The sequence below is a fragment of the Musca autumnalis genome, unplaced genomic scaffold, assembly GCF_047663935.1.
Source record: "Musca autumnalis isolate F117 unplaced genomic scaffold, ASM4766393v1 scaffold_2, whole genome shotgun sequence".
Lineage (NCBI taxonomy): Eukaryota > Metazoa > Arthropoda > Insecta > Diptera > Muscidae > Musca > Musca autumnalis.
This window is the reverse complement of record NW_027411755.1, coordinates 76,220,738-76,509,095: the sequence shown is the minus strand read 5'-3', so window position 1 is coordinate 76,509,095 and position 288,358 is coordinate 76,220,738. Positions and strand designations below refer to the sequence as shown.

General features: G+C 35.4%; 13 protein-coding genes across 15 annotated transcripts; 6 read left to right on the top strand and 7 right to left on the bottom strand.

Moving 5' to 3' along the window:
- The first annotated feature begins 109,189 nt into the window (after positions 1-109,189).
- On the top strand, positions 109,190-163,779 carry LOC141394106 (pickpocket protein 11-like). The gene is made up of 5 exons (XM_073968006.1): positions 109,190-109,982; positions 110,042-110,347; positions 128,435-128,895; positions 128,961-129,129; positions 163,219-163,779. Exons 1-5 carry the CDS (start codon positions 109,240-109,242, stop codon positions 163,571-163,573), a joined length of 2,034 nt encoding a protein of 677 aa, XP_073824107.1. The 5' UTR covers positions 109,190-109,239; the 3' UTR covers positions 163,574-163,779.
- On the bottom strand, positions 136,622-143,872 carry LOC141392835 (uncharacterized). Its single transcript, XM_073965810.1, has 5 exons — positions 143,779-143,872; positions 141,838-141,926; positions 141,591-141,668; positions 137,153-137,935; positions 136,622-137,087 (listed from the first exon to the last, which is right to left on the bottom strand). Exons 2-4 carry the CDS (start codon positions 141,920-141,922, stop codon positions 137,736-137,738), a joined length of 363 nt encoding a protein of 120 aa, XP_073821911.1. The 5' UTR covers positions 141,923-141,926; positions 143,779-143,872; the 3' UTR covers positions 136,622-137,087; positions 137,153-137,735.
- A 209-nt stretch (positions 163,780-163,988) lies between the features above and the next one.
- On the top strand, positions 163,989-172,588 carry ppk16 (pickpocket 16). The gene is made up of 6 exons (XM_073969922.1): positions 163,989-164,458; positions 164,527-164,835; positions 171,559-172,022; positions 172,082-172,250; positions 172,319-172,425; positions 172,479-172,588. The coding sequence occupies exons 1-6, from the start codon at positions 163,989-163,991 to the stop codon at positions 172,586-172,588; spliced, it is 1,629 nt and encodes a 542-aa protein (XP_073826023.1).
- Positions 172,589-184,066: 11,478 nt separating this feature from the next.
- On the top strand, positions 184,067-255,213 carry ppk18 (pickpocket 18). The gene is made up of 8 exons (XM_073968007.1): positions 184,067-184,179; positions 184,242-184,448; positions 250,282-250,632; positions 250,696-250,843; positions 250,918-251,111; positions 251,177-251,512; positions 254,708-254,817; positions 254,945-255,213. Exons 1-8 carry the CDS (start codon positions 184,067-184,069, stop codon positions 255,211-255,213), a joined length of 1,728 nt encoding a protein of 575 aa, XP_073824108.1.
- Positions 189,394-190,740, bottom strand: LOC141394111 (zinc carboxypeptidase A 1-like). Its single transcript, XM_073968013.1, has one exon. It carries the CDS (start codon positions 190,729-190,731, stop codon positions 189,451-189,453), a length of 1,281 nt encoding a protein of 426 aa, XP_073824114.1. The 5' UTR covers positions 190,732-190,740; the 3' UTR covers positions 189,394-189,450.
- Positions 200,887-202,185, bottom strand: LOC141394112 (zinc carboxypeptidase A 1-like). Its single transcript, XM_073968014.1, has one exon. The coding sequence runs from the start codon at positions 202,176-202,178 to the stop codon at positions 200,898-200,900; it is 1,281 nt and encodes a 426-aa protein (XP_073824115.1). The 5' UTR covers positions 202,179-202,185; the 3' UTR covers positions 200,887-200,897.
- LOC141394110 (zinc carboxypeptidase A 1-like) lies at positions 215,967-217,356 on the bottom strand. The gene has a single exon (XM_073968012.1). The coding sequence runs from the start codon at positions 217,327-217,329 to the stop codon at positions 216,046-216,048; it is 1,284 nt and encodes a 427-aa protein (XP_073824113.1). The 5' UTR covers positions 217,330-217,356; the 3' UTR covers positions 215,967-216,045.
- On the bottom strand, positions 218,010-219,429 carry LOC141394113 (zinc carboxypeptidase A 1-like). Its single transcript, XM_073968015.1, has one exon. It carries the CDS (start codon positions 219,356-219,358, stop codon positions 218,081-218,083), a length of 1,278 nt encoding a protein of 425 aa, XP_073824116.1. The 5' UTR covers positions 219,359-219,429; the 3' UTR covers positions 218,010-218,080.
- Positions 238,912-240,303, bottom strand: LOC141394114 (zinc carboxypeptidase A 1-like). Its single transcript, XM_073968016.1, has one exon. It carries the CDS (start codon positions 240,298-240,300, stop codon positions 239,032-239,034), a length of 1,269 nt encoding a protein of 422 aa, XP_073824117.1. The 5' UTR covers positions 240,301-240,303; the 3' UTR covers positions 238,912-239,031.
- Positions 255,214-255,223: 10 nt separating the features above from the next.
- Positions 255,224-256,122, bottom strand: Taf11 (TATA-box binding protein associated factor 11). Its single transcript, XM_073968024.1, has 3 exons — positions 255,752-256,122; positions 255,506-255,690; positions 255,224-255,445 (listed from the first exon to the last, which is right to left on the bottom strand). The coding sequence occupies exons 1-3, from the start codon at positions 256,036-256,038 to the stop codon at positions 255,309-255,311; spliced, it is 609 nt and encodes a 202-aa protein (XP_073824125.1). The 5' UTR covers positions 256,039-256,122; the 3' UTR covers positions 255,224-255,308.
- A 3,203-nt stretch (positions 256,123-259,325) lies between these two features.
- Positions 259,326-261,847, top strand: LOC141394108 (transcription factor grauzone-like). 2 transcript variants are annotated; one of them, XM_073968008.1, is made up of 3 exons: positions 259,326-259,655; positions 259,815-261,027; positions 261,087-261,847. In XM_073968008.1, the coding sequence occupies exons 2-3, from the start codon at positions 260,013-260,015 to the stop codon at positions 261,719-261,721; spliced, it is 1,650 nt and encodes a 549-aa protein (XP_073824109.1). In that variant the 5' UTR covers positions 259,326-259,655; positions 259,815-260,012; the 3' UTR covers positions 261,722-261,847. The 2 variants fall into 2 exon arrangements, with proteins under 2 accessions (XP_073824109.1, XP_073824110.1); XM_073968009.1 differs by having other exon boundaries at positions 259,483-259,655; positions 259,875-261,027.
- A 2,528-nt stretch (positions 261,848-264,375) lies between these two features.
- On the top strand, positions 264,376-266,852 carry LOC141392834 (transcription factor grauzone-like). Of its 2 annotated transcripts, XM_073965809.1 has the most exons (3): positions 264,376-264,676; positions 264,758-266,014; positions 266,076-266,852. In XM_073965809.1, the coding sequence occupies exons 2-3, from the start codon at positions 264,964-264,966 to the stop codon at positions 266,738-266,740; spliced, it is 1,716 nt and encodes a 571-aa protein (XP_073821910.1). In that variant the 5' UTR covers positions 264,376-264,676; positions 264,758-264,963; the 3' UTR covers positions 266,741-266,852. The 2 variants fall into 2 exon arrangements, with proteins under 2 accessions (XP_073821910.1, XP_073821909.1); XM_073965808.1 differs by lacking the exon at positions 264,376-264,676 and having other exon boundaries at positions 264,732-266,014.
- A 17,181-nt stretch (positions 266,853-284,033) lies between these two features.
- On the top strand, positions 284,034-287,604 carry und (methionyl aminopeptidase und). The gene is made up of 3 exons (XM_073968011.1): positions 284,034-284,382; positions 284,475-285,347; positions 286,801-287,604. The coding sequence occupies exons 1-3, from the start codon at positions 284,253-284,255 to the stop codon at positions 287,226-287,228; spliced, it is 1,431 nt and encodes a 476-aa protein (XP_073824112.1). The 5' UTR covers positions 284,034-284,252; the 3' UTR covers positions 287,229-287,604.
- Positions 287,605-288,358: the final 754 nt, after the last annotated feature.

The following is a 288,358-nucleotide window of genomic DNA, read 5'->3' as shown; positions in this document are numbered from 1 at the left end:
AATCTATAGACTCCGAATCCTACTTCGCAGTAATATTTGCGTCTACGAAACTCATATTTGGCCTTTGCCAATACATGGCCGAAAATATATCTCAAAAACTAACTTCATGATTTTTGTTCAGGCGGTTTTTTTCTATTTTTATGTCTAATGTGATAGAAGAAGCGTCATTAATTAATTAATTTTTAAAATAAAATGTATTGCTTCAAAAGATATATAGTTTTGACACATAACAATAAGCAAATATACTCGTATTAACAAGGACGCTTGTAATAATTTGCAAATGGTTGGAAGCAAACTCATAAAAATTGGTGGCTTCTGGAAAACAAGTAAAGATAATACCCTAGACAGACGGCAGCGTTAATTTGCATTAATAACTGTATTTAATTTTGGCCTGACAGACGACAGTTTCTGCATTTACGAAACAGCTGATTGCTGTTTTGTTGTTGTTTGCAATGTATTTTTTGTTTTCCTTGTGTCTCAGAGCATGAATATGCTCTCTCCTCCATATGAATATGGGCTCTCTTCTACGGCATTGCCATATTGAAATACCTAAATGCCTTTTAAATGCAGCTCGATTTTGTGCATTAAGAATGTGGATAATGCACGAATTAATTTGAATTAAGGCAGTTAATGCAAATTAACGCTGCCTTCTGTCTAGGGTATATGTCGACTTTGCCGACAAAGATATACACTCAGCCTGTGTGAATTGAGACTTTTATCTATGAAAATTATGAATTCAGGGAGGTTTCAGAATTTTGTGAGGTTCTTTGGACGTACGAACTTGAAACAAAAGAAATACCGATTTTTTAATATTCGAATAATTGAAATAGAATGGGCCAAAAATTTCGTGACGATCCGATCAAAATTACAACTTGTAATTTTAATAAAAAGTTAAAATTTGTGATTTCTTATAACTGAATAAAAGGAGATAACATTTTTGGAAAGAAGTACCTATTTTTTATATTCGAATAATAGAATGGGCCTAATATTTAATAAAAAATTGTATTATGTGTCCGCCTTAGTACTAACATAGTTACATATTGATATCTATTTAGTTTTCGTTATGTGCCAACCATACTGGAAAAAGTGGAAGAAACATTGTTGTTTGCCCTGGAATGTGCAACACTGCAAATTCAAACAACTTCTAATGGGCATTTTCTGAAAGTACACGTTGAGACTACAAACACTCTAGTTGGGTTTCTTGTTGTTAGATCGGGTTTTGGATTTTAGAGCCTCATCTAAATCGGGCTAAAACGACCCTTTTTCCATTGATCGGGGCTTTATCTCAGAAACCAATAAGAATTTTACTTTGCGGTGACTTACGTGTCAAACAGAAGAACAAAGAAAAACTGCATCTAGCACATCAAAATCGATCGAATATATCAAATATTTCTGAAATTATGGTAAGTAGCAGTTAAATTATTGGGAGTTGAACCAGGTAACCTTTCGCAAAAAATTTCCAAACAATGTGCTCAGCAATTCTTCAGAACATTCTGAAAGTCTACATTACTTATTTCAAATTGCTTAGGCTGTATTTCATATCACACTTTCTACAAAACGTATTTCAAACAATGTTCACACAGACTGTTTATATTCATATTTGGGATTTCAATGCATTGTTAAAATATTTTCAAATTTCCTTTGAAAAATGTGCTAGAAACAGCGTGATATAGTCTCTTTACGATAATGGAATGTTCTGAAGGGCAGTTAACGAAAAATATTTGGAGATATGGAAATATGAATTTTTATATATATTATGCACTAGCTGAACCCGGTGCGCTTTGCTACCCCGACTTAGATAAAATATAATGCAATGCTTTTTTAATATTTTAACATATAAATATAGGAGATATGAAGGCGTTCTCTACCCATTCAGGGCTGTTTTGGAGCTACTATGGTATTTTTGTATGTTTCAGGAGGTAACACTCCTCCTAAAGCGATATATGAAATTACTCTTAGGATAACTCCCACTCGTATTCAAAATTTTTACTCAAATAATGATTTGTTATATCATATTAAAACATTATTCTTAAGAAGTCTCTCAAAGATATAATATTTAATGCTGTAGCCTTGGTCAATTCCTTCTCAACTATAAGTACTCGTACTTGTGTATATAATGATGACTTCTAAGTATCTTCAAAATTTCATTCAAATTAGACATATGTAACAAAAACATGAAAATATATATGGGAGGTATATTCCGATCTGAACAGATCTCGATATCATTTTGCACATTTATTTTTACACCAAATCCCGTCTCGCATTCCAAATTGCAATGAAATGTAACATACATAACGTGTTTGGTGCACAAAATGCAAGAAATCGGCCGAAAATATATATGGGAGCTATATTCAAACCTGAACCGATTTTGATATAATTTGGAACATTTGTTTCTAGACTAAATTCCGTCACACATTCCAAATTTCAGCGAAATTGGACACACATAGCGTGTTTGGTGCATAAATTACAGGAAATCGACCGAAAATATATATAGGGGCAATATCCAAATATGAACCGATTTCGATATAATTTGGCACATTCATTTCTATACCAAATTCCGTTACACATTCCAAATTTCAGCGAAATTGGACATCTACAGCGTGTTTGGTCCATCCAATGCGGAAAATCGACCGAAAATATATATGGGAGCTATATCCAAATATGAACCGATTTTGATATAATTTGGCACGTCTATTTCCAGACCAAGTTCCGACACACATTCAAAATTTCATTGAAGTTGGACATAAATAGCATGTTTGGTACATAAAATAAGGAAATCGGCCAAAAATATATGTATGTGGGAGCTATATCCAAATCTGAACCGATTTGGATCTACATCAAATTCTGTCACACATACAAAACTTGGAGATTGTATCTGTAATAGTTCTAAAGATATTTGCATACAAATTCTACATTTTCTGGAGGTACCTCCGGTTTTGATGCTATATCTCCAGATCAACGCGAAATTTCAAAAAATGTTATAGCCTATTTTCATTCCAGGCCATGTAGCAATGTACCCTAAAAATTTCAGTAAGATCTTTTCAGCGGTTATCGAGTCTATAAGGCACAAACAAACAAACAAACAAACAAACGTACAAACAAATTTAAATTTTATATATATACTAGCTGAACCCGGTGCGCTTTGCTGCCCTGACTACGATAAAATATAATGGAATGCCATAATTCGGTGGTTTTCCTACATAACGACATAAGTCGAGTTATGTAAATTTTGAGTTATTGGCACCACGTATTTGTACTTACTGAGAGCTTTCCATATCACTACTCCGTATTTGAAAAAAATGTACCGTTTCTGATATAATTTTTGGCAAAACTACGTAAGTGGACCTTTTTACAAAATAATTGTCATAATAAACTTATTATATCGACATTTGCTGCAGTATATCGCAAACATATTCATAAAAAAGAACACAAGGTGACATAGGTCGTTTTGTATGTAATAATAATTAAAATATTTGTTGATTCTCTTTCAAGAGAAAACCACGTAAAACTGAATGTGCTCTTTTGCATGCTCTTTTATCTTCATTTTCTGTTTTTTATGTCGTTTACTCTCAAACATAAGTCCCGTTACGTAGATTTAATGAAAACAGAGATGCAAGCCTCACAGCAAGAAAGGATGGTCATTCATTTACCTGTTAAAGAATATTAAAGTAAAAATCACATATGTATATGTAACACCGTAATGGATTACAATCCAGAGCAGAAAAATAATGAAGAAATTTCTATTTCGCCTGGAAAAAAAGAACGATTTGATGGATTTACTGCCACTTATCCCCGATGTATTCCATGATTTCTATAAAAGTCTTAAAGTATCACCAAACGCTAAAAGCATCCTATATGTCGATAATTAATAACTTATAATAGCGTTCCATTTCTAAAATATGAAGAATTTGGTGGTTTTATTTTAGTTTTTTCCGTCACTTTGAAATAAAATTTTTTAATTCAAAGATTTAACAAATGTGTTTTATTTGTATTAAGATTGGGTAATAATTTGTAAAAAAATATTCACAGAAAAACAACACAATTGTACATGTGTTATCCATTTTCCTCCGCTCTTTTTCATAGAATACAACATAAGTATAAATATGTCATTTTGTGAAAAAATAAGACGCACACGCAAAGGTATGTTTTTAAAAAAATTTAATAAAAAGTACATTTATAAAAAAAATTAAAATTTTTTTATTCATAACGATTGTTTTTGGCATGCTCTATCCGTATGTAAGAAAAAACCAAAACAAAATCATCGGCATGTAGAAAATATTACAAAAAAAATGTTGTTTTCGCTCTCCTGAAAATTTTGATTTTTAGACTTATGTCGTTATGTAGGAAAACCACAGAATTATATTAACGTTTTTAATATTTTAACGAATAAATATAGGAGATATGAAGGAGTTATATACCTATTCAGGGTTGATATGGAGCTACTATGGTATTTTTTTAAGTTTCAGGAGGTAACACTCCTCCGAAAGCCTTTCCGCCTATAAGTATTCCTAATGATTTAGATATATCATAATAAAACATAAATCTTTAGAAGTCTCTCAAAGATATGATACTTAATAGCCTTGGTCAATTCTTTCCCAACTATAAGTACTTCTGTAAATAATGATGACTTTTCGTGACTGCTAAGTCTTCAAAATTTCATTGAAATTGAACATACGTAACAAAAACATTAAATCGACCGAAAATATATATGGGTAGTTATATTCCTATATGAACCGCTCTCGATATAATTTGTCATATTTATTTTTAGACCAAATCCCGTCTCACATTCACATTTTGTGCATAAAATACAGAAAATCAGCCGAAAACATATATGGGAGCTATATTCTAATCTGAACCGATTTCGGTATAATTTGTCCCATTTATTTCTAGAACGAATTGCATCACGTTTTCCAAATTTCAGTGAAATTGGACATATGTAGTGTGTCCAAATCTGAACCGGTCTCGTTAGAATTTGGCACATTTATATTTGGAACAAATTCCGTCAGACATCCGAAATTTCAGCGACATTGGACACATATAGCGTGTTTGGAGCATCAAATACAGAAAATCGGCCTAAAATATAGATAGGAGCAATATCCAAATCTGAACCGATTTCGATATGATTTGACACATTTATGTCTAGACCAAATCCCGTTACGCATTCCAAATTTCACCGAAATTGGACATCAATAGCGAGTTTGGTTTATAAGGAGCTATAGGAGCTATATCCAAATCTAAACCGATTTCGATATAATTTGGCACATTTATTTCTAGACCAAGTTCTGTAACACATTCCAAATTTCAGCGAAATTGGACATATATATCGTGCTTGGTGCATAAAATACAGGAAATCGGCGAAAATATATATGGGAGCTATATTCAGATCTGAACCGATCTCTATATAAGTTAGCACATTTATTTCTGGAACAAATTCCGTCAAACCCTCCAAATTTCAGCGAAATTGAACATATACTGCGTGTCTGGTGCATAAAATGTAGAAAATCGGCCGAAAATATATATTGGAGCTATATCCAAATCTGAACCGTTTTCGATATAATTCGGCACATTTATGCCTAGACCAAATTCCGTTACACATTCCAAATTTCAGCGAAATTGGACATATATAGCGTGCTTGGTGCATAAAATACAGGAAATCGGCGAAAATATATATGGGAGCTATATTCAAATCTGAACCGATCTCTATATATATTAGCACGTTTATTTCTAGAACAAATTCCGTCAGACCCTCCAAATTTCAGCGTAATTGGACATGTATAGCGTGTTTGGTGCATAAAATAAGGAAGTCGGCCGAAAATATATGTGTATGGGAGCTATATCCAAATCTGAACCGATTTTGATATAATTTGGCACGTTTATTTCCAGATCAAGTTTCGTCATACATTCCAAATTTCATCGAAATTGGACATAAACAGCATGTTTGGTACATAAAATAAGGAAATCGACCGAAAATATATGTATGTGGGAGCTATATCCAAATCTGAACCGATTTGAATATACTTTGGTAAATTTATTTCTACATCAAATTCCGTCACGCATACAAAATTTGGAGATTGTATATGTAACAGTTCTAAAGATATTTGCATACAAAATCTACATTTTTTGGAGGTACCTCCGGTTTTGATGCTATATCTCCAGATCAACGCGAAATTTCAAAAAATGATATAGCCTATTTTCATTCCAGGCCATGTAGCAATATACCCTAAACATTTCAGTAAGATCTGTTCAGCGGTTTGCGAGTCTATAAGGCACAAACAAACAAACAGACAGTCAAACAAATTTCAATTTTATATATATAGATTTTAAGGCAACAAATGCAGTTTTTTGAAGTGATTATTTCTCAAAATATTTTCTTTATGCTCTTGTCTACAAGTTTGCTTCATAGGTTTAAACAAGATTCGAACAAATTACCTTAAAAATGTTGCACAGTGTATTTAGCCTATATTTCGCACTGTGTCAATATTAACAAAAAACTATAAACTGATTTTATGCCATTTTTCAAATATATACCAATCACTATTGTGTATTGCTCTAGATGGATCTATGAATTTGTTTCAACTAAATTTATAGCAGATGGACATTGAATTTTGCGGTCAGTCAGTCATTCAGTCCATGGTGGTCTGTCCGTTTATTGTTATCATTAAATCTGGTTTTTTGAATTATTGTCGATTTCTCTGCCTTCTTCTTGGTCCATGGTGAATGACGTCAATGGCGCACTGTTGACATTTGCCGTAGCTCTCGCTCTCTATACCCAAGCAGTAATGGTCAATTAAATTTAATAAATTTGCATTCTGCTTTGTTTGGTTCCAAATTGAATAAAATGTATTTCGCTGATAATTTACATGTTGTTTTACTTTCCTAATTTTAGTCGTTGTTAACCACGCGAATTTTATACACACAACGGTGTACAATAATAAAACACGTGTCGTTGGAAATTGCATGTAATTATCACAATTACTCTTATGTTACACGCTGAAACTTTCATACGAAACTTTCCCATTATTTTGGCGTTCTTAGGTCGAGTTCCCCATTACAGTAATTTCATAAAATTACTTTTGTATGGAACTCGATCTATGAACGCCAAAATAATGGGAAATTTTCGTATGAAAGTTTTAGCGTGTAACATAAGAGTTAACAATTATGTATGTACATTAGGGTTATGACTTTTTGACATTTTTCCTCAAAAATGATTTCATGTAGCAGGGATGAATGAACTTTTGCCTATTAATCACTATGCTATCGTTTATTCCATTGAAATATAAAAAAAGTTCACGCACAAATCGATTTTAAAAAAATAATTTTTTGAAAAAATATATGAAATGAAAAAAAAAAATTTTTCAAAAAACTATTTTTTGTTGCACGAATGAATAAATATAAGCCTACTAATAACTATAATAATAAGCCTACTAATAATATAATAATATAAAAATTCACTTTGAAAAAATTTTTAAATTTTTTGTTTTTTGTTAAAAAATTATATTTTTGAATAAAAGCGTTTAAGACATTTTTACGATTCTCAGAATTGAAGAAAAATAGTGAGAAATAAATTTTATGTCGTTTTAATTATCTCATGTGGCTCTAATGTTTATTTTCAATTATATATCTGTTTTCAGTGACTTCAAAAAATTGTCCATAATTTTGATAAATTCAAATTTTAAAATCATTTTGTGCGTGAGGTTTTTTCACCGAATCACCTTATAATTAAGATTTTATGTAATCTTATGGCAAAACTCATCACGCTATGATACAGGAATATGAGGTTGTAAAAAAGTCATAACCCTAATGTACATATGTTTATATGCATTTCAAGAGTTTTATGAAATTTCTATCTATGTTTTTTATGTATTTAAACTATTTTTAACGGAAGTGCTTGCATAATGGTACTACTCATTTTAGGAATTTTAATTTTTTTTTTACATTGTTTGGAATATAAAGGGCGTTATTCTGAACGTAAATTCCCGTGAGTTTTCTCACTCTCTTCTTTAAGTTGAAATCGCTGAAAGACAAAACTTAAGGCGAATTTTCGTTGAACAAAACAAACACGTGATTGAAAAATAATATCTCTATCAACCTTATCGGAGACTTGTAACATCTACATACATTTGTATGTATGTCACACTTCAGTCATAATAGCCGGAAATGGAAATGATAAACGGTCTGTAGGTTTCACAAAACCAGATAGTGGATTAATAAAACGACCTACATACGTACCACATTTTAGTTATTAATGGGAATTTCTGTAGATCGTTTCTGCGTAGATTATTTTTCAACTGAAATACATACTACTATTGGTGCAATAGTAAGTTTATACACAAGCAATTGGTCAGGTTAGAGCGTTTCAAGTGAAACCTTTTTCGTCAATTCTCTTTTGAAATTTCCCTAGTGTCCACACACATATGCAACCATGTACAGGAATTGCACTACTTCTACCCCTCGCCTATAAACTCGAAGTAGCCATGCTAAAGCGGCTCTGGTTTGACCATAAACTTAGGGTATATTGGGACGGACAATATACAACTTCCTTGCACAACGGTAACTAGTCATTTTAGGAATTTTAAACACGTTTTCCAAGAAATCTGCTTGAGATGTTTTTACAATGCTTGGAATTAAAGGGCGTTATTCTGAACGTAAATTTCAGTGAGTTTTCTCACTCTCTTTTTTAAGTTGAAACCGCTGAAAGACAAAACTTAAGGGGAAATTTCGTTCAGAATAACACCCAAAACGTTTATATCATGAGGCATTTTTTGTTAAAGTTGAACAAAACAAACACGTGATTGTCAACCTTATCGGAGACTTGTAACATCTACATACATTTGTATGTATGTCACACTTCAGTCATAATAGCCGGAAATGGAAATAGCAAACTAAATGAAAAACGGTCAGTAGGTTTCACAAATCAGATAGTGGATTAATGAAACGACCTACATACGTACCACATTTTAGTTATTAATGGGAATTTCTCTAGATCGTTTCTGCGTAGTTCGTTTTTCAATTGAAATACATACTACTATTGGTGCAATAGTAAGTTTACACCCAAGCAATTGGTCAGGTCAGAGCGTTTCAAGTGAAACCTTTTTCGTCAATTCTCTTTTGAAATTTCCGTAGTGTCCACACACATGCTCGTATGCAACCATGTACAGGAGTTGCACTACTTCATACCCCTCGCCTATAAGCTGGAAGTAGCCATGCTAAAGCGGCTCTGGTTTGACTATAAACTTAGGGTATATTGGCTTAGTTTTCGATTTTGACAATGTGTGTACATTGTACACTTTACAACCTTTAAAATACGTAAAATTGGAAGGTACCTTAACATAGGTATACATACAAGGTGCCGCAAAAGTAATCCTCCTATCAGAAAATGCTATAATTTTTGCGATTGACCCCTAATGTCAGTTCTGTTTTGACATTTGTGTAGTAAACACATGCGAAATACACGTTAATAAACAATGTTACGCTACACTGCTCCAGAACGCGGAATATTGGTGACTATTTATTTGACAAATAATCGGTCGGTGACTTTGGCACAACGTGAATTTTGCCGCAGACGTTTAGCCGCTCGTTTCAATGACACTGGCACAACACGAGATGCTGCCAGGCATGGCAGACCCCGGAGTATCCGTTCTGCAGAGAATATTGCTGCTGTGGCCGAGGATGTCACGGAATCGCCTTCGAAATAGACCAGACGACGTGTCACGCAAATGGGTATCAGTTGACGGTCTTTACAGCGAATTTTGGTACAATATATGAAGATGTTTCCGTACAAAGTCCAGACGGTGCATCAGCTGTTAAACACTGACCGCCAATCGAGTCTAACATACGATCAATCCATCCTTAATCACCACCAAGAGGAAGATGATTTTTCATCAAAAATAATCATAAGTGATGAGGCGCTCCAGACTTCTTTTTGTGGGGATTTTTGAAGTCGCGGGTTTATGTCAACAAGCCTCAGACTCTTTCAGCTCTTAAAGACAATATCCGCCAAGAACGTTAGGACCTATCGCCGGAAGTTTTGGCCAAAGTGATGTAAAATGCCATAAAAAGGGCTCAAATGACAATAAACTGTGCCGGCGGCCATTTATCTGATATCATTTTCTCGACTTGATGTAAAAAAATTAAAAGCCCAAATAAAAATAATCCACAAGAAAAATCAAAGTTTTTCACTTTTTTTTTTAAATTACAGCCAAAAAACTTCGGAAGATTACTTTTGCGCCACCTTGTACAAAAACATTATCCTATATTCCACCCATTTAGAATCCGAAATACCGACCATTTGGAACATTAAATGAAGAATTGCTGATATTTGTGTATGATATAAGCTAAATTCCCCAAAAATTACAAAAATCCTCAAAAATAGGCCGAAAATCAAGTGTACCTCCTATAGGAGGCTATATTAAAACTTGCATCACTACCCGAAATGGAGGAAGGAATGTTGTATTCCCATATCAAAGACTTAATACTAAATTGCAGGCATTTCGGTAGGATAATGCGGTTTAACCCTAAAAAATATACAAAACCACGCAGCAATACCATAATGTGGACCTGGGGAAAAGCTTTTTATCCATGTCGGTATGATATTCAGCTAAAACCTTTAAAATACTGAAAATCGGGCGAAGTCGCTATATTAAAAGCGTGGGCCTGTGTTGGTAAATTTCTGGGGGAAAGATTTGTAGCTCCAAAGAAGACGAAACTCCAAAAGGTTGCCATTTGGGCAAAAACCCTGAAAATACGTAAATTGGGGGCTATCTCAAACCGTGGACCTGTACTGAAAAAGTTTTCCAGTCCAAAGAGGACTAAATGCAGCCATTTCTGTGTGGTAATGAGGCTATATCAAAACATGTACCTGTACTGGCAAAATTTCTGAGGGAAAGATTTGTAGCCCCAAAGAAGACTTAATACACATTTTCAGCTATTTCGATGTGATAAAGAGCTAACACCTTTCAAATACAGAAAATCGGGAGATACCCTTCAATCGAGCTATATCAAACCGTTGACCTGTACTGACAAATTTCTGGGACAAATTTCCTTCATAGCCTCAAGGGAACTTAGTATCAAATTTCATCCATTTCGGAGTGACAATGAGGCTAAAACTAAAAAAAAAAAACCGAAAATCGGGAGGTGCCGTTATATGTATGCTATATCAAAACAATTAACCGATATAGCCCATTTTCAATACCAAACATCCTTGGAGTAATAGAAACTTCTATAGAAAAATATAAAACTCTATCTGAACAAGTAACATGTAAAAACGTTACATGTTCGACCGGCCCACAGTGCGAAATATGGGAACTTTAGTGGAACTTTACTCAAAAATTAAAGTACATAAAACTAATGAGATTCTTGTTGAATTCTATTGCTAACTATCCCATGACTAATGCCTCCTATTCAGTTTTGCGATTTACCCCGCGAAACAACTAGAAATGCACTTAAAAGTTGCACTTTCGTTATACAATATTTATTTTCTTAAAAAATTGCTTCTAGCTTTGCTTAAGTAATATAGTGATACAAACAAATTGTTCGTTAGTTGACTATAGTTTTTGTTGCTGTTATAATTCTCGAAAATTTTTTGATTATTTGGCGTTTATAGATTTGTAATATCTAATTTAGCTTTGTTGCTATTCGTTCCCCAAAAATGTGATTTTTTAATAGTCTACTACCGCCACCGGTGCAATAGTATGCACATACGCCTTGCACACATAAGGTCGTGGGTTCGATTCCCCGGCCAGGCAACATCAAAACACTTTTCAACGGTGGCAAAATACGCCTCAGTAATGTTGGCGACATTTCCTGAGTATTTCAGCCATGTAAAACTTCTCTACAAAAGTGGTGTCTTAGACACGCCGTTCGGACTCGGCGATAAACTGTAGGTCCCATATCATTGAGCTAATATGAATCGGGGTGCACTCATTGATATGAGAGAAGTCTCCCTTGTCCCTATGGGATGTTGTGGAACAATTATTATTATTATACTAAATTATTTTATAAGTTTTGGAGTTTTTTTTAATGAATTGTGATGAATTGCAGAATAAATCGCACATTTTCTAAGATGTAGGACATTTTTCTATAGACAAACCAAAAATTAGCTGCAGGTTCGCGGAGGTTTGCGACTTTTTCAGAAAGTCATTGGAATATTCATATATCTATATTTTTGAAAATTTGATAGAAGAACCGGCATTAGACGTCAATGTTGGTTTCTTTTATCCCATAATGGGTTCACCAATACTAAGAAATGTTGCTTTTAATAGTTTTATGACTATTCTTGCGAATTCCGTTCACATTTTATAGAAAAAATGGTCAAATTTGAGCAGTTTTCTCAGGACATCGTTAAGTACCTAAAACAAAGCATAGTTGCACCAGTAGTTGCAGAACCGTGTAATAAGATAAACATATCCTCAGTCGAAACATTCAATTTATAAAATTTATGTTATATCAATGACACTATACTAAAAATAAAAAATCTCAAAAAATTTTTTTCATTTACTAACGTATGTGGATGGTTGGGGGACGGGCCAAAGGGAGGGGCTCTGAATTGTTTTTTAGAATATTTTCTATTCAATGAAGACAAATTTTAAAGTAAACCAAACTCTGTTGGCAATAATTACCTAACACCATTTAAATATCCCAAAATGGGTGCCCCCACATATTGTGGCTATAGCAAAACGAGAAAATACGTTGCTAGTATTTCGCAAAACGGTTTTATACCTAAGGAGAACATAAAATACCAAATGGTAAATGTGCTTGGAATCTTTAAAATATGTTATATTGGCCGGTACCGCTCAATGGGGGCTATACCTATACGCGAACAGATATTGACAACATTTTGTACATATGTTCTCCATCCACTGAAACCCCAATATACCAATTTGCAGCAAAATCGGTTGAAAAATGAACCTTACACGTAAAAACGGTCACTATAGATATATAGACTATAGAAAATCGAAGGTCTATGTGGCCCATATTTATCCACATACGACCCTCAACTATAAGAAACATTTTTGGAAAGTTTTAGTAACCTACGTTCTTCACATTAAAAGTTATGAGTAAACAAAAAGTAGTAAAATGCTCTTAATACCTAAAATCGGAAGGTACCGTTATATGGAGCTATGTCAAAACATGAACCTATAGTGGCAAATTTTAGTGGAGAGGTGTTGTGACCGCTAGGAACCTCAAATAGTAAATTACCGCTAGTTCGGTTAAAAATTTTAGCTAAAATCCCCAAAAACAATGAAAAGGAACTATTGAAACTATATACGGCTCTTGCATTTATATAGTTCCTTTCTTTCTTCTCGTTCCTTCATTCGTCTTTGCTGTTTTTTTGCTGCAATTTATTTATTTTTATGTCATTCACCCACCAACTATGAAAACTTTTCGGTCTCGGAACTATTTGGAACAAAGGAAACAAAAAGAACGACGAAAGAGTAAGGTTCGTTGAACTATATCGGTCTCGGGAAGATTTGGAACTATGGAACTATATTAGGGAACTGGTTCCTTTTGGGAAAAGGAACTAAAAGAATCGATCCGTTCCGGGAACTAGATTGCCCAACTTTACAAAACATGGACCTATGTTGAAAACTTTTGGTGGAGAAGATTTGTGAACACTGGCAACCTGAAATGTCAAAAAAGGTAGTTCGGCCAAAAAGTATTTAAATTCTGAAAATAGCTTTGGTAGAGTAGTTTTGTGACAACTAAAAGCCTCAAACGTCAACGGGAGGTACCGTTATATAGGGACTATACCGAGAAATGGACCTATGTTCACAATTTTTGGTAGAACCTACAATGTCAAATTGCAGGTACTTTCAAAAAATGTACCTAATATCGAAAGTCGGGAGGCACCGCTATATGGGGGGCTATACCAAAACAGACACGTTTTGTGACCTTTTGAAACCTTAAAACGTCTCAAATAGGGAGGTACCTTTATGTAGGGGCTGTACTAAAACATGGACCTATGTATGTTGAAAATTGTTGGTGGATGACCTCTGGGAAACTCAAACGTCAAATTACAGGTAGTTCGGCGGTACCGTTATATGGGGCTATACTAAAATATGTCGACATTTTTTTGTAGATACGTTTTGTGACCTTTTGGAACCTTAAACGTCAAATTACAGGCAGTTCGGTCAAACAATTTTGCTAAAACCCTCAAAATACCGAAAATCGGGAAGTACCGTTATATGGGGGCTATACCAAAACGTGGCCCGAACTTGACCTGCCTATGGAAAAAAGACCCTCGGGTGCAAAAATATAGCGTTCTAGCTCAATTATTTCGGACGCTGGAGGGACAGAAGTTTATCAAGATCAAGAACTTATATACTTTATATGGTCGCAAATGATTATTTCAATGCGTTACAAACCGAAAAACAAACTTAGTATACCCTGAATACTATGGTGGAGGGTATAAAAAGTATCAGTTGGCTTTGCCGACAGAGATATTCTCTCAACCTGTGTGAATTGAAACTTTCATCTATTGACAATATCGAATTGAATACTAGGTGTGTACGATAACTTTCCCAGCAATAATTACTCAGCAAGTTCCAGCAACCTCTCTCAATGAATTTTACTTTCTCAAGCAAGAAAAATTGCAGAAAGTTATCGAACAACATTTTGTAAGAACTTGCAGGAAAGTCAGCTGTTTCTGAAAATGGATGAAAATTGTTTTTTTTATATTTTAAACCAAATAAAACAAAAACACAAATTTTAAAATTATAGTTTACTTATTTAAAGCAATAATCCTATCCACGCTTTAGAATCTAAAAAAATGTGCAATTGTGAAATTTTCTTGGTCAAAAATGTTAACATTTCAAGTTGTTTACATTGAACAGCTGAATAAAAGTCAGCTGATCAGAATTGCAAATTTTTGCGGGACAAATTTTCCCAGCAAAAATTTGCAAGTTGTCAGTCACATAACTGTCAAAAAATCTCTCTCAACTCGCTCTCTTTTGCTGGATAATTTTGTTATCGAACAGCATTCAGCAAAAACTTGTACGAATTTGTACAAATTTTTGGGTTATCGTACAGACCTACTGTCTGCGCAACCGAAATCCTTTTGCATAATAATAATTCAGATTTGGTGGCCTTTTTTGGACTTATGAACTTTCCGACAACAATATACATATTTGGATTAAAGCTAAAAAGTTTTGTGGAGGAGATACCAAAACAGAATGCATCGGCATAGTCGATTTTGGAAGTGGATTTTATTTTGGGTGTTATTTCTTCCCGAAAGATATCTAGCCCATTTCATTTTGTCACCATATAACTTTGAGTTTTTAGATGACTATATTAGGAAGCAAGGACTTGCCCACGAAAAATATATAATATCGCTGCAAACAGGACCACAAGGAGTACCATCGGTATACATTGCCAAAGGATTTTCGAACAGACCATAAAGTACAATTAAACACAAATTTTGAACTTTTGTGCGGAGATAACCTAAGGAGTGGACCGATATATTAAAATGTTCGATCTTTATATAAGGATGGATGTACACCATTTTAGCGAAAAGTTTTAAAGTATTCACATTTCAGCCCTCAACGCCTCGATATATCGCTCACTTTCTTGGAGGCCGCTACTATTTCTTCCTGGACTAATTTCACCATATTATGGCGTCTTCCATTTCACATTCCATATTCATCATAACCCCTACCACTGCTTTGCTCTCCATTCGCTCGATGTCTAATTCGGCTGGAAGCTCAATCCAAATGGAACAAAAACACAAATTTTAAAATTAAACTTCACGATATTATGGCGTCTTCCATTTCACATTCCATATTCATCATAACCCCTACCACTGCTTTGCTCTCCATTCGCTCGATGTCTAATTCGGCTGGAAGCTCATCCGCTTGTTTCTTCAAGCAACAGACTTCAATTTTGGCCTCTACAGCTTTATCATGTAGTTCTAATAGCATTCCGTAGCTTCAAGTCTTGATTTTGCATCTCTTCAGTTTTTTTCATGTCAATTTGAAGGTAAATATGCATTGCTCCTAATTTCGCCAATGCTCTTTCATATTTTTACAACGCTTCGTAACGGAATTGTGTTTCACACACCTCTTTTTGGTAAATCGTGTCATTTGAGTTGAGTCCACACGAAGAAAAATATATGTTAGAAATATGTTTGGATCCAAACAAATATATGTTTGGGACTTGTTGCTAACAAATATATGTTTGAATCCAAACATATTATGTTTGGGTCCAAACAAATATATGTTTGCAGCATTTTGTAAAATATCTCAATTTTATTAGTTTGGGTACCAACATATTTTTTATATTAGAGAGGAGATAGGATTTTTGTCAAAGAGCGTAACAACAGGGGCCTAATTACGACATTTGAAAAAATCGAACTATGAAAACCTATGTGTTCTTCAAAGAACATTAAGAAGGTAGATGGTAAAAGAGGAAACACTAAAAACCAAATGCATTAATGAAAAAATTTAAATATTTGTTGAAATCATTGAATAATACTTTGGGTAATAATTTTGGAATGAAGTTGTGCTAGAAAACTATACGAAATGATTTATTTTTGTAAAACTTTTTGACATTGTTGTAAGAAATTGCTAATGGATCTACCTTGGTAAATATACGGTTGATGGCGCGATTAGGTTTTCATAGTTTGATTTTTCATACTCGAGCAAGTACTCGATCGAATCGAATGTCGTAATTAGGACGCAGGACTCTCACTTACAGTGCTGGACATATCAATGGAAACTTTTTTAAGAAAACTTTATATAATAATTTTTGACTAAATTAATTTATTCCTTATCTAGATATACCTGCATATGTTTGCATAAAATTAAATATGCAGGTATACACAACATTGATGCTCAAATTATTTTGTTCATTTGTCTCTCCGAGACTGTCTTTCCCTTGCTAAACCACGGCAGATGAAAAAAAAGAGAATGTGTGTTGTTGTTGTAGTCACGTTAACGTATATGGATGATCTTGGCTGATCCACAAGCAGTCATTTTGTTCTGTTAAGCTGGGTACACACTGTCAGTTTTGAATGACAGCTTTGTTGTTGCTTGCTAGTGTGGCCGTTCATTTTTGTCATTCATCATACAACCACAAAATATTTTGTGGTTGCTGGAAGGTTTGACAGTTATCGATAATTGCGAAATATCGACATTAAAAACTGACAATGTGTACCCAGCTTTAGCAGTTAACCAACCTAGCAAGCGAAGAGGAAATGAACAAGTAAGAAAGTATCAGTCAGCTGAGCCGACAGAGATATACCCTCAGAGGAAGTATGGACTTTCTGAGGAAGTATGGACTTGCTCCTGAAAAAAATTATATCGTCGTAATGGGGGTAGTGAATACAAGTGGCTGCAACAAAAATCAAAGCGATTCGAGAGCAGGCCTTAAACTGCACTTAAGCAAAATTTTGTGTGGGAGGTACCCGAAGGAGTGGACCAATAGGGTCCATATTGGAACCTCATTTATGTCTGGTAGAAATGTCACGATGTGCAAAGTATGGACTAATTCGGTTACTCCCTTCAAGAGTTATAGTGCGGACAATTTTTCCGAACATTTTTCAACTTTTGTGGGGGAGGTACCTGAAGGAGTGGACCGATATGGCCTATCTTCGAACTTAAATTAAAATTTGAACCGAATCGATTGATCCGTTCGAGAGTTATCGTGCGCACCAGCCAGACAGACGGACGGACATTGCTAGATCGACTCAAAATTGTCTGAAACGGATATCGTACAAACATACTTGGGGTCTAAAACCATTATTTCGATGAGGCACATTTTTGGTCGTATCAAAGTGTAAATACCCTCTTTAGAGTAAAGGCTGAGGTTATAAAAAAATGGTATTGAATTATTTTGTTCTTTTTGCGAAAAAGACAGAACATTTTTTCTTCAGTTTCCCCAAGGCAGTCGTTGAGTAAAGTAAATTTTATAATTGTAACAAAAAGGTGAAGGGAAATATTTTATTGGATAAGGAAGAAATCGGATTTAATATTGGTAATAACATTAATACAATTTTCATATACATGCATATATTAGAAATATGGATGTACCTATTTAATACATTAATCATTTGATTCCAGATGCCAATTTCCCGTTGATGATTTCAATTTTGAGGCGAATGTGTTTTATTTCACAACCAATGAAAAGCGTTCAACGATGTTTCTATTTTACAGTGGTTTTTATAATTAATAGTTGTTATTTATTTTTCTTTCTAAATGTGTGCCACTGTTTCTTGATTTGGAATTTTGTTTGTATCTACGCGTCTGTTGTTGCGTTTGTGTTTGGTATTTCTATGCATTTCAATAAAAGAAAAACCACCACAATTTATAAATGTGTGTATGGGTATGTTTTTGTGGATTTTGAATTTTTAGTTATATTTCATTTAAATTTTCAATTTTTCAATTCAATTCATTTATTTATCCAGATATCGAGTTATACAATTTCATATACAATTATTTTAATGAGATTTATCACTTAAGATATTACAACAAATATTACTTAAATCATATTTAGACTTTATGTATTTTTATATATTAATTACTAGTTTTATAGGCAAAAAAGGGAAAACCTTAAATTAAAGCGGGAAGAGTTTCAAACATTATTTGAAAATCTATGTGAATATAGCAGATTATTTTTCAATAGTCTGATATATATCACATATTTTTCGGTTTGGTAATTTCATGTTATGGTATGTGTAATTAAAATAAGTCTAAACATTCTCTCATTATATCATAATCAGAGTTTCTGATATTATTAAAAAAATTTACTATTTGTCTGTCTATGAATTCGGCGAAAGTTTCATAACCAGTCTCTCTGTGTAATTGAGAAGTGGAATATCTCCAGGGTTTACAGTTTATTATTTTTAAGCATTTGTTTTGGATGATTTGCATTTTTTTCATGTGACATTTAGCAGTCCTGTACCATATAGGTGAAGCGTACGACATAATCGGCCTTATCACACATTTGTATAATAGATTTTTATTTTTGGGGTTGAGTTTAGATCGCCTGTTCAGCAGAGGCCATAGTGCCCGGAAAGTCTTCGTTGCTTTCGAACAAGCAGTTTCGATGTGCTGACGAAAGAGGAGCTTATGGTCTAGAATTACACCAAGATATTTTACTTCCTTTTTAATATCTATATTGTCCCCATTGAATGAAAGTTGACGCGTAGGTATTCGTTTTGGGGATTTATTGAACGGAAATATAATGGCCTGAGTTTTTCCCTGATTTATTCTTATCTTCCATTTTGCGAAGTATTTGCTGCATACTGCTAAACTTTCCTCCATTCTTTTCAGTAGCGCGCTAGTTAATTTGCTTCTGCAGATTAGTGCTGTGTCGTCTGCATAATAGGCAACATCAAAATTTTTGGTTGGTCTAAAGTCCGAAATGTATATATTATAAAGAATGGGAGACAAGATTGATCCTTGAGGAAGACCGGCTGGGATTTGTTTCGTGGATGATATTGAGTTGTTTATAGATACAGCAAATGATCTATTTTCCAGAAACTCTGCAATTAGCTTGCATAAATATTTAGGAATATTCATTTGGAGAAACTTGTGTATTATTCCGTTATGCCACACTGTATCGAATGCTTTTTCGATGTCCAACAGGATAACTCCAGTAGATTTTCTGTGCAGTTTATTGTTCTTAATTTTATTTTGTATTCTTTTTATTTGGTGGACTGTGCTGTGACCTTTTTTAAAGCCGAATTGTTCCTTTGCCACTAGATTGTTGTTGGAAACAAATTCGTTTAATCTTAGATGAATGCACTTTTCAAAAAGTTTTTCAATATTGCTTAGAAGACTTATAGGTCTATAGCTGGTAGGATCATGTTTGGGCTTATTGGGTTTAAGAACTGCTATTATTTTGGCTTTTTTAAAAACAGAAGGAAAATAGTTTAGTCGAAAACAGCTATTGAATATTAAAACTATCAGTTTTATTGCGTTTTCCGGGAGGTTCTTGAGGAGAATATTTGGAATTTCGTCGAAACCCGGAGATTTCGAGCAGTTGAGATTTGATAGAATGTTAATCATTTCGCTTTCAGTTATGTACTCTATATTTTCTGCGTATGGAGGTTCTGTTAGAAACTTTTCTACATTTCTATTAATTTTGTTTTTAGAAGGATGGGTAAGGTTCATTGTAAGATAATGAGACTGTAAGAATGTAGTTTCCAAACATTCAGATTTTTCAGCATCTGAAATAAGTTTGTCTGAGCCAATTTCAAAATGGGGGATTTGATTTTTACGTTTTCCTCTAAGTTTTCTACTCAGATTCCAGAAGCGTTTGTCTCCTGGTTTCATTTGCGATAAAAGTGCTGACCATTTTCGATTTCTTTCGATATTTATCCTTTTGTTTATGATTTTATTTAAAAAATTAGTGCATTGTTCATAAAATGACGCCAATCGAGAGTCAGTCACACGTTGTTGTTTCCTTTTGAATTTATTCCTTTCACTTATATACTTTAGTATGTCATCTGGTAAACTAGTATCTTTGGAATAACATCCTTTTGGTGTAGCCCATCTCTTGCAGATAATATTAAGTTTGTAAAACTAGCTATTTCATTATCAATTGCGGTTTTTGTGTTGTATGAGTTGTTTAGCCTTATGCTATGGCTAATTTTGTCTTTGTACAACCTCCAGTTACAGAGTTGATAAACACTTTTGTTTAAATCATTTGTTCTATAGTTTGCACACCCTATTGTGCATAAGACAGGACGGTGATCCGAAGGGATTTCATATCCCAGAGTTCTTAAATGTATTGGTAGCGATGAGTTACTCAGAACTAAATCCACAGTGGATGCTTCTCTGTGCCTCTGGTGCGGGTACAAGGTAGGACTATCAGGAGAGTAAACGAAAAAGTTTTGGGATTGGGTAAGATTGTTTAGTGTGATACCGGCGGTGTTAGTCATTTGACAGTTCCAACTGGGATGTTTAGCATTTAAATCTCCTAGGAGGATAAATTCGTTGTTGCTTTGCGTCAGAGCTATAATATCATTTTTAAAATTTCTAGTATATCTAGGTGAGTACGCAGTAGTTATTATTACTCTTCTTTGATTTAAAAAGAGTTCTATCGATAGATTTTCAATATTTGAAGTTTTGGTAAGTGGCATCACAGAGTGTGTAAGAGATCTATGAATCAAGAGAGCCACTCCGCCCCCTCTTGATAGAGTGCGGTCATTTCTATGTAATATGTAATTATTAAAGTACGGATTGTGGTTACTATTAAAAAATGTTTCATTGAGTGATGCTACGTGAATGTTATATTTCTCCAGCAGTGCTTCCAACTGCTTAAGTAGAGAATAATTTGAAACTCCGTTGGAATTCCAGTGAAGAGCTCTAAGTTCAGTGATATTATTTAATGTCATAAGCATGTTTGACCATAGACATCACAACAAACACCTGTTGTACCTTAGTTGTACATTTGCTCAATTCATCGAGAGCTGATGTAAATATATTAAATAATTCATCAATGGAGAAGAGATCGTTTTGTTTGTCATTTCTCACTTGAGATGAGTAAGAACGGGGATTTACTACTTGGTGATTGTGTACCGTAGAATTGTTGTTGTTTGAAGGTATATGTATCGCTTCTTGGGTTCGGACATTAGTGTTCTTACGAACGATGTGTGTTCTCCCGTTTTGTTTTGTTGTCGCTTTCTCGCGTACCTCTAGGTAATGGGCTCGAAGAGGACAACTGACATCGTTGGCAGAGTGATCAGTTCTCTCCCTACCAAATTTCTTGCAGTTAAAGCATGTGAAGACTGCAGGTTTTTTGTCAGTGCTGTTGAATGGACAGTCACTCGTGTGATGTTGATTTGCACAGATCATGCAAGCGGGACGTCTGTTGCAATGCTCTCCTCCATGCCCGTACATGAGACAATTCCAGCATTGCGTGGGTTTGTTATTGCTTTTTGGCCGTCGTTTTCTCCAAGTGATATACACATCATTTATGGTTTCCACTTTTTGTAAATACAAGGGATTGAAATTTCTACGTGCAAACTGTACCTTATAGACTGCATCGTTATCACTGCTATACCTTGTGTTTACTTCTGTAACAGAAGTAGGTGACAGGTTATAACTCAAGAGATCATTTGTGATGTCTTTAGTATCCATTTTTGGTAGGCCGTGAAGAAATACGGTAAAAAGGCGGGTTTCTTTTCAATTATAAGAATGAAACTCTATCTTATTTTCAAGAAGAGCATTCTTGCAAAATTCAAATTTTTCCATAGTTTTTGGGAAAATCTTAGTTCCCATTGACGTACGTTTGTAAGTGCAGTCTCTGCCTAGTAAGTGTTGTACCTCTCTCAAGGATATGCTACTGTCCACAACAATTGGAGGTGGTTTTGGAGGTCTTTCCTCTTCAATGATGTTGGACTCTTGTGCTACATCCATTTCGTGTTGGTCGGATAACACGTTAAACCTGTTATTTCTAGATGTTGATGGTCGATCAGAATCAATGCTTAGACCGTATACCAGCGATGGTTTTTGGTGCTTGAAAACATTAGCCCTGCTCTTTGGGCGAGCTCCGCTCCTCTGTGGCCCGCGGGCCATTTAGGATTTTTTGTTTATGTATATTTTATGAGTGTCGGATTTGTCTCCCGAAACGAAAACGAAAAAGTTTATAAACACTTTTATGTTGATGAGTGCAGTTTCGAAAACAAGATGAAATCACTATTAATTGTTGTGATAGTTTGCGACCGTTCGTAACGAAAGACAGAGTGAAACTCATATTTCATTTAAACAAATATTTGTTTGCACCCAAACATATATTTGTTTGCAGGACCCAAATTAACAAAATATGTTTGGGACATATGTTAGAGAGGCCTGTTTTCCTCCGTGCACATTAAGTTCGTCTCGTGATACTACACCCAATGATGATATGACATTATCATATACCCGTGTTTTCAACGTCTGCGGAGACGGTTAGTCCTAAGAGTCTGAAGCCAGACAAGAATGACACATTTATTACCTTTACCGAGAGGATTCAGGAAGCACAATTATATAACGTCAGTAATAAACAACACCTTCGTTCAGGAAATTCATTTAGTCCCACCATTCGCTCATTTACAAGTCGAGGTCTCAATCAGAACAGACCGTGATACAATTAATAGACTTGGGCCTTTCAAAATGTTTCTAGAATTAAGAAATTCCAGTCCCGCAGAGTGAAGTTGAGAACTCTCCATGGAGAGGTAATGTCTACGTAACAGTTAAATTTTAACTTTACTGAAATTCACACTAGTTTCGGGAGAATTGAGATAAGCTACCTACTCGACTCAACCAATAATAATATTTTTAAGCCAACAAATATTTATGCTTCGACAATTAAGATTTGGACGGTTCGGCCTTCTTAATGCCTGGTACAATAATTTTGATCTGCCGAAATAGTGATGAGTGTGGAGAATATGAAAACTGAATGAATGACAAAATCTCTACATCCTCTATTTTCCCACAGAACATGATAACTTACGCCATGTTCACATTATAGCTTTTGGCGGATTTATTATATGCAATGTATTTGACATTTAAATCCAGTGAATTTATTTATTAAATCCAGTTATATGTAAAGGTACCATTACGATTTTAAAATTTAATGATCACACCACTTTTTTTTATTTAACTATTGAGTTTTTTTCTCGAGTGTAAAATTAGTATAGTTGTGATTTATTAACTCTTAGTATAACCAGTCAACCAACCGCATCGCCGCAGTCATATGGTCTGATTATTATATTGTATTTTACCAACAACTACTCACAGTTGTAGATATTTTATTGTTTTTGCTTTGTAGTGATTAAATTTAAACATTAAGTCTTAGTTTATTGACATGACTACGACAACAAATGATTCGTGTTCTAAAAAAACAAAGACTTCTTCAAGTAAGAGGTGCCCTATGACGCACTTGGACAAATAAACGATCATCTATAATAAGTTTTTTTGTGTTTAGCTATTGCTGTTGAAAGAAAAGACTACAAATGAAATAGAGAAGAAACGAAAGAAATATTTATGAAACTAAACTAGAATGATTTTGAAAATATGAACACTATTTTTAGGAAAAGAAAACAAAGGCAATCCAACCAGATTCGTATACTATGTCCAATTGTGATTAAATCTGTTACAATCATCGGCGGAAGTAGGGATTCAATTTGAGGAATGCCATCATTGATTTAAGGTATAGCTCTCATTTAGCGTGATTATCTAAATGATAGTGAAAATATAGTTGAACTTCTTCAAGCTTAAACTTGTTTGGACAAAATTTTACGAAGGCCAAATTTTGGACCGGATTGGCTGACCTGTTGAAGAGTTATCGTGCGCTCTAGCCACTACACATGGTGCCATAGGTATTTTTTACCGGTTTCGGGCTATTTTCTCACGAAAGTTATGGGATTCCACTCATATACTCATATACATGTGATAAACCAAATCGTCGGTGTCATGCTTAATTCGAGATTCGAGAAAAACTCATGTTAATGTTTGAGACTATACAGGCTAAAAGATGTGCAAAAATCCAATACTTTAAGAGCTCAGTTCTACTTAACTAAACACAAAGAATATATCAGGAGTTTATTGTAGTCAGATATCTACAACAGATGTTCACTACTTTTACGGCTAAGTTTTGGTGGTTTAAGTCTGAAAACCCTCTCAAAAAAACTATAACTGAATTTCTCATAATTTTGAAAATAATTATTGAACAAAACAAAAAACATTATATTTTTGAAAATTATGAGAAATTCAGTTATAGTTTTTTTGAGGGGGTTTTCAGACTTAAACCACAAAAACTTAGCCATTTGTTATCCGATTTAAACAAATAATAACTTGTTCTAAAAATATTATTCACCCCTTTAAAAGGAAGAAGGATCAATAGAAATTCGTTGTGAAAAAAAGAAGATATGTCCGTTTAAATTTGAAAATGTAAGAAACCCAGATTTTCACTAATTTTACCGTTATAAAAAAAATAAAACGAAGAGACCCAACGAACTAAAGGCATTGTCGTTGTCCATGGATCCCAACACGATATAATTTTGCATCAGAACACTTGAATATTTTTCTGGTCAACTTTTGTAGCACAGTGTCATTTATCGAAATTTTTCTAAAAGTTTGCACCTTCTCAAGGCCAAAACTGCCTCAAGGAGCGTTCCAATGCTTTCGCGATGTATTAGAGAGTTCTTAATTACTCTCTTAGCTACAATTTGTATTTGTGTTGGATCGAAAATCTCAATGGTTTGGCTGTTATATGCCAAAATATCCTAAAAACGTCAATAAAAAACTTAAAGTCAAAATCGGGAGGCTCGATTTTCACGGTAGATATATGGTCCAGTGGACTTTTTTGCTCAGTTCAATCCCAGGAATCAGAAACGCGAAGGGCTCATTAAGGTTTTCAAATCGCCCCGGCCTAGTAATCAGTTTTAGGGCCATGTAGCAAATTTCTCATTTTGTTTAATTTGCTGGATGGGCTTATTGACCTGTTTATCGATACAGAGTCGGCGAAAAAGGGAACTGATGAAGTTGTTTGGTGACAACTGAAACTATAGTATTCCCTACCCTTTGCCCGCAACTAATCAATTTCATATCCACTTTAAAATATTTTGTTGTTATTCAAACAATTGAATTACAACAAAATATGGACTCAAGCTGAAATAAACACAAAGATGTAAAATTCTGCAGTCCAACAATAAAAAACGCCAACAACAATAATAGGCATCAGCGCGGCCTTGTTGACCAATGCGTAATGCAAAAACAACTTTCTTGTTGTTTTTACCCCCGCTTATTGAAGCAACACTCCTATGTTCGTATTCTTTGCGAAGCAAAGACGACATAAAAACAGTGGTGGATATGAAATTCTTTAGTTCGACTCAAATTGTAGGGTAAACAGCTTTAGGGTCATACAGCAAATTTCTCATTTTATTTAATTTGCTAGATGGCTTTATTGACCTGTTTATCGATACAGAGTCGGCGAAAAAGGGAACTGATGAAGTTGTTTGGTGACAACTGAAACTATAGTATTCCCTACCCTTTGCCCGCAACTAATCAATTTCATATCCACTTTAAAATATTTTGTTGTTATTCAAACAATTGAATTACAACAAAATATGGACTCAAGCTGAAATAAACACAAAGATGTATTTCTTAATATTTTCAAATTTTTCATGTTATCTTTTTTTCATATTTTATTTTCTCATATTTACTTTGTATTGTAGATCTTGGAGTTTTAAGATCAGTTGAAATCTGTCCATATGTCGTTCCAGATTTGAATTTATCGACGATTAAAATTCAAATTTCCTCCCAAATAGGCTTGCCACGTGTCATTTTTAGAAACGATGAAAATTAAAATAAAATAAAGTGAAAATTTTATCTTTTTTGACTACTTTACATTCCTATTCTATCATAGTAACGATTAATTTATATTTGTTGATTAAATTTTCCTTTTTCGTTTAGCTTGAGCGCAATTTATAAACTGAACGAATAAATAGTGGTCAACTAATTTGCAGCAATAATTAAAGCCTTTTCGTATACTTAATATTTTTAGCATTTTAACACTGAGTTTAATATTATTTCTATTTCAGTTTAGAGGAAATAAAATGACCTTTCAGAAAAGTATAAATATGTCGGTGTTATTATAATTATTTAACCTTTATTCTGGCGTTTGATGTTAAAGAGCGAAAAAATACCTGGTGTACGAATTAATAGTGGTTAGGGCTCGTACATAAAATTATAACCAAACAAGAACCAAAGTATCTTTTTGATAGATTTAAATTTGAACAGTCTGGCGGAGGGCGGAAGTTAATTCCCCTCAGACGACGGAACGACAATTCTATATCTTAACCCCACGTCTTTGGAATACATTAACGAACGATATAAAACTCATCAGCAACGCTTCTATTTTCAGTTTTTTTTTTAACCGAATAAACTGTCGCTTTCAAAACGCTTCGTAATAAGCATTGTTGTTTGGGTTTGAATGGCAACAATGGGTGTTGATATTTTTGTTTTTATAAAAGCAAATAAGATCAAGACATTGTTAACAATGTTTCTAAAAACTATTATCAAAGAAAATTTCAAAAAGTGTTATTTTATGTGTTAATTTTTTACTCTATCAGGGCTATGTCATTAAAGAGTGATATGGAGCAAGCCTGGCTGATACATGACATATAGAAGGTCCTGTATCAGCCAAAGGGGACACCAAATTTACGTCAGGAACATTACTCTTTCTGTCGAAATCAATGATAAACCTACTGAAAACGATAGGGAACCAATTATTCCACCGTTCTGATTAATAAAATAGCACAAAACGCCAACAATACGGTAATTATTAATCGATTATTGTGGTGCATCATTTTCAATGCTTAATTTAAAAATGCCCATTTTTATACTCTCCACTACACGCAGAGAAAAAAATATGATTGATCCAACAATATTCGAAGAGCAAAATATGTATTGTAAAGATATTGTTAAATTCCAAATGTAGTATTGTTATTCCAACAATTGAGTTTTGTTAAATCCAAAAATAGTTTTTGTCAACTGGACAATAGTTCTCTCTTTTCTTCGAAAATTTTTTCTCTTCTCTCGCTATTCGATGCCGTGTTGAAAAAAAAAACAATTATGGTGAGTTTTGTTTGTATGACATGATGCCTTTATCTTTGTTTTTGTGTGTATGTATACCAACAGTGCGACCTCTTGTTTTTATTTGTTTCTGTTTTGTTTCATTCTTCTATCTTCATTGTGCTTTGAGGTTTGGTGTTATACCGGAGTTTGTTATGGTGTTTAATTATTCCTTATGTTGTGGTGGGTGCTTGTGGCTTTTTGTTTGTCTTTGTTGTCAGCCAATGCAGCAAACCATGTATTTTGTTCATCAATGATTGCAATATTATACGCGACACTTATATCCAAGTTATGCGAAAAGTGTATATGAGAAGTATATACACTCAAATCAAAAAATTCTGGGCTGGTTTTCTGGGTTGACAATACTTTTTGTAAACAAAATTAGATTATGATAGTTCCTACAATCGGTATTGTTAACGATTTTTACAATATTGCCGAAATTCGAAAGTTGTTTTTGTTTTCTATGTTTGGAACAAAAGATGGTATTTTTGGATTTGGATTACAATGTTTGAACAAAACAAATACATTTTTGGAACCAAAACAGATATTTTTGTTCCAACAAAAGCGAAAAATATTTTTTCTCTTCGTGTATAGGATGGGGGTATATTAAGTTTGTCATTCCGTTTATAACTACTCGAAGTAATCATTGTAGACCCCACAAACTATATATATTCTTGATCAGCGTGCAATTCTACATTGATATAGCCATGTCCGTCCGTCTGTCCGTCTGTGGAAATCACTCTAGCGTCCGAACGAATTGACGTAGGTGGATGAAATTTTGGGAAAATCTATTATTTGTACGTAGGACTTTTGGTATTGAAAGCGGGCTATGTACGTCCACGCTTTCGTATAGCCCCCATACAAAATGACGCGTGACGCGTCGTCGTTTTAAGTAATTTTTAAGATATTTGTCCCATTTTACCACCGAATTGGTTGTAATTTGGTATTTTGTGTCTCCAGAGGCCAAAAAACATTCCTACCAAAGTTGGTTTATATAGGTCCACGTTTTGGTATAGCGCCCCAAATAAAGTATGCGTCATTTTAATACATTTTGAATATTTTAGTCCCATTTGACAACAGAATCGATTGTAACTTTGTATTTTGTGTTTCCAGAGGCTAAGAAACATTTCTACCATAAAATGTTTATATAGGTTCACGTTTTGATATAGCCCCCATAGGACGATATCTCCCGATTTCGGTATTTTCAAGGTTTTGGCCTCATTAACACACCGAAATGGCTGAAATTTGGTATCTAGTCTTCGTTGGGGGTATAAAACTTTCCCCCAGAAATGTTTAGGTATAGGTCCACGCCATCATTTAGACCCCAAAAGAACGGTACCTTCCGATTTTCGGTATTTTGAAGGTTGTGGCCACATTAATCCACCGAAATGGCTGAAATTTGTGGTGGTGGGTATAACAAGTTCGGCCCGACCGAACTTAACGCTTTTCCTACTTGTTGTTTTTTGAATTGTTTTATATAATAATCTCAAATCGTTTTCAAGTTGTCAACGTTTATATTTTTTATTTCAGGTTGCATCATTTTCAGTGACAGTCACTGTATATAGAGTCACTTTCTGAGTCGATTTTTGCGTGTCCGTCCGTTCGTTCGCAACGCACAATGTCGCGAGTTCATATTAACTGTGGCCAAAAATAGAAGGAGTTGTCGTAGGTGCATCAACTTTGATACACGCACCTATTATTGACTTGCAATCTTCAGAACAAAAAATTGGGTTGGTCGGTCCACGTTTTGATATAGCCCCCTTAGAACCGTACCTCCCGATTTTCGGTATTTTGAATTTTTTAGACACAATGATCAACCGAAAGTATTCAAATTTTGTGGTTAGCCTTCGGCAGAGGTATCAAACATTCCAACAGAGAATTGTGGGCTTAGGTCCACGTTTTGATATAGCCCCCATACAACGGTACCTCCCGATTATCGGTATTTTGAAGATTTCAGCCTCATTATTACACCGAAATTGCTGAAATTTGGTATTTAGTCTTCGTAGTGGGCATTATACCTTCACCGTGAAATTTGTCTGGATAGGTCCACGCCTTCATATAGCCCCCATAGGACGGTACCTCGCGATTTTCGGTATTTTGGAGGTTTTAGCCTGATTATCACACCGAAATGGCTGAAAATTTGTATTAAGTCTCCGTTGGGGGACTTATAACCTTCCACCAGAAATATGTCGGTATAGGTCCTCGTCTTCCTATAGCCCCCATAGAACCGTTCCTCCTCATTTTCGGTATTTTGAGTGTTTTGGCCTCAATATCCACCCGATATGACTGAAATTTGGTGTTTAGTCTTCATATTGTTTGTGAGCATATTGAATATATCAAACTCTTGTCTTTATATATGAGAAATTTCCTTTAAAATTTTTTTTGACCGATTAGTTGTCGAAAAACGGTAATTTTTTTGTAAAAATTCGAATTTAAAAATAGCCAAAAGTATAGCCAAGTTTATTACATCCCAGGAGAACTTAGGAACAATTTTTGCAGCGACCGTTACTTTTAAATTTTAAATATTAACGCATAATATAATTTTTTAATTTTAGAAAAAAAAAAACACAAAAATACGTATTAACTAAAATTGTTGGATTTAAATCCTTATATAGCAAAAACTACTTCACGTGTAAGTACCAAAATTCAGATTCTTCTTAATTAATATGTTTTCTATCACTCCCCATCAATAAATTTGTTCACGAAGTATTTAGTTTTTACCATTTTTGGCCACGGTCGTGACACTGTGCAACGTACACGTCGCATTTATTTTCCGATTCAGCTGAAAATTGGGGAATATCATTTTTTAAGTCATAGGAAGGACGCTATTGCTTTTAGTGAAAATCCCATATATATTTTCGGCCGATTTCGTGTATTTGCGGCACGAAACGCGCTATATACGTCCGATTTTGATGAAATTTGATTTCACGTATTTGCTGCAGCAAGGACGCTATATATGTCGGATTTCTATCAAATTTGGAATGTGTGACTGAGTTTGGTCTAGAAATAAGTGTACCATATTATATCGAAATCAGTTCTGATTTACATATATATGTATCTCCCATTTACATATATTTTACATATTCAAAGGGGTGTAGGGTATCATCTAATCGGTCCCGGCCGACTTTGATACTTTCCTTACTGGTTTTTATACTGTCACAGTTAACGATTTTATTTGTTGCTGTTGTTTTTCTTCTATATTGGTTTAAAATTATATAAATAAAATTATACTAGTCCATTATTTAACAATCAAATTGTAATCTTTAAAAATTAAATTGTAACCTTATTTTAAGTTGGATATTGTTCTTATACTTATAAATCTGCACATTAATATAAGAAATTTATTTTGTTGTGTAATTCGAATTGTTCCATTTGTAATTCGAATGGTTTCATTTGTAATTTCAAATAAAATAATTCGAATTACAAATGGGATTATTCGAATAACAAATGAAAAAATTCGAATTACAAATGGAATAATTCGAATTTCAAATGGAATAATTCGAATTAAAAATGGAATAATTCGAATTTCAAATAGAATAATTCGAATTACAAATAGAATAATTCGAATTTCAAATGGAATAATTCGAATTACAAATGGAATAATTCGAATTTCAAATGGAATAATTCGAATTACAAATGGAATAATTCGAACTACAAATAAAATGTTACGAATTACAAATATGTAGAAGAATCGAATTACAAATGAAATGTTACGAATTACAACTGGAATGTTTCGAATTACATGTGAAAAAGGTGTAGTACATCGCAAAAACATTGAAACGCTGCTTCAGGCCGTTTTGACCTTGTGAAAATGCAAATTTTTCGTGAAAAATTGATAGATTACCATTTTCAGTTGTTCATAGCGCAAAATCATACAATTCGTCTATTGAATATGACAAGGTATTAGTGGGTCTGGAAATGGCGGATCTTCATCATCTACACATTCAAGGTATTGTTGTAAATATTCACATGGAATTTTCCTGGAAAATGGCAGTTCAAATAACAATGCCTTGTCCTCTAAATCGATCATTTGAACGTAATTAAAGTTGTTGTTTGGTTTTACATATTCGCGAAGCTCAGTTAAATCGAATATATTGTCGCGAATATAGAATATTTTTTTGAGGGTCAATATACGCATTTTTTTACAATCATCGTATAACATGATCAACAAAACATTTTCATTGTGTGCGAAATAGGAATTTCTGTATTACGGAGTTTTCGATGTTACGTAAGTTGTTTTGTAAATATTGTTACGTACCAACAATTTTATTAAACATTTTAAAACCTTATCAATTGATTTCAACACTTAGGAGTCTCCCTTTTGTTGTGCTTTTAAAATTTTCCACCAATTTATATCTTAATGTATTTATTCTTTTATCGGAGCTTTTGAATTTCAAAAACCAACCACCCACACCTGTGAATTCTTTGAAGAACAATTTCTTCCACATTTTGTTTGTTTGGCGTCTTTGCTTAAAAGCTAAATAATCCACTGGATGAATTTTTCTAGCGGAGCACTACCGTATGCAGCCGAATTGATGAGTTGGACGTCAAAATACTTGGGAACACACACTTCCATGATTTACCTTGCCAAAATTTGTAAATTTTCTGATCGGTGCAATCTTTTGTTATCCATCTCGTATGTCCTCCCTGTACAGATTTGATGTTTGCAAGACTAATTAAGGAACTACCATTTGAAACGGCTTGGGCAATTTGGTATAGATATTTAACGTCCGTGGAAATATGATTTTCTGTATTTGCACTCATTGGAATAAGTTCAACAATTTCGATAAGCTGAAAAATATTTAGATTATTTCAATAACAAATTATAAAACTATATCGTATAAAGATAGAAATACATAAAGTTATGATATTTACTCGTAATGTATTACAAATATCTATCATTTGATCAAACGATCCAATGTTTTTTGTCAGTCCAATAGTGGTAAATTTTTCGTCAGCGTTGTACAGATTTACAATGTCCATTGTACATACTTTAAAGGGTCTCCGACGAACACATATTTCGATTTGTTACAGACGAAAAAAAGGGTGCCACCGTGGTGCAATGGTATGTACACCCGCCTTGCACGCTAAAGGTCGTGGGTTCGATTCCCAGGCCCCCTCAGAGATGTTGGCGACATTTCCTGAGTATTTCTTCCATATAAAACTTCTCTACAAGTGGTGTCTTAGACATGCCGTTCGGACTCGGCGATAAACAGTAGCTCCCATATCATTGAGCTAATATGAATCGGGAAGCACTCATTGATATGAGAGACGTCTCCTTTGTCCCATCTGGGATGTTTGTGGAACAATTATTATTATTATATATATTACAAGCGAAAAACAGAAAATTACATAGGTCACATTACCATTGAAATCCAATTGGTGACAAAATTATGTTATATTCATTGCAATGTTTTTATACCCTCCACCATAGTATGGAGGGTATATTAAGTTTGTCATTCTGTTTGTAACACATCGAACTAATCATTTGCGACCCTATAAAGTATATATATTCCTGATCAGGATAAAATTCTAAGACGGTCTAGCCATGTCCGTCTGTCCGTCTGTTGTAAACACTCTAGCGCCCGCAATAATTGAGATAGAGTGCTGAAATTTTGCACCCGAGGGTCTTTTTTCCATAGGCAGGTCAAGTTCGAAGATGGGCTATATCGGTCCACTTTTTGGTATAGCCCCCATATAACGGTACCTCCGGATTTGAGGTATTTTGACGTTCTTCGCCACATTTGCAGACCGAATTAGCTATAATTTGGCACTTAGGATTCCTAGTGATCAACAAACTTATATCCCAAAGGATATGGGCATAGGTCCATGTTTTGGTATAGTCCCCATATAACGGTACCTCCCGATTTTCGTTATTTAGAGAATTTTAGCCACAATTTTCAACCGATCTATCTGCATCTTGACATTTGAGGTTCTCATTGGTCATGAAACATCTCCACGAAACATCGTCAACATAGGTCCCTGTTTTGGTATAGCCCCCATATAACGGCACCTACCGATTTTCGGTATTTTGAGAATTTTAGCTACAATTTTTAACCGAACTAGCTGTAATTTGCCATTTGAGGTTCTCAGTGGTCATGAAATATCTCCACCAAACATCGTCAACATAGGTCCATGTTTTGGTATAGCCCCCATATAACAGTACCTCCCGATTTTCGGTATTTTGAGAATTTTAGCCACAATTTGTAACCGAACTATCTGCAATTTGACATTTGAGGTTCTCAGTGGTCATGAAATATCTCCACCAAACATTGTCAACATAGGTCCATGTTTTGGTATAGCCCCCATATAACGGTACCTCCCGAATTTCGGTATTTCGAGCATTTTAGTTACAATTTTTAACCGAACTAGCTGTAATTTGCCATTTGAGGTTCTCAGTGGTCATGAAATATCCCCACCAAACATCGTCAACAAAGGTCCATGCTTTGGTATAGCCCCCATATAACGGTACCTCCCAATTTTCGGTATTTTGAGAATTTTAGCTACAGTTTTTAACCGAAATAGCTGTAATTTGACATTTGAAGTTCTCAGTGGTCATAGAACATCTCCAACGAAACATCGTCAACATAGGTCCATGTTTTGGTATAGCCCCCATATAACCGTATCTCCCGATTTTCGGTATTTTGAGAATTTTAGCTGCAATTTTTTTACCGAACTAGCTGTAATGATCGGTATTTTGAGAATTTTAGCTACAATTTTGTCGTCAATATAGGTCCATGTTTTGGTATATCCCCCCATATAACTGTACCTCCGGATTTTCGGTGGTCACGAAATTTCTTCACTAAAATTCGTCAACATGGGTCCATTTTTGACGGTCTACATTGTTTTGATGAAACTACCCTCAATTTGACTCTTGAAGTTCCCTGCAGCTATAAAACTTTTCCGCCAAAAAATTTAAAGATAGGTTGACACTTTGATGTAGCCCCGTAGGTGGTACCTTTCACCTAGCTGAACACAATTTTTTTAGATTAGATTAGATAACACTGTGCAACAAAATGGAGGTGAAAGTCTGGGGCACGGAAAATTCCTCTTGGGGAAGAAAAGCCGTGGTGAGTATATTATGAACCCCGAAGGACAGATCCGCCGTGAGTCGAACTTCCGCGTTATGGCGTGATGACATTTTTGTTATGGACCCTGTGGGCCATCAGGAATTAGCGTTATATCTTTGTTCACTGTTGCTTAAGTACTCTACAAAAACAACAAACAAAGATATAATGCTAATTCATGATGGCTTACAGGGTCTCTTGCAAAAACTTCATCACGCCATAACGCGGAAGTTCGACTTACGGTGCATATGTCCTTTGGGGGTTTTTAATATACACACACCAAGGGCTTTCATCTCCAAAAGGAATTATTCTGCCCCAACATTTGTGTTCACAGTGTAATTTAAGCAATAGTGGGAGGCAGTAGGAGTCTAACTATTGTCGAAAAGTTGTTCCAGCTAAAATTGTAAAAGGACCCTAATTATTCCATTTTAATTAAGACTATCTTATGGTGGAGGGTATAAAAAGTTTGTCCCGGCCGAACTTAACGACTTTTTACTTGTTTTTTTTATTTTATAGAGTAACGGTAGATTTTTTTAATCTAATGAAATTAAAATTCAACAAATTAGCACGCTATCAGTTATTTTCGTCATAGATCAGAAAATAAATTTTGGTAAATATTTTTAGCCGATTAATAGGAAATCAGGCGACTTTTTTGCTATTTTTAGTTTTTGACATTTAATGAAATGGATTGATTTTTTATTGCTGCAATAAAACCACGAACATTAAGAATTTGCTCCATAAATCCAGACAGAATTAATTGAATGCTCTGATGCATCTAAACAAAGGCTATCTTCACATGTTACTTTGGTATTTTGCAGGTTGATGAATTTCAAAGAAAGGCTATTGAACATTGAACTCGATTCTTTGTCTCACTTTACGTGTTTGGTAAGTAACTTCTTTGAAAGTCAATGCATTGCAAAATAATATACAATTTGGTCAATGGCTTTGTGGGTTGCATATCTTTATCTAATTTTACAGATACCGAAACGATTCTTCTTCTTGTTCTTCGAAGCAAAGAACAATTCGTTGAACTCGTTTCATTTACAAACAAACAAGAAGAATAAGATGGAACGAACTCTCTGATAATTGTTTTATGTTTCTTGTGATTCTACTGATACCTCTTTTGCCAATAATGGAAGTTTCCCTTGTTGAGAGCCAGCCGCCATGACGTCATTCGTTCTTTATTACTCTTAGTTTTCTTGCATAAGTTAATTTGGAGCCAATAGGGTAGGGTAAACAAGATAATTTGCAACGGTTAATGAACCCTGATGAAAGTTGTTGGTGTTCTTTTTTGGGACTAACAAAAATTACGATCGTAAATCTTGAGAAAATAAACAAACGTCAACATACAGCAGTCAATCAATTTTCTTCTCTGAAGATATTCAGGAATTATAAATGGTGTCTGCGTATGGGCAATACATTGAACAAATCAAATATACATATTTTGGAAAAATGCAGTGTAATGAATTTAAACATCGTCCAAAATGGTCTACCATCATATTTGGTATTACATATTTGGATTTTTGTATACTAATAGTAAATTTCATTCGCTAAAAATCGCACAGAATTGCATTCCCTTTTAATTCGAATTTCCAAAACTACGACCTTATCTATTTGGGTGAATATTGTGAAATGACTGGTTTCGGGGGTCGAAAACGGCAAAGTGCGAAAATGGCTTTAAATAAATATTTTTCGGCTGATACTATTTTATAAGACAATTTAATGCATAAATTAGATTTTTTTCAACCCACGAGAATGACATGGACCCACGGAAATGATATTTAAATGTTAAATTTTGTAAGATTCATTTGTCCTTTGTTTGTTTTAATTAACTATTATAGCATTGACTTTGAAATCGGTTTTTTTTTTTGATATAGCTCCCAAATACAATTTAACATATTCACAGTGGTGTAGAGTATCATATAGTCGGGCCCGGTCGACATGATCCTCCCCTTATTAACTATTTATTTTTCCTCTGCATTTCTACTTATATATAGACAGTTTGTTTACGAGTGAGTTTTCTACCTTCTGGGAACACAAAAATCCAATTAACGATCAATACGGTAGAAAAATGTGACTAAAATCTTCAAAAAACCTTAAACAGTGGCTACGCTTATATGGGGGCTATACCAAAAGGTGAATCTATACTGTCTGATTTTTTGGTATGGTTTGTACTTGTATAAATGTGTGGTACCTTTAGCGAAGACTAAATGCCAAATTTCACTTATTCCGTTTGAATAATGTGGCTAAAACTTTCAAAACAGCTAAAATCGGAGGGTACCGTTCTTTGGGTGCTATATGAAGACTTTTCAGTGTGCACAATATTCAAAATACATACCGAAAATATAAAGATGAGGTCCTATATAGACAAATTTCGGGTGGAATGTTTTATACCCCAATGAAGACTAAATATAAAATTTCATCCATTTCGCAACGATATTGAGGACACAACTTCAAAAATACCGAAATTCGGGAGGTACTGTTCTATGAGGGCTATATGTAAACATGGTTCTATATGGACAAATTTCAGGTGGAAAGTTTTACACCCCCAATGAAGACTAAATACTAATTTCATCTATTTCGGTGTGTTGATGAGTCTAAAACCTTCAAAATACCGAAAATCGTGAGGTAAAGTTCTATGGACACTATATGGTGGAAAGTTGATTACCCTTAACGAAGACTAAGTACCAAATTTCAGCCATTTTGGTGGGACATTGAGGACGCAACCTTCAAAATACCGAACATCGAGATGTACCGTTCTATGGGGGCTATAAAACCAAAAAATTTCAGGTGGAATGTTTTGTACCCCCAATGAGGACTACCAAATTTCAGTGGTTTCGGTGGGATATTGAGGACGCAACCTTCAAAATACCGAAAATCGGGAGGTAGCGTTATATGGGGGATATATGAAGACGTGGACATATACCAAATAATTTCAGGTAGAATGTTTTGTGCTTCCATCGAAGGCTAAATACAAAATTTCAGTCATTTCGGTATTATAATGAGCCTGAAACCTTCAAAATACCGAAAATCGGGAGTTTCCGGGGGCTATATTAAGACGTGGACCTAAACCGACAAATTTCAGGTGGAAAGTTTTGCACCCCCAATGAAGACTACCAAATTTCAGTGGTTTCGGTGGGATATTGAGGACGCAACCTTCAAAATACCGAAAATCGGGAGGTAGCGTTATATGGGGGATATATGAAGACGTGGACCTATACCAAACAATTTCAGGTAGAATGTTTTGTGCTTCTATCGAATGCTAAATGCAAAATTTCAGTCATTTCGGTGTTATAATGAGCCTGAAACCTTTAAAATACAGAAAATCGGGAGGTACCGTTCTATGCGGGCTATAAAAAGACGTGGACCTAAACCGACAAATTTCAGGTGGAATGTTTTGTACCCCCAATGAGGACTACCAAATTTCAGTGGTTTCGGTGGGATATTGAGGACGCAACCTTCAAAATACCAAAAATCGGGAGGTAGCGTTATATGGGGGATATATGAAGACGTGGACCTATACCAAATAATTTCAGGTAGAATGTTTTGTGCTCCCATCGAAGGCTAAATACAAAACGTCAGTCATTTCGGTGTTATAATCAGCCTGAAACCTTTAAAATCGGGAGGTACCGTTCTATGCGGGCTATATAAAGACGGGGACCTAAACAGACAAATTTCAGGTGGAAAGTTTTGCACCCCCAATGAAGACTACCAAATTTCAGTTGTTTCGGTGGGATATTGAGGACACAACCTTCAAAGTACCGAAAATCGGGAGGTAGCGTTATGTGGGTGCATATCATATCGTGGACCTATATCAAAAATTTCAGGTGGAATGTTTTGTGCCTCCAACGAAGACTAAATACCGAAAATCGGGAGGTACCGTTCTATCAAAACGTGGTCTGATATGACCCACTTTTAATACCAAATACCCTTACTTACTTACTTAGCTGGCCCATTACAGAACATTTGTTCTATAGGCCGAACTAAGAAAAGATCTCCAATTCTCTCTATTTGTTGCTTCGCTTTCTGGAATACCGCGCCTTTTCATCTCATCATCCACTTGTTTGCGCCATCTATTCCTTGGCCTGTCAATTCTGCGTGCACCGCCAAGCGGTCCGTGTTTATACACCTTTTTAGCGGGGTCATCATCGCTCATTCTTATGATATGGCCTAGCCAACGCAATCGCTGCATCTCGATACGTTTAACAATATTGATGTCGTTGTACAGCAGGTACAGCTCGTGGTTCATGCGACGTCGATATTCACCGTCAACGCAGATTGGTCCGTAGATCTTTCGAAGAATTTTTCTCTCAAACACACCAAGCACTGCCATGTCTGCTTGCGCAAGTACCCAGGCTTCGGAGCCATACATCAGCACGGGTAGTATCAGTGTTTTGTAGAGCGTTATTTTTGTTTGACGAGATGTGGCTTTGTTTTTAAACTGCTTACTTAAACCAAAGTAGCATCTGTTGGCCAATACAATTCTTCTTTTTATTTCACAACTGATGTCGTTTATTGTGTTTACGGAGGTGCCGAGGTAGACGAAGTCTTTTACTACCTCAATATTATAGGAACCAACTTCCACAGTCGGTCCGAGCTCAATGGACGCATTGCGCGTCGACACCATCAACTTGGTCTTTTCACCGTTTACCGCCAGACCCACTTTAGCAGATTCTCCTTCGACCTTCATAAAGGTATCAGTTACTTCTTTTAACCTAGGAGTAATAAAATACCCTAGGAGTAATAAAAAGATCATCATTAGAATTTTACGCTGATCAAGAATATATGTATATACTTTATAGGATCTGCGACGAATATTTCGATGTGTTACAAATGGAATGACAAAGTTAATTATACCCTCCATATTATGGTGGAGGGCATAAAAACAAAAACTTTATACATGTATTTTTTGTTTGGCTTTAGGTCAGAATAATTAAAAAACAATGGGTTTTGTTTTTTACATAATTTTTATTTTCCAATATTTCGACTTTTTTTGAAAGTCATCTATCATCAGGGATTTTTCCTTTTTTAAAGAAACAAATAACAAAGTTTTTGATATAAAAATATAAACACAAAATATAAATGTTAAAAGATAATTACATTTATTTTTCTTCTGCTAAACAACTATCGGACACATCCTCCTTCTCACTAGAGTATTTTCCAACTAATCAATGCTTTTTATTCTATTTTTCTATAGTGTTTCGGTAAATTTGTGCACAGTGTTCTGTGTCCATCTTGTAGTTGATTCTTTTTTCTATTGGTACATTAATTATATGCAGCATTTCAAGCATGTATCTGCGTTTGTAGTTTGTTTCTTGGGTTATAATTTCCACATCATTGAAATTCGGAGTGTGCCCCGTGGTTGCACAATGTGCTGCAAGAGCAGTTTTCTGCTCCAAAGGCTTGTTTCTGGCTCTTTGGTCAGACTTATGAACACTTATTCTAGTTTTCAACTTTGTCTTTGTTGTGCCCACGTATACCTTGGGGCATACGTTAGACGAGTGACCATTACATTTAATTTTGTATACTATATTAGATCTGTCTTCGATGGGAACTTTCGTTTTTGTGCGACTGAAGAAAGTATTGTTCGTGTTACTGCTTTTTGTGGCCAATCGGTATTGGTTGTTATTATAGAGATTTGAACGAGAAAATCTTTCGGAGAATCCTGGGACATATGTAAACCGTTTATAAATCTTTTCAACTTTTTGGTCTGTGTTGTCAATTTGCGGGGTGGTTGCATACTTAATCAATTCGTTGATGGTTCTTTTGGGAAAGTCATTCATTTTTAGTATTTCCCTTATTTTGTAATATAAAAAGCTAAATGCAGTGTAACTTTTAACATAAAGTTTGGCGATTTTTGGCGGTTTCTGATACTTGATTTGGCGATTTAGGTAGAATAAAATTTGACAATCTAACATCATTAAATCTAGACTAATTTCATTCTTGAACATATAAGTTGTTAATCTTAACTTGTTATATAAATATGCTAACCGGCTGTTGAAAATATATAATATGTAGCTGGTATTCAGTGATCACTTAGAATCCACCATTATCCAGTCGCCCCTTCGGTCGCTAGGGGTGGGAATGAGTGGCGTTGAGAACGTTCGATAAAAAATACTTTTATATAAGAGCTTGATAAGCTCTTTTATTTCAATTTCTTTGACGTAAAATGTATGAGAAGATAGTATAAATCATATAAATCAAGATAGTGTAAATCAAGTTAGTATAAGCTTACTATAAAAATCCAAAAATAAACATTCTCAAAATTTAAACATGGCCTTTACCGTTCTGTCTACATATGAATCACACCAAATTGTATACTACAATTGGTTATTCCAATGTGAAACGCCCATGGTGGCGTTGAATCTGCCAGGCGTCGACTCATTCTAATTTCTTAGAATTAATTAAATCAAGCTATGATTAAACATTTCTGCAAATACTTTCTTTTCACACACATATTAATAAGAAAGAAAACAAACACTGGACGCAATCGATGCTGATTAATCAAAAATATAACGGTTGTGTAAAAGATTATCATGATTAAGTTAAGACAATATAATTGTAAACACACGATACCGTTATATCCAGTTAAGTAATATGTGACGTATGGTGTATTGTTGAGAAATGTTACTTATTTAAGTTGCATCACTTTAGAAAAGAAACGCTATTAATTAAAAAATTTAATCTGATAACCGGTTGGTAGGTAATTTATTTATTTTTTTTGTACTTTCATCAGACCATATTTTAAAATTAAAATAAAACAAGACAATTTGCACGTAAACCTCAACATTTAACGCCATCACTGTCATCTTCGTCGTTACATTTGTTAATTTTTTTGGTTGGTGCATTCATCTTGTGGGACATTAAATTCACCCTTTCTCGCCTCCCTGTTGACTCAATGTGTAATGTGTCAAAAGATCACTAAACTTATTACGCTTTGAGTTGGCGAATGAGATGCGAACTCTTAACAAAATAATGAAAACGTCATAAATATTCAATTATTTTGTGACATAACAGTTGAGGTGTGTTACGCATTAACAAGATACGCCGCGCTAGTTATATGATTACGGCATTATTTAGGTCGTAAGCATCACCGGCTTTCTTTTAAATTGAATTTTGTTGGGTGTGTGAGTCACAATCCAAACAGAATTTATATTTAACTGTTAAACTATGTAATGTGTACTGTTGTTGGAGGTTGAACAAACATAAACATTCATGAAGTGTTGCGGCATCCTTTGGATTACGCAAGTTGTAACTACAGTAATAGGCATAATTGTTTTGACAAAATCGACTTTTGTTGTCGAAAATCGAAAAATTTTGATTTTTTTAATTACTCTTTGTTAATTTCTTGTTGGAGTTGAACTTTGCAAATGAAAAACAAGAAAATAATTATTGCTTTCATTGATAAAAAATAAGTAAAAAATACTGTATATGGTTTTGCTTTTAATCCTTGGCAATAAAGAAGGAACATGGGTCGGAATAGATCAAGAAATTTTTTTATGCCCTCCACTCTTCGAAATAATCACTTGCGACCCTATAAAGTATATGGTATGTTCCTTTACTTTTGAAAATGGTAAAACCGGCAAAAGTAGTAAAAGTTGTAAATTTCTTCCATATGAATTTTATATATATATATATGGGTGGAATTGGTTTGGTTGGTTTGGGTAATTTGGCCTGTTTTTGAGACAAAAATTAATAGCGATTGACTTATGGGCTTTTTATAAATTGTTAGTGCTTTATATGCAAATGTAAGATAAAAACAAAGAATTACACAGTAGAATTCGGATATAGCGAACATCGCTTATAAGATACTACGTTTATAACGAACAAAGTTTTGTGTTTCTAAAGAATTTTTCTTAATATTTGTACACACATTTGACATCTTAAAACGTCCACGATAATAACGAACAAAAACTGTAACCCCGCGAATAGAATTTTTTACAATTTGTTAGACTCGCTTTAAACCACAAGCGGATAGCGACGAATTTAAGCACCGTTTCAAATATCTTAACATATGATATTTAAAAGTAAGCTTTAATAAGAATTTTACAGATGAACACGTTTACAACGAACGTCGGATATAACGAACAAATTTTCTTTTTCCTACCCCCTATTCTACTTTTACATATTTTATTCTTTTTAACCCAATGAACGCGGTTAAAACAAAGGAAAAGGCTTATAATGAACTAAAATACTGATCCGCCAAAAGATTTTTATAAACATTGATATGTTAAAAATATTGATTCGCGAAGAGATCTTTATAAATATTATTTTTTAAAAGGACCAAATAAATCACGCAATCATGATCTCTAGTTTGAGCGTATACGGCTATAATTAACAAAAATGTTGACCACAGCACGTCTGTATATTTTTACAACACATTTTGAATATTTCTTTAAGGAAAATTTTTTAACTTTTATAATTAAACTAAGTAATCTTGTACAATAGCCATTTCAGTACGTGCCGGCAGGATTTTGGAGCTTTTGGGCCATTACCTCAGGATGTATTGACTTACTCCGGAAAAAAAATTGTACCGTTGCACAATGGTCCAAAATCCAAATTTTCTGGCCAAAACTATTTCAACGTCCATTTTGTATTGAAATTAATTACTATTTATAATAAATGTGTACAATTCTTACGTTTTATCGACCAAAATGACAAAAAACTGCCAAATTTTGTTGAACAGGGTGGTCCCGTTGTGTGGGGTCTAAACCAAAACATTGACCTATGTTAATAATTTTTGGTACGAAGGATTCATATCTTCCAAGAGGTCAAAATACAAAATTTCAGCCGAATCGGGCATAAAGTGTCCCTAAAATCCACAAAATATCTAAAATCGGACGGTACTTTTATGTGGGGGCTATGACAAAAAATTGACCTATTTTCAAAAAAAAAAAAAAATATACATACTTGTTTTCTACACTCTGAAACCCTTAAATATGAATTTTAATGAAAATCGGTTGATAGATGTGGGTATTACCGTTCTATTTCATTTGGATACTACGTACAGTCACAAAAGGTATTTACAGAAAATGCTCCCATCTTAAAATAGAAAAGTCCACTTTATTTTAACTGTGGCAAATTTGAGCACGATTTGACTTCTGAATTTATTAGTACAGAACCCCTGCTATCTTTCAAATTCGATTTGGAGGTGGACATATTTGGACATTTTTTTAAAAGTTTAAGTATATTTAAAAAATATTTGTAAAAAAAAATTTAATATATATAAAAACAATGATTTTATTACGCTAATTTTACAAATTTCATCGTTATTTTTGTAAATATTATGAAAGTACTCATTAACAGCTTCCCGATTCATAATAACTTTGGTCACACTTTTGTATATTTATGTAGCGACGCAATACAACAAAAATTGTATGTTTTACAGCACAAAGTCTGTTCTATTTTTACATAGAAAAGTGTCAACTTTGGTACTGCGCCAATCAACGAATACTAACGTTATTTACAAAAACTAATTATTTTCAGATGACTTGATGTGTTTTTTATTATTCTGTGCAAAAAAAAATTAAAATTTCGAAACTTCAAAAATAGGGTTTTGGCCAAAAATTTCCTGATTGAAACCTATGTGCGTTGTAAAGGAGGCCGATAGAACACCAATAAATGTAGGTTTTTATTCTGGTAGGAATCCATCGGCGATCCGTCCATAATTGTGACAATTTTTAATGAACGGACATACATAGCTTAATCGTTTTATCTATTCGACATATGAAGAGCGGTATACCAAAAGGTGGTCTAGGATGAATATAGGATACTTACTTAGTTGGCCCTCCACAGAACATTTGTCCTATAGGCCGAACTAGGAAAAGATTTCCTTTCCTCTGCATTTGTTGCTTTACTTCTCCATTTTTTGGCCTTCCATTCATCATTCTTATGATTGTATCATTGTATCTCGATACGTTTTACTATACTGATGTCGTTGTATAGCCGATACAGCCGTGTTTCATACGAGGTCGATATTTACCGTCAACGCATATTGACCCGAAGATCTTATTCCCTCAAACACACCAAGCGCTGTCTTATATTCTTGCGCAAGTACCCATGCTTCGGAATCATACATTAGCACGGATAGTATCAGTGTTTCGTAAAGTGTCATTTTTGTTTCACGAGATATGGCTTTGTTTTTAAACTGCTTACTCTAACCAAAGTAGCATGAGTTAGTCAATACTATTCTTCTTCTACTTTCCGAAGGGTAAATATCAGGTCAATGGTGGATTTGCCAAGTCTAAGGCCGCATTGATATCACCGAATTATTTCGCTGATCATAACTTTTAGTCGTTCGCACAATATTCCCTTATAAGCAATAAGGAGTAGACTTATGCTCCTATAACACTGTGCAACAAAATTCAATTTTTTTTCAAAATGATGGGAAAACGCGAGTACATTATGAAAGTAGAGCTAAAAATATGAGACACGTGTATCGGCGTTTTTAAAGTTTACGTCGGAAAGTAACTAAAATAGGCGGGGCAAGTTCCGCCCATTTTTAATTTCTTCGAAATATTCGAATTAAGATATCTTGGAATCCTTGCATTTCAGGTATATAGTGTCTTTGGCAACTTTACTCTGAAGGGTGTGGGGAATATTTCTGATAAAAATTTTAACCCTCATGCGGTTCATCAAAGGGGTCTTTTTTGTACTTTTTTCGAAAATCTTTCAAAAACTCATTAAAAATGTAATCCTATTAAATCCGAATATTCTACAAAATTGTTCGCCATAAAATTTTACTATAGGTCTCAGAATACACCAAAACTGTAACTCCTGTCTAATCGCCAGGAATCTCTAAAAATGAAAAACACGTTTTAGGGTTAAAGTCGGACTTCATCTGAGTTTATTCAAAATTGTCCCACAAAACATAATTTTAGAGAGATGATGTCAGAGACAAAAGTATTCTTCATCAAATTTCACTATGGGTCACTAAAGAAATGAAATGTCTGTTTACATTTTGTAGCATGAAAATATCAGTATCAATTTTGCTGAAAAAACACGAAAATACTTCCCAATTTTTTTGATGAAAAATTTTTCCTTCTTTTTTCGAGTTGATACGTGGAAGTAATATAAAACTTGGCTATAGGTGAAAAGTGTCAATATTTCACTATGAGTTTCAAAATAAACCATATATCTATGTATACTATTTCATTAAAAAATTAGATTACAAATGTATATATATATTAGGACGAAATTATATGTTTTAATTTTGAACTGTTAATTTTACATAATTCCATACTGGATGAAAATCTAGCAAAATCCTTTACTTTTTAGGAATATTGTTAAAGAAAGAAATGTTCCAAAAGAAATTTCATTGTGAGTCTCTGAATAAAAGAAATCTGTAACCATAACGTATAACATTCTTAGCTGCCCTTGTTTTTGGTGTAGGGTTTAGGTCCGTATTTTACAATTTTTAACCAGATTGTCGTTGTGATTAAAAAATATAAATGTCTTACTGATGGTTTTTCGTTATAAATTCATACAGAAGATGTTGTGTGTTCAATTAAAATAGCTTTAAAAAACATTTGTGGTGAATATATATTTGAAAAATATAGAAAACCCTGATCGGACCTGCCAAAATTGCGTATTTTTAATACTTTTAACTTAAATTACGTATTTAGGATAAGCCATTGGTTGCTTATATTGTATGTGAAAATATGATATGACACCACCTTGAGGTGTACCTCTAGTGACATATTTCCGAATGGAACTCCCACCGATGTTTGAGTTGATTGTTTGACTGCTGAGCATGCTGTCAATCCAATTGATCAGTGTGGAGGAGATACCTAAATTTATGAGGTATGAATGGATTCGAGTCTAACGTTGTTGAAGGCCTCCTCAATATCAAGAAAGGCTGCTAGCGTGTAGTTCGATCCCTCCATATTTCTCTCGATATGTCCTACTACTTCATTCAGCGCTGTTTCTACCGATTTGCCTTTCAGATAGGCATGTTGGGCAGAACTTAAATCTGTGGCCGAAAGCTTGGCCCTAATGCCAAGATCCAGCAGCCTCTCTAGAGTTTTTAATAAAAAGGAAGAGAGACTAATTGGTCTATAGTTTTTTTGGAAGTGTGTGACTTGACTTCCCCGCTTTTGGGATCTATACCACAGTTACTTCTCTATAGAACCGGTATGTAAGATAATCAAACAAGCCCTGAAAATAAGTTCCAGATGTGGAATCAGTGACCCCAATACATTATGCAGCATTGCAGGTATGATTTTGTCTGGACCGGGTGATTTGAATGGCTTGAATGTGTTAATGGCCCATTTAATTTTTGGTCGGCTAACGATTTCCTCTATAACATTCAAGTCTTCGGTGGTATGGTTGTGTATCGTTGGAGCTTCAGGTTGCTCTGATGCATCCATACAATTGGGGAAGTGAGTTTTAGCTAGGTAATGATAGTATTTTCATTACCAATACAACAATAATATATATCTAATATATATCAATATATTATATAAGAATTTTTAATAGCATTTCCTACAATTATTCAATATCTGTTTATATTAGCTTAACACATACTTTTATTAAATTGATTATATTATGATTTATATTCCTCATTATTATAATATTAATACTTTACTTAATTTCTTTAACCAACATATTTGAATTTACTGTTACTCATAATTTTTATTTCCTGTTTAAAAATATTTTCTATTTTGTCACTTTTGAATTTGCCTTTGAATAAATAAATTGCTCTATAAAAGAACTATAATTTGAATATTGAATTCTAATAAAATATTCAAAAACGAACAACCAAAGAATTTTTATTATTGGATTAAACCATGAAAAATATTACTCGCGTGGCAACAAAATGTCTCCACCTAAAATTGTGGACAGGAAGGAAATCTAATTAATATTTTATGGTGGAGGGTATTAAAAGTTCGACCCGGCCGAACTTAACGCTTTTTTACTTGTTTATTTTGGAACGCATTTTTTTCGTTTTATCCAAAATCCTTATATATGAAATTTTATGGTGATGGGTAAACGTTAACCCGTGCCAACCTAGCGATCTTTGTTTCCATACTAATTTGAATGGGGCCAAAGATCCATTTTCGTAAAAACTCTCTAACGGCCGCGATTACGGTCTAATCGATGAAAAACTTCATTCATTGTTGTGGTTAGTTCCAAAAAAAATTTTTGTAGTATTGTAGGGTTTCATTTGTCTTTTCATTCGCTTTCGGATCTGCTGGGCAGCGGTGACTACTTATTTGATTCGCAGCCACCAAGTGTATCAGCTGGACATACCACCCCCCGTAGACTGGTCTTAGCTATATGCCATTTAGCACATGTGGTAATCAAAGACCTGTTGCACATTAAAAGAAAAAGCTTTCGAATAGTTCTAGAAGTCACGGAAAAATGTTTACAGAATGTTGAGTGTCTACACAGTCTCTTTTATTGTTGTTAATGTTTTTGCACCTGAACGAAACAGAAAGCCACAAAATATATATGTACATTCATATATGTACATATATCAATCTTCAATCTGTTTACCTTTCGTATTTTCTTTAAGAAAATTCTCATAAATCGTTTTTAAGGAATTTTGATATAAAAATAAATATTTATAAATTATTAAAAAAATAAAAAGAATTGTGCCAACATGAATTTTAATTGAATTCCATTTAATTACCTGGCCAATTTAAGTGCAAAGAGGAATATCTAAAAACAAGACGGAATAAATGTGTTAAATGCCAGCAATAAATATCTCAATAGCTATAATCAAACAACAACAACACACAATCAACAATAATATTTATTTAGGAATTAAGTGTGTGTATTATAAACTTATCTACTGGGTATTGGAGGAAAAACAACAGATACGTTATATATGTATCTTTTGAACCGAGTGTAAATATTTAAAATTAAATAGTCTAGTCGTAAATACTTTTATGCGAGAATAACGGAAAGCAGGTGCATCATAGATTTGATTACATTTCTCAGGAAACTTAAATACAGATCTGTAAACAGCGGATGTTTATCGATTGAACTTTTTACGATTCCGAAGAATAAAATTTTGTCGTTTGAAATTGAAAGTGCAATTAATCAGAAAACGAAGAAAATCATGGAATAGATTTACCATAGGTATTTTCTTCAAGACATTTATCGAAATGAAACAATATTTTTTAAATCTTTAGAAGACTTTCGTATTTTGGCATGCATTAATTGCATGTCTATGTCCGGTGATATACTCTATGTATTTTCCCAAATAGTATGAGTAAATGAAATAAAAATATAATTTGTTTACAAATTCCCCCGCTTCCATTGAAGTAACCACAAAAAACACAAATGTTGCCATCTGAAGATGAGACTTAACGATTTGTTTTATTGACGTCAATATACGGCTGTGGTCAAGTATATCTGTGGTTGGGATTTAATCACTTTGATCACATTGTCTGAAGTATTCACAAACAGTGCGAAACAAATTGAAATAATCTACTTGAGAACACGTAGCGAAAAGGCACGATTTAACAAATGATTCGCCATTGTAGCAAACTATTTATTTTGCTTGTAAACAGACAACACAAATAGCAAAATACATAATAAAGAATTTCTTTAACTTCTTAACATTTGCTTCTGATTTCTATGATGATGATTGTTGTATGATGATTTCGAATTCAGTTCTGCAAAATATAATCGTAATGGCGGTTACGCATTTCATGGTGATGATTTATGATTTTACACATTAACGCCTCACTGCCTTACTGTTTGTGTTTTTATGACAACTACTTTTACGTCATACGCGCCACTTTCAATGCAAATTGCAGTCTTTCTACCATCAGCACAACGCATCGTCAATTGTGATTAACATCATCGTCAGCGCCAACAAAGGAACCTTCCTTTTAACACATTATCATTATCCCAATGTAATACTGATGCTCTGATCATGATCATGATGGCTGACGACGACGCCTCATCGTCATCGTTGTCATTGTAAAACAAAGTAAAAAAACATAAGTTGTGTTGTTGAAAAATGATCGAATATTTTCACGTTAAACATTTGCGTGATGCCGCCATCAACTCTCCAGTTGTTGTCGGGGCATAGTGGTTGAGAAATAATGAAGGTGCAGGTATGAAAACAGGATTATCTATCAATTAAAAAAACGGTTAAGTTCGGCCGGGTCGAACTTTTTATAGCCTCCACCATGAAATATGAAATAAATCTGAAGTTTTCGGACAGCTGGGAATCCTAATAACCAATTACAGCAACTTTGGGCCGAAAATGTAGACTAAACTTGAAAATTCCTGAAATCGGCCGGTATGGTTATATGGCCTTTATTCTATGTCCACAATTTTAGGTGCAGAAATTGTTTGATCTCTGGAAACCCAAAATACCATGTAATAGCTTATTCGGTCGCAAAACTTCACAATACACGCAGAGAAAAAATATTTTTCGCTTTTGTTGGAACAGAATGATTATTTTTGTTCCAACAATTTATTTGTTTTGTTCAAGCATTGCAATTGCAAATCCAAAAATATCATTTTTTGGCCAAACATACAAAACAAAAACAACTTGCGAAATTCCTCAATATTGTAAAAATCATTAACAATACCGATGGTAGGAAATATCATAATCTAGAATTTTTACAAAATCTATTGTGAGCCCAGAAAACCTGTTACTGAAATTTTTTATTTGATCGTATATAATTCTCATATACACTTTCCACACTCTTGGTATAAATGTCACGTATAATATTATGAGTATTGACAAACACAACACATGACCAGGTTTTGCCAGTTTTTAGTTAAACTAAAAAGAACAAAACAATAATCTCATGGTGTACAAACACAAAAAAGAACATACAAAAAAATACATACAAAAAAAACTTACCAATTTTTTTTTCACCACGGCATCGAATACCGAGAGAAGAAAATAAAATTGTCGAAGAAAAGAGAATAATATTGTCCAGAAGACAAAAACTATTGTTGGATATGACAAAAACAATTGTTGTAATTAACAAAAATGATAGTTGGACTCACAATACTACATACGGAATCTAACCATATATTTACAATACATATTTTGCTCTTCGAATATTGTTGGATGAATCATATTTTTCTATCTGCGTGTACTTGAAATCGAGAGGTACTGTTATACCTGGTCCAGTGTCAACAGATTTTGATGCTCCTGTTTATGGATCACTGGGAAACTTAACTGTCAAATTACAGTCAATTTAAAGCGAACAAATTGATAGAAACACAATTACAGCGGAGAAGTTTTTTTTGCCACTGGGTACCAATATTGCAGCTCCTGAAAAGTAGATAATATCTTCAAAATATCTGAAGTCGAGTGGTACCGTTATATGGGGCCATAGCACAATGTGGACCTTTGTCCACAATTACAAAGTCAAATTACAGGTAGTTCAGACAAAAACAATTAGATAAAACTCTCAAAATACTAAAAATCGGTAGGTACCGTTATATGGAAGCTATACCAAAACATAAACATATGTCGACAATTATTGGTGAAAACTGTTGTGACCACTAAGATCCTCAAATGTCAAAGTACAGGTAGTTCGGTAAAAAATTTAGTTATAATCCGAAAATCGTGAGGTACCGTTTTATGAGGATTAAACCTAAACTAGGGCCTATGTTGACAATTTCTTTTGAAGAAGTGTTGTGTCCCCTAAGAACTTCATATGTCATATTACAGGTAGTTCGGTTTAAAAGTGTTGCTAAAATCCTGAAAATACCGAAAATCGTGAGGTGCCGTTATATGAGGGCTATACCAAAACATGGACCTATGTTGACAATGGACTTTGGACTTACGACTTTTCCTTGTAAAGTTTTGTATTTTTGTAGGGACTTACGACCTTTTCCTACAATTTACGGACGTTTTTAAAATAAAATATTTATACTTTACAAAACAATGTGGAAAGGGTATTATAAGTGTTTTTTGTCCAATATTCGTGTAACATCGCGAAGTATTCGTCGTAGACCCCCTCCCCTTGCCAGTTTTTCATATCTTGACGAGATAAATCGATCTAGCTATGTTTGTCCGTCCATCCATTAATAATTGTAATAAAACTACAAGCCTCAATTTTGGACCGATCGCCACGAAATTTTGTGGAGAGGTCGGGTTCCGACCAGAAGTGACCCCATTAGATGTTGGTTATGATCGAAAGGTGTGAAATGGACCAAACCCTCAATTTTTACCCGACTTTGTAGCTGTCCTGTAGATCGCAGTAATATTCCGATCGGAGCGAAATTTTAAGAATGATTTGAGCTTATGACAAATTATTAGCGGGTTTAATGGACCAAAACTTTTGTGTGAAATCTTATATATAAAAGACAATGTGTGTATGTTTGTATGTTCCGCATAGACTCAAAAACGGCTGAACCAATTTTTGTTGAAAATTTCAGAGAATATACAAGGAACAACCGAGGGCATTTTTTGATCAAATTCCTACGACTTCTATTCCATAATACAGGTCAATCATGGCATTAAGATAAGTGAATCATTAAAATAATAGGTGATTGTTACAGAAAGAAAATAGGTTAGATTTCTTACACAGACATAAACTGGAGATAACCTTAAATTTTGTACCGCAATATTTTGTACTTTCCGATTCCATGAGGCTGTCACCTCGGCAATGCAGATGGTATATTAAATTCTTCTATTCCAGGAGAACCAAGAAGTGAAAGTTTCTGCCATCGAGAACCTGCCAATAATAATTATAATAATAAATATAACTATTTTCGGGAAATGTCTACTGGTTTTTCCTTATAATATTCATTATATAGTTTCTTTCTGTGTATAGGAAGGACCTAGTTTTTTTCTTGATAGTATGTTGGCTCAGACTCAGAGCAATAATAATCACCTGATATTTTAATGATCATAATGGTATATTAAATTCTTCTATTCCAGGAGAACCAAGAAGTGAAAGTTTCTGCCATCGAAAACCTGCCAATCTATATATGAGGAAAAGTCAAAATTTTTTAGTTTCCATGAAGCCAAGGTTTGCACTATTATAATACGCGAACTATTGTAGTTTACCAGTAACTATGACTATTGCTGGATTATTTTAGATGTTTTTGTACAAAGCTCAAAAATTTAGCAAAAAAAATTAATTTACGTGGTAGTTACGACCGCGTAAAGGAAAAAACATAGGTAAAACACGTTGAAGCTAAAGAGGTTTTTTACATTGCTATTCGATTTCTGATTAAACCATTCAAATGACGGACATCTGTCCAAAGTAAAAGTAGGAGAATACAAAATGAAGATTACACTTCTAATGTATCACTTTCCAAAATTTCCACTGCATCCACCTTTTATGGATGCTGACATTTTGAAGCCGGATTTCAGGTGTTTTTTGTATTTTTTATGTAACTGGGACGCGCATTCGGATATTTCGAAAAACCAATTATAGGATTAAAGAACTCGCGATTTCGCATAATCTGATATGTATATTGAGAATGTAGCCCACACAGCAGCAGAGTAATCTACTGCCAAAGGCCAAAATTTAGTGTGATATTTTTTCTAAAAAACCTATTTTTTGGGTACAGTATTTACAATATCGTTTTGAGTGTGCTGGTACCCCGCGATATTTTAGTTTTTCGACGATCCGGATCATATGAATCACAGATCATAAAAATCCATCTACTAGAACGGCGGAAATGGCTACTGCAAAAATTGAAAAATTTGCGAAAAATGTTTTTCAAAATATCGCTGACTAATTCGCGTTTTATGTGGATCGTTTCCATTTCAATGAAGAAAGTGAATCATCACTCACGTTTGTGCGAAAACAGCGGTTTGAAAAATTTAGTGGCGTGGGAGCTGTATCCGATTTATCCAAAAAATACTGTGTGATTCTACATCCACGGTTCTTGATGGATTTTATTGAAATATGTTTAGATCGATGTATTTTTTCAGGGTTGATAGTGAAATCGGATGCGCATAAAAAGTGTATGCACTTTGTGCAAAATATAAGCGTTATACAGTTTGTTGCACTCTAAACTGCAGACGATGCTACATCTTAGCGGCCAAAGTAAATCCTGGCAAATGTGTACAAATTAAAAGAGAAGAATTCGCTGTATTGGTAAACCGCATGCGCATCAAGTGATTTTGAGGATTTCGTGATTTACACGCATTTCAAAATGAACATTACCCGATACAATTTTATTTCAAGAGTATACCCCATTTAAAGGAACCCAACATTTTTTTGAAAGATATCCATATCTTCTGCTAGATGTTAGCGTGTTTTCGAGAAGTGATTAGAATAAAAAATGTGATTTATTGCGTGAAATTTAACTAAAATAGAAGAAAAACTCCGACCTATTTTTCTTACATTTTGTTCAACTAACTCACAAAATAAATTTTAATAAATATTTTCTCTTACAAAAATTTTATAAATTTCCTCAATATATTTTTTTGTTTTCGCTATAATATGAAAACCACTAAACGGATTTGTATAGTTTTGGTTTCATTTGAATCGTCGCGATGTTTAGATTACGTACATATTTTTTATATATTTTTCAGAGGCATAAGCAGGTTGAATTTTATTAAAACAAGTTGCAAACTACCAATTGTTTGGAATTCTTTCCTAATTTCCGCGAAAATGCACAACTTTTTCACTAAAGTTATGGGACCTCAGGAAACATATAGTATGCAGGGAGCCCCTAATTAAGAGAGTTTCTCAATATAATGATTAGAGTCTTTAAAAGATTTTTTCTTTTTATCAGAATTGAAACCGCCATAACTTTTGCGCGCAACAACCAAATTTAGTATCACGAACAGATTTAAGAATGGCATTTTTTCCCCAATCTATGTACCAAAAATCTTTCTTGTAGCTTAAAAAAAAAATTTAATATTTTTTTTTATGGAAAACTAAAAAATTTTGTCTTTTCTTCATATATAAAATAGAAAAATGTTTGTATGTTTGTTTGTTTGTTTGAAATTTATAGACTCAAAAACCGCTGAACCGATCTTGCTGAAATTTTCAGGGTATATTACTACATCGCCTGAAAGTAACATAGGCTATAAAAAGTTTCGAAATTCCGCTCTGATCCGGAAATATAGCATCAGAATCGGAGGTACCTCCAAAAAATTTAAATTTTGTATGAAAATATCTATAGATTACAGATACAAACTCCAAATTTGAAATGTGTGATGGATTTTAGCCTAAAAATAAATGTGCCAAAATATATCGAAATCGGTCCAGATTTGGATATAGCTCCCATATATATTTTCGTCTGATTTCAAGTATTTGATGTACCAAACACGCTATATATGTCCGATTTCCATGAAATTTGGAATGTGTGACTAAATTTGTTGTAGAAATGAGTATGCCAAATTATATTGAAATCGGTTCAGATTTGGATATAGCTCCTATATACATTTTCGACTAATTTCATGTATTTGATGCACCCAACCCACTATGTATGTCCAATTTCAAAGAAATTTGGAATGTGTGACTAAATTTGTTGTAGAAATGAGTATGCCAAATTATATTGAAATCGGTTCAGATTTGGATATAGTTCCTATATATATTTTCGGCCGATTTCATGTATTTGATGCACCCAACCCACTATGTATGTCCAATTTCAATGAAATTTGGAATGTGTGACTAAATTTGTTGTAGAAATGAGTATGCCAATTTATGTTGAAATGGGTTCAGATTTGGATATAGCTCCTATATATATTTTCGGCCGATTTCATGTATTTGATGCAGCCAACCCACTATGTATGTCCAATTTCAATGAAATTTGGAATGCGTGACTAAATTTGTTGTAGAAATGAGTATGCCAAATTATATTGAAATCGGTTCAGATTTGGATATAGCTCCTATATATATTTTCGGCCGATTTCATGTATTTGATGCACCCAACCCACTATGTATGTCCAATTTCAATGAAATTTGGAATGTGTGACTAAATTTGTTGTAGAAATGAGTATGCCAAATTATATTGAAATCGGTTCAGATTTGGATATAGCTCCTATATATATTTTCGGCCGATTTCATATATTTGATGCACCCAACCCACTATGTATGTCCAATTTCAACGAAATTTGGAATGTGTGACTAAATTTGTTGTAGAAGTGAGTATGCAAAATTATGTTGAAATGGGTTCAGATTTGGATATAGCTCCTATATATATTTTCGGCCGATTTCATGTATTTGATGCACCCAACCCACCATGTATGTCCAATTTCAATGAAATTTGGAATGAGTGACTAAATTTGTTGTAGAAATGAGTATGCCAAATTATATTGAAATCGGTTCAGATTTGGATATAGCTCCTATATATATTTTCGGCTGATTTCATGTATTTGATGCCCCAAAGACACTATGTATGAACAATGTGTAACTAAATTTGGTGTAGAAATAATTATTGAAATCGGTGTTGATTTGGCTATAGCTCCCATATTTATTTCAATGAAATTTGTGCGGTATCTATATCTATAAAAGAGGAAAATGTTTGTACGTTTGTTTGTTTGAAGTTTATGGACTAAAAAACCGCTGAACCGATCTTCCTGAAACTTTTAGAGTATATTACCATATGGCCTGTCACAGGCTATATAATTCTTAAAAATTCCGCCCCGATCTGGAGATATAGCCTCAGGATCGAAAGGTACCTCCAAAAAATGTAGACTTTGTATGCTGATATCTAACGAACGATTATCGATACAGTCTTCAAATTTGGAATGTGTGACGGAATTTGGTCTAAAAATAAATTTGCCAAAGTAATTTGAAATCGGCTCAGATTTAGATATATATTTAATGCATTTGATGCATAAAACACGTTTTGTATGCCGAATTCCAATGAAATTTGGAATGTGTGACGGAATTTATTGCAGAAATAAATGTTCCAAACTATTTTGAAATCGTTTCAGATTGGGATATAGCTCCCATATACATATATTTTCGGCCGATTTTATGTATTTTCTTCACTGAACACGCCATGTATGTTCAATTTTGACGAAATTTGGAATCTTTGACGAATTGATCCTAGAAATTAGTTTGCCAAATTATAATGAAATCGGATCAGATTTGGATATACCTCCAATATATATTTTTGGCCGATTTCATGTATTTTATGCAATAAACACTGTTTATTCGGCCCGAAGCGACCAAATGTTTAGTCCGCACTATAGGGACTGGGGGGAACAAGTGTTATCGAGGCTCCCCAATGGAGCCAGTACGCCCAATGCGTACGTTTGGCCGTCGGTAACAATGAAAATAGAATAAAAGTAAAACACGATAGTTTTATTAGTAAAAAGGTTTGGCTCGATTGCCTTGTGTTTATTGATGGTAAACAATATTACCTTTTCGAATAATTACAACGATATGTAACAAGCTTACGATAAAGCGCGGTTTTGTGCTTGCAATTCAAGCGTTCGATCGATCTTTTCAATCCTTTTTATTATTATGTTGTGTTTATATTGTGCTGACATCTGCATGGATGCTTAAAGAGGGCGGTTGTCAAGTGAATATTCGTTGAAATCTCTCATACTATTACAGGGGTGTAATAAATGGGAATGAGGAGATTTCAACGAATATGCCTATGCGATTCATAGGGCCAAATAAAACAATGTGATCAATTCTAACTTAAACATTTGCCGCCTCCCTTGAAACATCCAGATGTTTTAACAAATACGATAGAAAAGTATGTGTATATATGTAAGTATTCAGCATTAGTATGTATAGTGCAGGCGTGAGCAAAACCTTTTACATTTTTTCTTTCAAACGATTTTGATTTTTTTTGTTTTGTTTTTAGCATTTCATTTTTTTCAAAAACATTCTTACATGCTAAACGATGGGCCATGAGGGACCCCGGGCCATTAGGGACCCCGCGGTAAATATGGCCATTAGGGACCACATGATATGCTTACAAACTAGACGATGGGGCCATTAGGGCCCCGGGCCATTAGGGACCCCGCGGTAAATATGGTCATGAGGGACCATTCAAGTGACTGGGCCATTAGGGACCCAGCTGTTGTGCAGATCAATATAGATCTGGCTAACGAAAGGGCCATTAGGGACCCCGCGAACGATAGTGCAACGTGAGCTAACGTTCGTTACGTTTGGTTGGGGCCGCTTTACAACTATTTTTCCGTACGATTTACGAAAAACCAAATTTAAGTGACAGGACCCGTAAAAATCCATCCAAATGATGTATTTTGAGCGAGCAGCGAACCGGACGAAAGTCGCAGAGTATGATTTTTAATTATCTTGGGGTACAAATCTGCTCCTATCAAAATATCTACTGGGTGCGATTCGCCGAATTGAGGATCTGCCAAAACTATATTCGACAAATCCGACTTAAGGTCCGAAGTGACCGAAAAGGTTGGAAGATTTCTCGATATGGAATCTACTACCAACGCCGAAGTCTCAAAAGTAGACGACCTGTCCACACGACTACAAAGTTTCAATGAACAACTGTTACGACTTGTAGCTGCGACAGTATCATTAACTCCAGATATTGACGATTTATTGGATTGGACCTGGAGTCCCAGATCCTTCTGAAGTCGTTCCGAAATGAGAGACGAATCAGAAGCTGGGTCAATAAGCGCCCTAGCAGGAAAAGAGACACCTTGGTGAACGATATTCACCAGCGCTGTTCCCAATAGAACTTTTCTTTTCTGCCTGACGTGGAAGGATTGTCTAACTACATTATCTACCTACGTCGAAGGAACGCTAGAAGCTGAGGAAGAATTACAACTACCATTTAGAGTTCTAGGCCGAAAAGTGGAAGCTGAAGCAGACAACTGCGAACTTCTGGGAGTCACAATTTGACTCTGACTGCTCACAATAGAACGATCTCTGTGCAGTAGAGTATGATGTCTCTGATTGCACATTCGACAACAACGACTAGCACAATTTTTGACTTCGTGTCCCTTCCGTAGGCAATTCACACACAAACGATGCTTTTTGGCCAATTTAAATCTTTCCAACGGCGTACAATTTACGAACCGCTGGCAAACATTTAATTTGTGTTGTTGCTCTGTGCAAAGAACGCAACAAGAATTAGGAGACGAACGAAGAGGTGCCGAAAAGTGTTTGGGACTGGGAGAAGAGTGAGGAGAAGAAGTACAAGATTTAGGAGACACTTTACAAGTCGATTTATAACAAGTGCCAACACTTCTCATCTCATGCAAACACAGAAGAGTTCGAATTCTCTCTGTCAAGAATGCATCTAATTCTTTCCAAGTTGAAAGACGAGATTTATTTGTCACACTTTGCTCCCATAAAGCGTGTGTGATCTTAGGCAGTTTTTGTAAACAAATGAAAACCACAATCGGATCCCAATTATCCGTAGGTATTTCATAAATTGCCATTGCCGAAAGACAACTATTTATTCCTCGCTGTATTGACTTTAGTCCCGGACTGGTTTCCTGATCCAACACAGGAAGCGAAAACAAAGATTTTAATTGATTGTGGACCAGCAATCGTGGATTATCGTAGGTGGAATTCAATGCATTCCACGCAAGATCGAAACTCCGATGAGTTAAAGGAAACTTCGAGACGATTTCTCGAGCCTCACCACTAGTTTTACTAACCAGATGACACAAGCGTTCAATATCTGTCAACTGGGAGTTATTTATATAAACCGCACTAAACAAATCTCTGAAAGTGGGCCAATTTAGAATATTTCCACTGAAAACATCAACATCCAAAGGAGGTAACGCAAGATTATGATTGCTATTAAAATTTGGAAGATCAACCATGAAGTTTGGGTCTGCTCTAGGATTCTCAATATTCGATATTGTAGAATTAGATACCTGGGTACCCACATCACGAGAAGTGTGGGACGACAAACTCAGGTCTTTAAAATTTGCATCACACGACAGGCTTTTCGAAGAAATATCACCGGGATGCTCCGTTAAGGAATCTACCGAACTATTTTCCAATGAGTACGGGGACATTTTAGCAGAACTACTAAACTTTAACAACAAACTATTTATCTTTGAAAAACAACGTATATATTGGTCATGCGACTCCTCATATATGGAATGAAGATTTTCCGGTTTTTCTATACGAGAGAGGCATTTTTGAAAAGTTCCCTGAAAGTTCTTCCACAATTTCTCAATTTCCTCACAATAAACTTCTAGGCCATAAAAGTCAAGTTCGTCTTCCTTTAATGTACTGAAGTGTTCAGCGAATGTCACGATAGACTTGGAAGCACGAATTAATAAATGTGGATGAGCGAAAGCCATATTAGTGAAAACTAGGAAAAACAAACCAACAAAATGGCGAATGACACAAAGTACAAAAAAATATAAAGCCACAAAGAAGAATGATAATAAAATATATTATTTTTCACAAACCCAGAAATGTTCAAGCTACCTATTGTAGCGAAACTTTCAGAAAGAAAATTTTAAACTATATTTAAATCGGTAAAATGTACACTAAAATATATTATTTTCAACAAAAAGAGAAATTCTTAAGCTACCAATTATAGTGTGCTAATTAAAAGTTGCAATCTGAAATTTAAAACAATATTCAAAATCCAAAAAATGCACTAAATTTTGCACACGAAAAGCAACCAAAAATTATTAATTATAATTAGCAATTGTCTATGAGCAACAAATTTGCAATAAGAAATTAAAACCAATAGTTAAATATCCAATTTTGTAAATTACCATATAATTTACAAAAATATGAATGGGATAATTAACAAAAAAGCCGATATAAATTGCACAAAAATAACTACCGAATGTAGCGTATTTGTTTCTAAAAATGCAACTTGAAATTCAAACTATATCAAAATTCCAACAAAATTTATAAAAGGATTGGCTAAAAACGCCCTACACAAGAAAATGTCCAATTGACAGATTGTAGGGTGCATGCAATATCAAATATTTACAAATAACCACCGATTGTAGTGTTTTTGGGTCCAAAAAAATGCAACAATTTCAAACTATATTGAACTTCCAATAAAATAGACAAAATTCAGTTTAAACTCCAATTGACCGATTGTAGGGTTCACGCAATTCCAAAATGTCCAAAAAAATTATTAAAAAGTTCCCTGACACCGATTTATTATATTTACTATAAAATATAATAATATGTGTCACAGTACTAATTTACTAACCGGGTACTGTGTAATAATACACCGGCGGGAGACTGTGCAATAAAAACGAACACGACAGAAAGAGGAATGTCCAAAAATGCAATATTTATGCGTACATGCGTGTGTGTATATATTTGCATGCAAGCCACTTACTGACCGACTAGACGGTACGACAGAGCGACGATGCTGGAGTATGTAGCTATACAAGCGTGTGTGTATCAACACAGAAGGGACCACGAATAGGCCGTGCAGTGTAAATGTGTAACCGATGTATTTATGAAAATATGTTTGTATATTTACACTGCTAAAGCGAAACGAAATCAATGCAAATTAGGAATATTTTAAGGAATATTTTCTACACCTTTTGCAACAACAATAAGAAGAAGGTAAACGACAATTTAGAGGAAAATAAACAAAAATTAAAGCGAAATATTAAGAAGCAAAAATGTATGTATTATTTTTGTTTTGATATTTCTATTCCCGTATGTCTGTCCACGATTTGGACTTTGACCGATTAACAAAAAAGGAGGGAATCTATGACGTTGTAAAACGGCCAAACAAACAAACGAACACTTGTTTTTTATTTATTTTGATGCTCACAATGCACTATACGTACCAATAAAATTGTGAGATCCAAGGGTGTAGTGGACTGTATTTCAATAGGATTCCAAAAGTTCAATTCACTGGAAGATCCGGCTCGAAGGACCAAATGTTTATTCGGCCCGAAGCGACCAAATGTTTAGTCCGCACTATAGGGACTGGGGGGAACAAGTGTTATCGAGGCTCCCCAATGGAGCCAGTACGCCCAATGCGTACGTTTGGCCGTCGGTAACAATGAAAATAGAATAAAAGTAAAACACGATAGTTTTATTAGTAAAAAGGTTTGGCTCGATTGCCTTGTGTTTATTGATGGTAAACAATATTACCTTTTCGAATAATTACAACGATATGTAACAAGCTTACGATAAAGCGCGGTTTTGTGCTTGCAATTCAAGCGTTCGATCGATCTTTTCAATCCTTTTTATTATTATATTGTGTTTTATTTTCTTATTCTATTTTCATTATATTGACGGCCAAACGTACGCATTGGGCGTACTGGCTCCATTGGGGAGTCTTGCTGCACTTGTTTTCCCCCAAGTCCCTATAGTGCGGACTAAACATTTGGTCAGTCAATAGAATTTCAGGAAATGCACGAACGTACAAATCCATTGATGCTGTGGCAACTGAAGACGACGCGGTTGCCTATCCAGTTGAATTCCTAAATTCGTTGGATCTTCCAGGCTTTCCACCACATAATTTTGTGCTAAAAGTTGGTGTTCCTATTATTTTATTAAGAAACATAGACCGACCTCGCCTTTGCAATGGTACAAGGTTAACAGTAAAAAAACTACATAACTATTTAATTGAGGCAACGATTATTACTGGGAAGTATATAGGTTCAGATGTACTGCTGTTGCAAATAGCAACAGAAACGCCCTTCAATTTTAAAAGATTGCAGTTTCCTGTACGTTTGGCATTTGCAATAACTATAAATAAATCCCAAGGACAGACTCTTCGTGTATGCGGCCTAAATTTAGCATGTTCTTGCTTTTCTCATGGTCAGCTCTATGTTGCATGTTCACGTGTTGGTAGACCGGCCGATTTGTTGTTTACGCTCCTGAAGGAAAAACAAAAAACATTGTATATCCTAAAGCATTACAATAAATACTTTACTTTAAATTTTTGAATTTGATTTCTTTCTGATTTCAAAAAATCCGTAAAATTTCAAATGCATATCAATCTAAAGGGGTAGTGAAGCGCACCGGGTTCAGCTAGTAATAATTATAATAATAAATATAACTATTTTCGGGAAATGTCTACTGGTTTTTCCTTATAATATTCATTATATAGTTTCTTTCTGTGTATAGGAAGGACCTAGTTTTTTTCTTGATAGTATGTTGGCTCAGACTCAGAGCAATAATAATCACCTGATATTTTAATGATCATAATGCCATGATTGACCCGTATTATGGAATAGAAGTCGTAGGAATTTGAAGTTTCTCGATCAAAAATGCCCAATTTTCAGTAGATTTTCAAGTTTATTTTGCACCATCTCTCTTCATTCCTTCGTTTTTCTTTAGTTTTTTATAAAACTAAGAAGAAACTGTCAATTTATGCCAAATTGTTAACGTATTATAGACAATTAAAGTCCACAGCTTTCATAAGGTCTTATTTCCCCGGTATTAAAGTCATAGTTCGACCAATTTTAGCGTTTTAAACTTGAAATAGCTTTTATTTATTCCAATTTTAAGGAATCGTAACAGTAGAATTCAAAATTTACATTTTTACTCAAGTTATTAAAAAATGTGCTATTCCGACGGGATTTTTGAAAAAAATTTCTGTTGAAAGATACTTCATAAAATTGCAAATCGACTAAACTGAAGTAACAAAAAGCAATTTGAAATGTGCTATTGACATGAAACAGAGTGTATTTTGTTGAATTTCGGAGGAGCGGTTTACACCTGTGCCCTATTTTTTAAATGCGCTATATATAAAACTTACGAACGATTCCGTTTCCCCAATCCTGGGTACATATTTTAGCAATAAGACTAGACCAGAGTAAAATTCTAAGTCGGTATAACCATAACCGTCTGTCCGTCTTTTGAAATTAAGATACAGCTCGCAATTTTTAAGATAGATCTTCGTGATTTGGTATAGAAGTTTCTATTACTTCTAGGATGTTTGGTATTGGCGTCATCAGAGCTTTCAGAATCACCCTTAAAACCATAGGGAACTAGACCCATGACACCATCGTCTAATTCCATTCCAAATTCATACTGCTCTTTGTTAGCAAAAATCATGATGCCTTTTTAGTTTAATATCATTTCAATCAATTATTATTTTAGAATCATTTAATAATATAAACATTGCACTTACCCGTCCGTTAGAAGGTATTACTTTATTGAATTCATAATACAAACCAATTATGTGAATAAATGTCCCTAGAGAAACCACAAATTACCATTTGATAAAATGATCGAACATTTTTACGTTAAACATTTGTGTGATCAACTCACCAGTTTTTGTCGATACAGTGGTTTATAAATAGTGACGGTATGGGCACATTATGCAAATATTTGCTCCAGCGATGGAAATTGTGCGTTTACTGAGAGCAAGTGAGCGTAAATAATGCATTGAAATTTATGCTCACTTGCTCTCAGTAAACGTACACTGCCCGACACTGGAGCAGCTATACCCTCAGGGGTTAAAACATGTTCCAGATAAACGCCATGATTAAATCCTGCAAATGGTATTCAAAACTTCATGGACTGCTTTGAAACGGTTAATAACCCAGCAAAAAGTTTGCCTCCAAAGATGCAGTTAAATCATATGTACAAGTGATTTGGAAGTGCATCAAATTATGAATTTTCACTCATGATTTTTTACAAGAGCGTGACTACTAAAAAATGCACTCCATTTTAACTAACCCTTTGGCATTGCATCTTAACTAACTTTTTGCGGTTGAATAGGATGTAATTCAATTTGCATCCAAAGCACGTGTTTTAATGCCGTGCTTTGGATGTGAATTTAAAGACACTCTTCGGAATGGGTTTTTATTCACTTCAAAGATGCAATAAAAATGCAAGCCATTGCAAAATATCCCAGAATGAATAAACATAATTTATTGTTTGTGAAAACAAGAATAATAAGAATTTTATTACAATAACTAACACAAATTATGAAATTGCTTCACCATATGGTGATTGGGATGACTCTCTCGGTAACACCTTAGCAGGTACTGAAACGAAAGCATGTGGTTGTGTCGCTGTACTGGAAGAATATTAGCCTCCTCATGTAGATGGTCCACTGGAGTCACAAGGAGGCACCCTGTTGCTGTTTTCAGAGCGGCATTCTGAAGTGTTTGTTTCCTCCGCTCTCCATGTAATCCAAGCTGTTCTGTTCTTTCTTCGTATGTTAAAGGCATTTTTATATTGTCTTCCCATCAGTTAAGATTTACAGCAAAAATGTTCGCAAATAATCTTATTTTATAACAAATTTTAGGAAATGTTAACACGCTTTTCTGTTTCTAGCAACTGCTAATAAAATTTAACGAACGGAGTGCCTTTTTCACGACTCCTTTAGAACTGCATCAAAGCATGCCGTGAAAGAACTAGTCTACATTGCACTGCTTCCAATTAATTTAGCTGGGAAGGCTTTGAAATGTAGCAGGAGCTTTTCGAAATCCGAATTGCATCCTAAGAAAACGAAATATTCCAAATGGTGCAATGAATCATATCACGATCTTCTTCAGCCACAGGCACTTGATAATATCCTCTCTGAAGATAAAGTGTAGTCATAAATTGTATGCTTTTAGCTGCTTGGAGTAAATCATACATACAAGGGCGGTTCGGAAACTTCTTAGCCTATCAATGAAAGAGAATAGTTAGTTTTTCAAAAATATTTTTATTTTTCAACTAGCAGACCCCGGTCCGCGTTGCTGGCCCGTCGTAATGAGTTTTAATTCAAAAGTAGGTATTTTCTACCTCACTTCTTCGGTCCATTGTCAAACCGAGAAGAATTTTAAATTTATCAACAGATTTTATCTGTAACCTTTCTTTTCTCTTACGGACTTTGTCGGATTTTTCGCCAATTTGTGCCTTTTAGGATTTATTATCGTCCATATCACTGTCTTCATCCTAAAGCGATCTAATAATAAAAGTTAAAAAAATGATTAAATCGAATTCTCCCGCTTATTTAGTCCTATATGTTTTAGCTTTTCATGGCTGATGGACCGTTGAACCTCACCATTTAAGTACATTTGTAAATATATAGTTTTTCTTGATCGGGGACAACCACCGTTGTCTCGAAAACTAATTTGCAACCTGATGCACTCATAAGTTTAACAAATACACCGATTATAAAATAATAGGCCCCGAAATTCGTCTACAAATATATAGCATTTTGGACCACGGGACATTCCTGAATATTTTCTGAAAATTATGTTCTGTAGTTTTGAAAAATAATGTTTTGAAAAGAGTGGGCGTGGTCATCAGTTTTCAAGATATAACATATTAAAAAAGCGGGCCTGGTCCGGTCCAAGGGTGCACACAACTTCATTGCCTACCAAAATGTATGCTGAATCCGATATAATCATAAGTTTGCTTATACATATAGCGTTAACAGAAAGGCATGGGAAAGGTACCCCACATAACAACGGCAAACATTGAGCTTTTGCTGCAAATTTTATGGAAATCCCTTCAGTAGTATTGGAGTTATGACATACTAAAAAAAAACAGACTTGGTCGGGCCTATAGGCCCCAAAGAAGTACCTAGATTGTAGATTAATCCGTAAATTTTTATTCCGATACATACATAATTTTTGCAAATATAACGTTTTTTTTTTAAATATCGCATAGGGGAGGTACCCCGCCCTCTCTGGAATTCAATAAAATATGTAACCTGTTTTCGGGGGCGTGGTAAACTTTTCTTTTCAAAAAACCTAAATTGGGTTATGACAGCATTTGATTTTTATTCATAAAGGTAAGGCGTTTTTTAGATATGCCCTCTTCAAAATTCAAGCAAATATGCCTGTACATTCCCTGACATTTTCACGAATATCGGTTCAGTCGTTTTGTAGATGTAACATATTTTAAAAAGTGGGTATGGTCAAGTCTTTGTTTCCTAAAAAAGTAGGTAAGGTCGGAGACACAACCACAATTGTCTCGCAAATTAACTTCCAAATAGATACATTCGTAATTATTGTAAATATAAAATTTTTAAAAAAGTAGGGTATAGGGAAGTTCCCCGCCCTTTCCGAAATTCAACTGAATTTGTAGCCTATTTTAAGCGGGGACCATCTCTGTACATTCCCTGGCAATTTCAGGAAAATCGGTTAAGTAGTTTTTTTGAAATGATAAAAATAGAAAATTGAAAAAATTGGGCGTAAAAGTGGGCATGGTCAAATTTTCTTTGCATAAAAACCCATGTCGAAAGTCGGTCCAGCCGTTGTCAACTGATGCCATTACCAACGAACGATACTTGATTTTTATTTATAAAGATTTAAAAGTTTAGACAAATCGCGATTTTCTTGAAAATCCCCTGTAGATATAACTTAATTAGAAAGTGACCGTGGCCGGATCTTATGTCACAAAATAAGTACGTAAGGTTGGAGAAACAATCGCCATTGACTCGCAAATAAATTCCCAAACCGATACATTCGTATTTGTTGCAAATATTGCATTTTTAAAAAATAGGGCATAGGGGAGGTACCCGCCCGATCCGAAAGTCAAAAAATATGTAGCCTAGTTTTATCGGGAACCAACCCTGTTCATTCGCTGAAAGTTTCAGGAAAATCGATTTCGTAGATATAACATATTTAAAAAAGTGGGCGTTGTCCAGTCTTAATGCCCCAAAAAAGCACGTAAGGTCGGAGACACAATCGCCATTGACTCGGAAATTAATTTTCAAGGCGATACATTTGTAATTGTTGCAAATATTGCATTTTTACAAAAATAGGGCATAGGGGAGGTACCCCGCCCGATCCGAAATTCAACCAAATATGTAGCCTATTTCAACCGGGGCCATCACTTTACGTTCCCTGCAAATTTCAGGAAAATCTATTGAGTAGTTCCGTAGATATAACATATTTATAAAAGTGGGCGGAAAAGTGGGCGTGGCCAATTTTTTTTGCATAAAAACCTAAACTGGACTATGACTAACATTTCCACAAAAAATTATCCAAATCGCTGTAGCCGTTTTCAACTGATTCAATTACCAACAAACGACAATTGAGTTTTATATATAAAGATATAATTTTCTGAAACTTCAATACACTTAGTCCAACGCTTTTCTAGCAATTCTATCCCTTGATTAAAATAGTTTTCCTCAAGGTCTTCAAAATAGTGGTTTACAACTGTAATTGCATCTTCATTTGAGGTAAAACGCTTGCCAGCAAGGAATTTTTTTAGATTTGGGAACAAGTAAAAGTCACTGTGAGATAAATCAGGAGAATAAGGTGGGTGGTCAAGCACCTCGTACTTTAATTCGTTGATTTTAGTCATTGTTAAAACACTCTTGTGCGCTGGTGCGTTGTCTTGATGAACAATTATTTTTTTGTGTTGTAAGCCAGGACGTTTTTCTCGAATTTGTACATTTAATTGATCCAAAAGGTTGCAATAGTACTCTGAATTTATTGTTTTACCCTTTTGCAGATAGTCAATCAATAAAATACCTTTGAAGTCCCAAAAAACCGTTGCCATAACCTTACCAGCCGATTGAATTGTTTTTGCCTTCTTTGGGGCACTTCCTCCAGCTTCAGTACATTGTTTGGATTTTTCTTTTGTCTCTGGAGTATAATGGTGGATCCATGTCTCATCAACAATTATGAAACGACGCTTAAAATCCATTTTATTTCGATTAAAACGATCCAAACAAGCTTGAGAAATGTTCATTCTTATGCGTTTTTGATCGACTGTTAACAAATGCGGCACCCATCTTGCAGAAAGCTTTTTCATCTGTAGTTCTTCATGCAAAATTAAATGCACTCGATCATTTGAGATGCCCATGATATTAGCAATTTCACGCACTTTTATTCGTCGATCATTTAATACCATATCATGCACTTTGGCTACAATTTCTGTTGTTGTTGCTGTTTTTGGACGTCCACTACGTGGTTCATCTTCAATGCTTGTACGACCATGTTTAAATTCAGTAACCCAATTTTTTACTATTGCATATGAAGGAGCACTTTCACCTAACACATTCACCAAATCATTATGAATTTTTTGTCCCGATAAACCTTTTTTATGTAAATATTTAATGACGGCACGCATTTCTAATTTTTCCATTGTAAAAAAAATGCTGATGCGTCTTTTTTGAACACCTGTTTCTATATGAAGGAGTTACCAGATCGAAACAAAATTTAACATGTGTTCATAACAGAGATGGAAGTTTAACTTTTTATACCCTACACCACTATGTGGAAAGGGTATTATAAGTTTGTTTTGGTAAAAATGCATGTAACACCGCGAAATATTCGTCGGAGACCCCCAATGTGGTATACCAATCTTCATATCTCGGCGAGATAAAGCGATTTTGAGATGTGTGTCCGTCCGTGTGTCCGTCTGTCCATTATAAATTGTAATCAAACTCCAGGTCGCAATTATGGACCGATCGTCACGAAATTTGGTATGGAGGTCGGTTTGACATCAGAATAGATCGCTATTTTAATTGATGATGATCGTGAAATATTTAGCGGGTGAAATGGACCGAAAACATAATTTTTATCCGATTTTGTAGATGCTCTGTAGGTCGCAATAATAGTCAGATCGCCACGAAATTTTAAGTAAGGTAAGAGTATATGACAAAGTAGTATCTTGCAATTTGAGATGGCGATCAGATAATATTTATATATATAATATTTATAATGGACCAAAACTTTTGTGTGAAAATTGTGAAAAATTTTAGTATACAGCTTATATCTTTATTCTTGGAAGAGACATTCCTGGCAAGTAAGCTATACTTGGAAGAGGAACTCTTGACCTTTCTATTGATATCAATTGTGTTGGTCTACATGATAAGATAACAGGCTTACAGCCTAATATACCCTGTTATTTGTGTGTAGTGTATTGATAAACACGCTAGATGTCGCAATTATAGCCTAATAATCACGAAATTTTGCACGAGGTTGGGATTTAGGTAGAGGAAGATGCCTACAATTTTGAACGATGATCTGATATTATTTAGCGGGTGAAATGTACCATTACTGTTGTATGAAAAATACAAAAAAATATATTTGGTCTATATTTTATTTCCTGGAGGGCATATACCGGCAAAGTAGACTACATATGAAAATAGAACTACTGATCTTCCCCCTGATGAAAATTGCAATAAAGTGTCTGCTAGATAACGGGCCTACTGCTTAATATATATTGGGTTATGTGTAAAGAACCACATTTTCCCATTCCCAGTTGTTGCATTATTGCAAAATACATGGTGGCCTAACGTTTTAATTGTCCAATTGGATTTTTATACATACATTGCAGCATGGGTCGTTTTGCCACCTTTTTCAAAACGATTCCCCAGGCAGGTAAGAATCCACAAATTTATTTCTTACAATAAGTTTATTTGTTCCATAAAGAATTTTTGATATGTGGAAAGCTAATTCCCAGGGGTAAAGATGTAGGGTATTGCATGGTCGGCCCCGTCCGACTATAGCCTTGGCTTACTTGTTTCTGTTTATACCGCGCTTTTTGTGCTAGGCTAAGAAGTTTCAGAACTGCCCTCGTACTTGGCAAACGATAACGATCAAGTTAAATGAAACTATTCAGCTTCCGATAGGCGGCACATGCACGTATACCTCCATCTTGTTTCAGAACCAGGACAACAGGTGATGCCCAAGAAGATTCACATTCTTCGACTATACCTAGCTCTAATATTCGGTCAACTTATTTCCTTAGTATTCACGAAAAATAATCTGTAAGCTCATGAAAATATTTTTGATGTATTTAATTAAAAAAAAAAAAATTTTAAAAATGCTATATTTACAATAATGACGAATGTATCGGTTTGGAAATTTATTTGCGAGACAATTGTGGTTGACCACGCCCACTTTTTTAAAATATGTAACATCTACAAAAACTACTGAACCGGTGAAAATAGGAAAAAAGGAATTCCGAAAGGGGCAGAGTATGTCCAATATGACATATTTAAAAAACGCCATCTTTCATATATAAGACAACGTTTGTATGTTCCGTATAGACTCAATAAGGGCTGAGCCGTTTTTCCTGAAAATTTCAGAAAATGTTTACTGGTGCAAATAGGCTACATATTGGTTGGGGAACCCCTCCTACGCCCTATTTTTTAAAAACGCTATTTTAGCAAAACTGACGAACGTATCGATGAAAAAATTAATTTGCGCGGCAATGGTGGCTGTGTCTCTGGAACTAGGTACTCATTTGGGGTCGAAAGACCAGACCACGCCGACGGACGTTTATTTTGAAAAAATCTCTTACCGAAATGATTTGCGATATTTTGTAGTTAATTATGTACCACTTTTAAATCACCAACATTTACGTGTATGTAACGCAATAACAACGGCTATGAACAACGATTCGGGAGGATAATTTTTTGGACGCTTCGGGAGGCTCATCAATTGATATAGTTGTGCGAAATGAAGATTGCAAAAATTATCTCATTGAATTTTTAAATTCTTTGGCTATACCAAAATTCCCAGGACATTAAATAAAATTGGAAAGCAGTGTACCCCACATCCTATTGCGAGATGTGGATCCCAAGACTTTGTAATTGAACTCGACTGACGGTCAAAAAACTATAAAGCAACTTGATAGAATCACTACAATTAAAGATTAAGGAACTTCTGATTTGTATGATATCAATTTCAAAAGGCTTCAATTTCCTATTCGCCTATAAAACTATTTTAAGGATTAACAACGTGGACCGGGTCGGCTAGCATATATATAAAAATAGAGTCAAGACACTCTTCATTTTGTGATTTAACACCAAAAAGTTCAGATTTCTTGCTACGCTCTCGAGTATCCTGCTCATGCAGAAGAAGACTATCTTTAAAAATTGCTTGAATTTAGTGTGAAAAAAATGGTCGTTTCCTGCCATTTCCTAGACATCACGATGGTACTTCTTCTCCGCATGTACGTCGTCTCCATGATATCTCTTTATACCCTCCACCATAATATGGAGGGTATAATTAAATTTCCGTTTGTAACACATGATCAGGGTAAAATTCTAATTCGATATAACCATGTCCGTCCGTCCGTCGTAAGTATCACCAGATTTTCGGTATTCTGAAGGTTTTAGCTTCATTATCACACCGAAATGGCTGCAATTTGGTCCACGTTTAGATATAGCCCCCATAGAACGGTACCTTCCGATTTTTGTAATTCTAAGGGTTTTGACGTTAATATCCCACCGTAATGACTGAAATTTTTTATTTTTTATTATCACTATAGGTCCACGTCTTCCTACATCCGTAATAGAAGCGTACATCTTGATTTTCGGTATTTTGAAGGTTTTAGCCATATTATCTTACCGAAATATCGGAAGTTTGGTATTTAGAGTTCTTTGAGTCTAAAAAGTTTCCGCCAGAAATTTGTCGGTATAGACCAAAGTTTTGATATAGCCCCATAGAACGGTACCTCCCGAATTTCGGTATTTTGAAATTGATTAAATTCTTCTTCATAAACGAAAGGAAACTTATTATTATTTTCCTTCAATAGAACTCGTGGTGGAGGGTATAACAAGTTCGGACCGGTCGAACTTAACGCTGTTCCTACTTGTTTTAGTTCCTGAAGCTGGTGCCACTTTTGGAATTCAATTTGTGATCCGACCAACCATGAACAACGAGTAGATTCAGATCCAACGGCAAGTAATCCATGTCGTGCTCAAAAGACCACTATCCTTGGCCCATATTAATAATAGTAGATGACTGTTCCAGAAAATCTGCTTCACAATAAAGTGCTATTATTTGGGGCGTTAGATAATATGATGGATTGCATATTTAAAGATCTGTCACAATACATATTTTACAAATATATAGTGGAGCAACATTAGGTCTGTACGATAAATTTCCTTAGTAATAATTACTCCGTAACATCCACCAACTTCTCTCAGCGAATTTTACTCTATCAAGCATGATAACTTGCAGAATGTTATCGAACAACATTTTGCAAACCTGCAACAAGTCAGCTATTTCCAAAAATGTATGAACAATTTTATTGTTGCTTTTGATATTTTGAATCAAACGGAATAAAAACATTAATTTTAAAAATCCATTCTAGTTATTTAATGCGATAATCCTATGTACAATGCTTTATTTTTTAAAATTTTTTATTTATTGCTGTCTTATTAGGACGAAGGTGAAAGTTTTTAATTAATTGAATTTTAATCGAGCTAACATGACCTAAGGAGTTTGTATTTGTAATAGTAGTTGTATAAATAGAAGTTATCAAAATCAGCCCTAGAAGTTATCAAAATCATTCGATGTGCCTGATGAGCTGAATTAAACTACCAGCGAAACTATCGTAACATATTGTTTGGGTGTGTGGGACTTCGCTAGAATTCACTTTTTCAATACAAACTCCTTAGGTCATGTTAGCTCGATTAAAATACAATTAATTAAAAACTTTCATAAATAATGACCTACGTCCTAATAAGACAACAATAAATAAAACTTTACAGCAGGGGCCGACTGCCCCGGCTGAGGTTTGAACCTGGGTCCTCTCCAACAAACAATGTGGTCTAGGTCTTAGCGTTCTAAGCCACTGCCAATCTATCATATCAAACTTCCGAAATGGAAGGCATTACAATTCATGAAGAAAACGCATCTTCGATTGTAAATGTGTATGTTTTTGAAAATAATTCTGGAATTCTGCAAATTTGTAATAATGGTTGTATAAATAAAATGTTATCAAAATCAGTCCTTGTCTTCTAGTCATTCATATTCGATATGCCTGATGAGCTGAATTAAACCACCAGCGAAACGATCGTAGCATATTGGTTGGGTCTGTGGGACTTCGTTAGAATTCACTTTTTCAATAAAACTCCTTAGGTCATGTTAGCTCGATTAAAATTCAATTAATTAAAAAATTTCAAATATTTTATATTGTGAAATTTTCTTGGTCAAAAACTTAAACATTTTAATTTGTTACATCGAACAGCTGATTAAAAGTCAGCTTGCCGCACTTGCAAATTTTCACGGGTCAGATTTTCCCAGCAAAAAATTGCAAGATCTCAGCAACAGAACTGTCAAAAAATCTCTCTCAAATCGCTCTCATTTACTGGACAATTTTGTTATCGAGCAGCTTTCAGTAAAAATTTGCACGAATTTGTACAAATTTTTAGGTTATCGTACAGACCTATTCTTGCACCGATCTACATACACTGCACCCCGGTTAACTACCTTTCATAAAATTCCAAAAAATTGGGGTAGTTACGCGGGAAAGGCAGTTACGAAAATCTCGCATATCTACCTCACGTGGGTAGTTACAAAAATCTCATCTCTGCATTTGGAAATCTTCTCTTGTTTGCATTCCGCTGTCGGGTTTCAGAATTCTTGTAGAATTTCTGTTTTGCCCACAACAATGAGCTGGTATTTTTTTTTTTTTTGTACGATATCGTAAAAATCTGACATTGGGAATAAAGCTAGCTCACATGGCATGTGTTATTGTTAACCGATTGCCATACATTTTTTATTGTTTTTCAAAATAGTCAGGCATAATCCCATAGTCGTTGTTTTAATGTTTTATTAAAACAACTTTAATTTATTAGTAGGAAAAAATGTTTGGCGATGTTTACCAAGGGATAAGGGGTGAGACCGGGCACCGTCGAAGTGTTGTTTATTGCTGTAGTATGTAATAGCAAAAAATTAGTTATGCGTTTTTTCGTTGAGAATCAACGAACGCATAGCAGTTGGAAAGATTTGGTTTTGTTTGCAAGTGAAGTTGTTCGAGTTTAGGTAGTGCCAAAGAAATTCTCGATCAGAGTGTTTCTTTGCGCACGTATCTATTTGAGCGAGCAATGGACACTTGGATATAAAAACTTTCTTGTTGAAAAACAAGAAACGAGTGAACTGATGAAGATCTGTGGCGAGATCGGAAACTATAGTCTTCCTTGTCTTACCCTTGGTAAACATGGCCAAAAAATTTTTCCCACTAATAAATTAAAGTTGTTTTAATAAAACATTAAAACAACGACTATGGGATTAAGCCTGACTATTTTGAAAAACAAAATAGAAGTCGTCATCCCAAATAAAAAACGCCAACCCTCCTAATAAAATTTTATATTTATGGTTTTAGGATAAAATGGCGAAAATTTGGAGGGTACGCATTTCAAAAAACAATTTTTTGAGACAGTCTAATGTATGTAAATAGCTATATTTGCACGTATGTGTGTTCTTATTCTGCACCAGCCCACGTTCGTTAATATGTTTCTTTCGATGACCAAGGCATACGGTGTGAAACTTATTAATCCATTCATGTTCGTTAATCTGGAATGTTAATACTTCTAATCAATTATCCATTCTACTTCATTAGGTTCTACGTTTGCAGCGATTTATTGTTAACACCTTCCATTTTGTTTTTATTTATTTTGTTGTTTTTGTTTTCTATGTCAACATCATCATCATCACATTGAATACTGCCAAGTCATTAAAATGTGATTGAAACAATCACATGTTTCACATGTTGATCGTCGTCACTTTGCTCTTAATTTAGTGACAATGACAGCTTGTGTTGTTGTTTTCATGGATTTTAAACGCTTGTAGTCGTCTGGTGCTTCTGTTGTTATTGTCAATGTTCTCGCTTTTATTATTGTTCTGATCAAAACAACGAACGTTTTTTCTTAAATAGGCAATAAATTGAAATTGATTTAAAATTAAATTCAATTTTTATTTGGTTATGTTTTTGTTGTTTTTTTAGTCAACCGTCAAATGGATTCATGCATCGTGTGAATGGACAAAAGATGGACATTGGCGTTGAACTATAATGGACAATAACATTATATAATGCAAAAATAAACAATAATAAAAAAGGTTAAGATGTGCATGACTGGTGTCGTTGAAATTGGCTTATATCGGTCATTTCTTTCATCGTGACCTAAGAAGACCCTTTTTAGTATTGATATATGAGATTTTTTTTAAAGAAACGATGTAAATAATGTCAACTAAGGGATGTCTCCAGTTATCACGCATTCCACTTAAAAGAATTTTAAAGTCATTGCCGATTGGTAACTGGATGACTATTGAGGATCAGTGGTATGTATTAGATTAGATTCAGGTGAAAGTGAAAGTGAAAAGAGAATATGTAAGTTGGCGATACCTTGACATCGAAGTAGTGCGATGGACGGTTGCTCACAACCAATTCATTTAGGGTAAGTGTTCATAAGTTCGGCATATACAAGTCGTCGGAATTTTTTAATTGGTCCAAAATAAAAAAATTGGTAGCACAGTGTTCGAAGAGGTTCTCTCATATTTTAACAGACATGGCTTGGAATACCTTTGAACATGTAGCACTGTCGAAGGCTGCTCTTTAATCGACAAAAAAGTGGTAAGTGTTGATCTGCATCCCTTGAGTCTTTTCCAGGAGTTGCCGCATGGCAAATGCCTGGTCAATGGTGGATTTAGATTGGATTATTTGGTTAACCATAGGTTTAGTCTTTCGCATAATATTTCTGACACTATCTTATAAGCAATAGGTAGTAGAATTTGGCAACCCACAATGCAACCTGTATGTTCCCAGCAAAATTTGAAGGAAGGGGTTCTTTGCGATGACGTGATTTCATGTCATCTTTTGCATTGGTTCAAAGGAAGTCGTGAAAGATCCGATATTTTCATTAGGATTTGAACCAATGCAAAGGATGTCGACAATCAAGGTGCAGTTAAATAAGCGATGAATCCTGTGTAGCCGAACCATACATAGAGAGAAGTTGAATGAAGTATTGCCCAACCAATCAGATGGTTGCTGACATCATGAAGAAGAACTTGTTTAACACCAAGCACATCAATTTTATTCATTTTATGAAAATTAAATAATATGTATTTGAATATTCATTTTTTGGTTTTCTAAAGAAACTTCCATTTTGAGGAGGAGTATTCGAATTTGCAGCCCTCAATGCAACATATAAACATTTGATTGTTTGATTCTAACATTGCTTGGCGAATTGATGTTTCTTCATTACTTTGCAAATAAGTCTTTAAAATATCCAAAGCAATAGGGAGCACACTTAGGTTAGACTTATTAATTAGAATATACAGTCGTATCTACTTTTTTGTGGACGGGACACAGGATACTGAGATTCCAATCGTCGCGTATGCGTTCTTCTTGCCAGGTGGTGCTATCTAGGTGATGCAAACACCTTATAATCGTATTGACTACGGTTTGGGATTGGTTCTACTGGTCTCTACAGGAGGATATGCCTGTACCAAAGCCATCAGTTTGATGTTGAGGGCAATACTTTGCCACGGTGCTGATATGTTGATTTAGCAATTGGGACATTTAAGTGGAATATGCTGTGGCTATCTGTTGTGATTGCAGCTTACCGATGTCCAACTTCCGTTTTGTGTCTGTTCGTAATTTATTTGCCACGTTTAATCTGGTACGTACCTTTGCAGCAACAAGGTGGTGGTCCGAGTCTACGATTGCTCCTCGGAACGATCGTACATCCAACACGATGAATGTCTTCCATCTCAACGTGATCATCGTGATTTCTTGGTGGTTGGTCTGAAGACAGTCAGTTGCCCCTATGAATATCGAAATGCTTAAATCTGTTGCTGCTAACTACTATGTTACTACCGTTGGTCCAAAGATAATCTCCTTTCCAATTTTGGCACTAAAATTGCCTAGAATAATTTTAATTGTCATGGGGAGGAAAACAGTCATATGATTCTTCTAACCGCTCATAAAATACATCTTTGGCCTTTTAGTCCTTGCCTTCAGTGGGAGCATGAGCGCAAATAAAGTTGATGTTGAAGAATTTTGCTTTTATCCGTATTCCAGCAAGTCTTTCAATCACTGTGGTGAAGCTCTAGACCAGATGTTTTAGCCTCCGACCAACTACAAATCGACAACTTAGGTTTATGTCATGGCAGCTAAGGATAATAAAGTGCTTTACTTTTAGTTATTGTTGTGACGCCTTTTCCAATCAGTTTAATATAGCCCCTATACATCGCTACTTCCCGATTTTCAGTACTTTCTGGAATTTGGCATTTAGTCTCCCAGAAACTTGTCAGTACAGGTCCACATTTTGGTATAATCTCCAAAGAACTGTACATCCCGATTTTCATTATTCTAATAGTTTTAGCTTCATTATCACACCGAAATTGCTGGAATTTTGTATTAAGTCTTCTTTGGGACTACAAAACTTTCTTCCAGAAATTTGTCAGTACAGGTCCACGTTCTGATATAGACCCCATAGGACGGTACCGCCTTATTTTCGGTATTTTCAGCAGTTTTCCGTATTGTACTACAGGTAATCGATACCGCTCGATGTGAAATCCTTTAAAGGATTCTCAATGGGTAGGACAACGAGCTGTATCAACTATACAATAGCATCAGTATAGCATCTGTTACATAATTAAATTTGAATATCAGGTTTCTTTTTGGAATACACCTAATATAAATAAATATATAAGCTCGACATAAGACACCGATTACATTTTGAAAAAAGGTAGCGAAGCTACCCTATGCTGCAGTATATGTATAGAAAATCCAATTGGATAATTAATACACTAGGACAGTACGACGACCACGTAATTTACACGATAGAGACAATTTGTAGAATGATAGGAAAATGTGGTTCTCTACACAAACCCCATTATATATTAGGCAATAGGCCCGTTATCTAGCAGACACATTATTGCAATGTGCATAACGGGAAAGGTCAGTAGTTCTTTTTCCATATATACGATAGTTTGTCGGTATATGTCCTCTAGGAATTAAAATATGGATCAAAAATACAATACAATTTTTATATTTTTCATACAAAAGTAACAGTCCATTTCAATCGCTAAATAATATCAGATTATCATCCAAAATTGTAGGCATCTTCTTCGACCTAAACTCTTACCTCGTGCAAAATTTCGTGACTATTGAGCTTTAATTGCGCCCTCTTGCGCGTTTATGATTACACTAAAAACAAATAACTCCATATATTAGGCTGTAACTCTGTTAACTGATCATGTATACCAACACAATTGGTATACATGACCAAAGGTCAACAGTTCCTTTTCCCAGTATAGCTTACATACCTGGAATATGCGTTCCAGGAATAAAGATATAAGCTGTATATTAAAAATTTTCACAATTTTCATACAAAAGTTGTGGTTCATTTAACCCTCTAAATATTACCTGATCATCATCTCAAATTGCAAGCATCTTCTTTGTCATATACTGCTACCTCATTTAAAATTTCGAGGTAATCGGACTATTATTGCGACCTACAGAGCAGCTACAAAATAGGATAAAAATATGTTTTTGGTCCAACAAACTTATAATAAATATCCTTTCCACATTGTGGTGTAGGGTATACAAATTGATCTTCTTCAGTTAGCATATTCCACTTCTCTTAGGAATAAACCTTGACGTGACGGAAGAGCTTAGTACTTTCATAAAAGAAAGGAAAATAATTGTTCCATTTTACTTCGATGGAACTCGTGGTGGAGGGTATAAAAAGTTCGGCCTAGCCGAAATTTACACCTTTCTTACTTTTTTTTTATTAATATTTTATATTTGAAACCCCAGAGCGTATGATTGTTATTAATTAATGTGATGACAGTCATACGCACTTGACGGATTATATGTATATTGCGCTTGTGTGAGTATAAACAAGTAAAAAAACGTTAAGTTCGGCCGGGCCGAACTTTTCATACCCTCCACCATAAAATATTCTGAACTAAAATGGAATAATTAGTTTTCATTCCTGTCCCCAACTTTAAGTGGGTACGTTAAAATGTCAGATAATGTACATAAAATATTTCATTCGGTAGGCCCTTTTTTATGGTGCCTATATCGAACTATGTATGTTGACATGTTTATAATAAAACATGGGCCTATGTTGACAGTTTTTGATGGGAGCCTTTAATGTCAAATAACTCCTAATTCGGTTAAAAATTTTAGCTAGAATCCTCAAAATACCGAAAATCGGTACATAACGTTATATGGGGGCTATACCAAAACGTGGACCTATATCCACAACTTTTGTTGTATAAGTTTATTGGCACTTTATAACCCTAAATGTCATATTATAGATAAATCGGTCTGAAAATGTAGCTAAAACGTCAAAATACCGTAAATCGGGGGGTACCGTTATATGGGGGCTATACCAAAACGTAAACCTATGTCCACAAGTTTTGTTATATAAGTTTAGTTACGCTTATGAGTCCTAAATGTCAAATTAGAGCTAAATCGGTCTGAAAATGTAGCTAAAAGCGTCAAAATACCGTAAATCGGGGGTTCCGTTATATGGGGGCTATACCAAAACGTGGACCTATGTCCACAACTTTTGTTATATAAGTTTATTGACACTTAAGAACCCTAACTGTCAAATTATAGCTACATCGGTCTGAAAATGTAGCTAAAAGCGTCAAAATAGCGTAAATCGGGGGGTACCGTTATATGGGGGCTATACCAAAACGTGGACCTATGTCCACAACTTCTGTTATATATGTTTAGTTACACTTAAGAACCCTAAATGTCAAATTATAGCTACATCGGTCTGAAAATGTAGCTAAAAACGTCAAAATACCGTAAATCGGGGGTACCGTTATATGGGGGCTATACCAAAACGTGGACCTATGTCCACAACTTTTGTGATATAAGTTTACTGACACTTAAGAACCCTAAATGTCAAATTATAGCTACATCTGTCTGAAAATGTAGCTAAAAACGTCAAAATACCGTAAATCGGGGGGTACCGTTATATGGGGGCTATACCAAAACGTGGACCTATGTCCACAAGTTTTCTTATATAAATTTACTGGCACTTAAGAACCCCAAATGCCAAATTATAGCTAAATCGGTCTGTAAATGTAGCTAAAAACGTCAAAATACCGTAAATCGGGGGGTAGCGTTATATGGGGGCTATAACAAAACGTGTACCTATGTCCACAAGTTTTCTTATATAAGTTTATTGGCACTTAGGAACCCCAAATGCCAAATTATAGCTAAATCGGTCTGAAAATGTATCTAAAAACGTCAAAATACCGTAAATCGGGGGGTACCGTTATATGGGGGCTATACCAAAACGTGGACCGATATAGCCCATCATCGAACTTGACCTGCCTGCAAACAAAAGACGCATTTTCCCAAAATTTCAGCGTCCTATCTCCATTTTTGTGGATGCTAGAGTGATTACCACAGACGGACGGACGGACGGACGGACGTGCACAGATCGACTCAGAATTTTACCCTGATCAAGAATATATATACTTTATAGGGTCGCAAATGAGTATTTCAATGCGTTACAAACGGAAAAACAAACTTAATATACCCTCCATACTATGGTGGAGGGTATAAAAACAAACAAACGTTCTTCTCATCGACTGATTTGCAAAATGTAAACAACACGCCAACCTAACGAAGCCACACGAAGATGTTTAGTCTATACCATAGCTAGAGATGGGAAATGGGTAAATACCCAAATGGTAAATACCCATTAAAATGGGTAAATTAGGTACTAATGGGTAAATACCCAGGTATTTACCCAAATTGTGGGTATAAACTACAGAAACTAAAACCATGAAATTAGAAGCGAAAACGCAATGTTTAGCAAATTTTAACTGACTATGAATAAAATTACCGTTTTTGGATACGGGGCAAGTGAAAATGTGATCAATTTTGGTGAATGGTTTGGTAAATCTCTCATATGTATATTGTGACATTTTTTTGGTATTTGACAACTTGAACAGTTTGTTGTAGTTCTTCTTGCAGAAAATCATAAATGCTGGATCGAAGTCCAAACTTTATGATATATCAGGTGGATTAACCCACGATTTCAGTGTATAATCTTGAGATGTAAGTCCTCCTCGAAAAAGTTATAATTGCTGAATTCTTCGCTGACTGTTTTGCACAAGCAACTCCAACGACCGATTTGACGTATAAGAAGTTTAGTCCGCGTGGTTTTACCGCTTTTCTTGTATTCTTTTTGATTTTCTGTCTGACAGAAAAACAAAATTTTGATTTCAAAATAAAATTTTATTTACCCAAATAAAAACCCAAAAAAGATATTTATTTGGTATTTACCAGGTATTTACCCAAGTTTTGGGTAAATACCGGGTAGAATCCCATCTATAACCATAGCCGACCAAGAAGAGCGAGCGCTTAAATTGTTTATGTGTGGGTAAAATTACACTGACAGAACAGAACAGGGTGATGATTTTCATATTGAGTATAAAATAAAAAACACAGGAAAAAAGTTGTCACGGCGTGTTAGCGTTCAGAGCATAGCCGACCAAGAAGAGCGAGCGCTTAATTTGATTATGTGTGGGTAAAATTATACTGACAGAACAGGGTGATGATTTTCATATTGAGTGTGAAATGAAAAAATATATTGTTGGCGTGTTCGCTTTGTATGACTTAAATTAAAAATAATAATAATAATTTGAAGAATATTTTTCTTCATATGTTAATTTTTTGAGAGAAAAAAAATAATTTTTTAAGACTTTCTAAGCATAAAAAAAACATTTTTTCTATGAATTTCCCTATTGACTCAGTGCGGCGCACAGTGGTTCAGAATCGTTTTTTTCCTGGTCAAAATTCTGTAACTTTTGAAAGGATAGAGATATTTGCACAATTCTTTTGTTAGACAGACAACACAATCAGCTTTCCGATGAATTGTAAGCGGTCAAATTCGGTCTGGTAGTTGCAGAGGAATTCAATGTCAAAGTTAAACTTTTGAATTTTTGTACTATTTTTCATCAAAATATTAGTGCTTTTGTGTTTTTATATCTTCTTATATATTAAAGATGATCAAACGCCAATAAATAAACTATAAAAATGCCAAAAAAAAATTAAAAAAAATTTTGGAAAAAAAAATTAAAAAATTTTTTTTCAGAAATTTTTCACATAAAAAAATACAAAAAATTTAAATTTTTTCAAAAATTAAAAAAATACGCCTTGGGTGTTCATAAAACTTATATAACTCATATGAAAACTCATATACCCCAAAAAATTTTAATTTGTGTAAAAAAGCTGTAATTCATATGGGAATTGGTATGGAAAAACACACATTTTTACCCATGTAATTTCAATAAATTTAAAAAAGGGCTGAAAGAGGAGACTCTCGGGCATATTTCTGTGGAAACAGAACATTGTTCCACGTTGTTCCAAAAAATTCTAGTCCACTAAATTTGGAATTTCATGCAAATTTAGTACCTGAGGAAAAATAAAATAGCTCATGTTGTGTAAACGCCACGGTAATTTGTTTAATTTATTTTAAAGGCCACAATCCTACCTACCTAACAAAAAAACAGCGAACTCAATATATGTTATAGTTTCTGAGAAATAGCTATTTCTTTCTCCAGAAGTTACGTATTTCTCAAACATGGGAAAAATGTTCGTTTTAAGGGGCACCCCACGCCCGCACCTTCCAATATTTTGACCTAATTTTTTGGTTTCCTAGTTTCAATATGTTTACTATCGAATCCTATGTAGAAATTAAATATCTGTTACAAAACAAAATTTTGATTTTTGGCCAGGAAAATCGTTTCTTGAACCATTGTGCGGCGGACTATTGTGGACCGAGATAAAGGCACCTCTTTGAAAATGTCTTCAATTTTTCTACCAGTATCTCCAGAAAAAGGTAATACTGACATAAAAACTTCTTTAAAAAAACCCCGCTTCTTCAAAAGGTCTACATTTCTTGGCCAATTCCAAAGCAATCTTATATGTGGCCTTGATTGTGGCATTATCATAATTTCCTTTGTCTTTTATAATATTAAGACACCTATTATTATTTGTTAAATTATCTTTAAGCTGTCATATTATTTTTTTCGCTCATTTCCCGTCATTAAATGATATTTTGTATGCGTATTATAATGGTAATAAGGTAAGATGGATATACATTTTTTATTGTTGCATTGCAAACGAGGCATCCTGCGTCATTAAAAATATTAATACAAAACAAAAAATCATTATCAATTTCTTCCCTCCACATATTTGCTGTACAACTGCAAAATCTTTTCAGTGTACAAGAAAAAAAAAACAAATAAAGCGAGATGGATATACATTTTTTATTGTTGCATTGCAAACGAGGCATCCTGCGTCATTAAAATTTTAATACAAAACAAAAAATCATTATCAATTTCTTCCCTCCACATATTTGCTGTACAACTGCAAAATCTTTTCAGTGTACCCGAAAAAAAAAAACAAATAAAGCGGCATCAACCTGCTTGCATGACATTCAGTACAAGACTGAAGTAAAAAAATCAAAACATTTGCTCTCTTAGTTTGCGTTCTGGTCGCGTGTGTGTGATTTGCCGAAAAACTTCGTAACCTTAACAATATCAACGAACGGGTTTGGTTCAGAGCCAAACATAGTGGTGGGTGTGTGGGCTCGAATCGTCGGCTTTCCTTTTTCATTTGCATTATAGATCATAAAAAAGCTCGATTAATAAATTAAAAAAAAAATTAATACTAAAAATGATCTTCGCCTAAAAAGGCAGTGAATCACAGTCAAAAGTATCCACTTCAGTTTTTTATTGGTGCATTGCAGACGAGGCATTCTGCTTCATTAAAAATATTAATACAAAACAAAAAATCATTTTTAAATTCTTCCCTCCACATATTTGCTGTACAACTGCAAAATCTTTTCAGTGTACCCAAAAAAAAAAACAAATAAAGCGGCATCAATCTGCTTGCATGACATTCAGTACAAGACTGAAGTAAAAAAATCAAAACATTTGCTCTTGGGTCGCGTGTGTGTGATTTGCCGAAAAACTTCGTAACCATATCAATACCAACGAACGGGTTTGGTCTATACGTGTGAGTACGATCGCTTTGCCTATGCCCGCGAGCACAGGAAATTTGTTGTTGCTGGCCATCTTTGTACTATATGTTAACACAACAGATTACTCAAGCCCAGCGTATGTAAAAATACTTTATGAAACATTTCCAATGGTTTCGTTTTGTATTTTCCATAGGAACAATCACACAATACAAAACGAAACATAACCCACGTTGACCGAAAACGCTGTTTTGTTTCATTTTGCTTACATTCGTTAGTGCGAAAAAAACGAATAGCGAAAAGTTCTCAATTCCACAACAACAGATAGAAAACGAAAAAGTTCAAAACATATGAACGATTCAATGAATGATTCGATTGGTGGTTGAAAACATCAATCGTAGTATGTTCCAAGTATGTTGATATTGGCTGATAGGATTGTTAAGCAATCAAATGTGTGTGTCTGAGTGTGACATTGATTATTTCGCACAGCAAATGTTTGCCAAAGATTCTTTTTGTTTCGGTGGTGAATGAATAGAGATGGACAGTGGGTAAATACCCAATGGGTAAATACCCGGTAAATTGGGTAAATTGGGTAAATACCGGGTAAATACCCATTTGTGGGTATTTATTTGGGTATTTACTATATTGAATCGCCAATACAACATCTTAGACCCTATTTCTGGGTTTAGGTTATGAAATCGTTTCAAAATGGATAGTTTTACAATACTTTAAACAAATACCCGAGTATTTACCCAAGTGTTGGGTAAAAACTAATTAACTGCCGAACCACTTGACGTAGGTTGACGAAATTTGGCTCAAAACTTTCTTATATCAATAGTATTACAGGTATTGAAAATGGAGTCCCTGGGTCCATGTTTTGATATAGCCCCCATATAGTCGTACCTCCCGATTTGAGGTATTTTTCACCTATTAGCCACATTTTACAACTAAATTGGCTGAAATTTGGCAGAATGAGTCCTCAATGAGTATAAAATATCTTTGCAAAATTTTGTCAACGTAGGTCCACGATTTCTTATAGCCCTCATTGCTCAAGCCTACTCCGCTCAACTTTCCCATGTGCTGAAAGACAGCACTCCGATAATGTGGAAGCGCAGTAGCAAAGAATAGCACACTCTCTTCAAACTGCCGCAGAATCTATACTTGGGTACCACAAAAAGAGAAGAGTATTTCCAAACAAAGGGTAGAAAAAAAGTATAGTCAAAGAAATCCTCTCACCTAAATTCACTCACTGAGTGTGAATTGAGTCAGTTGGCTTTGTATTCAAGTTTTAAAATAGCAATAACTATACATTTTTTAACTATTTATTCTGGTAAAAGACAATATGAGGGTAATCTTGGCCGCATCTACATCCTCATATAAAAATATTCAACAAAATATTGCAATTTACCCCAAAACACTGTGCAATTGAGTGAAAACGCTGCGCAGTGCCGTAAGGGCGACACCAATAAAAAACAAGCACATTACAATTTCTCTGTCTATACATTTATAAGTATACTAGTGGACCCGGCAGTCATTAAGGGTACAGCGAAGTTGATTATTTGCCTTGCAATTCATTTATTGTCATGGCTATTGCGAGACGAATTTGAAATGAAATTACTTAAATTCGAATACATTTTATATTTTTTGATATAACCCATTTTCAAGGCTATATCGATCCATGTTTCGATATAGCCCTCATAGAACGCCACCTCCCGATTTTAGGTGTTTTTAAGGGTTTTAGTCACATTTTCTCACCGAATTGGCTCAAAAGTTTCGTATTGGAGCTACATAATGTTTCCCCATAAATTTTTCATTATAGATCCACATTTTGATATAGCCCCCATAGAACGCCTCCTCCGTATTTCTGGTATTTTGAAGTTTGTAGCCTCAATATCCCTCTGCAATGGCTGAAATTTGGTATTTAGTATTCGATATGGGTAATAATTCATACCGAAAATGTTTGGTAAAGGTAGTGTACTCTTTATATAGGCTCCATAGAAGAGGTACATTCGATTTTGAAGCTTTTGGCAAACATTATTCACTTTAATACCCTCCACCATAAGATGTTTGCCATTTATTCATTTCAACACTACTTTTTGTCTGAGAATAAATAATATACATATGTATACTATTGATCAGCATACACTTTTAATTCGATTTAACTATGTCCGTCTGTCGGTCTGATGAAATGAACATAGAACCCACAACGAATTAAATTTTATTTAGACATTAATAGTAATCCTAAAATAATTTTCTAACTGAATTTGCTTTAATCTTACATTTAATGTTTCCAGTGGTCAGAAAACTCCACGAAAAATTTTTGGCATACATACCCATTTCCGAATACCCCAAACATAACAGTACATCCTGATCTAATTTGTCATTTAAGAAGGCTAGTGTATAAAAAACTTATCGGCAAAAATTTTAGACATTGGTCCATATTTTCTTCTGACCGAAAGTGCAGTAATTGGTATTGTGGGTTGTCAGATTGGAAGGTACAACCATGCCGGTCGATGTGGAATTTTTAAAAGATTTTCCTAATGTAGTTACGGTAACTTGGTATTTCGGACTCTCAATTGGTAAAAAACCTCGACACAGAAAATGATCAATATAGGTTTATATTTTCGTATATATCCCAATTGAAGGAACCTCCAGTTTTTATGATCTTTGAAGGTTGTACGCGCATCGTCCAAATGGAATGAACGTAACATGGTATTTGGGATTCAGAATCCGTAGAAAATATTGATGTCTCATTCGTATTAATCCTGGTTTAAAAGAAAGTTAGCAGTTAGCATATTCCACGGCTCCTGGGAATAAGCCGTAGAGTTTAGTATTTTCAAAATCGAACAGAAAATGGTGGTGGGTATAAAAAACTCGGCCCAGCCGAACTTGCTTCTTTTGGTTTAAAGTACCACATTGAAGAGAATTTAAGGCATGCATGGATCAAATCAAAAGCTTTGGAAACTGATGCACATTGGACGGGTTTCTCAAAAACATCCGATCATAGAATCGACATACCTTCAACCAAACTTTTGCATTTATTATCTGTCTTCATAACCACCTCGTTTTCACATCTCGTTTTTCATATTACATATGGATCCCTTGATTACGCACGAACTCTATGCAATGATGTGAATAATGCAAGTTGTTGAGTTGATGAAAATAAGAATGTGGTAACAAAGATCCAATATGATGGTGAATTTGGCCGTTGGTATGTGGGGTCGATGACAACGAACACAACAATCAATGTTGGGTTACATAAATAATAATAACCACATCAATAGAACGGCCAGTTAATGTCAGGTTCAATCCGCGTTCTTCAATAATGTTAACTTCAAAGTCATTTGAAAACACCCGTTATATTCTGCCAGCGTTCCAGCGTACTTACTATTAGATTTTCCAAAAATATCACCCCAGAGAATGGTAACATCAATTGAAGCTGCTAATAACCTCTTAAAAAAGACCAAACTCACGACTTTTAAATTATTTTTCGCAATTAATTTGCTAAAAGAATTGTTTGAATAAAATAAAAACTGACTTTTATTAAATTAAATTAAACAATTTAATAGAACTTTTAAAAATTGATATAGAGATCTTTTAAAAGGTCAATAGCATGTGGTGCATGCAAAATTTTCGCCAAAAAGCTGTAAAAAAAAGTGACACGATATACTCCGAACGCAAAAGCTCGATAGAAATGTGTGGAAAAATTGACATTCTTCAAAAAATATTTTTGCAAATTTTTCGTAGATTTTTGCGATTTTTTTAGGTTTTATCCTTTTCTGCTATGAGACAATTCCGAATTGGTGGGAATCGTCAAAATCTGTTCAGCCGTTCTTGAGTTATAAGCGTAGTAACTAACATCATTCTTTTTTATATATATAGATGGTGCAGGCATATTCAGCTGTAAAGAAGATGAAGAATACCTGGTAACTGTTTCAGATAGCGTACTGAGGATCTGGAAGAAGCATCTCATCAAGCTACTGGTATCGAATATGGGCGGCGATGATGATACCCCTGAACCAGAACCAAATGGCGGCATTGAGTATTTACCAACTAGACAGACTGAAAAGCAATAAGGCTGGCCTGCCTGTCGAACTGTTCAAAGCCAGTGTTACTGTTAAGGTGTATGCATCAGTTGATTAGAGAAGATCCATGAAAAACAGATGGGCACATACCACATATTCGTTGATTATAAAGTCGTCTTCGACACTCCACTAAGGTCAAAGTTGTTCCATGCCATGTCTGAGATTGGTATTACTGCAAAATAACACTAACTGATATGAGATCAGGAGTTTCAGAAAAGGTAATAGTTTTTCGTACTATCTAAAAACTCTACCATATAATTGTTTCCATCGGTAGGAAATAGTGGCAGCTTTGTTTTGGTTGCTATAATGAAAAAAGCTCTCTGCACGTTTCGGTAAAAGTTATTATTTTAATTCTTAAAAATATCTGGCTCAAATGTTTCCAACTGCAATCATGTTAATTAGAGACATGTGCGACAAGTGAAACGTTCAAAATACCATAAAAAATACTCAACGGTTTTGGCAAAAGCATGACAAATAAATGAAATACTTCAAATAAATTACAAAGTTAATTTATGCATGACAATAACAATAAACAGCCTAATGAGCGACAGGTTTGATTACAACGTGTTTAACAGAAACAAGTAAAAAAGCATTAAGTTCGGCCGGGCCGAACTTTTCATACCCTCCACCATAAAATATTCATTCCTGTCCGCAACTTTAAGTGAGTACGTTAAAATGCCAGATAATGTACATAAAATGCTTCATTCGGGAGGCCCTTTTTTATGGTGCCTATATCTAACTGTTGACAATTTTTGGTGGGCTAGAAATTGGGAGGAACTGTTATATAGGGGTTATAATAAAACATGGGCCTATCTTGACAGTTTTTGATGGGAGCTTTTAATGTCAAATAACTCCTAATTCGGTTAAAAAATTTAGATAGAATCCTCAAAATATCGAAAATCGGTACGTAACGTGGGAACTTCAAATGTCATTAACAGCTAGTTCCGAGGTATCTGGGCTATACGAAAATATGAACTTCAATGAACAATTTTTGTTGCAGAATTTTTGTTGACTTTTAAATTTCAAATTACAGAAAGTTCGTCCAAAAAATAAAGCTAAGGTACGGAAAATCGCGGGGTTTGTTTTGGGGCTATACAAAAACATGGACCTACGTTCGGTTAAACATTTTAAGTAAAATCCTCAAAGTACCGAAAATAGGGAAGTATCGTTATATTGGGGCTATGTTGAAAATTGTTGATGCAGATGTGTGGTGACCACTACAACCTTCAAATGTCAAATTACAGTTAGTTCTGTTAAAAATTGTAGCTAAAATTGCCAAATTATTGAAAATTGGGAGGTACCGTTACATGGGAGCTATATCCGAACATGGACCTATGTTGAAAATTTTTGATGGAGAGGTGTTGTGACCACTAAGAACTTCAAATGTCAAATTACTGCTTCTTCGGTTTAATATTGTAGCTAAAATCATCAAATTACTGAAAATCGGGAGGTACCGTTATATGGGGGCTTTCTTGACAATTTCTGGTGGAGAGGTGTGGTGACCACTAAGAATTTCAAATGTCAAATGTTCAAATTACAGATAATTCGGTTAAAACTTGTTGGTAAAATTCTCAAAAGACCTGAAATCGGCCGGTAACGTTATATGGGGGCTATTCCTAAACATGGACCTATGTCCACTAGTTATATAAGTTTATTGACATTTAAGAACCCCAAATGTCAAATTATAGCTACGTCGGTCTGAAAATGTAGATAAAAACGTCAAAATGCCGTAAATCGGGGGTACCGTTATATGGGGGCTATACCAAAACTTGGACCTAGGTCCGCAACTTTTGTTAGTTTAGTTTAGTTACACTTAAGAACCCTAAATGTCAAATTATAGCTATATCGGTCTGAAAATGTAGCTAAAACGTCAAAATACCGTAAATCGGGGGGTACCGTTATATGGGGGCTATACCAAAACGTGGACCTATGTCCACAAGTTTTGTCACATAAGTTTATTGACATTTAAGAACTTCAAATGTCAAATTATAGCTAAATCGGTCTGAAAATGTAGCTAAACCCGTCAAAATACCGTAAATCGGGGGGTACCATTATATGGGGGCTATACCAGTACGTGGACCTATGTCCACAACTTTTGTTATATAAGTTTATTGACTTTTAAGAACCCCAAATGTCAAATTATAGCTACGTCGGTCTGAAAATGTAGCTAAAAACGTCAAAATACCGCAAATCGGGGGGTACCGTTATATGGGGGCTATACCAAAACGTGGACCTATGTCCACAACTTCTAATTTATAAGTTTATTAACACTTAAGCACCCTAAATGTCAAATTATAGCTACATCGGTCTGATAATGTAGCTAAAAACGTCAAAATACCGTATATCGGGGGGTACCGTTATATGGGGGCTATACCAAAACGTGGACCTATGTCCACAACTTTTGTTATATAAGTTTATTGATACATTGGTACATAACGTGGGAACTTCAAATGTCATTAACAGCTAGTTCGGAGGTATGTGGGCTATACGAAAATATGAACTTCAATGAACAATTTTTGTTGCAGAATTTTTGTTGACTTTTAAATTTCAAATTACAGAAAGTTCGTCCAAAAAATAAAGCTAAGGTACGGAAAATCGGGAGGTTTGTTTTGGGGCTATACAAAAACATGGACCTACGTTCGGTTAAACATTTTAAGAAAAACCCCCAAAATACCGAAAATAGGGAAGTATCGTTATATTGGGGCTATGTTGAAAATTGTTGATGCAGATGTGTGGTGACCACTACAACCTTCAAATGTCAAATTACAGTTAGTTCTGTTAAAAATTGTAGCTAAAATTGCCAAATTACTGAAAATTGGGAGGTACCGTTACATGGGAGCTATATCCGAACATGGACCTATGTTGAACATTTTTGATGGAGAGGTGTTGTAAACACTAAGAACTTCAAATGTCAAATTACTGTTTGTTCGGTTTAATATTGTAGCTAAAATCATCATGGGGGCTTTCTTGACAATTTTTGGTGTAGAGGTGTGGTGACCACTAAGAATTTCAAATGTCAAATGTTCAAATTACAGATAATTCGGTTAAAACTTGTTGGTAAAATTCTCAAAATACCGAAAATCGGGCGGTAACGTTATATGGGGGCTATTCCAAAACATGGACCTATGTCCACTAGTTATATAAGTTTATTGACATTTAAGAACCCTAAATGTCAATTGATAGCTATATCGGTCTGAAAATGTAGATAAAAACGGCAAAATGCCGTAAATCGGGGGTACCGTTATATGGGGGCTATACCAAAACTTGGACCTAGGTCCACAACTTTTGTTATATAAGTTTAGATACACTTAAGAACCCCAAATGTCAAATTTAGCTATATCGGTCTGAAAATGTAGCTAAAAACGTCAAAATACCGTAAATCGGGGGTGCCGTTATATGCGGGCTATACAAAACGTGGACCTATGTCCACAAGTTTTGTCACATAAGTTTATTGACATTTAAGAACTTCAAATGTCAAATTATAGCTAAATCGGTCTGAAAATGTAGCTAAACCCGTCAAAATACCGTAAATCGGGGGGTACCGTTATATGGGGGCTATACCAATACGTTGACCTATGTCCACAACTTTTGTTATATAAGTTTATTGACTTTTAAGAACCCCAAATGTCAAATTATAGCTACATCGGTCTGAAAATGTAGCTAAAAACGTCAAAATACCGTATATCGGGGGGTACCGTTATATGGGGGCTATACCAAAACGTGGACCTATGTCCACAACTTTTGTTATATAAGTTTATTGATACTTAAGAACCCTAAATTTCAAATTATAGCTAAATCGGTCTGAAAATGTAGCTAAACCCGTCAAAATACCGTAAATCGGGGGGTACCGTTATATGGGGGCTATACCAAAACATGGACCTATGTCCACAACTTCTAATTTATAAGTTTATTAACACTTAAGAACCCTAAATGTCAAATTATAGCTACATCGGTCTGATAATGTAGCTAAAAACGTCAAAATACCGTATATCGGGGGGTATCGTTATATGGGGGCTATACCAAAACGTGGACCTATGTCCACAACTTTTGTTATATAAGTTTATTGATACTTAAGAACCCTAAATTTCAAATTATAGCTAAATCGGTCTAAAAATGTAGCTAAAAACGTCAAAATACCGAAAATCGGGGGGTACCGTTATATGGGGGCTATACCAAAACGTGGACCTATGTCCACAAGTTTTGTTATATATGTTTGTTGACACTTAAGAACCCTAAATGTCAAATTATAGCCAAATCGGTCTGAAAATGTAGCTAAAAACGTCAAAATACCGTAAATCGGGGGTACCGTTATATGGGGGCTATACCAAAACGTGGACCGATATAGTCCATCATCGAACTTGACCTGCCTGCAAACAAAAGACGCATTTTCCCAAAATTTCAGCGTCCTATCTCTATTTTTGTGGATGCTAGAGTGATTACCACAGACGGACGGACGGACGGACGTGCTCAGATCGACTTAGAATTTTACCCTGATCAAGAATATATATACTTTATAGGGTCGCAAATGAGTATTTCAATGCGTTACAAACGGAAAAACAAACTTAATATACCCTCCATACTATGGTGGAGGGTATAAAAATCAAAACATTTGCTCTTGGGTCGCGTGTGTGTGATTTGCCGAAAAACTTCGTAACCATATCAATACCAACGAACGGGTTTGGTCTATACGTGTGAGTCAGATCGCTTTGCCTATGCCCGCGAGCATAGGAAATTTGTTGTTGCTGGCCATCTTTGTACTATATGTTATCACAACAGATTACTCAAGCCCAGCGTATGTAAAAATACTTTATGAAACATTTCCAATGGTTTAGTTTTGTATTTTCCATAGGAACAATACAAAACGAAACATAACCCACGTTGACCGAAAACGCTGTTTTGTTTCATTTTGCTTACATTCGTGAGTGCGAAAAAAACGAATAGCGAAAAGTTCTCAATTCCACAACAACAGATAGAAAACGAAAAAGTTCAAAACATATGAACGATTCAATGATTGATTCGATTGGTGGTTGAAAACATCAATCGTAGTATGTTCCAAGTATGTTGATATTGGCTGATAGGATTGTTAAGCAATCAAATGTGTGTGTGTCTGAGTGTGACATTGATTATTTCGCACAGAAAATGTTTGCCAAAAATTCTTTTTGTTTCGGTGGTGAATGAAACAACTCGGCAAAGCATAGCCGAAGTACATTTCAGTAATCGTACGGTTTTCGTATTTTTGCATTGAAAAGTTTGTGGTTTTGTTTTGAGAGCGAAACGATTTAGAGAAACTGAATGTTTGTGACTTTGTGTGATTGGTACGGGAATCGCTTTGTTTGTTTGCGATCATTGCTCAAGCCTACTCCGCTCAACTTTCCCATGTGCTGAAAGACAGCACTCCTTGTCGCGATAATGTGGAAGCGCAGTAGCAAAGAATAGCACACTCTCTTCAAACTGCCGCAGAATCTATACTTGGGTACCACAAAAAGAGAAGAGTATTTCCAAACAAAGGGTAGAAAAAAGTATAGTCAAAGAAATCCTCTCTCCTAAATTCACTCACTGAGTGTGAATTGAGTCAGTTGGCTTTGTATTCAAGTTTTAAAATAGCAATAACTATACATTTTTTAACTATTTATTCTGGTAAAAGACAATATGAGGGTAATCTTGGCCGCATCTACATCCTCATATAAAAATATTCAACAAAATATTGCAATTTACCCCAAAACACTGTGCAATTGAGTGAAAACGCTGCGCAGTGCCGTAAGGGCGACACCAATAAAAAACAAGCACATTACAATTTCTCTGTCTATACATTTATAAGTATATGGTGCAGGCATATTCAGCTGTAAAGAAGATGAAGAATACCTGGTAACTGTTTCAGATAGCGTACTGAGGATCTGGAAGGAGCATCTCATCAAGCTACTGGTATCGAATATGGGCGGCGATGATGATACCCCTGAACCAGAACCAAATGGCGGCATTGAGTATTTACCAACTAGACAGACTGAAAAGCAATAAGGCTGGCCTGCCTGTCGAACTGTTCAAAGCCAGTGTTACTACTGTTAAGGTGTACGCATCAGTTGATTAGAGAAGATCCATGAAAAACAGATGGGCACATACCACATATTCGTTGATTATAAAGTCGTCTTCGACACTCCACTGAGGTCAAAGTTGTTCCATGCCATGTCTGAGATTGGTATTACTGCAAAATAACACTAACTGATATGAGATCAGGAGTTTCAGAAAAGGTGATAGTTTTTCGTACTATCTACATAATCTACCATATAATTGTTTCCATCGGTAGGAAATAGTGGCAGCTTTGTTTTGGTTGCTATAATGAAAAAAGCTCTCTGCACGTTTCGGTAAAAGTTATTATTTTAATTCTTAAAAATATCTGGCTCAAATGTTTCCAACTGCAATCATGTTAATTAGAGACATGTGCGACAAGTGAAACGTTCAAAATACCATAAAAAATACTCAACGGTTTTGGCAAAAGCATGACAAATAAATGAAATACTTCAAATAAATTACAAAGTTAATTTATGCATGACAATAACAATAAACAGCCTAATGAGCGACAGATTTGATTACAACGTGTTTAACAGAAAAAATAAAGAAGATTAACTACATTCCCAGCACTTAGACAAGAAATCAAGGGGAATTTGTCATTGAAATAAATATTAAAATGTGTATGCTCGAATTAGTTTTTCATTCACTATGTATAAGCATATAAACATTAGATGCTATTAACGGTAAACACAAACACAAAGAATATAATTTTTTTAACTTCTTTCCTCTATAAAACTAAAATGTTGCGAACATTTCCTGTGACCACTTTTTGCGTTGTTATTTCTAACCTATTTTAAAAGCATCTCCCAGATGCAACTCTTTCTCCGTTATGGCTATTTGCATCGCTATGAACAGAAGTGAAAAGGTGTTGTTGTTATTTTCTTTTTCTTCAAAAAATTTGCATTTGAAATTAGGAAATAGCCAGCTGAATACAAATCCCTCATGGTGGTGGCATGGTGAAAGTTTTTGTCCTCTTAGAGTTGTTCGCATATCCAAATCTAGCAACCATATGGAATGGCATGGCAAATTTATACTGTAAATCCGTTGATGGCTTTATGTAATGAAGTGCTACATATGGGCTCCAATCGTTCTATAAATGGTATGTACATAAATAACAGTTCCAAATGTTTCATAGATCCATCCAACCATGCCATTCAGGCTGTATTTTTTTTTAACCTATACGTCGTACATGCAGCGTCGCCAATGATGATGAAACCGAAAATTGTTCTACTTTGGGAACAGATTTGATTGATTAGATGTTATTGCTGGTCGAACAGCCAGCCGGCTGCTTGCAAATGTACGTGCATACGTCAAGAAAATGATTTTGCAATGATGTTTTTATTGGCGAGTGTTTTGCAAATTAAAGAATACAAAGATGAAGAATTGAATGGTGATGGCAGGAAATTCAATTTATGGCAAATATTTGGGTTTTTTTGTTTTTAAGAAAATTGAAGACAAAGTTATAAATTGGTCAGAATATTTTTTCTTTAAGTGGGCCGTTATATAAATGTTTGTAGCAAAGTTCATGTTTTCCTAGCGGAATCATTGACCAACCAAATTGACGCATTTAAGTATAAAAGGCTGAAATATGGCCCAATCTTTATTAAGAACCCAAATCGAGTTACAATAATATATCTTTGAAGTTATAAAAGATGGGAGTGGGTCTGCCTGGTCTGTTGTTGAATTCCTGGGGAGAACATAACATTTTTCTTCGGCATGCCGCATTGTTTTGACTAGAGTTGGGCATTCTAGTTCCCGGACTGGATCGATTTTCTAGTTCCTTTTCCCAAAAGGAACTAGTTCCTCAATATATTTCCAAATAGTTCCGAGACAGATATAGTTCAACGAATATTTCTCTTTCATCGCTCTATCATCATTCTTTTCGTTCCAAATAATTCCGAGATCGAAATGTTTTCATGGGTTGGCGGATGAATTGACACATAAAAAATAAATTGCAGCGAATAAACAGCAACGAAAAAAGATCGACGTAGGCGTTAAATTAATGGAACGAGAAAAACGAAAGGAACTATATGATCTAAAGGAACAATATAAACGCAAAAGTTGGATATAGTTCCAATAGTTTCTGGTGCGGAATAGTTCTTTGGAACAAGTTCGTTCCGGAACAATACAACTCTAGTGTTGACTAGAGTTATGTAGTACAGGAACGAACTAGTTCCAAGGAACTATTCCGGACAATGAACTATTGGAACTATATCCAGCTCTTGTGTTTATATAGTTCATTGCGTTCCTTCAATTTAACGCCTACGTCGATCTTTCGTCGTTGCCTCAAAACTATGTATTTGGAACGAAGGAAACAAAACAGCGATGAAAGAGAAAGATTCGTTGAACTATTTCAGTCTCGGAACTATTTGGAACTATGGAACTATATTAAGGAACTAGTTCCTTTTGGGAAAAGGAACTAGAAAGATCGATCTGCTCCGGAAACTAGATTGCCCAACTCTAGAGTTGACTCAGTAAACAAAAATAAAAAAATGGAATGTTAACTTTTATATATTTATAGACAATATTTTTGGAAAATTAACATAGTCGGGGGAGGCTGAAACCCCTAGAGAGCGCGTCGCAGGTGGCGGATGGCAAATGCTTCCCATATGCGGAGGGTGGCGAATTTACCAATACTTCTCGCATATGGGTGGTAGGATGGAAATCAAATACCTCCCGCGGACCAAACAGCACGGAGAGAAAACTTCGTAACAAATCATTGAGCAGCGTCTGTTCCCACATTGGGCGGCTGCAAACAGCGTCTGAACTCCAGAGGAGCGGCTTATAATATAGAAGGACAACTTTAAACCCTTCAGAAGGCAACGGGAAACCACTGAAGTAATTATTTCCCTTGAAAATCATACAATATGGAAACTTACTTACTTACTTACTTACTTACTTAGCTGGCCCATTACAGAACATTTGTTCTATAGGCCGAACTAAGAAGAGATCTCCATTCCTCTCTATTTGTTGCTTTGCACACTGGAATACCGCGCCTTGTCATCTCATCATCCACTTGTTTGCGCCATCTATTCCTTGGCCTGCCAATTCTGCGTGCACCGCCATGTGGCATGTATTCATACGCCTTTTTAGTGGGTTCATCATCGCTCATTCTTATGATATGGCCTAGCCAACGCAATCGCTGCATCTCGATACGTTTAACAATATTGATGTCGTTGTATATCAGATACAGCTCGTGGTTCATGCGACGTCGATATTCACCGTCAACGCAGATTGGTCCGTATATCTTTCGAAGAATTTTTCTCTCAAACACACCAAGCACTGCCATGTCTGCTTGCGCAAGTACCCAGGCTTCGGAGCCATACATCAGCACGGGTAGTATCAGTGTTTTGTAGAGCGTTATTTTTGTTTGACGAGATGTGGCTTTGTTTTTAAACTGCTTACTTAATCCAAAGTAGCATCTGTTGGCCAATACAATTCTTCTTTTTATTTCACAACTGATGTCGTTTGTTGTGTTGACGGAGGTGCCGAGGTAGACGAAGTCTTTTACTACCTCAATATTATAGGAACCAACTTCCACAGTCAGTCCGAGCTCAATGGACGCATTGCGCGTCGACACCATCAACTTGGTCTTCTCACCGTTTACCGCCAGACCCACTTTAGCAGATTCTCCTTCGACCTTTATAAAGGTATCAGTTACTTCTTTTACTGATCGACCCATGATGTCTATATCATCAGCATAAGCAAGTAACATGTGACTGTTGGTGTAGATTGTGCCACTTCTTTTGACGTTTGCCTCTCGTATAACCTTTTCTAGCAGGATGTTGAAGAGGTCACACGAAAGGCTGTCTCCTTGTCTGAAACCTCTTTTGGTACCAAACTCTTCGGAGAGGTTCTTTCCTATTTTAACTGAGGACCTCGTGTCAGTTAAAGTCATTTTACAAAGCCGGATGAGCTTTGCGGGAATACCAAATTCAGACATGGCTTGGAATACCTTTGAGCGCAGCGGACTGTCGAAGGCTGCTTTATAATCGACAAAAAGGTGGTAGGTGTCGATCTGCATCTCTTGGGTCTTCTCCAGGATTTGCCGCAGGGTAAATATCTGGTCAATGGTGGACTTGCCAGGTCTAAAGCCGCATTGGTATGGTCCAATAATCTCGTTGACCATTGGCTTTAGTCGTTCGCACAATATCCCTGACACGATCTTGTAGGCAATAGGGAGTAGACTTATGCCCCTATAGTTAGAGCATACAGTCTTATCTCCCTTCTTGTGGACGGGGCACAGGATACTCAGGTTCCAATCGTCGGGTACTCGTTCTTCCTGCCAGATGGTGCTAACTAGCTGATGAATACACCTTATCAGCGTGTCGCCTCCGGTTTTGAACAGCTCGGCTGGTAAGCCATCGGCCCCTGCTGCCTTATTATTCTTCAGCCGATTTATTGCTGTCTTTACCTCATCTTGGCTGGGCGGTATACATTCAATACCATCTTCTGGGATTGGGACTGTGGTATCTTCGTCGTCTTCGCTGCTATTGGATACCAACAGATTTGAAAAATGTTCTTTCCATATCCTGAGTACACTATCTGTATCAGTTACCAAATTACCTTGCTGGTCTCTACAGGAGGATGTGCCTGTACCAAAGCCATCAGTTTCATGCTTGACTCTTTGGTAGAATTTTCGGACTTCATTCTGGCTCCTGTACATCTCGATTTTTTCACACTCCCGCTTTTCCATCTCTCTCTTTTTCCTGCGGAAAAGACGTTTCTCCTCTCTCCTTTTCTCCCTGTATCTCTCTCGTGCGCTACGCGTTGCTACGGATTGTAAAGTAGCCTTATATGCCGCATTTTTCTCTTCAGTGGCAGCACGACACTCCTCATCATACCATGGATTCCTTGGTGGAGGTCTCTGGTATCCAAGTATGGATTTTGCGGCTGTTTGCATGGAGTGGGCAATGCTTTGCCATTGCGCTGATATGTTATCGGGATGAGGAGGGCTTTGATTAAGCAATTGGGCTAGTTGAGTGGAATATGCTGTGGCTATCTGTTGTGATTGCAGCTTACCGATGTCTAACTTTCGTGTTGTGTCTGTTCGTACTTTGTTTGCTACGTTTAAGCGGGTGCGTACCTTTGCTGCAACAAGGTAGTGGTCTGAATCAATGTTTGCGCCTCGGAACGATCGTACATCCAACACGCTCGATGAATGTCTTCCATCTATCACAACATGATCAATTTGGTTTCTTGTTTTCTGATCTGGAGACCGCCAGGTGCCCTTATGAATATCGAGATGATTAAATCTGGTACTGCTAACTACCATGTTTTTTGCAGCTGCAAAGTCTATCAGTCTCATACCATTGTCAGATGTTTCACTGTGGAGACTGAATTTCCCGACTGTTGGGCCAAAGATATTCTCCTTTCCAATTTTGGCATTAAAATCGCCTAGAATGATTTTAATGTCATGGGCAGGGCAACGGTCATATGTTTCTTCTAAGCGCTCGTAAAATATATCTTTGGTCTGTTCATCCTTTTCTTCAGTGGGAGCATGAGCGCAGATAAAGCTGATGTTGAAGAATTTAGCTTTTATTCGAATTGCAGCAAGTCTTTCATTCACTGGAGTGAAGCTGGATACAAGATGTTTTAGTCTCCGACTAACTACGAATCCACAACCAAACTCATGCTTTACGTCATGGCAGCTATAATACAGTGCGTCACCTTTAGGTGTTGTTGTGACGCCTTTCCCAATCCATCGTATTTCCTGTATGGCAGTAATATCGGTCTTGTACTTTTCAAGTACGTCTGCCAATGCGAAGACTGCACCTTCTCTATAAAGAGTGCGAACATTCCAGGTGCAGATTCGCAGATCATGGTCCTTAAAACGTTTGCGGGGTTCGTCAACTTTAGAGGGGTTTGTTTTTCTTTTCTTTCGTTTTTTCATAGTAGGCTGTTTTTTCTAGGGGAGGGTTACTAACCCGACGCCCAAAGCCAAGTTTTTAACGTTCTTGTGGGTGAACGCGCGGCACATGTTAGCTCACTACCTTTAACGGGTGTTAAAGGCAGTTCCCCAGGTGACACCACGGGGAGGTCAGTGTCCACTTGGGATGAAAGAGGGACCAAGATAAATCCTGGGCTTTGCCATGTTAAAACCGGTCAGGACCGTTCCTTGGTATCTTCCATCCCCTACGTCACCCATACAATATGGAAAACGAAAACCAAAATACACGGCCCTCAGTCTCCGGCCAAACGAGGGTGCTAAGAATCCCCGGAGGTAAAAACAACAAGAAACTGAAAATTGGAACGTGGAATGTCAGAAGTTTGTACGAAGTTGGAAAATTGAACAATACCATTAATGAAATGAATAAGCTCCAAATTGATATACTTGGTGTCAGTGAAACATGGTGGACAGATAGAGGAGAGTTTAAATCCCAAAATGCTATGGTGTATCACTCAGGAAATATGGATGGAATACACAGGAAAGGTGTAGCTATTATTGTCAGAAAAGACATAGCTAATAGTGTAGCTGGCTCGATAGCGATGTCAGATAGAGTAATGATGATAAAAATCACAGGAAAACCATTAAATTTAAACATAATTCAAGTTTATGCCCCCACATGTGATGGAAATACCGATGAAGTTGAAAACTTCTACAATGACATCAACGAACTGATAAAAATGACGAAATCACATGAAATAACGATTATTCAAGGTGACTTTAATGCCAAAATTGGAAGCGAGAAGGTATATCGTATAACAGGAAAATATGGCTTGGGAGAAAGAAATGATAGAGGAGATAGGCTAATAGAGTTCTGTCAAGAAAATAATCTGACTATTACCAACACACTTTTTCGATTACATCCCCGAAGGCTTTACACATGGAAATCGCCACAAGATAATAGAGGAAACATAGTACGGAACCAAATCGATTTTATAATCATCAATAGACGTTTTAGATCCTCTGTGACAAAATGCTCAACTTATCCAGGAGCGGACGTACCCGCAGATCACAACCTACTGATGATGAATATGCGAATAAAATTGGCAGTAATCCGAAAAAAGAAAACATCCCGTAAATTGAACACAGACAAACTCAACAATCCAACAACAAAAAATGAAATCAAGCACCTCCTAAACCATAAACTTGAAGATATTGATGTGAACGATATGGATAATGTATGGCATAACGTCAAAGAGACAATTTGCAATGTAGCAAACAACTCCATAGGAAACAATACAAGAAAAAATCAAGAGGAATGGATGACAGATGAAATCATAAAACTTCGAGAAGAACGAAGCAAGTATAAAAACGTAGATTACGAAAAATATTGGGAAATTAATAAGGAAATCCGGGCTGCGACACGGGCTGCAAAAAATTTATTACTGAATCAAAAATGCCGAGAAATTGAACACCTTCAATACATGCATGACGACTTCAACCTACATAAAAAGTTGAAAGAAACGGCAGGAATTTACAGAAAAATATCTCCAGCAATTCTCGTAGATGAAAATAACCAGCAGATCTTCGAAGCAACTGAAAAAAAGAATTTATGGAAAAGATATATTAAACAAATGTTCACAGATGAAAATCGATCAGAAAATATAACCGACTTGAATGCTGACGTCACTGGAACCCCTATTACGAGATCTGAGTTGGAACAAGCTCTAAAGTCTCTAAAAGACAAGAAAGCAACAGGGCCCGACGAAATCCCCTCAGAAATACTGAAATTAATAGATGGAAATAATATACTATTGATAGTGGAATTACTTAATCACATATATAATACAGGACAATATCCAAATGATTGGCTAATCTCAAACTTTATTGCAATACCGAAAAAATCAAATGCAAAAAAGTGTTGCGAATACAGACTTATTAGCTTGATGTGCCACATTCTAAAATTGTTTCTTAAAATTATCCATAAACGGATATACGCCAAATGTGAAGCTGCTATGGGAAACTCTCAATTTGGGTTCAAAGAGGCTATAGGTACCCGAGAAGCCCCTTTTTGGTACATAGATTAAGAAAAAAATCGTCATTTCAAATCTGTTTTTGTAACTAACTTTGATAGTTGCGCGCAAAAGATATAGGCGTTTTAATTTTAATAATTAGAAAAAATTTTAAAAAATTGCGGCTTAATATAATAAGCTGTTATATCCATTTACTGTTTACAAAATTGTTACCCTTTGCGATGATGGAAAAATACTTATGAAAAGTCTAAAAATCGAATTTCGTACAAAATTGTACGTATTTACAAACGTATTTTTTAACAAAAAATATATTAAGAAATTTCAACAGCATCCATTCACTGTGAGAAATAAAATGATGCATAAGTCGTGCAGCTTGGAGCTTTAAAATTCATGTTATTTGCAAGATAGGAAGAAAATTGAAGAAAAATAAAAATTAGAATTATATATGTACAAAATTTTATTTTTTATGGTTTTATAGGAAAAAAATTTTGAGTTCTTCGTTTTTTCGTCAAAATTTCACGCAATAGTGAAGATATTCCGTTGCAACCAAATGTTGACTTACAGTTTTCCCATTAGTGAACATTTTTAGATCATTATATTAAATCAGAAGGATTTCCAATTGGGATATAAAATTAAAATAGAGTTAAAGTAAATATTACAACGCTTGAAACGCATAGAAACCGTGTAACAGTGGAAATTACATGATGCTCATCCGATTTTCAAAAACAGCGAATCGATCCTTTTTATTTGATATACACTTTGCATGTTAGGGTATAAAAAACTGTAAAATACCCATCATTTCAAGAAGTACATTTGCATTTTATGCGTATCCGATTTCAATGAGCACCATTAAAAAATTCAGCATTCTATGCCATTTCTGTGCGATCCATTAAGAACCGTGTATGTAGCATCACACTCAGTTTTTTTTTTTTTTTTAAATCTATTATATCTCAGGATTCGCGAACGTTTTTAAATATCTGTTTTCGCAAATTTTAATCAAGCGTTTCGCTCTATTTATCTAAGTGGGAATGATTCACACAAAACGCGTCTAGATGCAATAGCATCTAGTGGATGGATTTAGACGCTAAATTTACGCGGATTTCCACTGAAATCAAATGACATTTGTAAATTTTGAATCCAAAAAAAAAATCGACTTTGAGCGCAGATTGCCGAGATCCATTGAAGGTTACACGCCCAAGTTAAATTTAGATTAAAAATTCGTAATTGGGAGTACTACCATCACATAATAAGCGTTTAGATAAATCCGGCTGCGCGTCCCGATTAGAGCAAAAATGTAAAAAACCCATTTTTCCGCCTTCAAAATGTCAGCATCCGTTTGAGGTATATACAGTAGATATATTAAAAAATCATACATTAGACCCCTCATCTCTGAAGTGTATTCTTTAACTTCTTCTTTGAGCATTAAGTTCCACATTGTGTTGTAAAGCCACTAATTGGAAAATTATACAAAAAAAACGCATTTCCTTTTTTTACATTAATACGACCACAGCTTCCGCTCAAATTATTTTTTTAAGAAACCAATCGGTGTATCGGGCTAAAACAGTTTATTTTACCGAAATGCGTTCAAAAGTTATGGTATAGTACAACTGTTCTCGAATTAAAATACCCCATACCTCCGTTTCAACATAAGTTAATTTTCTACAAAAACGTCGACACGGTGCACAATGGAAAAACTACCGATTTAGCGCGCCAAAAGTAAAAGTCTATGTTTTATTGTATGTTTGTCCATAAATTCGATATGAACAGTTATAGATTGACAATTTTACTTCATTTATTAATATATTTGGTAAATTTGTATTTTTACCGTAGAATGGTACCTATCGATTTTCGGTATTTTAAAGATTTCTACCATATTATTCAACCGAAACGGCTAGGATTTGGTATTTAGTCACCGTGGGGGTTATGCATACACTCCTATAAACATTTTCGGTACAGGACCACGTTTTCATATAACCCCCATAGACCGGTACCACCGATTTCGGTAATTTTGGAGGTTTTAGCCGTATTATCCAACCGATATAGCTGAAAGTTGACATTTAGTCTTCGTTGGTGGTATAAAATATTCCGACGGAGAATTTTCGGCACAGGTACACGCATTGATATGGCCCCCATTGAAAGGTTCCGCTCTAATTTCAGCATTTTTACATAAAAAATGATATTAATAAAAATAGTAATAAAATAAAATGTTGCAGTTTGTTGCAGCTAAAATTCTAACTAATTTTAAAGAACTATATGTACTAAAAATAAAATAAAAAATCTACGCGCCATCCCGCGACACTCCTTAGTGGCTTTAACAAAGTGCTCAATTTGGAAAAAAAAAATCGGATGTCACATGTTTTAAGTGTAAAATCCGAGTTGCAATAAATAACATCTTATATTCAAAATTTTTTAAATCACCTGCTTCACGAAATCTTAAATTCAATAAAGCTTTAAAATTGCTTTGTAGGAAGAGAACATGCGACGATCACAAATTTACTACTAAACTATATTATGAAAACAAGTTCAAAAAATTTCAACCAGAAACGGACCGTTATTCCGCTTAGACTGATGCAAAACAAATTATTTTAAATGCCGTTGCATTCTGTGGACACCTTAGATTAATACGGCAACAATCATTTTTAAATTGGCGTATGTGATTTTTTTGACTTCTGGCGCGCTAGATAGGTATTTTTTTCCACTGTGCGGTGCGCCTTAACTAAATTTAAATGAAAGGTGCTTACACCTGGTAAGTTTTTGCGGTTTCTGAAAGTACAATGTTCATAGATGAGAAAAATCAAAGAAACAAAAAAAAAATCGCCGGAGGGATTTTCACATTTTTAGGTCTTTTTTAGGTCTTCACGATTTTCCTTGGAAACCGCAAGCCCTATCGAAATGAGATTAAAGAAAAGGTTGTAGCAGTGAAAATTCTCTATAAGATTGCCGTTTTTTAGATATATAAGTTCAAATTTTGACAGTTTACTGACTGTATCGTCTCCTTAGAAAACAAGGTCATGACTGCAATTTCCCAACTTAAACTTATATATCTCAAAAACGGTAAAACCAAGGAAAAAATTACGATAACCAATCTTATAGAAAAATTTCACAGCTATAAGAATTTCTCTTGTCAAATTTCGATAAGACTTACCGTTTTCAAGCAAATCGTGAAAACCTAACAAAAAAAAAAAAAAACTAAAAATGTGACCGGAACTCCTATATCTCAAAAATGGCGAAAACTTTAAATAAACCTAAAAATGTAAACTTTGACCGCGATTTATTAAAAAATCCCTCCAGCGATTTGTTCTTGTTTTTGGATTTTTCTCATTTATTAACATTGCTGTTTCAGATGTTCCGAGATGTAAGCTGTTTTCATTCAAAGTTAGTTAAGGTGCACCCTGTATGACGTTGTTTTATAGGGGGCCATATAGTCAGTACATTGTCCCAATTTGAACTTCTATATCTCAAAAATGGTAAAACCTACGAAAATAGAGGTCAATCTTGTAGAGAACTTTCATTGCTACAATGTGAAATGTGAATTTTGACCGCGATTTATTTTTCTCATCTATGAACATTGTAGTTTCAGAAACGGCAAAAATTTCCCAAGGTGTAAGCAGCTTTCATTTAAATTTGGTTGAGGCGCACCGTGTCGATATATAGAACCGGAATTTTTAAATTGTGTATATTGATCAGTTATTTCAGAATTACGTATTATCAGGGAATATGACGACCATGGTGATATTCTTCCTTCTCTTATTGTTGATGGTAATCAATACCACCTATACATTTTTATATGGGTAGTAACTGATCCAAATGAACACCAATTTCATCCATTACATATTTCATTAAATGTATCCATCCCAGTGTTGCTTTATCGTTGATTTATCGTCATTTTGACGATTTTTTGGCCCAAAATTTAAAAATGACGATTTGACGATTTTATGGTCCAAAATGACAATTTTTCACCTAAGCCAGAAATGCATGAAATAAAAGACGATAACTACATTTTGACCAAAGTTTCACGAAGGATTTTAAGGAAAGCAATGTTCCAAACTCGATTTTTGAGCTTTTTAATGTTTTATAGCAATTTCCAGACGGATTGGCTATATTTAGGCACATATCTGGCATATCTAGGCACAGGTATTTCATAGTGTTTGCCCCACATTCAAATTACATGAGCTGAAAATGTTCGTTTAGTTTTGGTAATAGATGAAAATCTTCCTTAAAAAGTTTTCGAGATAAAATATTACTTATATATATTTTGTTATAAAAAATATGAGTCCAGCTTTATTAACTTCCTACAAATGCCCTCTTTAAGCTTTAAGCCAGTTTTGAATGAAAATTTTTATCGATTTTCGACTGCCCAACAACCAAAATGCACGTGTACGGACAAATATGGACAGTCACACTGTCCAGCAAGCGATATTTGAGCTAAGCTACCATTTAAAATGACAATGTGTACCCAGCTTTACCATACTGCATTGCTTCAAACTCGATAACCATAGGAAAACTATCATCTTCTGAAAGCTGTTTTTATAGCAGTATTTAAGTGATATTGGGTTAGATTTATTGCTGTGGATTGTATATCTTATGTTGTCAGTCGCATTCACAAAAATAGCAGCGAAAAATCGCAATAAACGGTAACAAAACCGAGTTTTGGACCATGTTGACGATTATTTGACGATTTTTCAAATATTGTTGACGATTTGATCTGATCAAAAACTGTCGGCAACGCTGATCCATCCCCAATTTGTAAAGTGTCATAAGCTTCCTATCACATAGATCTTTTTTAGGTGTAAAGAAATGTATGTACCTCTGCTTACCTTTTTTACTTGCAATGAAATATGTATATGTATTCCAACGCCATTTCATAAAAGTGTGATTTTCATTGATATTTTGTTTATAATACGAAGATTCTTTTATGTCGGCAGACTTAACGACTCATTGTTTTCGTCGGTAACTGACCGATGATTTTCGAAAAATTACCGACAGAAATCAGTAAAATTTGTATACAGAATAGCACTTACCGACAAATATCGCTAATAGTAAGTTTCCATTTGCGAAATCCACTCGATTTCAACTGTCAATTTATTTTATTTTATTTAAAATTCTTTCATGTAAACAAAGCCATACGGCCAAAAGAGATGATTACATTATGCATAACATTGAGAAATTCACTACTTCAAAATCCATTGCTTAAACGTCAAATGAAATCCAATGGACTTCATATGAGTTTTCATTTGACGTATACGACGACGGAATTGACAGTTGAAATCGAGTAGATTTCGTAAATGTAAACCAAGCATTACAATCGACATTTGTCGCTAATTCCATTTGTAGAGTGTTACAGAATCGCACTACAGATGTTTTAACCTCCGACTAAATACAATTCCGCAAACCAAACTCATGCTTTATGTCAGTGATGGTCTGTCTTTGTAAAAGCACCACTGCTGTGTGCATTAAACAGCAACAAAATCCCAACGTGTTTGCGCATCAGTGCTTTACGTCTTGGCAGCTACAATGCAGTGCATCGTCTTTAGGTATTGTTTTGACGCCTTTTCCAATCCTTCGTATTTCCTGTATGGTAATAATATCGGCCTTGTACTTAGCAAGTACATCTGCCAGTGTGTGAACTGCACCTTCTCTATAAAAAGTCCGAACACAGATCACAGATCAAGGCCTTAGAGGGGTTTGTTATTCTTTATGTCTGTTGCAGAATCTACAAAATTTTACTAGCATAACAATTTTAAATTAGTAGATTCTTGCAGTTCTGGAACAGACATTTAGTTTGTTTCTAGTTCAACGCAAGTTTTTACGTTCTTATGGGCGAATGCGCGGCTCATGTTAGCTTATTGCGTTTAACGGATGTTAAAGGTGCTCTTTCTTAAACTGTCAGGAGTTTCTATATTAACCATAATGAAATTGATATCGTAACAAATGCGAAGATTTTCGATAAAAAATTAGTTAGGTTGGTTCAAACAGTAGACATGTTTCTCACAAATTCACTCTTTGAAGTTAGTTTAAAAACCCCAGTGGGTTTCAAATTTCAAGTCCATTGCTTGTACATATCGTTGGTGTCATGCTTAAATGTTCCATACGCCATTTTTGATTTTTTGAGATACAGGTGGTTTCTAGTGTTTTCCGGTATGCTCTTTCTCCTATCTTCTCTAGTTTCCGAGATATCCACGATTCGAGGCGAAAGCTTAATTTTTTTCAGTAACAAGTTTAAAACACATTTCAAAAAACATAACTTTAATTTTCGATTTAGAAGTATTTAATTTATTTGGGGCAAAGAGATTTTGTCACCTTGTTCCATGTGATTTACAATATTTCACATTTGTATTAAAGTCTCTATAACTTTTATATTCCAATACATATTTCTCTATATTATTGCAAATATGTTCTATTAAAAATATAAATATTTTCTTTAGTCAGCTCCACGCAGTTGGGACGCAAAACATTAAAATGCGATTATCTCAAAACGGGCAAATGGCGTATGAAACACTTAAGCATGACACCAACGATATGTAAAGAAATCCTCATAAAGAAAGTTCACCCGATAAGAGACTCAAATGCAAACGACGTTTTAGGTCCTTACATAAATGGTCTGTTCCTTTACTTTTGAAAATGGTAACAGTGGCAGAAAATGGTAAAAGTGGTAAACTGCTATCATATAAATTGTATGCTATTAAAAGTAAGGGAACACTTTATAGGTTAAAAATGGTAACCTCAGGCACGTAAAGGAACAGAGCAAAAGTTGTTGTACATAAAGTTTTAGTAAAACAAAAACCTTTAGTGTGACGACATTCAGTGTGTATTGTGTACAGTAGCGGCCAACACATGAAGTATGCTATTTACATAAAATTGATTGCATACTTTTAGGCACCTGATAATGGTTTCTTGATAACAGCAGTCAAGTGTAAAGATACACATCTTTAACAACAAAAAGGAAGACCCAATAAAAAAAATATTTCTATGAGAAAACTATAAAAGGAATGTTGATGTGCCTTTGCAAAAGTCACTAATTCCTCGACAATTTAAGTAGATGCAAGTCGCACGCATATTTCTCGTGAATTCGACTTCAAAATGTTAACAAATAAAATTAAAAATATTAAACCACAAATTGAAAAGGAGCAGCCTGTTTTCTACATTCAATTTGAGGACTATTTAAAACCAACAAATGTTTACAAAAATCGCAAACCACTTCTACTCCCCGAAAAACCCGAATTACGTTTAAAACTCTTGGAACATCCAGTATTGGTGGCAGGACGTAAACCAAAATGGCAAATTTTAAAAGAAAAAATACAAAAGTTCTTAAAAATACCCAAGAAACCAAAGAAACAAATATTTTTAAGAACACCAGAACGTAAGAGAAGCCCCTTCTTGGCAAGTCAAAATGAAGAACAAACGCAGAAAGTAAAACATTTTATTGCAAAATGGCGTTTTAAAACAAATATGCGTAAGGGACGTTGGAGCTCGTTGAAACTACCAGAATTTTTATCATTTTTGAGAGCACGAAATGATGATGATCTTTGTAAACGAAAATCCGGATTTGAAATTTATTGTGAAATGGCCAGTATTCATGGTTTCATAAATTTTGTTGGTTCCACAACTGGCCAAAGGGCATTTTGGTGTTTTGTCATATTTGTGGCCATCGCCATGTCAGGATTTATTCTATTGCTATCACATCTAATGAATACGAGTACCCCAACCATTTTATATACGGAAAGTACACAATTCCCAACGTGGATAATACCATTTCCAGCAGTTACGATATGTAATATGAATTTAATGTCGAAAACTAAAGTCAATACTTTAGCAGAAAGATTGTAAGTTCTAAGAGAAAATTTATTGCACATTATTTCAATAGTAAACTATTTTTTTTCAGTCAACGTAATAGTAATCTGACCAAGTACGAATTGGTTAATTTATTTCGTTTGTTTTTATATACCTCGCAAACGATAAAGGCGTCCAAAGCGGAATACGAACAACTTGATATTTTACTTCAAAGAAATAATTTAACTCTCTATGAACTGGGAGAGAGATTAACCCCCAACTGTGAAACGTTATTGCAGCGCTGCAAATGGAAGGGACGCCATGAACGTTGTAAAAATATATTTGAAAGAGTTCCCACTTCAACTGGAATGTGTTGTGCCTTCAATTCACATTTGAATCAATTTATAATTGATAAAAGGTAAGCGAAACAAACATATTTCACGGATTAAAAACGGGGTTTCTATTTATTTATTTAATTTTAATATCGCTGTAAACAGGACCACAGGAAGTAGCTTCGGTATACATTTCCAAAGGATAGACTAGGGTCTTTTGAACTTAAACAAACATGCTGAATATTTGAGGGGAAAGTACATACAATAAGGAGAAAAAATTGTTAATTTTTAAAGTTAAAATAAATTTTGATAAAATATTGGGAAATTCAAAGTTTGGACGAAATTGTTTGCTCCGTTCAGAGATATTGCGCGTACCATTTTAATTAAATTTTTATAACTTTTGGAGTGAGCTAGCGAAAGGAACTTAAAATAGGTAAAGACATCTTCGAACTTAAAATAGGTAAAGACAAAATATTACGAAGGCCAAATTTTGGACCGAATTTTGCGCTCCAGCCACTACATTTGGTGCGATAGGGCTATTCACAACTTTCGAGCCATTTTATCAGGAAACGTGGACTTGTCTCTGAAAAAGTTGTACCTTCGCCATGGAGGCTGCGTATACAAGTTGTTGCAACAAAAATCATTGCGATTCGTGAGCAGGTGTTAAGCTTCACATATCCGAAATTTCGTATGGGAAGTACCTGAAGGAGTGTACAGATATAGCCCATATGCACAAAGTATGGACCAACTCGGTTACTGCCTTCGAGAGTTATCGTGCGCACCATTTTAGCGAAAAGTTTTGAATTTTAATGAGGGGGGTATTCGAAGGTGTGGACCCGTATGGCACATCTTCGAACTTAAACTAAGTTTGGACAAAATATTACGAAGTCCAAATATGGCCCGAATCAGCTTCACTTTTCCGAAATTTTATATGGGAAGTACTTGAAGGAGTGTACAGATATAGCCCATATGCACAAAGTATGGACCAACTCGGTTACTGCCTTCGAGAGTTATCGTGCACACCATTTTAGCGAAAAGTTTTGAATTTTAATGAGGGAGGTATTCGAAGGTGTGGACCCGTATGACACATCTTCGAACTTAAACCATGTTTGGACAAAATATTACGAAGGCCAAATTTGGTCCGAATCAGTCGTCGCTCAAGCCAGACAGACAGACGGACGGACATGGCTAAATCGGCTCCAAATTGTCTGAAACGGGTTTCGTCCAATAATATTTGGGGTGTTAAAACATTATTTTGATGGAGCACATTTTGTGAACGTGTATTTGGGAAATATTGTCAATTCTTTCACATTCCATTTCAAAAAAAAAACTTCATATTTTTGGCGCTACATAAAATATTTTTGGTACATGCGTTAAGCAAAAAATTCCCATTAAGCGCTCGCGAGCTAATTTTTGGTTGTTGCGGACAAAAGTTATCGTGGTTTTACTTCTGCTTTTAAGAAACAATTATTATAAAAAAAGCAAATTATTTTAATGAGCACAATTGGCACTAAAAAGTTATCACGAAGGGACATCATTGGGGCATCCGACTTTTTTTAAAAAAAATAGGTAAACTTACCCGTCAAATATACAAAAAAACCGTCAAATATACAAATATTACAAAAAAAGTTCATACACTTTTTTCGGCATCCGATTTTAGCGTAAATGATGTAGATGTATATCGATATATATCTATGTCAAGGCGGTCAATGAAGAGCCACACTATTTTTAGGATAAAATGAATATAGCGAAGTTTTTAAAACTCTGTTTCCAAACCGCAGAAAACGCGATAAAATGCGCGATATTTTCAAAAACAATTTTAGGCGATTTTCCTACTTTGGAATTTCTCGTATCTCGCGTTTTAGTTGATGGATTTTCACGAGTCACCACTTATTAGATCCGGGACGTAAAAAACTAAAATTTTAGAAAAATGTTCGCACAAAATTTCCGTATTTGGATAGAGATTTCTGTGAAGCTGTCTAGACTACATTCACGACACATATACTTACTTACTTAGCTGGCCCATTACAGACCATTTGTTCCATAAGCCGAACTAAGAAAAGATCTCAAACTTTGTCTATTCGTTGCTTCCCTTTTTGGAAAACCGCTCTTTCCATCTCTTTTTCAACTTATTTGCTCCATCGAAGTCTTTGACTGCCAGTTCTGCGTTTACTGCCATGTGGCCGCCCGTATTTATTTAGATTTATTTATTATAGTCAATGGAAAATTCAAATCCTTACAGACTAAGATTACAATATTAATGTTCAAAAGCAAAATAAATTGTTGATTTAAATTCCTGTTTTGAAGTGCTAAATTCAATGCTGGGCTTCATTTCTTTTTGAAACTTAATATTTAAATAGTTTAAGCTTGACAAGGTACGCGTTAATGGGCCATTTCGAGCATAATTGGTACGATGCAACGAAATGTTGAACAAATCGGTATATCTTAAACTTCTTGGCGGCACAGAAAATGGAATTAAGGCCAACAGTTCTGGCGAATCAACATGATTATTAATTAAATCATAAATAAATGTGGCAGATTGACATTTTCTTCGACAATCTAGGCTCTGTAAACCCAATAACAAACATATGGATCGATATGTTGGGAGGTTTAGGGGGAAGAGTGATTTAAGAGCAAACTTAGTGCGCTCAATACGTGATACATGCGAAATATGACAAGGATCCCAGACGATGGAAGCATATTCTAACTTTGATCTAACAAAACTTGTATACAACAACTTAATAGTGCAGGGATCAGAAAATTCATGGCAATTTCTTTTTATGAAGGCAAGGGCTTTGTATGCTTCAGAAACTATGTGCTCAATATGTGGAACAAAAGATAACGAGCAGTCAAAAACTACTCCAAGGTCACGAGTTGATGTCAATTTGTTTAGTGCACAGCTTCCAATTTTTAATGAAGATTGGATGGGATTTATCTATATATATATAAAAGAGCAGTGAGGTGAGGTATTCACTGACTGACTGACTGATTCATCAGCGCCCAGACGAAACCGCTGAAGCTAGAAAGTTGAAATTTTGGGTGTAGGTTGCTGTTGGTGTGTAGGGGTGAGATAAGGCTGGGTTTTTGGAAATTCGACCTAGAAGTGTACTAAAAGGTACTAAATATGGTACCCTTTGTATTAAGCAAACGGGAAGAGCTAGAATTCTGAAATTTTGCATGAGGGTCACTGATGGAAAGATAGAAAGATGTACCAAAGGGTTTTTGGAAATTCGACGTCTAAGTGTACTAAAAGTTACCAAATTTAGTACCAATTGTATATTTTGATCGGATATAGCTAGAATCTTGAAATTTGGTATGGAAACAAGGTTGGAGAGTGTTGTTTAAAAACGGAAATGGTTTGGGAAATACGCACTCGTACGAAAAGTACTAAATGGTACTAAATTTAGTACAATTTGTATTTGGGTGAACGGATAGAGCTGGAAACCTGAAATTTGGAATTCAGACTACTGTTGCAAAGAAATGTGGTTAGTTTTGGAAAATCGTACTTATGTGTACGAAAAGTACTAAATGGTACTAAATATGGTACCCTTTGTATCAGGCAAACGGTAAGAGCTAGAATTCTGAAATTTGGAATGAGGGTAACTGATGGAGACCTAGAAAGGTGTACCAATAGGTTTTTGGAAATTCGAACTACAAGTGTACGAAAGGTACTAAAATTTACTAAATTTAGTACCAATTGTATATTTTGAATGGATACAGCTAGAATCTTGAAATTTGGTATGGGAATCAAGGTTGGGTGGTGGTGTTGATATAAGGAAATGGTTTAGGAAATTCGTACTTATGTGTACGAAAGGTACTAAATGGTACTAAATTTAGTACAACATGGATATAGCTGGAAACCTGAAATTTGGAATTAAGATTACTCTTAGATTGTAGCATTATGGTAGTTTCGGAAAATCGTACTTATGAGTACGAAAAGTACTAAATGGTACTAAGCTGGGTACAATTTGATTTGGGTGGACAGAGACAGGTGGAATACTGAAATTTGGAATTAAGATTATTGTTGGATTGTAGGATAAATTAAGTTTTAGACATTAGTACTTATGGGTACGAAAAGTTCTAAATGGTACTAAATTTGGCACAATTTATATTTGGGTGAAGGAGACACGTGGAATGCAGAAATTTAGAATTAAGATTACTGTTGGATTGTAGGATAGAGGAAATTTTGTATATTCGTACTTATGGGTAGGAAAAGTACGAAATGGTACTAAATTTGGTACAATTTGGATTTGGGTGAACGGAGACACGTGGAATGCAGAAATTTGGAATTAAGATTACTGTTGGATTGTAGGATAGAGGATGTTTTGGATACTTGTACTTACGGGTACTAAAAATACTAAATGGTACTAAATTTAGAACAACTTGGATTTGAGTGAAAGGATAGAGTAGGATCCCTGAAATTTGGGATCAGGTTACTGTTGGAGTGTAGGATTAAAATATGGTGGTTTGGGAACTCATACTAATGTGTACTAAATGCTACTAAATTTAGTAAAAAGTGGATTTGGGCGAACGGATAGAGCTGGAATTCTGAAATTTGGAGTTAGGGTCATTGATGAAGAATAACAAAGAATTACCGTAGGGTTTTTGGAAATTCGAACTATAAGTGTACGAAAGGTACTAAATTTAGTACAATTTGGATTTGGGTGAACGAATAGCTGGAACCGTGAAATTTGTAATAAGTATCATTCCTTAAGAGTAACAAGGATGGACCAAAGGTCGAAAAGTACTAAATTTAGTACAATTTGGATTTGGGTGAACGGGTAGAGCTGGAATACAAACATTTGGAATGAGGGTCACTGATGAAGAGTAACAATGAAAGGTTTTTGGAAATTCGAACTATAAGGGTACGAAAAGTACTAAATGGTACTAAATTTAGTTCAATTTTGATTTGGGTGAACAGATTGAGCTGGAATACAGACATTTGGAATGAGGATCACTGATGAAGAGTAACAATGAAAGGTTTTTGTAAATTCGAACTATAAGGGTACGAAAAGTACTAAATGGTACTAAATTTAGTACAATTTGGATTTGGGTGAATGGATAGAGCTGGAATCCTGAAATTAGGGTCACTGGTGGAGAGTAACAAAGAAAGGTTTTTGGAAATTCGAACTATAAGTGCACGAAAAGTTCTAAATGGTACTAAATTTAGTACAATTTGGATTTGGGTGAACGGATAGAGTTGGAATCCTGAAATTTGAAATTAAGGTCACTGGTGGAGAGTGACGAAGAAAGATTTTTGGAAATTCGAACTATAAGTGCACGAAAAGTACTAAATGGTACTAAATTTAGTACAATTTGGATTTGGGTGAACGGATAGAGCTGGAATCCTGAAATTTGGAATGAGAATCACTGATGAAGAGTAAAAATGAAAGGTTTCTGGAATTCGAAATATAAGAGTACGAAAAGTGATAAATGGTACTAAATTTAGTACAATTTGGGTTTGGGTGAACGAATAGAGCTGGAATCCTGAAATTTGGAATGAAGGTCACTGATGGAGAGTAAAAAAGAAAGGTTTTTGGAAATTCGAATTAAAAGTATACGAAAAGTACTAAATAGTACTAAATATAGTACAATTTGGATATGGGTTAACGAATAGGGCCGCAATCCTGAAATTTGGATTGGGGGTCACTGATGAAGAGTAAGAATGATGTACCAAAGGTCGAAAAGTCCTAAATGGTAGTGAGTTTAGTATGATTTGGGTTTGCATTTGAAGAACTGGAATCCTGAAATTTGGAATTAAGATTACTGTTGGAATATAGAATTGAGGTATGGAGTTAGCTTTGGAAAATCGTACTAATGTGCACGAAGCAGTATGGTATGGAATTCGCTACAATTTTTATTTGCGTGAGTGTAGGATTGAGGTAGTTTTGGAAATTCGTACTTATGGAAAAGTGCTAAATGGAACTACATTGGCTATAAATTGGGTTTAGGTGAACGGATAGAGCTGAGATATGAAAGTACATTTTGGAAAATCGTGTACCAAAAGTGCTAAATGGTGGCTTTTGGTATTTGCTATATGGTATAGAAATTTGTACAATTTGTGATTTTGTAAAGGTTAGAACTGGAATTGTGAAATTCGGTATTAGATTAGCAATTGGTGTTTAGAGTGGAGGTAGGGAGGAGGTTTTGAACATTCGTACTTATTTATACAAAAAGAACTAAATAGTACTCTTATGGGTTTCAGGGGAACATATAAAGCTGGAGAAGTGAATTGGGATTAGGACATATGTTGAATATAAGGAAGTAATTTTTGAAACGTTTACCTATATATGTATATGAAGAGATGGGTAACATGTTGGTACAAAAACCATTTTGGTATTGTGTAAGCGGTTAAGGTACTGAAGCTGGGATTATATAATTTGGAACTACGCTATTTGTACAAAAAATACGAAATGAAAAAATATTTGTTATGAAGATTACTTTAAAATTTGAGACAAAGTTCTGAGTTTGAAAAATTGTACTGAATATTGTTCCATTGATATGATGTTAACGCCAATAACAATAATGTACTGAAATTAAGTAGTCAAACGTGAAGTATCTTTTAAAAAATGTTTTTTGTTCTGACCGCTTTGGTATGTTAATTTGAAAACGTGGTCCAATGCGACAATTTTGTTAACTAGATGTTGTTTACCCCCTGATAATAAAAAAAGCCTAAATTGAAATGCCTCCAAACTAATTTTCCGTTATATACGGTTGACATACCCGTGCACATTAAGTACAATTTTTTTGTAAAAAAGTTTTTCTAACCTTTCATGCCACAAATTCCGAATTTCGGTTGGAAAATGTGCAGAATATCTTCAAAATACTCTAAATCTTCAAAATATCTCTTCTAATAAACGCGGATTAAAGTGGACATTTTTCAAATTAAACTTTTATATCCTCTGAGTATTCAAGGTCCAAATTTAAAGAGAATTGGACAATATATATTTGTTCTTCCGTACCGTTATATGGGGATATACGAAAACGTGGATTTTTATGGCCATTTTTAATGCCGAAAATTTAACGGAAGCTAGAACCTTGCATTGTAAATGTGCGTGATTGTTGTTGTGAAGGGGTGAGATAAAGTTTAGTGTCTGGAAATTCGTACTGGAAGGGAATGCTGTGTTTGTAAAGGGTTAAAGCCAAATCTGAAATTTGCAATATGATTCGTAGTTTTGGAAACTCGACAAAAAAAATATGGTAGTTGTGTAGGGATGCGATACGGCATTTTTTTATAAATTCTGACTACAATCGGAAAAAATATTGGTAATAAAAATAGGTCTAAGTACAACAGAACTTACAGTATTCACCATTCCCGTATTAAAAATTTTTTATATATATTTTGTTCCCTTTCCGCATACGAAGTAGCGGGCATTTGCTAGTTAATCTATAAAACGATAAGTGAAAGCATTTCGATAGATTTAAAATTAGCTTATTTTCCAAACACCAATTTAGAACATTGTCTAGATCATTCTGCAAATCTATGATTTCAGCAAAAGACTCCATTTTATGAAACATTTTTAGGTCATCGGCGTAAAGAAAAAAATTAGATTTTTTTAAAGCAGGACGAAATGTCGTTAATAAATAAGTTAAAGAGTAACGGGCCTAACACGCTACCCTGAGGCACCCCCGATGTTTGAATGTAAGGAGTAAAAACAAAATTCTCAACCTTAACTGAACACCATTTATTGTGCAAATAAGAAGAAATCCATCGCAGAAAGTTAGAATGGAATCCAATTTGCTGTAACTTAGCAAGCAAAATATGATGTGATACTTTATCAAAAGCTTTAGCAAGATCTGTATATATAGCTTCAACTTGAAAACGACGCTCAAAAGCTGATAAACAGAATTCAGTGAAAAGAATCAAATTAGATGTTGTGGATCTTCCAGGAAAAAAACCATGCTGGTGTGGTGAAATAAAAGACTTACATAGGAAAAACAATTTTTTATGGATAACGTGCTCAAATAATTTTGAGACACAAGATAATTTTGCAATAGGCCTGTAACAAGTTACATCATCCCTCTTACCACTTTTAAATATTGGCGTAATTGATGCAATTTTTTATCTTTTAGCTTTAATGGAGCGAATGGAGAAGACTTCTTAAGAAAATGCACGCAGAGCCCATCAGCATCAGTTTTAAAGCTATTTTTAATCTTTAAAATACCATCCAAAACATCCTCATTTAAGACTGATATGCTACCTACGTTAATCATAGATACATAGTTGGAATTAGTCCAGTTATTACATACTGGAGGATCGAAATTAGATTTAAAGTAATTTGCAAACATGTTGACAATATCAAAACCAGATTGTGAAGTGCAACCATTATACATGACCGTAGATGGAATATCAGATGACTTCTTTTTAGATTTGACGAAAGACCAAAACGATTTAGGATTGACTTTAATTTCATTTTCTTTAGTTATGATGTATTGCTTGTATAGGAATTTATTTAAAAAATTAAATTCCCTTAAATAATGTTTATATTTGACTTCATCCTCAGGATCTTTATACAACATAAAACGTTTATGGAACTTGTTTCTAAGATTTTTAAGTTTATTATGTCCTTTCCTGTACCACGGCAACTTGTAAGGCTTAGTTTTTTAACAGGGATATTATCTTTAAGAATATCTGTTACTTTTTCTACAAAAATATCATAACAATCGGAAGTTGATTTCTTATTGAACGCAGTAACCCAATCAATGGAACCTAGCATTGAATTCAGCACATTGGAATTACATAAATTATAATTTAGATCTGTACATACTGGCGGTGAAAACTTTAAAAAATTAAAACAATCTATTTCTATAATAGTTGGTATACGATAAGCGTTGGGAGGGGAAATTGGCGTCAAACATTCATAAACGTTAAATTTAAATTCGATAGAAATAAAAATTAAATCTAGGAACTTTGTAATTGATTACAAAGTTTATTAATTTGAACAAGATTCAAACTTAATAAGGTATTAATACAATTGATTTCATGGCATTTATTGACATTTGTAGGAGTTAGAAAAAAATCGTTATCAAATTTAGACCAGCAAATATTCGGAAGATTAAAATCTCCCAAAACACAAACACAATCATTTGACCCAACATTACCTTCCAAAGCAACAACATTATCAACATGCTTAGCATAAGTAGATTCACTGCTTCCAGGGGGAATATATGACAAACAAAGCAAAATACTAAAGTTTAGACCACGTATGCATACCGCTTTTGATCTAACGCTTTTGATCTAACTAACGATGATTTATATTTAGATTTAACTGCAATAAGTACGCCACCGCCTCTAGAACAGCCCGTTCTTGTAATATGTCTATCTTTGCGATAGACAGAATATAGTTTTAGATTGAAGAACTCAGCATCGAAAAAATCCTCGTTCCACCAAGTCTCAGTAATGGCAATAACATCAAAGTCAGATTTATTTATATATTTATACGCCCTTTTAGCGGGTTCATCATCGCTCATCGTATGATATGGCCTAGCCAACGCAATCGTTGCATCTCGATACGCTAATCTATACTGATGTCGTTGTATAGCAGATACAGCTCTTCGTTCATATGACGTCAATATTCACCGTCAACGCAGATTGGCCCATAGATCTTTCGAAGAATGTTTCTCTCAAACACACCAAGCACTGCCTTATCAGCTTGCCAGGCTTCGGAACCATACATTAGCATAGGTAGCATCAGTGTTTTGTAAAGCGTTGTTTTTGTTTGACGAGATGTTTTTGAACTGCTTACTTAAGCCAAAGTAGCATCTGTTGGCCAACACAATTCTTCTCTTTATTTTACAACTGATGTTGTTTTGTGTTTATGGCGGTGCCGTGGTTGCCGAAGTTTTTTACTACCTCAAAATTATAGGAACCAACTTCCACTGCTGATCCGAGCTCTATGGACGCATTGCGCGTCGACTCCATCAACTTTGTCTTTTCGTCGTTTACCGCCAGACCCACTTTTGCTGATTCTCCTTCGACCTTCTTAAAGGTATCAGTTACTTTACTGATCGTCCCATGATGTCAATGTCATCAGCATAAGCAAGTAACATGTGACTATTGGTGTAGATTGTGCCACTTCTTTTGACGTTTGCCTGTCGTATAACCTTTTCCAGCAGGATGTTGAAGAGATCACACGAAAGGCTGTCTCCTTGTTTGAAACCTCTTTTGGTACCAAACTCTTCGGAGAGGTTCTTTCCTATTTTAACTGAGGACCTAGTATCAGTTAATGTCATATTAAAAACCGAATTAGCTTTGCGAGGATACCAATTTAGACATGGCTTGGAATACCTTTGAACGTAGGGGGTTGTAGAAGGCCGCTTTATAATCGACAAGAAGATGATAGGTGTCGATCTGCATCTCTTGGATCTTTCCAGGATTTGTCGTTGTGTAAATATCTGGTCAATGAAGGGTTTACCAATTATTTCGTCGACCATAGGCATTAGTCGTTCGCACAATACTTATACCCCAATAATTATAGCAAAGTCGTATCTGCTTTCTTGTGGACCGGACACATGATGCTCAGGTTTCAATAGTCGGGCACGCGTGGTTCCTGCCAGGTGGTGCTAACAAGCTGATACATATAACTAATAATCGGAATACGAAAAATATAAAAGGAATTGCCTGAAAATTGCCGGTACGAGAATTTTTTTTCCATTTCCATTCCACTTAAGTATCTCTCCTACAAACAGGGACTTGCCGCAAGTATGTAGATTGGGACATACCAACAATTTTCGATATGAAAGACATACTTACAGTCTACGATGCAAAAAAGCTATCGACTGTAATATGATGTAATATTGAAAAATTGATTTCTGGAAAAGAACTGGGACAAATGACTCGACTTTGAAATAAAAAGCATAAATTTGAAATTCACAAATGCAAATGTGCAATCTTGGACGTATGTATAAATAGGGGCTCCAAATTACTTCAAATGAAAATTGTCTAGCAACAATCAGTTAACGAAACGATCCTCGCATAGCGGTTGATGTGTATTTAGGACTTCGCTAGATATCAATTTTTCAATGTAAACTCCTTAGGTCATATAGCTCGATTAATTAAATTAATTAAAATCTCACAAATAATGACCTTCGCCCTATAAAGGCAAAACTTAAAAATATCAAGCACGCTTGCTTCTTTGCATAGAAGTATCAATCGGCTTTGCCGACAGAGATATACCCCAGCCTATGTGAATTTAATCTTTCATCTACGGACAGATCGAATGTATTTAGGGTCTTTTCAAATTTTTTTTGGACATTTGAACTTGCCGACAAAAATGTGGACTAGGATTAAAGTTCAAAAGTGTTGCGGGGGAGGTACTCAAAAGGAATGGACATAGTCCATTATGGGCGTGGATCTTACTTTGAGAGTCATATCTTTTTGATAAATATCGCACCCACTAGTCATTTCAGTGGGTCATCGTATAACTTTTGGGCCAGTATGCCAGGAAGCATAAACTTGTCCACGGAAAACATGACTGTAAACAGGACCACAACGAACAACAATGCATACCGAATACATTTCCAATGGATCTTCGAACAGACCCTAAACTGCACTTAGACACAAATGTTGAATTTTTGTGGGGAAGATACCATAAGGAGAATATCAATATCGGCCATTTTAGAATTTAAACTAAATTTGGACAAAATATTAAGAGATCCAAATTTTATACCAAAGTAGATGCCCCGTTCAACAGATTTTGTGCACAACATTTTAGTGTTAATTTTTTTTTAATATTAGGGGGAAATACCGGAAGTTGTAGCCCATCTTCAAACTGAAATTAAGTTTGGACAAAATATGACGATGGGCAAGTTTTGGACCAAATCGGTTGATCAGTTCGATAATTATGGTGATAACCAGTGACTACATATCGTCGGTGTCATGCTTAAGTGTTACATACGCCATTTGCCTGATTCGAGAAAAACTCAAGTTAATGTTTAAGGCCATACAGGATAAAAATGGTGCAATAATCCAATACTTTAAGAGCTCAGTTCTACTTAACTAAACTCATAGAATATATCAGTAGTTTATTTTAGTCAGATATCTGTGATAGTCTAGAAGTTATGGCCAATTTTTATAATTGCAAAAAGTTGCTGAATTGTTCCATGGAATCTTTTTTCATGTTTTTGGCAGTTTGTGTCACATGGAACACGTTTTGTCACATTTCAACCAAAACACTTTTTATCAATCGTGTTCCACCTCCCTTATATGAAGTGCTACTGTGGAGTTTAAAAATCAGGACTTTAAATGAATCATTTATTTTTCTCATATAAATATAATAAGGACCATTATTATAGGTTTCCTTAACATTTATTTAAGGGATTTCCTCCACTTATCACTATTTTTTTGTGGTAAAAGTTCCGATCGGACAAAAACGGATTGATATTTTGGATTTCTAAGGTAACATAAAACATTTAAACGCGATTTTCTTATAATACCATTTTTGTAGTCGGTGTCCACACTAGCTTCAAGTCGTATGGACATTTTGCGCATATTTTTGTGGACTTACATCAAAATTTTGTCTTTAAACTAGGTATTTTTTGTTAAAACGATTGATAAATTTTCGTTTTCATATCACAATACAATATTCAAAAATATTAGGATTTAGAAACTATTATTCTTCAGTTTTTAAACCAAGTCCTTTAAACCAATTTGTTCCATACGTCACATTTTTCCGTAACTTGGCAAAAATGGCCAATTTTTTGTTCCAAACGCCATCATTTTTGGTGCGGAACAATTCGTTTTTGTCTCTTTTTGTTCCATACGCCAAACGACATGGATATGGAACTAAAAAGTTCAAAGTTGTTTTGTTCCAAACGCCAGGCTTTATGGATATGGAACAAAACGACAAGATTTTTTGGGTCACAAAGCGGATATGGAACATACTGGCATGTGAATATCTCAGAAACTATAAGAGATAGAGAAAAACCGACCAAAAAATCTGAAAAAGCATTGTTCAAAACCTTGTAAGGTACCTTTATCTCAAAATGTCAAAAATGGCGTATGGAACACTTAAGCATGACACCGACGATATTATGTCATAAGTGTTTTTACACCTTTCGGGCTGTTTTCTCAAGAAGTATGGACTTGCACATGAAAAAACTTTTACCGTTGTAATTGAGGCAGCAAGCTGCTTCAACAGAAATCAAAGTGATTCGAGAGCAGGTCTTAAAGTGAACTTATCCGAAATTTTGTGTGGGAGGTACCCGAATTGGGAGACAAATATAGTCGAATTTATCTACTTTCTTAAGGACACAGGATGCTTCCAATCGTCATCACCGCGTTCTTCCTGGCAGGTGGTGCTAGGTAACTGATGCATCAGATTGAAATTCTTCAGCCCGTTTATTACTTTCTTTACATCAGCGTCAGGCACCATACTTTTCTATTGCATACTTTACGGGGTGTCATTGTGTGAGTGCATGCTTTTTCAATGGGTTGAATTGTGTGTGTGGAGGGAGCATCGTTAAATGAGCGCATACGGGCGCCTAATCCCAGGTCAGGCAATTAGGCGCCCGTGTGCGCTCATTTAACGTTGCTCTCTCCACACACACAATTCAACCCATTGAAAAAGCATGCACTCACACAATGACGCCCCGTAAAGTATGCAAAAGAAAAGTATGGTGCCTGACGCTGGCCTAATCGCGTTGCTTTACATCACCATCTTCTGGGATTGGATCTGTGGTATCTTCGTCTATATCATCTTTCCATATCCTGAGCACACTATCAGTTACTAAAATACCTTGCTGGTATGTACCTGTACCAAAGCCATCAGTTTGATGTTTCACTCCTTGGTACACGCAAAAAAAAAGCCTCTCTAACATATGTCCCAAACATATTTTGCAGCAAACATATATATGTTTGCAACAGTCCCAAACATAATATATGTTTGGGTCTGAAAACAAATATATGTTTGGGTGCAAAGATATTTATGTTTGGGTGCAAAGATATTTATGTTTGGGTGCAAAGATATATATGTTTGGGTGCAAACAAAGATATGTTTGGGTGGAAACAATTTTATGTTTGGGTGCAAACATTTTATATGTTTGGGTGCAAAAAAGTACAAACCCAAAAGGCACAAAAAAAACAAACACATGCACCAGTGGGCGCTTACTGAGAGCAAGGGAGCGTAAAATTCAATGTAAAACACTTTGAAATGTGTGCTCATTTGCTCTCAGTAAGAACTCACTGTCTATCTCTATAGTATACACACAAATGTTGAGGTTGTTTATTGAAAGGAAAAAGAACAACAAACACATCACTTTACCGTCTTGACGCTACGCTGGCAACTAAAACACTGAAGAAAGAAAAAACAAAATAATTCATACCATTTCTTCTTATCCTCTTCGCCCACTACGTTGGTTAACAACAACAAAACAAGAAACACACGAGTTTGACGCATACACGCCATCAAAGCACCAAAGCCCCCTTCGCTTCTACGTCTTCTATTATACAATACACACAACTCTTCATTATAAAACAGCATTCCACAGCCGCGAGTGCACTGTTATTACTCTCGTTGACAAACATCCTCTCTCCACCCATGAAAAAAAAAATGTTCTAACATAAAAAATATGTTTTACCCAAACATATCAAATTGAGATATGTTACAAAATGTTGCAAACATATTTTTGTTTGGACCCAAACATATTATGTTTGGATAAACCTATATAAACCTATATGCCGCATTTGTCTATTCGGTAGCAGCACGGCACTCCTGGTCATACCATGGCTTCCTTAATGGAATTCTCTGGTATTCAAATATGGATTTTGCGGATGTTTGCATGGAGTAGGCAATACTTTGCCACATGTCATCGGTAAGAGGAGAAAGTTGCTGACAAGTCATCGAAAAGAGGAGTGCTTTGATTAAGCAATGATTGCAGCTTACCGATGTCCAACTTCCGCGTTGTGTCTGTTAGTATTTTATTTGCTACGTTTAATCGGGTACGGACCTTTGCTGCGATCTGGAGACAGCCAGGTGCCTTTACTAGATTTGGGCAATCTCGTTCAATTAAACGATCCGGATCACTATCTCGTTCAATGGACACCGGTAATTTCTTTGACAAAACTGCGTATACATAATTTCACACGTTGGTTTTTATGATGTTACTCATTCGTTTTTGAACGAGGACAGTGATCCGGATCGTTCAGTTGAACTAGATTGCCCAACTCTAGCCTTTACGATTGTCGAGATGCTTAGATCCGATACTGGTAACCACCATGTTTTTTTTAGCAGCTGCAAAGTGTACCCTCATTCAGACGTTTCACTTGTCAGACGTTTCACTGTGGAGACTGAATTTCTCGACTGCTGGGCCACAGATGTTCTCCTTTCCAATTTTAGCATTAAAATCGCATAGAATTATTTTCAAGCAGGACAACGGTCATATGTTTCTTGAAGCTGGAGACCAGGGGCTCAATTCTGTTTCTATGAAAATGTGAAATGAAAACTTTTATGAAGGAAAAAACTGTCAAATGAAAAAAATTATAAAGGAAATATTTTTCATTTTAATTTTTCCTAGAACAAGAATCCAGCCCCAGATGATTTAATCTCAGACCAACTACCAATCCGGAACCAAACTCATGTTTTCTGTCGTGGCAGTTATAATACAGTGCGTCAACTTTAGGTGTTTTTGTGACGCCTTTCCAGGCGCCTTGACGTGTCCTTTCGGCCCGTCGAACTTTACGCCGTACTTACTTGTTTTTATTAATATTTTATATTTCATTGGAACCCCAGTGTGTATGATTTTTATTAATTAGAAATATTGTAATAACAATCATACGCACTTGGGCTCTAATGCCAAGACATACAAAACTTTTATTAAAAAACAAAACTTAAACACAAAAAATATTTCATAACATTTTTTTAATAGATTTAATTATTCATTTCGCACGGTGCTCTTGAATCAAATTTAAATGGAAGGTGCTTACACCTGGGAAGTTTTTGAGGATTCTGAAACTACAATGTTCATAGATGAGAAAAATTAAAAAACAAAAAAAATCGCCGGAGTGCTTTTTAAATAAATCGCGATTTAAGTTGACATTTTTAGGGGTTGTTTAGGTTTTCACGGTTTTGCTTAGAAACCGCAAGTTCTATCAAAATGAGACTGAAGAAAATATTGTAGCTATGAAAATTCTCTACAAGATTGACCTTTACGGTGTTTTCGTAGGTTTTACCACTTTTGAGATATTGAAGTTCAATTTGGGACAATGCACTGACTGTATCGCCCCCTTATAAAAAAATGTCATGAAGTGTGCGCCTTAACTAACTTTTAATGAAAACCGCTTACACAGGGGAAGTTTTTGTGAATTCTGATACAGCAATGTTCATAGATGAGAAAAATCAAAAAACAAGAAAAAATCGCTGTAGGGATTTTTAAATAAATCGCGGTCAAAATTCACATTTTTACGTGTTTTTTAGGTTTTCACGATTTTGCTTGGAAACCGCAAGTCCAATCGAAATGAGACTGAAGAAAATGTTGTAGCTGTGAAAATTCTCTACAGGATTGACGTTTATGATTTGTTCTCAGGCTGTACCATTTTTGAGATAAAGAAGCTCAGTGTACATTTTTAGGTTTTTTTGTTAGGGTTTCGCGATTTTGATTGAATATGGCAAGTCTTATCGACATGGGACCTGAGCTATGAAAATTCTCTACAATACTGGTTTATGTAATTTTTCTTAGGTTGTGCCATTTTTTTTAGATATATACGTTTACGTTGGGAAATTGCAGTCATGGTATTGTTTTATAAGGGGACTATACAGAATTGAATTGAATTTGAATTGTCCCAATTTGAACTTCTCCATCTCAAAACGGTAAAACCTACGAGAAATCCACAAAGGTCAATCTTGTAGAGAATTTTCATAGCTAAAACATTTTCTTTAGTCCCATTTTGATAGGACTTGCGGTATCTAAGTAAAACCGGGAAAACCTAAACAACCCCTAAAAATGTCAACTTAAATCGCGATTTATTTAAAAAGCGCTCCGGCGATTTTTTTTGTTTTTTGATTTTTCTCATAAAACATTGTAGTTTCAGAATCCGCAAAAACTTCCGAGGTGTAAGCACCTTCCATTTAAAATTGTTTCAAGAGCACCGTGTTCGGTTTTTTCGAATTTCTGAAAAAGTATATATTTATATTTTCTGCTCATTTTCGAAAATGTGGAGAAAATATAAAATATCCTCCGAATTTCCTATATTTTGGTCAAAAATCTCATATGCTTCTTCAGATTTATTTCAGAAAAAAACGCTTTCGTTTGTTCCGATTTCAGAACTTCTTCGGCATAAAAATTGCAAACTTGTGCAAAGTTTCGTTACGATTTTTTTGTCGACGTTACAGCGACCTCCGACACACATTTTAAAAGCAGGTAGGATTTTCTTGCATTAGGCAATTTTTCGTGCGATAATTATCAGATTGTAGGTGATAGAAGGTGTTAAGAGGCAAAGGGTTACCATATGCCTCACCCCTCTCTCCATCAAACTGAAGGAAAATTGCCTAATGTAAAGATGGACTGAAAAAAGAAGTTTTGAAAATTTCCAGCGTACATTTTTAGCCGTTTTTAGGGTAGGTATCATAAATAATGGGCCTAATTATTATACTGACAGTTCAAATAGAGACCACTATGACAATCTAAAGTATGAACTGGATATTTCGGGGCCCATATATGGTAATGATCACAAGGACTACCCGTCACAACAATTTTAACTCAATCCGAGTAGCAGTTATAAAGGGGATTTAAGCAACAATGTTCTGAAATTTTGTGAAGAAGAAGAAATGGGTCGACAATCCTTTCGATATGGGACAACAACCCTTTCACAGCCACCAGACATGTTATTTGATCACCGTAGAATTTTTTAAGCTTTCAGCAATTATGCCCAGAAGCGTGAACTTAATCACAAAAAATATATGTTGTTGTAATCATGACCGCAAGGACTAAATTCGGTGGAAATCTCAAACCGTTCATCAAACAGCAACAAATTGCACTTAAGTGAAGGTGTTGAACTATTGTGAAGAAGGCACCCGAAGAATTTTACGATATATTACCATTATCACAGGAAGTGTGAACTTGTCTACGAAAAAATAAATCATAGTAAAGTACCACAAGTACTGTTTTCCGTAAAAATGTGCTTAAAATGTTTCCTAAAACTAATTGATATTTTATTTGAAATTCCTTTTTAATTACAGAACCAATATCCTGACAAATGAACATGTCGAATATACTACTAGCTGTGGTTCTCAAACAGGATTAACAGTCCTTATAAATCCCGAATTGGAAGATTATCATTTGACGCAACGAAAAGTAACCGGTCTTAAGGTATTCATCAGAGATGCTCACGATTTTACCAATACAAATGGTTTGGAAAATATTATAACACCGGATACAGTGAATTACATCCAGATAACACCACAACAGACACATTCAACCGATTATTTAACGAGTTTAGATTTACGTTCACGACGATGTTATTTAGCCAATGAGAGGCGTCTATTTCATTTTCGTTCCTACTCGCAAGTGAATTGTTTAATGGAATGTCGTTCGCAAAAATTATACGAAAAATGTCGTTGCACATTACCATATTGGCCTAAAAAGGCAAATTGGCCATATTGTGGCATCAAAGAAAGGGAATGTGTTATAAAGAATAAAGGTACGAGGAGTGTATTTAAAGAAATTATGTTGGATGTTGTAAAGCTTTTCTTTTTTAAATTTTAGCTCTCTATACCTCCGTCCTGCAGAACATAAATGATGATTATAAGAATAACTATTATGCCGAACGATTTATTTGTGACTGTTATCCTTTGTGTGATTTTAATATGTACTCAACGTTGGAGGATTCGGGAAAATTGAATCGTCAATACTCGCTAACGGATTTGAGATTTTTGTAAGTAAAAATCGGATATACATACATAAGGAGCATAGAAATCTTTTTTGCTTAAGCCATTTCAGGAAAAAGAATAAAGCCCAGGTACGACCTAATTCAAATGTGGCTATGACAATCCTTTATTCTTTAACATTTTATGAATCTTAGTCTTAAGACTGAACACGCGTTATGTGATATGTATGTTCGATAACACATTTGAGAGGGATTCTGTGGCTCCTTAGTTATAGCTAACAGCTTGAAAGGAATTCATTCCATATTCTCACCCAGAGTTTTACGTTGACGGTATACCTGAAAAACTTTAGCTGTATCATATGAAATATTCCCGCAAGCGAGATGAACTAGTTCGTCATTGGAATCTAGTCGATTCCCTGGGTTACGGTAACTAGTTCCACTTTAGACCTCACAGTGCAATAAACTGCAAACTTTTACAAGCGGATGTCTGCGAAATTAATCAATTAACTATCTATGCATTCCCCGCAGATGGAACTTTACGTAGAGGATGAAAGATACAAGCAAATGTCCTGACAGTTTTAACATGACAAAGCCCAGGACTTATTTTGGCCCGTCTTTCATCTAAAGTGGACACTGACCTCCCCATGGTTCACCCATAAGAACGAAGAAGTAAATCTCGCTAGAAAAAAAATCATCGTACTATGAAAAAACGAAGGAAAAGAAAATATATATATTTTACGAACGCTTAGAAGAAGCGTATGACCGTTGTCCTACCCATGACATTAAAATTATTCTAAATTGGAAAAGAGAATAACTTTGGCCCAACAATCGGAAAATTTAGTCTTCTCAGTGAAACATCGACAGTGGAATGAAGCTGATAGACTTCGCAGCGGCAGTATCAGATTTAAGCAACTCGACATTCATAAGGGCACTTACTGACTTACTTAGCTGGCCCATTGCAGAACATTTGTTCCATAGGCCGAACTAAGAACAGATCTCCAATTCTCTCTATTTGTTGTTTCGCACTCTGGAATACCGCGCTTTTTATCTCTTCATCCACTTGTTTGCGCCATCTATTCCTTGGGCTGCCAATTCTGCGTGCACCGCCAAGCGGTTCGTATTTATACGCCTTTTTAGAGGGTTCATCTTCGCCCATTCTTATGATATGGGCTAGTCAACGCAATCGCTGCATCTCGATACGTTTAACTATATAGATGTCGTTGTATAGCAGATACAGCTCGTTGTTCATGCGACGTCGATATTCACCGTCAACGCTATTGGCGTAAATTGTGCCACCTTTTTTGACGTTGCCTCTCGTATAACCTTTTCCAGCAGGATGTTGAAGAGATCACACGAAAGGCTGTCTCCTTGTCTGAAACCTCGTTTGGTACAAAACTCTTCGGAGAGGTTCTTTCCTATTTTAACTGAGGATCTCGGATCACTTAAAGTCATTTTACAAAGCCGGATGAGCTTTGCGGGGATACCAAATTCAGACATCGCTTGGAATACCTTTGAAGGTAGGTGTCGATCTGCATCACTTGGGTCTTCTTCAGGATTTGCCACAGGGTAAATATCTGGTCAATGCTGGACTTGCCAGGTCTAAAGCCGCATGGTATGGTATGGTCCAATTATCTCTCCAATTTAGTCGTTCGGACAATATCCCTGACACGATCTTGTAGGCAATAGGGAGTAGACTTATGCCCCTATAGTAAGAGGATACAGTCTTACCTCCTTTCTTGTGGGCGGGGGACAGGATACTCAGGTTCCAATCGTCGGGTACTCGTTCTTCCTGCCAGATGTTGCTAACTAGCTGTTGAATACACCTTATCAGCGTGTCGCCTCCTGTTTTGAACAGCTCGGCTGGTAGGCCATCGGCTCCTGCTGCCTTATTATTCTTCAGCCGATTTACAGTATATACATTCAATACCATCTTCTGGGATTGGGTCTGTGGTATCTTCGTCGTCTTCGCTGTTATTGGATACCAACAGTTTTGAAAAATGTTCTTTCAATATCCTGAGCACACTATCTGTATCAATTACCAAATTACCTTGCTGGTATCTACAGGAGGATGTGCTTGGTACAGGCCATCAGTTTGATGTTTCACTCTTCGGTAGAATTTTCGGACTTCCATACCATGGATTCCTTGGTGGAGGTCTCTGGGCAATACTTTGCCATTGCGCTGATATGTTATCGGGATGAGGAGTGCTTTGATTAAGCAATTGGGCTAGTTGAGTGGAATATGCTGTGGCTATCTGTTGTGATTGCAGCTTACCGATGTCTCACTTTCGTGTTGTGTCTGTTCGTACTTCGTTAACTACGTTTAACCGGGTGCTGCAACAAGGTATGTAGTTGTTGTTGTTGTAACAGTGTTTTTGTTATGTTTATTTGTTCGTTCCTCTGTTCAATCTGGCTCTGGGTCTATCTCCAGTTCCAGAAAAATGGCTGCTTCGATGGGATGTAGCCACAGATCCACTGGAGTTAGATGGATAGGTTTGGCGGGGCAGTTAAAAAGGTGTTGTGTGTCGTGCGGGCCCATGCCGCATACAGGGCAGATGTTTTGCACGGCGCGATCGATTTCCGTCCAATAAGAATTTAGGCGACTGCAATATCCCGAGCGTAGTTGAGCCAAAACTACTCTAGTTTGTCGTGGCAGCTGACGCTCCTCAGCTGCGATAGATGGAGGATGTACTCCGAGTACTTTATTCACACTATAATTGCTTAAGGCCTTGGCAACTGCGTCCGTGTGAATGCTATTCAATCCTGCTTGATATGCTATGTGATCTAGGGGTTCTCTCCTGTATCGTTGGACCTCTCCCTCTAGAGCATGGATATCCTTCCTGATTTCCCTGAATGGGGCGGGCCTACCCACAAGATGGTGATTGGGATGGCTCACACGATAACATCCAAGCAGGTACTGCAACGAAAGCATCTCATTGTGTTGCTTTACAGGAAGAATTTTTGCCTCCTCATGTAGATGGTCCACTGAAGATTTGAGGAGGCACCCTGTCGCTGTTCTCAGGGCGGCATTCTGGCAAGTTTGAATCTTTTTCCAGTTCGAATCACACAATCTCGGGGACCAGACTGGAGCCGCATAGCTTACCACAGACCGACCTATCGCTTTATATGTGGTCAACAAGGTCTCTTTATCTGCACCCCAAGTGCTGCCGGCCAGGGACTTGAGGACCTTGTTCCTACTTTTCAACTTGCAACAAGGTAGTGGTTCGAGTCTATGTTTTCACCTCGGAACGAACGTACATCTAACACGCTCGATGAATGTCTTCCATCTATCACAACGGGATCAATTTGATTTCTTGGATGTCGAGATGTTGAAAGATGATGCGAAGTCTATCAGCCTCATACCATTGTCAGATGTTTCACTGTAAAGTCTGAATTTTCCGACTGTTGGGCTAAAGATATTTTCCTTTCCAATTTTGGCATTAAAATCGCCTAGACTAATTTTAATATCATGGGCAGGGCAACGGTCATATGTTTCTTCTAAGCGCTCATAAAATATATCTTTGGTCAGTTCGTTAACTACAAATCCGCAACCAAACTCATGCTTTATGTCATGTCAGCTATAATACGGTGCGTCACCTTAAGGTGTTGTTGTGACGCCTTTCCCATTCCATCGTATTTCCTGTATGGCAGTAATGTTGGCCTTGTACTTTTCAAGTACATCTGCCAATGCGTAAACTGCACCTTCTCTATAAAGAGTGCGCACATTCCGTGGTGCAGATTCGCAGATCATGGTCCTTAAAACATTTGCGGGGTCGTCAACTTTTGAGGGATTTGTTTTTCTTTTCTTTTGTTTTTTCATAGTAGGCTGCTTTTTCTAGGGGGCGTTACTAACCCTGCGTCCAAACCCAAGCTTTTAACTCTCTTATGGGTGAACGCGCGGCACATTTTAGCTCACTACCTTTAACGGATGTAAAAGGCAGCTGCCCCAGGTGACACCACGGGGAGGTCAGTGTCCACTTGAGATGAAAGAGCGACCAAGATAAATCATGGACTTTGCCATGTTAAAGCCGGTCAGGACCGTTCCTTGGGGAGGGCACTTACACGGAGGAAAAAAAAACGCATCTCTAACACATTTCCCAAGCATATTTTGCAGCAAACATATATTTGTTTGTAATCAGTCCCAAACATAACATATGTTTGGGTCCTGCAAACAAATATATGTTTGGGTACAAACAAACTATATGTTTGGGTGCAAACGAATTATATTCTGAGAGCAAGGGAGCGTAAATTTCAATGTGGATCACATTGAAATGTATGCTCACTTGCTCTCAGTAAGCGCTTACTGGCTATCTCAAACATATACACATTTATAAATGGTGGTGGTTTATTGAAAAGCATAGAAAAAAAGCAAAAGCAACAACAGACCCATAGGTACATAAAAATTTCAAAGATATACATAACAGAGAAAAACTGAAATAAATAATTTATAAAAATTCGCACTTTTCAAATGAAAAAAATATATACCTAGAAACATTGTTGAACGCTTCTCCTTAGTTGTATATATGTACATTAGGGTTAGTCATTTTTTCATTTTTTTGCGAATATCAAAAATCTGTGGAAATGGCATGTAGGTCAGGCAAAAATAATAAGAATTGCGTTTTTACTTTTTCGAAATTGTAAAAAAACCTTCCGCACAAAATGCAATTACTTTAGCTAAAAACAAACTTTTATAGTTTACTTTTTTTTTAAATTTTTAAATTTGAGCAATTCTTTTCTGCAATAGTTGTTCTTGGAAATAATTTTTTTTAGTTGGTTTTAGTGCATCGATTTCAAATATGCAATTTGATCAAAAATCTGTCATTTAGTTTTTAAGCTACAAACTTTTATTAGAGCAACTCGTTTAAAATTTTTAAAACTGGGAAATGAAACCGAGTTGCAAATTTTAAAATCGATGTAGCTTAAAAACTATATGACAGATTTTTGATCAAATTGCATATTTGAAATCGATGCACTAAAACCAACTAAAAAAAATTATTTCCAAGATCAACTATTGCAGAAAAAAATTTCTCAAATTTAAAAATTAAAAAAAAGTAAACTAAAAAAGTTTGTTTTTAGCTAAAGTAATTGCATTTTGTGCGGAACGTTTTTTCACAATTTCGAAAAAGTAAAAACGCAATTCTGCTTGTTTTTGCCGGCCCTATTTGCTATTTCCACAGATTTTGAATCTAAAAAAAATGACTAACCCTAATGTACATATGTATATGAAAAATGTATTGATGTAATTACCAATATTAAGACCATGTTTATATTATAGCTTTTTGCAGGGTTAACCCTCTTAATGAGGATTTATTTGACGTATACGCAAAGGTATTGACATTTGAAACCCACTGGGTTCATTTACTATATAAACGTACTTTAAATCCGATTTCTTCCTTGTCCAATAAAATATTTCCATTCACCTTTCTGATTCAATCATAAAATGTATTGGGCATTTAATTTACTAAAAATCACAATTTCCTTAAGAAAAGACAAAACACTGATTTATTCACTCACTTTACCGTCTTTACTCAACGATTGTATTTAGAGAACTGAAGAGTACATTAAACTAAAACCATGTAACCAATATTAAAGCGGCATTTAGAGCATTTTTTCAAAGAAGCTTTTTTTTGACAAAATTTTCCAATTTATGTCTGCATATATTGTATAAAGAACTAAAAACTATCTAATTATAAACTTCTAATTATAGTTATAGAACCCTAAATGGTGCTAAAAAAATTACCTTTATTCCAACCTAGAAAAAATTGCGCTTTTATCTAAACAAAAATTGCTATGATTAACTCTAGCTTCTTTGTTTTTCTGCTAAACAATTTTGGCCGAGTAGAAACTATCAACATATTTGGACACGTTGATTTTGACATTTCTGATTGAGTTTTTGAAATTTTTTAATTTTTCCATTACCGATATATGTATGTTGAAATAGGAAGGCTGGGTTATTCGACATTTTCACACCTTGTGAAAACCGATTTAAGTTTAATTAGTCCAGATTCATTCCTGGTGCGAAATATTTGAAGAGTCTCAATAACATAATAATCTGCAAAATACGATGTTAAACGACAAAAAACTTAATTCAGAACGCTTTTTGATGATTTTCCAAATTTATTTTTTATTTTATTTTATTTATTAGTCTATGGATATTTTTCCTTACAGACTATATAAATGAACAATTTTGTACTTAATTCTGTGAATTCAAATTTATTACAATTTTACTTTTTACAGTATTAATATCCATGGAAAAATCAAAAAGACTATACAATTCATTAAAATCTTTAGACATTCTAGTTAAGGGATCAGCATTTTCATAATTCATTCTTGAAAATTTTATAGCTAGTGGTACATAATTTCGAGTAGGTAGTTGGGGAATATTAAAACAAATATTGTTGACGAGAAAGCCAGCTGTGACATCACCCATTATAACATTAAAAAGGAATGACACATTTAGCATTTTCCTACGGCTTTTCAGAGTAGGCAGCTTGATCAGGGAAAGTCTATCAGTATATGACGGAAGACTATATAAAGAAAAGTTTAGGCTTCGTAAACAGAAAAGCAGGAATTGTTTTTGAACTGACTCGATGCGATCGCTGTGTTTAATATATATAGGGTCCCATATGATCGAAGAATATTCCAGTATAGGGCGAACAAGTGTAGTGTATAAATTTTTTGTGACATAAGGATCATTGAACTCCTTACTCCATCGTTTAACAAACTCCAGCACAGACTTTGCTTTGTTTATTGTCACTGAAATGTGTGCATTAAAATTTAGTTTACAATCCAGCAAAACTCCAAGATCAACAAAGGTGTTAACTTTTTCCAAAAAATAGTCGTTGAGCGTATAACTACCCAGCAAAATGTTCGATGCCAAAGATGACATTCAATCATGGGTGCAAGTGATCTGGCATGTCATCTTTTTAGCATCTTCATCGATGAATTTTGTATGAGCGTGGACCCCAAAAGATGACGTTCTTTTTTGGATCCCAAGCATGTCATTTTAACAAATGCATTGACATGTCATTTTCGCCAATGCTTTGACATGTCATTTTCACCAATGCTCGACATGTCATTTTCACCAATGATTTAAATGTCATTTCAAGCAATGCTTTGACATGTCATTTTAACCAACGCATTGACATGTCATTTTCACCCATGCTTTGGCATGTCATTTCAACCAATGCTTTGACATGTCATTTTAACCAATGCTTTTACATGTAATTTTCACCCATGCTTTGATATGTCATTTTCACCAATGCTTGGCATGTCATTTTCATCAAGGCCTTTACATGTCATTGTCACCAATGCTTTGACATGTAATTTTAACCAACGCATTGACATGTCATTTTCGCCCATGCTTTGGCATGTCATTTCAACCAATGCTTTGACATGTCATTTTAACCAATGCTTTGACATGTCATTTTCATCAAAGCTTTCAGATGTCATTTTTACTAATTCTTTGACATGTCACTTTATCCAACCCTTTGGAATGACATTTTCATGTATTGTTTGGAAAATAGAAAATACTGTATCGAAATAAGATTTTCATGACAAAAAATATTTATTAATTCAATGGAATTCATGAAATAACTATAACTTAACTATCAATGTACGAATACATCGAATACATACATAAATTTTAAATATAATAATATATATAAAACAGAAAGATCATATGATATCAATGATATTGTAATTTCACAATATATGTTATGAGATCAAAATTAAGTTTTCGATACGAAAACGTTTTAAATATCATTTATAATATCATTAATAAAAACATTAAAACATATTAACTTATGAATTTAATAAACGACGGTATTGGCTTTCAAAAAAGTCTTCATCCTGATTTTCGACATCACCTGGCAATTCCTTTTTAGCTTCGTTTTCAGGCCTTTTGGACTTACATTTATCCTTTGAAATTTTATTTTTTGCCAGTTTCAGCCCATATCTAAGTTGCTCTTTGAAGGATTTTTCGGTATTTCCCTCGACATATGTACCAGCTTATATGAAAAAAATGTTAATTGTTACTTTCAACGAATGACTTAAAATACAAAAAGATATTTACCAAAAAAAATTGTCAAAATTTTTGGGAAATTTAAAAGCCGCATTTTATTGTGTGTACCATCGATATTTAATTTGTTTAGTACTTCTGGGGCAACTAAATCAGTAATAGATTTTCTAATACCCCTGCTTCCGCATATTGCTCTTACTGACGAAATCTGAAATACATAAATAAATATTATATTATATGCGACATATCTTAAATTATTGCGTAAACAAAAACTTACATATCGTCACCATAAATGCCCGAAGACGTAACCCACAAATCCAAAACTTTACAGGAGAAGCAAAAAACGTTATAAAGTTAAAAACTGTTTTATGGAATATTAATCTTATGAAGGCGAATAAATGAGATATTATCGATCATATACGAAGGGGAATATGTAGTGAAACCAAAACCGCTGAAGTGCTTAGTTTTGAGATCCTCCATTACAACAAAATTTGCAATATTTTCCCATATTCCGAAATGCCATTTCTAGAAAAGGATCGTTGTTTTTGAACGTAGAAACTTGAAATTTCGCCAGGGCATGTATTTTAGCTTTATGTATCAGATTACGTCAAAAAACGAATTTCGATTTTAATGTCGGTTACGTCTTCGGGCATTTATGGTGACGATATTCTTTTTCATTCCCTTCATCTATGTTGTTTTCGAGTGCAGTAAATTCTTCTACTGATTTAATAGGAAATGTTTTTGAAAATTTTGGTGAAAAATTTTTTAAATTATTTTTAATGGCTATTGTGTTTTCAGCCAAAACATCTAAAACTACTGAAGTCGGATCTTTTACGTCTGAAATTAAAGAAAAAGAAAAAAATCATTAGTTGATATTGAACTTCAATGATTTTATAAATAGATATATTGAAAGTTCGAAAAAACGGTTATATTTATTTAAAGAAATTGAGAATAGACATTTTCTTATGCTATAAACAAGTGTAGCAATTAACAATTTTATGACAATGACATGTAAAGAAAAATTTGAAATTAATGGGTCTATAGAATTATTCCAATTGTAATTCGAATTATTCCATTTCAATTTTTAAATTATTCCGTTTGAATTTCGAATTATTCCATTTGAAGTTCAAATTATTCTATTTGTAATTCAAATCACTCTATTTGTAATTCGAATTGTTCCATTTGTAATTCAAATTATTCCTTTTAAAATTCGAATTATTCCATTGAAATTCGAATTATACCATTGAAATTAAAAGTATAATACAGTTGAACCTCGATTATCCGGGAACCTCCATTATCCGTGATAAAAAAGAAATGTTGGACTTTGGCCATTCCCTCTATTTTTCGTTGTAAATTTCATTACCCGGGAGTAAAAACGCACTTTCCAATTACTATATGATACCCTACACTACTGTGAATAGGTAAACAATATATGGGAGCTAAATCCAAATTTGAACAGATTACGATATAATGTGGCACACATATTTCCGCACCAAACACCGTCACCCATTGCACATTTCATCAAACCGGACCGATTTCGATATAATTTGGCGCACTTATTTCCAGGCCAAATTCCGTCACAAATTTCAATTAAATCGGACACATATAGCTTGTTTCTTCCACCGAATACCTAAAATGGGTCGAAAATATATATGAGAGCTATATCCAAATCTGGACCGATTTCGATATAATTTGACGCACTTATTTCTAGACCACATTCTGTCACAAATTCCAAATTTCAATTAAATCGGACACATGTAGTTTGTTTCTTGCACCAAATACTTAAAATCGGTCGAATATATATATATATATATATATATATATATATATATATATATATATATATATATATATATATATATATATATATATATATATGAGAGCTATATATAATATATAAAAGTACCTTGAAAAGTAGTTGTATTTAATAAAGTATTTGTACTAATATATTCTTAGTGGCATGACTAAAGAATACCGCGCAATACAGAAACTGCAACATAACTGTTAATATGAATAACCTTTAAAAATGTAAAAATCTCGTAGATTCACTGGGCACGTAATTAGCGTACCTTACAAAAATCACTGATTTTGTGAATAGTTTCAATATGTTCGTCCATATTCAGTTTTAAGTCCCTTTAATTTGTGAATAAGTTCCAGACTGCTTGTTATACTCTCCACAAGTCACCGAAATTTCAGTGTCAGAATGGAATTACATGAGATACACCTTGGGTCCAAAGGATTAATGGAAATTTTAGTTTTTTTTTTTTGTTTTTATCGATTTTTCCACACGCAAACAAATTGATTGTGGCAAGTAGTCCATAAAAACATCAAATAAAAAATCTTATTCTTGTACCAACCAAAAGTGTGCATCTGTAAAGTCCGTTTTACCCAAAATTTTTCATTAATAAACTGTAATATGATGCCTTGAGCTATTAATTTTATAAATTCTTGTCCATCTGGACTGAATTTTACCGATATGTCGATACATATCGATATCTCGATAAATCTATGTTCATCTCTATGGGACCTACGCAAATTTCAAATAATGTTCTAAACAAAAGGCAAATGGGAGATAGTCTAGTGAGACCACAAGATAATATGTTTCTTAATGCTTAAAACGATTAAATTTAAAATCAATAATCCAGAAAACATTTATCTTGAATAGTATATGCCTACTTTCATGGATTTTAACCAATTTCAGAAAACCTTAAAATCCCTTATGGTCAAACTGGGGTTATACCTTTAAACATACCCATGTGCTACGTGCTGATCTAGCGCTTTGTTGGCAGCTTCATAATGATATGTTCTTGGTGTTATTCTGACATATAATTTTGAATTAGAAATTGTGTTATAAGTTGATCCTACTTCAAATAAGGATGCATTTTATTAATCTTCTTCCTACAAACCCCTTCCAAGTCGAAAATTTTCTTGAGTGAATTATCCACCTTAAGCACTTTTTGAACTTTACATTTAAATTTCGGTAATCGGTTAACAATTTCAATAATTTCAGATCCAATTGTACATTTGTTTTTAAAGTTTTGGCGATTTTCTGAAGTTTAAATTTACTTTCTGAAAAATGGTACAGTATTGGGATATATTTTGAGATTCCAGGGTGATAAATAATTTTTTGTTCAGAAAATGATTTGTTCAATACGTATTGAATTCTAATTAACTTCAATACAATTTAATTTTGTATATCAATTGAATTAAATTAAAAAATCTTGGGGTGTGCTAATTACATGTCCCCTTGATAATTTGCGCGTCTTCACAAAACCTTTATTTTCAAAAAACCACTGATAATACTTTACATTTATATCATTAAATCGGTTAATGACATTTTAGGAAATCATTTTAGCCCAAAGGGGTGTGCTAATTCTGTGACCGACACTGTATATGGGGGCTATACCAAACATGGACCTATATTGACGATGTTTGGTGCATAAGTTTTGTGGCCATATGACAAATTACAGCAACTTTGGCTATACCAAAACGTGGACCGATATAGCCCATCATCGAACTTGACCTGTCTGCAAACATCTTCCCAAAATTTCAGCGTCCTATCTCCATTTTTGTTCATGCTAGAGGACCAACGGACGAGCTCATTTCGACTCTGAATTTTACGCTGATCAAGAATATATATACTTTATAGGGTCGCAAATGAGTATTTCAATGCGTTACAAACGGAAAAACAAACTTAATATACCCTTCATTTATGTTTATCAAAATATTGAATCAATTGTGAAAAATTATTTTTTAAAATTTCAATAATTTATAGACATATACACGTACCACTTTCATAACAAAATTTAGAGTACATCACTATACTTCCGTAGCATTTGTTAATTTCTTTGAAAATATGATGTCGCCGTACTTGAGTCCAAGAAGGTGCCAGTATGCTATTGAGTGTACACTTGTTTCGCCCCCGTAGAAAATATTCATTCCTTGGGTCTATTTCTACTTTAAAATTTTTGTTAAGTAAGCAATTCTTCATTTCAAGTTGTTTCTGACCGGTTTATTTTCAACTAAAATGTTTCAAATATTTCATCATTTCGTATTTCAATTTGTATATTAATTACGTTTTATTGCATACAATAATAAATTTCTTCAGAAGGCGAAAAATATTTATAATTTTTATACGTAAAAATGTTGAAAGAATGCACCGGAATGTCTATAAGTCGAAATGTAAACAAACAAAATACCGAATACTTATGTATGTTGGTTATGTTCTTTTTAACAGTCATACCTAAATATGACCGAACGACCAAAGCGTTTTTGGCCACAACAGTCGACACACAATAATGGATACTTCACACGATATGTTATTTTACATATGAGTTGTCACTTTGCGTTTCTATTTTGTATATACAAATTGACAACTCATATTTATATCTCAGCAAAGCTAAATAAAGGTGGTTCAATATGAAGTTTCTTTACACAGTGGTACATTTTGGAAATGTAATATTAAAATTTTATACATATTTTTTAAACTCACCTTTAATTTCTTTTTCTAACATTCTGTTGTTTTCCATACAGAGGTTGTCGACTTTTGTATGCAACGAATTTACTGTTTCTAAAATAAAACGTTTAATTAGAATTTTAAGCGTCTAAAAATCTGTTCCGGAACCCTAGGAATCTCTAATTTTTAATTTTTTTAGTAAAATAAAGGAAAAATATTTTCATTGTAGAAATTAGTAGATTCTTATAGGTTGTGGAACATACATAAGAACATATATATTTACCTGCTAATGCGTCAATCTGCTTCATTATATCCATAAGGTATAGTAGTGTCGATTTTTGTGGCATCTTTAACGTTGGTTGACTCATTTTCCTACATAATATATAAAAATTAATGTAGAATTGGAAAAAACACTCCTCCATTTCTATAAGGAATCATCATTATTTTTGAAACATCTTTTACATAAAACGTCTGGTTTGTACTGCTCGTTACAAGATTCTCACTAAAAGCAATACCAATGTCCAATGAATTTATGGGATGTTCAAAAAAGGGTTTTATGTTTAAAAATACTTTTCCAACAAAATAGCCATTTTCGTGTAACGTTGATATAATGAAATATGTGTTATTGCCTATGCAGCACAAATTATCCGGTGAAGATGTTTGTAAAGAAATCCATCAACATATAGAGATTTAACTTGACCTTTTTTATGATGACGTCATTTTCTTTTGGTGAAATAGTAATGTCACTGTTGTTGAACTTGTTGTAAATTTGTTGTGGGATGTGCCTGGGCATTTTTATACTTTTCTTTAAGGTATTGAGAAAATTCTCAAAATCATACGCCGAAAATTGCATAAGGTTCCCAAATTCTTTGTGACATTCCGCAATATGGAGGAGATTGTGAATGTTATATGAGAGATATTCTTGTCCGTAGAATTTCTGGAAGTTTTCAACAAATTGTTGAAACATCTCCGCTGCATTTGATGGAGATATTGATCCACTATACTTCCCAACGAATACTCTGTACCCAACTGATAACAGACAGAAATGCTTGTAAAAATCTTGATGAACAAAGTCCTTTAAAAGAACTATTCCTGTATATAGGGCTACTTGGCGGAATTCAACTGCCTTCCATCTACCCAATTCGGCAAGAGTCCTTGGTTTCCTTGAAAATTCTGCTGTTATATACGGTGTAAACGATAAAAGCATACTGGACATGGAGGATTTCTTCTCAGCATTAATATTTTGAGAAGTCTTTTTAGAGATTAGAAGATAAAGGATTTTTTTCATAACACCCAAATCTATAAGGTGCATACAATCTAAGGGAAACTGGGTAATCATTTGAATACCCAAAGATTCTAGTTTAGATTGACAGTTTATGGTTATAGGGTTATGAAAATTGATGTCAATCCTATTTTTAAAATCTTCATCCGTTCTTTTCGGGCCTGCTAATGATGAAAAAACCGTTCTGTTTCTTAAACGGCTCCCATTCTGAAGGCAACGGTGACAACCATTCAGAGCATTGTGACCTTTTGTTCCACAAAGGAACGATTTGGCTGGAGTGTCACAAATGAAAGCCCGTATGGATACGGTATATCTACCTTCTGCATTTATTTTGCGAATTTCCTCCACAAAGTCGTGCATATAACAATCCACGTTTAACGGCTTCTGCTTTCCTACATATGTTCCAACTAAGAAAACTCCAATCAGTGGCTCATTGACTATCCTGCACAAAATAGGTCACAGTCCTACGGCGGAACTCTTATAGAGGGGAAGGCCATCTACACCCACGTCCAATTGTACCACAAACTTTTCTTGTAAAATGTGTTTCACCTTATCGATTTGCTGCTGTAGCCCTATATGCAAATATTCCCCTGGAGCCACTGTCCTAGTAACACATTTGTTGTTCTTCTCCAACAAACCATTGACACTAAGGGGCACGTTTAAATTTTCTTCTTTCAAGATTTTAAGAAGACTATTGCAACAGTTGACTGATGGTCCGTACTGTAAAAACCATTTCCTTAGTTTTTCAGTCAAGGGAATAGTCGGTGGCTCCACGAACGTAACGAATTCTTCTTGCATTGGTTCTTCTGGTTCCTCCCTTTGCATTTCCTCTGGACTTTCCTCTGGTGGGTTGTTTTCACTCAAATTTTGAATCATTTTTGCAAATCTTTCTTTCTCCTTTTTTATATTTCTCTTAAAAGATGTCCTTGAACTCATAATTACCTTTTCTTAACAAAATTGAAAATTTTAAAATTAAATTTCGTATTGCGTGTTTGCTTAATCGCGCACTTTTTACTTTGTTTTTGTGTTTGATTGATGTTACATCATTTTAAGTAACCAAATATAAGTAATAGAACATGGCTAACATGGCTCCAATTATTAATAAGGTAGCAGTAAACACACTTATAAAAAATATTTTTTAAAAGTTAAATGAAGCAAATAATTTTGAAATATAGATTTTGCCAAGCAGTGTATTTATTATCGCAATTAAAAGATTACGGGGTTTTGTTTTATTGATTTATTTGTTTTCAATGTGCTTACCTTAAATATGCTAAGAAAATAAGGCAACCTTATTAATGTGTTTTGAATAGTATTTGGTAACCATCATGACATAACTACCAAAGCAGAATCACGAAAATAACAAAAACATCTTTTTGTACACTTAAAATGTCAACATTTGTTATGGTTTTGCATGAGAATTCATAACAACAACAGCACATTTTGACAGTTCAAGTGCGAACAAGTGGGTCGATGTATCTACCTTGGTAATCGTAATCATGAACATAATGGTACATGGGTATTTGTTTACATTATATGACGCGTATGTTTCATATGATGTTTTGTTAAACAATAGAATGAAAAAACTACAAAAATGGAAAAATGTTATCGTAAGTGTATACATTCTTTATTATCCAAAAGTTAATCTTAATTATTTTTTAGGAATTATGGAATTATTAATATATCAAAACTGATGGCGGTTCCGACAACGCAGATTCATCTTTTTAAATTGGCTGTGGAGTTTGATGCATGTCCGTCTGTCCATGTATTCTTGTAAACAAAGTACAGGTCGCATTTATTGTCCGATTTGCATGAAAATTTGGGGAGATAGTTTTTTGGACAAAGGACGAACGCTATTGCTTTTGGTGCAAATCGGATCAGATTTGGATATAGCTTCCATATATATTTTCGGCCGATTTGAAGTATTTGATGCACCAAACACGCTATATACGTCCGATTTTGCTGAAATTTGGAAATGGCGACTATATTCTGCCTAGAAATAGATGTGCCAAATGTGATCGAAATCGGTTCAGATTTGGATATAGCTCCCATATATATTTTCGGCCGATTTCACATATTTGCTGCACCAAACACGCTATATACGTCCGATTTTGCTGGCATTTGGAATGAGAGACTTAATTCGGCCTAGAAATATATCTGCCAAATGTGATCGAAATCGGTTCAGATTTGGATATAGCTCCCATATATATATTCGGCCGATTTCACATATTTGCTGCACCAAACACGCTATATACGTCCGATAACGATGAAATTTGGAACAGGTGACTATATTCTGCCTAGAAATAGATGTGCCAAATGTGATCAAATCGGTTCAGATTTGGATTTAGCTCCCATATATATTTTCGGCCGATTTGAAGTATTTGATGCACCAAACACGCTATATACGTCCAATTTTGCTGAAATTTGGAAGTGGTGACTATATTCTGCCTAGAAATAGATGTACCAAATGTGATCGAAATCGGATCAGAATTCGGCCGATTTCACGTATCTGCTGCACCAAACACGCTATATACGTCCAATTTCGCTGAAATTTGGAATAAGAGACTTAATTCGGCCTAGAAATAGATATACCAAATGTGAACGAAATAGGTTCAGATTTAAATATAGCTCCCATATATATTTTACATATTCACGTGGTGTAGGGTATCAAAAAGTCGGCCCCGCCCGACTTTGATCCTTTCCTTACTGGTTTTTTTTTTTTTAATTTTCCGCGTAAATAAAAATACATTTTAGAAATATTGTTGTATTCGGTAATTGCCAAATGCTGTTAATAATTTATAAATATATTTTCTTATTCCAATAAATACGAAATAATAAAGTGTTTTTTTTTTCTTTATAAAGGAAGCTTTTAAGCGCAGGATCAAATCAGAAAAAAGATTTCAAAGCAGTTTTTTCTTAACAAAAGAAGCTTCTAACTTTTATTACGATAAAATGTTTTCATATCTGATCAAAATAAAATGTATAATTGGCCTTAAATGGCTTTCTTTATGTTCAATACAATTCAATAAATAAATAGTAATATGGTCTGTTCCAGAACTGCAAGAATCTACTAATTTCTACCATTTTCTTCGATAGCATAAAGGAAAAAATGTTATCGTAGTAAAAAATAGTAGCTTCTTGCAGGTTCTGGAACAGAACAATAATAATAATAATTGTCCCACAAACATACCATATGGGACAGGGGAGACTTCTCTCATACCAATGAGTGCACGCCGATTCATATTGGCTCAATGAACAATAATTAGTAGATTCTTACAGATCAGACCAAAAATGTGCTAAGTTTATTTGGAACTTTTTGCCTTTTTAAGTGCGTAGGCCATCAATTTGAAGATTTTACATAATCGACTATATGACAATGAAATTTTATTTATTTATTCAATACAAAGAATGATACAATTCCAATTATGTGTTCACAAAAAATTGTAACATTTTTTTAATTTGAATTTTACCATCTGCGTAAATAAAAATACAATATTCAGATTTATTTGAATTAGTTCAAATGCTAATGAAAAGATCGGATCTTTCACGACTTGCTTTCCATGGGTTCAAAATTCTAATGAAAAGATCGCACCTTTCACGACTTGCTTTGCATGGGTTCAAAATTCTAATGAAAAGATCGGATCTTTCACGACTTGCTTTGCATGGGTTCAAAATGCTAATAAAATGATCGGATCTTTCACGACTTGCTTTGCATGGGTTTAGAATGCGGAAGAAAATATAGGATATTTTAAGTCTTGCTTTTCATGGTTTCAAAATGCTAATGAAAAGATCGGATCTTTCACGACTTGCTTTTCATGGGTTCAAAATGCTAATGAAAAGATCGGATCTTTCACGACTTGCTTTTCATGGGTTCAAAATGCTAATGAAAAGATCGGATCTTTCACGACTTGCTTTGCATGGGTTCAAAATTCTAATGAAAAGATCGCACCTTTCACGACTTGCTTTGCATGGGTTCAAAATTCTAATGAAAAGATCGGATCTTTCACGACTTGCTTTGCATGGGTTCAAAATGCTAATAAAATGATCGGATCTTTCACGACTTGCTTTGCATGGGTTTAGAATGCCAATGAAAAGATCGGATCCTTCACGACTTCCTTTGAACCAATGCAAAAGATGCCATGAAATCACGTCATCGCCTAGGACCCATTCCTTCAAATTTTGCTGGGTATTGTCCAATAACTTCTTTCTAGTAAATCTCATAAGTTTGCATTTCGAATGATTAAGTTCCATAAGATTAATATTACACCAATAAGCAAATGAATTCAAATCATTTTGCAACAACTGATTGTTTGACATATGTGCAAAACTGAGGAATATTTTTACATCGTCGGCGTACATCAAGATATTAGAAAACTTTATTGTTTGAGGCAAGTCGTTTATGAATAATGAAAACAGAAGTGGTCCTAGATGGCTGCCTTGTGGAACTCCAGAAGTAACATCGATTCTTTTTGATATTGTATTTTGTTGCTGTATTCTTCGTTGTAGATACGAGGAAATCCAGTTTACACTTCTGTTAGTAAAACCTATGTTCTCAAGTTTTAGTAGTAACAGATTATGATTTACTTTATCGAAAGCTTTGCTGAAATCCGTGTAAACAGTATCGGTTTGCTTTCCTTGAACAAATCCCCGATTGACAACTGTGGAAAAGTGGAGAAGGTTAGTTGTTGTGGAGCATTTTTTCTGAAATCCATGTTGATAGGGAAATACAAGAGAACTGACATCATGGTAAAGGTTATCAGTGATGATTTTTTCAAAAAGCTTTGGAATCACACTTAATTTTGCTATTCCTCGATAATTTGAAACATCAGATTTATTTCCACATTTAAAAAGGGGAATAATATATGATGTTTTCCATGCATCTGGAAAAACAGCTTGACTGATAGAAGCGTTGAACAATATGGTTAAAGGTAAAACAAAGGCATCAGCACATTTTATTAAAATACAACTTGGGATCTTATCAGGTCCATGATCGTAGTCATATTTTAATTTTTCCAATCCATTTAAAACCATTTTACTGTCCAATAGTGTAATTGAAATTGATTGGTTAGAGTTGAGTTCAAACGGGTATTTGTTGCTAGAATAAATTCTAGTTGAATATGTTGTAGTGAAAAAATCTGCGAATAAGTTGCTAATAATAGTGTTGTCACATGATTCAGTGTTTCCATACCTTAAGGTTGCAGGAAGGCCACCGGCTTTACGTTTAGAATTGACGAATTTGTAAAATGATTTTGGATTTTGTTTGAAATTGTATTTAAGTTTTGAAATATATTTTGAATAGCAAATGTTGTTCAAAGTGGTATATTCCGAGCGTGCAACTGAATATTTTCCGTAGTCGATAGCAGAGCCCGTACGTTTATAATGTTTGAACTGTTTATTTTTCTTATTCTTTGATCTTGCTAATTCTCTAGTGTTCCATGGTGGTCCAGAGAGCTTTTTATAAAATAGTTTCGGTACGCATATATCAATGTATTCATATATCTTTTTATAAAAGATATCTATGGCGCAATTCAGATTATAAGTGCATGAAATGAGGTCATGCCAGTCAGTGTTCTGCAACAATTCCAGTAACTGTAAATAGTTTGTTTTGGAAAAACATAATGATTTTTCATTTCGATTTATAGGTTCTATATTATTCTTAGTTGGAAAGGAAACTCTTATTTCAACAGTTGGATGGTAAAGATCTTCTGGGAATGTTAAAGGATCAGTTCGTTTAATGTAACATTCATCGATTTGATTTACAAATATAAGGTCTAGTAACTTATGTCTGATGTTACGAATATAATTTACTTGAAAGAGACCAAAATCAAAAAGTGTATCAAAGAATTCTTCATAAGATTTTTGTATATTCGCTGGCATTAGGTATTTGACCTCGGGTAAGAAATTCCACAAAATACTTGGTATATTAAAATCACCGAGTACAATAATCAAATCTTCTGGTTTAGCTTTTTGCAATACAGTCTTAAACGCTTGGCTATGCTTTTCATATATTACTTGGGAAGACGAAGGTGGAATATAAGAACATATTATAAACATTTTTTTAAGTTGTGTTTAACTTCAACGGCAACAAACTCGATATTGAGTGAAGAGTCGAAATCCAATAATTCGGAGGTAAAAATAGTAGAGACAGCTATAAGTACGCCACCACCGTTGCTTCCTCGGTCACGTCTGAAGATACTGTATTTGTTTGACAGAATTTCTGAGTTCATAATTGTCTCGTTTAACCAGGTTTCAGTCATTACAATGATATGGTAATCCAGGACAAAGCTTTCGGCATACAATTTCGATATCTTAGTACGAATACCACGGACATTTTGATAGGCAATGGATACTGTACTTAGTTTTTTGAAACATATTCATTATATTGAGGGATGTAGCCAATATTAGCAGGTCTTTGTCTTTCCCTGTATATATATTCACGAACAACAGTGTTTTCTGGCCAAAAATCGGGATCAATAAGCTGGTGATATATGTCATCAGAAACAGTAAATTTAAATGAAGAAATTGAACGTTGTTGTGTGGAATTGAATTTGTGTATTAAGATATCAGCATTTTGACCAAGTTTTGATTTAATAAAAAGATCAACAGATTCTATAGTAGTTTCAGCTGTAAGTCTCGTTAAAAATATACTTTTTTTCGGCGGAACGGCTCTAAGAGTAACTATACCAGCGTGTTCATTATTTGTAAAGGAAGCAGGAGGGTTGTTGGCAGATCCAGCGTAACTCAATGGTATGTTTTCACACTCCATATTAGAGTCATTGCTGGGAGGACAGTTTAAGGGTATGGTATTATTGGACGTAGAAGGATTTTTTGAATTTTGTGAAGAATTTTTGGACGATGTAGAAGGGTGATTTGCAGGTGAAGGCGCATTATTCTCGTTATCGTCACGTTTATCTTTATTGACGATTTTCGTAAAAAAACGCTTGCCTATTTAGCATATTTTTCCTTATTTTCCAAATTTTTTGCATATATTTTGCATGTTTTTAATATGACCCCAAATATCGAAAATTTGACCCTCAAAACCCAAAATTTGAGTCCAATCGGATAAGAAATAAAAAACCTACTAAAATCCGATATCTAATCATAAACAAACTTCGTTATATCACATGTGGCAAGCAAACATATGTACTACAAATGGATATCAGTCTGAAGCTTAGATTACATCTAGCCATCTAACTCAGATATACCACAGGTGTCAATGGAAATTCTAATCTCATTTTAGTCTATTGCTTGATTTCGCATTAATTCAATTTTTGATCCGTTAAAAATGTGTTAATGTAATATTTTCTGTCCAGTTGTTCTTTGTTATGTACAGAGAACATTCAACAAGTTGTTACTGTACTTTGTAGTTAGATGGGATAACACCAACAACAATACTGACTGATCCTTGAGAATGGAGGTAGCAATTCCAGGATTTCGCATTAATTAAATTTTTGGATCCGTTAAAAATTTTTTAATGTAATATTTTCTGTCCAGTTGTTCTTTGTTATGTACAGAGAGCATTCAACAAGTTGTTTCTGTACTTTGTAGTTGGATGGGATAACAACCACAACAATATTGACTGATCCTTGAGAATAGGGAGTGCAAAAGAAAAGCAACAACGGAGTATCATTAAAGATTGTAGTGTTATCGGTTTTAATTAGCTGCACTCTTGAATTAAATTTGTTTTTTTGGGACATGTTAGTTTAATTTTCGGAAGAATTTTCATTTGTTATCCTAACAGGGTTGCCATATCCTATCACTTTTCCCATGGTCCGGGGAAAACATAATGATACCCTCAAATCAATATTTTTCCCTTATATACAAATTTAAATACTATTCATTTGGAAAGTGGATTAGTATCAACAGTTCTTATGTTTTATTGGTGTTATATTGGTGAACACAATACATCCTGGGGTAAACCCCTTGATGCTATCGGCACATTGTGGCTAAAAACGTTGGGAAAACTTTAAAAACAATGCGAATAGGAACTTCCGAAAATTAGTTGGGGAGCTTATTTCCGATATACGCCATAGACTTGTTCGAAGACGAAGTTTTGAAAACAATTTGAAAAGCTATACAGCTTCTAACTCAAACAACACACCGGTCAAGAACCCTTTGTTTCAACCAACAGTGGGTAACATAAAGTCAAATGGCAAAGTAAATTAGGCTTTTTAAATCTTTGTTATTAAATCTTATTTTGAATATAATTTATTACAAGTAAAATAAAAAAATCATATTCAGTCGTTTAAATCACATAAAACATTGAAATTTCTACCAGTGTTTCATAAATTGTCTTATCTTGGGAATGACAACGGTTTCTTGGCCAGTGTAAAACTTTTCAAAGTGTTTTCAAAACTTCTTCTGCGAACTAACCTAGGGCGTATGTCGGGAATAGGAGTCCCAACTAATTCCTGGAGGTTCCTATTCGCATTATTTTTAAAGTTTTCCCAACATTTGTATTCACAATTTGCCGATGGCCTCAAGGGGTTTACACCAGGATGTATTGTGTTTACCAATATTCGATTATTTAACTTGTTTATTATACGGAAAACATAAGAACGGTTGATACTAATCCCCTTTCCGAATGAATATTTTAAAATTTAAATTTTTATATAAGGAAAAAAATTTAGATTTGAGGGTAGGGAGTAGGAGATGGTAACCCTGTTAGGATAACAAATGCAAATTCTTCCGAAAATTACTCTAACATGTCCCAAAAACCAATTTTGTCAAAAGTACAGCTAATTAAAACCGATAATAGTAGATATATGGGGAGGATTCAAAATCCATTAAAAAACTCAAATTACAAGTCATATAGTAATTAAAAGTATCAAATTACATATCTTAAGTAAACAAATGGGGTGACCGTGGGAAATTCTTGGAATTCCTTATGCTGGGGGGGAATCGTTCCATGATCAACGTGGGTGGCTTCGTTTGTCCGTCCGTCTGTCCGTAAGCATGCTGAATCGTGTCCATGATCAATGTGGGTGGTCTCGTTTGTCCGTCTGTCTGTTGATTGATCTAATTATGAAGCATTGACCATTGTTGAGGCATTGTGTTTATTGTATGTTTGTGTGTATGTCGTTTGGTTCTTTTGCTTTGAAATGGATCAGCAGTCACAACAGCTAAAGTACATGGGTGGCTACTGTGTGTTTGTATGTATGTCGTTTGGTTCCTTTTGCTTTGCATTGGATCAGCAGCCACGATAGCTTCATTATATGTTTGTGTGTATGTCGTTTGGTTCTTTTGCTTTGAAATGGATCAGCAGTCACAACAGCTAAAGTACATGGGTGGCTACTGTGTGTTTGTATGTATGTCGTTTGGTTCCTTTTGCTATGCATTGGATCAGCAGCCACGATAGCTTCATTATATGTTTGTGTGTATGTCGTTTGGTTCTTTTGCTTTAAAATGGATCAGCAGTCACAACAGCTAAAGTGCCTGGGTGGCTACTGTGTGTTTGTATGTATGCCGTATGATTCCTTTGCTTTGGATTGGATCAGCATCCACGATAGCTTCATTATATGTTTGTGTGTATGTCGTTTGGTTCTTTTGCTTTACTTTAAGTCAGAGGACAAGTGTACTGAGTATTTACTGAGTGTTTGAATATGAATTCGATCGATCTTCTCGATTTGTTTATTATTATTATTCGATGAAGGCGACAATGTCTTTAATATTTAATTGAAGGGTAGATTGAATTTTTGGTTGCTTCAAATTGATCTTGTCAATGGATTTGGATATGAATGCAAATATGATTGGGAGAGTTAAGGGGGAAAGGGGAACCAATGTGTACAAATGAGAAATCGATGACCATTGTTGAGGCATAGCGCTTGTGGTGGTACACTGGAAAAATATGTATGCATGTGTAACCGTGGGAAATTCTGGGAATTCCGTCCGTCCGTCCGCGTGACCGTGGGAACTTTTTTGGAATTCCGTTTATCCGTCCGTCTGCTGACCGTGGGAACTTTTGGAATTCCGTTTGTCCGTCCGTCTGTCCGTGGGCATGCTTAATCGTGTCCATGATCAATGGTCCTGTTTGTCCCTCCTTTTGTCAGTTCATTGATCTAATTTCCTAATGTTATGAAATAAATGACGTCATCAGTTGGGTTTAAATAAAAAATGAATGAAACTGTACTCAAAAAGAATTTCTTTGAGTGCATAAATCGAAACAATCCAAATGAATTCATTTGGATCTTTTCGATTTTTTTATTTCAGAAGTCAAGTAAAGAGTTAGCAAAAACTTGAATATTGGATTGAAGGGATGGTTTGGGATATTAAAGCATATGTGGGTGCGTGTGGATGTTTGATTCTTTGCAGTTATGAGGAATGTATTGACATTAAGTTCTAGCAATTTGTTATGAGTAAGAGGTTGAAAGGGGAAGCAAACATCGAATGCTTTAAGATTAGCTAGAGCATTAACCATATGTTTGTATGAATATTGCCCTTCGATTGAAGCAGTGACCATTGTTGAGGCAATCAGTTTATATATATGTTTGTGTGTATGCAGTATGATTCCTTTGCTTTGCATTGGATCAGCAGCCACGATCGCTTTATTTTATGTTTGTGTGTATGTCGTTTGGTTCTTTTTCCATTCCTTTTAATCAGCAGGCGTAATTGTCGCCTTTAACGAAAGCAAAAGGCGACAAGTGCCTGGGGCTATCTGCTGTGTTTGAATATGAATTCGATTCTCTTCTCGATTTGTTTGTTATTGTTTGATCTTAATATTTAATTGAAGGATGGTTTGAATTTTTGGTTGCTTCAAATTGATCTTGTCAATGGATTTGGATATGAATGCAAATATGATTAGGGAAGTTAAGGGGGAAAGGGGAACCAATGTGTACAAATGAGAAATCGATGACCATTGTTGAGGTATAGCGTTTGTATGTACGTCAGTCCAGCTTCCTTTAAATTTATGCTGTGTATGTTTGCATTAAACCAAAAGGAGGAATCATTGAACTTTCATTCAGTATTACACAATATCGGATTTGTTTTGATTAAATGTTATGAATCTGGGTTATTGGACCACACAACGTCTGATTCTTTGAACACTGTATGTATGTATATACATATATGCATATATTTTGTCGTCTTGAACTTGAAAAGGAATATATTTTTAATATAGAAAATGCTGAGCATATTTAATGTAAACAAATAAAGTGTTTAAAAGCGAAGGAAGTTTTAGAAAAATTATTCAGTTTCTAAAAATTATCGTACGTGTATCTCATCATCTTAAAAGTACAAAATATGTCAGTGCCAGTTTCAAAGGACGATTCAATCTTCCGTTTGCAACAACAGCATTTACTCCAGGACAGCATCGGTGACGCATACTTATGTAGAGTAATGGAGAACTATGAATTTACATCCATGTTGCGGAACAATTTTTTAAACGATATTGCTGGAGATCAATACTGCATACATGTAATTATGAGTTACGAGTTAGAAATTTTGAGAAAGGGTCTCCCGGAGAAGCCTAAAATCCTGAAGGTAGAGGAATTGCCGACTGTATCACCATTGATTTTAAGCGATATTGACAGCTATATAAAAGAACATCTAAACGCACTTCTAAACATAGCTTGTAGAGTAGAGGATAACAATATAAATAGCTTTTTAATAAAGTTTTTAAACACTTATAAATAAAATCAATTTCGAAAATAAGTATAATCTCTTCTTTTTTTTAATGGGGGGGGAAGGTTGGGTTGGGTGGAAGGGTTGCGAAATCCATGTTTAATCGTGTTACAATTTTAGTATAAAAAGCCCATACTTTTAAATACGATTCACAGTTTAAACGTTATTAACAAAAGTAGGAAGCATTGTTCTGCGACCATTCGATTGAAGCAATGATCATTGTTGAGGCATTATTATGTATGACCATCAACTTGATGTTGTTATATGTTTACATTAAAACAAAAGGAGGAATCATTAAACTTTCATTCAGTATTACTCAATATCCAATTTGTTATTATTATGGATTATTGGACCTTTTTTAAAGATATGAAATGCGGCTGGAACATCAAATAGAAGCAAAAGTATGCTTCAACTTGACCTTGAAAAAACATTTGAAAATATGCTTATGTTGCTTTTCATCACAACATCTAAATGTCACCCCATTTCTCTGCAATTTAATACACAAATTATGAAAAACATAAATCTCACTCTTCATTAAAATGTTCGATCTATAAATGCACACCTATATTATAATAATTTTATTAGTCAGAAACATACTTTCAAACTGTTACAATATGGATTCTCAATATATACTTCCTGAAATCTTCAAGGAAAGCACATTAAGGGAGTCGAAGGATATCGAAGCAGACAAATATTTGTTAAGAATAACGGATGAAATTCAGGCGGAATTCTATATAACACATGGTTTGAAAACGGACAGAAACAGAATCCTTAAGCTTTTAAAAAGGTTGGAGAAAATCACAAATGCCAATAATAATTGAATTTAAATGATTATTAATAAATAAGAAACAAACAAATATATTTGTTGCATATTTTTTTGGGGGGAAGAGAATGCAATGGTTTATGTATAATTGTTATCTTCTAATCTAAAATTTTGTCCCTGTGTTTAGAGAAAATGTGATAACACTATACACAGTTACTATTTCGTGCCACAGCTCGCTTTTCGCTTCAACAAATTCTTATTATAGCTCACCCTATCCCTAATTTGGTTCAACAGCTCTCTCTTAGAGTTAAACAGCTTCATATTATAACTTAAGAGCTCCCTAATCTTATTCAACAGTTTCGTACTCAACCCTCTTCACTTAAGATCGAACCTCTTAATACAAGGAGCACATTTTGATAGTTATCAAACATACCATTTGCTTCAAATTTATGAAAGTTAAAAAAAGCAAACAAATAAATATTAGTGTACCTCACTCAAATTGAAAATTCGAAGGAAAAGAAACTTTAACAATGCCATCTAGGGGTTGAGCTATCGATACCTAAATTATTACGAAGATATTATAAATGCTGACTTGTGTACATAACTGTACCATATTACTCATTAAAACAAAAAAATGAAATAAAAAACAATGATATTCAGAAGACCATAGATTGCATTTATTTCGTAATCGCAATGTACACATTTGATATAATATAAAATATGATTAATATATAATATCTGCCTCTCGTAGTTCTTCAATTATAGAGACCATCTCATTTGTATGATCATATTTTCCACTTTGATTTGATTCCACCAACCGCTTTAGTCGTTCAACAAGAACATTGGGATCGTTCCAATATACATATTGAGGTTTTTCGGAATTTACTCTCATTAAGCCTTTACCAGTGTGAGTATCATCGATTATCTTCTTTATTATATTGGTGTATTTATATCCTTTGTTAGATTTCACTCGTTCATTATGGCTGTAGTTTACTTTATGTGCATTGGAGTTGAGTAAAATTTTCTTATATATCTCCAACTCTGATTCAACGTAGTTTTTGGGTTTTTGATGAAATAGAAGTTCAAATAAGCCTGGTGTGAGCGCCCAATTCTGGTTTCCTACGACAATTTTCTCATTATTTATATGTAAAGGTTTATCACCAAATTTCCATTCCCCATTAACATCTGTATGTGGACCGTATACAGTGTCCAGATTATTATTGATTTTCAATTGAAGAAGATTGTTTTCATAATCATAATCATCATGGTCAGAATAAAAAGATTCTTCTCCACCCTCATCGTTGCTTGACTCATCTTGATTATTATCTTCTTTGTACTCTTCATCGTTTGCAGTGATTTCGTTTTTAAAATCTTCCTTATATCTCTTGATACTGGAAAACGATGATTTCCCATACTCGGGTATATTTTCTGTTTTAGGAATGTATTTGGATGCATTCTCACTTGTTGTTTTAACTAATTTGTTTAACTCTTCTGTTATAGGTTTGAAGGTATTTTCCAATTGCGTTGTTCTTGCTTGTTCTCCCCTTTTGATGTTTTGAAATTTTCTTTTCAAAACATTGCGGGATTGAACCAATCGTTTCAACATTTCTTCGTCCATAGTTAGAGTTCTACTGTTAAATGTGGGACATTGTCACAATATAAATAGTGTATCCCTTGATCTAAGCCCAACCTAACCTGAATCCAACCTAACCCGAACCCAACCTAACCCGAACCCAACCTAACCCGAACCTAACCTAACCCGAACCCAACCTAACCCGAACCTAACCTAACCCGAACCCAACCTAACCCAAACCCAACCTAACGCGAACCCAACCTAACCCGAACCCAACCTAACCGGAACCCAAGCCAACCTAACCTGAAACCAACCTAACCCTAACCCAACTCAACCGCTTATACATTTGTTCAATCTTTAATATTTTATAACTTTGCTTAGACGGTCATAATTGCATGATTAACAGTAGTAGATTATTAAAACTTACAGTCCCACAGATGTGTATTCACCTTTTCTATTGTTTATTATCCCAGAATAAAGATATATTTTTGTAGACAAACAATATTATTCATTTATTTAAATGTCAACATTTTTCAAGAAGAAACAAATGCAGAAGTAAACAAAGAGTGTTGCTATAGGCACCTCTAATATACATATCAAAAGCTTGAGTGTCGTCGGCTAAACTATAAACCATGGATCGTTTTCATCCAATGCCCATACGTTTTGTGCTTCTGGTATATACGAATAATCTTCTTCTGAATTCTCCAGAGATTGGTTTGTTCGGGTTTCGTTCTCCTTTCCTTCAGCATCGGTTTCCACTCGCAGAGACTCATTATACTTTGCCTCGAATTCATTTACAGCTTTTACGCAAGCAGCCTCGAACTCATAGTCCATTTCAAATAATTCAATTTGTTGTGGTGTATTTTGTGTTGCCTCGTAATGGTCTAACATATTGCAACAAATCTTTTCGAACTCTGCATCATTCTCGAACTCAACTCCAATCTCTCCGTTGATATTATTGACCATTTTTAGTTTTCTTACTTTTCTTGAAGAAATGTCTCACTCCATTAAAGGAATTTTGAAAACTGAATATAGTTTCCGAGTCTAACTCAACTTTTATAGAGTTTTAATGTTTATATTAAATATAAAAGGAATACATCAAAAGAAATGACTGTCCAAGACGACAAAACTATATATACATATAGGGTTTTATATAATAAATGCAATCTATGGTCTTCTGAATATCATTGTTTTTTATTTCATTTTTTTGTTTTAATGAGTAATATGGTACAGTTATGTACACAAGTCAGCATTTATAATATCTTCGTAATAATTTAGGTATCGATAGCTCAACCCCTAGATGGCCTTGTTAAAGTTTCTTTTCCTTCGAATTTTCAATTTGAGTGAGGTACACTAATATTTATTTGTTCGCTTTTTTAAACTTTCATAAATTTGTTTGATAACTATCAAAATGTGCTCCTTGTATTAAGAGGTTCGATCTTAAGTGAAGAGGGTTGAGTACGAAACTGTTGAATAAGATTAGGGAGCTCTTAAGTTATAATATGAAGCTGTTTAACTCTAAGAGAGAGCTGTTGAACCAAATTAGGGATAGGGTGAGCTATAATAAGAATTTGTTGAAGCGAAAAGCGAGCTGTGGCACGAAATAGTAACTGTGTATAGTGTTATCACATTTTCTCTAAACACAGGGACAAAATTTTAGATTAGAAGATGACAATTATACATAAACCATTGCATTCTCTTCCCCCAAAAAATATGCAACAAATATATTTGTTTGTTTCTTATTTATTAATAACCCAGCAAAATGTTTGTAGCCAAAGAAGTAGTTAAATCATGAGTGCAAGTGATTTCAGACTACATCTTTTTACGTGAAAGAAGTCATGATTTTTACAAGGGCATGGTGCAGTGAGGATACTGTCTAATTTACTTCTTAAGCACACATTTTGCATTAGTTCTTTGTAGTGAATAAATCACAACAACATATGATTCAACTACTTCTTTGGCTACAAACAAAGATGTAGTTCGAAATCACTTTTATTATTTTTTGTATACAAATTACTTTTTATGGATGCAAACATATTGCTGTTATTAGAATTAACAAGAAACAAATTATGTTCTTTGTCTTTTTAAGTTTTTTTTTTTTTGCAAAATTTTGAAATTTCTAAAATGTGAAAATTTTATGAAATGGATTCAAATCGGACATTGTCAAAATGTGAAGAACGGACTGCATTTTTCATGACTCTGCGTGGACTGCTTCAAAAAAAGCTATTCAATCACTACTTCACAAGGAACAACTTCAAATAAATTTTGCTGGGAATCATTTAAATTCAATTATTATTGGCATTTGTGATTTTCTCCAACCTTTTTAAAAGCTTAAGGATTCTGTTTCTGTCCGTTTTCAAACCATGTGTTATATAGAATTCCGCCTGAATTTCATCCGTTATTCTTAACAAATATTTGTCTGCTTCGATATCCTTCGACTCCCTTAATGTGCTTTCCTTGAAGATTTCAGGAAGTATATATTGAGAATCCATATTGTAACAGTTTGAAAGTATGTTTCTGACTAATAAAATTATTATAATATAGGTGTGCATTTATAGATCGAACATTTTAATGAAGAGTGAGATTTATGTTTTTCATAATTTGTGTATTAAATTGCAGAGAAATGGGGTGACATTTAGATGTTGTGATGAAAAGCAACATAAGCATATTTTCAAATGTTTTTTCAAGGTCAAGTTGAAGCATACTTTTGCTTCTATTTGATGTTCCAGCCGCATTTCATATCTTTAAAAAAGGTCCAATAATCCATAATAATAACAAATTGGATATTGAGTAATACTGAATGAAAGTTTAATGATTCCTCCTTTTGTTTTAATGTAAACATATAACAACATCAAGTTGATGGTCATACATAATAATGCCTCAACAATGATCATTGCTTCAATCGAATGGTCGCAGAACAATGCTTCCTACTTTTGTTAATAACGTTTAAACTGTGAATCGTATTTAAAAGTATGGGCTTTTTATACTAAAATTGTAACACGATTAAACATGGATTTCGCAACCCTTCCACCCAACCCAACCTTCCCCCCCCATTAAAAAAAAGAAGAGATTATACTTATTTTCGAAATTGATTTTATTTATAAGTGTTTAAAAACTTTATTAAAAAGCTATTTATATTGTTATCCTCTACTCTACAAGCTATGTTTAGAAGTGCGTTTAGATGTTCTTTTATATAGCTGTCAATATCGCTTAAAATCAATGGTGATACAGTCGGCAATTCCTCTACCTTCAGGATTTTAGGCTTCTCCGGGAGACCCTTTCTCAAAATTTCTAACTCGTAACTCATAATTACATGTATGCAGTATTGATCTCCAGCAATATCGTTTAAAAAATTGTTCCGCAACATGGATGTAAATTCATAGTTCTCCATTACTCTACATAAGTATGCGTCACCGATGCTGTCCTGGAGTAAATGCTGTTGTTGCAAACGGAAGATTGAATCGTCCTTTGAAACTGGCACTGACATATTTTGTACTTTTAAGATGATGAGATACACGTACGATAATTTTTAGAAACTGAATAATTTTTCTAAAACTTCCTTCGCTTTTAAACACTTTATTTGTTTACATTAAATATGCTCAGCATTTTCTATATTAAAAATATATTCCTTTTCAAGTTCAAGACGACAAAATATATGCATATATGTATATACATACATACAGTGTTCAAAGAATCAGACGTTGTGTGGTCCAATAACCCAGATTCATAACATTTAATCAAAACAAATCCGATATTGTGTAATACTGAATGAAAGTTCAATGATTCCTCCTTTTGGTTTAATGCAAACATACACAGCATAAATTTAAAGGAAGCTGGACTGACGTACATACAAACGCTATACCTCAACAATGGTCATCGATTTCTCATTTGTACACATTGGTTCCCCTTTCCCCCTTAACTTCCCTAATCATATTTGCATTCATATCCAAATCCATTGACAAGATCAATTTGAAGCAACCAAAAATTCAAACCATCCTTCAATTAAATATTAAGATCAAACAATAACAAACAAATCGAGAAGAGAATCGAATTCATATTCAAACACAGCAGATAGCCCCAGGCACTTGTCGCCTTTTGCTTTCGTTAAAGGCGACAATTACGCCTGCTGATTAAAAGGAATGGAAAAAGAACCAAACGACATACACACAAACATAAAATAAAGCGATCGTGGCTGCTGATCCAATGCAAAGCAAAGGAATCATACTGCATACACACAAACATATATATAAACTGATTGCCTCAACAATGGTCACTGCTTCAATCGAAGGGCAATATTCATACAAACATATGGTTAATGCTCTAGCTAATCTTAAAGCATTCGATGCTTGCTTCCCCTTTCAACCTCTTACTCATAACAAATTGCTAGAACTTAATGTCAATACATTCCTCATAACTGCAAAGAATCAAACATACACACGCACCCACATATGCTTTAATATCCCAAACCATCCCTTCAATCCAATATTCAAGTTTTTGCTAACTCTTTACTTGACTTCTGAAATAAAAAAATCGAAAAGATCCAAATGAATTCATTTGGATTGTTTCGATTTATGCACTCAAAGAAATTCTTTTTGAGTACAGTTTCATTCATTTTTTATTTAAACCCAACTGATGACGTCATTTATTTCATAACATTAGGAAATTAGATCAATGAACTGACAAAAGGAGGGACAAACAGGACCATTGATCATGGACACGATTAAGCATGCCCACGGACAGACGGACGGACAAACGGAATTCCAAAAGTTCCCACGGTCAGCAGACGGACGGATAAACGGAATTCCAAAAAAGTTCCCACGGTCACGCGGACGGACGGACGGAATTCCCAGAATTTCCCACGGTTACACATGCATACATATTTTTCCAGTGTACCACCACAAGCGCTATGCCTCAACAATGGTCATCGATTTCTCATTTGTACACATTGGTTCCCCTTTCCCCCTTAACTCTCCCAATCATATTTGCATTCATATCCAAATCCATTGACAAGATCAATTTGAAGCAACCAAAAATTCAATCTACCCTTCAATTAAATATTAAAGACATTGTCGCCTTCATCGAATAATAATAATAAACAAATCGAGAAGATCGATCGAATTCATATTCAAACACTCAGTAAATACTCAGTACACTTGTCCTCTGACTTAAAGTAAAGCAAAAGAACCAAACGACATACACACAAACATATAATGAAGCTATCGTGGATGCTGATCCAATCCAAAGCAAAGGAATCATACGGCATACATACAAACACACAGTAGCCACCCAGGCACTTTAGCTGTTGTGACTGCTGATCCATTTCAAAGCAAAAGAACCAAACGACATACACACAAACATATAATGAAGCTATCGTGGCTGCTGATCCAATGCATAGCAAAAGGAACCAAACGACATACATACAAACACACAGTAGCCACCCATGTACTTTAGCTGTTGTGACTGCTGATCCATTTCAAAGCAAAAGAACCAAACGACATACACACAAACATATAATGAAGCTATCGTGGCTGCTGATCCAATGCAAAGCAAAAGGAACCAAACGACATACATACAAACACACAGTAGCCACCCATGTACTTTAGCTGTTGTGACTGCTGATCCATTTCAAAGCAAAAGAACCAAACGACATACACACAAACATACAATAAACACAATGCCTCAACAATGGTCAATGCTTCATAATTAGATCAATCAACAGACAGACGGACAAACGAGACCACCCACATTGATCATGGACACGATTCAGCATGCTTACGGACAGACGGACGGACAAACGAAGCCACCCACGTTGATCATGGAACGATTCCCCCCCAGCATAAGGAATTCCAAGAATTTCCCACGGTCACCCCATTTGTTTACTTAAGATATGTAATTTGATACTTTTAATTACTATATGACTTGTAATTTGAGTTTTTTAATGGATTTTGAATCCTCCCCATATATCTACTGATAATATTACAATCTTTAATTATGTTTCGTTGTTGATTTTGTTTTGAACTCCCCATTCTCAGTCATTATTGTTGTTGTTATTGAAAGCTCTTTGTACATAACAAGAACAACTGGACACAAAATATTACATTGAAAGAAATTGTAACGGATCCAAAAATTGAATTAATGCGAAATCCTGGATTTGTTCAATAATATTAAGTCCCCTTTCTGGACGACTTTTCCAAAGCTTCTGACTTCAACCGTTTTGACTGGTCGTTTATGGTGAGTCAGTCATATTTATCCACCAGACCGCTGTCTTCTCTTGTATGTTTTTGTACCCAGTTTATGGAGGCGGTATCGAGGTCGTAGCTACATACTACAGTCACTGTTGCCAAATATTTAATTTAATTACATTTATTAATTTTTTACATATTAATTAATAAAAATCCTTTTTTAATACACATACATTCATTTTTTCCAGCAAGGACATCAACATAACCAATCACATTGTTCTGCATGTCTTCTATGCCAATTTGTATGCGGAACGTTTACGTCTCGACGTCTACGAAAATTGGTTAACATTTATTGGAACATTTGGCGGTATTACGGGCCTGCATATGGGCTACAGCTTTGTGTCAGGATTTGAAATGATATTTTTCGTTTTCGTGCGTCCAGCCTGCAATTGGTTGACCAAAAAACAAATACGTTATCGTATCAAACGGAGACAACGGAAGGCACAATTAGAGGCCGAAAAGAAACGTAAAGCCGAAGAGGAAAGAGAACAACAAGAACGTATCGAGGCATTTTCAAGAATGAGACCATATTGCCCGTATTGAGAGAAGTTTGGTAATTTAATTTGTGGCATTACCAATAAGGAAAAGAACAACAAAATGAAAATGATGTACACAAATGTTTAGGTGTGGGGACATAGTGTAAGTGTTTACAGACCTGTGGTCATTCTTAGTTCAGTAAAATGTATGCCTTGACGGCTAAATATAAATATAAAATAATTAATAAACTACTTATTTATGATAAACAATTAGCATTTGTGTGTTTTTGTGATTAGGAAGCTAATTAATAGTTTGTTAATGATGGTCAGTGTCATCGTGTCATGGTGTCACTCACATCAAAAGTGGAGGGTGGGGTAATTCAATTAACCCATCACTTGTTAGCTTTAATGAATGGTTTTTATAGACTTTTCGACTATTTTATCAGTTTGAAAAAGACACGTCTAGAGTAAAGACTACCAAAATGGCCATTAAACACAAACCCATTTTTGCCATTAAAAATGTAGCTCCATATGGCAATAAATTTGAACATTATTTAAATCCATCATTCGCCTCGTCCACAACTTCAATGGCATATTTGAATAAATCTTCTAACGGGTTAAAACGCAGATCTACAGCCCACACTGTCAAATCTTGGTTTATGGAGAATTTCAGTAATTTTTGCAATACCACGTCGTTACATGGTTTCAATTATATAACACGCATGGATTTATCATCGAAAGAGCGATTCTTTTGGCTTATCATTACCATAATAGCCATAATTGTTTCCATATCTTTGGTAATTGTATCCTACGTATGGAATAGTGCAACTCCCACCGTGACTGTCATTGAAAGTTCGCATTATCCAACATGGAATATTCCATTCCCGGCAGTGACTTTATGTAACTTTAATAAAATTTCAAAAACAAAAGCCGTTAATATGGCCAGTGCACTGTGAGTAGTATAAGTACGCTCAATGGGATTTTTAAATTAATTTTTTCAATCGTTCGTTTCGTTTTTAGGAAACGTCCCGCCAACACCACCGATGAGGATCTTGTGAAAATGTTTAATATTGTCATGTATTATAGTTTTGCCTTTAATGAATCGGGTTCGAATATGAAACTTGCCAGGGAAGTTCTAAAAATGAATAACATGACGTTGAATGATTTGTCGCGTACCCTAACACCGAATTGTATGGATATGATATCTCGTTGTATTTGGAAAGGCACCAATACGCGTTGTGATGGTTTATTTCAACGCATCAAATCTATGGGTTTGGGCGAATGTTGTACGTTCAATTATTTCGGAGTACAAAAACATAATTTTCCTGAGTAAGTATATTTTAAGATTTGAAATCGTTGTCCGATTTGGTCCCACTCGTAATATTTTGTTTAGACCAAGGTCGTATATTGGTCATGTCGTTCCACTCCTTCGGTTACATCCCTCACAAAAGTTCAACACAATAACTCTTAAAAGGAGAAACTGATTCAAACTTTGCACATAGTAATGTTTCTTACAGAGGTTGAACCGGTATATCGGTATGGTACTCCCGCACAAAACTTAAAAGAAGTGTATTTTTACAGCAGGTACCCCTCGCGGCCCCTATTGCTATAGTATAATTATTTTGGGGATAAGTCCATATTTTCTTAGATAATTACCATATAAAAAACATTCGGTTAGGACTCAAGGGAGCAGCCGATTTGGTTTTCGTATAAATGGCTATATTGAAGCACTCTTTCCATCACCTCCCAAAAGTTCAAACATGTTGGCTTAAGTTCTGACTGAGTCTTGTGAGCGAACAAATTTCAAGGTTTTTTTATTGAAGTAGTATCAACCTTTTCTTGGGAAAGTCCATACTTTCCGAGATAATGGCCCGAATGGAAGTCTCAAGGCTGAAGCTATATCTCTGCGGCAATGCTGACTGATACTTTTCGAGAAACTTTCGAAAACAAACAAGTCTGCTGGGACTGCATAGGAACTGCCAAGTTTTACAACTCTGAAATTTGCACATATGTATGTGTGAAATTCAAGAAAATTCCAGTGTATCATTTTTATTTATTTATTTTTTTATTTATTTATTTATTTATTTATTTTATTTTTTATTTTACAAATTTATAAAGGAAAATTTTGTCAAAATTTCAAAAATAGACTATTGCGGGTTCTCGGACGGAGCAGATATCGCTCATTTACCCAGAGCGTGACACATCTCAAAAAATCCAGTTTCGAGAGAAACGCGTTTTAAATTGGCGATTGAAATTTGACTTCCCCAATTAAAAAAAAAAAAAAATATTACACAAAAAATAAAATACATAACTACTTGGACGATATTTTGCAAACAGCTAGCTACATATCAGTATAAAATTTCTGTGCAAGATCAATCATGATTTTAACTGCTTTAGTGGCTTAAAAACTCAAAAAACTTTTTTGTTGATTTATGCCAAACTCGTAGTAAATGAGCTCTAACTCGTTGAGTTTTAGAAATATCAGCATTGAACATTTGACACAAGAAAAAGTAAAAGGCTTTGTCGCCGGGTATACCCTCAGCCTGTGTGAATTGAAACACCTTATTCCCAAAAAACGTAGGTATTTAGGAGGTCTTCAGAATTTTGGGCGTATGAAATTGCCGAAAAGATATGGATTAGGATAAAAACTCAAAAGAAGTTTTCGACTTCAAAATGTCTGAAACAGATTTCGTCCAAACATACTTGGAGTCTAAAGCCATTATTTCGATGAGGCACATTTTGCACGTATGAAAGGGTATATACCCTCGTTAGCATAATGCTGAGGGTATAAAAATAGAAATTGCTAAAACGCGTTTTTTTCAGATTTGCCACTCTATGCGTGATGAGCTTCGTCGTCCTAACCCCAGTGGCCCCAGAGTCAGGGAAGTTAACAGGTTGGTCGGTTAGCATAATCGGAACAAGTGGTAAAATCATCTGAAGAATTGCAACATTGGAGCCGCAATAAGTGAAATGTGGGCTACGGTTAAGTAGCTCTCGAACCCTGGAAAGAAGGAAGATATGCCTCAGTCACGCTTGGCGATGTTACGCTGACTGATCCGAAAAGGAGCGCAACTTATTTCAAGCGACAGTTTGTCGAGATCCCCGGGAATCAGCGGACGAAGAGAAGAGTATGAACCATCATGAGCCGAGGATGAACAATCACAATGTTATCAAAAACGCTAAGTCATCCAAAGCGTTGAGCCCTGATGGAATCTCCCTGATAATTCTGAGACAGCTGGATGTGCCTGGAATCGAGTATCTCACTAAAGTCCTCAACCTCTCGATAGCCAACCACATCGTCCCCGAAGTCTGGAAAATGGGTAGGGTGGTCCCGCTACTGGATGCCAGCAAAGGTGTATCGTATTGACCTATTTCGCTTTTGTCGCCCGTAGCAAAGACCTTTAAGGCTTTAGTCCCTTCCAGCGTCAGAAACATCTATCCAGTTGGCGATTATCAGCATGGGTTCCGTAAGTAGCCCAGCACGACAACAGCGCTGCACGCCATATCCACACATACATACATATTGGTCGACCAAGCCGTGTGATAGAGTAGTAATGACTTATCAGAGGACATCGCGCAGACAAAGCTCCAGCCAAATTTGAAACGTTGGATGATCAATTACACTGCTCAACACGATTTTTGTTTCAACCGAAGTTGCGGTTGTTTCTAGATCAAATCGGCGAGATATTTTCAAATCCGGTCCCGGTTTTTGTCCATCAGCTCTTGTTTTTGAGATATAGCTCAAAATCGGTTTTTACGAGTTTAACCCAGACTTTCGTTATTTTAGAATACAAACAAATATTTGTTGTGGGTTTTTCGACATTAATCTATTAAGGAGATGTTGTACGCTCGATACAAATCATTTTTGAAATAGTTATGGTGAGTATATATCAAAAAATGTAGAAAATATACGACGGACCTTGTAAAAATTGAATATTTTGAGTACTTTAAGCTGTAATTACGTCATCGGGGGAAGTCATAGGATCTTCATATGGCAATGCGGATATGCTTAGGGTGTCTACTATATAGTCCAGTATTCAAATATATAATATAAAGTTCATAGCGCCCATGATTCGGCCATAACCTAAAAATCGTCATGAAGACTGCTAAAGGGAAATCATTTACCAGTGATATCATTACCAGATACGCCATTTACTTTTCAATGGCAGTCTTCATGATGGTTTTTAGGTTATGGCGGAATCATGGGCGCTATGAACTTTATATTATACATTTGAATACTGGATTATATAGTAGACACCCTAAGCATTTCCGGAGTACTATATGAAGATCCTATAACTTCCAATGATGACGTAATTACAGCTTAAAGTACTCAAAATATTCAATTTTTACAAGGTCCGTCGTATATTTTCTATATTTTTTGATATATACTCACCATAACTATTTCAAAAATGATTAGTATCGTGCGTACAACATCTCCTTAATAGATTAATGTCGAAAAACCCATAAAAAATATTTGTTTGTATCCGAAAATAACGAAAGTGTGGGTAAAACTCGTAAAAACCGATTTTGAGCTATATCTCAAAAACAAGAGCTGATGGAGAAAACCCGGGACCGGATTTGAAAATAACTCGCCTATTTCATCTAGAAACAACTGCAACTTCGTCTGAAACATTCAACTTTTTCAATTTTGTTGAGCAGTGTTATATACATATGGGGAATTCCAAGTGAAATCGGACAGTTCGGAGAAAAGTAATTTTTGATTTCAATTGTTTTTTGGTTCAATTTATGCTCCTAGCCAACAGAACATTTTGGTATATTTTAAAATTATTTTTTGACCAACGGTACAGAGATATCGCCTATTGAAATTATCGAATTTTTAAAGAACTATGTTTAAATAAATACTCATTACTTCTTTAATATTGGTCCAAATGGGACCATCTTTTTTTGAATTGTTTGTTTTTTTTATCAGCTATCGAAAGAAATATTTAAAAGAAAAATGCACAGTGGGCTTAAATGCAATTTTCGGGATTTAATATTTAAAATCAATTTTTAAACATGATTGCACCCTTCGATTTTTTCAAAAAAAAATTTATGTTAAACTACGTTCAATTACAAAAATTTTAAGCCCTATGTGGTAATGGGATTCGGACGATTACTATTTTTTATGAATTTTTTAAAATTTGTCAATACAATTTTTCCTTAACACATTTGTCCAAAATTTGTATTTCCTGTATTTTTGAAGCTTAGAGTACATATTTATCATTATATATTGTATATTTATCATAAGAAATAGAAAAAAAAATCCACAGTGGACTTTAATGGAATTTTCGCTGATGCATTTGCAAAATCGAAAAATGACGCAGTTTTTAAGATGTTTGAGATAAATTCATAAATATAAAATCAAAACAAATATTTATAAATGAAACTTTTAACTTTTTAATAAAATAATAAATTTTGGACAAAGGTATAAATGAAAAATTGTATTGACAAATTTTAAAAAATTCAGAAAAAATAGTAATCGTCCGAATCCCATTACCACATAGGGCTTAAAAATTTTGTAATTGAACGTAGTTTAACATAAAAATTTTTTGAAAAAATCGAAGGGTGCAATCATGTTTAAAAATTGATTTTAAATATTAAATCCCGAAAATTGCATTGAAGCCCACTGTGCATTTTTCTTTCAAATATTTCTTTCGATAGCTGAAAAAAAAACAAACAAATCAAAAAAAAGATGGTCCCATTTGGACCAATATTAAAGAAGTTATGAGTATTTCTTTGCATGTAGTTTTTACAGAATTTGACTTTTTCAAGGCGCGATATCTCTGGAACCGTTAGTCAAAAAAAATTTGAAAATATACTAAAATGTTTTGTTAATCAGCAGCATCGCCACAGCAAAAAATAATGGAAATCAAAAACCTCATCTTGAAAAAGTGTCCGATTTCACTCAGAAATCCCCATATGTATGTGGAAGCCAGTCGTACATGGAATTCAGAAATAAAAAATCCAAGCCCCATAGAGTGAAACAGGGAGTTCCACAAGGTGAGGTGATATGTGCGGAACTGTTTAACCTTTACGTCTCCTGTATTCCGCACCCTCCAGAAGACATTGAGATCGTAACGTATGCGGATGATTGTACGATCATGGTGTCGGTTTACTTCCCGGATGTCATTTGTGAAAGACTAAACTCCAATTTGACAGACTTATCACATTTTCAGCGCGTTGCAGTACCTAATCCGGTGTTACCGCGCCATATGGTGGATATGACTACCCCACCCAGGCATGTCAGGAGCGATCTTCATGATCTAGAAAGAGAGGTCCAATATGACAATATATCAGAAAGCCTATCAAGTAGATTTGAATAAACAACTATCTTGTGAGGAGCAGGTGAGAACATCAGCTGCCACGACAAACCAGAGTTGTTTTGGCTCAACTACGCTCGGGATCGTGCAACTGGCTGAATTCCTAGAGGGCAAGGATCGATGACACCGTGAAAAACATTTGCCCAGCATGCAGCACAGGCTCGCACAACACACTGCACCTTTTCAACTGCCATGACAAATCAACTGAACTAACTCCAGACGATTTGTGCTTACATCCAGGGACGTACGCAGGGGGGCAATGGGACCCTGGGGCTATATCGGCCCACGTCTTGGTATAGCCCCAATATGACGATACCTCCCGATTTCAGGTATATTGGCGTTTTAGCAACATTTTCTGGCCGAATTAGGTATAGTTTGGCATTTAGGATTCCCAGTGTATAAGAAACTTGTCCACCTAAAATTGTGGACATAGGTCTACGTGTTTCTATAGCCCCTATTACAGGTATGTTGACAATGTTAGCTTCATTTTAGACCAATTCGCTATAATTGGGCTTTTAAGAATCGAAGTGGTCACAAAAAAATTCGGGCACCATCTGGCAGGAAGTACGCGTACTCGACAATTGGATCCAGAACATCCTGTGTCCAGTTAACAAGAAAGGAGATAAGACTGTGTGATCTAACTAAAGGGACACAAGTCCCCATCGCTTATAAGGTAGAGTCAGGGATTTAGTGCAAACGACTATAGCGTAGTTCTTCACCAAATATTATGGACCTTTGCCTATGTTTTGAAATACCGCCCGATTTCAGGTATGTTTACGTTTTTAGCTACATTTTCGGTCCAAATTAACTGTAATTTGGCATTTAGGGTTCTCTGTAATCCATAAACTTCTGCACCAAAAGTTATGGACAATGGTCTAAGTTTTGGGCCATATAACGGTACCGCCCAATTTCACGTATTTTGATGTTTTTACCTACATTGTCAGGCCCAATTAGCTAAAATTTAGCATTGAGGATTCGAAATGGGGAAAAACGTATCTACAAACCGGTATGGAAAGGATCAAAGTCGTACGGGGCCTACTATATGATACCCTATACCACTGTGAATATGTAAAATATATGTATATGAGAGCTACACATGTATAGCCAAATCTGAAGTGATTTCGTGTAATTTGGCACATTCATTTCTAGACCAAATTACCTCAAATCGGCCAAATCTGGACCGATTTAGATATAATTTGGCACATTTATTTCTAGACCAAATTCCGTCAAACATTAAAATTGGACGGATATAGGGTCTTTGGTGCAGCAAATACGTGAAATCGGTCGAAAATATATATGGCAGCTATATCCAAATCTGAACCGGTTTCGATATAATTTGGCACATTTATCGGAATATATAGCGTGTTCAGTGCAGCAAAATCTTGAAATAGGCCGAAAATATATATGGGTGTTATCTCCAAATCTGAACCGATTTTCAACAAAAGCAATAGTTCAAAAAAAAATAATATTCGAAATTTCCAGCTAAATCGGAAAATAAATGCGACCTGTACGTCGCGAACGGAACGTGATTGTATGTATATCCCCAAAAGGAACTATGGGTCCATCTCGTTTCCTTATCCATGTTACATAATTTAGGGCTCCCACTGTTGTGGGTATATGCGCAGGCTTTGGTATAGCCCGCATATACCGATATCGCCCAATTTCACGATTTTGAATCAAGCAAAAATAATACATTAATTCTCTATCTCTCTCTCTCTCTCTCGTTTTACAGAAAGATTGCCTATTTAGTACCGCAACGTCCGTATCGTGTAACTGGTTGTGGTTATCCTACTGGACTTTCGATACTCATTAATCCATTTGCGTACGATTATTCGGCAGCTTCATTCAGCAGTTATGGATTTCGGCTGCTTATACATGACTCCTATACGATTCCCGATGAAAATGCAGAAACAAAAATTATTTCAGCGGCCCGGGAAAGTTTTGTACACATTAATCCCGAATCGACTTATGCCACAAATGATATTTACAACTTAGCTATCAAAGAGAGGAATTGTTTATTTCCCAACGAAAGAAAACTGTCGATAATGCAACGTTATTCCTTTACGAATTGTATGTGGGAGTGCCGTGTAAAATTGATTATGAAAAATTGTGGTTGTTTACCACATTCTTTGGCAAATAATGGTAGCTTTCCAGTGTGCGATATTGATGATGTTCAATGTGTTATAAAAAATCGAGGTAAGTCACAATGAATGATTTAACATAGAGAAGAAAAAATAATTTCAATTTTATTTCAGTTGTATTTACACGTTCCCTTAACGATTACAATGTCACCTTGTCACTGGTAAAAACTACTACCACATTTCCATGCAACTGCCTACCAGATTGTCAATCGAATAATTATATGTCGGAAATTACAATGGGCAGATTAAATGTTCGCTTGTTATTTCAAAATGAAGAAATTGAGTAAGCTGACCATTTTAATTCTACTTCGTGGTACTATTTGATATATTTCTCTCGTTTTCATTTTACAGGAGAGCTCCCGATGACAAAAACAATATTTTATTGCATATTTTCTTTAGTGATTTAATGTCCACCAGATATCGCAAAGAAGTCTATCAAAATTGGTTATCAGCATTGGGTACGAGTCGAATTATCTGTCTATATCCTATATTAATAATTCTCTTGTTTTAGCTTCTTTCGGTGGCCTGTTGGGTCTGATAATGGGTTTCAGTATTGTTACGGCATTTGAATTTGTCTATTTTTTAACATTTCGTCCCATATTTAATTATTACAATTTATAAATGTTGCTAAAATTTATTTATGTATATTATAAAGAAAATAAAATTTTTTCAGTTTAATAACTTGATTTTTGTACATTACACAAAAGAAAAACAAAACCCTTTAAAGTTCACGACGACGCAATCATTTTAAGGACCATGATCTGACAATCTGCGCTTGGAATATTCGCACTTTTTATAGAGAGTGTGCAGTTTACATATTGGCAGATGTTCTTGAAAATTTAAGACCGATATTACAGCCCTACGAGAAATACGATGGAATGGGAAAGGAGTCTCAACACCACATGAAGATGACGCACTGTATTATAGCTGCATGAATTTGGTTGTGGATTCGTAGTTGGTCGGAGGTTAAAACATCTAGCTTCCAGTTTCATCCTACTGGATGAAAGACTTAAAATTATTCTAGGCAATTTTAATGCCAAAATTAGAAAGGAGCATACCTTTGGCCCCAAAGTCGGGAAATTCAGTCCCCATAGTGAAACATCTGACAATGGAAATAGACTGAGAGATTTCGCAGCGGCAAAAAACATGGTAATTAGCAGTCTGGTGTGGAACTACCGAGTTTGAGTTACTGAAACTATGTACAAAGCCAATAAATAGATAAAGGGGTGTGGTCTTGCGGGATTTTAATGCTCATCATGCTTTGTGACATTCGGTTCTCGGAAATGGCCATAGGGGTATAGTGCTGGCTGAGCAGATTCATAGCTCTACGTTTTGCGCGGTCAAAGAGGATGTCCCTACCAAAAATTAGCGAAGAGTGTCGGAGTTCGCCAGACATAACCATTGTGTCACCTGGTCTGACAAATGGCATCACCTGCTAACCCGTCGTTTCTCTTGGATCAGACCATCCTCCCATTATTGTCTCCATCAGCAGACCCCCTGATTTCATCGCCTCTGAACGCCACACTTGCATCAGTAATGGGAAGCTAGTTGGCCGAGTTTCAGAGAGTTCACTAATCACTGCTTCAGAGATCTGTCCAACCCTTCTGATGTTCGGGTAGCAGAAAGGACGTTCTGAGACATCATCACTGCTGCAGCTGCTCGCATTTTCCTGCTGGTCGAATACCCCAAGTGAGACCAAATTTCCCAGAAGAGGCGACGGGAGTAGCAAATGAGCGTGAGCCCAACCCAGTGACCCGAAAGTCAGGGAGCTGACACTGTAAATTACCAGGTTGGTCGGTTTGTATTTGTTGTAGTATTTACTTTACCTTGTACAACAACACTTGCTTCTACCCGGAAAATTATTGTATCATTTCAAAAAATATTTTAATTTACTGCTATGCCTACCCCCCATACCATTGCTGTCGCAAACGATCCGTTTTCGAATGTTTTTCGATAGTTTTGCGGATATTTTGTTCGAAAACGACACTCGAGAACGAATTAAAAACGATTCATTCGTCGCTCAGTTTGTGGCAGGAAAACTTTCGAATTCGAATGTCGTTAATAATATTATTAGCGAATGAAAGATGATAGTTTTTACGATTGTGTCGAAAAAGCATTTTTGGCGGAGTTTCGATTTTATGACATGTTTAACTTTATCTGACGTCTCTTGATTTTTCTGTTATACACATTTTCTTCTTTGTAATGTTTGCGATTCAATGCCTGTTTACCCCCCATACCATTGCTCGCAAACGATTCGATTTCGAATGTTTTTCGATAGTTTTGCGGATATTTTGTTCGAAAGCGACACACGAGAACGAATCGAAAACGATTCATTCGTCGCTCAGTTTGTGGCAGGAAAACCTTCGAATTCGAATATCGGTAATAATATTATTAGCGAATGAAAGATGATAGTTTTTACGATAGTGGCGAAAAACATGTTATGTACCTTTTCCGTTTTTTTTTCTTTGTTATGTTTGCAACTCGATACGTAACTGTTGATAAACATTGTTGTCTTGTGTTTGGCAACCTACCCATATGTTGTCTTTATCAATATTTATTGTCTATATTATGCGTATCATTTATATCGAAATTAGTTGAAAAAAGCAAATGGGAATTTTTTACAAAAAACATAAAATTTTTTTTTGAAACAAAAAAATTTTCAAAGTAAAAAATGTTTCTCGAAACAATTTTTCTTGTGAAGAAAAAACATTCACCAAATGTTCGAAAATGATATCGTTTTCGGACTTTTGACGAACAAAAGAACAACGTGCTTGTGTACACCCGAAAAACATTTGCCAATTCTTCGAATGTGATATCGTTTTCGAAAGTTGTGCCGAACATTCGAATAACCCCTCATACCATTGCTATCGCAAACGATTCGTTTTCGAATGTTTTTCGATAGTTTTGCGGATATTTTGTTCGAAAACGACACACGAGAACGAATTGAAAACGATTCATTCGTCGCTCAGTTTGTGGCAGCAAAAGCTTCGAATTCGAATATCGTTAATAATATTATTAGCGAATGAAAGATGATAGTTTTTACGATAGTGGCGAAAAACATTTTTTGTGGTGTTTCTTGATGTTTCTGTTATGTACCTTTTCCGTTTTTACTTCTTTATGTTTGCGACTCGATATGTATGTAACTGTTGATAAACATTGTTGTCTTGTGTTTGGCAACCTAGCCATATGTTGTCTTTATCAACACTTATTGTCTATATTATACGTAGTACTTATATCGGAATAATTTGAAAAAAGCAAATGGGAATTTTTTACAAACAATATAATTTTATTTTTGAAACAAAAAAATGTTCAAATTAAAAAATGTTTCTCGAAACAATTTTTCTTGTGAAGAAAAAACATTCGCCAAATGTTCGAAAACGATATCGTTTTTAAACTTTTGACGAACAAAAGAACAACGTGCTTGTGTACACCCGAAAAACATTTGCCAATTCTTCGAATGTGATATCGTTTTCGAATGTTGTGCCGAACATTCGAATAATATCCGCACTTGGTATGGGGGGAATATCCGCAATTGGTATGAGGGGTATAAACATTGTTGTCTTGTATTTGTAACCAAGCTATATGTTGTGTTTATCATCACTTCTTGTTAATATTATAAGTAGTATTTATATCGAAAATATTTGAAAAAACAAATGGGAATTTTTCACGAACTACATAAAATTATTTTTTAAAACGTAAAGAATTTCCGAAGTAAAAAATGTTTCTCGAAACAATTTTTCTTGTGAAGAAAAAACATTCGCAAAATGTTCGAAAATGATATCGTTTTTAAACTTTTGACGAACAAAAGAACAACGTGCTTGTGTACACCAGAAAAACATTTGCCAATCCTTCAACTTGATATCGTTTTCGAAAGTTGTGCCGGACATTCGAATAATATCCGCACTTGGTATGGGGGGTGGTATGGGGGGTAGGCATAGCAGTAAATTAAAATATTTTTTGAAATGATAGTTGTGCCGGACATTCGAATAATATCCGCACTTGGTATGGGGAAAATTATTTATTTTACGAATGAAAACATTTAAATAATTTTTGGTCGCGGATTTTGTGTTTGAAATGGGATTTCGGATTCAACGTATTTGGGTAATACGGACGCTCAGTGACCGTTGTTGTGGTAGGTAGGTGAATATTTTTTGTACGTCACGACATAAATTAGGTATAGCTGTTATATAGCATACTTATAGGTGCATAATTTTCCCCTTTGTAATCATAATCATTTGAATAATAATCATTTGCGATAGATCGCTGTGACAGGACCCTGAAATTTTGGAAAATGTGTTTTATTTGCAGGCCAGTCAAGGTTAGCTACAATTTCAGACCGAATTAGCTATAATTTGTAACTTAGGGTTTACAGCAGGGATGAACGAAAGCATACTCTAGCGTCGACTGTTTTTTATTCTCTTGCATTCAGTCGCTGATGAGTAGATATCGGATTTTGCATATTTTCTTATTTTTTAGTAATAAAGATACAAAAATTCTGATTAGACCAAAATTCGTTTTGAAGAAACTGAATGCAATGACAGGCTCATGATTTTTATATTTTAGCATATCTGCATATTTTGCATATGCACAAAATATGCAAATTATGCAACGCATTAAGACAAAGAAAATATTGAATTTTACATAAAATCTTTCATATTCCATTAATTTTTTATTTTTGCATAGTTTAATAATAAAAAATGGTATTACAACAAACATATAACCATATTTTAATACCCCACACCATACTATGATAAGGGGTATTTTGTCTTAGTGAATTAGCTTGCAACATGCAAAAGGAAACGAAATGGACCCTTAGTTAATTTTGGTGATCTGCATATATTCACCTTATGTGTCGATTTAGGCATGTCCGTCTCTCCGTCTGTCTGGCCATGTATTTTTGTAAACAAAGTACAGGTCGAATTTATTGTCCGATTCGCCTAAAAATTGGAGAAGATCATTTTTTGGGTTAGGGCGAACCCTATTTATTTTGGTAATTTTTTCCCCGATTTTATGTATTTGATGCACCGATTTTGATGAAATTTTGAATGTGTGACCGAATTTGGTCTATATAAAAGTTTGCCAAATTATATTGAAATCTGTTCATATTTGGATATTGCTCCCATATATACAGTATAATCTCGATAATACAGACACCACATGTTTCGGCGGTGTCAAAATTACAGAATAGTAAAAAATAATACTTTTTAAATTTTAATTGCTAAAACCGAACACTTAAATGAAATATTCTCGTATAAGTAAAAAGTGCTCTACGTGAAAAAATAGTGACATTATTCTACTCGATAATATGGACATTTTTAATTTTCATTCGTATAGTCGACATTGCCCGTCTTTGGTCCTTTCCTTACGGGTTACCCATTTAATGTGCAACACGAGTCAAATTTTCCCACCTTTCAATTAAGACTATATCTAATCGTAGGTAAAGTTCATCAAAATATGATACTGGGATATTAGGTTGTAATTAAGTAATAACCCTAATGGACTTGGGTCCACCTTTTATTATAGCTCCTATGTAATGATACCGCCCGATTTGAGGTATTTTGGCTTTTTGGACATATTTTCAGACCGAATAAGCTATAATTTGGCATTTAGAGTTCCATTTAGGGGTTATGAACATATGTCAATGTTTTGGCATAGCTTCTATATAACGGTTCCGCCCGATTTCGGACATTTCGACGTTTATAGCTACATTTCCACATCGAATTTGCTATAATTTGGCATTTAGGGTTCCTAGTGGTCAACAAGTAATCTTCAAAAAAAATTAGGTACAGTTGAACCTCGAATATCCGTGAATCGATTATCCGGGAACCTCCATTATCCGGGATAGAAAAAATGTTGGTCCTTTTCCCATTACCTCTACTTTTCGTTATAAACTTCATTATCCGGGGGTAAAAGCACACCTTCCAATTAATTTGATTAAGCAAACAAAAGGTAAACAAAATAAATCTGGAAATTCTCCCATATTACACAATTTGTGTATCAATGGTATGACAGAAGCCATGGGACAAAGTCAATTCAGATGAATCTGATGACGATGATGATATTATGTATCCCTCTAAAATTTGGTGGTTTACATTAACAAATATTATAATTTTTTTATTTTTTTATTTTATTATTATTGTACAATACTATGCAATTTGTACTTATAATGTGTTCAAAAACTGCATAAAAACATTGCCTACATTATCCGGGAAAATCGATTATCCGTAATGCCTCTGGTCCCAACCATCACGGATAATCGAGGTCCGACTGTATTTGGGATTTCCAGTGGTAAAAACGTCTCCATATAAAATTGTGGGCATTTGTTTCGGCTCTGCCGAACTTAAGTTCTTCTTTCTATTTTGTTCTCTACAAGATTTGAACATGGGAACTTTTGATTTGTGTTGAAAGGCTCTTGTTAAAATAATGTCTTAGAAGGTGTTTTTTAATGAGCGTTTTTGCTGGGTTGCTATGTACAACATAATACTGCTGCATAATAGGCCGGGGAATAGAATAAAACAAGTATGTACTGCAAATCTATATTAATAAAGGAGTAATAATGATTTAATATTACTGTTGGAGTGTAGGATTAAGATATGAAGGTAGTTTCGGAAATTCGAACTAATGTGTAGGTTCTAAATGCTACTAAATTTGGTACAATTTGGTTTTGGATGCACCGATAGAGCTTGAATCCAGAAATTTTGAATAAAGATTACTGCTGAAGTGATGGTTTGAGTGAAGGTTTCCGGAAATACGATCTTACGTGTACGAAAAGTACTAAATTTGGTACAATTTGGTTTTGAGAGAACCGATATAGCTGGAATCCTGAAATTTGGATTTAACATTTCTGTTGAAGTGTATGATCGAGATATGGAGGTACTTTCGGAATTTCAATCGTGTACAAAAAGTACTAATTGGTGCTAAATGTGGTAATGTGGTACAATTTGGTTGTTAGTGAACCGATAGAGCTGGAATCCTGAAATTTGGATTTAGAATTATTGTTGAAGTGTAGGATTGAGATATGGAAATAGCTTTGGAAATTCGAACGTATATGTACGAAAAGTATAAAATGGTACTTAATTTGGATTTGAGTGAACCAACAGAGCTGCAGTTCTGAATACTAAATTTGGTACAATTTAGAGTTGTGTGAATGGGTAGAGTTGAAGCCTCGATATTTGGAATAAAAATTAATTTTTGAGTGCAGGACTTCGATATGGAGGTAGTTTTGGAAATTTGTACTTATGTGCGCGAAAATTACTAAATGGTACTTAATTTGGTATTGGTACTACAAGTGTACAAAAGTTAATAAACGGTACTAAATTTAATATTGTGTGTGCGGATAAAGTTAGTAGATTTCTGAATTTTTGTACTCGGATCAGAATTGGTGTGTAGAATTATGTTATTATGATTTTGAAATACGTACCGAAAGTATACGGAAAGTATTAAATTGTACTAAATTTCGTATAGGCTGTAAGGATATATGCAATTGTAATTCTGAATGATGGTATGAAGGTCGCTGTTGGTGTGTAGGGTTGAGATATGAAGTGGTTTTGGAAATGCGAAAAGTACCAAATGTTACTAAGTTTGGCTGGTAATATGAAATTTTGTCCATATAGTACACCCAATACAAAAGGGTATACGGAGAGTGTTAGAATTCGGTATTTTGGTACAAGTGTTAGTGTGTAGGATTAAGATGTGGAGATGGGAAATACATACCGTATGTATACGAAAGACACTAAACGCACGGAAATAATAAATTGTACAAAATTTGGTATTGGGTTTTTAAAAAGATAACTTTGCAAACGCCTGCTTTAAGTGTACCAGAACTAAATGGAACTACACTTAGAACAATTTTTTTGGTTGAAGGGATAGAACTGAAATTCTAATATTTGGTATTGTGGTCGCTGTTGCTGTGTAGGGTTGATATGAGGAGGTGATTTTGGATATTGGAACTATAAGCGTACCAAATATACTTTATGGTAAATTTGAATCATATTGCAGAAACCGGCCATAACTGTACGAAAAGTAATAATTGTATATCGTTAGTATTGGAAGGGTTATGAATCAAGTTATCAAATTTGAACAACATTCTCAAATTTTACTTTATAAATTCTAAATATTTTGTTATACCCTCAGCAATTATGCTAACGAGGGTATATGGTAATATTCAAAAAAGTTTTACAATCGTTGAAGTTGAGGTTCACCATTTAATAAGTCGCGAACTGTTAATATATTTTATAAAATATGAATATATTTACATTAATTGAAGTGTTTTAGCCACGATCTCATAATATGGACCATAACAAATAATTTTCGTGGAAGCTGCGTTGGTGGTAATATAAAAAAATGGGAAAAATGTGTTGAAGTTTACAAGTTTTTTTGTGTTCTTTCTTGATTTCTGTCCAATCCACGCAAAACTCAAACCTGTGCTCAAAGAGAGAACTAAAGAATACCCCTTGGGCAACATGGTTCTAGTGTATGACTTTTCGATATATACACTGCATCCCCCTAAAATTGATGCTGACATTTTGAAGTTTTGATTTCAGTGTTTTTCGAATTTTTCTTATAATTAGAGGGTGCAACTCGATAATAATCGAAACTAGTATATAGGATTGTAGAACTCGCGATTCCACGTCGTTCGATGTATATCTCATGAGTGTGCTCCGTACAGCTTCCTAGTAATAGGAGTTCAAAGGCGAAAATTTGGTGCGTAAATTTTTGGAAAAAACCTATTTTTTGGCTTTAAAATTTACAAATGCCGTACAGGTACCCCTGAACCCCGCGTGATTTTAGTTTTTTTACGTGCCGGATCTAATAAGCCCATCCGCGTTCGAATACATCCACTAAAACGCCAGATACAGGTACCCTGAAAGTAGGAATATCTGCAAAAATATATTTTGAGAATTCCGCGAATTGAACCGCGATTTTCTTTGATTATATTTACAGAAATGTAATCCTTTATACGCGATTATAATATGTGCCAAAAAGGTATGTCACAAATTACAAAGATTCGGGAGTAATATCCCTATTTATCTCAAAATAGAATGTGGTGGCACATCCGCAGTCCTTGGCGAATCTGTCTAAAATAAGTTATATTGACGTATTTTTAATAGGCGACCATTGAAATCGGATGCACCTTATACTCATATGCACATCGCGTAATTTTTGCCCACTTGAAGGTTTTTTGAATAGTAAGATGCAACTGATGGCACACTTTGGCCGCTGAATGAAACATGGGAAAATCCATGCATATTGATAGACATGGACTCCCTGGATCCGAAAATCACGTGCACCTCAACTGATTTAAAGGGATTCGCGAATTATACGGTTTTTAACTTCTATGTTTTTTCTTTGATTGTAATTTCAATATTACTCTCTACTTCTTATTTCTATTGCTTATCATAGAAAGCAAATATACTTTCACGATGACTAATTACTTTTCTTGTAGAAGTTTAAGCAAAATACTTCAGGATTTGTATGGAAATTTAGCGAAATCATAGAATAACTCCCAAAATTTTTTTTTTAAATTTTTCGTACTTAACCAAAAAATATATTTTTGAAATAATTCCCAACAATAAGTTTCCGTTCTTTGTTGTTGCTGTAATATGCAAGTTATAAACGCTATCTTTATAATTTTGGTCTCACATTTTTCTACGCGTTGTCTAGATTATGTACGTATTTTTAAATTATTTGTTTAGAGATTTTTATGGACTCTGAGTTAGAATAAATAAAATTTACTCCATGATTTGTTCATTATTTGTTGATTTTCCGCGAAAATAAAAATAAATTTAACAACTATTTTAGCATCTACGCATAGATATCAAATGCTGTTAACGATTCATATATACATGTTCTTATTACAACACAATAGGAATTTTCAAATATTTTTTCTTTATAAGAGATTAAAACCGTCCATTACTTTTGAGTGCAGCATCCAATTTTGTGAACGCGAACAGATTTGAAACCACGATTTTTTTTCGTAACCCATGTACCAAAAATGGCGGATGTGCTCGCCAAAAAAATATTTAATTTTTTTTCTGTGGAATTTTAAAAGAAATTTGAAAATTACCATATACACTTTCATACGGGCAAAATGTGCCTCATCGAAATAATGGTTTTAGACCCCAAGTATGTTTGGACGAAATGTGTTTCAGACAATTTGGAGTCGATTTAGCAATGTCCGTCCGTCTGTCTGTCTGTCTGTCTGGCTGGCTGGTGCGCACGATAACTCTCGAACGGATGAACCGCAATATTTTATCCAAACTTAGTTTAAGTTCGAAGATGGGTTATATCGGTCCACTCCTTTCGGTACCTCCCCCACAAAAATTCGAAAATGTTCGGAAAGTTTGTGCGCACGATAACTCTTGCAGAGAGTGACCGATTTGGTCCATACTTTGTATAGCGTAAACTTTCTACCAGAGTAATATGAGGTTCCAATATGGACCCAATCGGTCCACGCCTTCGGGTACCTCCCACACAAAATTTCGGAAAAGTTCAGTTTAGGACCTGCTCTCGAATCGCTTTGCTTTTTGTTACAACAACTTTTATTCACTGCCTCCTCATACGACGGTACAAGTTTCATCAGGGGCAAGCCCATACTTCCTGAGAAAATAGCCTTAAAGTTGCAAAGAGCCCTTATGACACCGAGTGTAGTGGTTGGAGAACAAGATAACTATCGAAAGGATCTGCAGATTTGGTCCAAAATTTGGCCTTCGTAATATTTTGTCCAAACATAGTTTAAATTCGAAGATAAACCATATCGATCCACTCCTTCAGGTACCTCCCCCACAAAATTTCGGATAAGTTCACTTTAAGACCTGCTCTCGAATCACTTTGATTTGTGTTGAAGCGATTTGCATTCGCTACCTCCATTAGAAGGTAAAACAGCCCGAAAGGTGTAAAAATCCCCTATGTCACCAAATGTGGCTGTCGGAGAGAACAACAACTCTCGAACAGTTCAACCGGTTTGGTCCAACATTTGGTCTTCGTCATATTATATCCAAACTTAGTTTCATGGGGCAATACCGGTCCACAACTTCCGGTACTTCTCCCCAATATTTAAAAATGTCACTAAAATGCTAAGACGATATCACTTGAATGGGGCAACCAATTTTCGTCCCCCTAATATTTGGTCAAAATTTAGTTAACTTCTAAAATGGCCCATATCGGTCCTCCCTAAGGGTACCTCCCCCACAAGAGTTCAACATTTGTGTCTTAATTTAATTCCTAATCCACATTTTTGTCGGCAAGTTCAGATGTCCAAAAAGGGCCACAAAATTCAGAAGAAACCTTAAATACATTCGATCTGTCCGTAGGTGAAAGTTTCACTTCACATTGGCTGAGGGTATATATCTGTCGGCAAAGCCGACTTACACTTTTCTACTTGTTTTTTTTTCAACTAATCTGGCCTAATCCCACTGTTGTGATGTTAATATTTTAACAACAACTTATTTATTAATTGTTAAATTTTAGGGTAACCAGACAGACCAATTGTTCGCTTAGGGGTAAGTCAAGGAATAACGTGGTAAATAAAAATTCGTTTTGCAACCTCTTTTCTTTAAATGACAACTTTTCGCTAACGAAGTAACGGGTACATGCTAGTATCAAATAAAAAAATTCACTGGATATAATGCGAGGTGAAGGGATTGGTTCTTGTGTAGGGCCAATATTATTTAAGTTTATAAAAATGTTTCATCTTTGTCATTGCTATTACTGGGTTCTATGAAATTGCATATTGCTCTTTCCACTTTCAGATTTCCTAGAGATATTTACATTTCTCCTCCCTCGTTTTCTTCAGTGTATACTAAGGATGGTTACCACCGTACATTACTCGTTTCGTTTTTTTCAATAGGAATATTCTTTGTCAGTGTTTCGTTGACCTTAATATTTTAATAACAGACACTTATTCAATACTCAAGTGATGGCTTAATTTCTTAGTAATTGTTCATTATTCGTTTAACATTTATAGAAATTATACCATGTCCTTAACATAATAATTAACATGACATACCAAACGACATGATTGATGTTCTCTCATGGTATAAAAGCCTACTATGCAGCAACAATGACCCGCCATTTAACAATAAAAGCTTCATTGCAATAATGAGTTCCTTACGGAAAACGAAAAAACCGCGAGCTTATAACGAATTTCTAAATAATACCTCCATACATGGTTTGCGTTTGTTGCTTTTCTATACACCATTGAAGCATGCACGGTAAGCAAACAACAATAAATGTGAATGATTTTTTTTTTTTTTTTTAATAACAATTCTTTTAGTTCTCTTTGGAAACTACTTATTATTGCTGTTATCTTTTGGACCCATTTTATTATTATCAATTTGATAATTCAATATATAGATCAGCCAACTGAAGTGCATATGTCTACTAATCGGGTACATATTTCTAATAGTCCATTCCCGGCGTTTGGTGTGTGTGAGGGCAATAAATTTAGCCGTAGAAAATTACAAGCTTATGCGGAACGAGTGTAAGTATTTTGTTTTAAGTGTTATTAATTAGTAGACATCGGATTTTGCATATTTGCATATTTTTTAATATTAAAGATACGAAGATTCTGATTGGACCAAAATTCGTTTCAAAGAAATCTAAATTCAATGGCGGGGTCATATTTCGTATTTATTTTGCATATTTGCATATTTTGCATATGCACAAAATATGCAAAAAATATGCAAAATATGCAAAAAATATGCAAAATATGCAAAAAATATGCAAAATATGCAAAAAATATGCAAAATATGCAAAAAATATGCAGAATATGCAAAAAATATGCAAAATATGCAAACAGATTTTGGCCGAAAATCGTCATAGAAGTCGTAAAATTGTCATTTTAAGTTGGAAAAACCATAAAAAAATACATAACAGTGTTCTAAACTAAGACTGTTGGCCGTATAACGTCGATTTTTTCAGCAGATTATTATGTTATGGAGACCATTTACGACAGTGTGGTGTAGGGTATAAAAATATGGTATCATAATACCATTTTTTTTATTATTAAGCTATGTAAAAATATAAAATTTGATAAAATATCAAACGTTTTATGCAAAATTCAATATTTTCGTTTTTGGTTTTAACTCAAAGGACCAAATGGATCTCGGATTTTTAGCCGGGAGCCGCCTAAACCTTTTAGTATTGTTAGATTTTAAGATTGCCAAAGTTTGAGCACAATTCGAATATGTTAAAACGTGGTACTGGGGCCTCGAAGTTATGAAAATCTATATTTTTTTGCTATTTGGCGACTTCGACGGCCCATATATGTGGAACGGTTAAAGCTACTTGCCCGTATTACGCATTTAATTAAAAGCTATTCCGTTCTTAACATTTCTTGCTGAACAACAAAGTACGTATGTAAGTGTTACTGAATTCGAGATAATAAACCCCATGTCCCGAAAAAGGCTTTAGGGCAAAAATGGAGTCTATTTAAAAAAAAAAAACTTTTTTCTTCCTATATTATCAAATTTTTGCGAATGAAAACGAATATATTTTACTTCATTTAAAAATGTTGCCTATTAAGGCGAACATCTATTTGAATATTAATTTTAATTCATTTCTCGTTGGAGTCGAGCTTAATGATCGATGATGTTTGCAAGTGAAAAAGGAAAGCCGAAGATTCGAACCCCCACAACCACCATTATGTGACATGTTTCGCCTTTTGTAGAGACTCATCAGATATACAGGCAGTGGAATGGCATCGCTATCCATCAAACATTTCCTTTTTCAAATGTAAGTTTGTTTTTACAAAGATGGACATTTGTACATTCATTGTATGTCTTCAATGACAAACGCTTACATTTTGTTCATACATATTTAAATTTACATAAGGGACTGACATAATGTGGTTTTGGAGCCATCTGGATACCGATGACAACTTGGTGATGAACTCGACTCCTTGCTATGTCGCTCACAATTTTCAAGTTATTTACCATCCTTTACCCCTCCTGGTAATTGATGTTCTGTGGTCAAGTTGCATTATCTTTTTCAAGAAATTGGGAGTTAAAGTTTAATCTCTTGAACAACAATTAAGCTTCACTTGTAATTATGCCTGGTAAACCTTTCTCTAGGAATTTCGGCAGTTGATTTTTGTAAGTTTGGATCGATTATTTCTGGAGAAATTTCTATCTTTGTTTTGTTAAGATTTTTGTCGTCTTTTGGATCTTTACGGTGTTTTGTACTATCAGATCAAGCAATGCCAGACCAATAAGTTCAGGACTAAGGTACCACATATGATTTATCATTTTGTTATTTCCTTTATCTGATATTGGTTTGTGAATGCCTTTCGTATTAAGTAAATCTTCAATGCGGTTTAGGTCTTGTTTTGGACCTAAAAATATTTCTGAATATCGTTTTCACTAATTTTTGTATTAAACTCAATCTATTGTCTCTATTTCTTTTTAGCCTATTGATAATGTTTACCCAATATATCCTATATTATATCTATATAAACATTATCTTGTTCATTATACGTTTTGTAAAATCAATAACCCAAACTCTCACTTATAACACTCAGTTGTTGCTGTGTGGGATTCCAAATAAATAAATACAATAGAAAAAACATTCTGGAAGCGTCCAGTCTCGAACGATTTAAACGCAAGGTGCTTCTACGGCCTCTTGTTCTTGGGAAGTGGGCTGGGCAGTAGTTTTAAAACACTCTCGCCTACTTCGACCTTGGATTTGTCAATCGCAGACTATTCTTATAGAAATAGCTTGAATATGTTTGGTTGATGTCCGGATGAGCTTCCAAACTTGCAGTCAAAAATCCCTCTCAACAATTTTCTAACAAGTTTGTACGGTGGTACAGAAGCTCTCGACCTAATAGCTGCTCGAGCTGGTGAGACCCCATTTTTCTAGGCATTTGTACACTGCTAGTTCTTGTTTCTCCCATGAGCTACTATCAGTTTCAGGAACACCGAGGAGTTGTTCTTTACCCCCATGTGATACCCGGATAGCAACCCGTTTTTTTCTTCCCTGTTTTGAGAATATCTGGTAATAGTTTTCCATGCCAGTGCACACAAATAGCCTCGTTCCTTAAAGCTGTTGCGTTTATTTTTCACGGTTTATTCTCCGCTGTCCACGGATAAAGCTTCTAGAGATCTTATATTTGTAGGGATCCTCTCCGATAGCTTCTACTGTAGCCATAATGATACTAGTAACGTTCCTATTCACCTTACTGGGGTCCAGCACCAATGACAATTTGCATAGTTACGATTTTCTTGAAGCCACGCTTGATTGTTTTTGGGACAGATGGTTCTTCAGATTCTACGATACGTTTAGCATCAAAACAAGACCTAGACCTCATTGAAAATGTATTGAAATATGAAAACATTGACACACAAATTTCAGAAAAAGGAAATAACAACAAAATTAATAATCTGTGGTATCTTAGTCCTGAACTTGCTGACCTGGCATTGTTTGATCCAACCGTGCAAAACGCCGTAAAGAGCCAGAAGGCGACAAAAATCTTAACAAAGCAAAGATTAAAATTTCTTCAGAAATATTCGATCCAAACTTCCAAAAGAGCAACTGCCGAAAATCCTAGAAAAAGGTCTGGCATAATTCTTGTTGTTCAAGAGATTAAACATTAACTCCGAATTTCCAGGAGGCGCAAAGGATGGTAAACAACTTGAAAGTTGCGAACTACATAGCAGAGCGTTCTTCAAGTAGTCAGCTGTACCCAGATAGCTCCAAAACCACATGATGTCTGACTCTCGAATAAATTTAATTTAGAACAAAATGTAAAAGATATTTGTTTTCATTCCAAAAATTGATAAAAATGAAGAAAATGTTTTTTTAATAGTCTCCATTTTCGCACAAAGGCGTACCTAGTCACGTTTTTCGGGACATTGGCTTTATTATCTCCAATTCTGTAATACCTATTTAGTATTAGATTTATTATATATACTTATATTTTGTTGTTCAGCAAGAAATGTTAAGAACAGAATGGCCTTTAATTTAATGCTTAATATGGACAAAAAGCTTTAATCATTCCAGAGAAATAGGCCGCCGAAGTAGCTAAATAGCCAAAAATCGAGATTTTCATAATGTCGAGGCCCCAGTGGCACATGTTAACATATTCCAATTGTGCTCAAACTTTGACAGTCTGACCAAACTAAGAACTTTATGCGGTTGCCGCCTTAAAAAATCCGACATCGATTTGTTCCCTTTGAACAATAACCAGCCCAACGCTACAAATTATAACACAGAAAATATTAAATTTTACATAGAACGTTTGATATTTTATCAAATTTTATATATAAAAATCAACGTTAAACGGCCAACTATCTTAATTTAGAACATTTTGAAGATTTTTGACGATTTTTCTAACATTAATTGACAATTTTACGACTTTTATGACGATTTTCGGCAAAAACTGTTTGCATATTTTGCATATTTTTTGCATATTCTGCATATTTTTTGCATATTTTGCATATTTTTTGCATATTTTGCATATTTTTTGCATATTTTGCATATTTTTTGCATATTTTGCATATTTTTTGGCATATTTTTTGCATATTTTTTGCATATATTTTGCATATTTTTTGCATATTTTTTGCATGTTTTTGATATGACCCCAAATATCGAAAAACTGACCCTTAAAACGCCTAGATCCAAAATTTGAGTCCAATCGGATGAGAAATAAAAAACATGCAAAAATCCGATGTCTATTAATTAGGTATTACTTCGGGTGAAGTGCGTATGAAGTGAGTAGCTACTAGTTGCTTATTTCTTTTGAAGAGGTCAAACATATATAATTTGCGATAGATAAATTGGCATAAGTGCGTCCCATTTTGTTGTTACAAGTTATAATTGTCATTGCAAAATACTGATATCGAATTCATTTTAATGTGTAACCTCGGGCAATAAAGTCTGAACACTTATGTATGTGTGAGACAAAAAACCGTCAAGTCCATTTTGTTTGGAGGATTCTCTGTCCACCTTAAATGCAAAACTAGGTACAATTTAAATCGAACATCACGTACCAATAATGGAACTGGTTGAAATTGGGAGTATCGTAGTATCAGAAAACTATCTTTTAACAAAAACAACAAATATAAAAATTTAAAAAACCTTCATTAAAATGCAAAATTAAAAAATAGGAAAATTTCAAATTTTACTTGAATTCCTCAGCAACTACTGAACGGATTTCGGCGGAATGTTAGGAATGTTTAAAATATCATGAAATTGCTGTAATGGCTGTTGAGAATTGAATCAAATATTGTACCTTAGCATAAAACACATTGTTATTATTTACCTGATCTCTGTATGCTTTTGTATCAATATGTTTGTTGTCAAATATGTATTCACATTTTCTGTTCAGTTCAATAAACGGATTCAATTATAACAATGGTGAACTCGATCTAAGAATTCCTAAAGTTTCAACAAAACCACTATAGTGTGACTTTCGATATAAAAATCTATTTTATTCCATATATGTATTATATTTTCGTTATTTAAACCCCATGATTATGAGCTTCTCAGTTGAAATAACCCAACTTCTGAACTTCTTGGACCATAGCAGTAACGGAATCCATGGTTTCCTCGCCAGTGGGAATAATTTGAGCAGCAGGCAATTTGAAACCAGTCAAAATGGAGTTCGAAGATGGACGCAATTCATAACAGAAAGACATTTTGGTGCCGACAATTTCATAGACCCAATCGACACTAGCACCAGAAGCGGGATAGATGGCATCATAGATATTGCCACCAGTATATTTGGTACCGTAACGCTTGTTCATGGCAGCAACACTGACATCAAATACTTGTTTCAAATCCTTGACATTGGCAGGCAAAGAGGCAGTATTGCCATAAGGATACAACAAATATTGTGAGTAGGCATGGAACGAGATGTACAAGGAAATCTTGCCCTTCAATGAGGCAATGTATTCAGACATGGAACGGGTTTCGATTTCAGAGAAAGCAGAAGGACCAGCATAGGTATCAGAGCAGGCACTGTTACTGGCACCAACAGTGTTCCATGCGAAGCCCCAGTTACGATTGGGATCGGCACCAAAGCAGCTACCATAGGGAGTACGGGTCTTGCGCCACAAACGATCGGTGGTGTGAGTGTAGACATAACCATCAGGATTGGCATGAGGGAAAATGTACCAGTCGTAGTTTTCAGCAATGTTGCGTACACTCTCCACATTGGAAGTCAACAATTGATTGATGATGTAGGTAGCAGTGGCAGAGGAAATCCATTCACGGGCATGGATGCCAGCTTCGACAAAGATACCAGGCTTGGTAGTTTGGCTCTTGGAAATTTTAACACCCAAAATGGAACGTCCTTGATAAGTTTTACCACCTTCTACCAAAGTTACAACACCGGGGTATTGAACAGCCAATTGTTGCAACCACTTGTAGGTATCATCCAATTCGTAGTATTGATTCCAGTTGTAGTCAATGCTACGGGCATTGGGGTTGGGTTTGGCAACTTGTTCTTCATCACCTTCCAATTGGCTTTGTAAATTGCTTTCAACCAATTCATATTCAATTTCATTGACACCCATAATTTCCAAGAAATCAGGAACCTTGTGGGGAGCAACGATAACATTGATGGGCTTGTTAATGTGATGAATACCATCCAAGAACATAATCGAATCACTGGCACCTTCCAAGTTCTTCAAAACCTCCAATTCAGCTGGACTAGAAGCGGTAGTTTGGTAAACGCGATAGTTATCGTAACGGGCGCGTTCAGCCGAACACACGGCTACTGCCAAAAGGCAGAAACCCAAAATTAGGTTAAATTTGTTTGCCATACTTGATGTGACTGTTGCAACTATGGCATCTATGGTGGGTTATATACCCATTCGTGGTTATGTGGTGCCGTGCCACAACAGCTTTACCACTCATTACCAGATAAGTTTTCTATTTTCACCAAGTAAAAGATAAGGTGTCTGTTTCATACACAAACACGTTTGTTTTGCAAGTTGCAATCTGCCTATTGTATGCACTTGTCAGTTACGTTCGTACACAATCAAAGTCTTTCATTGACTAGGGGTTGTAAATCTTTCAAAATATATGTTTTTGTTTTCTTTTAAAATTTAAATTTAGACTGAAATATTATTAACAGAGATTAGGGTATGTTTTATTGATTTTATTCAATTGATTAGCAAAGCTGAATAAAATTTTTATATTACAACTCATTCTTGCTGTGTTCCAGAACCTGCAAGAAGCTACTATTTTTTACTACGATAACATTTTTTCCTTTATGTTATCGGAAAAAATAGTAAAAATTAGTAGATTATTGCAGTACTGGAACTGACCATCTGTTTTAATGTGATTTATTATACCCTCCACCATAGGATGGGGGTATATTAAGTTTGTCACTACGTTTGTAACTACTCGGAATAATCACTGTAGACCCCACAAAGTATATATATTCATGATCAGCGTGTAATTCTACATCGATATAGCCATGTCCGTCCGTCTGTCTGTCTGTCCGTCTGTCAGTCTGTCCGTCTGTGGAAATCACTCTAGCGTCCGAACGGATTAACGTAGGTTGATGAAATTTTGGGAAAATATGTTATATTTACGTAGGACTTTTGGTATTGAAAGCGGGCTATGTAGGTCCACGCTTTCGTATAGCCCCCATACAAAATGACGCGTGACGCGTCGTCGTTTTAAGGAATTTTTAAGATATTTGGCCCATTTTACCACCGAATTGGTTGTAATTTGGTACTTTGTGTCTCCAGAGGCCAAAAAATATTCCTACCAAAGCTGGGTTATATAGGTCCACGGTTTGGTATAGCCCCCATATAAGGCCCCATATAAAGTACGCGTCATTTTAATATATTTTGAATGTTTTAGACCCATTTGACCACAGAATTGGTTGTAATTTGGTATTTTGTGTCTTCAGGGGCCAGAAAACATTCCTACCAAAGTTGGGTTATATAGGTCCACGGGTTATATAGGTCCACGACATTCGTTCCGAAATCAGAACGAAATCGGTACAAAATCTGAACTATTTCCTCTCCGAAAAATTGTTTAGAAATCGGAACGAAATCTGAACGACTTTGCTTCCGAAATTGTTCAGACGTGTCGGACATCAGACATTTGGTTTGCTGGGCTATTACACTATATGCACAGCTCTTTATTATAAAACAGCCGCGAGAGCCCTGTTGTTACTCTCTTTGACAAAAATCCTCTCTCCACCCATACAAAATATATTCAAAGATTTAAATACATTAAAATTGGAAATCTCAATTGCTAACATTTGTCAATAGATGGAGTTAAGCTCTTTTTTTACGATATCATAACAACATTCTGTTAACCATTTCAGGCGATTTTAACCGCTAAGTTCATACTCAATGAACTGGAAACTGCTATTGAATACGATCCTGAGTCCAAATCTTTGCTTTCCTACAATTTGTATAAGCCGAATTGCGCTTTAATGGAGTTTTTAACATTAACATACCCCTGTTGTTGATAAAATGTTTATATACTTTGTTTCATAAACATATTTGCATTATGCATATTTTCTAGTCTTTATATTCTATGTCTTTCATATGTTCTAACATAAAAATATGTTGGTACCCAAACAAATACAATTGAGATATGTTACAAAATGTTGCAAACATATATTTTTTTGGACACAAACAAATTATGTTTGGATCCAAACATATATTTTTTGCAACCAATCCCAAACAAATATTTGTTTGGATTCAAACATATTCCTAACATATATTTTTCTATGTGTAGCTCCCATACATATATATTTTCGGCCCGATGTCGCCTACGCAACACTTGCCATTTAATTCAAACTGACTGTCAATTAATTTTAAGACTTTCGCATGTCCGAAGTGTGAACTTCGCCACGTCCTGACACTCAAAGGCTAAAAACTGTTCTTGCCGCTTGAAACTGCATTAGGATGTCCAGAGGTTGGAGATCCAGAATAACGTTTATAGCGGCCTGTGTGGTGCTTTTAATTGAGCAGGTAATCAGTATTGGCGCTGTCCTTTGTACACCTGATACTATGGGCGGCTTGTTCCCCAATGCTTGCCTCCAAAGAATTCGCCCGTAGGTTAGGATGTGTAGGACAACTGTTACCAGTGCATGGTGAGTGCCCGGACATAACTCCCACTGACATAACTCCCAAAATGATTTTGGGCGATATGTCCGCATTACTTTGCGGACATAACTTAACAATTTTTTCTCAATTTCACAGTTTTGTTCTAATGATCTGGCAAAGAACCGTTATAAATTTTAGAGAAGAAGTTAGAATTTGTGGGAAATTGTTTATTTGAAAAGATTTAAGCGCCGAAGTATCAATAAAATCCTTTAATCACATAACATTATTTAAAAAATAAGTAAGTCTGAATTTGTCAGCTGCCGTTCGAAGAAGTTTTACCAGATTACGGCGATTTTTAAAGTATTAGCATATTTTTAAAGTAACTTTGTATTTTCCTAATTAGTAAAATTTTTTGTAAAAAATCGTTAAATTTTTTTTTCAAACATTTTTTCGCTTGCGGCTCTTTTGGTTTAAAGTAGAGATGGACTGTGGGTAAATACCCAATGGGTAACATTTGGCTCAAATATTTCTTATATCAATAGTATTAAAGGTATTGAAAATGGAGTTCCTGGGTCCATGTTTTGATATAGCCCCCATATAGCCGTACCTCCCGATTTAAGGTATTTTTCACCTATTAGCCACATTATACAACCAAACTGGCTGTAATTTGGCACAGTGTGTCCTCAATAAGTATAAAAAAGCTTTGCAAAATTTTGTCAGCGTAGGTCCACGGTTTCTTATAGCCCCCATATAAGGGTACCCCGATTTCGAGTATTTACCCAAACATTGTGTAAAAACTCTTTATCTGCCGAACCACTTGACGTAGGCTGACAAAATTTGGCTCTAAACTATCTTATATCAATAGTATTAAAGGTATTGAAAATTGAGTCCCTGGATCCATGCTTTGGTACAGCCCCCATATAGCCGTACCTCACGATTTAAGGTATTTTCCATCTATTAGGAGTAGAATATATCCTTGCACAAATTTGTCAACGTAGGTACACGCTTTCTTATAGCCCCGTAGGGTTGCAAAAATTGAACTGAAATCTTTGTTTTATCAAATAACTTCTGGTACTCAAAATGGGATCTTTGGGTCCACGTTTTGATATAGCCCCCATATAACCGTACCTCCCGATTTCAGAAACCCATATAGGGGCTACTAGAAAACGTGGACTTACGTCGACAATTTTTGCAAGGATATTTTATACATATTGGGAACGCACTGTACCAAATTAGAGCCAGTATGATTGTAAAATGTGGCTAATAGGTAAAAAATACTTTAAATCGGGAGGAACGGCTATACGGGGGCTATATCAAAACATGGACCCAGGGACTCCACTTTCAATACCTTTAATACTGCTGATATAAGAAAGATTTGAGTAAAATTTTGTTAGCCTACGTCAAGTGGTTCGACAGTTAAAGAGTTTTTACCCTATATTTGTGTAAATACTAGAAATCGGGATACCCTTATATGGGGGCTATAAAAAATCGTGGACCTACGTTGACAAATGTTTGCAAGGATATTTTATACTCATTGAGGACGCACTGTGCCAAATTACAGCCAATTTGGTTGTATAATGTGGCTAATAGGTGAAAAATACCTTAAATCGGGAGGTATGGCTATATGGGGGCTATATCAAAACATAGACCCAGGGACTCCATTTTCAATACCTTTAATACTATTGATATAAGAATGTTTTGAGCCTAAATCCAGAAATAGGGTGTAAGATGTTGTATTGGCGATTCAATATAGTAAATACCCAAATAAATACCCACAAATGGGTATTTACCCGGTATTTACCCACCGTGTGGGTATTAACCGGATAAATACCATCTCTAGTTTAAAGCAATATTTGCATATTTTTACAAAAATTTTGTATTTTCTCAAGTAGTGAAAACATTTTTGTAAAAAATCGCGCGAAAAATACGCGATATTTGCATATTTTTACAAAAACTTTCTATTTTCTTTTCGCTTTTAAAAAATATTTGCATATTCTTCCAAAGCTTTGTATTTTCTTAAATAGTAAAATATTTTTTTAGAAAGATCGCGATATTTTTTACAAAAAATATTCTCGCCACGACGCTTTTCGTTAAAAAAATATTTGCATACTAGAAGACCCAGGTCCGCGTTGCTGGCCCGTCGTAATGAGTTTTAATGACAACTTGTTATCGACATTATGCTTGACAATTCAAAAAACAGTTATTTTCTACCTCACTTCTTCAGTCCATTGTCAAACCGAGGAGGATTTTAAATTTATCAACAGATTTGGTCTGTAACCTTTCTTTTCTCTTACGGACTTTGTCGGATTTTTTCGCCGCTTATTGACACTTATATATTGTAGTTGTTCATGGCTGATGGACCGCTGAACCTCACCATTTAAGAAATTTGTGAATATATAGTTTTTCTTTATCGGGGACGCAACCACCGTTGTCTCGAAAATTAATTTGCAACCCGATGCACTCACAAGTTTAGCAAATATAGCGATTATAAAACAATAGGCCTCGAAAGTCGTCTACAAATATATAGCATTTAGACCACGAGACATTCCTGAACATTTTCTGAAAATTAGGTTCAGTAGTATTGGAAAAATAATGTATTGGGGCATGGTCCGGTATTTTGGCTCCAAATATGTACCTAGGATGCACACAACTTCATTGCCTACCAAAATGTATGCTGAAACCGATATAATCATAAGTTTGGCTTATAAAGGGTGTTTTTTTAAGCCCGATAGAACTTGAAATTGTAAAAAATAACACAAAAAATTAAATTGTAATCAATTTTTTTTTATTCGAAAGATCAATACGTGACATTAACATTTGAAAATGATTTCGGGCATATGGGCACCACGGCTGTTCTTGACGAAGTGCATTTTGGACGTCCAATTTTTGGCCACTTTTTCGAGCACTGCTGGCCGTATGTCACGAATAACACGAACACTGCTGCCCTCCAAGGCATCAATTGTTGCTGGTTTATCAGCATAAACCAGTGACTTCACGTAGCCCCACAGGAAATAATCGAGAGGTGTCAAATCGCACGACCTTGGAGGCCAATTGACAGGTCCACTTCTCGAAATCAACTTATCGCCAAATTTTGATTTCAATAAGTCGATGGTTGCGTTCGCCGTATGGCACGTAGCGCCATCCTGTTGAAACCACATCTCCTCCGGATCAATGTCATCCATATTTTCAAACAAAAAATCATTGATCATGGTGCGGTAACGATCTCCATTGACCGTAACCCGAGCGCCGGCCTCATTTTTGAAGAAATAAGGTCCGATGATGCCACCAGCGTGAAAACAGCACCATACGGTGCATTTTTCTGGATGTAATGGAGTCTGTAGGGTCTCTTGTGGATTGGTCTCACTCCATATGCGGCAATTTTGCTTATTAACAAACCCGTTAAGCCAAAATTGCGCCTCATCGCTGAACACAATTTTGCGATAAAACAACGGGTCATTTGCCAACTGATTTTCAAAGTAAATTTGGATAATTTCGTAGCGTTGTTCAAGCGTGAGTCTATTCTGATGATTTGTCAGAGTATAGTGAAACAAATAAAAAAAAGTTTCATCAAAATTTAATTTTTTGTGTTACTTTTTACAATTTAAAGTTCTATCTAGCTTAAAAAAACACCCTGTACATATAGCGTTTAAAAGAAAGGCATGGGGAAGGTACCCCACCTCTTCCGAAATTCATAAAATATACATAACAACGGCAAACATTGAGCTTTTGCTAAAAATTTTATGGAAATCCCTTCAGTAGTATTGGAGTTATGACATATTTAAAAAAAACAGGCGTGGTCAGGTCTTTAGGCCCTAAAGAAGTACCTAGAATGTAGATTAATCCGTAAATTTTTAAACCGATACATGCATAATTCTGCAAATATGACATTTTTTTTAAATATCGCATAGGGTAGGTACCCCGCCTCTTCTGGAACTCAATAAAATATGTAGCCTGTTTTTTTAAAAATATCGCATAGGGGAGGTACACCGCCCCTTCTGCAATTCAATTCAGTAGCCTGTTTTCGGTGGCCATACCTGTACATTCCCTGACAATTTCAGTAGTTCTTGCAGAAAAGATTTAAATTAAAAATTGAAAAAATGGGCGTGGTAAACTTTTCTTTCCATAAAAACCTAAGTTGGGTTATGACAGCATTTGATGTTTATTCATAAAGATAATGCGTTTTTTTTAATATGCCCCCTTCAAAATTCATGAAAATATTTATTGTAAATATAACATTTTTAAAAAATAGGGTATAGGGGAAGTTCCCCGCCCCTTCCGAAATCCAACTGAATTTGTAGCCTATTTTAGCCGGGGGCCATCCCTGTACATTGCCTGACAGTTTCAGAAAAATCAGTTCAGTAGTTTTTGTAGAAAATATAAAAATTGAAAAATGAAAAAGCGTGGGAGTACAAGTGGGTGTGGTCAATATTTCTTTGCATAAAAACCTAAGTCGGGTTATGGCGTACGTTTCACAGAAAGAATTATCCAAGTCGGTCCAGCCGTTCTCAACTAATGCCATTACCAACGAACGACATTTGATTTTTATACCCTACACCACTATGTGGTAAGGGGTATTATGTGTTAGTGCATTTGTATGTAACATACAAAAGGAAGCGAGATAGACCCATAGTTCCTTCTAGGGATATACATAGAATCACTTTCTGAGTCGATTTATGCATGTCCGTCCGTCCGTCCGTCCGTTCGCAACATACAGGTCGCATTTGTTGACCGATTTCGCTGAAAATTGGGGAATACCATTTTTTTAGCCGTCGGAAGATCAAGTTCGAACATGGGATATATCGGTCCACGTTTTGGTATAGCCCCCATATAACGGTACCCCCCGATTTACGGTATTTTGACGTTTTCAGCTACATTTTCAGACCGATTTGGCTATAATTTGACATTTAGGGTTCTTAAGTGTCAATTAATATATATAACAAAATTTGTGGACATAGGTCCACGTTTTGGTATAGCCCCCATATAACGGTACCCCCCGATTTGCGGTATTTTGATGTTTTTAGCTACATTTTCAGACCGATATAGCTATAATTTGACATTTAGTGTTCTTAAGTGTCAATAAACTTATATAACAAAAGTTTTGGACATAGGTCCACGTTTTGGTATAGCCCCCATATAAGGGTACCCTCCGATTTGCGGTATTTTGACGTTTTTAGCTACATTTTCAGACCGATGTAGCTATAATTTAACATTTAGGGTTCTTAAGTGTCAATAAACTTATATAACAAAAGTTGTGGACATAGGTCCCCGTTTTGGTATAGCCCCCATATAACGGTGCCCCCCAATTTACGGTGTTTTTATGTTTTTAGCTACATTTTCAGACCGATATAGCTATAATTTGACATTTAGCGTTCTTAAGTGTCAATAAACTTATATAACAAAAGTTTTGGACATAGGTCCACGTTTTGGTATAGCCCCCATATAACGGTACCCTCCGATTTGCGGTATTTTGACGTTTTTAGCTACATTTTCAGACCGATGTAGCTATAATTGGACATTTAGGGTTATTAAATGTCAATAAACTTATATAACAAAAGTTGTGGACATAGGTTCACGTTTCGGTATAGCCCCCATATAACGGTACCCCCGATTTGCGGTGTTTAGACGTTTGTAGCTACATTTTCAGACCGATGTACTATAATCTGACATTTAAAGTTCTTAAATGTCAATAAATTTATATGACAAAACTTGTGGACATAGGTCCACGTTTTGGTATAGCCCCCATATAACGGTTCATTTAAGATCATATTTTCGTATAGCCCAGATACCTCCAAACTAGCTGTTAATGACATTTGAAATTCCCACGTTATGTACCGATTTTCGATATTTTGAAGATTCTAGCTAAATTTTTTAACCGAATTAGGAGTTATTTGACATTAAAGGCCCCCATCAAAAACTGTCAATATAGGCCCATGTTTTATTATAACCCCTATATAACAGTACCTCCCAATTTCTAGCCCACCAAAAATTGTCAACATACATAGTTAGATATAGGCACCATAAAAAAGGGCCTCACGAATGAAGCATAAATGTACATAAACATTATCTGACATTTTAACGTACCCACTTAAAGTTGGGGACAGGAATGAAAAGTAATTATTCCATTTTAGTTCAGAATATTTTATGGTGGAGGGTATGAAAAGTTCGGCCCGGCCGAACTTAATGCTTTTTTACTTGTTATTTATAAAGATTTTTAAAAAACTTTGCATTTTCTTAATTTTTTTAAAATATACTTGTAAAAGATCGTACGATTTTTTTAAAATATTTTCACTATTTAAGAAAATAGAAAGTTTTTGTAAAAACATCCAAATATTTTTTTAAAAGCACCTTTACCTCTTTTCTCGATGGTACTGGCTCTGTCGCATTCTGAAGCATTGCCGGTATTATACCATCTGGTACCGGTGATTTATAGGGTTGGAAATTGTTAATCGCCCACTAAAGTCTTGAAAAAATCGATGTCTCATTGGTATTAAAAAAAATTGATAGTCTTCAGTTAGCAGATCCTACTTCTCCTAGGAATAAGTCTAGACGAGACGGAAGAGCTTAATACTTTCATAAACGATAGAAAAGTAATTCTTTCCATTCAATACGAATCGTGGTGAAGGATATAAAAACTTCGGCCCGCCTGAACTTAGAGCCGTTTATACTTGTTATTATTGATATAAAGACCTTCTGCTTTATGCTTATGTTGATCGTTTTGGGTAAATACTGTTACGAAAGTAACTGGTGTATTTATATTTAGACGAATTTCTGCTAATTTAAAAATTTGAATTGTAACGTACATTTTCATTAAGCATTTAGTTTATTTAAATCAAATTTACAACAGCAATTACTGTATAAAATTCCAATCATTACTTTTCTATGTTTTTTGCTATTGTTCTTGTTGTACGTTTTCAGTTCTCTATTTCTCTCTTTCAGTTTTGCAACAACAACAGTACGGAGTTTACTACAATTATGAATTTATCGATCAGACTTAATCTGCCCAGTTTACTTAACATTGTTGTTGTACTCTTTCTTTCTATTTATTTTGACTATTCGATTATGATATTGTGACATTGTTACCCCTTCTCCTCTCCCTTATTTACTACCCCATCCCTATTAGTTGTTAACACTCACCGTTCTGTTTGTGTGTGCGTACATGTGTGTAATTGCCAATCGGTTAGCATTTCACCTGAACATTGTAGAACATCTGGGAAGGTCTTCTACTAAGGAATTAGAACAGTCTATATAGCAGCGGGCATATTAAAATACGGGAAAGGAGCGGCTGGGACTTGAGATGTAAATTATAATGCGAATTTAACCCGTCAGTGTAACCTAAAGACTAAAAATGTAAAGTGTCTGAACAGAAGTCTTGTGTGAATAACATTTGTAAGTAAAGACATTGTAGAATCGTAATGTAAAACTAACCCTGTTTTATTTGGTACAAATCGTATCGGAGAATAAAACAACGTCTAAACGGATATTAGTTAAATCCTAATTCCGTAACATTACCAAAAAGGGGTGCTGCCAATAAGCAACCTGTTCTGACTCCACTACAAGTCGAAATATTCCGATAGCTCGAGTCCTGACCACTCTACCAACTATGTATTCTTGTACTACATCATACGTAAGGGAAGACTTCTTTCATATCAACAAGTACTGCCCACTTCAGTTCATTTACCTCCATTCCAAAAGAAAAAAATGCTTTTAAAAGTTTCGAATGTTTTTTTTATTATTTTCGATACTTTTGGTCGTTAAAATAGGTTTGTCCTTTTACGTACTGAACTTTACTGAACATTGTTTCTTCAGTAATGTTTAGCAACATTTCAATTATACAATTGTCAAAACTTTACTGAAGAAAAAATGTTCAGTAAAGTTCAGTACGTAAAAAGACAAACCAAATGTCATGTCATCAGTTATTTGAAATAACCCAATTTTTGAACTTCTTGAACCATAGCAGTAACGGAATCCATGGTTTCCTCGCCGGTGGGAATAATTTGAGAAGCTGGCAATTTGAAACCAGTCAAAATAGAGTTTGAAGATGGGCGCAATTCATAACAGAAAGACATTTTGGTGCCGACAATTTCATAGACCCAATCGACACTAGCACCAGAAGCGGGATAGATGGCATCATAGATATTGCCACCAGTATATTTGGTACCGTAACGCTTGTTCATGGCAGCAACACTGACATCAAATACTTGTTTCAAGTCCTTGACATTGGCAGGCAATGAGGCAGTATTGCCATAAGGATACAACAAATATTGTGAGTAGGCATGGAACGAGATGTACAAGGAAATCTTGCCCTTCAATGAGGCAATGTATTCAGACATGGAACGGGTTTCAATTTCAGAGAAAGCAGAAGGGCCAGCATAGGTATCAGAGCAGGCACTGTTACTGGCACCAACAGTGTTCCATGCGAAGCCCCAGTTACGATTGGGATCGGCACCAAAGCAGCTACCATAGGGAGTACGGGTCTTGCGCCACAAACGATCGGTGGTGTGAGTGTAGACATAACCATCAGGATTGGCATGGGGGAAAACGTACCAATCGTAGTTTTCAGCAATGTTGCGTACACTCTCCACATTGGAAGTCAACAATTGATTAATGATGTAGGTAGCAGTGGCAGAGGAAATCCATTCGCGGGCATGGATACCAGCTTCAACAAAGATACCAGGCTTGGTAGTTTGGCTCTTGGAAATTTTAACACCCAAAATGGAACGTCCTTGATAAGTTTTACCACCTTCAACCAAAGTTACAACTCCGGGATATTGAACAGCCAATTGTTGCAACCACTTGTAGGTATCATCCAATTCGTAGTATTGATTCCAGTTGTAGTCAATGCTACGGGCATTGGGGTTGGGTTTGGCAACTTGTTCTTCATCACCTTCCAATTGGCTTTGTAAATTGCTTTCAACCAATTCATATTCAATTTCATTGACACCCATAATTTCCAAGAAATCAGGAACCTTGTGGGGAGCAACGATAACATTGATGGGCTTGTTGATGTGATGAATACCATCCAAGAACATAATGGAATCACTGACACCTTCCAAGTTCTTCAAAACCTCCAATTCAGCTGGACTAGAAGCGGTAGTTTGGTAAACGCGATAGTTATCGTAACGGGCGCGTTCAGCCGAACACACGGCTACTGCCAAAAGGCAGAAACCCAAAATTAGGTTAAATTTGTTTGCCATACTTGATGTGACTGTTGCAACTGTGGCATCTATGGTGGTTTATATACTTGTGCCTTGCTGCAAGAGCTTTAACAACACCAGATAAGTATGTAGCTATTTTCACCTAGTTAAAGATAAGGTATTTTGTGCGTGTATCATACATACAGCAATCAGCCTATTGTATGCACTTGTCGTACACAATCAAAGTGTTTCATTGACTTGGGGCTGTAAATTATTCAAAATATTGCAAAATGGGGGTTGTTTTTATTTTCAATATTCCTTGTTATTATTTAAATTTATACCAACATATTCATAAACAGAGATTAGGAAAACTTTTTATTGGATTGAATTTTGGCATTTTTAGTAAAAAATTATGAATATATACAAATTTGCATATAATATTTACCACCCGATTAATAGTTAATGACTTATTTTCTTACAGATTTTCGTGTACATAACTCGGTATTTTGAGGAATTCATTCATTATTAGTATTAGTTAAGGTTTTAGCCCGAAAAGGTTTACATATTTCCTATGAAATATGGTTAATTTGTACCGCAATAAGTGTTAATTTTTTTACATATTATTAAATAAAAACCATTAGCAAGCAATATAATACATTAAACTTTCAATAAACAAAACCATATATAATCGTTTAAATGAAAAAATCGTTAAATGCAATTATCTTATCGTACTTAAACGTCAAGTTCTTGGGCTTTCCCTCCCTCGTTTAAAATAAAAAATGGTAAATGTGGAATATTGAAAGTTGATGTGCTTCAAGAAGATTAACTGCTTTGACACAATAACTTCCATCAATTTCAATTTTTGTCGCAGGATTGGGTCATCTAAACACATCAATAAGATCAGAGGATGTGATATCCTTTATGGATATTATTTTGGAAAATATAAAAAAATAAAATCCATTTTTGAAAAACCACTTTTTGTCATTCCATTTGTAACTCCTAGAAATAATCATTTGCGACCGTAAAAGTATACATACATACTATATTCTGGATCTACATCGTTATAGCCATGTTTATTTGTACATCTGTGAAAATCACTTTAGCGTCCGAACGAATTGAAGTTGGTGCATAAAAGTTTGGTAAAATTTATTGTAGGTCCGTTGAACATTTGGTATTGAAAGTGGGCTATATATGTCCATGTTTTGGTATAGCCTCCATAAAAAGTAACGCGTCGGCGCTTTAAGGAATTTTGAAGGAATGGGACTTATCCATTTGACCACCGCATTGGTTTTTTGTTTGGTATTTTTAGTTTCCAGAGGCTGAAAAACATTTCTAATAAAAATTGTTTATATAGGTCCATCTTTTAGAATAATGTTTTTATCTACATTCTCAGTCTTATTTGGCTGTTATTTGGCATTTATTGATATTATTCCACATAAAACTTTAGACACAGGTCCACGTTTCGGTATAGCCCCCATTTTACGGCACCAGGTATATTTACGTTTTTATCTACATTTTCGACCCTAAATGGCTGTAATTTGGCATTTATGGTACTCAGTGGTTAAAAACTTCTCCACCTGTAATTTATATTTTCAGAGATATTTTCATAAATTTTCGTACGCCCAAATTCGATCGAGTAGTTTTTTCATATTTCGCATCAAAATGTGATTGTTTTTAAGTTTTTCATATGTTCCAAAAAAATAAGAAAACAAATTTGTTCAAAAAAAATTGTTTTCGAAAATTATAATATGCCTGTCTGCGTACTCGATAATTTGTAATAATAGCTGTGTCTTTTTACGTGATAATTAGTAATAATAGCTGTGTCTTTTTACGTGATAATTAGTAATAATTATTACTAATGTTGCAGATTTTGACAGTTGTATAAAGGAAAAGTTGCTGAAAAAAATGTTTCAGCAACATTTAGTAAGTAAAAAGACACCCCCAATCATGGTGTAAGAAAGAAGGTGATACAATAATACCAAAAATAAATAACAAATATTTCGCGTCTATAAAAAATATTTGTGTACAACATCTTTGTTTAAGCTTCGCGAATAATATTTTAACGTTTTCTTCCAACTTTTGTGGATATTTCGCGCAAAAAAAATTGACAGCAAATGAAGACTACAACCTACCGTCAACTATTGGATCACCTTGTTAAATTCGCCTTGCCCCCAATTATTACAAATGTTTCAAATTTTGACAATTGTATAAAGGAAAAGTTGCTGAAAAATTTGTTTCAGCAACATTTAGTAAGTAAAAAGACACACCAAATAATTTGTTCAAAAATTAAAAAAAAAATCCTTGGATTTTCAAAAAACTCAAATAAAACTCATTTATTTCAATAAAATTCCATTTGTGTAAAAAAGTTAAAGGGAAAACGGTGGGGAAAATCACACATTCCATTAAATTTAAAAAAGTGTTAAACGATCGAAACGTGACGTAGGGGATGGATGATATCAAGGAACGGTCCTGACCGGCTTTAACATCTCATCTCAATCGAATCTGGAATGTTCGCACTCTTTATAGAGAAGGTGCAGTTAACGCATTGGCAGATGTACTTAAAAAATACAAGGCCGACATTACTGCAATACAGGAGGTAAGATGGATTAGGATAGGCGTCACAACAACACCTAAAGGTGACGCACTGTATTATAGCTGCCATGACACAAAGCATGAGTTTGGTTGCGGATTTGTAGTTGGTCGGAGGTTAAAACGTCTGGTCTGCAGCTTAACCCCAGTAAATGAAATACTCGCTGCAATTCGATTAAAAGCAAAATTTTTCAACATCAGCTTTATTTGCGCTCATGCTCCCACTGAAGACAAGGACGAACAGACCAAAGATATATTTTACGAGCGCTTAGATGAAACTTATGACCGTTGCCCTGCCCTTGACATTAAAATTATTCTAGGCGATTTTAATGCCAAAATTGGAAAGGAGAATATCTTTGGTCCAACAGTCGGTAAATTCAGTCTCCACAGTGAAACATTTGACAATGGTATGAGGCTGATAGACTTTGCAGCTGCAAAAAACATGGTAGTTAGCAGTACCAGATTTAACCATCTCGATATTCATAAGGGCACCTGGCTGTCTCCAGATCAAAGAACAAGTAATCAAATTGATCATGTTGTGATAGATGGAAGACATTCATCGAGCGTGATGGATGTACGATCGTTCCGAGGAGCAAACATAGATTCGGACCACTACCTTGTTGCAGAAAAGGTACGTACCCGTCTAAACGTTGCAAATAGAGCACGAACAGATACAACGCGGAAGTTGGACATCGGTAAGCTGCAAATACAACAGATAGCCACAGCATATTCCACTCAATTAGCCCAATTGTTTAATAAAAGTACTCCTCGTCCGAATAACATATTAGCACAATGGCAAAATATTGCCCACTCCATGCAAACAGCCGCAAAATCCATATTTGGATACCAGAGACCTCCACCAAGGTATCCATGGTGTGACCAGGAGTGTCGTGTTGCTACAGAAGAGAAAAATGCGGCATATAGGGCTACTCTACAATCAGTAGCAACGCGTAGCGCAAGAGAGAGGTATCGGGAGAAAAGGAGAGAGGATAAACGTCTTTTCCGCAGGAAAAAGAGAGAAATGGAAAAACGGGAGTGTGAAAAATTCGAGATGTACAGGAGCCAGAATGAAGTCCAAAAGTTCTACCAAAGAGTGAAACATCAAACTGATGGTGAAACATCAAACTGATGATGCCAGCAAGGCAATTTGGTAACTGATACAGATAGTGTGCTCAGGAAGATACCAAAGATCCAATCCCAGAAGGTGGAATGTATACCGCCCAGCCACGATGAGTTAAAGACAGCAATAAGTCGGCTGAAGAATAATAAGACAACAGGAGCCACCTTTTTGCTGATTACAAAGCAGCCTTCGACAGCCCCCTACGTTCAAAGGTATTCCAAGCCTGACTGAATTTGGTATCCTGCAAAGCTCATCCGGCTTTGTAGAATGACAATAACTGATACTCGATCGTCAGTTAAAATAGGAAAGAAAGAGGTTTCAGACAAGGTGATGGCCTCTCATGTGAGCTTTTCAACATGCTGCTGGAAAAGGTTATACGAGATGCGAAGGTGAAAAGAAGTGGCACAATATATACAAACAGCCGTATGTTACTTGCTTATGCCGATGACGTTGACATCATAGGTCGATCGGTAAAGGAAGTAACTGATACCTTGGAAAAAGTCGAAAGGGAATCTGCTAAAGTGGGTCTGGCGGTAAACGGCGAGAGGACAAAGTTAATGGTGTCGTCGTGCAATGCGTCCATAGAAATCGGGCCAACTGTTGACGTGGGTTCCTATAATTTTGAGGTAATAAAGGACTTCGTCTACCTCGGCAACCAACAACATCAGTTGTGAAATACGAAGAAGAATAGTATTGGCCAACAGATGCTACTTCGGGCTGAGTAAGCAGTTTAGGAATAAAGCCACATCTCGTCAAACAAAAACAACGCTTTACAAAACACTGATACTACCCGTACTGATGTATGGTTCAGAAGCCTGGGTATTTGCGCAAGCAGACAAGGCAGTGCTTGGTGTGTTTGAGAGAAAAATTCTTCGAAAGATCTATGGACCAATCTGCGTTGACAGTGAATATCGACATCGTATTAAAGGCAACAATCTTACATACCTTACACATCAGAAACAATATCTGTTATAGTTTCTGAAATAACTATTTCTTTCTCCAGAATTTGCAAAAATGACGTATGTTCCCAAATTGGCAAAAAATTGTCTATAAGAGCATGCCACGCCCACACCTTCCAATTTGTTTACCTGATTTTTTTTGTTTTCTTAGTTTCAATACGTTTACTATCGAATTCCATATAGAAATTAACAATCGGTGACGACAAAAAATTGGTGTTTTGAACCACTGTGCGGCATAACATTTGAAATAGAGTCCCCCACAAATCTACGTAAATGAAATCAGTAACAAAACGGATCAAAGTCGGGCGGGGCCGACTATATGATACCCTACACCACTGTGAATATTTACAATACATCTGGGAGCTACATACAAATTACATTAAAAGTGGATAGATATAGCGTGTTTGGTGCAGCAAATACTTCAAATCGGCGAAAATATATATGGGAGCTATATCCAAATCTAAACCGATGTTCACCAAAAGCAATAACGTTCTTCCTATGACTAAATAATGATCTTCCCCAATTTGCAGCTGAATCCGACAATAAATGCGACCTGTACGCTGCGAACGGACGGACGGCCGGATATGCGTAGGTCGAATCAAAAAGTCATTCTATGTAAAGTGCCGCTCACTTGAATAGAACCCTCTATAAAAATAAATCTAGTCATTCACTTGTATTCAAAACAACGAAATCAAAATAAAGTCAAAAATACAAATTAAAAATTTGGCTTATATGAATAGCTTCAAACTTGAGTATACAGAAAGATTGTATTAGAATATCGATGCATATTCACTCTATATTGAAAACGAAGTACTTTCAGTAATATTTAATATAAGTGTATCCTTCCTGATTAAGAATACACCCGTATATCCTGCTTTGAAAGGATTCTTTTTATAATCAAGTGTAATGCCTGACAAAGCTTGCTTTATTCCTTCAACAAGTTAAGTTCGGATGCGTCCTGTCTTTTACACATAAGCCAACACTTCATACCTTGCATAAATCGGAAAAATGGAAGTGAAAAAAATTGGTAAGAGGTTCTATTCACAAATGCACAAATACATAATACCCATTACCACATTGTGGTGTTGGGTACAAAAACAGTTGACAAGAATTTATATAAATTATTTGTATTTAATATACTACAACAAAATCAAAATATTCTTCACACCAATATTATTTAGAAATAGTGGGCGGTAATGAATAATTTATTTACTTTTTATACCGCGATTCCATCACAATAATGTACTATAACAGTTAAGTGAATGTTGTCGGGTCTGTTTATGGACCTATTTTTATAAAATCTACATAATGGGACTTGTGTTTGAGAGTAAACTACATTAAGTGAGAAAATTACAATAAAATAGCATGCACCTAGTTTTACGTCGTTTTCACTTGAAAGAGAATCAATTAGTATTTTAGTTTCATATTCGTACAAAACTTAAGTCGACTTGTGTTCTTTTCCGTGAGTATGTTTGCGATTCACTACTGCTTATTATAGTTTGTTATGACAATTATTTATAAAAAGGACCACTTACGTAGTTTTGCCAAAAAATATATCAGAAACGTTACATATTTTCCAAAAACGGAATAGTGGTATGGAAAACTCTTAAAAAGTACAACTTCGTGTTACCAATAATTCATAAGTCTTACATACGTACCCAGCAAAATGTTCGATGCCAAAAATGCTATTCAAGAATGGGTGCAAGTGAAATGGCATGTCATTTTTTAGCATCTTCACTCATTCTTTTTACAAGAGCGTGACCCCCAAAAGATGCAATTCATTTTCAGATCCTAAGCATGTAATCTTTACTAACTCGATGGAATGGCATCTTCAACAATTCTTTGGCATGGCATCTTTACCAATCCTTTGGCATGCCATCTTAACCAATTCCCAAGAATAGCATTTTCACTAATCTTTGGCATGTCATTTTCACCAACCCTTTGGCATGTAATTCTCACGTCTTGTTCGGAAAATGGAAAATGCTGTATTGAAAAATGATTTTCATTTTTTTATTTTATTAATTCAAAGGAATTAATGAAATAACTATAATTTATTTATCATCATAAAGTTTCGCTATTTATATGGTTTGTAACCACAAAGCTGCAAACTTAAGTTTCTTAGCAGGATTGGTATGGCAATTGAAAAGGAGCAGTGTGTCGTGGGGGCCTGTGCTGTATCCTGGGCAGATGTTTTCCACGGTGTCATCAGTACTTGCCCTATAGGAATTTTGACGGCTGCACCATCCCGAGCGTATTGACCCAAAACTACTCTGGTTTGTCCTGACAGCTGGAGCTTCTCAGCTGCGATAGATGGTGGATGTTCTCCAAGGACCGCATTCACATTCATTTACTGCATCTGCGACTGCATTCGTGTGAATGCTACTTAAACCTGGTTGAAAGGCTTGTTGATCTAGAGGTTCTCTCTTGTAACGTTAGACTTCTCTTTCTAGATTATGAAGACCCCCTGGCTGCCTGGGTATGTGGTCTGAATTCTGCTATCATCGACCATGACATTCAACTCTATTGTTCCCAACTCTGCCGTCCAGGTAGTGAACAGAGTGGGGGTAGATTTATCGGCTGGTATTTGCATATTCCTCGCGTGGAAAAAATGGTAAGATCAGACAAAAAGGAGTTCAATCTTTCACAAATGTCATCAGGGACGCCACCTGAACTCAAGATGCCGTACAATCATTCGCATACGTTACGATCTCAATGCCGTCTGCAGCGTTTGGAGTTCAGGAGAGGTTTTTTTTTTCACTCTACGGGTCTTGGACTTCTTGATCCTAAATTCTACGTACTACTGTCGTCCACACTTAAAATTTATTATGCAACGTTTCAAACTTGGACGGTGCGTAGTCTGCTCGATGACATCAAATAACGAGGGTGATTGACAATATCAAATGGCTTTGCTAAATCAAGTGTCACTATCACTGTTCTATCGCACGGCTTGCTCTGAGTGAGTCCTCGGCTAATATGGAGATGGCCTTCAGCGCAGTTGTTGTGCTGCTTACGGATCCTATGCTATTGATCGGCAACTGGAAAGTTATCCTTTTCGGGCTTCAGTAGCTGACCTATTTTCCAGACTTCGGGAACGATGTGTTTGGCAAGCGACAGGTTGTAAATTTAAGTGAGAAACTTGACTTCCGGCCGTCCCAGCTGTTGCAGTCTAAACACCGCCGCTGCACGCAACAGAGTTTACTTCCTCCGCAACAGGTTTTGATTAATCTTACAAAAGGATTTTATTCCCATCAGTGCAGTGCAGATTTCGACATTGACTCCAACTGAAGATTACTATTTCGCGAATTTTATTTTACGTTTTGGAAATGTTTGTTGTTTTGTAGGGATCTGCAAATCGACTTGTTGAGCAGGGTTCTCTAGAGCAGGCAAGGAAACTTTTATAATTGGTCTGTTCCTTTACTTTTAAAAATGGTAATTGTTGCAAAAATGGTAAAAGTGGTGAACTGCTCTCATATAAATTGTATGCTTTTAAAAGTAAGGAAACACTTTGCGGGTAAAAACTGGTAACCTCAGACACGTAAAGGAACACGACTAATACCAAAGATTGCAGTCCGACTCTACTTTTAGCTCAATGATTGGGACTTCCTAGCATAATAAATCTTACATTGCTTTAAACGTACATATTTAGATAAATAAAAGAATATATACATGTGTTAAAATAAAAACACAAAATTCATCTCTATTGGATCGATGGAATGGGTTCAAATGCTAAGGAAAAGATCGGATCTATCACGACTTCCTTTGAATTGGTTCAAATGCTGATGAAACGATCGGATCTTTCACGACTTCCTTCGAATGGGTTCAAATGCTGATGAAAAGATCGGATCTTTTACGACTTCATTTGAACCAATGCAAAAGATCCAGTGAAATCATGCCATCTGATGGAACCACTTCCATAACATTTTGCTGGGTAGTTTCATTTCCAACAACAGATTTGTCTTAAAATACATATGTATAATTATTGCCACTATTCATAAAACGGAATATTAACAGCTAAGGTTGTTTATTTGACCTATCTGCTATATAAAAATTATGGACCAGATGCAGCGTTGCCGACAGTTTTTGATCGGAAATCGTCAAAAAAATCGTCATTAAAATTTGGAAAATCATCAAAAAATCGTCAACATTGTCCAAAACTCGGTTTGGTTACCGTTTAATACGATTTTCGCTGATATTTTTGTGAATGAGACTGGCAACATAAGATATACAACCCACAGCAATAAATCTAACCCAATATCACTTAAATACCCCTATAAAAATAGCACTCAGTAGATGATAGTTTCCTATGGTTATCGAGTTTGCAGTAATGCTGCATGGTAAAGCTGGGTACACATTGTCATTTTCAATGATAGCTTAGCTGAAATATCGCCCATGTTTGTCGGTACACGTACATTATGGTTGTTGGGCGGTCGGAAATCGATAAAAATTGTCGTTCAAAACTGGCTGACAGCTTAAAGGGGGCAATAATAGGAAGTTAATAAAGCTGGGGATTTTTACAACTTTCGGGCTTTTTTCTCAAGAAGTATGGACTTGCCCTTGAAAAAACTTTTACTGTCGTAATGTTGGCAGCGTATGCAAGTTGCTTCAACAAAATTCAAAGTGATCCGAGAGCAGGTCTTAAAGTGAATTTATACAAAATTTTGTGTGTGAGGTACCCGACGGAGTGGACAAATATAGTTTATATTCGAACCTGACCTATATGGACCAAATCTCGCACTCCCATCTAGAGTCATCGTACGCACAGTTTTTCCAAACATTTTTGAACTTTAGAGGGGGAGGTACCTGAAGGAGTGGACCGATATGGCTTATCTTCGAACCTAAACTAAGTTTGGACAAAATATTACGAATGCCACATTTTGGACGAAAGGGCAGAAGGAAGGAAGGAGTTGACCGATTGAGTCCATATTGAAACCTTATCTAAGTTTTTTACAAATTTCACGATGTGCAAATTATGGACCAAATCGGTTACTCCCATCTAGAGTTATCGTACGCACAGTTTTTCCAAACATTTTTGAACTTTAGTGGGGGAGGTACCTGAAGGAGTGGACCGATATGGCTTATCTTCGAACCTAAACTAAGTTTGGGCAAAATATTACGATAGTCAAATTTTGGACCAAATCGGCTCATCCGATTGAGAGTTATCGTGCGCACCAGACAGACAGACGGACGGACATTGCTAAATCGACTCCAAATTGTCTGAAACACATTTCGTCCAAACATAGTTGGGGTCTAAAACCATTATTTCGATGAGGCACATTTTACCCGTATGAAAGTGTAGCCTAAAGGTGGGGGGTATAAAAAGCTCAAAAATCGAGTTTGGAACATTGTTTTCCTTAAAATCTTTTGTGAAATTTTGGTCAAAATGTAGTTATCGTCCTTTATTTCATGAATTTCTGGTTTAAATGAAAAATCGTCATTTTGGACCATAAAATTGTAAAATCGTCATTTTTCAATTTTGGGCCAAAAAATCGTCAAAATGACGATAAATCGTCAAATTCGGCAACACTGACCAGATGTCAAATTGCTGGTAGTTCCGCCAAAAATGTTGCTAAAAACCTCAAAATACGAAAAATCGGGAGGTACCGTTATATGAGGGCTATACTAGAACATGGACCTATTTTGATGATTTGTCGTGGAGAAGTTTTGTGAGCACAACCGTTACTGGGATGTTTCGTGACTGCAAAGAAAACCAATTGTCAAATATCGAGTAGGTCCGTCAAAAAATGTTGCCAAAACCCTCAAAATAGCGAAAATCGGGAGGTACCGTTATATGTGGCCTATACCTACGGACCGATACTGACAACTTTTGTTGGAGAAGTGTTGTGACCAATAGGAACTTCAAATGTTAAATTACTGCAAGTTCGGTCAAGAAATATAGCTAAATTTCTCAAAATATCGAAAATCGGAAACTATATTGAAATTTTTTTAGTGAAAAGGTTTCGTAACCACTGCAAACCACAAATGTCACATTACACCAAGTTAGGTCAAAAATTGTGGCTAAAATCCTCAAAACACCGAAAATGGAAAAGTATCGTTATATGGGGCTATACCAAAACGTAGACCGATAAAGCCCATCATCGAAATTGGCCCGCCTAAAAAAACATACATCTTTCCAAAATTTCAGCATCCTATCTTCATTATTGTGGATGCTAGAGTGATTCCAACAGACGGACGGACATGCATAGATCGACACAGAATTTTATCCTGATCAAGAACCGCAAAAGATCATTTTAATACGTTGCAACAAACTTAATATACCCTCCACACTATAGTGAAGGGTATAAAAATTGTTTCGAATGCGCACAATTTTTCCATAAAATGCGAAGGGAATAAAGTTAGGAGAACCAAAAACTGTATAATTTATTTATTTGTTTATTTTATTTATTTTTTGAAGAACGACATACATCACGGTGCGCCTTAACTAATTTTAAATGGAAGGTGCTTACACCTGGGAAGTTTTTGCAGATTCGGAAGCTACAATGCTCATAGATCAGAAATATCAAGAAACAAAAAAATCGCCGGAGGGATTTTCAAATAAATCTCAATTTAAGTTCACATTTTTAGGGGTTCTTTAGGTTTTCACGATTTTGCTTGGAAACCGCGAGTCCTATGTAAATGGGCCTAAAGAAAATGTTGTAGCAGTGAAAATTCTCCACAAGACTATTTTTGGATATTTTTGTAGGTTTTACCGTTTTTGAGATATAGAAGTTCGAATTGAGACAACGCACTGACTGTATCGCCTCCTTATAAAACAATGTCATTACTGCAATTTCCCAAATTAAACTTATATATCTTGAAAATGGTACAACCTAGGAAAAAATAAATCATTTAATCTTGTAGATAACTTCCACACCTTCAACATTTTCTTTAGTCCCATTTTAATATGACTTGTGGTTCCCAAGCAAAATCTTGAAGACTTAAGATAAAACCCTAAAAATTTGAAGTGAACCTCTATATCTCAAAAATGGTAAAACCTACGAAAAGACATAAAGGTCAGTCTTGTAGAGAATTTTCGCAGCTAGAACATTTTCTTTATACTCATTTCGATACGACTTGTGGTTTCCAAGCAAAATCGTGAAAACCTAAAAAACCCTAATATTGTGAATTTTGATCGCGATTTATTTAAAAATCCCTCTGGCGATTTTTTCTGTTTTTTTTTATTTTTCTTATCTATGAACATTGCTGTTTCAGAATCCGCGAAATCGTGTAAGCGGTTTTCATGAAAAGTTATTTAAGGCGCACCATATATGATCTTGTTTTATGTATAAGGTAGCGATACTGTCAATGCATTATCTCAATTTGAACTTCTATATATCAAAAAAGGTAAAACCTACGAAAATATCATAAAAGTAAATCTTAAGGAGAATTTTCAGAGCTACAACATTTTTTTAGGCCCATTTACATAGGACTCGCGGTTTCAAGCAAAATCGTGAAAACCTAAAGAATCCCTAAAAATGTGAACTTAAATCGCGATTTATTTGAAAATCCCTCCGGCGATTTTTTTTGTTTCTTGATATTTCTCATCTATGAGCATTGTAGTTTCAGAATCTACAAAAACTTCCCAGGTGTAAGCACCTTCCATTTAAAATTAGTTAAGGCACAACGTGACATATGTATGTTGTTTTTGAATTCAAATCTAAGGGCGAAACCTATAGCTCTGCGTGTTGCGTGAGCGTTCAAAAATACAGAAACAAAATACATGTATTTGTTGTTGTTTTCAATTTGAAATACATGTATTTTGTTTTTGTATTTTTGAACGCACACGCAACACGCAGAGCTATAGGTTTCGCCCTAAAAATGAATTGACAAATATTTAATTTTTATTTTTCAAGATATGAATTTTTATCTGTAGTTGTTGAAATTATATAAAAAACGTATATATCCACGATTTTTAGTGTCTCATTTTTTCAAAATTTGCAAAAGTTACATTGATATATAGGGCCCAAAATATCCAAAATCGGCCAAATATGCATATTGGAGCTACATATATCAATCAAAATCCAATCAAATTTTTAAAATTGTTTTACAACTCGTTTTTTATCCACAACAATGAAGTTGTTTCATCGATTGGACCTTAATTGCGGCCTTTAAATAATTCTTATGAAAATACACCTTTGGCTCCATACAAATTACTATGGCAACAAAGACCGCTAGGTTGGCACGAGTTAACGTTAACCGATCACCATAAAATTTCATACATGTATAAGGTTTTTGGATCAAATAGAAAAAATTAGGAGGTAGTAGTTCCAAAAAAAAATTTGGGCCAGTCTAATGTACATATCGGTCATTTACTCAAAAAGTTTCACATCTCAAACAATCCAGTTTTGAAATTTGACTTCCCAACTTAAGCGCATTTCACAAATAACATGTCTTATAAAAACTGCATCATTTAAGTTGTCAATTCCATGGACTATCTGTCAAATAAATTACGTAAACTCCCAAAAAAAACTGTTTTAAGAGCAAGTGAAAAATGCGTTTTATGCACAAAAAATAAATAACTATTTGGACAATATTTTGCAAACATCTAGCCAGATATCAGCACTAAATTTCTGTGCAAGATTAAGCTTGATTTGAAGTCTTAAAAACTTCAAATCATGCTTCAGAAAATCAAAAAAAAAAAACGTTTTTCTTGAATTGTGCCAAACTTGTAGTTAATGGGCTGTAACTCGTTAGGTTTTAGATATGTCAACATGAAAATTTTACACAAGAAGAATTTTACACAAGAAGTCGTAGAAAAAATAAAAGTTGTTAACTCAGAAAACGCATATTTTGAGTTATACCACTTTTTGAGTAAATGAGCTGTATTTATATGTGAATTACGTATATTGACAAATATAAAAGATTCAAAAGGAGATAATACCTTTTTTATCGTAAAAAAATTGTTTTTGTTTTATGTGCTTGATAAATGGTATTTTCAGATTTGCAATTACAGGGATTTAACAAAACAGATACATGTTGTGACAAAAATATATATTGTTGCTCTGACAATATAGACCAACATTTTTCTTTTTGTGTTTTTAAAATACGACTGTCCTACCTTATATCAATATCTATAATACATTCCGAGAAATTACTATTTCTTTCCCCAAATGTCTAGAACAAAGTGGTATTACCCTGCAAAATCAAACTCTGAATCAGTGTGAGACATACTAAATAAAATAATTTATTTTATAATTTACTAATTTATTATTATTGTGTCTTATTTCATATTATTATTTTGTAATCACTTATCGTTATATAATTAGTTGTTGAAATAACCCAACTTTTGAACTTCTTGCACCATAGCAGTAACGGAATCCATGGTTTCTTCACCAGTGGGAATAATTTGAGCAGCAGGCAATTTGAAACCAGTCAAAATGGAGTTCGAAGATGGACGCAATTCATAGCAGAAAGCCATCTTGGTGCCAACATTTTCGTAGGCCCAATCAACACTAGCACCCGAAGCGGGATAGATAGCATCATAGATGTTACCACCAGTATATTTGGTACCGTAACGCTTGTTCATGGCAGCAACACTGACATCAAATACTTGTTTCAAATCTTTGACATTGGCAGGCAATGAGGCAGTATGGCCATAAGGATACAACAAGTATTGAGAGTAGGCATGGAAGGAGATGTACAAGGAGATTTTGCCCTTCAAGGAGGCAATATATTCGGACATGGAACGGGTTTCGATTTCAGAGAAAGCCGAGGGACCAGCATAGGTATCAGAGCAGGCACTGTTGCTAGATCCAACAGTGTTCCACTGGAAGCCCCAGTTACGGTTAGGATCGGCTCCAAAGCAGCTACCATAGGGAGTACGAGTCTTGCGCCATAGGCGATCGGTGGTGTGAGTATAGACATAACCATCAGGATTGGCATGAGGGAAAACGTACCAATCGTAGTTTTCGGCAATGTTGCGTATACTTTCCACATTGGATGTCAACAATTGATTAATCAAGTAGGTGGCAGTGGCAGAGGAAATCCATTCACGGGCATGCATACCACCTTCAACAAAGATGCCAGGTTTGGTAGTTTGGCTCTTCGAGATTTTAACACCCAAAATGGAACGTCCTTGATAGGTTTTACCGCCTTCAATCAAAGTTACAACGCCGGGGTATTGAACAGCCAATTGTTGCAACCATTTGTAGGTATCATCCAATTCGTAGTATTGGTTCCAGTTGTAATCAATGGAACGGACATTGGGGTTAGGCTTGGCTACTTCTTCTTCAGCATCTTCCAATTGGCTTTGCAAATTGCTTTCAACCAATTCGTATTCAATTTCATTGACACCCATAATTTCCAAGAAATCAGGAACCTTGTGGGGAGCAACAATAACGCTGATGGGCTTGTTGATGTGATGAATACCATCCAAGAACATAATCGAATCACTGGCACCTTCCAAATTCTTCAACACCTCCAATTCGGCAGGACTGGAAGCGGTAGTTTGGTAAACGCGATAGTTATCGTAACGGGCGCGTTCGCCAGAACACAAGGCCACTGCCAAAAGGCAGAAACCCAAAATGAGGTTAAACTTGTTTGCCATACTTGATGTATTTGCTGCCAGTGTGGCCCCAACTGTGCTTTATATAGTGATAGTTTAACTACCTGCATGCGGCCGTAGCTATATGTAGTTTTTACTATAGATAAGTTTCACTATTTTCACCCAGTCATAGATAAGCGGTATGTATGTCCATATGTATATGTTTTGACAACGAAAAAACTCGTCATCATTCACCGTGTATGCACTTAGCAGTGTAGGCCAGTACGACGTCAAGCGTTTCTTTGATTTGAGGTTGTAAATTTTTCAAAAAATATTGCAAAAATCTATTTGTTTTGATATTTTTTATTTTTGTACAAAAAAATGGACGCGTCTAAGATTACGGTATTTTCAAGTGGTATTATTGAACTGATTTCCCTCGTATTCGTCTTTATCAGTTTTTTGTTTGCGGGTTATTGATATCAGTAAATCCTTTTTGGTCATAAATTTGTTTTTAAAGTTCAGTATTATACTCTGTTCCAGAACTTGCAAGAAGCTACTACTTTTTACTACGATAACAATTTTCCCTTCGTGTTGTCGAAAAAAAGTAAAAATTAGTAGATTCTTGCAGTTCTGGAACAGACCATTTATCTTCCAAAGACGATGAATAAATATTGATAAAACTTATTTTAAATAAGTTTCCCTGCCGAACTTAATGTCGTTCTGATAGCTAAATTCATCTCAAATTTTTGTTATTGTTATTGTTTTTTATTTATTTATTATTTTTTAATAATCACATACATATATGGTTACATACTTAGTTGCCGAAGTAACCCAATTTCTGAACTTCTTGAACCATAGCTGTAATGGAATCCACAGTTTCTTCACCAGTGGGAATAATTTGAGAAGCAGGCAATTTGAAACCAACCGAGCTGGAAGATGGACGCAATTCATAGCAGAAAGACATCTTGGTGCCAACATTTTCGTATGCCCAATCAACACTAGCGCCAGAAGCGGGATAAATAGCATCGTAGATGTTACCACCGGTATATTTGGTACCGTAACGCTTGTTTATGGCAGCAACACTGACATCAAATACTTGTTTCAAATCCTTGGCATTGGCAGGCAACGAGGCCGTGTGGCCATAAGGATACAACAGGAATTGTGAGTAGGCATGGAAGGAAATGTACAAAAAGATTTTGCCCTTCAATGAGGCAATATATTCGGACAGAGAACGGGTTTCAATTTCCGAGAAAGCCGATGGGCCAGCATAGGTATCAGAGCAGGGATTGTTGCTAGATCCAACAGTGTTCCATTGGAAGCCCCAGTTACGGTTAGGATCAGCTCCAAAGCAGCTACCATAGGGAGTACGAGTCTTGCGCCACAGGCGATCGGTAGTGTGAGTATAGACATAGCCATCAGGATTGGCATGGGGGAAAACGTACCAATCGTAGTTTTCAGCAATGTTGCGTACACTCTCCACATTGGAAGTCAACAATTGATTAATCAGGTATGTAGCAGTGGCAGGGGCAATCCATTCGCGGGCATGGATACCAGCTTCAACAAAGATACCCGGTTTGGTAGTTTTGCTCTTGGAGATTTTAACGCCCAAAATGGAACGTCCTTGATAGGTTTTTCCACCTTCAATCAAAGTTACAACACCGGGGTATTGGACGGCCAATTGTTGCAACCATCTGTAGGTATCATCCAGTTCATAGTATTGCTCCCAGTTATAATCAATGGAACGAGCATTTGGGTTAGACTTGGCTACTTGTTGTTCATCATCTTCCAATTGACTTTGCAAGTTACTTTCAATCAACTTGTATTCGATTTCATTTACACCCATAATTTCTAAGAAGTCAGGAACCTTGTGGGGAGCCACGACAACATTGATAGGTTTGTTCATGTAATGAATACCATCCATGAACATAATCGAATCACTGGTACCTTCCAATTGTTTCAACACCTCCAATTCGGCAGGACTAGAAGCGGTAGTTTGGTAAACACGATAGTTATCGTAACGAGCACGTTCGCCAGAACACAAGGCCACTGCCAAAAGGCAGAAACCCAAAACTAGGTTAAGCTTGTTTGCCATACTTGATGTAATTGCTGCTACTTTTGTCCCAGCTGTGGTTTATATAGTGATAGTTTTACAACCAGCATGCAGCCGAAGTTACATGCAGTCTTTACAATAGATAAGTTTCACTATTTTCACCCAGTCATAGATAAGACATTCATACATGGACATGATTTGACAACTAAAAAACTCATCGTCACTCACCGCCTGCTGGTGTATGCACTTAGCGGTGTAGCCGGTAAGACTTCAAGCATTTCATTAATTAAAGATTGTAAATTTATCAAAAAAAAAATATATTGCAAAAATCTTTTTATTTTTGTATTCTTTTTATTTCTGTACAAAAAATGTCCGCTTCTAAGATTGCAATATTTTCAAGTGGTATTATTGAACTGATTTCAATCGTATTCGTCAGTTATCAATTTTTGGTTGGGAGTTATTGATATCAGGAAATCCTTTTTGGTCATAAATTTACAATTTTTTTAAGTTCAGTATTTGTTTTCTGAACTTTTACCAGTAAGAAAAAATATTCCACAATCATACCTATAAACGACAAAGAAATAAGTTGAGTAATATGGTATTGCCCGTTCGGAATAGTATCGAATATCGTTTATGTTCTCCATTGGTTATTATTCAACATACAACAACAACAACATAGTTAATAGAATATGTTCAGAAAATGCTTCAAAAGAGGTATACTGTACGGATCTTTTCCGTGACTTGGTACATAAATTGAAAATGATAAATTAATAATAATATGTTCATTATTTTCATTGATTTTTTTGTATGGGCAACAATTTATAAGAACTATTAGAGATTTGTTCTCAATTTCTTACATACATATCGTTCATTTACTCAAAGAGTGGCATAACTCAAAAAATGAGTTTCTGAGCTAGGAATTTCTATTTTTTCTACGACGTCTCCTTTATCTTGTGTCAAATTTTCATGTTGATATCTTTAAAACTCATCTAGTTACAGCTCATTTACTACGAGTTTGTCATAATTCAATAAAACAGATTTTTGAATTTATGAAGCACTAAAACACTTCAAATCATGCTTGATCTTGCACAGACATTTAGCACTGATATCTGGCTAGCTGTTTGCAAAATATGGTCCAAGTGGTTTTTCTATTTTTTTTTTTTTTTTGTGTAATAATATTTTTAAGTTGGGAAGTAAAATTTGAATCTCCAACTTAAAACGCGTTTTTCTCGAAGCTGGATTTTTTGAAATGTGTCTCTCTTTGAGTAAATGAGCGATATATCTATATACAGTCGAAATCGCTTATAACGTCGGTCAAGGGACCGACCAAAATCGGACGCTATAAGCGATAGTCGTTATAAACGATACTTATAAAGGAGGTGAAATTATATTATGTAGAGCGACTTTTGGGTATAAATACATTTTTTATTACTTTTTCATCTATATGCTAGAGTTGTGCCAAAGGAACTATATGGAACTATCTCGTTCACTTCGCAGTTCCAATGGCCCACCTTTTTTCTTTGAACAAACTGCGTATACTTACTATCACACGTTATATTTAATGATGTTGCTCATACGCTTTGGAACTAGTACCAGGAACTAGGAATTAGATGGCCCAACTCTACTATATGCATACGTATGAATGACTTAAACACAAAATAAAAAATAACTATATTAAATACATTCTTCAGCAGATATAATTACGCAAATATGGGATATGGTTATCTGCTTATCTTTAAAATAGCCTGTTACAAGTTTTAGTTTGCGATTTTGAATTCCAACATAAGCTTTAAATTTAACTTCGATCTGAATTTTGAAAGGGTCTTTTAAAACACATTCTTTACTTGTAACATCTTCTGAGCAAATAAATTTTTGAAGTGTTTCTACAGCTAGACATGCCTCTGACACTGACGGTAATTGAAATTCTGGTTCTGTAGTATCCTCAATTTCTTCGTTAGAATTGTCTCCATCTTCCAATTTAATGTCGTCATTGAAAACATTGTCATCAATGGGAACTTATTCATCAATATCTTCTACGTGCTGGGAGAAATGAGAATGAAGATAAATGTCTTCAGAATCGTTTAAAGGACCATAGACAATCGCGCATGATGAAAACAATTAGCAATGGCAGACGACGTTACATTTTGCCACCCTTCATCTAACAATAACACGGCATCCGACACATTTAATTTCGTAATTTCATCCTTTTCTATTTTTGCAGGATAGTGGATATTTTCCGATTCCGGCAATGTGATTTAAATACACCTTGGTCAATGGGTTGAAAACAAATGTGACATTATGTGGCAACAATTTCAGCTTTATTGACTTCAGACCGTCTCCATATTAGTCGTAATTTAGTGGTTCAACCCCATCTTCGAACATGTTGCGCATATGTTTGGTATTTTGTTGTTGTTTGAGTTTGAAAAAATATACATACAACAAAATATTGAGAGAATTTTTTCTTCTTCGTCTGGTTCGACGTTATAACCGATAGCATAATTAAAATATTTCACAAAAAACCGACGTTACAATCGATATGACGTTATAAGCGACGACGTTATAAGCGATATTAATTTGTGTGGAATATAAAGGGCCGAAATTCGGGACTTTTGGATTTCGTCGTTATAAGCGATTTCGACTGTATATACAAACTCTAGGAAATCTCAATAGTGAATCTATACTGACTTACCACTGACATTGTCAACAGTACTACTAACAAACTGTAGACAACTCATGCAATTTTCTATAGACATTTTGTATGAACGTGTCATTCGAAAGTCAGTAGTGTCATTGGAACTAATATGTCAGTAGTTGCTGAGGAACCATGTGTTGAAATTTAAAGTAGTGAGTCAATAGGGACATTGGAGGTAGTGAGTCAATAGTACATTAAGGGTCATGTGGAGACATTGGTACCAGATTTGCACTACTAAGTTTTTTGGCCTATTTGGAACTTTTTATAGATTAAATTGCTATATAGTACGTTTAATAACTCGACGAAATTACACTTTTGTTTAAATAGTATATTTTATTGAAGAAAAAACATATAATGGTAAAAATGCTAAAAAATTACAAGATTCCACATTAGAACAGAATTAGGCTTAAATGTCGTTTAGGGGCACCTCTCGGATCGGTCTGATATATTAAATTAGGATGTTTTCAGCATGCCTAGTGCTATCTACTGTAAAAATTTCAGCCAGATCCGAGAGGTGCCCCTAAACGACATTTAAGCCAAATAAAATATTTCTGCTGCACTTAACGTTTTGTCAGGCGATTCGCTGAATGTTGATATAACATCTAGGAATTGAAAATAAACATGTATAAATAAACGAACAACCCAATCATAAATGTCAACTCCCGTGAGTTTTCTTACATTTTCCTAAAAGTTGAAACGGCAAAAAGACAAAACTCACGGGGACTTTACATTCATAATCGCCCTGAAAATGTCCTTAAATTTGCTTACCTAACACTGTGCAACATTTTAAGGTGATCTTGTGCAAACAATTCGAACTGAGGATTTTTTTGAAAGTACAGACCCAAACGACAAGAAACCCTAGTTGGGTTTTGTTGTGTCAGATCCAGCTCGGATTTTATGGCCCCATCTAACCATGGTTAAATATTGAGTTTTTAAATAAATTCGGGCTATATCTCTGAAACTAATGCGAATCTTCTTCTAACCTCTGAAGCAAATTTTTAGATAAGGACAAGAATAAAATATTTGGAGAAATAATGAAGTCGAAAAACTACATTTATTGCCTCAAATTTCAAAATATATGGAAAAATTCCACAATTTTTATAGATTTCACACCGTATCTCCAAACCCATTAATTTTATCTGAATATTTTGTTTTGGAAAAATATTCCCTGGAATGTAATACACAACTCTTTAGAACATGTCATTGTTGTAAAATGCCTCTATGACTTTGTTTTCAGTACATTTTCAACGACGATTTAATAAAAATGTCAATAATGTAGTGAAATCCGAAATGCGAGAATAAACTGTTGGTGTGAACTGTGTTTGAAATACGTATTGTAAAAGATATGATTCAAAATACCGCTGAAACAACATAAAATAAGCCTTTTTGAGTTTCAGAATGTTATGAAGAATTGCTCAGAACTTTATTTGGAAGATTTTTGGAAAAGTTTACTTGGTTCAACACCCAATAGTTTAGCCTATACTGACCAGAATTTCAACAATTATGTATATTTTTCTATATTTTATAGATTTTGATGCCCTAGATGGAGTTTTTCTTATGTGGTTTTTTCAAAAGATAAGTTCTACTAGTTTAGGGCTACAATATTGCAAAAGGCAGCAAGGCCAAATTCCTATTCGTTTCTGAGATAAAGGCCTGATAAATGCAAAAAAGTGTAGATTTAGCCCGGTTTAGATGAGGCCATAAAATCCGAACTGGATCTGACAGGACAAAACCCTACTAGGTTTTTTGTAGTCTAAATATGTACTTTCAAAAAATGCATACTAGAAGTTGTTTGCATTTTCAGTGTTGCATAGTGTAATACAGCTGTATAAACATTGGAAAAATCTCATTATTATGTCGTGTCCAAATATCAGAAGTAAGTTGCGTTCAGCATTTCCAGCGAGACGGGACAATATATTCGTCCACAATCGTCTCTAAAGATTCCACAAAATGTCTAATTGTCGAAGTTTCACCACAAATGTTGTCAGCCGCCTCAGAATTTGTATTTTGATATAGAAATATCTATTTTTTCACTTGTCTTTTATAACTTCTTCAAAGACATAGAATTGTAAAGACTGGAAAAGGTGCATAATGAAATATGTTTATGAAACAAAGTATATAAAAATTTTATCAACAACAGGGGTATGTTAATGTTAAAAACTCCATTAAAGCGCAATTCGACTTATACAAATTGTAGGAAAGCAAAAAAGTTGGACTCAGGATTGTATTCCATAGCAGTTTCCAGTTCATTGAATATGAATTAAGCGGTTAAAAACGCCTGAAATTGTTAACTACTTAACAGAATGTTGTTATGATATCGTAGCAACAGAGCTTAACTCCATCTATTGACAAATGTTAACAATTGAGTTTTCCAATCTTAATGTATTTACATCTTTGACTTCTTTTGCTCATACTTCCTGTTATTAATATTATGTACCTTAAGTTTTTTTTCCTTTATTTATTCCGCATGGGAACATAGGGCTTCTTCACTTGTTAAATTCACGATATTTTATGGATTTTTAACAAAAACACTTTTTTTCATAAACCGCCAAAATTAGTTTACACCAAGAAATTAAGAAAATGCTTAGTCAGGCTATCAGCTGTCATTATAAACAATGCTCCTTCTTATAAAGGTAAAAGTATGAATTGTTGACAACATATTGACCAAGTGTTCACTTTGTCACCATAATAGTAAACAAAATGGTTACATGTCGACATATGACCCCATGCTTCCTACAGGGAATGTATGTACAGTTGCGAACACAATAATAGCACCAACATGAGCAATTTGTTTGCCACTACAAAACAATCAAGATTGTTGTAGTTTCCACTAATGTTGTTATGTACATATCCAAGGGCAGGTATCGGCACACATTTAGTTTAAATGGAAGATGTAATAACAAATCACTGGCAATGCAAACTTTATTCCTTACATTTCTTAAAGTTAGGAATAACAAAAATAGACTTAAAAGACAAGATGTAAGAACGGGCCATATTCACATTATTATAAATATTTGTTTTTGGCAGCTTTAACCAAAACTGTACAAAAGTTCGCAAATACGCCATATTTTTAAAGGGACTACACGATGCGGAGCGCGGAGCCGAAAAGTGGTCATAAGGAAATTCTATATTTCCTGGACTAACTGTGGGACAATATTTTATGTATGTAATTGTTGGATTAAATATTTATGTTTGAAGGAAAATATTTTCTTGCATTCATACATAAAAATGCTTCCAAACCTTTTTGGAGGAGGTGGTGCTATTATATTTTCGATACTGTATATGGGGATTTCCGGGTGAAAATGAACACTTTTTAAAAAAGTGGTTTTTTATTTCCTTTATTTTTTGCGGTAGTATATTTTCAGATTTTTTTACTAAGTGTTCCAGAGATATCACGCCTCATTACTTCTTTAATATGGTTCCAAAAAGAAAGAAGCTTTTTTTGTTTTTTTTTTAATCAGCTATCTCATGAAAAATAGAAAAAAAAACTTTGCACAGTGGGCTTGGTTAAAGTTTTCGTAATTTAATATCACTGTGCAACACTGAAAATGCAAACAACTTTTAATGGACATTTTCTGAAAGTACATTCTGAGATTACAAACACCGTAATTGGGTTTCGTGTTGTTAGATCTGGTTTGGATTTTATAGCTTCATTTAAACCGGGCTAAAACGATCCTTTTTCCACTGATCGGGGCTTTATATCAGAAACTAAAAAGAATTTTGCTTCGCGGTCTTAAGCAATACTGTAGCCCTAAAGTAGAAGAACTTACGTGTCAAACAGAAGAACTTTGAAAAATGTGACAGAAATAGCGTGATAGAGACATTTTACAAGAATGAAATGTTCTGAATAATTGTTAATTACACTCCAGCGGATATTTCTTTCAAAGAAAATTTAACAAAAAAGGTAACAGTTTTGTAGATATGGTGCGACATATATGAAATAAAGGAATTTTTAGATATATTATTCATTTAGAGGTAACAAATTCAGTTTTTCTAGGTGACTATTTCACCAAATATTTTCTTCATGCTCTTATCTAGAAATTTGCTTCAGAGGTCTAATCAAGATTCGAATTGATTTCAGAGATATTGCCTCGATTTGCTCTAAAAATTCAATATTTAGCCATGTTTAGAGTCCATAAAATCTAAACCCGATCTAACAACACAAACCCCAAATAGGGGTTTCGACGATTTGATCTGTACTTTCATAAAATCCGCAGTAGAAGTTGTTCGCACAAAATTACCTTGAAAATATTGCACAGTGTATTAAAAATCAATTTTTCTGTATTAAACAACGATTAATGACAAAAATTTTAGGTCCAATTTCTTAAATACAAACTTTTCTTTTACACTAGTGTAAACCAGGGTAACATTTGTTATTCTACAAAAAAATTAAAAAATAGATTTTTTAAAATTTGTTTTCTTGTTTTATTTTAGAATTTATGTTGAGCAGCTTAAAAACTGATTCATTTTCGATTTTGAAGATGGATTTGCAATTATAAACTAACTAACTTGATGATCAAATAACTACATCTTGGGAATTATATGAATGGGCATCCGAGACCAATAATATACCAAATATTAAAGTGATATTTTCTTCAGAAGATGATTATTTAAATATGAAGGAGGATTTGGATTTTAGATATTAAATGGATAAAATTATTGCGCGCACAAAAAATTAAAAGTTAAGTTCTAGGCTAAGTTTTGTTAGGCTAGGCCAAACAGACAATCAGAAATTATTTAATATACATAGAAATTAATATATCCACCATTATATGACTAATTATATATACCCATAATTTAAAGTCGATTTGTTAACCATTTTCCTTTCGGTCATTGGTGTAATTATATTAAAAAAAATTACCCCACACGCCTTATATGTAGTGCGATTCTCTAACTCATTTTTTGAGTTACCGACAAATATCGGTAAAATAAAAATTCTTTTAATTTCTATAATTAACGATGTTCTTCGGTAAGTTAGCTACGAATAAAAAGTAGTCGCAAAGTTCTACCGATATCAAGAGTTCTGTCAACTTTTATTTGAAGTTTTCATTCATAATTTTGCGTTTAAATTTTACCGATTTTTGTCGGTACACACGAAAATCGCCCATCTCTAGACGGGACCGACTATATAATACACTACACCACTGGGAATATGTAAAATATATATGGGAGCTAAATCCAAATCTGAACAGATTTCGAAATAATTTTTCACATTTATTTCTAGACCAAATTCCGTCACATATTCCAAATTTCATCAAAATTGGACATACATATATAGCGTGTTTCGTGCATCAAATATGTAAAATCGGCCGATAATACCGATTTCGATATGATTGACACACTTATTTCTAGACTAACCACAGTCACACATTCCAAATTTCATTGAAATCGGCAGAGAATATACATATATGGGAGCTTTATCTAAATCTGAACCGCTTTCGATATACTTTGGCACGCTTATTTCTAGACTAACTTCCGTCATACATTACAAATTTCATTGAAATCGGACATATACATATATCGTGTTTCGTGCATCAAATACCTAAAATCGGCCGAAAATATATATGGCAGCTACATCTAAATCTGAACCTATTTCTATATAATTTGGCACACTCATTCCTAGACCTAATTCCGTCACATATACCAAATTGCATCAAAATCGGAAAGAATTTACGTGTTTGGTGCACCAAATGCCTCAAATCGGGCGAAAATATATGGGGGCTATATCCAAATCTGAACCGATTTGTACCAAAATAAATAGCGTTCGTCCTTTGGCCAAAAAAAAATATCTTTCCCAATTTTCATGCGAATCGGACAATAAATGCGACCTGTACTTGGTTTACAAAAATACATGGACAGGCGGACATGCGTAAATCGACTCAGAAAGTTATTATATGTATATCCCTAAAAGGAACTATGGGTCTATCTCGTTTGCATTTTACAAACTAATGCACAAAGACATAATACCCGTTACCAAAAGGTGGTGTAGGGTATAATGAAGGGAAAGAAAAGGGAATTTCCACAATTAGTCAACAAAATCGCCAATTATTCTGAAAACCGCCAAAAAATCGCCATGTCGCCAAATCAAAAATAAAGTCGTCAAACGCATTGAAAAATCGCCACGTTTGGCGAGAAATCGTCATCTCTGACAGCCCTGCAGATAGGTCCTTTCATAGAGGGATAAAAGGTCAAGCTGGTTTTCTTACAGATACCTATATGCTCTTCTGTTATAAAAAAACAGACTTCCTCATAAAGGACGCTTGGTTATTCAAAAGTTCTTCAAAAGCCCAAAATTTCCTCATAACAAAATGGCAGGCTCTATCTTTTCTCTTACAAATTCAGCAAGAAGTCTAGTAGGATCAATATCACTTCTTTAGAAGTCCAGTTGGTCTTCAGTACGATTTCTCTTAAAGAACTACAAGGTCTTTCTTAGAAGGCCAACAGGTCCATTTAAAGAAGACATTAATGACTTCTAATAGAAACAAGAGGAGATGGTCAGTAAATCGTCTGGAAGATCTTCCCCAAGAATATGTGGGATATGAAACCATTATTCCAAAGTGTATTATAAACAATCATTTGAAACAAAAATTTTTCGATATGAATTTTGTAATCAACATAGACATTAAAAGGGTTGAATTTAATTTTAACCTTTTAACTGATTTAAAGAAGCTTTTTTCACGACTCCGACACATTCGCACCAACAGTGACCTACTGGTGACCTTCCATTTTGGCTGGTCATTGATGATAAGTCTATCAGTCGTCAGTCACTTATCCCCAACTCTTTTATACATATATTAAGATGTATGTAATACAGATAATTTTTGCCTTTGAAACTTTCACACTTTTGCCGATACATTAAAGCGGATGTGAAACTTAATAAACCCCAGGCCCTAGCCATACTAAAGACGATCAAAACAGTTACCTTATATCTTCTATCTCCTATTGGGGATATATTTGGTTTTAAATAATTTATAAAATACATGTGGGGTGTTCTCATAAAATTGTCTTATCATATGTAACAAATTGGAATATACATTGATAAACAACCACTGTATGACTCTTCTATTTTGTTGTTTCCAAATAACCATGCCCATACTTAGGGATGTACTTTCTTACATACATGTGTATGTACCTACATACATATATAATTTAATAAGATAACATATAATTTTAAATGTAAATAAGTTGCTGCTTTCCAACCTCACGAGAGGTCACATAACAGAATTATTCAGTAGGTGAATGTCAACACGTTTACAATGTTATTTTTTATTAAAAAGTTTATATTCAAGACTTTCGAATGCATTTAGTCACACCATGCATAAATTACTGATAATTCCGTCGATTACTATTATAAGGCAGATGTTTGGGAAACAATTTTAATGAATGTGTTTTTATAATAAAAATAATATTATATGTATACAAAAATGAGGGGTGTAACAAGAATACTATCCGGGACAAAATACAACAAAAGCTACACTTGCTCCGTTCAACTTACCCAATGTCTTGATGAAAGGACTTCTATTCGCATTCGTACTTGGATACCAAAAAGATGGCTGTACCATTCAGGGACGTTGGCTCGGTTTGACAGAAGGCTGTCAGAGATTGGATCGTGTGTTCAACCATAATTCATAGTCTTCTGTTCATGAGCAATGGACTGCAACAGTAGTCAGCAATATCATCTCCTTCCCACTTGCACGACATTGATCTTATTCTACAGTGACCCCTGATTATTCCTACTGTTAGTTTCAGGTCGAATTTCTTCATTAAAAGTACAAATGGTGTTCTTCGCTTGGAGAATATTGACCAGATTACATTTTATACCCTACAGTTGGGTTCATTGTACCAAATCTGGCTGGCCTTCATTGAGTTGTCGATTGCAATTTCGTTTGACTCCGAGTCGCGACGTGCCTGTTCATCTGCTATTTCATTTCCTTTAATGTTGCAATGACTTGGGACCTAATAAAAAATGAAATTGATGTTAGGTCCTACAAAGCGTTCATGAAGACTTGATAGGGTAAGATTTGAGTGATTTAAGGGTCCCTTGACTATCGACGTAAGTGCGAACTATGTCCTATTTCATATTGTTTATATGTTCCGCAAATGTTTATATGTTCCGAATGCGAAGATTTCGGCTTGGAAGACACTACAATTGTCGTTCAACTTATATGAGAGTCGTACATACATTTTTACTGTAAATTTTTCCATTTTAGAACCGTCAGTATAAATATTTATATCAACTAGAGTTTGGAGGTTGTGGGTCCAGGCCTTCCTGTGAGATATGGGCACGTTAATTGGCTGGAAGTTCATCAGTAGTAATAAGTAATAACTGATTGCTCCCGAGCTCAGTTCACAGTAGAATAGCAGCATGGCCGTATTCGGAGCTGCGCCATAAATTTGTTCCAGTCTGTGGCCGAATGCCTTCGATAGATACTTGGAAAAGCATATTTAGGTGGTCGGAAAAGGAGAAAAGAGAATTCGTCTTTATTTATATGGTTATATCGATAATAGTACAGTGTTGGTCACATAATTAGCACACCCCACTACCAACATTTATTTAGCCTAAAAAGACCTTCAAAAGTAGTTGTATTTTATAAAGTATTTGAACTAATATATTCTCAGTAGTATGGTTAAAGAATACAACGCAATACAGAAACTGAAACATAACTGTCAATTTGAATAACCTCGAAAAATGTAAAAAATGTCCTAAATTCACTGGACACGTAATTAGCACACCTTAAAAGAATCACTAATATTGTGAATAGTTTCAATATTTTCGTCCATATTCAGTTTTAAATCCCTTTCGTTTGGGAATAAGTTCCAGTCTGCTAGTTATAGTCTCCACCAGTCTCCAAAATTTCAGTGTCAGAAGGGAATTATATGGGGTACACCTTGGGTCCCAAGGACTGATGGAAATTTCTGTTTTTTTAGTGTTTTTTATCGATTTTTTCACATGTAACCAAATTCATTGAGGCAAGTAGTTCATAGAAACATCAAATAAAACACCATATTCCTGTTCATCTTTGTAAATTTGCGAATAGTGGGATGTACCCACCAGCAGTGTGCATCTGTAAAGTCCGTTTGACACAAAAATTTTCATTAAAAAACTGTAATATGATGCTTTGAGCTATTGATTTTATAAATACTTATCTATCTGGACTGAATCCTACCGATAAGTCGTGATGTATGCCACGATAAACCTATGTTCATCTCTATGGGACCTACGCAAATTTCAATAATTTTCTAAACATAAGGCAAATGGGAGATAGTCTAGTGAGACCGCAAGATAATATGTTTCCCGGAGCTTAAAACGATTAAATTTAAATTCAATAATCCAGAAAACATTTATCTTGAATAGTACATGCCTACATTCATGGATTTTAACCAATTTCAGCAAACCTCAAAATCCTTTATTGTTATACCTTTAAACATACTCATGTGCTACGTGTTCCACCTAGTGATTTGTTGGCAGTTTTGTAGTGATAGGTCTTTGGTGTTATTCAGACGTGTAATTTTGAATAACAAATGGTGTTATAAGTTGATCCTTCTTCACATAAGGGTGCATTTTATTGACCTTCTTTCTATAAATCCCTTCCAAATAGAAAATTTTCTTGAATGAATCATCGACCTTAAACACTTTTTGAAAAGTTTTTTACTTTATATTCAAATTTCGGTAATCGATTAACAGTTCCAATAATTTCAGATCCAATTGTACATTTGTTTTTTAAAGTTATGGCGACTTTCTGAGGTTTAAGAGTACATGACGAAAAATGGTCCGCTATTGGGATATATTTTGAGATTTCGGGGTGATAAATTATTTTTTCCTTCAAAAAATGATTTGTTCAATACTTTTTGAATATGAATTAACTTCAATATAAATTAATTTTTGTATATTAATTGAATTAAATTAAAAAAATCTTAGGGTGTGCTAATTATATGTCCCCTTGATAATTTGGTCGTCTTCACAAAACCACTGATATTCACTTATATCATTAAATATGTTAAATACATTATTGAAAAAGATTTTGTTTACGAAAATATTTCAATTTGCCCTATCAAAACTCTTAGCTGACTGAAATCATTTTGCCCCAAAGGGGTGTGCTAATTCTGTGACCAACACTGTATATAACCGGATTTAACAAACCCACTGGGTTTAAAATGTCAATTACTTTGCGTATACGGCAAATAAATCCTCATTAATAAGGTTAACCCTGCAAGAGACTATAATATTGTTATGGAATTAGGGTTTGAACTTAATCCCGTGTAGACGTTGTTTTATTCCCCGATACGATTTGTACCAAATAAAACAGAGTTCTTTTTGGATTACGATTCTACAATGCTTTATTGACGTTATTCACTTCAGTTATTAACGCGACTTTATTTCTCTACTAGCACACAGCAAACTCTCCAGTAAGCACAAAGCTTTACTCTGTTCAGGTTACTTCTTTACTTACACTGACTGGTGTGTGTTTACAACTAAGGGCTGTTTAGTAAATAAGGGAGGGGAGAAGTGGTTACATTGTAACCGTTACAATACAGAATCATAATCGAATGGTCAAAGTAAATAGAATGAGTACAACAAAACAGTGTAAATTAAGACTAAGCGATAATTTAATAACTGCAGTTGTTGCGGAAATAAATAAGAGAGAGAGAGAGTACTGAAGGCGTACAACAATAACAAGATCAAAGCAACGAAGAAAAGTAGTGATTGGAATCCTTATACCTTAATTGTTGTTGTAAATTTGATTTAAATGCACTAAATGCTTAATGAAAATTTACGTTACAATTCAAATTCTTAAATTAACAGAAATTCGCCTAAATTAACTTAAATCTACCAGTTACATTCGTAACAATATAAACGTGGCCTAACCCCCTCAGGTTTTTTTTGGAAAGTGGTCTCATTACCCCTGTTACATATTCTAAGGGCGTTACGAAATAAGTCCCCAAACTGAAAATGAAATAAGTCTCCAAATTTGGGGCGTTATTTCATAATGAAATAAGTCCCCAAATATTGAAATGGATTAACTCCCCAACGAAGTGAAATAACAACCCAAAATAAAATGAAATAACTCCTTAAATTTGGGGACTTAAGGCCTCGAAACATAAGAAGAATGGCATTCTTGCGTAAGTCGTATCTGGTAAATGACTAAAGACCAAGTTCGACCTAATTCAAATTTGATTCTGAAATCTTTTATTAGGTCGAACTTGGTCTTTAGTCTTTTATCAGATATGGCTTCAGCAAGAATGCCATGCTTCTTATGTGTCGAGGCCTTTATTTCATTATGAAACAAGACCCCAATTTTAAAACTGAAATAATTCCCCAAAAACGTTCTTTCTCTGTTGTATATTTTTATTTTATTCCTAAGCAACCAAAAATAGTAGTTTATTAAATATACAGTTATACAACAATAAAAATACAATAGATAAAAATAAGCACTGTATCCTTCACATTTACCAGACAATATGGGCACTTGAAGTTATTGTGTTCAGCAATTCAATTTCATCTGAAACAGAAACTTCCTGAATTTCCTCTTGGAAAATATCTACTTTTGGTACCATATTGTTACACATGCCGTTTCTCTCATATATATCCAAGGTAAAAAGGTTTCAATCGCTATCCAAGCGTTTTCCAATAACTCTGTTGACTTTTCACTGCGTTTCATAAGACAATTTTTTCACTTGTTCTTTAATGAAGATATATTCATTGTTTTGAAGTGTTAAGAATTTGATTATAAATTTTTAACTTGATACCAAGATACGTCCTTTTCCCCTGCTTTATAATCGACATAAAGGTGGTAGGTGTCGATCTGCATCTCTTGGGGTTTCTCCTGCCCAATTATTATTATTCTTCAGCCGGTTTATTGTTGTCTTTATCTCATCTTAGCCGGGTGGCATACATTCAATACCATCTTCTGGGATTGGATCTGTGGTATCTTCATCGACTTCGCTACTATTGGATATTGAATAAATCACACGAAAGGCTGTCCCTTTGCCTGAAACCTCTTTTGGTACAAAACTCTTCGGAGAGGTTCTTTCCTATTTTAACTGAGGATCTCGTGTCAGTTAAAGTCATTTTACAAAGCCGAATGAGCTTTGCGGGGATACCAAATTCAGACATGGCTTGGAATGCCTTTGAACGTAGTGGGCTGTCGAAGGCTGCTTTATAATCGACAAAAAGGTGGTAGGTGTCGATCTGCATCTCTTGGGTCTTCTCCTGCCCAATTATTATTATTCTTCAGCCGGTTTATTCTTGTCTTTATCTCATCTTAGCCGGGTGACATACATTCAACACCATCTTCTGGGATTGGATCTGTGGTATCTTCGTCGACTTCGCTACTATTGGATACCAACAGTTTGGAAAAATGCTCTTTCCATATCCTTAGCACACTATCTGTATCAGTTACCAAATTACATTGCTGGTCTATACAGAAGGATGTGCTGTACCAAAGCCATCAGTTTGATGTTTCACTCTTTGGTAGAATTTTCGGACTTCATTCTGGCCCCTGTACATCTCGATTTTTTCGCACTCCCGCTTTTCCATCTCTATCTTTTCCCTGAAAGACGGAAAAGACGTTTCTCTTCTCTCCTTTTTCCCGATACCTCTCTCGTGAGCTACGCGTTGCTACTGATTGTAAAGTAGCCCTATATGCTGAATTTTTTCTTCTGTAGCAACACGACACTCCTGGTCATACCATGGATTCCTTGGTGGAGGTCTCTGGTATCCAAGTACCGATTTTGCGGCTGTTTGCATGGAGTGGGCAATATTTTGCCATTGTGCTGATATGTTAGCGGGACTAGAAGTGTTTTGATTAAGCAATTGGACCAGTTGAGTGGAATATGCTTATGATTATTTGTTGTGATTGCAGCTTACCGATGTCCATCTTCCGTGTTATGTCTGTTTGTACTTTATTTGCGACGTTTAATCTGGTACGTACCTTTGCTGCAACTAGGTAGTGGTCCGAGTCTATGTTTGCGCCTCGGAACGATCGTACATCCAACACGCTCGATGAATGTCTTCCATCTATCACAACGTGATCGATTTGATCTGGTGACAGCCAGGTGCCCTTATGAATATCGAGATGCTTAAATCTGGTACTGCTAACTACCATGTTTTTGCCGCTGCGAAGTCTACCAGCCTCATTCCAATGTCAAATGTTTCGCTATGGAGACTGAATTTCCCGACTGTTGGGCCAAAGATATTCTCCTTTCCAATTTTGGCATTAAAATCGCCTAGTATAATTTTAATGTCATGGGGAGGACAACGGTCATATGTTTCTTCTAAGCGCTCATAAAATATATCTTTGGTCTGTTCGTCCTTATCTTCAATGGGAGCATTAGCGCAAATAAAGCTGATGTTGAAGAATATTGCTTTTATTCGAATTGTAGCAAGTCTTTCATTCACTGGCGTGAAGCTGGAGATCAGGTGTTTTAACCTCCGACCACTACAAATCCTCAACCAAACTCATGCTTTATGTCATGGCAGCTATAATACAGTGCGTCACCTTTAGGTGTTGTTAATGCGCCTTTCCCATTCCATCGTATTTCCTGTATGGCAGTAATGTCGGCCTTGTACTTTTCAAGTACATCTACCAATGCGTAAACTGCACCTTCTCTATAAAGAGTGCGAACATTCAAGGTGCAGATTCGCAGATCATGGTCATTAAAACGTTTGCGGGGGTCGTCAACTTTAGAGGGGTTTGTTTTTCTTTTGTTTTTATACCCTACACCACTGTGTGGGGAAGAATTATTTGGAGAAAAGGTAAACGTTTTATTTCAAAGCGAATATCTCCGCATCTATAAGGGGTATATCAAAAGCAAGTGAAGTAAGTTGTCATAGGTGGCCAAACAGCAGAGATATTGCTATAGTCGCTAATACAACCCAACTTTCCATTTTTTCGATTTTAATTATAATGACGAATATCACAGCTTCGGTTGGGGAGCTACCAAAAGCAAATCCTTACTATGAAAGTAGAATATCCCAATTTTACAATGATGTAAAGTAGGTTGACGTAGGTGGCCAAATAACGGAGATATAGCAATAGTCGGTAATACATCCCATTTTTCAATTTTTTCCGAAATCGCGCTACAGGTCGCAATGTTGATCGTATCGTCACGAAATTTTGGGGGTTAATGGGTGTCCCACATAGGAAGAGGCCTATTGATTTTGATGATGGTCGGATAATATTCAGGGGTCGGAATGGGCAAAAACTTATTTCGAGAAAAGGTCAACGTTTCATTTCAAAGCCAATATCTCTGTTTCTTTAAGATGTATATCAAAAGCAAAACCTGACAAGGAAAGAAGAAAATATCACCTTTACAACGATGTAAAGTAGGTTGTCGTAGGTGGTCAAACAACAGAGATATTCTAATAGAAATGCATCCCATTTTTCTATTTTTTTGTAATCACGCTACAGGTCGCAATTTTGATCGGATCGTCACTATTTGGGTGTTGATGCGGGTCGCAAAGAGGAAGAAGCCTATTAGGTTTGGTGATGGTCGGAATAAGCAAAAAGCTTATGTGGAGAAAAGTCAACGTTTTTTTTCTTATGTGAATATCTCCACTTCTGCTAGGAGTATTCCAAAAGGAAAGCCCGTCAATGGAAGAAGTAAAGATCTCCTTTATATTGATGCAAAGCATGTTGGCGTAAGTGGGCAAACAACCGAGATATCGCAAAAGTCAATAATATATCCAATTTTTCCATTTTTTGTAATCACGCTACAGGTTGGAATTTTGATCGGATAGCCACGAAATTTTGGGGGTTGATGGGGGCCCACAGCTCATGTGGAGGCAAATTCAATGTTTAATTCATTGTGAATATATCGGCTTCTAGTAGGGGTATTCCAACGGCAAAGCATGTCAATATAAGAAGAAAATATTGCCTTTACATTGGTGTAAAATAGGTTGGCGATGGTGCTCAAACAAGGGAGATACCACAATAGTCGGCAATACATCCAATTCTTCCATTTTTTTGCAATCACACTACAGGTCGCCGTTTTGATCGGATGGTCACGAAATTTTGGTTGCTTATGGGGGTCCCAGAGAGAAAGAGGCGTATTATATTTGGTAGTAGTCGGACTATATTCAACAAATTCGCAAATTTTACAAGTCTTATAAGAAAAAATGCAAAAATGTTTGTATCATCGGAAAGTAAACAAAATTTGAAGCGATTAAGCTTCAATTCATTGCAATTAAAAAATTTTACTTGGAATGGCTAATGATAGAAGTTAAGCAAATCCTTAAAGTGCCGACTATTGGTACACTTACCCTATATGAAACATTATTTAATTAATACAATAAAGTAAAAATATAATTATTTATTTCTCCCTTAAATAATCTCTTTACAATTTCGCTTACAATCAGGGATGCCCGCCAATGAAAGAAAAAGTATAAACAAACAACACGTATTCTCTAGAATTGTGCCAATCGAGTTCAATTGAACGATCTAGTGCACTACATAGTTCCAATCGTTGACACCGATTGTATGAAAAAATACGTATACTTAAGTTCATACTTTAGTTTGTATGACATCACTCATACTTTTTGGAGCTACATTGTCCAACTCTAGTATTCTCTTTTTATTGTCATCTGCCGTGGTTTAACAATGATGTATAATAAATTAGTAAGACTTTTGAGTTATTCAGCGATGGTCTTTCTTACACGCTGGTATATTTTATTCTTCAAAGTTTAAAAATTCAATAAATTAACATTATACACGGTGTGCCTTAACCAAATTTAAATGGAAGGTGCTTACACCTGGAAGTTTTTGCAGATTCTGAAACTACAATGCTCATAGATGAGAAATATCAAGAAACAAAAAAAAAATCGCCGGAGGGATTTTCAAATAAATCGCGATTTAAGTTCACATTTTTAGGGGTTTTTTAGGTTCTCACTAATTTTGCTTGGAAACCGCGATTGATCGCGATTTATTTAAAAATCCCTGCGGCGATTTTTTCTGCTTTTTTATTTTTCTTATCTATGAACATTGCTGTTTCAGAATCCGCGAAATCTCCCCATGTGTAAGCGATTTTCATAAAAAGTTAGTTAAGGCACACTGAGCATGATATTGTTTTATAAGGAGGCGATACAGTCAGTGCATTGTCTCAATTTGAACTTCTATATCTCAAAAACGGTAAAACCTACGAAAATATCATAAAGGTCAATCTTGTGGAGAATTTTCGCAGCTACAACATTTTTGTTAGGCCCATTTACATTGGACACGCGGTTCCACGCAAAATCGTGAAAACCTAAAGAACCCCTAAAAATGTGAACTTAAATCGCAATTTATTTGAAAATCCCTCTGACGTTTTTTTTTTTCTTGATATTTCTTATCTATGAGCATTGTAGTTTCAGAATCTGCAAAAACTTCCCAGGTGTAAGCACCTTCCATTTAAATTTGGTTAAGGCACACCGTGTATGGTGTTGTTTTCAGAAAATGTTTTAAATCCAATTTAGAATATATTTGTGTTATTAAAAGAGATATAAAATTTCCCAGTAAAAGTATTTTTCTAAAATTCCCTTAAATTGCTTAGTTCTCATAATTTTGTCCAACTTTTATCAAATCTCTCTATTCAGCTAAACTAAGCCGTTTGGCACAATGATGGGAAATTCTTGTTAAGTGGTCATAAATTTAAAACAATAAATTTCTATGATATCCCTTAAAAATTATAAATCATTTGTTGGCAGCTAAACGATAAGATTGCAACGTCATATACTTATATATTTTTGCCAATGTAGTCAAACGATCAGTCAAACAAACCAAAGCAATAAACGGCACTTGTATTGGATTACTTTAATCGTAAATTTAATTAGTGAAAGAAGTCTGATAAGAACACAGCCGAGCCAAGATTTCCAATAACAAAAAGTGAAAGGAAATCTATAAACAAAAAGAAAATAAAACAAACAAACCACAATAATAAAAGTGCAATGATTTATTATTAAAAATAGCACACGCACATTATCACATTTTGAACTTTGTTACCAAAGTCATAAATTCGTCACTTCCAAAATCTATATTAACCTTTCCCCTTACAAGAACTGTGTGATACCGGCTTCTTTGATCATGGCCATCAATGAGTCCATGGTCTCCTCACCGGTGGGGATAATTTGAGCAGCTGGCAATTTGAATCCAACCCAGATATACAAACTTGATGGACGCAATTCATAACAGAAAGCATATTTAACATCCTGTTCGCCATAGGCCCAGTCAACACTAGCACCAGCAGCCGGGTAGATGGCATCATAAATGTTACCACCAGTATATTTGGTACCATAACGTACGGACATAGCAGCAACAGCAGCATCAAAGATGCGCTTCAAATCATTGTAATTTGGTGGCAATTCACTGGTATGACCATAGGGGAACAGCAACAACTGGGAGTAGGAATGGAAAGAGACATACAAGTAAATCTTTCCCTTCAACTCGGTGGCAATATATTCGGACAATGATTTTGTTTCAATTTCGGAGAAAGCATAGGGACCAGCATAAGTGTCAGAGCATGGACTATCACTGGCACCAACTTCATTCCAATGGAAGCCCCAGTTACGATTGGGATCAGCACCATAACAATCATTTTCATAGGGAGTACGGGTCTTGCGCCACAAACGATCGGTGGTGTGGGTGTAGACAAAACCATCGGGATTTGCGTGTGGTACAACGTACCAGTCAAAGCTTTCAGCAATCATGCGTACCTCTCTATCGGTGCTGGTCAACAATTGATTGAGAATATAAGTGCTGGTGGCTGGGCCAATCCATTCACGGGCATGCATACCACCTTCCAAGAAAATTCCCTTTTTGCCAGGACCATATGTTACCTTAACACCCAAAATGTCACGGCCTTCATAAGTAGTACCAGCTACGAAGGTAGAAACAATACCAGGGTATTTAGCCTCCAAGGAACGCATCCAGTTATAGGTATCATCCAATTCATGATATTCCTCCCAACTGTAATCATCAGTGCGTCTATTGGGATTGGCCACAATGTCGTCTTCCAATTGAGATTGGGCATTGGTTTCCAAAAGTTCATAGGCAATGGAATGTTTTTCCAATGATCTAACAAAATCAGGCACCCGATGAGGAGCTACGACAACATGGATTTTCGCGTTGACATAGTGCACAGCATCCAAGAAGATGTACGAATCCCGAGAACCGTCCAATTTCTTAATGAATTCCAATTGTTCCACTGTACTTGGCTGCAATTGATAAACGTGGTAGTTATCGTAACGGGCCTTCAAAGCCAAAGAAACGGAGGCCAAGCCCAATATGGCCACGACCAAAGTAGTGGATAAACCCTTCATGGCGCGAACACTTTCGACGAATAGTCGCAAAACTATTTAATTTTATGGCTTTTATAGGTCGGTCTCCTATGGTGATTTCACTTTAACCTGATAACTACCTAGCAATGGGTTGGTTGGTAGCTCTTTAAGAGAGAGCGATTAGAATTATAGGAGCCAAACGAGTAATATATGAAAATGTGTGCGTACAGCCGTTTTATAATGACGGCCAATAGACTTTAACAAAAACACTTGAAAAGAAAACAATTGATAAACTTTTGGTTAGCTATAAAACAAGAACGGTAAGCGGAAATGAAATTAAATCTTTATAAAAAAAATCATGGAATTAGTTTTATTCGATGTCATGTTTTATAGGATCTTTTGCATTGGTTCAAAGGAAGTCGTGAAAGGACCGATCTTTTCATCAGCATTTCCATGGCGGCGGGTTCTTCCATAACGGATGGACCCGGAACCCCACAACACATGTGTTCCGGCCAGTATTTGTATCGTTTTTATCCTCCGGAATCTTTTTGTCACTGCCAGGACGAAGGAGAACTCAGGACCAGTCCCTGAAAATGCATCCTTTTTACAATTTAATTGCAATGAACTCCGAGGTAAGATAGAGGAGATAGTGGATTTCATGAGTCGGAAGAATATCAACTTCGCGACGGGGCCAAGATCAACAACAACACCGTTGTGAAGGTTACTGAAAAAGGATCGCACCATAAGTGGTCTGTATTCAAAACATTGGCATTTTATGACAGTGTGTTAGTAAGTTTGTATGCACGCAAGCTACAAAACAAAAACAAATCAAAACATTTTCTCTCTCTTCAACGCTCTTTCTTTACGTTCGGGTCGTAAGTGTGTGTGAATTGCCGAAAAACTTCGTAACCATCGACAAATGGCTGTTCGGCAATGTTGTAAATTACCGAAAAACTTTGGCACCTCCGTGCCGAGTGTGATCACGTATGCTCTGATGAAATGTACATGGAATGTATGAGGGTTGAGTCAGGTGTGGAACTACCGAGATGGAGTTGTTGTTGTTGTTTTGCACGGTCTATGAGGACGCCACTACTAGAATTATTAAGTGGAAGTAGGGGATTAGCTATCCTATTGCGCTAGTATGTTTAATACAGACCTATTTCGGTTCTGTCCATAATTGTTTCTATCAGCGGACCGCCCGATTTCATCACCTATGAACGGTGCACTTTCATCAGGTATGGGAAACTAATTGGCATAATTTCAAAGAGTTCACTACTTAGCGCTTAACAGATCTGCCCAACCCTTCTGATGTTCGGGTAGCAAAAAGGACGTTCCGAGACATCATCACTGCTCCTGGCGCTTGTTATATAGCTGCTTATCGAATACCCGAAGTGAGACCAAATTTCCCAGACCAAATTAGCAAATGAGCGTGAGCCAAACCCAGTGCTCCCAAAGTCAGGGAGCTGACACTGGTTGGTCGGTAAGCATAAGCGGAACAAGTGCCCAATTCATTTGAAGAGTTGCAACATTAGAGCTGGAATAAGTGAAGAAGTACGCATGTTATTTTAATCGAAAGTTTGTCAAGCACCGCAGGAGTGACAGGACGAAGAGAATAGTACTACGTCGCATTATATCTCTTCCTGACGAGGACGAACCACCACAATTTACAATGGATGATGTTGCGAATGCCACGAGGTACGCTAAATTATCCAAAGCGTTGGGACCTTATGGAATCCCCAAGGTAATGCCGAAACAGCTGGATGAGCCCAGAATCGAGTATCTTACTGTCGCTAGACAACCACATCGTTCCCGAATTCTAGAAAATAGACAGGCTGGTGCCGCTACAAAAGCTAGGCAAGGATGCTAGCACAGTTGTAGCAAAGACTCTTGCAAAGTCTCTTGAGAACTTCTTACTCCCCCGGGTCAGAAGTAAGTATCCAGTTGTCGATCATCAGCATGGGTTACGTATATTAATCGAGGACACAACCAGAGTATTATTACAGTATTGGTGGCGCCCGCTTTATCAAAAGCATTTGATGCTTTGCTGTTAGAGGAAATTGAGCAGACTGCCCTCCTGCCATGTTTGAAACGTTGGATAATCATTAATATGTGTGGACGCCAGTCGCACGTGGAATTCAGGAACAATAAGTCCTTATCTCCGGAACTGTATTCCACGCCCTCTAATCGACATGGAGATCGTAACGTATGCGGATAGTTGCACGATCTTATCTTCAGGTACCTTCCCGGATGTCATTTGTTAAAGTCTAAACTCCTATTTGACTAATCTTACCACCGTTTTCCACGCGAGGAGTATGCAAATATCCGCCTCTAAATCTTCGGCAACTTCATTTACCACATGGACTGCAGAGGTGAGCACTGAGTTGAATGTCATGTTCGATGGTAGTAGAATTCCGACTACTAACTACCCCAAGATTCTAGGGATCACATTCGATAGCATGTTCATCTCCTCATAATTGTCTCCATCAGCAGACAGTCCGATTTCATCACCTCTGAACACCGCACTTCCATCAATCATGGGACAGCTAATTGGCCAAGTTTCAAAGAGTTCACTAGTCACTGCTTCAGAGATCTGTCCAACACTTCTGATGTTTGGGTAGCAGAAAGGACGTTCTGAGACATAATCACTGCTGCAACTGCTCGCATTTTCCTGCTGGTCGAATACCCGAAGTGAGACCAAATTTCCCAGAAGAGGCGACGGGATTAGCAAATGAGCGTGAGCACAACCCAGTGACCCGAAAATAAGGGAACTGACACCGTAAGTTACCAGGTTGGCCGGGTTGTATAAGCGGAACAAGTGGCTAAAACATCTTAAGAGTTGCAATATATAAGTGCAGCTGGTATAAGTGAATTGTGGGAAGGATTAAGTAATCTCGAACACTGTTAAGAAGAAAGATAGGACATACGTCACGTTCGGTGACGTTACGCTGACTGATCCGAAGAGGTGCGCAAGTTATTTTATTCGACACCGGGAGTGACAAGGCGAAGAGAATAGTACTACGTCGCATTATATATCTTCCTGACGAGGAGGAACCACCACAATTTACAATGGATGGTGCTCCGAATGCCACGAGGTACGCTAAATTATCCAAAGCGTTGGGACCTTATGGAATTCCGAAGGTAATGCCGAAACAGCTGGATGAGCAGGGAGTCAAGTATCTCACTAAAGTTCTCAATCTGTTGCTAACCACCCACAACGTTCCCGACGTCTGTTAAATGTGCTCCCGCTATTGAAGACAGGCAATGATGCCAGCAAAGGCGTCATACCAATTTCGCTTTTGTCACCCGTAGCAAAGACTCTTGGGACTTTACTTCTCCCCAGCGTCAGAAATAGCTATCCAGTTGCCGATAATCAGCATGGGTTACGTAAGCAGTACAGCACAACAACAGCGCTGCAAGCCATCTCCACATAAATTAGTCGAGGACCCAAACAGAGCTAGACGTGTGATAGGATTGTTTTGGTGGCGCCCGACTTATCAAAAGCCTTTGAGCTAGCAAGCACTATTCGCTTTTTGAGGACATTGAACAGACTACTCTCAGGCCAAGTTTCAAATGTTGGATAATCATTTATATGTGTGGACGCCAGTTAGTCACGAACAAGAAGTCCAAGCCCCATAGAGTGAATCAGGGAGTTCCCCAAGGTGGGGTGATACCTCCAGAGCTGTTTAAACTCTACATCTCCTGTATATCATCCCCCTCCAGAAGTCATTGAGATCGTAACGTATGAGGATGATTGTACGATCTTAGCGGCAGGTACCTTAACTAATGGCATTTGTGAAAGGCTGAACTCCTATTTGACTAATTTTACCAGTGTTTCCCACGCGAGGAATATCTAAATATCCGTCTCTAAAACCATTCTGTTCACCACATGAACTGCTGATTTGAACACTGAGTTGAATGTCATAGTCTATGATAGGGGAATTCCGAACACTAACTACCCCAAGATTCAAGGGTTCACATTCGACAGCATGCTCACTTCGTCCGCGTATGACACAACTATCTGCGACAAGCTAGGATGTAAGAATAAGGTCTTCAAGTCAGTAGACGGCAGCGCTTTGGGTGCAGATCACATATAACTCGATAGGTCGGTATGTGGTAAGCTATTCGGAAACAGTGTGGTCCGCGTATATAAGTGCATATTCAAACGTGTCAGAATGGCGCCCTAAGAACTGCAACAGGGTGCCTCTTCATATCTCCAGTGGACCATCTACATGAGGAGACAAAGATTTTTCCACTATAGCAACACGTCGTCCGCGTATGCCACAGCTATCTGCGACAAGCTACCTTTCTCAGCTATCCTAAGGCGTGGATTATTAAACAAATATTTTGCTCAGTTATCCTCAGAGTGGATTATTAAAAAATATCTTTCTCAGCTATCCTCAGGCGTGGATTATCAAAAAAAAATATTTTCAGTCATCCTCAGGCGTGGATTATTAAGAAAGGGCAGACGAAAAAGGTTATATCGACTTTGAATTTTATGCAGATCAGGAATATATGTATATAGTAACCTGAAATGCCCAAAGCCGTAACCCACAACGCCATAAGTTTACAGGAGAAGAAAAACGTTATAAAACATGTAAAAAAGTATCAGTCGGCTTTGCCGACAGAGATATACCCTCAGCCTGTGTAGATAGAAACAATTTTTTCCCAAAATACGTATGTATTTGGGGGGTTTTAAAAATGTTGGGTGTTTGAACCGACAAAAATGTTGATTAGGATTAAAGATCAAAAGTTTTGCCTAGGAGATACTAAAAGGAATGGATCGACATTGACCGTTATGGAAGTGGATCTCCAGCCAGAACATATGGTGCCATAGGGGGTTTTTACACTCTTCGGGCTGTTTGCTCAAGAAGTATGGACTTGCCCCTAAAAAAACGTTTACCATCGTAATTGAGACAGCGAATGCAAGCTGCTTCAACAAAAATCAAAGTGATTCAATAGCAGGTCTTAAAGTGAACTTATCAAAAATGTTGTGTGGGAGGTACGGGATGGAGTGGACAAATATAGTCCATATTCGAACCTGATCTATATCTGGTAGATATTATGAGAATGTGTAAAGTATGGACCGGTCACTCCCATCAATAGTTATCGTGCGCACAATTTTTCCGAATATTTTTGAACTTTTGTGGGGTTGGTACCTGAAGGAGTGGACCGATATAGCTTATCTACGAACTTAAAGTAAGTTTGTAAACAATTTTACGAAGACCAAATTTTGGACGGAACCCGCATTTCTGTTCGAGAATTATCTTGCGTTCCACCCATAAACATGGTGTCATAGGGTTTGTTTTTCAACTTTCAGGTTATTTTTTCAGGAAGTATGGAGTTGCCCCTGAGGAAACTTGTACCTTCGTATAGGGGACAGTGAATACAAGATGTTACAACAAAAACCAAGGCGATTGGAGAGCATGTCCTAAACTGAACTTTCCAAAATTTTGAGTGGGAGGTATCCGAAGGAGTGGACCGATTGAGTCCATATTGGAACCTCATCTAAGTTTGGTAGAAATTACACGATGTGCAAAGTATGGACCAAATCGGTTACTCTCTTCAAGAGTTATCGTACGCACAAATTTTCCGAACATTTTCGAACTTTTGTGGGGGAGGTACCGGAAGGAGTGGACCGATATAATCCATCTTTGAACTTGAACTAAGTTTGGACAAAATATTACGAAAGCCAAATTTTGGACCGAATCGGCAGATCCGTTCGAGAGTTATCTTGCGCTCCAAGCACTACACACGGTGTCATAGGGTTTTTTGTAACTTTCAGGCTATTTTCTCAGGAAGTATGGACTTGCCCCTAATGAAACTTACAGCGTCGTATAGAGGACAGCGAATACAACTTGCGTAAACAAAAATCAAAGCAATTCGAGACCAGGTCCTAAACTGAACTTTTCCGAAATTTTGTGTGGGAGGTACCCGAAGGAGTGGACCGATTGAGTCCATATTGGAACCTAATCTAAGTTTGGTAGAAATTACACGATGTGCAAAGTAAGGACCAAATCAGTTATTCCCTACAAGATTTATCGGGCGCACAAATTTTGCGACAATTTTTGAACATTTGTGGGGGAGGCACCTGAAGGAGTGGACCTATATGGCCCATCTTCGAACTTAAATCGAATCTGGACAAAATATTTCGATACCCAAAATTGGAACCGAATCGATTGATCCGTTCGAGAGTTATCGTGCGCACCAGCCAGCCAGACAGACAGATGGACAGACAGACGGACAGACAGACAGACAGACGGACGGACATTGCTAGATCTACTCAAAATTATCTGAAACGGATATCGTACAAACATACTTGGGGTCTAAAACCATTATTTCGATGAGGCACATTTTTGGTCGTATCAAAGTGTAAATACCCTCTTTAGCCTAAAGGCTGAGGGTATAATGAAAAACGGTCTTATAGAATATCAATCTTTTAAGGCGAGTATTTCGGATATTATCAATCATGTACGAATATGAGTAAGTAATAAAACTAAAACCGCGAAAACGCTTGGTTGTGGGATCTGTCATTACAACAACATCTGAAATGTTATCCCATTTTCCAAAATGCGATTTCTGAATGGGATCGTTATTTTTGCTAGAGCATGTATTTAGCTTTATGTATCAGATTCCGTCAAAAAACGAATTTTGATTTTCATGTGGGTTACGTCTTCGGACATTTCTGGTGACGATATGGTTTGGTTAGGTTAGGTTGAAAAGAGGGGCGAGTAATAGCCACATGTCCTGGTGGACATACACATAAGCCATGAAGTAGGCCTGTTGTGCGCTCTAGTCTAAGTTTTTTGAAGAAGGGGACTCTACTATAATTTATTTAAGGAACTCTGTTCCCTTAACAAAATCCCGTAATTGTTTTAGGTCGTCTACAATTACCTGATTAAGATCTGGTATTGTGTCATTCCCTAAAAACTGGGATCTGATGTTTGCGAAAGCGGGGCATTGGCAGAGAAAATGCTCCAATGTTTCATCATCCTCTCCGCATGCCCTGCATACGCTGTTGTCTGCACAATTAATTTTTTGCAGATGAGCTTGTAAACCCAGGTGACCTGTAAGAACAACTGTATGTCTACTCAACTCTGCTTTACCTAGCAGTAATAGGTTTTTAGTTTTTTCCTCATTTGGGTCTCCCCATAGGATTTTCGTGGTTTTCCTTAATTTCTCTCTATTCCATAGGGATAAGTGGGCATTTTTTGCCCAGATTTTTAACTCTAGCCGAGACCCGTTTAGTGGCTTTGCGTTCGCTAAGTTTACGGTTGCTAATTCCCTTCCCTTTTTTGCCAAAGAATTTGCTATCTCATTACCTCTATTCCCCGCATGTCCCGGTACCCATATTATACGCACCGTGCCATGCTGAGTATAGCTGTTGATTGAATTTATACAATCCAAGACTGTTTGTGATTTTACTGTCTTGGATGTTATTGCTTTGATTGCAGTTTTACTGTCCGTAAGGACGTTTACAGTAGTTGGTCTCGTGTTGGCATTAAGCCAGTTCACACACTCTGTGATCGCTCGGATCTCCGCTTGATGGACCGTATTGTGATCCGACAAACGAAGAGATATTTCGGTCTCTGGTTCTTCAATAAAGAGACCCAGTCCCGTTCTCCCACCTAGCACCTGTATAACAACAGTTTCCAGTCGGCATTTGTGCTGGATTTCCGCCGATCCACGAGTCTCTGTCTGGAATTAATGCCTCGCATGAGGCAGCTACAAATGTTTCAGGTATACGGTCCGATACAATGTTATCCATTGACTCTCCCGTTGTTACCTGTAGAATGTTTTGATGGTATGTTACGTGGTCCTCACTGATCCACTCGTCCATCGCTTTAAGTCGAATAGCTGCCACAGCCGCTTCATACCTTATCAGGATTTCTATTGGGTGTATATGGGGGTTTCTGAGTGAAATCGGACACTTTTTCAAGATGAGGTTTTTGATTTCCTTTATTTTTTGCTATGGTGATGCTGCTCATTAGCAAAACACTTTAGTATATTTTCAGATTTTTTTTGACTAACGGTTCCAGAGATTTCGCGCCTTGAAAAAGTCAAATTCTGTAAAAACTACATGCAATGAAATACTCATAGCTTCTTTAATAATGGTCCAATTTGAAAAAAATCTTTTTTTGTATGTTTTATCAGCTATTTAATAAAAAATAGCAAAAAATTTGCACAATGGGCTTGGATGCTATTTTCGCGATTTAATATTTAAAATCAATTTTTAATGATGTTCGACCCCTTCGATTTTCTTTAATTATTTTAATACAAAAACAATTTTAAAAAATTCAGAAAAAATAGTAATCGTCCGAATCCCATTACCACATAGGACTTAAAATTTTTGTAATTGAACGTAGTTTAATACAAAAATAATTAAAGAAAATCGAAAGGGTCGAACATCATTAAAAATTGATTTTAAATATTAAATCGCGAAAATAGCATCCAAGCCCACTGTGCAATTTTTTCGCTATTTTTTATTGAATAGCTGATAAAACAACAAAACATACAAAAAGAGATTTTTTCAAATTGGACCATTATTAAAGAAGCTATGAGTATTTCATTGCATGTAGTTTTTACAGAATTTGACTTTTTCAAGGCGCGATATCTCTGGAACCGTTAGTCAAAAAAGATCTGAAAATATACTAAAGTGTTTTGCTAATGAGCAGCATCACCATAGCAAAAAATAAAGGAAATCAAAAACCTCATCTTGAAAAAGTGTCCGATTTCACTCAGAACCCCCATATATAGAATAGTTTCTAATGCCCTCATTGATGTTGTCCTCATTGCGCCGCTTACACTTAGACAGCACATTCGTTGGACTTTCTGTAGTATTTTAATATTACACTTTTTATCCATAGCTGTCCACCAGACTACTGAAGCGTATGTTAGAGTAGGTCTAACTACGCTTTTGTAAAACCAGTGTGTCATCTTAGGATTAAGACCCCACTTGGGGCCTATAGCCCTTCTACAGGTTGACCAACATCTATGAGCTTTATTGGCTCTTTCTTGAATATGGTCTTTCCATTTAAGTTTCCTATCCAGAATTACTCCCAGATATTTGACTTTGTTGGAAATATTGATCGTCTTGTTTAGGAAAACTGGTTCTTCAAAGTGTCCCAGTTTTGTTTTCCTAGTAAACAGACATATTTCCGCTTTTTTGGGTTTACATTAAGACCTCTTGGTCTAGCCCAGTTGTACGCTAGTTTTAGGACTGATTCAGCTCTTCTGCATAGCAAGTTTGGATTCTTACCCTTCAGAAGTATTATAACGTCGTCTGCATAACAGACTGGGTCAAATCCCTCATCGGTTCCTTAGTCCTTAATAGGCTATTTATGGTAGTGACCCATAGGAGTGGGGATAAAATCCCCCCCCCCCCCCCTGTGGCGTACCCTGACCAACTTTGTCCTTTATTTTTACGTCAAGTAGCCCGCAGCTTATCCATCTATTCCTTGGCATGTGGCTTATCCAGTCCCTAAGGGACCGATTCACCTGAAACTTATCTAAGGATTGGTTAAGGGTTTCGGTGCTGACGTTGTTGAAAGCACCCTCGATATCAATGCATACCGCTAGTGTATACATCTTCCTGTCGAAGGTGCTCTCGATGTGGTGTACAACCTCATGTAATGTGGTTTCCGCTGATCTACCTTTAACGTATGCATGTTGTTTGTATTTAAGCATATCGTTTGGAATCTTGCTCTTAATCATGGTGTCGACTATTCGTTCCATGGTTTTAAGCAGGAAGGATGTTAGGCTTATCGGACGATAAGACTTAGGAATTGCGTAACTTGCCTTCCCAGGTTTGGGGATAAATACTACCCTCGCCTCCTGCCAGGCTTTAGGGGATACGATGGTGACGATATACATTATAGGTTCTCGACCAATATCTCGATGTGTTACAAACGGAATGACGAAGTTAATTATACCCTCCATATTATGGTGGATCGAGTCGAAATACACATTTACAATAATTAAGCACAGCTCAATTCGTTAATCTTCATTTACTTTCTTCTCCTTCAGGTTTTCCATACAGCAACGTTTCAAACACAATTTTCTAGCTACAACGCCCAAAGAAATGTTTAACTATTTATTACATTTAGATGATTTCTATCTATTCCCTAACGATGAAAATAAAGCCAATGAAACAATATTGGCAAAATTGGATATTCTTCTAAAGGTGGTGCATAAAACCAGTGATTATCCAATTCAAGATATATTAACGGAACTTGGTCCCGATTGTGAAAATCTTATTATAAGAGGTATTGTATATGGTATTCCTGTGAATATAAGTGATTACTTTCGACGACGTCTAACCACTAATGGAGTCTGTTGTATGTTTAATTACAAACGTGAAAGTTATGCTTATAATGAGTAGGTATTCCATATAAATCTTTACATATAAAGTTTAATATAGATTTATTTCGTATTTAACAGAGAAATCAGAAATGGAGATAATCGTTTTATTCGAGAAAAACAACCAATACAATTTGAAGCCAATTCTATTCTGAATTCGATACAATTTGTTTTACAAAGTAATCGAGAGGATTTTACAGTTCGTGATTTTGATATTGAGGCCTTTGAGGTAAGAGTGGAAATAATTTTTAGTTTTTTTTTTTATTTTTTAATTTGTTTACTACAATTTCTCTTTTGTTTAAGATAACTGTGTTCCCTCAGTATGACTATCCCAACATACAATCAAGTCATATAGGTCATATACTAGTTGATTACTATTCCATTGTGGAAATACCCATACAACCAGAATTTTATGATTCCAGTGATAGTATACGACAATTTAAACCAACGGTACGCAATTGTTATTTTCCAGATGAGGGACAAAAGGTTTTGAATAGGTAAACTACATATGTATATGTAAACATAAACTATTTCAATTTAGATATAATCTGTTAACTTACAGATCGTATTATTCAATAGACGAATGCTTGTTACAATGTCGTTCGGAATCCATGACAAAACATTGCGGTTGTGTCAGTCCTCCCATGGGCGCTATGAAGAACTTAACCTATTGTAATTTTAATGCCTTACCTTGTCTGCGCGAATGGAATGCCAAATGGTACGATTGGAATTATTTCGCTCATGTTCGCGATGAAAATAACGAAAGTGAAGGTGATTCAACAACAAGGCACAAATGTCGTCATTGTCTGCCAACATGTGATGGTGTCAATTTTAGAATACATTTAAATGAGATGACTATGCGTAGGGCCTATGGAGGAAAATATAGTCATGGTTTATTGTAAGCTATTAAGAAATTAACATGCATTGTACATATGTACTACCGCTTATTGTACCTGCGCCACTATTACTTAGAGTATCATACAAATTCAGAAGCTTATACAAATTCGAAATTCCCTTGATGACCCCTACAGCAATTATGATCTCGGCCATGTTGAGTAGAAAGAAGTAAGGAAGGTTATACGACTCAATATAATCGTCCAGATATGCCTCAAGACCCTGCAACTGTTTTCGATCTATATAAAAGTTGTCGAGGTGTACAGATTCCGACTGGCTGTCGATAAAGACCACAATAACCACTTAAATTTTTTGTATCAGCTCCAGTGCTTTTAAAATAGTTAGAATTTTTGCTTGGGAAACGGACATATCTCAATCATTTTATATCCATATGTATAGATGGTCAAGCTTTGTGGAAGTGATCTTCATGGATCCACTCATCTCCGGAGGGGCCAGACAGACTCCTTTGTTGTTGTAACAGTGCTTTTAATTTATGTTTGTAAGTTAATTTTTCTGCTTAATTTGGGTCTGTCTCCAGTTCTAGGAATGTGGCTGCTTCGATGAGATCTAACCACAAATCTACTGAAGTTAGTTGAGTTGGTTTGGAAGGGTGCATCGATCATTGCCCTTTAGGACGGCTGCACCGCCCGAGCGTAGTAGAGCTAAAACCACTCTGGTTTGTAGTGACAACTGACGCTCCTCAGCTGCGATTGATGGCGGCTATTCTCCGAGGATCGCATTCAGACTATAGTTGTTTATGGCATCTATTTAAACCTGCTTGATAGGTTTTTGATCTAGTGGTTCTCTTTGTAACATTGGACTTCTCTTTCTAGATCATAAAGATCCCTCCTGACATATCTGGGTGGGGTCCTAGGAACTAAGAAGTTCTACGGCTCGATATAACCAGATAAGCTCTGGAAGAAGTTTTGTATCCTTATGTAGATGGTCCACTGAAGACATTGAGGAGGCACCGTGTTGCAGTTCTCAGGGCGGCATTCTGACAGTTTGAATATTTATCCATAGCCTTGCACTTATATTCGCGCTGCTTATATTCGCAAGTCCGCATAGCAACACAGACCGACCTATCGTGTTATATGTGGTCAACATCTGCACTTCTAGTGCTGCCGGCTAGCCACTTGAGGACCTTATTCCTACTTCTCAGCTTGTCGCTCCTCGCGTGGAAAAACGTATAAAGATCAGTCAAATAGGAGATCATCTTTTCACAAATGACATATGGGAAGGTACCTAACTCCAAGATCGTACATTCATCCGCATACGCTACGATCTCAATAACGTCTGGAGGAGTGCGGATAATGGACTTCTGGTTTCTTAATTCCACTTACGACTTGCGTCCACAAATATAATTGATTATCCAACGTTTTAAACCTTTTCCGCTGTCCTAAAACAGCGTGGAGTGCTCGACGGTATCAAAGGCTTTTAATAAGTCGAGCGACTCCAACACTGTCCTATCGCACGTCTTACTCTGGTTGAGTCCTCGACTAATATGCATGGAGATGGCGTGTATCGCTGTTGTCGTGCTGTGCTGCTTACGGAACCAATGCTCCCATGCTGATGATAGGCAACTGGATATCTATTTCTTAAGATTGGGAGGAGTAAAGTCTCAAGGGTCTTTGCTACGGACGAAAAAGCAAAATCGATCTGTACGATTCACGTTTTGTGGTATCCTTGCCTGGTAGCTTCAGTAGCTCGACCACCCTGCCCATTTTTCAGACTTTGGGAACACTGTGAGTGGCTAGGGACAGGTTGAGAACTTTAGTAAGATACTCGACTCTCGGCATCTCATCAAGCTGATGCAGCATTACCATGGATATTCTATCAGTGCCCGGCGCGTTGTATGATTTAGCTCGCAACATTATCCATTGTAAATTGTGGTGGTTCGTCCTCGACAAATCAGGCAGCGTAACGTCGCCAACGTGACTAAGTTCCAATCTTCTTTCTTTCCAGGTTTCGTTGCCCACAATTTACATATTCTGGCTCAAATGTTGCGACTCTTCAGATGATTTAACCAATAGTTCCGCTTATGCTTACCCGACCAACCTGTTAACTTCCAATGTACGTACAGCTATCAATCATCTCAGCCAGCCTGGTCATTTCTGTGGACTGAATTCCACAACTCATGATGAGCATTAAAGTCCCCCAAGACCATACGATTACGACCTTCCAAAACCGAGCTAATGTTGGACCTATAACCTGGAGTACCGCTATTTATCGGCCACCACCTTGTCAGTTTCACCTCTAACAGCTACCCCTATACATTCTATGTACGTAGCGTTAGAGTCAAGCGAGATAAGTCTGTACTGGGCAGACTGGTGCAAAAGCAAAACTCTGAGGTCCTTTGTAAAGGATAGACATGTGTCCAAAACGCGACATGCTTAACAAAAATATTTCCAATTATAAATTTGTCAAAAAATTTAAAAATAGTAGATTCTTGCAGGTTCTGGAGCAGAGCACATCAATGTCCCTCTTCCATCGCAAACGGTGGACAAGGGTTATGCCATTCTTATAAAATGTACGATCTTAGTTTTTTTGGATTTACACCAAGTCTGTTGAGTTTGGGTCACCTGGACAGGCGACAAATAGCATCTTGCATGAGCTCTGGCAGCGTTGAAAGAAAAATGTCAGTTATAAGAATGACTACACGTCAACATACGTAAAGATCTCCCCAAACGATGTCCCCAAAATCCTTCAGTATCTCGTTTATTATTAAGAGTAAAAGTGGTGAAAGTACTCCCCCTTAGGTGTATCCCTTGTAACCCATTTACTAATCGAACTCCCTTCCAACCGCAAAATTATGAAGCTGTTACTAAGGGGTCGATTATGGATAGCAACTCAACTGAAGTTGCATTGCCAGAAGAGAAAATCATAAAATTAAATAAAGTGAAACGACAGAATTTTTTTCTCAAATTCATTCAATATCAGTGTTTTAACCCGTTAGCTAATAATTCAATCCTAAAAAAGTATGAATTTCAATGCGCAAATGGAAATTTATGTTGGGTTGCTATCCATAATCGACCCCCAAGATTTGCATCTATCTTCTCAGTCATGATAGAGGAGATATCTGTCTTCCTTCCAGGCCAATAGTAGCGTTTCAAAATCTACATCTCCTTTTACATATATGTGGCGCAGGATATTACATTTGAAGTAGCGATCCGTATTGTAAAAAACGTTTTTATTGCAGGAAAGATCTCAGTGATTCAAAACCATTGGCCATTGTCAAATTATTTTTCAAACAACGCTTCGCTCAAGCTACTGAAATGGACATAATTGGTGATTGGGTTGTGCTATTAAGTAAGTTAATAATACAAACTGTTTTTTTTTTTATTGTAATTTTGGTACGAAATTCAATCATTATATGTTCTTAAGAATATTTTCGTAGCTCATTTTAAAGTAGATTTGTATTCCTTTTCTTCTGCAGATCGCTTTGGCGGCATTATGGGTCTAATGTATGGATTCAGTATCATTAGCTTATTGGAAATTCTCTATTATGCTACAGGTAAATTTTTATCATTTTATTGGAATAATTGGAAGCTGAATATACAAAAGAAAGCAATAGAAACATCAGCTGTAATAAAAAATAGAAAGTTTACAAGAGAAGAACCTCCACCAGCTTATGATTTGTATTGGAATGAATTGATACCGAAACGCCGCACAACTATTTTAATGGGAAAACTTTTTGATAATTAAAAAAATAAAATAATTCAATATTAATTTATTTTTCTTCGATAAGAACACAAAAACTAATAAAATAATTTATAAAAAATAGCTACTGCAATTAAATATTAATTTAATCTAAAATATGGTTTTTGAAATTTGCCTATGGGCATACGATTGCGTTGTCTTAGACGTCTAACAGCTTCGCGTAAATATTTTGGTTGCAAAGCACCTGTATCGCCCATTTCTTCCATAACGTCCAAAGCTAAAGGAATACCAGAATGTTATTTTCTATCTTTGAAAACAAAGTATTTTCTAAGCATACCTTCCTCTACAATTTCACCAACAAACACTTTGGCAATACCAGACATTGCAATAACAACATTCTGGGAAACGGAACAACCTGTTATCGTTTGCATAAGTCGCTTTACGGCAGCTTTAGGGAAGGCAGATCTCCTGTACATTTCATAGCGGTCCAACTGTTCTTCAGTGAAATTTGAAACCAATACTCTGAAAGAAACAATTTTACAAGGATACTTCCTTCCACCTCCTTATGGCTAGTATTACTTACTGCATCTTCTCCCTCTCCTCCTCTTCCATTTCCTTTTTCGATTTCTGCTTTTTACTTTGTGAATGTCCATCTGTATCGTCTCTATTGTCGGAATTTTCAGACTTTATTCTACGTCTATCATCACCATCTTCTCGATGGTCCTCGGATTTGTGATCCGAATCGGAATTTTGACTACTTTCGCTGGTTTTGTGATTGTCATGATGATGAGAATCGAAGAACTTCAAATCTACTTCGTCCGAATCATCCAAACTGTTGCTTTTAGTAGGTGGGAAAAATATATCGTCCATTTTCAGAAGATTTAGTAAAAATTTGTAATATCCCTCTGTTTTTGTTTACTGTTTACCTTTTTATAGGCATCGTTACCCGAATATCAATATACGAGTATCCGGTACCGTATAACCGCTTATATAATAGCTATATTACACCATATGCTTTTTCACATGTATGACAGCAGCTGGTCTGTATATTAGCATACCCAAAGTGACTACATACATGTGAAAAAGCATATGGTGTAATATAGCCATTAAGTTTGACGATACCCAGCAAAAAAGTTTGCAAGTAGTGCAATGCAGAGGAACAAGTGTCGTTTAGGGGTACCTCTCGGATCGGTCCGAAATTTTAAACATAGGTAGCCCTTGGGACCCTGAACACAACGATATATAATTTTCCGGGGGGAAGCCCATACTTCCCGAGATATTGGTTTTGACATTTCGGAAATTTGTATGTACTTTCACACCTTTAGGTTGTTTATGGGCACCTCCCGGATCGGGCTGAAATTTTTACAGTAGATAGTCCTTGGCATCCTGAATACAGCGATATATAATTTTCCGGGGGGAAGTCCATGAGGAACAACTCTAGTTTAGTAATTAGGAATTAGGAACAACTCTAGTTAGGAACAACTCTAGTTTAGTAAAAACTCTCCGATTTTTTTGAAATTTTTTCCAGATGTAGATATTATTGCGCTGATCACGGAAATGTATAATTTTCTTGGGGGACGGACCCGGTTACCCGGTTATTGGACCCGAAAGTCCGGGTACAAAACCCGGGTTAGACCCGGCTTTACTGAACCGATTGCTACAAAATGGGTATCATTGCAAGCTTATGGAAATACCTATCCAACATATGATGGGGTTATTTTCAGGTGGTCAGGTGATATAACCCAAAAACTGATTTTTGGACCCGGATTTTTCCATAAAACCCTCAAAAAGTCGAAAATGGGTCCATTATGGGAGCACGCTTAATGTATGTCAGATTATAGCTCGCTCTTCAACCTTTCCAAAATGGTGCTATATTTTGTAATACATTCTCTGTATCCATAGATATGGCCCTTAAGGCCTACGTACATAGGCTGCTCTGTCTGATTGCCTTGCTTTCCTGCTTAAATTTTGACATAATAAAAATAAAAGAATAAAGAAGGCCGAGGAAATTTCGAACTGGGTTGCCCTTTTCTTTTTTATTCTTTTATCAAAAGTAAGCAAGGTAAGCAGGCAAGGCAGCTTATGTACGCAGACCTTTATTTCTTTACATTATAGGTGTCAATGGGAAATTTTAAATTTCTAAATTGAACAAAATTTTCTTTTAACTTATAATTTTTCTTTAAATAGCAGGCCTTCGGCCGGGGATTTAAGACTTTCACCTATGGACAGGCGCAAATCTCGGGAACGGGAACAAAATTTTCTTTTAAATTATAAATTTTTCTTTAAGTAGCCGGCCTTCGGCCGGGGATTTAAGGCTTTCTTCTATGGACAGGTGCAAATCTAGGGAACGGAAACACATTTTTCTTTTAAATTATAAATGTTTCTGTACATAGCCGGCCTTCGGCCGGGGATTTAAGACTTTCTCCTATGGACAGGTGCAAATCTCGAGAACGGGAACAAAATGTTTTTATAAATTACAATTTTTTTCTATAAATAGCCACTTGGAGAAACCGGGTTTTCGAGATTCTAAGAGCCATATCTCTGGATCCAGAGAAGGTATTACAACATTTAGCACCATTTTGGAAAGGTTAAAGTGGGAGCTATAATCTGACATACTATAAGCGGGCACACATAATGGGCCCATTTTCGACTTTTTGATGGTTTTAAGGAAAAATCCGGGTCCAAACATCAGTTTTTGGGTTATATCACCTGAACATCTGAAAATAAGCTTATCATGTGACCACTTGTTGGATAGGTATTTCCGTAAGCTTTCCAATGATTCGGTTTAGTAGAGCCGGGTCCAACCCGGGTTTTGTACCCGGATTTTCGGGTCCAATAACCGGGTAACCGGGTAACCGGGTACGTCCCCCAAGAAAATTATACATTTCCGTGATCAGCGCAACAATATCTACCTCTGGAAAAAGTTTCAAAAAATCGGAGAGTTTTTACTAAACTAGAGTTAAGCCGAAAATTATATATCGTTGTATTCAGGATGCCAAAGGCTATCTACTGTAATTTCAGCCCGATCCGAGAGGTGCCCCTGAACGACATTTAAGCCAAAGAGACAACAAGAGACCATTTGGAGAAAATTTTGACAGTTTACATTACAAAAAAAGTTGCTTTGTTGTAGCAATTCGCCGATGCATTTACCTTTCTAATTGTACCATGAGCTTTGTTCCTTTACTTTTTTAATGGTAAGGGTGGTAAAAGAGAAAAGTGTCAAAGTTGCTCAAAATTGCTCTCTCATGAACATTTTTACCAGAAAAGTAAAGGAACGGAAAAATGGTATATCTGGCAGCAATGTCAAAAAGGCCTTGTACACACGCTGCGACTTTTGATGCATGCATCACCATTTTTTTAGCGGTGTTGCAAAAAATAGTAGTGATGGAGGGAATGAAAATGTACGAAATGTATGAAATGTAAAATTTGATGACTAATCATTTAATTTATTAATACCATTTAGAATGTTAAAATTAATTAATTAATTTAATTTTTTGAATCGATTGGATTAATATTGACGTCGTTCGTTGCTCAATTTCAATAATTATAATTCTGTGAACACCCATATTGTCGGAGTTTTATTACCTGTATCTCGTAGAATGGAATAATGCTTGGTTTACATTACGAAATCCACTCGGTTTAAACTGTCAATTCCTTTGCGTATACGTCAAATGAAAACTCATCCGAAATCCATTGGATTTCATTTGACGTTTAAGCAATGGAATTGACAGTTGAAATCGAGTGGATTTCGTAAAAGTAAACCAAGCATAACCCGAATGTTGGAAAATACATTTTTACCTAACAATGTTTTTTCCAAAAATTTTGTTATTTACATTTGTATTTTTACCTGTTTCAATAATTTTGGTTTAAAGCCTTTACCTAATTAACTGCGTGTTACGTGTGCGTTCAAAAATACAAAAACAAAATACATGTATTTGTTGTTGTTTTCAATTTGAAATACATGTATTTTGTTTTTGTATTTTTGAACGCACACGCAACACGCAGTTAATTAGGTTAAGGCTTAACAATTTATACCTACATGCATTCAACAATCATAACATGTATGTAAAATCGTACTTGTTTGTTACACTTCTTACAATATTACGAAAAAATGCAACCCTACAAGTACGAAAATGGTGATGCATGCATCAAAAGTCGCAGCGTGTGTACAAGGCCAAAGAAACATAAAAAAAATCAATTTTCGTCTTTTATTTCACAGTTTTTAATTTAGTTTTGTCAGCTTTCGACTTCTTCTTCTGTTTATCGTCTATTTGTGAAATAATCGTCAAACAAAAGTCGAAAAATCAGTTCTGCCACTTTTTACCTGCAGAAATTTTGCTGGTAGCCTGTGGTAGAAGAGAAAGCCATTTTCGCTCTCTCTCCACTCTCACTCTCTTAAAAATTGCTTTCAGTTTTGCCACTTTTCGGGGTTAAGGAACGCTTTGCAGGTTAAAAATGGTAACAAATGGGAAAAATGGTAACCTCAGGTAAGTAAAGGAACACAGCTTTTATGTTGTTGTTGTTGGAGAAATCGTTTTAATGTCCTTTTTCCACCCCATTCGTAAGTTTAATATTCCTTGTCTTCCTCATTCTAAATAAATTCATCAGCTGATTTCGTTTTCTCATGTCTCATTCTGCATACACAGTTTTGTTTTGGTTACTCATTTTTATTGGGAATTTTCTTGTTCGTCTTCAATTAACCAAAGTAAACTAAAAGATATCAAACCAATGTCAACCAATGTCCAATGTGACTACCTGCCAGAAAGATCCCTCATTAAAGTAAGAACAACTGACTTTTTAATAAAGAACATTCAGTCATTCAGTGGAGCAGACAACAAAACAATATGGATGTTTGTATTGTGTGTTTGGAAACCAATGAAGACGTATTATCACGTCTCAAAGCTGGATCTATGGAATGGAACAAGTATAATGTGCAAAAAGTTATAGAGAAGCATTTATGGTGGTGGTATTTCAATGTAATGGATAAGGAAATTAATTCCAAGTGGATATGTAATGAATGCTGGTCACAGATATCTTCCTTTCACAAATTCTTTCTACGTGTCCAAAAATCGCACTATTTCTTTAGTTCCTTATGCAAAAAGGAATACGGCTATGTAACAGAGACCAAACCTGAAGACGAAGAATATGCTACGACGACAAAAGCATTAATGGCCAAGTCATGTCTCAACGAGGACTTAGTACCTTTGGCAAAGCGAAGAAAAGACGTAGACTGTGCCACAATTAATACATCAATGATGTTGGTAAAAACTGAAGAAGGCATAAAAATGGAGGAACAATTTGATATGGAATTCAATGTGTCTACTAGTGCACACATTGATGATTCTGAGGAACAAAATGATAATAAGAAATTCGATAATGATTGGCAAAACGATGAAAGTATGGAGACTTCAGGTGATGATATTAAAGAAATCAATGTATATAAACAAAGAAAGAAATATGTACCTAAAAAAGTAAGAAAACAAAAATCTCCTGCAGAGGTATCTCAAGCTAAACTATTAAAAGAATATGACGAATTCATATCTCAAAATCATGAGCTGTCTTGCGGTTTGTGTGATGTATCTCTCAAAGACTTCCATCATTTAAACATTCACTTTCGCAGTGAACATAATGGGCATAATACCAAGCCATACATATTGTGCTGCGGCAAGAAATTTTCTAGACGACCACAATTTGTGGATCACTTACATTTGCACAAAGATACTAATTATTTCAAATGTGAACATTGTGGAAAAGTTTTCCCAAACCGTCGCTGCTTAACAACCCACATATTATTTCATGATGAAGACCGTAAGCCTGCATTTAAATGCGATGAATGTGGAAAGGTTTTCTTAAGAAAAGGTAATTACATTATCAACATTTATTTAAGAACTAAGATTAATCAAAAATATTGATTTTAGGTACGTTACAAAAGCACCAACTTATACATGTGCCCGAAGAGCAAAGACATTTTCAATGCACCAAATGCCAAAAGAAATTTGCTACCGAAAGTCTAAGAACTCAACACATTAAAGAAATACATTTTTATGTTAGACTAATCTGTGATACATGTGGCAAATCTTTTCGTGATAGACAATGTTTTCGAAGACATATAGCCCAGCATAATGGAATATCAATCCCAAGCTTTGAGTGCGATATTTGTGGCATAAAAGTCACAAGTATGTATGGTCTTAATCGTCACAAAAAATATCAGCATACCGAAGAAAATATGCAAGAACAAATTTGTCCCTACTGTTCCAAGGTATCGCCAAATATTGCCGCACTTAAAGATCACATACATTATTCTCATACTATGCAACGGAAGCATGCATGCCATTTGTGTGAAAAAGCTTTTAAACGCCCAAAGGAATTAAAGGAACACATAAGTACCCATACAGGTGAAGCTCTTTACACTTGTCCACATTGTCCGCGAACATTTATATGTAGTGCCAACATGCATAAGCATAGAAAGAATGAACATCCCCTAGAGTGGTATGAGACTCGTATGAAACGTTTAAGTTCTATGAAATTACCAACTGATGTACCACAACAGTAATAGCTACGGAAGAAAACACATATTAAGAACTCTGAACATGCTTCAGAAGTTCCACAATGCAGAACATGTATAAAAAATAAACATGTATATAAAATAAAATTGAGAAAATATATGCCTACCATCAAAGTTCGTTCTTTATTGTCTACGAAGAAGAACAAGATAGCCTTCGACCAGCTTTTCCGCGAATGTACAGTATTTTTTGCTTACCTGCACAATCAAAAATTGCACGACTTCTTGTGCAGCAATCCCCAAAATGCAGGAAGCTTAAATTCGCTTACATGCCCAACAAGGCCGATATCTTCAATATTACTTAAGTGCATATCGCTCATTTACTCAAAGAGTGACACATCTCGAAAAATCAATTTTCGAGAAAAACGCGTTTTAAGTTGGCGATTGAAATTTGACTTCCCAACTTAAAAGGATTATTACACTAAAACTAAAATAACTACTTGGACCACACTTTGCAACCAGATATCAGTGCTAAATTTCTGTGCATGATCAAGCATGATTTGAAGTGTTTTAGTGCTTCATAAACTCAAAAAACTTTTCTGTTGAAATATGCGAAACTCGTAGCAAATGAGTTGTAACTCGTCGAGTTTTAGAGATATCAGCATGAAAATTTGACACAAGATAAAGTAGAAGTCGTAGAAAAAATAGAAATTGCTAACTCAGAAAACGCATTTTTTGAGTTATGCCACTCTTTGAGTAAATGAGCGATATGATGTGCAGCTATAAGCAATGTTGAAATAATAAAGTTAGAGATATTTCAAGTTCGGGAGAGAAAACGTTCCACTTTTTTACAATTCATTATCTTTTCTTGTATTGTATTTGTTTTGCACACTTCTTATCAAAAAAAAAAAAAATACAAAATCAGAGTGATTGAATTTTATCCTTGTTTTGAGTTCGGAAAAAATTTAAAATTTTTTCTTGTGCAGATATATGTAAATTTTACAACCAAATTGAAGTAAAATCGCCAAAATGTTGATGCAGCTATGCCGAAAATTCAGCTATTGAATGTTCACTAAGACATAATATCTTGAACGGTATCTAGAGAATAGTTGCCTATAAACAGATTTTTGGTCAGGTAACGCCAAAATGCAGCTATGAATGATGCAGGTAACCAGAAATTACTGTATTTTAACCCTAAAGGTGTCAACAGAATGAAATACGCCGCTCTTTCACGCTGAGTTTCATGTAAAAGATTAAAGGCCAAGTACTCCTAATTCAAATGCTGCCTAATTAATTTGAATTAGGTAGTACTTGTCAATTTGTAGGAGAGAGAGGTGAGGCAAATGGTAACCCTTTGCCTCTCTAACCGACAAACTGACAATTGCCGCAAGGAAAATCGCCTAATGTAAGTCCCAATTTACATTGGGCGAGTTTACTTGCGGCAATTGTCATTTTGTAGGAGAGAGAGGTGAGGCATATGGTAACCCTTTGCCTCTCAGCACCCTCTCTCACCTACAAACTGACAATTGCCGCAAGTAAACTCCCCTAATGTAAATTGGGACTAAATATGGACTTAAAGGCCTCTGCACATACGGCGCGTTGAGCTTTGCGTTACAACAACCACATGTAAACTTCAAGAACAAACTTGGCATCACTTACACATTTTTCATGTGGTTGTTGTTTTCAACGCGCGTGTATTTGGCCCATTAGTGTGGTCCGAGAATTTCCCAGGGAATATGCAACTGTAAAGATGTGAACAGAATGAAATTCGTCGCTTACTTCACGCTTAGTTTCATGTAAACGATTAAAGACTAAAGGCCTGCGTACATAAGCTGCTTTGCCTGATTGCCTTGCTTTGCTGCTTCAATAAAAAAATAAAAGAACAAAGAAGGCCGACCCAATTTCCAACTGATGGCAACCCAGTTCGAAATTTCGTCTTTATTCTATTATTTTTATTACTCCCAATTTACATTAGGCGAGTTTACTTGCGGCAATTGTCATTTTGTGGGTGAGAGAGGGTGTTGGGAGGCAAAGGGTTACCATATACCTCACCTCTCTCTCCATCAAACTGACAATTGCCGCAAGTAAACTCGCCTAATGTAAATTGGGACTTTCGTCAGAAATGAAGCAGGTAAGCAAGGCAATCAGGCAAAGCAGCTTATGTACGCAGGCCTTTACCCCCAGTTTTTGTAAAAAATTTTATTGTTCTCACACGAATTGTCAAATTTTATAGATCGATTTACTCGCCTTAACGCAAATGTGGAACGCTGATTTTTGAATGAGGAATTCTTAGCTATATAGGGAACGTATCTTCGAAGAATTAGGTCTGTATGTCATCTAGGGGCTGAGCTATCGTTGCCCAAATTATTACGAATATAGACGAACGAACAAAAAATAGTTACAAAAACAGGGAGTAAGTACTACCTAATTCAAATGCCGCCTATTCATTTGAATTGGTCTTTATTCTTTTAAGCATAGTACACACGGTCCAACAAAACTGACAGTCAACGTACTTTTACAGCATTTTTCTGGCAAATAAAAACTTTTTGTTAGCTAAAAATGATTGAAATACAACATTTAAGGTATAATTTAGTGATTAGGAAAGTAATTATTCAGCTAGACTTTGATATTAACGAAATTGACCTCGATGACTGTCAGTTTTGTTGGACCGTGTGTACTATGCTTTACATGAAATTGAGCATGAAGTAAGCGACGAATTTCATTGTGTTTGCACCTTAACTTCCCGTGAAAACGTTATATGCCTACATCCCTATTTTACATGGCAGAACTACCAGGTAGTGGTATCACACCAGCTGAACGAATATGAAAAGTCAAATCCCTTTATAAAAAAATTATTTTTGTTGTAATTTCCCCAACAACATAAAGAAAGTTTTGACATAACATATTCAAAATTTTACGATGTCACTACCTGGGTAATTGTGCCATGCTATTTTATGTTGTTGTTGTTGGATAAATCGTTTTAAATTCCCTTTTTCCACCTCATTCGTAAGTTTAATATTCCTTGTCTTCCTTATTCTAAACAAATTCATAAGCTGATTTCGTTTTCTCATGTCTCATTCTACATAGACAGTTTTGTTTTGGTTACTCATTTTTATCGGTAATTTTCTTGTTCGTCTTCAATGAATTCCAATTCACCAAAGTAAACTAAAAGATATCAAACCAATGTCAACCAATGTCCAATGTGCCTACCTGCCAGAAAGATCCCTGCATTAAAGTAAGAACAATTGACTTTTTAATAAAGAACATTCAGTGGAGCATACAACAAAACCAATATGGATGTTTGTATTGTGTGCTTGGAAACCAATGAAGACGTATTATCACGTCTCAAAGCTGGATCTATGGAATGGAACAAGTATCATGTGCAACGAGTTATTGAGAAGCATTTATGGTGGTGGCATTTCAATGTAATGGATAAGGAGATTAATTCCAAGTGGATATGTAATGAATGTTGGTCACGGTTATGGTCCTTTCATACATTTTTCGTACGTGTACAAAAATCGCACAGTTTGTTTAATACCTTGCAATCCAATGGAATCAAGGCGGTAACATTACAAAGTCCAGAAACAGTAACCAAATTAGAAGACGAGGATGATAACTTAATGGCAGAAGCTTCTCTAAATGAAGACTTGATACCATTAGCAAAACGTAAAAGAGGTAGGCCCCGAATACAAAAAGATGCCATAGATTATATGGCAATTGATAGTTCATTGGTCATAGTGAAAAATGAAGTTGATACTGTCGAAAATGAACAACCAATTGCCAACGAAACCGTGCGTGATGCTGATAATGACGGTGATGAAGGAGAGCAAAGTGATAATAAGGAATATGCAGCAAATGATTACCAAGATTGCGACAGTAGTGATAATAAAATGTCCTCCGATGATGAGGATGATAACAGCGAAACCAAACCATTAAAGCGAACGAAAAAAACGGAACCGAAACCTGCAAGAAAAAAGAAGAAATCTGCAGATGGATCCGCGGTACAACTAACTAAGAAATACGATGAATTTATAGCACAAAATCATGAATTGTTTTGTAGTCTATGCCACATACCCTTACAAGACTTTAATATTTTAATAATTCACTTTCGAGATATGCACAATACAAAACCATATGCGATGTGCTGTGATAAAAAGTTTTATAAGCGAGCTGTATTTGTAGATCATTTGCATGTCCACAAAGACCCAAATTATTTTAAGTGTGAACATTGTGGAAAAGTTTTCGCCAATCGGCGCTGTTTGAAAAATCATTTGGAATGGCATGATGAATCTGGCAAGCCTAGATTTAATTGCAGCGAATGTGGAAAGGACTTCTTCAGAAGAGGTAAAAACCATGGAAACCACATCATTATTGTAACTTTTTAAATTAAAATCGTCATTTATAGGTAGCTTGGAGAAACATCGGCTTCTTCATGTCCCCGAAGAGCAGAGACAATTCCAGTGCAATGAATGTGAAAAGAAATTCGCCTCGGAAAGTTTAAGAACACAGCACATTAAAGTAACACATTTGTATGTTAAACTAATCTGTGATATCTGCGGCAAAGCTTTTCGCGAAAGACATGCTTTTGAAAGGCATTTAGCCGAACATACTGGAGGGCCAACTCCAAATATTGAATGTGATATATGTGGAATGAAGTTGACAAGTATCTATGGTCTGAATCGCCATAAACGACTACGCCACACCGAGGAAAATATGCAGGAACAAATTTGCCCATATTGTTCCAAGGTGTCGCCAAATATTGCGGCTCATAAAAGTCACATACAATATTCTCATACTATGCAACGACGACATGCGTGCCACTTATGTGAAAAAGCTTTTAGACGTCCCAAAGAGTTAAAAGAGCATTTAAGCACTCATACCGGCGAAGCTCTTTATACTTGTCCTTATTGTCCGCGAACATTTATATCCAATGCTAACATGCACAAACATCGAAAGAATGAACATCCCAAAGAATGGCAAGAGGCACGAATGAAACGTTTAAGTTCTATGAAAGTACCAGTAAGTGGGATAATGCCAGCTAGTACTGTTGTCGAGGCGAATTTAGAATAAGGTATTAGTTTAAAATATATGTTAGTTTATTATCAATTGTATTCGTATCTAGATTATGTAAATTTGTATCTATGCTGTAAATAAAAAAAATTAAGTAATTTTAGAATTTAAATTAGAGATTTTGACTGCATATACACAGGCCAAGAAAGTATGCGTTCACCTTACTACTTTTCAAAAGTTATACTAATAGGCATGTCACAGATTCCGATCGGAATGGTTTCAATTCCGTAATTTTATTTCGATCGTTTTTATTTTAGGTTCTCCAGATTTCGATCGATTTGGTGAATTCCGAAAATCTTATTTTTAGTATAAATATGGCAACTTTACAGCTAAACCTAAATAACGACGGGACGTACACAAATATTTCACCAGCCTACCAAAACAACGCTCTCTGAGCGTCCGTATTACCCAAATACGTTGAGTCCCAAATCACATTAAAAACACAAAATCCGCGACCGAAACTTACTTAAATATTTTCATTTGTAAAACAAATAATTTTCCTTTGAAATAAATTCTATTTCATGTTTTGTTGGGCTTTTGTTTTTAAAATACAAAACACACACACATATAAACAATAACGTTCTGTCAATGTTAAACTTTTTCAAATTACAAAAAGTAAACGCTCGACGTATTTCGGTAGTTCTCATAAGAATACATGTGTTCTACTTTTTTCACCACACACGCCCTGGGCATGGTGCAAGAAACAAGGTGATACAATAATACCAACTGATGTCTTCATTTGCTGTCAAAACAAAACTTTAATTAAAAATAAATAATAAATATTTCGCTTCCATAAAGAATATCTGTGTGCAACATCTTTATTTAAGCTTCGCGAAGAATATTTTACCGTTTTCGTCTAGCTTTTGTGAATATATTGTGACAGCAAATGAAGACTACGGTCTGAATTCGCCTATTGGATCACCTTGTTAAATTCGCCTTGGCCCTGGGCATGGTACAAATACACAGGTAGCCGCATCGGCAATTGTTGGTAACATAAGGTGTCAAAATTTGACATCAATTCAATGCAGTTGACACATTATGTTACCATCAGCTGGCATGATAATGCTACCTGTATTATTGTACCATGGCCCTAGGTATACGTCTGTATCATGGCAGAACTACCAGGTAGTGGTATCACACCAGCTGATCGAATATGAAAAGTCAAATCCCTTTATAAAAAAATTATTTTTGTTGTAATTTCCCCAACAACATAAAGAAAGTTTTGACATAACATATTCAAAATTTTACGATGCTACTACCTGGGTAATTGTGCCATGGTCTGTATATAGCAGCGACGACCACAGAAATACAACCAAAGCGAAGACATGTATGAACGTATGAGTGAAAAAAGCAACAACCACATTATGTTTTTGTTTGTTTTCACTCATTTACACTGTACGTGAGAGAGAGAAGCAAATGCAAAAACAACTCAGTGGGCGCCCTCACTATACGATCTAAAGGGCTGTTTACACCATCTATCAATGTCATATGAGCTGTCATTTCTTTCACCCATTCGACATTCTCTATGTTTGTCAAAATTGACGTCATCCATACAACTTTCAATTTGTGCGTTCATACCTACAAGTGTTATTTTCGTATGACATAACCTATAAATATAAAAACAGCTGTTTTTGTCATTGTTTACATTTATTGTTGAGTTACAAATTTGCGCAAATTTTTAATTTTGGTTGATGGAAAATGAATATCTAGCATGTTTGTTGTGGTAGAATAGGTTTTTGGGGTTATAGAGGCATTCATGTTTTGCCACAAAGCAATGATTTCCAACACTGCTCCTTTCGACCAATCGATCTGAAAATAACATTATAAACACCCTTTATTTACTTTTCTAAATACTTAAGTATACATAACTTTCCATTTTCTTTTTTAAAAGATTTTGTTTTTCAATTTTTTTTTAGAATGCCAGAAAACAGCTGATAAATTTATGTTTACATACGAGAATGCCGTATCAAATAGAGCGCTCCCTAAATGAAAAATTTACATATGAGTTGCCAAATCATTTTGATAGATGAAAATTTTCATAGTGGTCACACTATGTGTACAACATTCGCAGGTAGAAAATTTGACATCTCATACGACATTGATAGATGGTGTAAACAACCCTTAAGCAAAGAAGCTCGTCCCTGTAGTGCGATTCTCTAACTCATTTTCTGAGTTACCGACAAATATCGGTAAAATTAAAACGCAAAATTATGAATGAAAAGTTCAAATAAAAGTTGACAACACTGTTGCTGTCGGTAGAACTTTACGACTACTTTTTTTGGTCGCTAACTTACCGAAAAAACGTGTTAATTGCCGAAATTATAATCATTTTAATTTTACCGATTTTTGTCGGTAACTCAAAAAATGTGTTAGAGAATCGCACTACTGGTATATGTATAGCATGGTACAAATACACAGGTAGCCGCATCTGCAATTGTTGGTAACATATGGCGTCAAAATTTGACATTAACTCTGTTCCTTTACGTGCAAGAATCTTCAAGTTTTACAACTTTTTACTCGAAAAGCGTTCCTTTACTTCAGACACCATACAATTCATATGGAACCAGATTACAACTTTTGCCGGTTTTACCACTTTCAAAAGTAAAGGAACAGACCAATTAATTCAATGCAGTTGACACATTATGTTACCATCAGCTGGCATGATAATGCTACCTGTATTATTGTACCATGGGTATGTATGGGTCTTATAGCCCGTTTCCACGGTACGTCGTTCGTTCTCTATTCGTTGTTCGACCCATAACTACGAATAAATTACTTATTTCCCCACACAAAATTCTATGAACGAACGACGATTTTTCTACGTTGTTCGATTGGAAATACTCTCTGAACGATGAATAAGTATGTCCCATCCCTAACAAATGAGAGAATTTATCGAAAAAAATAATTATGACATGTCTAAATTCAAAATTGAAAAATTTGTTGAAAACACAAAAATTTTTATAAAACAGGAAAAAGATGAATGAAAAATAATGAACTAGACATTTTATATAGATGCAGAAGGAAGATGATTGTGTTTCCTTCTTAATTCCACACACATTTCTTGTCCATTAGTTCAAAATCGAGTAAAAAAATCAGAAACAAAAACGAAACAAATAACTGAAAGTCTGTATGCACAAACATTGTTTTGACATGTCTCTCTCTTTTTAATTTTCAAAATAGAAACATATAAAAGTATATTGAAAATACAAAATTTATGAATTTACAGAATTTATGGAAAAAATGAATGATATGTGTGAAGTTAAATATAGAAGATACATTTGAAGGAAAGTCTATTGCTTTCCCTATTCATTTAATGTATATTTTATGTGTTTTCGGTTCAAATTTTCGTGAAAACAAGGAAACAAAAATGAAGGACATTTTTTTATGTTTCTGTTAATTACGAATGGTGTCGTGGAAACGGGTTAATTCGTGTACGTCGTTCGACAGGCGAACAACGTAATTGAAACGCTCGTGTGAACATGACATTAGAGGAAACAAGAGAAACATAACAAAAACACATGAGCTTCGTTCCAGTAATTTTTTAATGGTGAAATGTGCTAAAGAGACAACCGTCAAAAATGAGTTCAACGCACACATTTTCCCAAAATGTACGGGAACGGACAAATGTCAAAGTCAGCGTTTCAGCCAATCGGAAGCCGGCAAACATGTTGCACATTTTTGCTCGCTCAAATTTGTCGTGTAAAAAGTTTCTAAAGAGATAGCCGTTCAGCGCCATTTTTGTTCAAAGAGAAGTGAACATTTTGCAACTTTTTTGGTGTACGGGAACGCATTTCAGGGAAAAATGTTCAAAATGTGTAAAAACTTTTTAGTTCTGGAACGAAGCTATGATTAAAAAACACTGTAGAAGTGGGAATTCTGAAAATATTGTGTTTAAAGAAAGCTTTTTTATACGAAATGAATGTTAATTTTTATTGGATTTTCAGTTTTACTATAACTGAGGCCCAAAAAATCAACCTAACATTGAAAAATACCGTGTTTGAGTTCTTTCTTATGCCTGATTTAGACTATGCTGGATTTAGCAAATCCAGTGGATTTAAGTTGTCATTTTCATACAACATATGTCAAATAAAACCAGATAATTGCTAAATCCAGCATAGTCTAATGCCCGTAATTTCAACACGTAGCTATCTATAAGTTCACGGATATCTCCCGTGTAAGCAACATTTTATAATTTCAACGCATAGGTAACGTTACCGAGTCAAAAACGGCCGTGTTACTTACACCAAGGATTTACCTGGTTAATCGTTGCCAATGTGTTAAAAGTTGTAAAACACTTCTATGTGGCAATGATTTTGCAAAATCATTAATGAAAATCACCAATATTACCACATGATTTCACAATTTAGACACCTCGGTAAATGGCATGTAGAAATTACCACACGCGTAGGTAAAGATAACTAATAGGTAGCTACCTACCCGTTTACCCAGGCGTTGAAATTACGGGCATAAATGAACTATTATTTTGTTCTTTTTTATGTCATCATTTGTAATGCCAGATTGTTTAGTTTTTCGAAACGACAAATCTATGTTCGAAGAAAAACGTGATTTTCACGAAAAAATTATGTGGCAACACTTTGTTAATAATTGTTTTTGTTGATTGAGATAATGGAAATTTGCGAATTTTTTCAATAAAATGATAACAAAAAATATGATATTAAATGTGATTTTGTTAATAAAAGAATATTTTGGAACAACTCTAGTTTAGTAAAAGCTCTCCGATTTTTTTTAAATTTTTTTTCCAGAGGTAGGTATTTTTGCGCTGATTACGGGAATATAAAATTTTCTTGGGGGACGGACCCGGTTATTTGACCCAAAAGTCCATAAAACCCTCAAAAAATCGAAAAGAGGACCTATCCAACACATGGTGACATGATTGGGTTATTTTATATTTATATATTTCAGAAGTTATAGCAAAAATATCGATTTTTGGACCCAGGTTTTCCATAAAACCCTCAAAAAGTCGAAAAGGGGCCCATTATGGGTGCTAAATTAAATTATGTCATATTATAGCTAATACTTTAACCTTTCCAAAATGGTGCTATATGTTGCAATATCTTCTCTGGATCCAGAGATATTGACCTTAGAACCATTGCATTCAGTGATAAAATTCTTCTGCCTTAAGATTCTTTCTAAATCCGACGCCTTTTCTATGTAGCCGGAATTCGGCCGGGGCTTGAGATTTTCTCCTCTGGGATATGTCCAACACCGGCTACGCGATCCAAAGTTTATCTATATTCGACACTTTTTCTAAGTATCAAAGTAACGTTTTTCTAAAATTTATTTCAAAACTTGAGCATTTTCTAAAGAAATTAACCCATTAGAACCGGGATGTGAAGATTATAAGGTCATTATCTCTGGATCCAAAGAAGATATAACAACAAATAGCACCATTTCGGAAAGGTTAAAGTATGAGCTATAACATGGTATGAATTTGTTGAGCACCCATAATGGGCCTCTTTTCGACTTTTTGAGGGGTTTATGGAAAAACCGGGTCCAAAAATCAATATTTTTGCTATAACTTCTAAACCGATAAAAATAACTTAGTCATGTCACCACTTGTTGGATAGGTATTATATTGATATTTATATATCATAAGCTCTCCAACGATACCCATTTTGTAAAAATCACATCGGTCTAGCGGATACCGGGTATCCGGACTTTCGGGGTTGCCATAAGGAATCCTGTCCACTAACCTATCCTGGGAAGAAATCTCAGCCTGTGTGGTGGAACAAGGAACTTGGCGAGCTTAGAAAAACCACCAGGCGACTGTATAACAGGGCGCATGAGACTAAACTCGACATTGATTGGGACTCCTACGAGGTGAGTTTCAATACAATAGTGAGATCAAGCGAGCTAAGAAAAAATCCTGGGTTAATTTCTGTGAGTCAGTAGAAGGAGTCAATGATGCAGCTAGGTTTCGAAAGCTACTTTTCAAGGACCCTAAATCCATCGGAAGTATCAAGAAGCAAGATGGTGCGTGGACAGACTCTGCTACCGAGATTCTTAACCTCTTGGCAGAGACCCACTTCCCAGGCTGTAAGGATGCGGACACTGTCAATAATGAAAATTCAAGAGCCTATGGATTCGGATCTCATTGATAAGGTGGTTAACAGAAATAAGATTAAATGGGCTGTCAACACTTTCAAGCCATATAAGTCACCTGGACCGGATGGTATAACGCCGGCGATGCTTCAATTTGCACCGCCACGTTTATATCAAATCCTGGAGGAGATCTATAGGGCGTGTTTGTCTCTCTCATATGTACCGGGTCTGTGGAGAGAGGTAAAGGTTACTTACATTCCCAAAGCGGGAAAACCTAGTCACTCTGCACTAAAGGACTACAGACCCATCAGTTTATCATCCTTTCTCCTTAAGACTCTCGAAAGACTGATCGATCTGGAGATAAGGAGCCATGTAGACACCGCCTCTATAAGCAACTCACAACACGCCTATATTAAAGGCAAATCTGTGGAGTCTGCCTTGCATGAGGTGGTTGGCTTCATTGGGAGGAATATGGAAAACTCAAACTTACCTTGGCTGCCTTTCTGGACATAGAAGGAGCTTTTAACAACGTAGAACTTGAGTCCATAAAACTCTCACTTAAGAAAGTTAACACACCTGAACCTCTAACTTGCTGGATAAATAATATGCTAGAAAGCAGAATTATAAACTCCAGCATTGGGGAGACAAAAATTAGGAAAACAGTAACTAGAGGCACCCCAAGGAGGGGTGCTCTCACCGTTACTGTGGCTACTTGTTATAAACAATATTTTGACTGATCTGGACAATCAAGGTATAAAACTTGTTGCCTATGCGGACGACGTTGTACTGCTGATTTCCGGTAAGTTTCCGTGAACCATTTCGGAGCTTATGCAAGGAGCATTATCGACGCTGTCGCGCTGGGCTAAGGCCAATGGCCTTGGAGTAACCCTTTGTTTACAAATGACAGGACAGTTGACTTCATGTATTGATTGTCAAAATCCCAAAACTTGCCTGTGTGACGTACGCGTCCAGACAACTGCAAAAACAGTTGTAAAATTATGAATGAATATCATCGATTTCATTTTGTTTTCCGTTCACATATTTTGTTTTTGTTCATGTTCTTTTGTTTTCAACACATTTCAATTATTTGATCTGTTCCAGTACTGCAAGAATCTACTAATTTTTACTATTTTTCCCGATAGCATAAAGGAAAAAATGTTATCGTAGTAAAAAATAGTAGCTTCTTGCAGGTTCTGGAACAGAGCAATTATCTCACACATTTTTACAAAAATGGCAAAAATTTGTAAACCAGGCTGTATTTGAAAAAATGATGGACAGCTGGAGGACAGCCGACAAATGTATGTATGTTGTATTTGAAGACAAACTGTCTGGTGTAAACGCCTAGAAAACCCAACCAAGACAGAACTGGTAATGTTCACGAGAAAGCGCAAGGTCGGCGTATTTGTACCACCAACACTGGATGGAGTGCAGCTTCAGCTCTCGCCCGAGGCAAAGTACCTTGGCACAATCCTGGACTGTCAATTGCGATGGAACAGGAATGCTGAGGAAAGGGCGAAGAGAAGATTGATTGCACTATATTCATGTACAGTGAGTCAATTAAGTATTTTGCCTCTTTAGAAAATTGAAAAATTTTCAATAAATTCGTTTGAAACCATCAAATTAGTGGTCAAAAAGTCGAATATTTATGTGTAGTATGTTTGTGGGTAGTTTAGTATCCAATATCTGCAAGAAACGCAGCGAAAGGCTTAATGGTCTTCTAGATATTGACCAAAATCTATAACAACATAAAATATTTTACCTCAAAAAAGTATTTTGCCTTTTACATATTTTTTTGAGAAAAACACATTTTTGTTAAACTCTAATGACTTTTATTGTAACCGTTGGAGATTATGACATTATGCAACTATTTCGGCACCAGTTCTACCACCATGCGACATGTTTACGCGGTTATTTTCTCCAATTTTCCTACATTAATTTCTTTGACAATATGTTTTATTAATTTTGGTCATTACCGACATTAATCTCTAAGAAAATCAGTGAAAAATGATTCGCCGCTACCTTCAAATCCTAACAAAAGCGTAAAAAATAAATAAAAAGCTAAGACGCATCGCGAATAGTGAAAGAAATTATAGTTTGGAACTATGAAAATCAAGAACTGAGACAAAAAAATATTTAAAAAATCGCGAAGATCCTTTCTGACCGCTTCCAAAAATTAATCGTGTCTTCAATATTAATCTCGGAACCAATGTCTTGCATAAATTGCCCACCAGTTTCCAAAATCCAGAGATATTGACGGTTTTGTAGCAAATAAAACATTAGAAAATAATTGGAAAATATAGGGAAACAATCATCCCTTGTCAAGAAATCTAAAGTTATAAAATTGGATTTTAAAAATGGTGCGGTTTAGTGGCGAAGGTATTTAAATATATTTGCATCGAATGACCCTCACATGTTGCGGGAAAATACCAATAAAGAGCGATCTATTTTGTCTTGTTTATTAAAAAAAATATGGTTTTTTTTCTTTCTATAACACCGTCAATATCTTTGGATTTTGGAACCTTGTGGACACTTCATCCAAGACATTGGTTCCGAGATTAGTATTGAAGACACGATTCATTTTTGGAAGCAGTCAGGAGTGATCTTCGCGATTTTTTAAATATTTTTTTGTCTCTGTTCTTAATTTTCATAGTTCCAAACTATAATTTCTTTCACTATTCGCGATGCGTCTTAGCTTTTTATTTATTTTTTACGCTTTTGTTAGGATTTGAAGGTAGCGGCGAATCATTTTTCACTGATTTTCTTAGAGATTAATGTCGGTAATGACCAAAATTAATAAAACATATTGTCAAAGAAATTAATGTCGGCAAATTGGAGAAAATAACCGCGTAAACATGTCGCATGGTGGTAGAACTGGTGCCGAAACAGTTGCATAATGTCATAATCTCCAACGGTTACAATAAAAATCTTTAGAGTTTAACAAAAATGTGTTTTTCTCAAAAATATGTAAAAGGCAAAATACTTTTTTGAGGTAAAATATTTTATGTTGTTATAGATTTTGGTCAATATCTAGAAGACCATTAAGCCTTTCGCTGCGTTTCTTGCAGATATTGGATACTAAACTACCCACAAACATACTACACATAAATATTCGACTTTTTGACCACTAATTTGATGGTTTCAAACGAATTTATTGAAAATTGTTCAATTTTCTAAAGAGGCAAAATACTTAATTGACTCACTGTAAGAATTCTATTGGGAAAAATTGGGGCATGATACAAGGTAACCTCACGCTCACAGAGTTGTATTCGTTTTGACGTCCCTTCATTGACAAAATGATTTTGACAAGCTTTGTATGTATATGTTAAAACATACATATGTCAGGTTTATTTACATTTCAAATCTGAAACCACAGTTTGTCTTCGGACGGCTCACAGCACAGACATAAATTTCTATTGAATACACGCCTACGGGCTTAAAAAATTGACAAAATGGCGGTGTTAAGTTCTCGCTTGGCATCCCACGTGTTTTAATTATCAAGGATTTATTCCTAAATATACGATTTCTTCGCAGAAGAAGACTTCGTAGCTTCCAAGTGCTATAAAGCCGAAAATTCGTAAAGAAATAAAATCCGATCGGATTAACAAATAAAAGTAGACAAGGTCTACATAATTGGTGATGGCTTTAAACTCCCGCGCAACTAGGGAGTAGGCCAAGGAGAATTTTCTCTTAATTTAATTTAGAAAAAAAAAATCTTAAACCAATTTAATATCAAATTTAAATTTTTCAGACAATTTGGAGTCAATTTTGTCTTGTTTGTCCATCCGTCTGAAGGATAAATCTCGAACGGATCTGCTGATGTAGTCCAAATATCGGTCTTCGTCATATTTGTTCAAATTTTAATCAATTTCGAGAGTGAGAGAGAGTGTTACCTTCTTCCCCCATAAAAGTTCAAAGATTTTCGCTAAAGTGGTGCGTACGATAACTTACGACCGGATCAACAGATTTTGTCAAAAATTAATCCTAGCAATGTTTTTTCCAGACATCGATTAAGGATGAATTATATCGAGGCAGTCCTTCGAGTACGTCCAGACAAAGTTTCCTCTTAAGGGCTGTTCGAGAATAGTTTATAAATTCCTTGTGGTCCATGCATATTTGTTCAAAGCTTAAAAAATCCTATAGCGACAATATAAATGGCTGGTGGTCACAAAAATTGAAAAAGTGGCTGACTTGACACGGATGCGCTTTTGAAACGCAGAATACACACAAAATGATCAACAGGTAGAAAACTGGGGTAGTTTTTCCAACGGTGTGCATTTAAAAGTACTTTTACAAAGCATGTGCAACAACTGAAACAATGCAGTTTTATGACGTTCCGGAAGTCAGTCAGTGACATACGTTGGTCCAACACTAGCACATCGGAATAGTTCTCTCAAACATGGGCATGGTTCCTAACGACCCAAATCTCAAAAAACCCTATGGTGACAAACTAAAATGGCTGTTTGGCACGATAACTGTTGAAATGGCTACCCAAGTTAGATGCAGCATTTATAACCATGACTACGATATCGTATTTCCCCGCTGGGAAGTTTTTATTTTTTTAAAGACCAAACATTCATAGATGTCGGTTTCCTAGGAGATACATGCTGTTAACAGATAAGGCTGCAATACTTAAGTCAGTTTTATATACATATTCTTAAATATTATAAAAAGTCATACATTTTGCAGCATTAACATATATAAAATTCTAACAATGTTTATAATATTTCAAAAGTGTACATCTTCTTGGGGGGCGGGGGTTTTGGTCGGATTTCTTCTAGTTTCAAAGACCTCATGAACATTTTATCGCGGTTGGCAGCAGCTTTACTGGCAACAACAGCAAAGCAGTTCTTAGCCAATTCAATTGACATTGGATGGAGACAACGAACACGGCCGAAGTACCAGCGGATTTCTTCAGATTTAAAAATGCTATACAAATCGGTGTTAGCAATCTTGGGATGAGGAAGGTTCTTCAAGGTGGGTGGAACGATATTTGGAAAAAAAGCTTCATCTTTGTGGTATATGATGAGGGGTCCACGACGGCCACGTATGGTACTTCGGCCAGCACGGAATCTTTGGTATTTCTTCACCTTTTGGATTTCAGTCCAGGTCTTCAGTAGAGGCCACCATCAAGGTATGTGTTTCCAAAACCAACTGATCAGACCACGACGAGTTTGCCAAGATTCCGTAGAGATTTGGTGACCTATAACAAGGAACACAAATTCAACATATGAATTTAAATCAATTCATCATGACTCCAACCCATTTACTTACCGGCTTGTTTGCTGCCAGCATAATTCGCATTATGCTTGTTGTTGGTTGCCGAAACTCTTTTGGTATCAGCACAATCAATTGGTGGGTTCGTTGACGACATCACGGCTGGCCAAATGTTGTTTTCCTCCATATGTCAATTGTTTTCCGAGTGTGTCCTGAGGACCGTGATACAGAAAAACATTGTTTTTAGGTATTTTTCACAGAAATTCTTTTTGCACGCTGCTTAACTTCCTTATTGACAATTTTCCAACAAGAGAAGCGCCAAAAACTTAATACGCATACATATGTATTCCCGAAATTGTCGCATCATCCTTAATTGAAATTTATTTGTTCCAAGAAAAATTATATAAAATAATAAAATGTAAACAAACAGTAGTATGTTGTTACTGTTCTAATTGACATACAATAACAAAAACAACTTTCGTTTCAAATGCATGGTTGTATTTGGCAGCTCAAGGACGGTTTTATCAAATGAGATTACCTTCTTATTCTGCCATGAGTTGGGGTCTAAACCCATCGATTATACACTGGTTGTATAACACCGTGGTTAGACCCATCTTATCCTATGGTTCTCTTGTTTGGTGACACTCATTGCGCCAAAAATCGACATCCGGTAGGCTTGACAAGGTACAAAGAGTTGCCTCGATTCTCATGACTGGAGCCACCAGTAGCACACCACAGGCTGCTCTGATCGCAATGCTGAACTTAAAACCACTGAGTCTCAGCATTAAGTGTCAGGCAGCTCACAGTGCCCTACGGCTGCATGAACAGGATCTCTGACGCGGTTGTACCTATGGGCATGGATGTATCCTGAAAGACAACTGGAATAACCCCTCTCTGGACGGCCTGGCTTTTTATACAGATGGTTCCAAGATGGAGGAAGGTACCGGGGCTGGCGTCTACTGTGAAAGGTTATCTCTTGAGTACACCTACAGGCTAGACAGCAACTGTAGTGTCTTCCAGGCTGAAATCTTCGCGATTTGGAAGGCAGCGGAATTGATAAAAAGTTTGGATGCAGAAATCTTTGAACCGGTGACTATCTTTGTGGATAGTCAAGCGGCTCTTAAAGCCATCAAATCCTGCAACATCAAATCCGATGCCGTCCTTAAGTGTAGATCAGCCTTGGAACCGCTAACTAACGGCTTCCGGCTAGGCTGGGTACCAGGACACCGCGACTATATGGGTAATGAAAGAGCAGACGAATTAGCTAGACGATCTAGCTATCGCTGACTCTATCAAACCACCCATTTGTCATTTCTTTCAAAAAATTGAAACGTTCTCTGACGAAAGAGCCAGTGAATTGTGGCATAATGAACCTAGGTACATTGTGGCAAGATCCATATGGCCGTCTATGTCAGTCAAAAGAACGAATTCTCTGTTGAACCTGAGTAAAGCTGAAGTTAGAGTAACGACAGAAGTCATTACTGGACACTGCTATATCAAAGCCCATATCATCAAATGGGATGAGGATGTTACTGACTACTGCAGACTCTGTGAGGATGAGGAGGAGTTAGAGACGATCGAGTACATCCTGTGTCGTTGTCCAGCCCTGGCTCGTAGACGGCATAGGTTAGTAGGTGTTCACTTTCCAGCGTGTCTAACTTTCTACTCAACTGTGGAACCTGTGTGATCTACAACATCATCAAAAATCTGAAGTGGCTGGGACAGCGCAACCTGAACGCGTAAACTAATTCAACTATTCTGCCTACCATTAAAAATGAACTATTCCTCCCCTCTTAAACTCTCTCGTAATTTATTCGTTCTTTATTTTTCTAACAAGTTCCTCTTTTTTTATTTCTTCCCCCTATCCTCTCTTTTTCCATCTCCTCTTTTCTTGCAGTTCTTTATTCTACTGGATGATCACAATGGACCGGACGGTCTCCGAGTGACGCAGTCACAAGTTAGTGACTGCACATCCCCTAACCTATAGATTACTGTACCATGGGTAGCATGGTGCAAGAAAGAAGGTGATACAATAATACCAACTGTAGTGCGATTCTCTAACACATTTTTTGAGTTACCGACAAAAATCGGTAAAATTAAAACCCAAAATTATGAATGAAAAGTTCAAATAAAAGTTGACAACACTATTGCTATCGGTAGAACTTTACGATTGCATTTTATTCGTCGCTAACTTAACGAAAAACATCGGTAATTACCGAAATTATAAGCATTTTTTTTATTTTATTTTTGCCTTATTAAGGCGAAGGCCATTTATAGTGATATTTAATTAATTCTCTTTCGAGTTGAGCTGTAAGGCCTTTAGAGAAACATTGAAAAATTAGGAGTCTACCGAAGTCCCACGCATCCAACCATTACACTACGTTTCACGGGTGGTAAAGCCGATCTTCAGGTGTATTAGGATGTTGTTGTTGTGGCAGACGAAGGCAAAGCTTGGAAACTAGTATATATATCGCACTTCATTAGATAAATGTATATGCGAAATTATGTCAGTTAATTGAAACTCCAAACTTTTCCTATAGTCTTGCTTGGTAATCCCATTTTCAATGTTCACAAATACTACGGTCAGTTTTATTCCTACATCATTAGTAATTGCTCTTCTATATCAGAAGATTTTATTTGATCATCAATTATTGTCTACTAAAGTTTTGACAAGTTGATGGTGGCTTAGAACGCTAAGACGCCGGCAACCTTGACACTCAGTTGTCGGAGACTCAGGTTCGAATCCCAGCCTGGCTCATGCTGAAGTTATTTTTGCCTTATTAAGGCGGAGGCCATTTATAGTGATATTTAATTAATTCTCTTTCGAGTTGAGCTGTAAGGCCTTTAGAGATACATTGAAAAATTAGGAGTCTACCGAAGTCCCACGCATCCAACCATTACACTACGTTTCACGGGTGGTAAAGCCGATCTTCATGTGTATTAGGATGTTGTTGTTGTGGCAGACGAAGGCAAAGCTTGGAAACTAGTATATATATCGCACTTCATTAGATAAATGTATATGCGAAATTATGTCAGTTAATTGACATTTTACCGACAATTGTCGGTAACTCAAAAAATGAGTTAGAGAATCGCACTACTGATATCTTCATTTGCTGTCAAAACATATTTTTAATCAAACATAAATAACAAATATTTCGCTTTTATAAATAATATCAACATACATATTTATTTAAGCTTCGCGATGAATATTTTATCGTTTTTTTCTAATTTTGTGGATATTTCGCGCAAAAAATGTAGACATTTGACATTTAGTTGCTTTGTCACGGTCCACATGTTGTATCCCTATTTATAATTAATGCACAATGGTAACTCTAATCAATAATGTAAATTATAATACAGTGGCAACACTATAATTCAAATGTCATTGTATTCCTTTTTCTACTTCATAGTTTGTAAGTTTCTAGCAAATGGTCTGTTCCTTTACTTCTGAAAATGGTAAAACCGGCAAAAGTAGTTAAAGTTGTAAACTGCTCCCATATGAATTGTATTGTGTCTGAAGTAAAGGAACGCTTTTCGAGTAAAAAGTGGTAAAACTTGAAGATTCTTGAACGTAAAGGAACAGAGCTAAAGAGAGTACGTCTTATGTCAGACTATGAAAATTATCATTGAAAACGTTTTTCCATTTTCTTCCAAATTTTCATTGACGTTCACACACATATTTGAAATCATTTGAAAATTTTGATATTTTCATTGCTTTGCATTGGTTTGAGTGTTACGAATATAAACACAAAGAATAATTTCAGATTACAGAACCTTGTGTACAGAGTTTCACCCCCTTCACACCTCTTGCCTATAAACTCATTTTCATGTTATTGAAAATTTTCATAGTCTGGCATAAGACTAATGAATTCCTAATAAACTAATTAAAAATTAAACGCGTGCCAAGCCTTTCAATTATTCAACATATATAGTCCACTCTGACGACCATTCCAGACACAACACCACACTAGCGTGAATTTCATTAAAAAATAGAAACTGAATTGAGCCCCTGGAAAATCGGGCTTGATCAAGATCTATTTAGCAGGTCACGTAAGTAGCACAACAACAACTCATTTTTGGCGCAAAATTCTTCAATATGTCAAAATGTTTGTTTACATTTTCATACAATTTATTCACAATAACAAAAATTTTGACAGATTGAAACCAATCAGCTGGACGTTTTACGCCACCTTATTATTTCATCATGTGCTTGATACCTGCCTAATGAAATTTTCTGAAAAAAAAATCTATCTATCTACCTACCACAATATTTTCGATCTATAGGTTACTACATTTGTCGATCTATAAATCCATCTGCCTAGCCAGCGTTGCCAGTATTTTTTAGACTCTTTTCCCCAACTTGCCCAAAACTTTTCCCCAAAATTCCCCAGATTTTATTGAATTTCCTCAAAAAAAATCCCCAAAATTTTTTTAAACAAATAATTACAAAAAAAAATGGAAAGTAGTTTTATTTTACTATTGAAATTCATATCATTAAACTTGTAAAGTATTCTATACACTTATATATGAATTAAATTAACGATATTGAAAACTTCACTTTCAAGTGATTCAGAATCATTAGTCTCATTGGATTTATATACATTTGTATAATGAAAGAGTTGTAACATTTCTTTAGGTGGGTCAAAATTTCTACAACAAATGGAGTTGTTAGAAAATTGATTATTTATTCTAGTAACTTGTACTGCATTTTAAGAATTAATTGTTGGAACGGAAAGCATATTTTGTCCCGGCCCACACTAGAGTAATTTCAATGAAATTTTGACATGAAACTTTCCTTTTTTTGGGAAAAATGCATAATTTCAAGAAACTAGTGTACACGGTTTCATGTATTCTGCAATTTTGCTTTGTTGCAATATTCGTATGAAACAAACAGACCGTTTTATTTTACATTTTCTTTTATTTTCATGTCAAAATTTCAGTGAAATTACTCTTAGTGTGGCGAATGATAACTTTCTCCATTGCGATTCTTAAACAATCGTGGAGATTTTTGTGTTGAATACTGGTTCTGAAAAGGTTCGTATAGAGCTAAAATTGTGTTAACCCAGTGAATTGCTGCAAATATTGGGGTAAAATTGCTTGTAAGTTTAATAATTGCATATTTGTAGGCATCGGTTACAGCATTTGTATTAACAGCGGTTAAGATATTCGGCACTGGTCTTTTTAACTTTAATAATTGTTTACTCAAAAAAAGTACAAGTCAAAATTAAAGCCTAGGTCCATAGCTCCTCATGGTAAATATGCCGAGTCGTTTTCGATCGATTCCACTATTTTTTCAATATCTTCTTAATTTTTTTATAAATGGTTTCAAGCAAAACAGTCTGTATACATAAAATTTACTCAAATCGGATTGGTTGATTTGAATTTGCTCTCAAATTTTTCTTGTTTTTGGGCGCACTTTAAATTTTAAAAGGAGCACAAAGTTGCTTTTAATTTATCTGACATTTATTATTAAAGTAAACTTGTAGGAATATAAACAGGTTATCAGTCCGATATCGCCGATATCGGCTAACATTTAACTCCAAAAAATGATATAATAACGGGCCTAAGCATATATGTATATCCCTTTTATAATTGGAGCCATGAATGTCAAATAAAGTTTAATTTCATCATTGCCCATCAATCTAGAAACCATTTCTGCAGTTAAGTCCCCTTCAGCAGTAGAAGTGATGGAAAATGTTATTTCAAATCAACCCACTGTTCTAGTACGCTGTCAGTCGTCGAACCGCATGATATCTTTTCAAATCTGTCATAAATTATTACAGCTGCGACCAGTTAGTATATGATGCATATCATTTGTGCGTCACGCGTGCGCTACTACTATTCACGTACTGAAATTAAAAAAGATCAGATTAGTCAAAAATGAAATTCCCCAAAAATCCCCAAAGATTTTTCAGATTTCCTCAACTTTTTCCCAATTCCCCAAGTTGAAATTTTTTCCCCATTTCAAATAAAAATTCCCCAATTTGGGGAAAAATCCCCAATACTGACAACGCTGTGCCTAGCCCCATTTCTCGATCTATAGATCCATCTCCCTCGTGCCACTTCTTTTCTTTTTGCAAACGAACGGCTTTGCAATTATTCTAAGTGTTCTGGTTTTTATTTTTGTAGAGTATAGCAGGAATTTAGTTTCACGTAAAATCTAGTAGATTTCTATGTTATTACGTTTGTACGCGAAACCATCGTCTATCAAAGCTCTACAAAAAACCAGAAAAACATGTCGGCCGTCGTAGAAGAAACAAAAGTTGAAGGCAATGTTGAGGCCACCAATCAACAAGAGGCCCCCAGCACCGAAGAACCCAAAAAACAAAAGAAGCCAAAACCCAATAATAAAAAGTTGAGACAAGGTGAGTAAGGCGCAATGTGATTTGATTGATTTATGTAATTTATGGATAGCTAATGGTTAATATTTTTGTGGGGTTATTGGTTAATTCTGTAGAGGCTGCCGCAAAGAAAGCAGCTGACGGTGGTGGCGAAGCTGGTGCCGACAATGAGAAAGATGGAGAAAAAGCCGGTGATGAAGTAAATGGCGAGCCTTCCACTGCTGGCGGAGATGCCGAAAAGAAGTCTTCAAACAAGAAGAAGAACAAGAACAAAAACAAGTCCGCCGGTCAAAAGAAGGGCGGACAAACTGAACCACCCACCGTGCCCATTGCCGAACTGTTTCCCGATGGTAATTTCCCTGAAGGTGAAATTATGAAACATCCCGTACCCAAGGATATGCCTGATGATCGTACCGCCATTGATCGTTTCACTTCAGAAGAAAAACGTGCCTTGGATCGCATGCACAATGACATCTATCAGGAAGTACGTCAGGCGGCCGAAGCTCATCGTCAAACACGTCAATATATGCAACGTTATATTAAACCAGGCATGAGCATGATTCAAATTTGTGAAGAACTTGAAAATACTGCACGTCGTTTAATTGGTGAAAATGGTCTAGAGGCTGGTTTAGCCTTTCCCACTGGTTGTTCACTGAATCATTGTGCTGCCCATTATACACCAAATGCGGGCGATACAACTGTCTTGCAATATGATGATGTTTGTAAAATCGATTTTGGTACACACATTAAGGGACGTATTATTGATTGTGCTTTCACGTTGACTTTCAATGATAAATATGACAAACTGTTGGAAGCTGTACGTGAGGCAACCAATACTGGTATTAAAGAAGCTGGTATCGATGTGCGTCTATGCGATATTGGCGCTGCAATTCAAGAAGTAATGGAATCCTATGAAGTTGAATTGGATGGAAAAACGTATCAAGTTAAGGCGATACGTAATTTGAATGGTCATTCCATTAGTCCATATCGTAAGTATGAAATGAAATTTAGATGTTTTCACATGCGTATTCAAAGTTCCGTAAACACCCTGATTTAGAAGAAAAGACATTATTTTGTAAGGCAACATTGGTACCATTGTAGACCTCTAAAATCTTCTAAAGTTATGGGGTTGGGTCTCTCAGCCATAGGACCATCGTGTTCTTTGATGAAGAAGTATTGGTGTGAACCACACGTCTAGATACAGAGACCGTTTCAGGACAGACTTCCCAGATTTTTCACGATTTATCCCCTTTGACTTAGCATCCTTCGACTTCGAGGGTTGTCTTATCTATGTGGTGGCAGGGTCTTCTTTAAAGGGGCTGCTGTAGTCGAAAGAGGTGAGTCGTTTGTGAAGTCGAAGGTCACACTTAGAGATGGACAGTGGGTAAATACCCGGTAAATTGGGTAAATATCGGCACAAGTGGGTGTTTACTATATTGAATCGCCAATACAACATCCTACACCCTATTTTTGGGTTTATGTTGTGAAATCGTTTCAAAATGGATAGCTTTACAATACTTTAAGCAAGTGGGTAACCCCCTGTTTTTGTAAAAAAAATTATTGTTCTCACACGAATTGTCAAATTTTGTAGATTGATTTACTCGCCTTAGCGCAAATATGGAACGGTGATTTTTGAATGAGGAATTCTTAACTATATATAGAACATTTCTACGAATAAAAAGTTATGTATGTCATCTAGGGGCTGAGCTATGTATGCCTAAATTATTACGAATATAGACGAACGAACAAAAAATAGTTACAAAAACAGGGGGTAAATACCCGAGTATTTACCCAAATATTGGGTAAAAACTCTTTAACTGCCGAACCACTTGACGTAGTCTGACGAAATTTGGGTCAAATCTTACTTATATCAAGAGAACATCTGGTATAGTGGTCCATGTTTTGATATATCCCCCATATAACCGTACTACCTCCCGATTTAAAGTATTTTTTACCTATTAACCAATTTTACAACCAAATTATACTCAATGAGTATAAAATATCCATGCAACAAATTGTAAAAGTAGGTCAACGTTTCTTATAGTCCTGATATAAATGTATCCCGATTCGAGTATTTATCTGCAGAACCAATTGACTCAGTATGATTGTAAATACCCACAAATGGGTATTAACCCACCATGTGGGTATTTACACGGTAAATACCTAAGTCTATACTACGCTGAGAGGGTCAACGATAACCCGCCGCTATGGTATACGTAATTCGTAGGAGATCACTATATGTATCACTATTTCCCCGATTCAACATTTCCATACATTGAGTGTAAGATATTGTCCGTTTAAGCTTCCGCATTGGGCCAAGATAATTATCCTGCCATAAATATAAATAAAATTATAAAATATTTAATGACAATAAAAGTATTAATGATAGGCATTTCCTAATTGATTCTCAATGACAACTTAAATGTTTATTCTCTTTTTCAGGTATTCATGCTGGTAAAACTGTGCCCATAGTAAAGGGCGGCGAATCAACTCGTATGGAAGAAAATGAATTCTATGCCATTGAAACATTCGGTTCCACCGGTCGTGGTCTTGTTCACGACGATATGGATTGTTCGCATTACATGAAGAACTTTGATGCTCCATTTGTGCCATTGCGTTTGCAATCATCCAAACAACTTTTGGGTACAATTAATAAACACTTTGGTACTTTGGCCTTCTGTAAACGTTGGTTAGATCGTGCCGGTGCCACTAAATATCAAATGGCATTGAAGGATCTCTGCGATAAGGGTGTTGTTGAAGCCTATCCACCATTATGCGATATTAAAGGTTGTTATACTGCCCAGTATGAGCATACAATTATGTTGCGGCCAACATGTAAAGAAGTGGTTTCACGCGGTGATGATTATTAAGATGTCCAAAAGACGGAGAAGACATGTTAAAGAGAAAGCAAAGCGAATCGTTTGTTGTATATTTTTTCACATTTTGAAATGTGAAATGAATATTTTATCAATATTTGAGAGTTGTAAACCGTTTATTATCTTTGAATGAATGCATACATACATACGTATATAATAACTATAAACAACAACACATTTAATTATGAATGCCCATATTTTTTATTTTTTACCAAAAATATATATGAAAACAAATTACCCCCTAACGTTTATTAAAATTTGTTGTTATCGAATAACAATTAATGATTTCCGTTCTTTTTTAGTTTTGATAAGAAACCATGGAAAATCTTTACTCATTGCTAATAAAGGAAATAATATTTAATATGCGAAAGCATGTTTGTTTTTATGTTGGTTGCTTCTATTGACCCTTTCTGAAAGAAACGAAACGTCCTAAAAGTCCCCATCGATACCATGTGTGCAAAAAAGTTATTCGAGGTCAAAGGTCAAATTTGAAGGCGTTTTTACGTTTTCGGATTTATTTTTTGAAAACGGTTGATCTAATCTAAAAGTAACAAAAGTAAATATTGTAGACAGAAAAATTATCTACAAGTTTCGTCTTTATAATTTCTTTCATAGAAGGAACCATTCTTAAGATATAACTGTTCTAAAAACACATGATTTTTATGCACTTATAAGGGAAATATGCACATATTCAGACGAACCGGCTAAAATAACCGCAGTAATAAAATGAGCGAGTTTAGTACAGTTTTTCCATGACCCACCTGTGTACTCTCCGAATTTTTTTGAAGTTTTGTCCAAAGATAAAGCTTGTTGCGCTGATCACACAAAAATACATTTTTCATGGGCGGCGGATCCGGTTCGCCGGTTATTCGTCCCGGAAGGCCAGAAAACCGAGTTACCCGGATCTACGTTTATATCGCGATATCTCATAAAATGGTAAGTCTTTTGTAAAAATCATAAAGGCCATTCTTGTCAAATCTACAACTTTTACTTTAGCAGGCTTTTGCTAAGTCTTACCGTTTTTGAGTAAAATGATAAATGATAAAAATGCCTCCAAAAAAGACCTTTGACACCGAATAACTTTTCTGCACACATGGGATCGATGGGGAGGTTGCTTCTAATGG

Bases quoted from the DNA above. Each gene is read 5' to 3' on its own strand.
- LOC141394106 (XM_073968006.1), top strand. From the start codon at position 109,240: ATGTTAACAAATAAAATTAAAAATATTAAACCACAAATTGAAAAGGAG. The intron at 109,983-110,041 runs GTAAGTTCTAAG...ATTTTTTTTCAG, and splicing joins AATACTTTAGCAGAAAGATT to TCAACGTAATAGTAATCTGA. The intron at 129,130-163,218 runs GTAAGTAAAAAT...CATTTTTTCCAG, and splicing joins CTAACGGATTTGAGATTTTT to CAAGGACATCAACATAACCA.
- LOC141392835 (XM_073965810.1), bottom strand. From the start codon at position 141,922: ATGAGTCAACCAACGTTAAAGATGCCACAAAAATCGACACTACTATAC. The intron at 141,669-141,837 runs GTAAATATATAT...GTTTTATTTTAG, and splicing joins GCAGATTGACGCATTAGCAG to AAACAGTAAATTCGTTGCAT. The intron at 137,936-141,590 runs GTGAGTTTAAAA...CTTTAATTTCAG, and splicing joins GTTAGAAAAAGAAATTAAAG to ACGTAAAAGATCCGACTTCA.
- ppk16 (XM_073969922.1), top strand. From the start codon at position 163,989: ATGGCCATTAAACACAAACCCATTTTTGCCATTAAAAATGTAGCTCCA. The intron at 164,836-171,558 runs GTAAGTATATTT...CTCGTTTTACAG, and splicing joins CAAAAACATAATTTTCCTGA to AAAGATTGCCTATTTAGTAC. The intron at 172,251-172,318 runs GTAAGCTGACCA...TTCATTTTACAG, and splicing joins TTTCAAAATGAAGAAATTGA to GAGAGCTCCCGATGACAAAA.
- ppk18 (XM_073968007.1), top strand. From the start codon at position 184,067: ATGAGTTCCTTACGGAAAACGAAAAAACCGCGAGCTTATAACGAATTT. The intron at 251,112-251,176 runs GTAAACTACATA...GTTAACTTACAG, and splicing joins GGACAAAAGGTTTTGAATAG to ATCGTATTATTCAATAGACG. The intron at 254,818-254,944 runs GTAAGTTAATAA...TTTCTTCTGCAG, and splicing joins TGATTGGGTTGTGCTATTAA to ATCGCTTTGGCGGCATTATG.
- LOC141394111 (XM_073968013.1), bottom strand. From the start codon at position 190,731: ATGGCAAACAAATTTAACCTAATTTTGGGTTTCTGCCTTTTGGCAGTA.
- LOC141394112 (XM_073968014.1), bottom strand. From the start codon at position 202,178: ATGGCAAACAAATTTAACCTAATTTTGGGTTTCTGCCTTTTGGCAGTA.
- LOC141394110 (XM_073968012.1), bottom strand. From the start codon at position 217,329: ATGGCAAACAAGTTTAACCTCATTTTGGGTTTCTGCCTTTTGGCAGTG.
- LOC141394113 (XM_073968015.1), bottom strand. From the start codon at position 219,358: ATGGCAAACAAGCTTAACCTAGTTTTGGGTTTCTGCCTTTTGGCAGTG.
- LOC141394114 (XM_073968016.1), bottom strand. From the start codon at position 240,300: ATGAAGGGTTTATCCACTACTTTGGTCGTGGCCATATTGGGCTTGGCC.
- Taf11 (XM_073968024.1), bottom strand. From the start codon at position 256,038: ATGGACGATATATTTTTCCCACCTACTAAAAGCAACAGTTTGGATGAT. The intron at 255,691-255,751 runs GTAAGTAATACT...TGTTTCTTTCAG, and splicing joins GAGGAGAGGGAGAAGATGCA to AGTATTGGTTTCAAATTTCA. The intron at 255,446-255,505 runs GTATGCTTAGAA...GTATTCCTTTAG, and splicing joins TGGTGAAATTGTAGAGGAAG to CTTTGGACGTTATGGAAGAA.
- LOC141394108 (XM_073968008.1), top strand. From the start codon at position 260,013: ATGGATGTTTGTATTGTGTGTTTGGAAACCAATGAAGACGTATTATCA. The intron at 261,028-261,086 runs GTAATTACATTA...TATTGATTTTAG, and splicing joins AAAGGTTTTCTTAAGAAAAG to GTACGTTACAAAAGCACCAA.
- LOC141392834 (XM_073965809.1), top strand. From the start codon at position 264,964: ATGGATGTTTGTATTGTGTGCTTGGAAACCAATGAAGACGTATTATCA. The intron at 266,015-266,075 runs GTAAAAACCATG...CGTCATTTATAG, and splicing joins AAAGGACTTCTTCAGAAGAG to GTAGCTTGGAGAAACATCGG.
- und (XM_073968011.1), top strand. From the start codon at position 284,253: ATGTCGGCCGTCGTAGAAGAAACAAAAGTTGAAGGCAATGTTGAGGCC. The intron at 284,383-284,474 runs GTGAGTAAGGCG...TTAATTCTGTAG, and splicing joins TAATAAAAAGTTGAGACAAG to AGGCTGCCGCAAAGAAAGCA. The intron at 285,348-286,800 runs GTAAGTATGAAA...TCTCTTTTTCAG, and splicing joins TCATTCCATTAGTCCATATC to GTATTCATGCTGGTAAAACT.